The 214974-nt window shown below is 43.6% G+C and overlaps 4 protein-coding genes and 2 pseudogenes across 7 annotated transcripts; 2 read left to right on the top strand and 4 right to left on the bottom strand.

Annotated features, from left to right (window-relative positions):
- Window positions 1–4096: 4096 nt before the first annotated feature.
- GLB1 (galactosidase beta 1) lies at window positions 4097–143977 on the top strand. 4 transcript variants are annotated; one of them, XM_004033810.5, is made up of 16 exons: window positions 4097–4428; window positions 29160–29329; window positions 32898–33048; window positions 33580–33640; window positions 36315–36409; window positions 43574–43754; window positions 48274–48332; window positions 49816–49937; window positions 50022–50062; window positions 55593–55705; window positions 80350–80424; window positions 83029–83118; window positions 86150–86263; window positions 87857–87988; window positions 90385–90639; window positions 107397–108010. In XM_004033810.5, exons 1-16 carry the CDS (start codon window positions 4354–4356, stop codon window positions 107694–107696), a joined length of 2034 nt encoding a protein of 677 aa, XP_004033858.4. In that variant the 5' UTR covers window positions 4097–4353; the 3' UTR covers window positions 107697–108010. The 4 variants fall into 4 exon arrangements, with proteins under 4 accessions (XP_004033858.4, XP_055239383.2, XP_004033859.2 ...); XM_055383408.2 differs by lacking the exon at window positions 107397–108010 and adding an exon at window positions 143138–143977 and having other exon boundaries at window positions 4210–4428; XM_063703673.1 differs by lacking the exon at window positions 4097–4428 and adding an exon at window positions 4600–4720.
- TMPPE (transmembrane protein with metallophosphoesterase domain) lies at window positions 4660–18364 on the top strand. Its single transcript, XM_055383409.2, has 2 exons — window positions 4660–4720; window positions 7137–18364. Exon 2 carries the CDS (start codon window positions 7245–7247, stop codon window positions 8604–8606), a length of 1362 nt encoding a protein of 453 aa, XP_055239384.1. The 5' UTR covers window positions 4660–4720; window positions 7137–7244; the 3' UTR covers window positions 8607–18364.
- On the bottom strand, window positions 24382–25361 carry LOC109026059 (small ubiquitin-related modifier 2-like; annotated as a pseudogene).
- On the bottom strand, window positions 67030–68039 carry LOC101126489 (protein SEC13 homolog; annotated as a pseudogene).
- A 3762-nt stretch (window positions 143978–147739) lies between the features above and the next one.
- On the bottom strand, window positions 147740–153219 carry CCR4 (C-C motif chemokine receptor 4). Its single transcript, XM_004033808.4, has 2 exons — window positions 153032–153219; window positions 147740–151350 (listed from the first exon to the last, which is right to left on the bottom strand). The coding sequence occupies exon 2, from the start codon at window positions 151297–151299 to the stop codon at window positions 150217–150219; it is 1083 nt and encodes a 360-aa protein (XP_004033856.1). The 5' UTR covers window positions 151300–151350; window positions 153032–153219; the 3' UTR covers window positions 147740–150216.
- Window positions 153220–208856: 55637 nt separating this feature from the next.
- Window positions 208857–209311, bottom strand: LOC134757993 (peptidyl-prolyl cis-trans isomerase NIMA-interacting 4). The gene has a single exon (XM_063703510.1). It carries the CDS (start codon window positions 209294–209296, stop codon window positions 208901–208903), a length of 396 nt encoding a protein of 131 aa, XP_063559580.1. The 5' UTR covers window positions 209297–209311; the 3' UTR covers window positions 208857–208900.
- Between the last annotated feature and the right edge of the window lie 5663 nt (window positions 209312–214974).

Genomic DNA, 214974 nt, shown 5'->3' with positions numbered 1-214974 from the left:
TCAGGAGCTCAAGACCAGCCTGGGCAACATGGTGAAACCCCATCCCTACTAAAATACGAAAAACTCAGCCTGGCATGGTGGTGTGAGCCTGTAGTCCCAGCTACTCAGGAGGCTGAGGTTTAATTGTGAGAACCCAGGAGGTGGAGGTTGCAGTGAGCCAAGATCATGCCACTGCGCTCCAGTCTGGGCGACAAAGTGAAACTCTGTCTCAAAAACAAACAAACAAAAACTACTAGAGGCCAGGCGTGGTGGCTCACGCCTGTAATCCCAGCACTTTGGGAGGCCGAGGCAGGCGGATCACCTGAGGTCGGGAGTTTGAGACCAGCCTGACCAACATGGAGAAACCCCATCTCTACTGAAAATATAAAAGTAGCGGGGCATGGTGGCACATGCCTGTAATCCCAGCTACTCAGGAGGCTGAGGCAGGAGAATCGCTTGAATCCAGGAGGCAGAGGTTGCAGTGAGCCAAGATCGTGCCATTGCACTCCAGCCTGGGCAATAAAAGCGAAACTCTGTCTAAAAAAATAAAAATAAAAAATTACTAGAACAATGAAATAAAAATAGATGCATAATGATTTTGTTCATTATTAGATTCAACAGATAGACTTACTTTCTCAAATTGCTGCAAGTTTCTAAGTGCCTAGGCTGAATTTCTGTACTTATTGCACAGCACTGGTCTAAGGATCAGACTTGGAGAAGTATTAGTCTATATTAGAGCATGTACCATGTTTAGAGATGAGTGCCTGCAGGGTGACAGCCTTCTCATGGTCCCTTCATATTCTCCAGTATGCAGGGGGCTTTGCATCCAACACACTCTGTCTATGCATTTAAATGGGAACCAAACAGTACACTATGAGAAGAAGCATAGCCTTGTGAAAATAACTCAGGCCCTAATGTCAGGCAATGTAACTTTAGAGACTCTACTGCTCCCCAGCTCTGTGGCTACTGGCAAGTCGTTTAACTCCTCTGGGTCTCAGCTTTCTCATCTGTGAAATGTGGATAATAGCATGCAGCTCGGATTGGGAGGAATAGTGACACATACTGGTAAAGCATTCAGCACAACAATGGCTATTACTACTATTGCTATTTCAACTACAAACATAGTCAAATACTAAAAATCTCAGAAACAATCTAAAATCTATATTCCTTTGGCAAGCTTATACTGTAAAGGGCTAGAACACAAATATATTCAGTTTTGTAGGTCCTAAGATCTGTGTTGCAACTACTCCATTCTACCATTGCAGCGTGAAAGCAACCATATGCAATATGCAGAGGATTATAGGTGTCTGTGTTCTAAGAAAACTATTTATGTGTAATCTTGGCACTTTGGCAGCCAAAGTGGGCAGATTACTTGAGGCCAGGAGTTCAAGACCAACCCCAGCAACAAGGCAAGATCTTGTCTTTAGAAAAAAAAAAATTATTCAGGCATGGTGGCACTCGCCTGTAGTGCCAGCTACTTAGCTACTCAGGAGGCCAACATGGGACGACTGCTTCAGCCCAGGAGTTCAAGGCTGCTGTGAGCTATGATTGCACCACTGCACTCCAGCCTGGGTGACAGAGCAAGACTGTGTCTAAAAAAACAAAACAAAACAAAAAAAACAAAAACCAACCCCACAAAACTTTATTTATGGACACTGACACAGGAAACTTACAACAGTTTCAAATGCCATAAAATATTATTCTTTTGATTTTTTTTCATTCATTTAAAAATGTAAAAACCATTTTTAGGTGGCAGGCCATAGAAAAACTGGCAGCAAATTGTGCCGATTCTTAGTAAAAAGAATTTTAAAAAAGAAAAAGAAAAACAGGCAGCAGGCCAGATTTGATCCTCTGCCCTTGGTTTGCCAACTCCTGCTCTAAACCCTTTCTACTTCAATTCAGTTAAAAATACCTATTGCATATGATAACCTTGAGTGTACAGAGTAGGAAAGAAGGTAGAAGAAGTTGAATCTGCCATGTGTTAAGGATTTTTGTTTTGTTTTGTTTTTAAACTACATTCTGCAATAATTTCAGGCTTAGAAACAAAAAGTTGAAAAAAAGAGTAAAAAGAATTCCTTCATTGATTTTCCAAATGTTAACATTTTACCACATTTGCTTTTCTTTCTCACGTTCTTTTCATGCCTGGAATACCATTTCTCTCCCTCTCTCTCTCTCTCTTTCTCTCTCTCTCCATTTTTTTTTTGTGAACTGTTTGAGAATCAGTTGCAAAGATGATGCCCTTTTGTTTCCTAAAAAACAAGGATGTTCTTTTATATAACCATTACCAAAATTACCATTACCGTTACCCAAATCAATACACTAATACAAAACTATTATTTAATATTTAGACCGTGTACCATTATCAAAATCAGAAAGTTAACATTGATGCGGCTGGGCACAGTGGCTCATGCCTGTAATCCCAGCACTTTGGGAGGCCGAGGTGGGCAAATCACTTGAGGTCAAGAGCTCCAGACCAGCCTGGCTAACATGGTGATACCCCATCTCTACTAAAAATACAAAAATTAGCCAAGCCTAGTGGTGGGTGCCTGTAATCCCAGCTACTTTGGAGGCTGAGGTGGGAGAATCACTTGAACCTGGGAGGCGGAGGTTGCAGTCAGCCGAGATTGTGCCACTGCACTCCAGCCTGGGTGATAGAGTGAGACTCTGTCCCCCCAACCCCCAAAAAGGAAATTAACATTGATGCATGGTACTAATCTAACCTACAAGTCTAATTCTGATTTCATCAACTGTCCCACTAACATCCTGTATATACCAAGCTTCTTATCGTCATCATCTCTGGTAATTTCCCCAATTATCCAGTGAATTTGATATTATTAGCCCTGCTTTACCAACAAAGAAACTAAGTTCAGAGAGGTTAAGTAATTTGCCCACAGTTACACAGACAGTAAGTGGCAGAGCTGGAATTCCAACTCAAGTGTACTTCCTCCAGAGCCCTTGTTCTTTAATACTGAACTAGAATTGCAGAGCTTGGAAAGGACTTCACAGTGCAAGGACACGGAATTGGTACTCCAGGCATGAAAAGAAGCCAGGCACGGTGGCTCATGTCTGTAATTCCAGCATTTTGGGAGGTCCAGGAAGGTAGATTGCTTGATCCCAGAACTTCAAGACCTGCCTGGGAAACGTGGTGAGACCCTGTCTCTACAAAAAATACAAAAATTAGCCGGGTGTGGTGGCGCACGCCTGTAGTCCCAGCCACTTGGTAGGCTGAGACGGGAGAATTGCTTGAGCCCAGGAGGCCAAAGCTGCAGTAAGCCGTGATCGCGCCCCACTCCAGCCTGGGTGACAGAGTGAGACCCTGTCTCAAAAAAAACAAAAACAAAACAAAAAAACAACCCCCAAACCAAAAAACAAAAACCTAAGAAAGAAAAGCCAGTAACTGATACTTTCTCAATGTCTCAATGAAATGTCCTTTCTGATACTTTCTCAATCTCTCAAGGAAATGTCCAGTAGGAAAGGAGAAAGGAGTGAACAAATAGAATTTTGGCTACTTTGTTATACAATGTAAAAAGGCTTTTTGGAACACCAAGGCACAAACTAAGGTTATTTAAAAAAAAAAATTTTTTTTTTTTGATACAGAATTTCGCTGTTATTGCCCAGGCTGGAGCGCAATGGCTCGATCTCGGTTTACTGCAACCTCCACCTCCCGGGTTCAAGCGATTCTCCTGTCTCAGCCTCCTCAGTAGCTGGGATTACAGGCGCCTGCCACCACGCCCGGCTAATTTTTGTATTTTTAGTAGAGACGGGGTTTCATCATACTGGTCAGGCTGGTCTGGAACTCCTGACCTCAGGCGATCCGCCCGCCTCGGCCTCCCAAAGTGCTGGGATTACAGGCGTGAGCAGGATTTTCATTCTAACAAGTTCCAGGTGAGTTGATACAGTGGCTCCAGGGACCGACCACATTTTGCTAACCCCTGGCTTAGAGTTATTCAAAGAGCCCGTATATGAGACGCGGATTCCATCTAGGGCGTTTAGGTTTAATGATTAACAATTTCCCTCTTCTACTCTCTCAAGGCAGCCAGGGAACAGGGAGATCATGATTCATGTCCAATCCCCGAGGCGCGTTATCAAGCTGCTGAAAGCAGGCCCTCCGGACTGCAGTTCCAAAGGGTCCCTTCCGAGGGAAGACGCCTGCAAAACCCAGATAGTACTATCCTGGAGTCACGCGGCGGCGCGCAGCCTCCTAGCCGCCCCCACCCGCCCGGCTTGGCCACAGCAGGGCGGGGCGCGGGGCTGAGCAGGCGCGAGGGCTGGCTGCTGGGCCGACGAGGGGCGGTGCCAGGCCGTGGGTCCTTAGTCAAGTGACGCGAAGCGGCCGGCCTGGGCGCCGACTGCAGAGCCGGGAGGCTGGTGGTCATGCCGGGGTTCCTGGTTCGCATCCTCCCTCTGCTGCTGGCTCTGCTGCTTCTGGGCCCTACGCGCGCCTTGCGCGTAAGTCTGCGGGACCCGGGAACGGGGAGGCATTTCTAGGGGACAGGCTGGCGGGGAACCGGGCTGGGGTCGCAGCCACCCGCTGTCCCGCAGGGCGGGGAGCCTGAGCCCCGAAGTGCCCCCCAGCAGGCTTGCGGCCGGCGGAACGCAGGCAGTGGACCGGCCTTCCCGTCGGGGGCGGGCCGGGCGGGGCGCGCGTCCTTCCAGGCAGCTAGGTCGCTTGTGCGTTCCGCTCCGGCCGCCCTTTGCGCTTGGATCCACTTCCCCATCTGTAACGAGGTGTTGAGACGAGGTGCGTGTAAACATTTCCTAAGTTGGCTTTCCGGGAGGGGATTCCAAGTTGCGCGGGTTAGAGGGTGCCTCCGGCTCTGGTTTGGGGCGCCCTCGCTTTCGCAGTTCGTGCTCTGCGGAGCGCTCCGGAAGGAGAAAAATGGGGTCAGGACAGGCCCCTGCAGTGGGAACATTGGGTTATTTCCCCTCTGGGTGCTCTCCCTCTTTGTGCATCTTGTTCCTTTCTCACCACTCCCCGTCGCCTGCCCTTTGGCTTGGATTTTTCTTTGTATTTGTGAGACCCTTTTCCTTCGGCGTTTGGGGGTCCAGGTTGAGGGGGGGAATAGGCAGGCTGCCGGGGGATGCCATCGTTGATCGGGGGAGGGCTGGCGAGGCGAATAGGTGAGGTGCGGGGCGTGCACAGTTGGTGGGAGAGGAAGGACAGCTTCACTCGCTGCGTCCGAGCTGAGGCGACTGGCTGAGGGGCTCCGAAGCGCTGCCTGGGGAGGTTTGCATCACACCTGCGGAAAGGAGAGTGGGTAGTTGCAAGCTGCTCCTCTGCACGTTCCGCGGACCAACTTTGGTTCCTCCAGGGTGTAGGTGGGCTGAGCCTGCAGTATGCTTTAAGTAAGAGCTGGTAGCATTTGACACCGTTGACTTGTAAGTTACACCCTTTAATAACGCTTTCAATAACGTGCCTAGGGCAGAGAACAGTGGTACATTTATCTACAACCAAGATTGAACATCTTAAGTATTTGGAAAACAGCTGCTGAAAATGTTTGCATTTTGGGAAAAAGTCAGCACAGATTATTTGCTGCTCCCTCTTCACCACGTCTGTGGTTCCCCTACCCCAGTATGTAGACAGAATTTTCTTGTCCAGAAGGCCCGTAGGACCTTAGGAGTCAGAGCTAGCCAGCTGTGAGAACCACTGGGGAAGGTGGAACTGGGGCACAGTTCAGGAGAACAGTGGCAGGGTAAGGGGCTAGGGGAAAGGCAGATCTTAACCAGTATCTGGGAGTGGGGGTAGGGAGAGAGAGAAGGATTTATGAACCAGGAACAGGTGGACAGGGTCAATCTGTCTGATGTGAGCTCATCAGTCTTGTGCAGCGTCATTGGGTCAGGGTGGGTGCCCTGTGGCTGCCATACCTGAGGCCCACACAGGGAGGCTGGCATCACCCCAGGATTCTCATTTCAGGTGCCTAGGTGTCCCTCTTGGGCTTCTGTGCCCACAGCTAAAGAAAGATACCAGCAGTCTAGCTTTCCATTATCTCCTTGTTTACATTTCTTTAGGGTTCACGCCATTCTCCTGCCTCAGCCTCCCGAGTAGCTGGGACTACAGGCGCCCGCCATCACACCCGACTAATTTTTGTGTGTGTGTGTGTATTTTTAGTAGAGACGGGGTTTCACCATGTTAGCCAGGATGGTCTCGATCTCCTGACCTCGTGACCCAGCGGTTCTCAAATTTTTAACTAAATTTTAGCTGTCCTAGAAATTAAGAGAATATTCCTTCTTTTTTTTTTTTTTTTTTTTTTTGAGACAGAGTCTCGCTCTTTCGCCCAGGCTGGAGTGCAGTGGCACGATCTTGGCTCACTACAACTTCCACCTCCCAGGTTCAAGTGATTCTCCTGCCTCAGCCTCCGGAGTAGCTGGGATTACATGCATCCGCCACCATGCTTGGCTAATTTTTGAATTTTTAGTAGAGACAGGGTTTTACCATGTTGGCCAGGCTGGTCCTGAACTCCTGACCTCAGGTAATCTGCCTGCCTCAGCCTCCCAAAGTGCTGGGATTATAGGCGTCAGCCACTGTGCCCAGCCCTAGAGAATATTTTAAACTATTTATTAAGAAACACTACATCATTACACATTAATAAACAATATATATATTTGAAAAACAATAGTATTTCTCCCCAAATTTTAGGGTGAAGAGTTGCACTGTTTTACATTTCTGCAAATCTCTTTCAATGTCTCTTAATAGAAGACAGTCAAATTTTCATGTTTATTTCTGCATTAAATCTGTTGCCATATCACATGTCACATAGCCTCTGGAAGACTCCACCTTCAGGACAGAGTGAGAATGGAAAAGGCAGTAATGGCTTGGAATTATAATAAAAATAGTTTTGACTAATTGGACCCCTGAAGGGCTCTCTCCAGACCACACTTTGAATACCGCTGATTTGGAATGTTTTTATAAAACAAGTACACGCTCACTGTAGAGAAACTTTAAACGTATAGAACATGTGGTAAGAAAATGAAAACTGCCCATCATGTCGCAATGCTGTGAGTTTCTTTTTGAATAATAAAGTATAGCTAGCAACTGACTGGTATTTGAGTGGCTTGGATTCAAGGTGGGTTGGGCAGATGTAAGTGGCCTTTGAGTTTTGAATGGGTACAAGGACGCTCTAATATCCCACAAAGCTGATGCTGGTTCCTGGTTGCAGGCGGAGTTGACCTGGAAACCTCTCCTTGGCCACTGTCCTTTCTAAGGAACTCATTTCCAGAGTCCACCAGCACAGAACTGGTGGGGGAGCCTACTAGGAGCAGAGAAAATGGCCATCTTCAGGCAGCTGTCCCTAGGTGCGAAGGCCACCCTGGCTGCTGTCACTGTCTTCGTGTCCATGATCGCCTCCCGCTCGTATCTGGCAGAGAGCCTTGAGCTCAGGGCCTGGCGTTGGCTGCTTCGCTTGCAGCTTGCCCTGTTTGTCAACTCGCTCTTGCTCATTGGCTCCCTCTACATTTGGCGCAGCACAGTGAGCAACCTCTGCCACTCCCCAGCTGCAGAGTCAACCTGTTTTCAGCTTTGGAAGGTGGTGGTTCTGGCATTTCTGGCCCTGGCCCATTCCAGTTTCTTTACCATGTTCTTTTTAGTGGCCGAAGAGCCCTATCTCTTTTCCTTGGCGGCCTACTCCTGCCTGGGTGCTTACATCATCATGCTCTTCTTCCTCTGCATCCTCAGCGGCATGGAGCAGGCCTACCAGCTCTTGGCCTGGCGCAGTGGTAGGGTCGTGGGCAGCCTTGACAAGACAAGGAAGCTCGTGCTCAGGCCTGCCCTGGCAGTGGGAGTGACTGCTGTGCTCAGCGTGGCCGGGATTCTGAATGCCGCGCAGCCCCCGGCTGTGAAAACTGTGGAGGTGCCCATCCATCAGCTGCCTGCCTCAATGAACAACCTCAAGATCGTGCTCCTCTCAGACATTCACTTGGGCCCCACAGTGGGCAGGACCAAGATGGAAATGTTTGTGAGGATGGTGAATGTGCTGGAACCAGACATCACGGTGATTGTGGGTGACCTCTCCGACTCAGAAGCCTCGGTCCTGCGGACGGCTGTCGCTCCTCTGGGCCAGCTTCATTCACGTCTCGGTGCCTACTTCGTCACAGGCAATCATGAGTACTACACGTCAGATGTCAGCAACTGGTTTGCACTTCTGGAATCCCTGCATGTCCAGCCTCTTCATAATGAGAACGTGAAGATTTCCGCCACACGGGCCCAACGTGGTGGTGGTGGCAGTGGCGGTGGGAGTGAGGATGAGGACTGGATCTGCTTGGCCGGGGTGGACGATATTGAAGCAGACATCCTGCACTACTCTGGCCATGGCATGGATCTTGACAAGGCCCTGGAGGGCTGCAGCCCAGACCACACAATCATCTTGCTAGCTCACCAGCCCCTGGCTGCCAAGAGAGCTCTCCAGGCTCGGCCAGATATTAACCTGATCCTTTCTGGGCACACACATGCTGGGCAGATCTTCCCCTTGAACGTAGCAGCCTATCTCCTGAATCCCTTCTTTGCTGGTCTCTACCAGGTGGCACAGGCTACATTCGTGTATGTCAGCCCAGGCACAGCCTACTACGGGATACCCATGAGGCTGGGTAGCAGGGCCGAGATCACAGAGCTCATCCTGCAGCGGTCTCCCTGAACTGGCCCTGCCCTGTGCGCCTCTGCCCTGCCCTTGTCCTCGAACCTCCGTCCTGCTTCAGAGTGGTTTGCCTGCTTTTCCCCTCCAGCCTTGCCCACTCATCCTTGCCTACACACCCTTGGTCACAAGCCTGACTCAAACAGTGACTTATGGTGGGCCTGCCTGGCATGTTCAGGCTGGTTTAACTGTTTCCTTGGCCAGTTGCTTTTTTTGATGCACTTGTGAGATCACTAAGGTCACACATATGAGCACTCCCCTCTATTTTCCAGATGGTGTGGAATGGGGACCTTCTCCTGCAGAGCTCCCAGGGATGAACCTCCCCTCGGGGTTGCTAGAAAGGAATACCTCTAGAAGGTGGGGCCGGGGAGGAGCAGGAGCATTTTTCTCCTGGTGTTTTAAAATTGTCTTTAGGACTTAAGTGGTTTCCAGAATCATTGATCCAGAGCCTTTCTGGGGAAGGGGCAGTGTTGCCACCAGGGGTAGGTAATTTGGGAGAACAGGCAAGATGGAAGGGCCCTCTGGCTGCTAGAGAAGAATATTTTCTTTTCCTCTGATTCTATCAGGATCACCTCTATTGAGGGCATCAGCAAAATCTACTGGAATGCAAAGCTCCTCCTGTTCCAGGCCTTGAGGGATGCTATTTAACTGTCTGTGCTCCTGGGCCTTTGGGGGCAAGGTCAGGGGAGAAGAACGGTGGGCGCCATGGTCGGTGATGGTGAGAACATGGCTGCTTAGGAATTCAGAGGGCTTTGCCTCCCTTGTCTCATTTTATACAACCCTTCGGGGAGCTCATTGGGGACAGGCTGCTTTTCAAGGCAAAGAGAGATAGGGCACAGGCAGTATGACAAGATGTGTAGGAGATTTGGGGCTAGAAACCAGGTCTTGTACCTCCCAGTAAAAGCGGTGCTTTTCCACCATGTGGTCATTAAGTAGCTGCATCTGTTGCAGGTGAGTGCAGGATTCAAATGCAGTTCACCAATTCACAGTGCAAAGAGAACGAACAAGGGCCTAGGACCCCATGCTCTTTCAAAGTGGTTTGCTTGAGGCTGATTTCACCTTACCCATACCTACATGGACCGGAGCCTGGAAGGGAGTCAGCTAGTTTCAGTGTAGGATGTCTTACATTTGAAGAAGAGTCAGGAAACTGGAACCCTCTACCTCCGACCCCAGGTTTGAGTTCGATTTTTCTGTGAGCAGCTGGGTTCACTCTGTCAGTGGGAGAGATGAGGCCTGCATGGGAGTGGCAGTGCTGTGTGCCTCTGGCAGGGCCTGCAGACTCCTCTCCGTGGGCCTGGCTGTGGAATGCAGAGACTGTTCTTCCTGCTAGGTGGCTTCCAACCCACTTGCCTGACCCTATAAAAGCTGCCCTTGGGCTCTGGCCATGAAATGATAGGGCCATCCCTGCTGGCTTCTAGACCCATAGAAAAACCAGGCAGGGATTATGATGTCTGAGTGACCCTGTTGGCCTGGCCCTTTTGCCAGAAGCAACAGATCCTTTGATCCTGAGATGGAGATAAGCACCCGTGTTAGAAAAGGCCTCACTGAGAAGACAGGGCTGGGCTGGTTTCCTGCTGGGTGATTTAGGCTTGTGATGGAAAGTCTTCCTCCGATGGGGAGTGAAGACATGGCTCTGACTGGAGAGGCTAACCCTGCTGCTCACTAGTAGGGCAGCGTTGGGTGGGTGACTTTCCCTCACTCAGCCTTGGTTTCCATCAACCCTAAAATGGGGATAATTATCGTATCTACCTCAAGATTGTTTTGTCAGGAGGGATCCATCAAGCCTTGTGCATGAGTTCCACATGGCACAGCGTGCACAGTAAACACTCAATGTTAATTTTTCAACGTTCCAGTGGAGCTTGCTAAGGAACTCTGTTGGGCACAGGTGCCCAGAGGATTCATGGAGCAGCCAGTCCTGGGGAATGTGAGTGGGTAGTGAGCTGCCTGCTGCTGGGGCAGGTGATGTGTCAAAGCAGCAACTGCTAGGGGTTTGCCTTCCTCCCCTCGTGCGCATTCTGGCAGGCAAAGGGGGTTTCTTCCTTTGCTCCTTGTCCTCCTGGCGTATAGTGGGGTTCTGGGGGATCTGGAGACCACCCTTTTTGTTCCCAGGCAGCCACGGTATTGACAGTGGGCCATCCCATGCAGTTTAAAATGTATCTTTGAGTTGAAATTTTGGTGGTTTCCTTATTCTTTTTTCTCTCTTCACTGTCCTTCCAAACTCACTTTTCTTGTGTCCTGACCGCATTTTGTGAATCATCCTTACTCCCTTTAAGTTCTCGCTTTGGATTTCACCAGGTGGGCTAGATGGTGCCATTTCACTTCCACTGTTTGATGCGGCTGGTAATGTTTGACTCACCTGTTACGTGTTATTTCACTGGTTTCTTGATTTTACATCTTTCTCATCAGTGACCTGGGCTTGATGAAATTAGCTTTCATTAAGTCCTTTTTTTTTTTTTTTTAAATTTTGCATCCTTACCTCTTTTCTTTCTCTTGAATGCCATCATTGTGTGGTCTTATGTACCCTTCATCCACTCTGAAGTCCTTGCTTGACTGATTGCTTTCTATTAGCAGAAAGAAAACAGGTCCATTCTATGTATCTGAGAAACAACATCAACACCCTCTCGTATGTGGTTTGTATTCCCTGACGCGGCGGACATTTTTGCAGCAGAAATTTCTCCATCACTGTCCAGATTCTGGCCCTGGTGGGCAGGTCTCCATGACACCTTTAGTCCCTCTGTTCAACATTCTTAAACCATTGACCTTTTTGTTTGTTTGTGGCTGGGGGAGGTGGTGAGAAACGTTACTTGAAGCTTGATCATTCTTTCAATTTCATTTCTTTCTTTATTTTTAATCTGTTAGATGCAAATTGAAATGCAATGCTTTTTGAAAATTAGCAATAGTGTCTGTAGTATATGATGCTGTCACAAAATCTCAATAAATTGATCCTGCTGCCATTCCTTCCAAATACCCATCCATGCTTTTCTTCCCCTCGTGTTTTGTTTGGTTTGTTTTAAACTTTTCGTACATGTACCTCTCTCCCAGCTTTAACAAGCATGACGAGACCATTCTGCCATCCTTTCTCAGCTACCCCTGCCCCACCCATACTCTTTATTTTTTGGCTGGAGTATATTAAGGTAAATCATAGAAAACATAATGTTACCCCAAAATTACTTCAGTATGAATCCTTTTTCAAAAAGCATAGCTATAGTGTCATTATCATATCCAATGAAATTAACAGTGATTCTTGAATATCATCTAATAGCTAGTTAGGAGATTTGGGGCTAGTAGCCAGATTTTTTACCTCTTTAAACAGAAGTGTTCTTTCCACTGTCTGAGTATTAAGTAGTTGTATCTGTCACAAACGAGTACAGAATTCAAATGCAATTAACTGTGTGAAGAGTTAGTGTTTAGTTTTTCCTGATTATCTCAACTATATTTTTTATTGTAGCAAAAAAATTACTATCTTAACCATTTTTTTTTGTTCTTTTTGTTGTTGTTGATCTTAACCATTTTTAAGTGAATAGTTCAACAGTGTTAGGTATATTCACATTGTTGTGAAATTGATCTAATTGATCTGTAGAACTTTTTCATCTTGCAAATCTATATACCCATTGAGCAACAAGGCTCCATTTCCCCCTTCCTCCAGCCCCTGGTGACCACAATTCTACTTTCTGTTTCTATGAATTTGACTGCTTTAGATACCTCGTATAAGTGAAATCATGCAGTTTTTATCTTTTTGTGGCGGGCTTATTTCAGTTAGTATAATGACCTTAAGGTTGTGGCACGTGACTGGATTTCTATCCTTTTTAAGGCTGGACTACAGTAATATTCTGTTGTATTTTCATGCCACATTTTGTTTATCCATGTTGAGCATGTTTTCATGGGCTTGTTGGCCACCTGTATACCTTCTTTGGAGAAATGTCTATTCAAGTCCTTTGCCTATCTTTAAATCAGGTTATTTAATTTATTGTTGTGGAGATGTAGGAGTTCTTTATATATTCTGGACATTAGCCCCTTATCAGATACGTAATTTGCAGATATTTTCTTCAGTTCCGTACATTGCCTTTTCACTGATTGTGACCTTTGATGCACAGAGTTTTAAAGTTTAATGCAGGCCCATTTCTCTATTTTTGCTTTTATTTTGGCATCATATCCAAGAAATCATTGCCAAGTTCAATATCATGTAGCTTTTTTTCCCATGTTTTCTTCTAGGAGTGTTATAGTTTTGGGTCTTATGTTTAGGTCTTTAACCCATATTGAATTAATTTTTGTGTATGGTGTAAGATAAGGGTCCAACTTCATTCTCTTGCCTGTGAATATCCAGTTTTCCCAGCACTGTTTTCTGAAGAAATTGTCCTTTTCTAACATCAACAGGTCTTGGCATCTTTGTTGAAAATCATTTGACCATATACACAAGAGTTTGTTTCTTGGTGTTCTATTCTCTCTCATTGCTCTATTTGTCTTTATGTCATTACCATGCTATTCTGATTACCATAGCTTTGCAATATGTTTTGAAATCAGGAGGTATGAGTCTTTCAACTTTGCTCTTCTTTTTCAAGACTTTTGTCTATTTGGTGTCTGTTGAGATTCCATATGAATTTTAGGATAAATTTTTCTATTTCTGCAAGAAATGCTATTGGGATTTTTATAGGGATTGTGTTGAATCTGTGAATCACTTTGGGTAGTATGAACATCTTAACAATATGAACCTTCCACTCCATGAACATAGGATGTTTTTTCCATTTGTTTGTGTCTTCTTTAATTTCTTTTTAACAGTGTTTTGTAGTTTTCAGTGTAGTCTTTCACCTTAGTTAGGCCTATTTCTAAGTATTTTATTCTTTTTGATGCTTTTATATATGGAATTTTTTGAAATTCCATTTAGGATTGTTCATTTTTAGTGTATAGAGAAGCAACTGATTTTGGTGTGTTGCTTTTTGTATCCTGCAACTTTGCTGAATTCATTTATTAGTTCTAACAGTTTGTGTGTGTGTGTGTGTGTGTGTGTGTGTGTGTGTAGTCTTTAGGGTTTCCTACATCTAAGATTATATCATCTGTGAATAGATCATTTTACTTCTCCTTTCTAATTTGAATGCCTTTTATTTCTTTCTTGCCTCGTTGCTCTGACTAGGACTTCCAAAACTATGTTGAGTAGAAGTGGCAAAAATAGACATCTTGCCTTGTTCCTGATCTTAGAGGAAAAGCTTGCAGTCTTTCACTATTGAATATGATGTTAGCTATGGGCTTTTCACATGTGGGCTTTATGATGTGGAGGTAGTTTTCTTCTATTTTGCATTTGCTGAGTTGTTGGTTTTTTTCAATCATGAAAGGGTATTGAATCTTGTCATGCTTTCTCTGCCTCAATTTAGATTATCATGTGGTTTTTGCCCTTCAATCTGTTAATTTGGTGTATTATATTGATTGATTTTTATATGTTAAACCATTCTTGCATTTTAGGAATAAATCCCACTTGATCATAGTATATAATCCTTTTAATGTACTGTTGAATTCAGTTCGCTAGTATTTTGTTGAGGATTTTTGCATCAGTATTCACCAGGAATATTACTGTTCTGTAGTTTTCTTGTAGTGTATTGTCTGGCTTTGGTATTAGGATAATATTGGTCTCATAGAATAAATTTAGAAATGTTCCTCCTCTTCAACTTTTGTAAGAGTTTCAGGAGGATTGGTATTAATTCTTCTTTAAATGTTTGGTAGAATTCTCCAGTGAAGCCATCTGGTTCTAGGTTTTTCTTTGAGTGTGTGTGTGTGTGCACGTGTGCATGCTGAGACATGGTCTTGCTCTGTCGCCGGGGCTGGAGTGCAGAGGCATAATCTTGGGTCACTGCAACCTCCACCTCCCAGGTTCAAGCGATTCTCCTTCCTCAGCCTCCCAAGTAGCCAGGACCACAGGCACACGCCACCACACCCGGCTAATTTTTGTATTTTTAGTAGAGACGGGGTTTCACCATGTTGGCCAGGCTGGTCTCAAACTCTTGACCTCAAGTGATCTGGCCGCTTCCCCCTCCCAAAGTGCTGGGATTACAGGCGGGAGCCACCGTACCCGGCCTCTTTGAGGTTTTTGATGACTGATTCAATCTTTTTAATAGCTATTGGTCTGTATAGATTTTCTGTTTCTTCATGATTCGGTCTTGGTGGGCTGGGTGTGTCTAGAAATTTATCCATATCTTCTAGGTTATCCAATTTGTTGGCATACAGTTGTTCATGCTATTCTCTTACAATCCTTTATTTCTGTGTCATCAGTTATAATGTCCCCTCTTCATTTCTGATTTATTTATATCTTTTTTTAAATCTAGTTAAGTTTGTCAATTTTGTTGATTTTTTTTTCAAAAACCAACTGTTTTTTTTCCTACTATCTTTCTATTCTCTTTTGTTTATTTCTGCTCTAACATTTTATTTCCTTTTGCTAGCTTTGGGTTTATTTTTTTCTTCTTATGGAATTGTCTTTTTATAGTTATTTTGTTTGAAACAGGATCTAAAAATAGGTCTATATTTTGCCTGTGGTGTATTTCTTCAGTCTCCTTAAGTCTATAACATCCCCTTTTCCTTATTTTTTGTCATTTATTTGTTCAAGTTATCTGGGTCATATGTCTTAAAATTTTATACATTTTAGATTTTGGTGTTATTTAACATGTTCATATTTTCTGTGAGCTCATAGAGCTAAAGCTCTCTAAAGGTTAGAGCTAGAGGCTGGATGGATTCAGGTTCAACTTTTTCGCTTTTTGGGTAGGAAGAATTCATTGCTTCACTGATATTAAGATTGACCTGTTGGTCCAGGTGTTGTCAGCTTGATCCCTCTGCTAGAAAATTCCGCATTGTCTTTCCATTTAATGTTTCAGCAGTCATTGGTGATTGTTGCCTAATGTCATTATTTCACTAAAGATTGCAAAATGGTGATTTGTAAAATTCTACCCTTTTTTTCCTGCATTTACTGGCTATGGATCCTTTACAAAGAACTCTCCTCATCGATTGTGTGGTTACTCTGAAAAAGCCTATAACAAAGGCAAGACAGATACCAGATTCTTTCACTTGATTCGTTAGTTTATGGCATAATGATCTGATACCACAGCAACCTCCAAGAATGACCAATAAGCTTTTCTTCTGGGTGGGTGAAATATTGTTAGGAATTTAGATATTTAGATATTTTAGATATCTGATGTTTTTTAGTTCATCAAAGTGTTACATCTTTTAATACTCAAAATAGCCCATCTTTGGCCAGTTGGGACCTTTTCATTTTTCATTTTTTACTTTTTAGAGTCTTAGTCTTGCTCTGTTGTTCAGGCTGGAGTGCAGTGGTGTGACTGTAACTCACTGCACTCTCAATTTCCTGGGCTTAAGCGATACACTCACTTTGGCCTCCAGGTAGCTAGGACTACAGGCATGCACCACCACCACCACTCCTGGCTCTTTTTTTTTTTTGGTAGAGACAGAGTCTCTCTTTGTTGCCCAGGCTAGTCTCAAACTCCTGGCCTCAAGCAGTCCTCAGCCTCCCAAAATGCTGGGATTACAGGTGTGAACCACTGCACTTGAGCTGGTTGGAGCCCTGTCATCTTGTCATTTTGATGAGACCCTAATAGTTTGTTTTTTTTTTTTTTTAATCTAGCCCTGTTTTGTACATCTTATGCCACAGACTTGGATTAACTAATTTCTTGAAGAAGCAGCTTTGGTTACTTTTAGTGGGAAATGTTTGCAGATCACAATTTAGGGGCTATATGGGTTAGATTGCTTAGATTAGATTGCTACCCGCTGATATCATTTCCAAACTGTGTCTTTGGGTATTGCTAGGAAATGCAATACTTTTTTAGAGAGAAAAAAATGATAAGTGTATACTAGTATTTACAATTCAAATAAGAGATTATGGATTTTATTGTTTTTTAATGGACTATATTTTTTAGAGTAGTTTTAGCCTTATAGCAAAATTGAGTGGAAGGTACAGAGATTTTCCTGTATCTCCTGATTATGGGGTTCTTAATTTTGTTTGATTTTATGTTTGTTTCTCTCTCTCTCTCTCTCTCTTTTTTTTTTTTTGAAACAGACTCTTGCTCTGTCACTCTGATTGGACTGCAGTGGCACCATCACTACTCACTGCAGCCTGAACCATTCTGGGCTCAAGCAATCCTCCCACCTCAGCCTCCCAAGTAGTTGGGACCACAGGCATGTGCCAGCATACCCAGCTAACTTTTGTTTATTTTTTATAGGGATGGGATCTCATTTTGTTGTCCAGGCTGGAACTTCTGGGGTCAAGCCATCCACCCGCCTCAGCCTCCCAAAGTGCTGGGATTACAGGCATGAGCCACTGCACCCAGCCTGTTTCTCTTTTACACCGAAAAAATTGGTTCTTAGTAACTTAATGTAGTTACTTACTTCTTTTATCCTACTACATATATAATAGAACCAAAATAGTAATGTCAATGTGGTTATTAAGATGAAGTCTACTGAATGCAGTTTGCTTTTGTTTTTTTCCCTGAATGCAGTTTAAGCTGTATTTTTATCCTTAGGCCAAATATGGTCAATGTAGTGTGGAAAGTTAGGTCTGTATGTTTTTAATTTTAAAGAAATTACATATTTTTTAATTTAATTTTTATTTTTTTAAACTGCACATTTACCTTTTCTCTGAGATGAGGGGGCACATTTAAATCTGTGCATGTCCAGAGTCCGTGAGGATTGGGAATCAGTCCAAAGCTGTGCTCGCTTCTCCTCTTCCATTGCGATTTGCCTTCTTTATCCAGTCTTTTGGAATGCTGAACAAAAATGTTTTTGGCACAAGGCAGGCATGAAAACATAAAGTTAATAAAAATCGAATGCATAAGCTAGAGCAGATTATCCACAGATTCTTCCATCTCCATATAGATTATCACCATTGCCTGCACCTGTTTTCCTTCTCCAGCCTATCTGATGGAATGGTGCTTCCATGACATGTGGTATTTGGAAGGCTCTTAGCTCTGATGTAATCAGGGTTTGACCCATAGTCACCTGAAATATTTCTTCTGTTTCTCTTTGTTCTATGAACTGAAGGGTCTGAGAAGCCCATGTTATGCAAATACCCTTCCATCCCCTTCCCTCTCCCCTTGCCTCTATCCATGTTCCCTCAGCCTCAGGGTGCTTGCAGGCTAAGAGGATTGGGTCTCTGGCATCCTGGAGCTGAACACCTCGTGTCAGGAATTCCCCAGGCCCTTGAGTCTCTGGGGTGAGTTGTAGGGGTGTGTAGGGTGCTGGGGATTAAGATCTGCTGAGTAGGTGCTTACCAGAGTTATACTGAAGGACCTGAAGACAGATCATCTTCACATAATCAGCATGACCCATAATCTGTGATGTCACTGAGCTTCTTTTATTTCTGTAGTCAAGGAATGTGCACAAGTAATGCAAATATAATTACTTTTAGTCCTGAGGATTAGGGAACTTGGGGGATGTTCACATTACCTGATGATGTCAATATTGTGTTATGTTTAATTGTTTAAAAAAAGAGATGCTTATTTATTACTGAAATAATCTAAACTGAATAAATAACTTTTTAAAAAATTACATTGGCCAGTATTAGGTTCCTGATACATATTTGGTGTTTTGTTTGTGCTGCTGGGTTTTTTTCCCTCCAGTATTGGATGCGTTAACGGGGAGCCTTGAGAAGTTATGAATTTTGGTTTGTTCGGAATTGCTTTTTATAAGTTTTCTGTGACCTCATGCACTAAATACTGATGCTACCACACTCCTGCAAGTATGAAATAAAAGTATGTCTCTTCAGTATTGCATTCCTGCGCCAATTCATTTAGAAGGGTAGAATTTGCACACAGGTGAAATCTTGCATTATTCGCATTTGGGGGGAATACACTCTGAAGGCAGTTTTCTCTCTCTCTGTCTCCTTTTTCCTCCTTTCTTCCTCCTATTACCACTTTTTTTTTTTTTTTTTTTTGAGACGGAGTTTCAGTCTTGTTGCCCAGGCTGGAGTGCAGTGGCGCGATCTTGGCTCACTGCAACCTCTGCCTCTCAGGTTCAAGGGATTCTTCTGCCTCAGCCTCCAAGTAGCTGGGATTACAGGCATGTGCCACCACACCCAGCTAATTTTTGTATTTTTAGTATAGATGAGGTTTTGCCATGTTGGTCAGGCTGGTCTCGAACTCCTCACCTCAGGTGATCCACCTGCCTCAGCCTCCCAAAGTGCTGGGATTACAGGCGTGAGCCACTGTACCTGGCCTATTCCCACTTTTTTTGATCGCCTTCTGTCAGTAGTGCCACAGCTCAGAGGAAGCTCAAAGGAAGCTGGGTCTTTTTTTTAGGTCCGTAACTTTTGAGAGGGGTCATCTTGGGTCCATGAAGTGGACTGTCCCTGTTTACTTTGGCTGTGACAATTGTGTCACAATGATGAACTGTCTTTTAAGTGATACTGCTTCTGCAGCTGTCCATCTTGATCCCCTCTCTGTGGCTTTTCTAGGTTTTTGTTTCAGAGACATGTCCCCTGCTCTCCTGGTTCAAATAACATGGTGGTGTTCATCTCTCAGACCATGACAGTCCATGAATGCACAGACAGTCCAGGTCTCGTGTGATACAGCAGGGCAGTGGACACAGCCCCGGGCAAGAGGGAGAATATACTGCTGTCCTGCCCACTCACGAACTGTTTTCAATCCTTTTTATCAGTAGGATTTGAAAAGATTAGAACATTAATCGCAAACCAAATATCAGAGGCTGTGTTGTTCTGTCCCAGTGGTAATCCCATACCTACGTGGTAGCTGCTTTTGGAGCTACTACTCGGTTAATTAAGTGGCCACCATCATGTACCATGATCTGTTTTTTCTGGCAGAGGCTCATGGGCGATTTGAATGAACATGATGGAAATGATCTTTAAGTCTTTGTGGAGGGGGCACTAATAGCTACAATTCCCAGAGGATTGTGGTCTTGCTTCAGATTTATCTTGAGTGGGAGTGGGGAGTGGGCAGTTCCAGAGCTTCCACTTGATCCATGATGGCTCCTACTCATGATGAGGGTTCTGCAGGCCATTATGTAAAACCATCCCACTTTGAACTCATAGCCAGGGAAATACCCGTGTGATGGATCCTCTGATTTGTTGGACTCTCTGTGAAAAGGACTGGGGCCAAGGCTCCCATTATTCCTGGCCTCCCTAAGAGTGAGAAGGGAGAGTGATGGCATTTCAGGTTCCCTGGTGCTACCATGTCAGTTCAGACTGTATCCAATAGTCCTCAGAAGGTGGTGGCCTTGGGGTGCTCCTTTTCTTAGGACACAGTTACCCTGAGTCTTGTTGGGAAGGATTGGAGGAATATTTACTGTGTGGACTTGGGGTGGTAATGCAGGATCCTTCCTCAAGGGGATCCATCCAACCTTCCGTCAAATTTTGTTGACTATATGTTAGAGAACTGGCTCAAAGCTGGGAACTGGATGAAGGAATCTCAATTTTCCATGTAGTTGTTGACATCAGCCTTTTGCTCACAAGTTTTTAAACATGTCAAGCAGTACTCTTGCTGATTGCCTGGCCATCTCACCCCACAGAAACGTGTGGCTTATGAGCCACTGCATAAGGTCACTCCTGGTCCACAGGTCAGCACACCCTGGTTGCCACTGTGACCTTGCTGGTTGTTGTGGTAATTGTAAGCGTTCCCATGTTGGTTATGCCAGAACCTCATCATCCCCAGCGACACTAGGGCACCCCTTGCCTGCAGAGGATGGCCCCACTTGGGGGGCTTCCCAAATATGCCAGGGCCCTCCTCACCAGTGCCTTCCTTCCTGAAGGGAGAGTTCTCTGGGCTCACCTGGGGAATAGAGCCAGGTAGTGGGGTCTCTGGTCACCCTTTTTACATTCCCACCTCTTGAGCCATTCCATACCTTTCTCAGGATGCCAAGGCAGTCCTGGCATCCTCACCTCATTTCCTGTAGACCAGCGTCATGTCTAGGTTCCAAGGATCCTCCCAACAGCATAGGGACTGGGCTCTTACCAATAGAATATGGGTCATGGGAGAATACACCCTACCAGTAACTTCCCCATATCCGGCCTGGGATTTTCCCCCTCAAGATCCATTCCCAGTGACCCCCATGGTTAGGTCTTACTTTTCTGGCCTGAGATGTGAGTCTCTTTAAACATTGCCACAGAAGCCTCTGATATTCATAGGATGCCCTGAGTGGATGGCTCACCTAAGCCCATCAAACCGTCACTGTCTTCAAAGCTTCCAAATCTGTTAATAAAAGCCAGCTAACCTCACACTCCTTTCAATGACCAGTGACCCCCACCTCTGCCCCGCTCCAGGGGTGGAGCCAGTGCAGATACCGACTGCTCCCCGTCTCTCCATGCCTCCTCCCGGTCCCACAGAGTTGAGGGCCTTGGTATTTGTCTTTGAGGCGTTACCGCCCCACTTAGCACCAGCTATAAGGTTCTTGCTATTTGACATTCATGAGACAACAAGGTGCAGACTCACATCCTGATGATCTGCTGTTGAGGCCACTCCTAGTACCAAGGTCATACTTTGGGTCCCTCTAGAAGCAGAACATTGGGTGCAAGTGGTTTGAGAAGTGATCCAAGAGCATAGGAGCAAGGGACAGCCTGGGTCAGAATGCATATTGTAGTTATCACTCTGGGAACCGGGACATGATTCTTCTGAGACCTCCTGAAAAGTGCACAAAGTGTCTCCAGAATTATTTGCCTAAAAAACAAGAGAATGCAGTTCTCCACCCTCTTTGTCCCTCATTGGCTGAAGGTTGCCCTCAGGGGCATGGACTGCCTGGTGCTCCTGGACTTCTGGGCTGAACCCGTTCCCCCAGTGTTGGGGCAGGAAGGCAAAAAGACATGAGATCTGAGTGTGAGTTGAGACAATCAGCACAAAGCATACTGAGCTTGCACAAGACCATTCACAGAGCTACAGATGATGTAGGCATGTTTTTAAAAACTTTTAAAGACCAGGCGCGGTGGCTCACGTCTGTAATCCCAGCACTTTGGGAAGCTGAGGCGGCGGATTACCTGAGGTCAGGAGCTCCAAACCAGCCTGGCCAACGTGGTGAAACCCCGTCTCTACTAAAAATACAAAAATTAGCCGGGTGTGGGGGCAGGAGGCTGAGGCAGGAGAATTGCTTGAACTGGGGAGGCGGAGGTTGCAGTGAGCTGAGACTGTGCCATTGCACTCCAGCCTGGGCCACAAGAGTGAAACTCCATCTCAAAAAACAAACAAACAACAACAAAAAAAAACAGTTTTCAGGCTGGGCACAGTGGCTCACGCCAGTAATCCCAGAACTTTGCGATTGTGAGGTGGGAGAATTGCTTGAGGCCAGCAGTTGGAGACCAGCCTGGGCAACATAGTGAGATCCTATCTCTACAGAAAATTTGAGAATTATTAACTGAGCATGGTGGCTCACCCCTGTGGTCCCATCTACTTGGGAACAGAGGTGGGAGGATCGCTTGAGCCCAGGAGGTCAAGGCTGCAGTGAGCCATGATCATGCTGCTGCACTCCAGCCAGAGCAACTGTGCAAGAACAAAAACAAAAACTCTCTCCTCTGCCTTCTCTTTTCACCCTATATCCCTCCCGAAGTGCTGGGATATCCATCGGAGATCATTTCACAATGGCAAGGGCTACATACTCTCCAGAGCTGCATAACGTTTGATCATGTATGTGTATTTGTATATATACAAACATGCATGTACAATACACATACAATATAAACCGTAATTCATTTTATCAGTCTGCATTTTTATTTGTGTCAACATTTTGCTAGGAAAATTTTTCAGAGAGAGTTGAAAGATTATACCATTAACATATTACTATCAGTCCATTCCTCCATCTGTCTATCAATTCATCTTATTTTTTGGATGCATTTCAAAATAAGTTGCAGATATCAATGCCCTCCTCTTGCTAAAATAATACTTCAGTAGGCATATCGTTAACTAGCAGTCAGTGTTTGTTAGTAGCCCCTTTTTCTCCCAAGGTAAAATTTACATACAATGAAATGCACATATCTTAAACGTACCATTTGATGAGTTTTAACAAATGCCTACACCTGCATAATCCAAAACCCTTATCTAGCTATGGAATATTACCATTACCCCAGAAAGTTCCCTCACGTCCCTTCCCAGGCAATACCTACCTCTACTCTCCCAGAGTTAACTATTCTGATTTTTTCTTCCACCATAGATTAGATTTGCCTTTCCCAGGACTTCATATAAATAGGTTCATGCAGTATGAACCCAATTGTGTAAGGCTTCTTTCTCTCAACATTTTTGAGATTTATCTACATTATTACAAATACCAGTAATTTGTTCTTTTTTATTGCTGAGTAGTAGTCTATCATATACATATGCCATAGTTTGCTGAGGCAGGAGAATCGCTTGAACCCAGGAGTTCAAGACTGCCATGAGATATGATTGAGCCATTGCACTCCAGCCTGGGTGACGGAGCAAGACCCTGTATCCAAAAAATCTTAAAAAATTATAATAGTAAAAAGTAATAAAAATAAAAGAATTAGGATCCAAACCAGGTTCACACTGACCTAATGAATATCGTATCATTTCATATTACGAATATTGTATCATACCTTATTACACATATCATATCACATATAATGATCTAATGCAATCATTAGGCCATTATTCCTCTGAAGTTCTTTCATTTCCAAATAATACTCCCTTTCTTTCTTTTAATACCATTGATTTGTTGGAACAACTGAATCATTGGACTTTTAAAATCTCCCACATTTTGGATTTGGCTTATTGCTTCCTTATGGTATTATTAGATTCGGGTTGAATTGTGATTTTGATTCAATAATGAGGACTACTTTCTAGATGAGACTGTACTTTGTGTTAAATCATAACATGAGAGACATAATGTCTGGCTATTCAACTTTTATTGAGGCTGAAATTGAGCAGATGGAGCACAAAAAATATGCCCAATCCTTCACACAATTTCCATCAGTGTTTCTAATGGTTTTAGCATCTATTGATGATTATAGCTTAAATCCATTTCACTAAGTGTTGGGGAAAAGGTGTTTTTCAGATGCTTTTATTCCTTCTGCATTTATTGTTATTTTGAGACAGGGTGCCTCTCTGTCACCCAGGCTGGACTGCAGTGGCCCTATCACATCTCACCATCGCCTTGACCTCCTGGGCTCGAGCAATCTTCCTGCCTCAGCCTCCTGAGTAGCTAAGACTACCGGTGCCTGCCACCACACCGGCTAATTTTGTTTGTTTATTTATTTTAAACAAGAAGTTTAAACAACAGGCTTCTTGACTTGAAGGAAAAACTATCTAGGATTCCTTTTTTTTTTAGACTAATTTATCCCTACTTAAAGACAAATTGCCCTACATTTAACAACTATTTACAACAAAGTTATAAAATTGTCCTTGGTTTTACAATGATAAATGAAAAACATTAACATTCTACAATTGAATAAAGTATGCAAGGATTTTTATGTTTTTTTTTGTTAAAACAGCAAAATAGCTTACTGAAATATAAAGATAAGAGCTGAATGAGCATGCCACTAATGAAGAAAAGGGAGTATTTTTACAGAATCGGTATTTTTCCCCATCTCATCTCCACTTGATATCAGTCAAAACGTACCATTGGCTGTTTAGTTAAAAAAAAAAAAGCAATATACTTGTTCACATTTACCAGTTACTTTATGTACAATAAAGGAATGGGGAAGGGGGAAATGAAAGAATAGAGAAAACTATACTGTAGTAGTCAGGATGTGGTGGAACCAAATTGCAGTTTTCTAATTGAGAATGTGATCTTGGTCTGTAAAGAACAGAGTTCTGGAGTGAAGTGGGAGGTTCCCTTTTTAGTAGACACCCCCTGTCTGCTGTTGGAACACATCGGTTGTATCTTCATCCTCCATTTCCAACTGAGCAGGTGTGTCTCTTTCATTGATTGGTTGCCTGTCAAATTGGAATCTGATCTGTCTCATTGACCATCCCTATCGTTCACAACAGGCTTTCATTAGTTTACTAAGTGGTGTATGCCTCTTAATCCTAAACTGCACCACAGAACCCTCCTGCCCTGCCACCTTCAAATTAATATGATCTTTGTTCTCAGTCTTGATTCCTTCCTTGGGCTTTTCATCTGCCACGGCAAGCGCCTAAGTCTCAGCTGCCGCTTCACAAAAGAGGTACCAAGACTGCACCGAATGAGCACGCAAGCAGCAACAGGAGTGGGAGAAGAAGGAGGCGGCAGCAGTGGATGAGGGAGACACTAATTTTAATTTTTTTTTTTATAGAGACAGGGTCTCGCCATGTTCCCCAGACTGGTCTTGAGCTCCTGGGCTCTAGCAATTCTCCTGCCTCGGCCTCCCAAATTGCTGGGATTACAGGCATGAGCCATTGTGTCCGGGCCCTTCTGTATTTAATTAACTGGGATCCAGTGGAGAATTTTCCATTGTCAATGTTTTGATAACCCTGAAATACAGTTTTTATGTGAAGGGGAAGTAAACTGCTTGACTCTTTCTCTGTATTTATCACTTTTCATAGTAATGAGTTGGTATTCTAGCAGTCTCCAAAAGTGACCAATGAATTTTTTCTCCCTGTATATTACGATGAACTGATAGGTGTTAATATACACGTAGTCATATTTTTAAAATTGATATATCTCTTAAGTCTCTCACACGCTCGCTCTCTCTGTCTCTCATTTTGACACTCAGATTTCTCCCCAAGAACAGTGGGAGCCTCTTCAGGTTCGTGCCTGTGCCTCACATCTAACTGGCCACCATCCTGGAATGTCCTCCTTCTGCCTCCTGCCCACCTCATTGTCACCACCGTGGGCCATAGCCACATCTCTTCTGCCTTTTTTGCCCGTTCAGGAAAAAGCCAAACATTTGAAAACACATATCTGGTCCTATCATTCTTTCATTTCAGTTGCTCTCCATGGCTCTCAGCATAAAATCCGGGCCCTTGAATCTGGACTTCAGGGCTCATTCGATCTGGCCCTGGCCTCCTCCTCTGCCTCAGCAGCTGCCATGTTTCAACTATATTGAGGCTCTGTGGCTCCTGGCCTTTAGTCCTGCCCTCTCTCCCCCAGGCCTCACATGCAGTTTTCTCCATCTGTGTCACCTTCCCCCATGGCTAACTTCGCTTCATCCTAGGCCTTGGCTCAGGCCAGTGGTTCTCAACCTTGGCTGCACGTTACATCATCTAGGCAGCTTTAAGAAATTCCAATGTCTGGGTTCCTCCCAAGACCAATTAAAACATGAATGTCTGGGGGTGAGGTCAACTTTGCTATTTTTTTTTTTTTTTTTTTTTGAGACAGAGTCTCGCGCTGTCGCCCAGGCTGGAGTGCGGTGGCACGATCTCGGCTCACTGCAAGCTCCGCCTCCCAGGTTCACACCATTCTCCTGCCTCAGCCTCCTGTGTAGCTGGGACTACAGGCACCTACCACCACGCCCGGCTAATTTTTTTTTTTTGTATTTTTAGTAGAGATGGGGTTTCACTGTGTTAGCCAGGATGGTCTCGATCTCCTGACCTTGTGATCCACCTGCCTTGGCCTCCCAAAGAACTTTGCTATTTTTAAAAGCTTGCGTAGATGATTTTGCTGTGCAGCCAAGATTGAGAAACACAGTTTGGGGTGTTTCTTCCTTTGAGAAACTTGCCCTTGCCCCTTCCCTCAACCCCGCCATGCCTGGGTTCCCTGCCATTTATTTCTGCTGCAGCATTCTGCTCTAACCCTTACTTTACCGCCTCGACCTCACTGTGTTAACCCTTGGGTTTCTTCTAGGCTAGATGGAAGTTCCATATGGATTGTGGCCACATCTGTGTGGTTCTTGTCTGTGATTACTCAGCATGTAGGAGGTGCTTGGTAATACTATATTTGTAAATGGATGGTAGGGAGATATTTAGACTAGACTTTGAGGTCATTGGAGGGTAGAGACAGTGTCCCACCATGTATGGGACAAAGGCCAGATTCCATTGTCTCCCACCATCATTTTTTCCCAGCCTTATCTCCTGCTCCTCTGAACTTTTTCACTTAGACAGGTGGATTTCAAACAGCTCTACCCTTTTCCGAATTCTGCCAGAAGTTGCTTGGCCTCCTTTCTACCTGTCTAATGAATGTTCCCACCTCATGGGCCACCTTTGAACTTAGGAAACTTGTGAGGAACACTTATTTGACACTTAGCCATGTATATACTATGAGAATGTTTTCAAGAGCATCCATTGAGACACCTGGTGTAAGAAATAATTTTTCTATTTTTGTGAGTTTAGGAGACTTTTCCTTTGAACAGAAATTAAAGCCTTATTTACTAGAAGAATAAAGTGATGTTAAATTGCCACTTGCCCTTTTAAAAATGATTCTTAGTTGTTTTTGTTTATTTAGCTTTATTGAGATGTAATTCACTTACAGTAAAGCTCTCCATTTGCCCCTATGAATTCTTCTCTGAGTTGTTTAACTTCCGCTCCCCAGTTGGATTTCAGGCATGTGTGATCTAGGACTCATGCTGCCACAGTTGCTTCCAAATACAGCTTCAAGGGCAACCCCCAAAGCCACCATGGACTATGATGCTACTGTGACTAGAGCTAGTATTGTGACCTTTGAAAGCCTAAAGATGCACAAGGAATCTGACCCATAATGGAAAGCACTAGTTAGTTGGCTTCTTAAAACCCTGGTTCTGTTGGCACCTGTGGCCTGTTGCTGCCTTATCCACCAGAGGGCAGTGTTCCACTCGGCTTAACAGTCGAACCCCCACCCCCACCACCCGTTGAGGTCTTGCCTTTCAAAATCCTAACATTTTAGCTCTTGAAGTGACCCCAAAACAGTGTTTCTTAAAATCGTGCTTGATAGAAATAAATCTTACATTGCAACCAAATATACATGCATACATATACAACTCCACATATGTATATATAACAAAAGTTTTATAAAGTAATACTTTACTATGTGTAATATACTCTTTCTTTCTCTTTCTTTCTTTCTTTTTCTTTCTTTCTTCATTCCTTCTTTCCTTCCTTCCTTCCTTCCTTCGTTCTCGTTCTTTCTTTTGACGGAGTCTCGCTCTGTCACCGGGCTGGAGTACAGTGGCATGATCTCGGCTCACCGCAACCTCCACCTCTCCGGTTCCAGCGATGCTCCTGCCCCAATCTCCTGAGTAGCTATTTTTTTTTTTTATTTTTGGTAGAGACGGGGTTTCACCATGTTGGCCAGGATGCTCTCGATCTCCTGACCTCGTGATCCACCTGCCTCAGCCTCCCAAAGTGCAGGGATTACAGGCGTGAGCCACCGCACCCAGCCTCTATTTTCTTTCTTGCCTTTTTTTTTTTTTTTTGAGACAATGTCTTGCTCTGTCACCCAGGCTGCAGTGCAGTGGCATGAACACGGTTCACTGCACTCTCAACCTTCTGGGCTCAAGCAGTCCTCCCACCTCAGCCTCCCAAGTAGCTGGGACCATAGGCGTGTGCCACCAAGCCTGCTTAATTTTTGTTTGTTTGTTTGTTTTTTTGTAGAGACGAGGCCTCGCTGAATTGCCTAGGCTGGTCTCGAACTCCTTAGCTCAAGTGATCCTCCAACCTTGGCCTCTCAAAGTGCTAGGATTATAGGCATAAGCAACGGTGCCTGCTATTCTTTGATTTTTATTTATTTTATTATTTTTTTGAGACAGAGTCTCGCTCTGTCGCCCAGGCTGGAGTGCAGTGGTGTGATCTCAGCTCACTGCAACCTCTGCTTCCCAGGTTCAAGCGATTCTCGTGTCTCAGCCTCCCAAGTAGCTGGGATTACAGACGTGCACCACCATGCCCGGCTAATTTTTGTATTTTTGGTAGAGATGGGGTTTCACCATGTTGGCCAGGCTGGTCTTGAACTCCTGACCTCATGTGATCCACCTGCCTTGGCCTCCCAAAGTTCTGGGATTACAGGTGTGAGCCATCATGCCTGGACAATTCTTTCATTTTTAAAAGATGCTTATTGCCACCAAAAATGAGTTTATTATTCACAAATCAGGTCACGGCCCACAATTTTAAAAATATTGCCTTAAATGCCTTAAAGTTCTTTTAGTCTAATATCCTGGATAGTTATGGATGAAGAGAGGTAGGGTTAGAGACGAGACTTATCCAGGTCACTGTGGGATTCAGGGCAATATCTAGGATGGGGCGTCAGGCTCTGGAGTTTTAATCCATTGCTTTTTGCCCTGTATTTTACACTTAGAATTTTCTTAATGGGTCTTGGTTATCCCAGTGACATTGTTGTTGAGGTGCATCCAGTGCTCAGGCAGGTCACAGCAACAACGGCGTGTGTGCGTGCGTGTGTGTGTGTTTGTGTGTGTGTGTGATGTTCCCCAGCCCCATGAACAGCCCAGTGGAATATCATCTCCGCCACTGATTGTCAGCTCAGTGCTGGCCTCTAGAAGCTAAGCCTTATGGAATCCTGCATGTGGATCCTCTTCGATGATTTCTCTTACCTGAGTACCCCTGGTGGACCTGGCTTAGCAATGGTTTGTATGATAGCTCAGAAAACAAGCATTAAGTCCATCAGCACATTATACAAATTAAATAGGCAGAGAGTCACTTGCTACTGTCAAAGGATCGGCTTCTGAAATGCAGAAGGTGGAAGTTCTCATGTGACCCCATCCTTGCTCTGTAGAATGCCACCCAGAGGATGTTTGAAATTGACTATAGCCGGGACTGCTTCCTCAAGGATGGCCAGCCATTTCGCTACATCTCAGGAAGCATTCACTACTCCCGTGTGCCCCGCTTCTACTGGAAGGACCGGCTGCTGAAGATGAAGATGGCTGGGCTGAACGCCATCCAGACGTAAGTAGGAGGGCATGTGGCTCTCACCTAGGCCTGAACACCCACTCTGGAGAGAGGATACAACTGTATTTCTCAGGGTGGCTATTTTATTGCTCAGAAATGGGAAATGGTCCAGTGTGATGTTCTGGGAGGGGCTTGTCATGAGCCGGACTGGCCCTTTTTCAAATAATTAACTACTTCTTCCAATCTTCAATTTTAATCGTCAGAAATCATTAAATAAATAGCTTAAAAAGGCAAAGGATGGGGGAAGCAAACAGAAGTAACAATGATTGAGCACTTACCAGATACAGGGCACTTTATACTAATGATTCCATTTCCTCGAGATAGGTATTATTGTTCCTGTTTATAGCTGGTGAAACTGAAATTTGCCCAAGGCCATATCTTTGGTCAGAGGTTCAGCTAGTATTTGAAGGGAAGGGAAGGCTTGCAGGCAGCTGAGCACAGGTATGGCTGTAGTCATACAAAAAGCTAGGTTAACAGGAGAAAAGCATAACAGATATGTAAGTTTTATCTGACATGAGAGTCTTCAGAAAAGAAGACCCAAGGAAAACTTTTTACACTTAGATTCCATGAAAGGTTCTGACCTAATGGTAGTAGACTGAAGTGGGAAACCCTCATGGCCTGCCTCAACAGATTCTTCTTGGCCTTTCTGGGTGGCATTCCTTCCTTCTGGGTATGGAGCAGGACCCCTCTGCAATGAGGGTCTAGAAGGGAGAAGGGAGAGATGACCTTTCTAGGTTTTCTGGCTTGCTTTGGGAGAGAGGGGTTCTAATTTCTGTGACCCACACTGGGGAAGATGAATTCTGGTTTGACTTGCTTCAGGGGAGAAGGAGGGGTGGGCAACAGAAGAGCAGGAGAAGGTCAGAGAAAGAAGATTTGCTTCTAAGGCCTTCCAATCTCCTTTAGTTCAAAGTACTTAGCATGCCAAGGTGCCATACTTTGGGGTATTGTTTTCTGAGCCCCAATAACAGAATAAGCCTTGTGCTTAGGTAGATTTCTGAAACCCAGTTTGGCTTTGTGGTTCTGCTGCGGTAATTGTATAACTTCAGGGTATAGAATTATCCCAATAGCTGTCTCTCTGCATCTCTTTTGCTATTGCAAAGTAACTAACTAACAGGCAAGAAAGTTGGTGTGGCTGGCTGCTCTGGCTTTTGCAGTGCCGATGTGGATTGCTGATAACTTCTCAAAGATGAAGAGTGAGAAAACCCAGAGGCAGATTCCGAAGATAGATAGTTAGGGAGAACGCACTCATTATTCTGGTTCTAAGGCCACTGGCAGAGTGAACCCAAGTTCACCTGTTTATAATTCTGACAGTGAGTTCTGGAAGACCAAGACTGTTCCAGGGAACCCTGAAATCATGGGATCACACACACGCAAAATGACACAACCCAGGGTCTTCAAAGAGAGCTTTGTGATGGTAATGGATGGCTCCATGTTTAACTTTGTATCCCATGCTGTCTGTAGGTAGACAGAGGAGCTGGTAGAAGGTTTTGTCATTTTACCTCCTGTCACATGATTCCTGACAAAATCTTTTGTCAGAGGATCTAGGGCTTGGAGTTTTTCCTACACGTACTAAAAATTATTTCTTCAAAAAATAAATATGTCTCTTACTACTTTTCAGCAAAATATTCTTATTTTTCCTAAGCCTTACATGGGCATATATAATTTTTATTTTTATTTATTAAAACAATTTTTTAGAGCTGGGGTGTTGCTCTGTCACCTGGCTGGAATGTAGTGGCTCAATCATAGTTCACTGAAACCTTAAAGTGGGCTCAGGTGATCCTCCCACCTCAGCCTCCTGAGTAGTTGGGATTACAGGCACTGCTACCACACCAGCTAATTTTTTTGTTTTACTTTGTTTTTAGAGATGAGGTCTCACTATGTTTCCCATGGTGGTCTTCAACTCCTGGCCTCAAGCGATCCTACTGCTTTGGCCTCTCAGAGTGCAGGGATTACAGAAGAGAGCTACTGTGCCCAGCTATAATTTTTATGTAATAGGAATTAGTGCTGATATAACTCTGGAGTTTTCTGTTGTTGTTGATTTTAAGAAGTGTCCCCACGAAGTTTGACTAGCTTGGGGAGCTGCTGTAAAAATTCATAACAAGGCCCCTCCCAAGAGGCTGCCAAACGGGAAGGTCTATGTGTCCTGTGGTTTATGGTTCTACACCATATCTTTCTCTACAGACAGTTTAGAAATTTATGTAGGATACTGGATTTTTGAGCTCTTTCCCCTTCCACAGAGCACCTCAATTCAATTATTTATGCAAAATATAATTATAAAAAGCTAAAAACCTGACTTACAAACAAGTATATAATGGACATATGTCAGAAATTTATTTAACTGGATAAAGAAAATGTGGTACATATACACCATGGAATACTACAAAAATCACAAAAAAGAATGAGATCATGTCCTTTACAGCAAACTGGATGCAGCTGGAGGCTATTATCCTGAGCAAACACAGGGACAGAAAACCAAATACCACATGTTCTCACTTATAAGTGGTAGCTAAACATCGAGTACATATGGACACAAAGAAGGGAACAACAGACAATGGGGCCTACTTGAGGGTGGAGGGTGGGAGGAGGGTGAATACCCCTATGGTGTACTAGGCAGATTATCTGGGTGACTAAATAATCTGTACACCAAACCCCCATGACATGCGATTTACCTGTATAACAAACCTGCACATGTACCCCTGAACCTAAAATAAAAGTTTTTAAAAATTTATTTAACTTATTACTGAGGAAACTAGCTAGATGGTAAAGCTAATTCAAAGGAGAATTTGAGGAAGGAAGGTTTACAGTCAGTCAAGAAAGGCATGTTCAAATAAAGTTATCTTTAGAGATAAAACTGGTTAGTATCATAAAGGGCAATGAATGAGAGAGTAACCTTTGGAGTTGTCTTCTCTGTATGACAATCATTTGTTTCTCTCCCAGGCAATAATCTACAAATTAATCTGTAACTTCAAAGTTCTTCCCTTAATCAATAGTAAATAGTAAGTCAAACAAAATATTTCCCCTGGAGAATGAAAGAAGCCTCAGTGGGCCCATTGGACAGTCCTCCATTATAACATGGAAAGGAAATGCAGTCACCCTTTTGCCTTATATCCAAATTCTGGATAATTTTTCTTTTCTTTTCTTTCTTTATTTTGACACAGGGTCTCACTCTGTCATCCAGTCTGGAGTGCAGTGGCACAATCACAGCTCACTGCAGCTTCAACCTCCCTAGCTTAAGCAAACCTCCACCTCAAGCCTCCAGGGTAACTGGGACCACAGGCACACACCCTGGCTAATTTTTTTGTGTTTTTTGTAGAGACAGGGTTTCACCATGTTGCCCAGGCTGGTGTCAAACTCCTGGGCTCAAGCCATCCGCCCACCGTGGCTTCCCAGAGTGCTGGGATTAGAGGCCTGAGCCACTGTGCCCAGCCTTGGATAATTTTTCTTCCAAAGCGCCTTCTCCCTCTTATCCATGTGTTAGCAATAGTCCTAATGAGGCCCTTTCCCCACCCTTCCTTCTTCTTGACTCTGCCAAGTATCCAGGAAGGGGCTGTGTGTGTCTTGGCAGGTATGTGCCCTGGAACTTTCATGAGCCCTGGCCAGGACAGTACCAGTTTTCTGAGGACCATGATGTGGAATATTTTCTTCAGCTGGCTCATGAGCTGGGACTGCTGGTTATCCTGAGGCCCGGGCCCTACATCTGTGCAGAGTGGGAAATGGTGAGTGTGGCTAGACTGGGCTCTACCTGGTGTGTGTGAGCTGGCAGGCAGCAGCTCTGGGGCAAAGGGAATTAAAGCAGACCTGCATTCCAGAGAGCATGGGGCCTGGGACTGTACCCAGCACAGGTGTCTTTTACCTTGGCAAGGTGCCCAGGCAGAGAGAAACAGGCCAGGGTCAGGGCATGGGCTCTCCTCTTGGTGGTCACTCACATAGCTCAGCTTGCTCATCTGTAAGAAGCAGTTAATGGTGTCTTCTCTATCTACCTCACAGGGTATTTGTGAAATTAAATTGAAAAATCTTTATGAAAAGGGCTTTGGTCCTTAAAACATTGCATTCATGCAGAGTGATCTTAATTGTCCTACATTCCAATTTCTAATTTCTCTGCAAGTTATAAACCAAAAAGCCCAGCTCAAATACCCCTCGTCCCTTGAAGCTTTTATTCTTTTCCATAACTACTAATAGTAATTTCTATCTCCTCTGAGCACCCTTCACGGAACGGACATTATAATGGCTTGTTTTCCCTGAACTAGGGAGGATTACCTGCTTGGCTGCTAGAGAAAGAGTCTATTCTTCTCCGCTCCTCCGATCCAGGTAGGTTGTTACAGATGTCTTGAGAAGATTTATAAAAGCTTCAGCCTAGGTGCGGTGGCTCACGCCTGTAATCCTGACACTTTGGGAGGCTGAGGCGGGTGGATTACCTGAGGTTGGGAGTTCGAGACCAGGCTGGCCAAAATGGCAAAACCTCGCCCCTACTAAAAACACAAAAAATTAGCTGGGCATGGTGGTGGGCGCCTGTAATCCCAGCTACTCAGGAGGCTGAGGCAGGAGGATTGCTTGAACCCCGGAGGCGGAAGTTGCAGTGAACTGAGATCGTATCAATGCACTATAGCCTGGGTGACAAAGCGTGACTCTGTCTCAAAACAAACAAACAAAAAAGCTTCAACAATTTATATCAAAAGGGGGAGGTATTTTGAAGGCTGTGGTACCTCTGCACAAGTACTTTTGAAAGTTTAGTGAAAGTCTGAGTGTTTATCACTGACCAGTGCATAGCAACAAACTAAACCTCTAGGAAATTAGGCTTTGAACTACTTAACCAGATCTTACTGATAAACTGGTAATTCTTTGAATTGGCATTGAACCCTGTTTGCGGTTGACCAACTGACTTCAATGCTTTCTCTTCATATTTACTTAGCATATTCCACAGCCAATGATAGCACCTCGCTAATCAAAATGACAAGTCAGGCATGGTGACTCACACTTGTAATCTCAGCACTTTGGGAGGCCAAAGTGGTGGGAGTGCTTGTGCCCAGGAGTTTGATACCAGCCTAGGTAACATAGCGAGACCGTATCTCTATAAAAAATTTAAAAATTAGCCAGGTGTGCTGGCACATGCCTGTAGTCCGGGAGGCTGAGGTGGGAGGATTGCTTGAGCCTGGGAGGTTGAGACTGCAGTGAGCCATGATTGTACCACTGCACTCCGTCCTGGGCAACAGAGAGGGACTTTGTCTCAAAAAAAGAAATAAGGTCGGGCGTAGTGGCTCATGCCTGTAATCCCAGCACTTTGGGAGGCCGAGGTGAGTGGATCACCTGAGGTCAGGAGTTCGAGACCAGCCTGACCAACATGAAGAAACCCTGTCTCTACTAAAAAATACAAAATTAGCTGAGTGTGGTGGTGCATGCCTGTAATCCCAGCTACTCGGGAGGCTGAGGCAGGAGAATTGCTTGAAGCTGGGAGGCAGAGGTTGCAGTGAGCCCAGATTGCGCCATTGCATTCCTGCCTGGGCAACAAGAGCGAAACTCTGTCTCAAGAAAAAAAAAAAAAAGAAAGAAATAAAAACAAAATGACAGTTTCTGGGATGGTGTCATTGGATTGCTTAGTAGATGCAGTGCCTTCTATTTTCTGGCCACTTTTACAGAGCAATGTGTAAATGATAGTTTTTTTCTTTGTCTTACTCCAGTACCTTCATGTTTTGCACGCTTAGCATATTATTGGTGTTTTCACTGTGGTAACTCATTTAATCTTTATGCCAACTTTATGTGGCATGTACATTTATTATTCCTATTTGACAATATAAATATATAATTTATTAGAACTTCATTTTATACAGAAAAAAAGCCTTCCTGTGACTGAGAAGAGGATACACTGTTCAGTCACTCTTTTCTTCATTCAGCAAACATTGCTTGGATATGTTTTATGCTCCAGGCTTTGTGTCCTATGGCAAGGATGGTCTTAGTCTGTTTTCTGTTGCTTGTAACAGAATACCTGAAACTGAGTAATTTATAAAGAAAAGCATTTATTTCCTACAGTTATGGAGGCCAAGAAGTTCAAGGTGGAGGGGCTGTATCTGGTGAGGGCCTTCTTGCTGGTGGGGACTCTGCAGAGTCCTGAGGGGGCACAGGGCATCACATGGTGAGAGGGCTGAGTGTCCTAGCTCAGATCTCTCTCCCTCTTCTTATAAAGCCACCAGTCCCATTCCCATGATGACCCATGAATCCATTAACCTATTAATCTATTAATCCATGAGTGGATTGATCTACTTATGAGGGCTGAGCCCTCATGACCCAACACCTCTTAAAGGCCCCACCTCTCAATACTACCACACTGGGGATTCGATTTCAACATGAGTTTCAGAGGGACAAACATTCCAACCATAGCAGATGGATACAGGCACACTGGTCCTCGTCCCCTGAGGAGCTCAGCTGAGGAGACAACTACATGCAGGACAACTTTTATGAGACTTTTACTTCAGAAGGTACTTGTCGAGTCCTGTATACCCTGATCTCTGCTGCCAGCCCTGGTGTAATAAGGCTGCACTGGTGTCTCTTTGTACTAAATCATAATTTTTTTTTTTTTTTTTGAGACAGAGTTTCACTCTTGTTGCCCAGGCTGGAGTGCAATGGTGCGATCTTGGCTCACCGCAACCTCCGCCCCCTGGGTTCAAGCAATTCTCCTGCCTCAGCCTCCCAAGTAGCTGGGATTACAGGCATGCGCCACCACGCCTGGCTAATTTTGCATTTTTAGTAGAGATGGGGTTTCTCCATGTTGGTCAGGCTGGTCTCGAACTCCCGACATCTGGTGATCTGCCTGCCTCATCCCAAAGTGCTGGGATTACAGGCGTGAGCCACCGCACCCAGCCAGAAAACTCAGAATGTTTTTAAAAAGTTTACGAATTTGTGTTGGGCCACATTCAAAGCCATCCTGGGCTGCATGTGGCTTACAGGCTGGGGTTGGACAAGCTTGTGTTAAACTTTTCTTGTTTTCCAGATTACCTGGCAGCTGTGGACAAGTGGTTGGGAGTCCTTCTGCCCAAGATGAAGCCTCTCCTCTATCAGAATGGAGGGCCAGTTATAACAGTGCAGGTAACCCTGGAGTTGAGCACGGATGGATTGGGGGAGGGGTTCCCATCCATCTACATTACATAAATGATAGAAGTGATGCAGACATGAGCCTCATAGGTCTGTTTCTTTAAGAGGTAATGCCACAGATAGTGCTTTTAGTTCAATTGCATTTGGGAAGGCATTGCCATTTTTGAATGCCTGCTATGTGGCAGGCTTTGTGCTGGGTGCCTTGTAAATGCTATTCAATTCTTCCAACTACCTTCTTTTTTCAGTGAGGAAGTTTGAAAAGGTTAAGTGACTTGGCCAAGGTCACCCAGCCAGCAGGTGGCAGAATTAGGATAGCACCCTAATTCTGTGGATCCCAGAGTTTGTCTCTCTGTTTCTTCTGCAATATTGTTTTCTGGCAGCAGGCATGCAGCGTGGACTGAAACACTTTGGTATCGGCACTGCCTTGACAGTCAGATAACCCTGGAATGGAAAAGGATGTGGTCAATTGGGGCTGGCTGTTATGTTTCCTCTCTTGCTTCCTGCCCCATTCTCCTTCTTCTATGTGTTCTTGGCTCTGCAAGGACTAATATACTGTGGGGTACATTGAACTTTAACAGTTTTTGGTGTTGGTAAAATTACTTAGGTGAAACATAAAACCATGTTCATTGGACATTGACCAAGGATGCCACGGATGGTCTTTTTTTTTTTTTTTTTTTTTGAGAGAGAGTCTCATTCCGTTGCCCAGGCTGGAGTGCAGTGGGGCAATCTCAGCTTACTGCAACCTCTGCCTTCTGAGTTCAGGCAATTCTCCCACCTCAGCCTCCCATGTAGCTGGGATTACAGGTGCATGCCACCATGCCTGGCTAATTTTTATATTTTTAGTAGAGACGGGGTTTCACCATGTTGGCCAGGCTGGTCTCAAACTCCTGACCTCAGGTGATCTGCCCTCCTTGGCCTTCCAAAGTGCTGGGATTACAGGCGTGAGCCACCGTGCCCAGCTATGACCAAGGATGCTCTTATGGAAAAGAGTAAAGGTTTTTTTTTTTTTTTTTTTTTTTTTGGAGACAGAGTCTCGCTCTGTCGCCCAGGCTGGAATGCAGTGGCACAATCTTGGCTCACTGCAACCTCTGCCTCCCAGGTTCAGGCGACCCTCCTGTGTCAGCCTCCTAAGTAGCTGGCATTACAGGCATGCACCATGATGCCTGGCTATGTTTTTGTATTTTTAGTAGAGACAGGGTTTCACCATGTTGACCAGGCTGGTCTCAAACTCCTGACCTCAGGTGATTCACCCACCTCAGCCTCCCAAAGTGATGGGATTACAGGCGTGAGCCACCGTGCCCGGCTATGACCAAGGATGCTTTTATGGAAAAGAGTAAAGTTATGTAAAAGTGGCTGCATCCTGGACATCCCAGGGATGCAAAGTGGCACTCCCTAGGGGAGTGTGGGCCAGGCTTCCTTCTTATGAACAGTACTATAGGCAGCTTGTGGGGATGGATCATAGTAGGGTGGGAGCGTGGGCACTGCCTTGCCTTTCAGGTGTAGGTGGACAGAGGTGCTGAGAGGGCTGCACTGGCCAGGGTGTCCGTTCTGAGGCTTTGTGGTGGGAGGAGATGTCTTCTTGAGAGAGGACAGGTTGCTGCTCACAGAGGGATGTGTGAGTCGCCCCACGTGCCCCTAGTTTTTACCATCTTGAGTCTGTACTGGTTAAGCTAATAGGAACCACATTTTCCTACATGAAGATATCAAGTCTGAAACTTGGGTGCGTCTTTGCTCTGCATGGCTGTGTCGTCTTCCTTTCTTCTGGCCTCAGGTGCAAACCCTCTTTTGGTGCCCTCTTTTTTTCAGTCTCTGCTTCTCCTTGAATCACTTTCAATTTCTGCTCACAACTTTTCTGCCCCTTTTGGTTTTGGAAATGCCACGAAAAGTATAATCAAGTATTAATTCTGCAAAGGAGAATGAAGTTGACTGTTGTGGAGATATTTCTTCTTGTGTCCATCCCTAGCAACCTCAGATGACTTTAACTTGACCCTGGGTCTTGCCAGGTGACTCTGTCCCCCTCCTCCTCCTCCTCTCCCCTTCCCATCTCCACATGCTTGAATCCCACTAATCATTTTTGCCCCTTGTTTACAAAATAAACAAGTATAGACATAAGAAAGCAGAAAAAACATAATTGTTACTCAAATCTCAGGAGCCATAGCAAAGCTCTTCGCATTTTGGGAGTTTCCTTGAATATTTTTTATGCCTTTTTTTTCTTCTTTCTTACAGAGTAAGTTCATTCTGTGTGACCTATTTTCTGTGTGGCTTTTTTTGCTTCATTCTTTGTCATGAGCATTTTTTCATATCGTTCAAAATTCTTTCATCATCTTTCATGGTTGTCCTACTTACCTTCTGACGCACAGTTCCTATATGTGTTCCTTCTGTCTGGAAGCCATCCCAGTTGACATATTGGCTTCCGTAGGACTTTCAGAACCGTCACTGGCGCCTCCTTTTGTGAAGCACATGTGGGAGCAGTTTCATCCCTGACACACTGTGTCTCTAGTCTCCTGGCCCTCCACGCCTCTGCCTGGTAGCCATGAGGGCACATCATGCATTTGTGCACATCACATACCCACCGAACGGCTCTGGAATGGAATAGAAGCTGATTGCTTTGATAAGAAGGAACCGGGGGATTTGTAGACAGTAATTCTTTTCGTTGTTGTTATTGTTTTTGTTTTTTGAGACAGAGTCTCGCTCTGTCACCAGGCTGAGTGCAGTGATGAGATCTCGGCTCACTGTAACCTCCACCTCCTGGGTTCAAGTGATCCTCCTGCCTCAGCCTCCTGAGTAGCTGGGACTACAGGTGTGGGCAACCACGCCAGCTAATTTTGTGTATTTTTAGTAGAGATGAGGTTTCACCATGTTGGTCAGGATGGTCTCAATCTCTTGACCTCATGATCCGCCCACCTCAGCTTCCCAAAGTGCTGGGATGAAAGCCATAAGCCACTGTGCCAGGCCTGTAAACAGTATTTCTATGTGTAAAGATTTCTGTAGAAGGGCCAAGGCTGATGGCTCAATGTCCGTAATCCCAGCACTTTGGGAGGCCGAGGCAGGAGGATCTCTTGAGCCCAGGAGTTCAAGACCAGCCTGGGCAACATAGTGAAACTCCATCTCTACAAAAAATTTAAAAATTAGCTGAGTATGCTGCCATGCACCTGTGTTCCCAGCCATTCAGGGGGCAGAGGCTGGAGGATCACTTGAGCCTGGAGGTTGGGGCTGTGGTGAGCCATGATCACACCACTCACTGCACTCCAGCCTGGGCAAGAAAGTGAGACTCTGTCTCAAAAAAATAAAGATTTCTGTAAAAGCTGATTTCTGTCTCTGTCTTAATTCATGTTGAAGGGTAGAAAATGGTGGCTTTCCTCAATTCTTGATGCTGGTTTTCTCTCTCAGTGCTCAGAGTTTGAGATGGCCAGGGAGGAGCTACGTGTTTGCAGCCAGGGTAAAAATGAGTCAGACCAGAAGGCTCAAATCCCTGTCTGAGAACATTTAGGGCCCTCAACACTGTTGTGTTACAGATACAGGAAGCCAGGTCTGTGCCTTTATTCATCGTCATGATTCAGTCAGATATGCAGATGTTTCTCTTTTGGGGGGATTAGCTGAGCCAGTGCCACCTATGATGGTTTGCATATGTGGATGTTTATCTCAGTTTCTACCTGAAAAAACTAAAGCCATTGATAATATCCAAGGTGAAAATAATTAGGAGTGGACGACCTTCCACCTACAACTTAACTTCATCCAATTAACAGGGCATTCATCATGAGGTAATAAGCCTATTTATGACTGTTTGGAAGATCAACATCTTTAAAAGTCTCTGGTGCTTAAGGAGCTTACAGAATGGAGACAGTTACTCTAAAACAAAGACCTGCAAATTATGGCTGCCACCTACATTTTTTTGTAAGTAAAAGTATATTGGAATCGCCACACTGTTTATATATCATCTGTGGCCGCTTTTGTACTATAGTGGCAGAGTTGAGTAGTTGAGATGGAGACCTCTATGGCTGCAACACCTAAAATATTTACTCTCTGGTGGTTTTTTGTTTGTTTGTTTGTTTTCTCTGTCACCCAGGCTGGAATCCAGTGGCGCAATCTCTGCTCATGGCAACCTCTGCCTCCCGGGTTCAAGCAATTCTCGCACCTGAGCCTCTCAAATAGCTGGGATTACAGGCACCTGCCATCATGCCTGGCTAATTTTTTTTGTATTTTTAGTAGAGATGGGGTTTCACCATGTTGGCCAGGCTGGTTTCAAACTCCTGACCTCAAGTGATCCACCCGCCTCAGCCTCCCAAAGTACTAGGATTACAGGCGTGAGCCACCACGCCCAGCCTGGTGTTTTATTTAAAAAGTTTGTTGACTCCTGCTCTAGAAACATCAGTGTTCCTCTGAACCTAGCCATGACTTTTTCTATGGGTTTTTCAAGCCTTTTCATTTGTGTGTCTCACCCACCCCCAGCCTTCACCCACCTTTTTTTTTCCTAATTGGTAGTAACATAGAACTTGAGTAGAGTCTTAGCTGCTAACATTTTGAGCACTTACTAGATGCCAGATCTGTGCAAAGTTCTAGTCATGTATTGACTCAGTTAATCCTCATGATAACCCATCGAGTTAGGTACACTTTACAGGTGGAGTCCCATGGGTAGGAAGTGGCAGAGCTCAGATTTGCATGTAGACAGTTGGGCCTTTGCCAGCCGTGCCCGTGACTCGAACTCTAAGCTGCCTCGCAATTGTGCTTTTCTCGCTCTCTCAAAACCTAACCAAATTATGTGTACGCATTTTTTACAAGCCTGTTTATTTTAGAGTATATGATACAATGATGATAATGGATAAATAAGACCTGGAAAAGCAAGATGATAAGAAAACCAAGGTTGGGTTGTGGCATGGGGGTGGGCGAAAGAGAACATGAGGTACAGAGGCTGTGAGACCATTTACTTGCTGGAGCTAACTTTTAAGATCTTTAGCTCTGAATTTCTTGACAGCCAGATGATAAAAAGGAGACACAGTCATGTAAGTAGCACTTATAAAGGAGGAGAAAAGAACCTTGCCAGTATTTACAAAGCTTTTCTTAGCATTTATCTAAATTATTGCAAAAGGAACTTTCATGGAACTCATCAATGGGAGTTTTCTACTCTTGTAAGCAGCAAATACTTCCTCTTCCAGGATGGTTTCATGACCAGTGAAGTCTCTGTCCTGGGCATGCGTGCTACAGTCTGTTTTACTTCTTGAACCCCAAATCTGAAAGTATTGCCAGAGGGATCCTCTCTGAGAGAAGGATCATTCATGAAACCATGTGGGAGGCAGGACTGTGCAGATAATGACGGCAGCATTTAATTCATTTTTGTCACTCACCATTCTTCTCCCACTCTCCAACTCTGCACGTGGATGAAATTGAGCTGTTGGTGATGTCAAATATGTAGGAATATCTTCTACCCATTCCCTTCCCAAGTTCAGAGCCTTTTTTTCTAGAGCTACCTCGGGCTGTCTCTCCAAGGAACCTTCCCTAACAATCTCTCCCAGGCACTCAGGCTAAGCACCTCTTTTCTGGGACTCACAGTTTCTTGTGCTTACATTTAAAGATCATGTATTCCCAGGATCACAAATATTTTTGTATTATGTGCATGTTAAAATTTTATGGTTGGGTATTTTTTAATTTTTTATAAATGAAATATAGCATACATACGTAAATGTGCAGTATGATGAATCACTATGGTGTGAACACCCACATAAACACCAACCAAGGTCAGGAGACAGCACGTGGCCAGTGCCCTAGAAGCTTCCCAGGTGTCCTTGTTGATCATACACCATTTCGTCCCACTGTCCTGATGCTTATGACCATCAGTTTTCTGCTTTTCTTTATACTTTTACCACCTATGTGTGTACTCAGACTTTATAGTTTGGTTTTGATTGTTTTGAATTTTCTCTAAAGGGGATTGTACTGTATGTATTTTTCAGTGTCATGCTTCTTTCACTTCACATTTTATTCCTAAGATTCTTTGGTGTATTGGGTAGAGCTGAAGTTCATTTGTTTTATTGCTTTAGAGCAATGTTTCTTAACCTGATTTTTTCATCATTGCTCCCAAGGATCCCTTTTAAACTTTTTTTCTAATTGCCTTCTCCCCTCCACCATGAAATTTTATTACCTGAGATATTGTATATTGGTTTATTTGCTCTGTGAGTGTGTGTGTATATATATGTTTTATATAAATAAGGAATAATTTTTTTTATCCCCAAAGCATCAATTTTTACTCCCTTGGGGATGCTACCCACCTCACTGGGAATGCATGCTTCAGAGCAGGGACCCCACCCTCAGCACTATTGCCATGTTGCACCTGATAATTCTTCATTGTGGGGCTTCCCTGTGCACTGTGGGATGTCTGGCAGCATCGCTGGGCCTCTACCCACTGGATGCCATGAGCATGTCCGCCGAGGTATGACAACCTCAAACATTTCCAGACATAGCCACATGTCCCCTGTGGGGCTAAAGAGCTCCTGGTTGAGAACCACCGATGTTATTGAGCACAAACTGAACACCGGTGTGTGTGTGACAGCAGGTCAAATAAACATGCTGTGTCTGTCCCTGGCATTCACCCTTCTTATTGCCATGGAGATTTTGCATAGTATATTAAGGGAAAACACAATTACAACTGGTGTGTATAATATGCCAGTTTTGAGGAAAGAAAACACTGCTGTATATTATTTGTGTATATTTGGAGAGTGTGTGGGTCTGTGTAAATCTAGACGGCTGTATACTAAAATGCTTGCAGTGATTATCTCTGGGCAATGGAATTAATGGATACTTTTCCTGTTTTCTTTTCATTTTTCTAGCATTTCTACCATGGGAAGGTATTATTTATGTGATGTTTAAAGTATCTACTTTCTATTCTAGGGAAGAATACCACTACAATCTGAACACCAGTTTGGTGTTTTTTTTGTTTTTCTTATTTCTCAGTGGTGGGAGAGGGTTAATAGGAGGTAAACTTTTATGGTGAATCGTTGGTGTTTTTTCTTTTAGTCAGTTTTGAGGTCTGAGTGAAGGAAATTTTTCCGGCAGTCATTAAGCCTTGTCATCTTAGCAGATGCTCAGATATTTTCCCACACAAAAGCTTGCATTAGGGCGGCTACATTAGGATCTCCTCATTTTTCCCTGCTCTTTTTTCACTCACAGGTTGAAAATGAATATGGCAGCTACTTTGCCTGTGATTTTGACTACCTGCGCTTCCTGCAGAAGCGCTTTCGCCGCCATCTGGGGGATGATGTGGTTCTGTTTACCACTGATGGAGCACATAAAACATTCCTGAAATGTGGGGCCCTGCAGGGCCTCTACACCACGGTGGACTTTGGAACAGGTTGGTGTTTTTAGTAACAGAAATTGCAGCTTAAAATCAGCTTTTTACTCAGTCAGTTGCTCTGGGCAGCTGTTGTTTTAAGTGTCATGGGCAGATTGAGATTTTTCATGTTTTCATTTTTCAAGGAACAGGTAGAATAGAATACTTGCACCCCTCAGTAACAGAGGGTTATCTGTAGGCCAAGAGCTTCCAGGGTAGCTGCATTTTCAGCACTGGTGGAGCTAGCCTGGAACATGGAGTACTGCTGTCTCAGGGGCTAGGCTGGCCCACCCAAGATGAAGAAGCAGGTGGGCAGCTCCAGCTGTGAGAAGCTCTACCTTGAGGCAGTCACCTTTTAGGCTGTGTCTGGGGTGCGCTTCTCTGCTCTTTCTGCCCTCCCTGTCCTCCCACCTTGGCAGGACACTCGGGGCTATGCCTTGGCTGTAGCCAACCTTGAGGTCAGCCACTGGCTGGGAACTTACCTTACGCTTTGTTATCTTTCTGCATAACTTAGAACACTGAACTGTCAGGGCTGGAGGTGGTTTGGCAGATGCTACAAAGGCTATGCCAGATTCCTTACACAGTGCTGTGTAAACTGTGGAGATGCTGCAAGTGAAAGTTACAGATGGGTGGGCAATGTGGTTAGGATGCTTCTGGCCATAAGTAATATTAAGAGAGACTTCATTTAGGAGAGCGGCTTTCATAAAGGATATGACAGCTGTATTTGTCCATTCTTGCACTGCCCTAAATAAATACCAGAGACTGGGTAATTTACAAAGAAAAGAGGTTTAATTGACTCACAGGCTGTATAGGAAGCCTGGTGGCAACAGCTTCTGGGGAGGCCTTAGGAAACTTAAAATCATGGCAGAAGGCAAAGGGAAAGCAGGCACGTCTTACATGGACAGAGCAGGAGGAAGAGATAGGAAGGGAAGTGCTACACACTTTTAAACAACCAGATCTCATAACTCATTCACTCACTATCAGGAGAATAGCACTGAGGGGATGGTGCTAACCCATTCACAAGCACTTTGCCCCCATGATCCAGTCGCCTGCCACCAGGCCCTACCTCCAACACTGGGGATTATAGTTCGACATGAGATTTGGTGGGGACACAGATCTAACACAGATCCAAACCATATCAACAGCTAAATGTCTGACTGGACTTTTTTTGTGTGTGTGGCTATGAAAGACATTATTGAGAAATTGCAATCTTTGAATAAAGTCTGTAGATTAGATAAGAGTATTGTATCAGTGTAATTTCCTGATTTTTAGAAGTATATTGTGTTTATTTAAAGAATGCCTTTGTTCTGAGAGAATGAACACTGAAGTATTTAGGGATAAAGGGCCATCACATCTGCAATTTATTCTCAGATGGCTCAGAAAAATGTATATTTTTATAGAGAAACTGATAGTGTATATCTAGTAAAATGCTAACAATTGGGAAATCTAGGTGAAGGGAATAGGAGAGTTTTTTTGACAACATTCTGTAAGTTTGAAATCACTGCGGAATAAAAAGTTACAGGCTAGGCATGGTGGCAAGTGCCTGTAGTCCTAGCTACTAGGGAGGATGAGGTGGGAAGATCACTTGAGCCCACGAGTTCAAGGCTGCGGTGAGCTGTGATTGTGCCACTGCACCCCAACCTGGGCAACAGAGCAAGACCCTGTCTCAAAAAAAAAAAAAAAGATACACACACACAAAAAAGACAAGTTCCTTGAGTAGCATAAAGACCCTGATGTTCTCCCCTCTGAGGTAAAAGGCACTTCATGCGCATTGCACAGCCAATGTTTGCCTCTCTTGAGAGGGATGTACAGAAGACTGAAATGAGGAAATTAGCCTGGTGTTGCCTTTTTTTTTTTTTTTTTTTTTTTCTGAGGTGGAGTTTCGCTCTTGTTGCCCAGGCTGGAGTGCAATGACATGATCCTGGCTCACTGCAACCTCTGCCTCCCGGGTTCAAGCATTCTCCTACCTCAGTCTCCCAAGTAGCTGGGATTACAGGCACCTGCCACCACGCCTGGCTAATTTTTGTATTTTTAGTAGAGACAGGGTTTCACCATGTTGGCCAGGCTGGTTTCAAACTCCTGACCTCACATGATCTGCCTGCCTCGGCCTCCCAAAGTGTTGGGATTACAGGCGTGAGCCACCGCGCCTGGTCTGTAGTCACATTTTTTAAGAGGTTCTTCTACCTTATCAAAAAAGAGAAGAACAGAAAAGAACTGACCTTAAGTGAATAGAGTGTTTCGAGAGCATTTGGTGATAAAAGGACTCATCCGTTAGGTTGGTGCAAAAGTGATTGCAGTTTTTGCCTTTTAAAAAAAAAAAAAAAACGGGCCCAGCACAGTGCCTCCTACCTGTAATCCCAGCAGTTTGGGAGGCCAAGGCAGGCGGATCATGAGTTCAGGAGTTTGAGACCAGCCTGGCCAACATGGTGAAACCCCATCTCCACTAAAGATATAAAAATTAGCTGGTACAAAAATCGTGGTGGCGCACTTCTGTAATCCCAGCTACTCAGGTGGCTGAGGCAGGAGAATTGCTTGAACCCGGGAGCCGGAGGTTGCAGTGAGCTGAGATCGCGCCACTACACTCCAGCCTGGGCAACAGAGCGAAACTCCATCTCAAAAAAAAAAAAAGAAAAAAAAAAGAAAACCATGACAAAAACCACAATTACTTTTGCACCAACATAATACAAAGCGCTGCAGAGGAAGTGACATGCCGGTTTCCTCCTGCTTTGGCCAGGCTTCTCATCACAGCGATGAAAAAGCACGGCATTTTTCGGTTGGGAGGAACAAATTGAAGGTGATTATGATTGTGTTTTAAGCATAATTTGTATGTGAGGTGACAGTGTGACTGTCACTGCTAGGGGTTGGAGAATAGACAACCACAAGGCCAGGGTGCCTGGGGCAGATGGGCCCTCCAGTCTGAGGCTTTTGCCAGCTTCATTGCTTTGTGTGGGAGAGGGGCATTGCCCGATGTGTCTCATGAGAACAGTGTTTAAAGAGCTGAATGCCACCTAATGCTTAATAGTGAGAAAGACAGCCAATGAGATTCTGCTCTTTCTCGATCAGCATATTCTGTCCTGAAAGCTGGCCTTACAGAGAAGCCAAAGGCCCATCTCAGAGCAAGTGGTTATCAGAGGGTCTTGGCTGGGGCCACGTCCACCCTGGGATACCTGCTGTGGGAACTGGGTTGTGAAGTGTGGGGCCAGGGCATTCTCTGCTCGGGTTGGTGTGGACACTGCTCATGCTTCCTCTTTCCCCAGTGTTTGGCAGCCCATTCCTTCTCTGTGGAGAAATTATTTTTTGTTTTAGAGGAGGAAGGGAAAATAGAAGACACGAGAGGCAAGACAAGACACCCCTAATGGGACATTTCATGAGGAAAACTTGAGAGCAAGTGGTTTGGAATGGCTGATGTACAAATTAGAATCCAGAGTATATTCCATTATTCAGGGGTAAACACAATTAGAGCCCCCACATCCCTTTGATTTCTTAATTAACTGGCAAATATTTGTGGTAGTATCATGTGTACGGTGTTATTGAGGCTGTAAGTATCTTCAAACCAGGCTCATCCTGTGGGGTGCATCCAGGTCAACCAGATGTTCTTGTGAAGAGATAAGCCCACAAGATATGGGTCCAGGCCCTGGGGAAACACAGATAAAGAAGACAGGCCTGTGAAGGGAACTCTTGTGCAGACAGGAAAGGCCACGGGGACCTCCTCAGAGAGGAAGCAATGTTCTCTGGTCCACACACATCCTCAAATGGGTCCAATCAGAAGCTAGCTTGGAAGTATTCCAGGCCCATGGGGTGTGGGAAGGGTAAGGGGCCTGTCTTAGTCAGTGTGGGCTGCTATAACAAAATATCTTAGACTGGGTAATTTATAAACAAAAGAAATTTATTGCTCACAGTTCTAGAGGTGGTGAAGTCCAAAATTAAGATGCCAACAGATTCAGTGTCTGGCAAGGGCTTGCTCTCTGCTTCAAAAATGGTGCCGTGCCTTCTTGCTGTGCCCTCACATGGTCAGGAAGCTCCGTTGAGCCTCTTTTTATTTATTTATTTATTTATTTAAATTAAAAAAATATTTTTGAGATGGAGTCTCACTCTGTTGCCCAGGCTGGAGTGCAGTGGCACGATCTCGGCTCACTGCAACCTCCACCTCCCGGGTTCAAGCAATTCTCCTGCCTCAGCCTCCTGAGTAGCTGGGATTACAAGTGTGTGCCACCATACCTGGCTAATTTTTATATTTTTAGTAGAGATGGGGTTTCACCATGTTGGCCAGGTGGTCTCCACCATGCCAGGCTGGAGTCTGTTTTTATAGGGGCACTAATCCCATTCATGAAGGTGGAGCCCTTATGACTTAATCACTTCCAGTGGCCTCACCTGTTAATACTATCATCTTGGGTGTTAAGTTCCAACATGAGAATTTTGGGGGGATACCAACATTCTGACTGTAGCAGGGCTTCAGGCCCGAGTACCATGAAGGGCTCTTGTTATTTAACTTCTTGTCATTTCCACGACTGACCTACCTTCTCCCTCTTACAATTTTCAGGCAGCAACATCACAGATGCTTTCCTAAGCCAGAGGAAGTGTGAGCCCAAAGGACCCTTGGTAAGAATCGAGGGTGAGGTGTGTGTTTGCAGCTGTTAAGAGAGAAAAGTTACATGCTGCTGAAACTGGGCAGTAGGCCCTTGATGTTTTTGGCTCTGGAGTCAGCAGCTAATGGGATTGTGGAGTCATAGCCATTCTGGACATGTGAATGACAGCAGAAACAGTGTTTCTATTTGAAATTGAGCTCCTGCACTGGGGTGGAACAGACTGGGGACCAACATGAATGGCCTGTTACACATCAGGTTCTGTGCTCCTGCATCCTGGTCTCATCTGGTCCTCAGGGCAACTCTCATAAGTGGTCTTATTGTCTCCATTTTTATTGAGGCTCAGGGAACCTATGTCACTTGCCAGGGTCATATAGCCAGTGTGTGGCTAGGCCGGGATGGTTGGCAAGCTGCAGGTGGGTGTCAACAATCTATCAATCCTTCTCTCTCCATTCTTCCCGTCTTTGGCTGAAGTTGCTAGTCTCATTGTCACTCAGCCCAGTTTAAGGGGTTAATATCCTGTGCCTTCTCTGCACTAGGTCAGACTGCCCCACCTGTGTACAAGCCTGATTTATAAAACAGCCTTTTCTGAGTCTAGTCTCTGCTTAGTGAGCAATGCAGACCCTGCATTCATAGACTTTGGGTGGAGCTATTTCCTGGAACCTAAAACAAGAAGTCCGCACAAGAAGGTCCAGACTTCTTTTTTGTTCTCTAGACCAAGGCTTGGCAGGGCAATGCCCAAGAAAAACATGAAGTGTTTGAGGCCTGCTTTGCAGAATACTGGGACAAGTCTTCCTTGTTATAAATCAACCTGAGATCTGAAAATCCGGATTCATACAAAGGTTGAATTTGGAGCTGTTATTTATTTATTTATTTATTTTTAAATGGAGTCTCACTATGTTGCCAGACTGTAGTACAGTGGCGCGATCTCAGCATTCTCCACCTCTCGGGTTCAAGCGATTCTCCTGCCTCAGCCTCCTGATAGCTGGGACTACAGGGGCGCACCATGACGCCCAGCTAATGTTTGTATTTTTAGTTGAGATGGGGTTTCACCATGTTGGCCAGGAGGGTCTCAATCTCTAGACCTTGTGATCCGCCCACCTTGGCCTCCCAAAGTACTGAGATTACAGGCATGAGCCACTGCGCCCGGCCTGGAGCTGTTATTCTATAAAAATATTTTGCTACCTAGTTTCTTTGCCCAACAAGACTTTCCTACTGTGTTTAAACAGGGGATCAGCTATCTAAATTTTCATGTAGGCACCACTTTTCAGGAATACTTGCATTGTATAAGATGAGATCTACTTTAGGTTAGAACCTGAGGACTGAACATACGCATTGCTGGTATTGGAAGTGCTCATTGGGGGGCGGCTCTGGGTTAAGCAGTGTATGTCAGCATGTAAACCCCCTTTACACCTGTCATAGATGGGGCATTGCAGGGAAGCCCTGGCATTGGAAGGTCATAAGTCTATCCTAAGGGCTACGTTCTTTTTTTGTTTTAGATCAATTCTGAATTCTATACTGGCTGGCTAGATCACTGGGGCCAACCTCACTCCACAATCAAGACCGAAGCAGTGGCTTCCTCCCTCTATGATATACTTGCCCGTGGGGCGAGTGTGAACTTGTGAGTGTTCATTGCCTGAGGGGAGGGTGCCCTCAGTAGCCATGGGCTCACAGTGAAGTACCGTGTTCTTTTGTTTCCTTGTAGGTACATGTTTATAGGTGGGACCAATTTTGCCTATTGGAATGGTAAGAGCACTTTAATATCTGTAGAAACTTATGCTAGAATGTTTCTGTTGATTAATTTGGGGAGGGGTGTGCCCACAGGCAGTTTTATTTTCTTTTTTTGTTTATCCTCTCCTAAATTTTCTTTTTTTTTCTTTTTCTTTTTGTAGACAGTCTCACTCTGTCACCCAGGCTGGAGTGCAGTGGTACAATCTCAACTCACTGCGGCCTCCACCTCCCAGGTTCAAGGGATCCTCCTGCCTCAGCTTCCAAGTAGCTGGGATTATGGGATTACAGGCATGCACCACCATGCCTGGCTAAGTTTTTGCATTTTTAGTAGAGACGGGGTTTCACCATGTTGGCCAGGCTGGTCTTGAACTCTTGACCTCAAGTGATCCTCCCACTTTGGCCTCCCAAAATGCTAGGATTACAGGCGTGAGCCACCATGCCTGGCCCTAAATTTTCTAACATGTAAGGATTACTTACGTAATTTTAAAAAATAGTATTTCTTACTTTTTTTTTTTTTTTTTTTTTGAGACGGAGTCTCGCTCTGTCGCCCAGGCTGGAGTGCAGTGGTGCAAATCTTGGCTCACTGCAAGCTCTGCCTCCCGGGTTCACATCATTCTCCCACCACAGCCTCCAGAGTAGCTGGGACTACAGGCACCCGCCACCACGCCCAGCTAATTTTTGTTTTTGTATTTTTAGTAGAGACGGGGTTTCACCATGTTAGCCAGGGTGGTCTCGATCTCCTGACCTCGTGATCCACCTGCCTTGGCCTCCCAAAGTTCTGGGATTACAGGCGTGAGCCACTGCGCCTGGACAAAATAATTTTTAAGGGAAATAAATGTGAGCATTTAGAAGCCTTACTGTTTTAAACCAGGCTAGTTGGGCAGGCTTCAGTCACAGTCTATAACTGTAGCTTATTTGTTCAAATATTCTACTGTGGTCTCTTTCTTTTAACGTTTTGTTTTGTTGAGGTATAATTCACAAACTATAAAATTTACAATTTTTAAGTATATGATGCAGTGGTATTTACTGTATTCACAAAGTTGTGTAACCGTTACCATTATCTAATTTGAGAAACATTTTATCACCCCAAAAAGAAACTCCATACCCATTAGCATTCATTCCACACTGTCCCTCCTCTCAGCCCCTGGAAATAATATACTTTCTGTCCCTGTGGGTTTGCCAATTCTGAACATTTCGTATAAATGAACCACATATATACACCTGTATGACTTCTTTCATATAGCCCAATGTGTTCAATGCTCGTCCACGTTGTTGCACGTACTAGTGCTTCATTCCTTTTTATTGCTGAATAGTATTCCCTTGTGTGGATGTACAGTATTTTATTTATCCATTCATTGGTTGATGGACATTTGGGTTATTTCCACATTTTGGTTATAGTGTTGCTTTGAACATTGATGTACAAGGATTTGTTTGAATTCCTGTTTCAGTTCCTTTGGGTGTATACCAAGAAGTGGAACGGCTGTGTCATATGGTAACTCTATGTTTAGAGTTTCAGGAACTGCCATAGTGTTTCCCAAAAAGGCCACACCACTTTACATTTCTGTATTTTTTTGTGTAGGAAAAATTACGACAAAATTTTTCTGTAATGTCTTTGATTTTTGTTGTTTTTTTGCAAAGACAAATGATGCTGTACTGGCTTTTCGCTAAGCTTCATTCCCTACCTGTGTCTTTATTTGCATTTTTCTCTCTGAATCATGGAGGATGCCCAGCTGTTGAGTTTTGAAGGCTTAGTTTGGGCCTAAATCTCTCAGGATCTGAAATTGGATACTGTCAGCTCTTAATGAAGTTTCTCCTTTGAACTGCTATCTTTTTTGCAGGCTGAGATGGGCTAGGAGAAGACATCGCTTACAAGCATTATCAATTTTAATACTATTAGTAGAGGCAAGAAATGAAGATATTGCAAAACTCAAATGTCACTGCATATAAGATAATAGTGTGCCTGGGGCGTGTCTGGGTGGGTGAGGGGAGGGAGAGCATCAGGATGAATAGCTAATGCATGCAGGGCTTAATACCTAGGTGACCAGGCTGGGTGCGGTGGCTCACGCCTGTAATCCCGGCACTTTGGGAGGCTGAGGTGCGTGGATCACGAGGTCAGGAGTTTGAGACCAGCCTGGCCAATATGGTGAAACCTTGTCTCTACTAAAGATACAAAAAATTAGCTGGTTGTGGTGGCGCTCACCTGTAATCCCAGCTACTCGGGAGACTGAGGCAGGAGAATCACTTGAACCCGGGTGGTGGAGGTTGCAGTGAGCTGAGATCGCGCCATTGCACTCCAGCCTGGGTGACAGGACAAGACTTTGTCTCAAAAATAAAATAAAATAAATACCTAAGTGACCAGTTGATAGGTGTGGCAAACCACCGTGGCACACATTTACCTATGTAACAAACCTACACGTCCTGCACATACATCCCAGAACTTAAATTAAATTTAAAAAAAAGAAAAGATAATGGTGTGCCAAGGTTGGTCATTGATATTTTAGATAATCCCTGTGTGTTTGTCTTATAAGAAAAAGTTGAGACCTGGTGGGTGCCTTTTTCACTTAGTAGATGGGGATTCCCCCTAGCTGCCATTGATGGGATCGAGACCAATCATCCAATCCAGGAAAAAAGGCATCGTTTTTGGAACTTTATGGTTCATGACACAATTTTAAAAAATCTTACTGTTATACTTAAAATAACACATTCATCTTAAAAAAAAATTGGACATTATAGAAACTGTCAGAACATAAATGTTGTCCTTAATCCTCTCTCCTGCCCCTCCTTCTGCCATAATCCATAGAATTCCCCTTTCTTCCTCTGTTGCCTTATTTAGCCTGCATATTAGCCTCATCTTAATTAGAGATTATCAACACCACTTTACAGATAAGAATAGCTGAATACAAAAAAAAGTCCACACGTTTTCTGTTCAGCTGGCAAGGGGTGGAGCTCGGACTGGAACTCAGGTGGTGGTGAGCCAGAGTCACTGCCCTTTGGATCACCCTTTGCACCCTGGAGCCCCTGAGCCAGCCCCCACACCCACCCCACTGTGTTCTGCCAAGCCTCCCTGAAGCTGCTTTTTGCCCTGTCTCTTTGAGGAAGTGAGAGAAGGCCAGTCTGTACTTAGCAGCTGTTCTTCAGGCCAGCTTCCTAGAGGAGAGCAGGGAGAGAAAGGCATCAGGAGTGGGGAGTTCACCGCCCATCCCACCCACAGGAACATGCACCTGCCTGTGCAGGTGTGTGTCTCCTTCCTCCATACCTGTGTGTGTCCACAGCTGTGTGATGGCTGCCTACAGGGTCCAGGCGCTCCTGTACTTCTCACACAATGTGGAATGTTGATGAATGCAAAGTCTCACCATTTCTTTCACCTTCCCACCTCACACCCTCTTAAGTGGCCAGAGGAGGCTTGAATCTGCACCATTTCTCTGCGATGCTGCCCTTTGGTGGTCTAAAAACACCCAAAGTAAGATTCTGCCAGTAGAACTAGAGCAAATACTTAGTCTTCCAATCCATCCTTAAACCCACTGGACAGCTTCCCAGCCTGGGCTCCCTCGGCCTGTAAAGTGTGCTTCTAGAGGTCACACTTTCCCAACTCAACCTGGCAACCCCCTCCATGCTGGGCTCTGGCTAAGGACTCAAGGGCAAGTGAGGCACAGTCTCTGCCCCTGAGGTGCAAGCAGCGTAGCGTGGAGAGAGACATAACAAATAAGAAACACAGCACAGCATGGGTGACTACCACATTAGAAGCAGACGAGGGCCACAAAGAAGGTGAGTTCCTTGCAGCAACGGATGTGGGGTTTTTTTTTTTCTTTGTGTCTCACAGGAAGGGATGTGTTTTAACCTATGAATCCCTTAAGGCAGGCAGACCTGTTGGCTGTGAGTTGTCTCTGATTAATAAGAAATGGGGGAAATGGTATGACTAGATCAATTCAGTTGGTTGAGTGGTCCAGATCTTTCAAAGTTTAGATTCTGTGCAGAGAACTAATGAAAAAGTCTTTGGAGCTGACCTGCTTGATCTGATCCTCAGCCTTGCTCATCTGTCACCTCAACAACCAGTAGGTCACCCAAGGTGGCTCCATCATTGGTGAGCTGCGTCCAAGGAATTTATTACTAATCCTAGGTAAACTATCATGTTTTGTGCCTCATTGATGTACAAATTAGGTTGGACAAAAGACTATTCCTAAAATAACTTCATTCTCACACACTTGCATTGCAATATGCTCTCTGAAGTAGAGGAGGAAGGCATAAAGCCTTGCTGGTCTATGGATGGCAGCATCAGCGTCACCTGGACGCCTGTTAGAAATGCAGTTTCAGGCCCCACTCCAGACCTGCTGAATTAGAATCTCTGGGATGGGGCTTAAGAATCTGTTTTAACAAGCTCTCCATGTGACACTTAAGCATGGGTAAGTTTTTGAAGTACCACCCAATGTTGCAGACAACCTCATACCTGTGAACATCATCCCTGACAAGGTCGGGATCCTCTGGTCTAGACCCCGCCCCTTGCACAGTAACTGCAGGGGCATTTGTTTTTCTAGTCCTTTTGTATACTCAGTATTGGCATTATCCATTGGTCTTTGTTGTAGGTCAAGTTCCCAGGGAAACAGACTCTGAGATTACCTGGTAGAAAGCTTATTGATTGTGCTCTCTGGAGCAATGCCTGTAGGATAGAGAGGGAGAAGTGGGGCTATGATGCAGCTTCACAAGTGGCCTCAACCAGTCTTAGAGGGAGCTCTGCAGCTGGGTTGGCTGTTCCAGGCACATTGGTCAGTTGTTGGATGTGGGCTATCCCTGAGGGTTGTAACCTTGGGTGAGGCAGCTCAGCACAGGCCAGCACCCAGAGATGGACACATCTGAGAAATGTCAGCAGACAACAGCCCTAGCCGCTGGGAGAATGAGTGAGTGCCCTGGTTCTAAAGGGATCCAAGAGGAGAACCACAGCCCCATTGACAGTCTTTGTAGATGCAACAAAGGCCCTCGGATTATGTTTGAACCTCTGTGGCTGATGTGGGTCTGCCGTCATCTCCCGCTGTGTTTGGTTTAATAAGCCCTGGGTTTTCTGCTGATCCATGGCCTAGTCATCTGTGTCTTCACCACTGAGCTTTTCTCAGCCACAGCTTGAGGACATGAAAAAGTTCAGAGTTGACAGGATTAACAGTCAGAGATGGGGGTCATATCATAAGCCCTGCCATTACTGCTTGTGAGGTGTTAGCAGATTTTTGTGGGGAGCTTCAGATTCCTTGCTTGTCCAGTGGGGGTGATACCTGCTAGAATCACAGCTGTGAGCTTCTGTAGAGAGTGGATGGAAAGAGTCCTTGGTAAACTCTAAGGTGCCTGGTAAGTGCTACCTGTAGAAAGAAATTCCTTCCTCTAAACGTTGCATCCTGAGGGTCACGGTTGCATCCTGAGGGTCACGTCTGTGTCTCCCAACAATTGGTTTTAATGTGTCTTCTAGTTTTCTCTCTCTACAGTGCTGAGCTCATGGATCCCAAAGAACTTGTCCCAGAGCTGCGCCATCAGTAATAACTAGTGGCACATTTTTGTCTTCTAGGGGCCAACTCACCCTATGCAGCACAGCCCACCAGCTACGACTATGATGCCCCACTGAGTGAGGCTGGGGACCTCACTGAGAAGTATTTTGCCCTGCGAAACATCATCCAGAAGGTGGGTGCTTTGTATGAGCTGTGGTGGGCTGATCTTGGACAGAGCCTCTTTTGAACTCACTGGCTCTGTGGACAACTTCCTGCCTGGAGCCCTCCTGTTTGAAAGGATGGATGAAGGGAGGCATCAGCTAGACTTGGGTTTGCATCTTGTACCCACGTGGTTAAGAGTGAGTCTATGAGCAGATGCTTATAGGAGAGTAGGAGATATAAGACATTTATTTAAAAACTGCAATATATAATACAGTGTTAAACGCTACTTACAAATTCACTTCTTATATAGTGAGAATTCACCTGGGGAAATTTCCGTCTCCATTTTCTTCTCCTTCCAGGCCAGATTATCTTTCCAAAAGTTCAGGTGAGAGGTAGGGTGATGGGAGAGAATGCACAGATCCTCTTGAGACTATAGCCCTGATTAAGGCGGCATGGATATATGGGAGCCCCTATCCTTGAGACACAGCTAATGTGCTTCAATATCAAAAGAGGTAAAGCTAAGCTCTGGTTTCTTTATTTAATGCATCATCTGAAAAAAGTAAGTTTCCAGTAACCAAAGTGTATAAGAATTATTTCTCACTAGAAAATAACTCTGTCCTTATTTGCAAGAGAGAAGAAGATAAACTATTTTCCTTTTTATGTGTGGCCCAATATACAGACTATGTGATTTCAGAATGAGGAACACCAGATTTTGAACCTGGACACTATTTCTTCAACCTTAAGCCAATTGTGTAAATTCCCTTTATATAAAAGTAGAGGTAGCCGTACTTGCCTCACAGACTTGTACAGTTTAAAAATAAATGGCACTCAATAAATGTTTGTTTTCTTCTTTCATAGTCAAATAAATGAACAATAATTATTTATTTACCTAAAAAAAAAAAAGAGTGAGTCTATGAGCAAGTCAGTCTACTGATTGTTAATTTGTAAAACTGGAATTACAGCATCTGGTTGTGCTGTAAAGCTTGAAAAGAACGTATGTAAGCCATCCAGGACAGTTCCTGACACATATATGTCTAATAAGTGGTAGCCGTTAACTTTATTTATCTTAAATGTAAGAAAATGTGTGTCTACTTAAATAGCTGACGTACATAGGAAAAAAAATCTTCAGGTACTGTGAAGCGTGGTGCAGATGTCAGCTGTCAGTGAAGCTTCATTTTTCTATTTGGAGCAAGTGATTGCTGTTTCTGGACTGCATCTGAACTGCTTAGTCCTGCTAGCGTTGTACCCTTTTGAGGCACCTAATGCACCTAGGTGGGGTTTCCTGTCTCTGCTGTGGGTTAAAAGAAAAAACCCACAGTTTTTGTGCTCAGTCACCTGAGTTTTGAAGTTAAAAAAACAAAGGTTTTCTGCCTATAAATGGTATGGTTTTTTTTGTTTTAAGTATGATGTCGTTTTAATTTTAAGCATGTGTTAAAATGAATATTACAAATTTTTTAAATATAAAAAATACAATCTAGACTTACCACACTTATAATTTGTCCATTTCATCTAAATTTTCAAATGTATTGTTAAAATGTTGCTTATGTTATTCGTTTATTATGGGTTTAATCTCCACAGAATTTATAGTAATGTCTCCCAAGCTCTCCCTTGTATGTTTGTTCTGTTTTGAAGCTTTCTGTTCCTATCTTTATTTCCTTCCTTTATTTGAAGCTTAGCTTTTTAATGCAGCCTTTCTTCTTTTCTAATATAAATATTTAAGGTTATAAATTTCCTTCAAGTACTGCTGTGGCTTTATCTCATAAGTTTTGATGTGCAATCTATTTCTTACTGTTTGCTTCTAAACGTATCTATTTTGATTTCTCTTCACCATTGATATGTGTTTTTTAAATTACTGGAAATAAGTACTTTCCTGTTTTTTTAATTTCTAGTCTTTTTGCATTCTGGTTAGAGAATATAGTCTGTGATACCAATCCCTTGAAAGCTGCTGAGCCTAGTCTTAGAGCCTGACATACACCAGTATTAATGGTCAATGTGCGCATAAAAAGAAAGTATATTTTACAGTTGTTGACTATATTCTACATACATGTTCATCAGATTAAGTTTATTAATGGTGCCATTGATATCTTTGATCTGCTTCCTAATTTTTTGTCAGTTCAGTCTACTATTTAGTGAGAGTTGTCCTCATGTATTTCCCCTTGTAGCTCTGCCAGCTCTGAGGTTATGTTATTAGGTGGGCAAATTGAGAATTACATCCTTCAGTACTTAATAGTAAAGGGATTATATAACCCTCTATTTCTAATAAGGCTTTTTGCCTGGAAGTCTTTTTTTTTTTTTTTTTTTCTTTTTTTGGTCTGTTATTCATTAACACCGTTTACCTGCATACTTTTGCTTGGTATTTTTCTGAAGTATCTTTCCCAATGCTTTAATTTCATCCTTTTTATATCCTTTGTTCTCTTTACATGTGTCCCTTATAAATAGGATATAATCGAATTTTTAAAATATCTAGTTTGAAATTTCTTGTCTTTTAACTGATATATTTATACATTCTCATTCATTGTACTTCTTGATATACATAGATTAATTTCAATTATCTTATTTTATAATTTCTATTCATTTACCTTTTTGGCTTTTTCTTTCCCTTTATTGCTTTCTTTTAGATTGAGGTTTTTTGTTTTGTTTTGTTTTTTTCCTCTTATTTCTTTCCCCCCTCTTCTACTTTGGAAGTTATTCACTGCATTCTAATTTTTTTAGTGATTACCATTTAAGTGTGACATCTATACCCCCAGAAAAGAACAACTCGTAGTACACAGCTCAGTGAATTTAGACAAGGGGAGCGCAGCCCTGTGACCAACACATAGCTCCCCGGAAGCCCCTCTAATGTCCCTCTCTAGTCATTGACACACATACCCATTCCCGAGCTCACAGCTGTCCTCACCTCTATCACCAGAGATTCATTTTGCTCGTTTTTAGGCAGCAAGTTCCTACAATATACACTCCTGTGTCTGGCTGTCTTGTAATAGTTTAAAATTAATCAATATCTTTACTTTCTCCATATTGCATCCCTCTTTAACTTACTGTAACTCCAATTACAGCCCTCTTGATTTGTATGTTATTATTGTCATGTATTTTAATTCTCTGGGTTTAGTTTTCATGTATTTTAGTTCTCTCCTTAAAAAATAAAACCCATGGGGCATTACTATAATGGCTTCAGATAGTATTTCACTTGACCCACATAGTTCATTTATTGGCAAATGATTTAACAAACATTCATCAAGTACTCTGCATGCGCCAGGTTGCAGTTTTAGCTGCTTGGTGGATGTAGGCTTTCCTGAAAAGGTGGAGCTCAAACAAAAATTTTAAGGTGGTGAGAGAGCCATGTGGCATATCTCCGCCTGGACAAGAGCATTCCAGGCAGAATGCAGCCAGTGAGAACTTGGGAAGGTATATGGCATTTTTAAAGACTAGCAAGGAGGCCAGTGTGGCTGGAGCCCAGTAAATGAAGGGGTAAGAAGTAGGAGAGGCTGTGCGCGGTGGCTCACGCCTGTAATCCAAGCACTTTGGGAGGCCGAGGTGGGCGGATCACGAGGTCAGGAGATCGAGACCATCCTGGCTAACACGGTGAAACCCCGTCTCTACTAAAAATACAAAAAATTAGCCGGGCATAGTGGCGGGTGCCTGTAGTCCCAGCTACTCCGGTGGCTGAGGCAGAAGAATGGCGTGAACCCGGGAGGTGGAGCTTGCAGTGAGCCGAGATCACGCCACTGCACTCCAGCCTGGGCGACAGAGCGAGACTCGAAAAAAAAAGAAAAAAGAAGTAGGAGGTGAGGTCAGGGAGATAGATGGGGAACAGATCACATGGAGCATTACAGGCCATCATAAGACTTTGGCTTTTACTCTGAATGTAATGGGAATCCATTGAGGAGTTGAGCAGAGCTGTTGTTAAAGCATTCTGTTAAAGCAGATTCCAGCTGCTGTGTTGAGATTAGACCCTGGGAGGTGCGGCAAGGGTAGAGTAGGAAGACCAGTTAGAAAGTTTTTGCAGCCATCTCAGTGAGAGGTGATTGTGGCTTAAGAAGGTAGTAGGAACTAGGCAGTTTCAGAATATATTATGAAACTAGTGCTAATATAATTTTCAGATGGGGAGTATGAAAGAGAGGAGAGTCGGGTGACTCTAAAATGTTTTAAATGGCAACTTGAAGGACAGAGTTACCATTTATGTGGGGGGAAGATCAGGAGTTCAGTTTTGGCTGTGCAAAGTTAGACTTGTCTAGTATATGTCCTAGTGGAGATGTAGAGTAGGCAGTGGATATATGAATGCACAGCTTGAGACACAAGTCTGGTACCTTTGTCCCAGGACCACACTTTTCTTTATCTTTTATTGCTTCTTCTGCCTGAAGTATATTCTTTAGAATTTCATTTAGTGAGCAAGTTATATTAATTCTTCTTTGTCTGAAAATTTTTTTCACCCTCATTTTCAAAATGCAGTTTTTCTTTTCTTTTCTTTTCTTTTTTTTTTTGAAGGCAGGGTCTCACTCTGTTGTCCAGAATGAGTGCAGTGGTGAGATCTTGGCTCACTGCAACCTCTGCCTCCCAGCTTCAAGCGATTCTCCTGCCTCAGTCTCCCAAGCAGCTGGGATTACAGGCGTGCATCACCACACCTGGCTAATTTTTGTATTTTTAGTAGAGATGGGGTTTCACCATGTTGACCAGGCTGGTCTTGAACTTCTGACCTCAGATGATCCATCTGCCTCAGCCTCCCGAAGTGCTGGGATTACAGGTGTGAGCCACCATGCCCGGCCTCAAATTGTAGTTTTTCTAGACTGATGGTTTTCTCTCAGCATACTGACTTTGGGCTTTTATTGTTGCTGCTGAGAAGTCAGTTTACTGTACTCTGTCACTCTCTTGAAGATAATCTGTCTTTCCTCTTGGACAGCTTCTGAGATTTTCTCTTTATATTTGACGCTGTATATTTTCTCTGTGATGAATCTAAGTGTGACTTTCTTTTCGTTTATCCCGCTTGGTAGTTTTGGAACTTGTGGCTTGGTATCTTTTTTCACTAGTCCTAAAAAGTTTATGCCATTATGTCCTCAAATATTTGTTTCTATTAGATAATTTGTTAGACCTTCTGATTCTAGCCTTCACAGCTCGTAATCTCTTTTTCTCTGTGCAGCATTCTGATTGTCTTGAAATATGTTCTTCAATTGTTGCTTTCTCTGTAGCAGCTATAAATTCTAAGATTAAAACCTTTCCATTGAATTATTAAATTATACTTTTCATTCTATAAGTTCACGTTAGCAGTTCGAATTTTACTCAGCCATTTTAAAATTCTCTTGCTTTTTCCTTATGTATACATGTTCTTCTTTTATTTCTTTAAACATACTAGAGATACTTCTGTTATATATCTCTATTTGATCATTTCAGTATGCAGAGTCTTTCTTTGTCTCATTCTGCCTTTTGTTGTTTCTGTGACCTCTTGTTCATGATGTCTTGTTTCTGTGTGTGTGTTGTGATTTTGACTGAGCTTAATTTCTTGGAACTTTTTGTTGTTGTTGTTGTTGTTGTTGTCATTGTTCTTAGAGACAGGGTTTCACTCTGTCGCCCAGGCTGAGTGCAGTGGTGCAGTCCTGGCTTACTGCAACCTCAACCTCCCGGGCTCAAGTGATTCTCCTGCCACAGCCTCCTGAGGAGCTGGGACTACAGGCATGTGCCACCATGCCTAGCTAATTTAGTATTATTATTATTATTATTTTGTAGAACCAGGGTCTCACTATGTTGCCTAGGCTGGTATTGAACTCCTGGGCTCACTCATGGAACTTTTATCTTTAGGAATTATTTGAGATTTGGGGTGAACGTGGGTTCTTCCAGAGAGAATTAGCATTTGCTTCTGGCAGGTACCAGGGAACATTATGCCTTAAATTAAAATCTTAAATTGAGGGATTTTTTTTGTACTACAGAAGCAGTGTGAATTTTAGCTACAAAATATATCAGAGGGCTGACTGTGCATATGAATTTTCAAAGGAGATTTATTTTCTCCCTACCTATTGCCATGTAACAAAGTACCCCTAAACCTAGTAGCTCAACATAACAAATATTTATTATATCACAGTTTCTGAGGGTAAAGGATCTAGGAACAGCTTAGATAGATGTTATGTCTAAGCTACTCCTAGGGCTATTTTTTATTTCTATCAGTTTATGCAGTCTTAAAAATCAGCATTTTCAAAATACCATTCCATATTTGTATGTATGACCTCCATCATTTCTTTTGAAAAATCGCCTGTCACTGGTTTTCCTTTGATGGTATAGGTCTTTTTTTCTCTAGTGCTTTTAAGATTTCCTTTTCATCTTTGATTTTTAGGAATTTTCCTATGGTATGCCTATGCATAGTTTTCTTTATATACATCTTGTTTGAGGGTGTTTGAACTTCCTAAATCTATGGCATTATTTCTTTTGTGGATTTTAGAACATTCTTGGCTGTTATCTCATCCAATGTTATGTTTACTTCATTCTCCCACCTTGCCTTTCAGAACACCAGTGATATGTGTGTTAGACGTTTTTTCCTGTGTTCTGTGTATCTCCTAAGCACTTCCATTGTTTCTATCCTTTCCCCCGAACATATTTTAGTTTAGATTTTATTCTGACCTATCTTCTAGTTTATCAATCCTCTTTTCAACTGTCTGAGTGAAACCCATATTATAGACTCAATTTCAATGATTGCATTTGTCAGTTCTAGAGCTTCCATTAGATTTTAAAAATTGTTTCCAGTTCTCTGCTGAAATTCCTCATCTTGTTTTGTTGTATGTTTATTGGCATAATTTTAAGCTTTTTTCAGATTATTCCAATACCATGATGTCTTATGGATCTGTTTCAATGGCTTTTTTCCCTTTTTTTTTTTTTTTTTTTTTGAGACAGAGTCTTGCTCTGTTGCCCAGGCTGGAGTGCAGTGGCGATCTCAGCTCACCTCAACCTCCGCCTCCTGGGTTTAAGTGATTCTCCTGCCTCAGCCTCCTGAGCAGCTGGGATTACAGGTGTGCACCACCACACCTGGCTAATTTTCATATTTTTAGTAGAGATAGGGTTTCACCATGTTGGTCAGGCTGGTCTCGAACTCCTGACCTCATGATCTGCCCACTTCGGCCTCCCAAAGTGCTGGGCTTAGAGGTATGAGCCATTACGCCCGGCCCTGGCTTTTTTTTCTATTCGTTTTTGATCAGATAGTGTTGTCTCCTATATGTTGGGTTTTTTTCTCATCTAGAGGTCAATAAAACAAAAAAGAAAGAGATAATTTGGGTTATATATGTTTTTTCTTCCAAAAGAGATTTACTTTTACTTCTACCAGGCAGTTAGAGTAGACAGAGATCATCTTCATGCAATCAGGGATTAAGCTAATTTGAAAGTGGGCTTCTGTCTTCTTGAGGGTTGGTCCGCTTCTGATTCACTTTCTTAGGGGTCTCAACTGAGAGCTTGAAGTATTTACCAGGGTTCTTTCTCCGTTATGATCTCTGAAGTCCAATTTTTATCTTCTCAGCCCTAGAAGACTCCCAGAAGTTGTGTTTGGCTTCTAGCCTCTCAGTTGGCCCTTGTGAATTGACAAATACCTTGATGGGAAAACTAGTAACAAATATCAGACTTGCATCATGGCATTTTCCATTTTTTTGGAATTGTAACCACTTAATTCCTTTCTGCTTTGGTAGCTTTCTGATGCTTTCAAAAAGATATTTTCAAACATCTTGTACAATTGTTCTAGATGTTTTCCACAGGAAGATTTGTCAACAAACACCTAGTTTCAGAGATTTACTTACTCCCTAAGAGATTCTCCAGAATTTGCTATCCACAAAGGTGTTAACCTTCAGAGCACAGGGAAAACCTTCCACAAATTATTTTTCTGAGATCTGTCGATCATCCACTTAATCATTATACAAACATTCAACACCAGTCTTACAGTTTCTGTGTTAAATGCTAGAGGTGAGTGATAAATCTACCATGGTCCTATGTTGGAGGGGCTCACAGAAGAGATAAATTTGAATTTTTCTCTTTAAGCATCCCTCTTACTCCAGAGTTTCTCCAAATAGAATGAAATCACCTTTAGGCAAGCTTTAAAGATATGGCAGATATGCAATTTGTTACCTCTCTCACCAATCTGAGCCTTTTTTTTTTTTTTTTGAGAAGTCGCCCAGTATTGTGTGAGAGGTAGAGTCACAGATTGGAGAAGCTTTGGAGAGAGACAGAACAAAACTTGAGTGTTGACTCCAGTACTCAGTGGGCAAGGTACCCTCCTTCCACATCTGTGCAATACGGTTAGCATGTCTTCTCAGAGAATAATACATAGCAGTTATTTTTATTACTGTTTTTCTTCACTTACGTCATTGTAAAATTTCAAACTAGAGTTAAATATTCCTCTGGAAACTTGTGCCCACTTATGCTCAAAGCCTCTGTTGACAGTTCCCTTTAGTAGCTGCAGTAATCTCCATTGCTCAATTGCTCCCAAGAAAATCAAGGAGGAAGTATTACTCTGCCATTCTATTAGTTTTTATGTGGTGTCCGGACCCAAAGGGTATCCTGTTACAGAGAGTGTGACATGAGCACTGTAGTTTTTTCTAGGTAAGAGTTACTGTTCCATGTTTAGTTTGGGTGTCTTTTATCAGCCAGAACTACTGATTTACTTGATTTGATTATATTGCCTGTGGACTTGTTTCTTTTATAGACTATTGCTTCATTTCACAATCCACTTCAGGTTTATTTATTTTCTAAACAGATTTGTTGAGGTATAATTCACATACATTTCTCCCATTCAAAGTACACCATTCAGTGTTTTTTTGGTATACTATTAATTTTTTAGGCCAGGTGTGGTGGCTCATGCCTGTAATCCCAGCACTTTGGGAGGCCGAGGCAGGCAGATCACCTAAGGTCAGGAGTTCGAGACCGGCCTGGCCAACGTGGCGAAATCCCGTCTCCACTAAAAATACAAAAATTAGGCTGGCATGGTGGCGCACACCTGTAATTCCAGCTACTTGGTAGACTGGGGCAGGAGAATCGCTTGAATATGGGAATCAGAGGTTGCAGGGACCTGAGATCACACCACTGCACTCCAGCCTGGGTGACAGAGCAAGACTCTGTCTCAAAAAAAAAAAAAAAAAAAAAAAAACCAAGTTAAATTGTGGTAAAATATATATAAAACAAAATTTGCCATTTTAACCATATTTAAATGTAAATTCAGTGCCATCAGTTACATTCACAATGTTATACAGCCATCACCATTATCTATTTTCAAAACTTTTTCTTCCTTCCAGACAGAAACTCTGTAACCATGAAGCAATAGCTCCCCAGTCACCCTCTCCTCAGCTTCTAGTAGCTCCTAGTCTACTTTCTGTCTCTGTGAATTTGCCTATTCTAGATATTTCATATAAGTGGCATCATAAAGTATTGGTCCTTTTGTATCTGGCTTATTTCACTTAGCACAATGTTTTCAAGGTTCGTGTTGTAACGTCAGAATTTCATTTCTTTTTATGGCTTAATATTCCACTGTATGCATATATGATATTTTAATTACCTATTCATTTTGTTCATTTGGTGATGACCATTTCAGTTGTTTCCATCTTTTGGCTGTTTGAATAATGCTGCATTGAACATCAGAGTACAAGTATCAATATGGATAAGTCTCTGCTTGTCATTCCTCTAGGGACATACCTAGAAGTGGAGTTGCTGGTAGGCTTATTTTTAGAATTATTTTCTTTCTGAAATAGTGAACTTTCCTAATGTGGAAAAAATCAAATCAAGTTTTAAAACACATATTTACATAAGCTTTATTGCATAAAATATCACTTTACTTTTGGCCTCATCATAACAGCACATTTTTTATTCTCTCATACTTCTAGCTACTTCTTCCTGCCATCCCCTATCCCTGAAACTCCACACACTTTTCTTGACCTTCCCTTGCTCTTCTGATCGATGGCTGGGATAATCTTACACCATCACCCTCAATCCTTCTGTATGCAGCTGTTTAAGAGGCCCTGCTCTATGAACCACTGCTGGGACCATTCTGACTGTCACACTCTGGAACCAGAGCCAGGCAGAAGAATTTTAAACTTCAGTATTGACTGGCCGGGAAGGGATCTTACTTCCAATCTGATTTGGATCTTTCATGATCTCTAGTTCTCTTTTTGCCCTTTGTCATTCCTTCTTCTCACTGTATGGTATAAACCATCACCCTTACACTTTATCCTAATGTACAGGTGACACTGTCTCCTACTTCACCAACAAAATAAATGCTATTGAATACACCAAGTTAAGGAGCCTGAATTATAGGTAATGGTGCCTTTGAAGTAGTTTAAAGAAGAAAATGATATAATCGGCTATGCATTTCAAAATGGCTATTGGATGAGGCAACAAAAAGGAATGTGTAGTTAGAATGAATCAAGAAATCATTACAAATTCCAAGTGTCTTAGTCAGTTTGAGCTACAATAACAAAGTACCATAGACTGGGTGGTACTTATGGTTCTGAGGGTGAAAATGCCGGCATGGTTAGGTTCTGGTGAGGGCCCTCTTCCACATTGCAGAGCACTGACTTCTAATTGTATCCTTAATTACAAAAAGGGGGCTAAAGAGCTCTCTGGGATCTCATTTAAGGCACTAACCCCATCTCAAAGTCCTTACCACATAATACCATCACCTTAAGAATTAGAATTTCAACATATGAGTTTTGGAAGGACACAAATGTTCAGTCCATAACAAAAAGATTAAATGATTAATCACAAATATCACCTTTTTTTTTGAGACAGTGTCTTGTTCTGTTGCCCAGGGTGGAGTGCAGTGGTGCAATCATAGCTCACTGCAGCTTCAAACCCCTGGACTCAAGCGGTCCTCCTGCCTCAGCCTCCTGAGCAGTTAGAACTACAGGTGTGCGCCACCACACCTGTCTAATTTTTAATTTTTTTGTAGCGATGGAGTCTCCCTATGTTGCCCGGGCTGCTCTCGAACTCCTGACCTCAAGCAATCCTCCCACCTTGGCCTCCCAGAGTGCTGGCATTACAGGCATGGGCAACTGCGCCCAGCCTACAACATTTTTTTAAAAACATCATTTGGTTTTATTAACTGCTTGAAACTTCTACCATTCTTCATTCCTTACCTTTTGTTTTTTTATTTTTTTAATAAGCAATATGACTTTTTTTAGTGACTTTGGAAACAAAACCTCCCAAATAATGCCTGAACCCAAAGTTACATAAAAATGGCTAAAAATATTTTAAAATAATAGATTTGAACATCATTTGTAGTTTCTGCCTCATAACATGAATGCTTTCAGCTGGACAGTAGATTACAAACCATCTCTGATCATGTTAAGGCCGATTAGATGATCAGTCAGTCCTGGAGCTGGCAGGTGGGAGGCTCTGCCTGTCTTGTCACTGCTTGTTATGCTGGCCCTCTATGACTGAAGCTGACACAGAGCCCTGGCCCCTGTTGACATCACTGATACACACCCATTGCCCATCAACCAACTGCTTCCTCAGGGTCACCTTATTGTCTCCACCAGAGATGGCCAATATGTTGGCTGTGATGGACCTGCCCACATGCTACATGACATCATTGAACTTGTGCAGCAATTTGGGAGACCATGTATTTCCCAAGGCATCATCACAGGTCCAAATGAACACACGACCATCCCAGGAGCAGCTGGCGATGGTGCTGGTGGGCAGTCTGATGGAGGGGGCCCAGGCCACATCTCAAACCCAGTCACTGTGCTTCCAGCTTCTGCTCTCCTTCCACTGGCCATCCTTGAAGAGGTTGTCACAGCCACCTGATGGAAACTTCTTGATGTAATTGGGTTTCTGCCTGGTCTATGAGGCTTCCAGGTACAACAGCAGGGGCCTAGCTGACAGCATTGCAGCCAATGGTGTAAGCGTTGTTGATCTTCTTCACTTCCCATTGGCCTTCTCCTGTATAAGTCAGCAGGAAGATGCCCCCCTCTGAGCTCCCACAGGCCAGGATCAGGCCGTAGTCATGGGGGACCTAGCATACAGAGTTCACTGAGGAGTCATATCCTGAAGGGTCGTGGGTCTTCTCCCTGGTGCCGTTTTCATCTTTCCAGATAATGACTTTCCAATCATAGGAGCACAATGCCAGGATATTGCCATATGTGGGGTGAGCCCAGGCCACTTGCCACATAGGACTCTCATGACTTCTGAGGTTGGCAATGAGGATCTGCCCTCTGTTGTGCACTTTGAAAATTTTGACGGATTTTTCTGATGAGCAGGTTGCCAGATGGGTGCCATAGTAGTCCATCTGGGCATCATGAATCATATCCTTATGGGAGGTATCCACAGTGTTAATTACTGACACCATGATTGCAGCGTGACTGCTCTAGGGACGTGGCAGCTCCTGGTGGTGCCTCCCCATTCCTTACCACCTTTTTTTTTTTTTTTTTTTTTTGAGACAGTCTCGCTCTGTCACCCAGGCTGGAGTGCAGTGGCACGATATTGGCTCACTGCAACCTCTGCCTCCCAGGTTCAAGCGATTCTCCTGCTTCAGCCTCCTGAGTGACTGGGATTACAGGTGCACGCCACCACACCTAGCTAATTTTGTATTTTTAGTAGAGACGGGGTTTCACCATGTTGACCAGGCTGGTCTCGAACTCTTGACCTCAAGTGATCCACCTGCCTGGGCCTCCCAAAGTGTTGGGATTACAGGCGTGAGCCACCCCGCCTAGCCTCTTATCACCTTTTTTAGCAACAATGTTTGCCTCTTCAGATGGCCACAATGTTTGTAATCTTTTCCTCTAGAGAGAATAGAAATCTTTCTTTTTAGCCTGGCTGATTGAAATTTGTTTAGTATTGATAGTTTAGAAAAACAAAAGCTTCACATTTTATTACTGATAATATTATATAAATGTTTAAGATTGTAATCAAAATTGGGGAACTGTCTCTCCAGTTTGTTCATATATGAGCTGTAATTTTTGGAAGAAATTTTCACAGACAGGTTATGGCCCCATACATTTCAAACCTTGCTTCTCCACAACCCATGTACTTCCGGGGCTGGGTGCCTTCAGGCATAATTGTATTGCACTATGATGCTAAGTGAGTCAGCACATTGGGTGAAGGGATGATCCATTATTCATAACTTACCTACTCATGGAAGTAACGAGGAATCATATCAATATATCCGACTGTACCCATGTAAAGTAAATCCCTACTTTAACTGATTTTTAGTTGGGTCCCCAAAATGCCTATAGCAACCTGTAAAACCTCCCAAAGGAAGAGGACATTTGACACAGGGAAGCTGGAACAGAAAGAGACAAGGATCTTAGCTTGTTATGGTCAAATTATATTACTTTTGCAAGTTTTACAAAAACATATGACACTATGAACATGCTGGTGGGATTCCTCCCTTGGGGCACTTCTGGATGCAGCTGCCATGGTAGCCTAGGAATGAGATGATGGCAGGGGCATCAGGGAGTGGAGAGGAAGAAATCAATTTGAAAAACATTTAGGGTTGGGCACAGTGGCTCTTGCCTGTAACCCCAGCACTTTGGGAGGCCAAGGTGGGAGGTTCACTTGAGGCCAGGAAATCAAGGCAAGCTTGGGCAACATAGTGAGACTGTCTCCACAAGAAAATTAAAAAATTTAAATTAGGAAAGAAGTGTTCAGGAGGTAAAATTGATAGGATTTGGTGATTGACTGAACACAGATGTGAGAAAGAATGAGGAGTTGTTGATTTTTCCAGGTTAAAACCTTAGTTAGATAACTAGGTGGGTACTGGGATCGGCACCTGAGATAGAGGATTGCAGAGGAGGCCCTGGCAGGGACAGGGGAAGCAAGTTCAATTCTGGGCATATTCAGCTCAGTATTTCCAGGAACATCCAGGTAGACAGATTTCTCCATAAGCACCAACACTTAATAGTAAGACACTCCAGGGAGAAGTCGGAAAGGCTGGCGCAGATTCTGGGGCGATCAGTGCAAATGGAAGCCGAAGTCCAGGGAGAGGTTGAGACTGCACATGGGGAGCTGACTGAGGAGGGCAATGGGCCAAGCAAAAGACAAACCCAGGGGATCCCAAGCTTTAACAACTGGGCAGAGTAAGAGAACCCACAAAGGAGACAGAGTCTTTAGAAATTGCCAGGCTCAGTGGCTCATGCGTGTAATCCCAGCACTTTGGGAGGCCGAGGTGGGTGGATCACCTGAGGTCAGGAGTTCGAGACCAGCCTGGCCAACATGGTGAAACTCCATCTCTACTAAAAATTAAAAAATTAGGTGGGCATGATGGCACACGCCTGTAGTCCCAGCTACTCTGGTGGCTGAGGCAGGAGAATCACTTGAACCCAGGAGGCAGAGGTTGCAGTGAGCCGAGATCATGCCATTGCACTCCAGCCTGGGTGACAAGAGCAAAACTCTGTCTCAAAAACAAAACAAAACAAAAAAAGAAATGAATGTAATTCAATAGCTTATGATAGATTGCAGCTTAACATGTCATATTTTCCCTCTTTTTTTGATATTTCTGGTTTGAAAGAGAAATTAACTACAAGATTTAGTGGATATATATATATATATTTTTTTTTTTTTTTTTTTTTTGAGACAGAGCCTTACTCTGTCACCCAGGCAACTTCCACCTCCCTGGTTCAAGTGATTCTCTTGCCTCAGCCTCCTGAGTAGCTGGGATTACAAGCGCACACCAATGCACGTGGCTAATTTTTGTATTTTTAGTAGAGACGGAGTTTCGCCATGTTGGCCAGGCTGGTCTCAAACTCCTGACCTCAAGTGATCCACCCGCCTTGGCCTCCCAAAGTGCTGGGATTACAGGTGTGAGCCACCGCACCCAGCCAGTGGGCTCTTTCTTATGAGACTTTGTAGACATTCCATTAGCTGATTTGTTAAAAGATCTTCAAAATATTTGCTTGCATCAAGTAAAGGAAATTGGATGGTAGATATCCCCTGTATATAGCTCTACCTGCCTCCTTCCTTCATCAAAGACTCAAAAAGTGGAATATGTCTCCTCTTTAATCCATTTCAAGAACACATTAGGTGGTGATGGGCAATATATTTCACTGACATGGACTCCTGGGGATAATCTCCCAGCAGGCTGCATAAGCCTGTGCTCAGTGGTGAAGGCCCCCAGGCGGTTGTCTTCATATGAATCTTCAAGGCATGGCAAAGCTCATGACATTTGCATTTTAAAAGGTATTTGCTTTGGTGTGGGTAAAACTCAACCAAACATGGTTAACACTTTGACCTCGAGGATGAACCATAAAAATATAGGGCAGCGACCTCCTCTTCCCTACTGATTCCTGAGAGGGGCAGTGGTGAGTTTATTTTTGTATGCTGTCAAATCAACTTAAGACCCATTTTAAGAGTTTTATTTCTGTTCTTTATAGGGATTCCATCAACGTAAGAGTTCCACTGATTTTTTGGAAATGGGTCACTGTAGAAATTAATCAAGTGGTAGTGAGGACCTTGATAATTGGAGTGGATCCTGGGATTCCCAAAGGTAGTAACTGGGCTGAGTGGTGAAGAGGGGATGGGAGAACAGCCACAGTGATTTTTTCTGTACTTCAAAAGCTTAATGAAGTTTGAAATTTGATCCAGGATTTGTCTACACTGGCTGATTGATCATCCTGCTCTGTTTATGACTGGAATGACATTGGCTTGATACGCAGACACAGCTGTCTCTTGCTGATGTATAGTGCTGGTGAAAACCAGTGTTTTATGTCTGATGGTTACAGATGAGAAAGGGAATATTACTTAGCAACTGTTAAATAGTCTTTTAAAGTGTCACCTGCTCTCTTGTAGTACTGGTCTCTTCGTTTCCTGTAGAGTTGGCTTTTCTAGTCCCTCTTCCAGAGTGATTTCTCTAAAACACTGATGTGATCGCTTCTCAGTCTTTTGGCTAAGATCAAGTGTAGTATCTAAAACACTGATGTGGTCAGGATACCTTCCATGACTTGGCCCCTATATTTTTCCAGCCTCATCTTTCAATTCTCCCTTCTTAGATGTGACTTCCTGGCCTTAAGTTGGAGCTATATACAATTCCATGAATGAAACAGCCCTGTTTATACCTCCTGGTCTCTGCACCCTCTGCCTTTATTCACCTGGAAATGAAGACACACCTCAGTTACCTTATCTGCAGAGTCTTCTTTGACCCACTTGTCAGCCAAGTTAGTCACATTTTGTTTTCTATCACGTTGTAGAAATCTTTTAAACATTAGTTTTCCTTTTTTTTTTTTTCTTAACTTTTAGGTTCATGGGTACATGTGCAAGATTGTTGTGTAGGTTAACTGTGTGTCACAGGGGTTTGGTATACAGATTATTTTGTCACCCAGGTAATAAGCATAGTACCTGATAGGTCATTCTTTGATCCTCTGCCTCCTCCTACCTACCACCCTCAAGTAGGCCCTGATGTCTGTTCCCCTCTTTGTGTCCATGTGTTCCCATCATTTAGCTCCCACTTATAAGTGAGAATGTGCAGTATTTGGTTTTCTGTTCCTGCATTAGTTTGCTTAGAATAATGGCCTCCAGCTCCATCCATGTTGCTGCAAAGGACATGATCTTGTTTCTTTTTTATGGCTGCATAGTATTCCATGGTGTATATATGCCACATTCTCTTTATCCAGTCTACCATTGATTGTCATTTAGGTTGATTCCGTGTCTTTACTATTGAAAATACTCCTTTTTGTGGTGTGTTAATATAACTGATTTATACACATTTCTCACTCTCTGGAATAGGAGCTGTTTATAAGTCTAGTACCAAGCATAGGACCTGACACAGAGTACTTTCTTAATAAGAGTTTGTTGGATGAATGTATGAAAACATTAGAGGTCTTGGTGAAGGAAAAGGTGGTCACCATTGAATCTAGTGGATTCCACAGGGAAAAGAGCAGCTTCCTGTGTTGAATTTGTCCGGTTAAGTATGAGAAGCAACATTTCTGATTGCTCTGAAAAGTATGATTAAAGCACAAATTATTATGGAAAAATAATGGTTTAGAAGTATAGCATTTTGGTATATTTGTTCATTTCTTTTCTGAAACATTAATTAGCTAAGGTAAAGATGAGGATTTTGCTATATGAGAATCAAACTAGTATCAATGAAAATCATCAATATTAAAATGAAAAGTTAGAAAATTGTAGTAAATGGGATAGACAGATGAAAGCTTAATATCTGTATTATAATGAGCTAATATCACTGATCAGAATATCAAGATCTACATAGAAAATTGGGTAAATGACGACCAAGCGCAGTGGCTCACGCCTGTAATCCCAGCACTTAGGCCGAGGCGGACGGATCACCTGAGGTCGGGAGTTTGAGACCAGCCTGACCAACATGGAGAAAACCCGTTTCTACTAAAAAGACAAAAAATTAGCCAGGCGTGGTGGCACATGCCTGTAATCCCAGCTACTCGGGAGGCTGAGGCAGGAGAATCACTGGAACCTGGGAGGTGGAGGTTGCAGTGAGCCGAGATTGTGCCATTGCACTCCAGCCTGGGCAACAAGAGTGAAACTCCGTATCAAAAAAAAAAAAAAAATTGGGGGGTAAATGACATAAGCAAGTATGGATACTTGATGAAAATGTAAGTATACACTATTTTAAGAGTCTTATAAAATACTCATATCCTTTGACCTAGTCACCCCACACTCAGAGCGTTACTTTTAAAAAATAAAAATTTAAAAGGATAATGCTATAGACATGAAGTTGTTTGTTGGAACTTATAAATTTTGATATTTATGATATCAAAATTGGAAATAATTCAACCCCTAACGCAGGAAGGAGGATTATGTAAATTCTGTCATATCCACACAAAACGCTGTAATATGCAATAAGTAAAATTGTTTTCAATATATAACCATGTCAAAAGTACTTTTAGTAAGTGGCAGTAGCAAATTACAAAATTATCTCTTAAGTTTATGTTATATGTATGCATAAGGAATGGATCTAGGAGGGACACTAGAAGAGAAAAGGTTTTGTGCTGGCTTTGGGGGTTGTTTTGTTTTGTTTTTGGAATTGTGGGTGAATAAACTTTCTTTTTTTTTCTTTTTTTGAGACAAAGTCTTGCTCTGTCACCCAGGCTGGAGTGCAGTAGCACGATCTCAGCTCACTGCAACCTCCACCTCCTGGGTTCAAGCAATTCTCCTGCCTCAGCCTCCTGAGTAGCTGGACCTACAGGAGCATGCCACCATGCTTGGCTAATTTGTTTGTATTTTTAGTAGAGACGGGGTTCTGCCATGTTGGCCAGGCTAGTCTTGAACTCCTGACCTCAGTTGATCCACCCACCTCAGCCTCCCAAAGTGCTGGGATTACAGGCGTGAGCCACCACGCTGGGCCTAATACTTTCTATTCTATTGTTACAACAATAAGGAGGCAGGGCAGAGCAGTGGGAACAGCGCTAGACTTAGAGCCACAGTACCAGCTCCCTCCCTTGTTCCCATTATAATCTTGAGCCAATTTCTCAGTCTTATCTCTAAAGAGGAAATATAATAACTAGGTATGAGAATCTTTGGAAGTAGTACATGAGATGACAGTACAGGCGCCTAAGCACTGCATCAAAGTAAGCTGAGTGTAGGTTGAGCAAGTATGTCCATACAATGACTTTTTCTTCCAGTGTGGTAGAAAACATTGCAGTCCTAGTTAAATTGGAATCCGCCTTGAACTTTAAGAGATATATGACATGGTCACTAATATGTGCAGGTAAGTAGGGAACCTCAGGAAACAGATCATACTGCTCTCAGGTCCCTCTTTGTGAATTTGTGTTTTCTGCTTTTATTGGCCAGAATGGGGAGTGAAAGAGGAAGGCATGGGTAAACGGCTAGTGGAGGAGTGTGGTCTAGACTTCAGGGAAAGCGGGGAAAGAGATCTTACAACATTTTTCACTTTCCAAGATAAATAGTAACTCTTTGATCTCACATTTATTTCTTTTAATATTATGTTTTAAAACTTTCACAGAGATATAGATTCATATTGTGGGTACAAAGCACTTTCCAGAGCAAGATGGCCGACTGACCACCTTCTTATCTCTTCTCCCTTCCGAAATGTTACTTCTTTCAAAAAATGGGAATCTTTTTAAAACTGGAGATGGTAAAAGGGGAGTTGTTCGTGCATGACAGATTTTGAAAGATCTGTGGTGGCTGATGATGTAGGGCAAGGAAATCTCAGTCCCTAGTGAGTGTGGAATAGAGTTACAGAAACAGAGAGCAGGTAGTAGACTGGTCTCAAAGAACCATGGAGACCCAGGTCCTGGAAATACACGAGTGGCAAAGGATAGGAGTGAAATGGAGCTGACAGTGAGAAGATTAATTAAACCTTATGTATTTTCTGTTAGGTCCTCTGCTTCTTCACCTCAGTCTCAAACACAGACCGTCCATCAGGGAGGCATCTTTCTACCAGTCAGAAAATCAGAGAGGGTTTTCCTTAAAACATTAAAAAACGTAAACAGATTAAAGATCCTCCACATTACATCTGATTCTGTCAAAGCACCCTAAAACAAAACCCCCAGAGCTGGGCGTGGTGGCTCGTGCCTGTAATCCCAGCACTTTGGGAGGCTGAGGCAGGCGGATCACCTGAGGTCAGGAGTTCAAGACCAACCTGGCCAACATGGTGAAACCCTGTCTCTACTAAAAATACAAAAAAATTAGCTGGGTGTGGTGGTGGGCACCTGTATTCCCAACTACTCAGGAAGCTGAGGCAGGAGAATCACTTGAACCCGGGAGATGGAGGTTGCAGTGAGCTGAGATCGTTCTACTGTACTCCAACCTGGGCGACAAGAGCAAAACTCCGTCTCAAAAAAACAAAAACTAAAACCCAGAGGACAAGCCCTGCTCCTGTACACAGAGCATGACTGTTAGAGAGAGGACGATTATGCAGATGCTGGGGCATTCATTTGCCTTACCATTAAATAGGAATGAACAACTAAGCATGGCCAGACACTGAGGGCAACCATAAAACCTGCAACAGGAAAGAGAAAGACCAAGATGAAATAAACAGAAAAGTGACTGTAGAGGCAACAAAGAATTCAGGGGACAGGAGATATCTTAAGTAAAAAAAACAAAATCCATCAAGTTTATCTTTCAGAGATATATTACATCCATAAAGTAAGAATGGGATACTTTGAAAACGATGCTACTAGAGAACAGGAGTTCTTGGATATTAAGAATAATCTCCTAGAAACTAGGACCAGAATACAGAGATGGAAATCAGAAAAGATAAGAGATAATGAGGAACAATCTAAGATGCCCAACTTGTTACCGATCAGAAGGAAAAAATTGGAGAAAAAATGTCAAAGAAGTAATACAGAATTTTTTCAAAATTGAAAGGGATCTCTGAGTTGTCGACATAATGAATGCAAAGAAGATACATAATCAGATGTATCACTGGGAAATTTTAGGACATTGAGAATAAAGAGGTGACAGATGACTAGGCATAGTGGCTCATGCCTATAATCCCAGCACTTTGGGAGGCCGAGGTGGGCAGATCAGTTGAGGCCAGGAGTTCGAGACCAGCCTGGCCAACATGGCGAAACCCTGTCTCTACTAAAAATACAAAAATTAGCTGGGCATGGTGGCGTGCACCTGTAATCCCAGCTATTCAAGAGTCTGAGGCATGAGAATCACTTGAACCCGGGAGGTGGAGGTTGTAGGGAGTGGAGATCACACCACTGCACTCCAGCCTGGGTGACAGAGTGAGACTCCATCTCAAAAAAACAAAACGAAAAAAAAGAGGCGACATAGGGTAATATGCTAATTGATGGAACTAATAAATAAAGATATAAGGATATTATTTTAAAGGTACAAAGATAACTAGGAGAGAAGCTGAAAATGGTGATATAACCATAATAGCAAGAAAGGAAGATAAACTTTCTTTATCTTCTGGGCTGTACTCTCATGTGTTAAAGAAATCAATGATAAGAAAAAGCAGTACACATATATTACTTAGAGACCAGAAGGAGCAAAAATAGGAACAATTAAATAATCTTAAAATGTGCTGGGCGTGGTAGCTCACCCCTGTAATTCCAGCACTTTGGTAGGCCAAGGTGGGAGGATCGCTTGAGTTCAGGAGTTCGAGACCAGGCTAAGCAACACAGTGAGACCTCATTTCTACAAAAATAAAAATAAAAATTAGCAGGTCATGGTGGTGCATGCCTATAGTCCCAGCTACTCAGGAGGCTGAGACAGGAGGATCACTGGAACTCAGGAGGTTGAGGCTGCAGTGAGCCGTGATTGTGCCACTGTACTTCAGCCTGGGCAACAGCCTATCTCAAAACAAAATAATAAAAAATGATAATTTTTAAATGGCTTCCTCTGAAAGACAGAACTAAGAGAAAAGTGAGGCAGGGGACTGTTGCTTTTCACTATAACAGTCTTTTGTCCTCCTCTTTTTATTTATTTTATTTTATTTTATATTTTATTTTTTGAGATAGAATCTCACTCTGTCACCCAGGCTGGAGTGCAGTGGTGCAATCTCAGGTCACTGCAACCTCCGCCTCTCAGGTTCCAGCGATTTTCATGTCTCAGCCTCCCAAGGAGCTGAGACTACAGGCATGTGCCACCATGCCTGGCTAATTTTGTATTTTTAGTAGAGATGGAGTTTCACCATGTTGGCCAGGCTGGTCTTGAACTCCTGACCTCAAGTGATCTGCCTGCCTCGGCCTCCCAAAGTGCTGGGAATACAGGCATGAGCCGGGTGTCACTTTTCTGGCTGGAAACCTCTGTGGCCTGTGGCGCCTTTGCCCGAGTTTTGCTCGGGCCCACTGGGTTCGTTCTGCCCACTCGGCCTGGCAGGCTGCACTCGGTTCATGCTTCCTGCCTGGATCCCATACCTGCCAAGGGCAAGTCAGGCATAGAGTGGCAAGGGGTGTGTGAGCAAGCGTGGGGTTGAGCCACTGTGCACGGTCAGACACGCTGGCTGCTGCTGCTGCAGGGTGAGCAGCTCCAGGTGCCCGCACAGGCGCCAGCTCTCTGCAAGGCTGCAGCTGGACCAGGCGCACTGCAGACAGCTTCTCTGGCTGGCATCAGGGTATGCAGTAGTGCCCAGAAGCTTGGAGATGCCAGAAACCACAGGGCCCCAAAGAGGGAGTCACAGCCCCAGCTCGGGTAGCTCCCAGGTCTGGGCTCCCCAGAGGACCATAGCTCTTCTCTCCTTTTCCCCCACAACGTGGTGAGCAAGGGGCATGTTTCAGCCCTATTTGTGTTAACAGCTCTTTTAGCCTCACCATTCAGCGGATCTTGAATTCTTGTCCTACATCCAGGAAGAATGAGGTATACAGACAAGTGGAGGGTTAGCAAGATGAAGAGTAGCTTTATTGAGTGATAGAACAGCTCAGAGGAGGCCCACAGTGGATAGCTCGTCTCCATAGCCAGGGTGTCCCAACGAGTGTTCAGCTCTCAGCAGAGAGGGTAGTGCCTCTCTGTGGGTAGATTGTCCCATCCTCCCTCCATGCTCTCAGCAGAGAGGACAGCTTCTCTCTGCAGCTGATTGTCTCCCCTTGTCTCTCCATCTTCTAGTCTTGCTGAGCCCGCAGTTGTTATGGGCTTCAGTGGGGAGGAAGTGCTGCTTGGACCATGGCGGCCATTGGCAGGCCCAGGGAAAAGCACCACAAGTTACCCCTCTGGTCCATGAGACTAGTGGCCCGAACCCCAGGCTTCGGGCCCTCCCCAGCTTGAAGGTGGGGCTTCACCAGGGACTCGCCCCCTTCCACCCAGGAGCCTGTCTACCTTCTGCCACCATTCATGGCGCCCAGGCTGTTTGTGCCAAGGGACGCCTACAGGCCAGTGCTGAGCTGCCCTCAGCACCCCCTCGGCCTCCCTCCTGTGCTCATCGGTGCCCAAAGTCCAGAGGGGGCTGAGGTGGCAGGGGGCTGGCATGTCAGTGCTACCCTGAACGTTTGCACACCCAGCCAGCATGCGACAGCACGTGGGCTCAGCCCCATCCTTGCTCCGAGATCGGAGTGGCGCTGGGAGAAGAGAGAGGCTAGGCAGCGGGAGCAGACACCTCTTAGCCTTTTGGGGGATGGGGGCCTTCCTGGATCCCCAAGAGTGCAGAGATGTTTCCGTCTGCAGCTGCAGCTTGGTAGCTGCAGCCACGCCCAGCTCCTGCTTGGCTGCATGGATCGTGGCACTGCCCCGGGCACAGCTCTACCTCGGGGCCCTTCTCTGTCCGCCCCTCCGTGCCCAACCACGCTGCTCCCCCACCAGCGGGTGACTCGGCCCAGTCCCATGGTGGCGGGCTTCAGGGACTGACCACCTCCTTCCTGCTGCACCCTTTCCACAGCAGCAGCAAGGCAAGAGCAGTGACGCGGGGCCAGGGTCAACAGCGGCAGAGGCTCCGGGCCTGGGAGTGGGTCCTGCCTGGCCCCATGAGGCTGGGGACGGCACAGTCAGCTGCCTCAGGGACATGGGGCACAGGGGTCCTCTCCGCCGCTACTACTGGCCCTGCAGCTGCTCCCACCGCCACTGCCCACGACCTCCTTCCGCCACAGCCAGCGTGATGGCAGCAGCTGCTCCGGGCTACAAAGAGGCGATGCTGCCAGCATTGTGACTTTTAGAAAGGGAAACCAAAAAAAAAAAGAAGGAAAGAAAGAAATAGAAGGATCTTGAGAGCTCACAGTACACTCTACTTGAAAAGCCGGATGGCTACAGACATTTCTAAGACGTGGGACTTTCTCCCAGATCTTCTTACTCCATAATTGTATACATACATGCACATATATGTGTGTGCATGTGTATATGTCCAGATATAATATTTAACATTTAATAAGGATTTATTTTGAAAAATAGTTTGAGACTTTCAAAAAAGTTACAAGAATAAAAGTAGTGTAAAAAAAGAGCATTTGTGGCCAGGCGCGCTGGCTCAGGCCTGTAATCCGAGCACTTTGGGAGGCCGAGGCGGGCGGATCACCTGAGATCAGGAGTTTGAGACCAGCCTGACCAACATGGAGAAACCCCATCTCTACTAAAAATACAAAATTAGCCAGGTGTGGTGGTGCATGCTTGTAGTCCCAGCTACTCGGGAGGCTGAAGCAGGAGAATCGCTTGAACCCGGGAGGCAGAGGTTGCGGTGAGCTGAGATTGTGCCATTGCACTCCAGCCTGGGCAACAAGAGCGAGACTTCGTCTCAAAAAAAAAAAAGAGCATTTGTATATTCTCCACCCGGACTCATCTGTGTCAACATTTTACTCTACTTGCTTCATCACTCGTGCATAGACTTGTTTCTTCTCTCTCTCTGTCTGTGTGTGTGTTTTCTAAATCATTGGAGGATTGCATACATCACGGCCTTTACCTTTAAATACTTCATTATATGTTTCATAACAATATGGAGAAGTATTCTCTCTTGTAACCACAGTAAATTTAACATTGATACAGAACTTTAGCAATAAGATTAATATTTTTCCTATGATAGGCTATCTCCCTTCAGAGTCTGTCACGTACCTGTTTCCTTTTTTCCTCCCACTCCCTAGCCTTCTGCTGTTTACCCTCATTCTCTCTACTTGTTTTTGCTCTTTTGTTTTGAGGTCTTTCGGTTTATAATTATTTGGATATTCCTGAGGCTTAAAACACAGACATACACTTAGAGTTAAAAAATTTACCAGATCCTGCTTTGGAAGAAGTCTCTAGTTCCTTTGATTTTCCAAAAAAGCAGTGGCATTGTTGAGTCTTTGACCTTGCTTTCGAATAATAAATTTTATGAATATGTTTCTGAAGGTTTACCAACTTTTTTTCTTTTCTCTCTTTTTCTACTCTGGTTTATAGTTTGAAAAAGTACCAGAAGGTCCTATCCCTCCGTCTACACCAAAGTTTGCATATGGAAAGGTCGCTCTGGAAAAGGTAAGAAAAAAAATAACAGAAACTTTGAAAGTGAGAGATGGGAGTGAGAAAGTGGAATTTAGTAGCAGTGAGTGAAAGTGCTGTGCTGGAGGAATTGGTTCGTTATTTTTCTGCGAATTTGTTTTCTGCAAGCCTAATGGGGTAAATGATGTTTCTGGGAAAATGGGGAGAGAGAGGTGAGAAGATACTCATGCCTGTTGACAGGATGAGCAGATGGGACATGGGTGGGAGTAGTAGGCATTCTTGGATCATTTGGGTCATCTTGGTTCCTTTATCAGTGGTTTAAACAGTGTCAAGTGCCTTTGTGGAAATAACATGCCACCTCATTGTTATGGCTGTCAAGGCTCTTTGTCGTATTTACCTTTTTTAGGAGTTCCCCAAAATCACAGGCATTTTGATAGATCTCTGCCCTAAATTATATACTTCTCTCCATCTCAAAGTCATGTCCTAATTTTTATGGTCTGTGGTTTATACGTTAAATGGGGACACTGGGGGAAAAGCTAGAAATCAATCATAAATAGGAGTTAAGGGCAATGTATTCTAGGAAAAGCAAAAGAGAAGAGAGGTTTTACTTAATAGTCAGAGGAGTGACATAGCCAAAGTCAATTTGTTTTGACCATCTGTGTCTTCAGGTTTTCCCCTTTTATAATCCCTAACTCCTACATGTATTAACTCACAAGAAAAAAAAAAAAAAGAACCGTTACCTATTTCTTAAGAATTTCGATATCCTAAAATAGTATCATAAGTTTTTATCTTCAAGCAAAATGCCAAACATGATTATGTAATTTTTCCATCCAAGAAGCCCTTTGACATGGTTGGTTGGTTGAGTTCTTATAACATTTTCCACCTAGTGTCAGATACCTGTGCTACATTCTACAAAGAATGTGGTCTTTCTGTCTGATAAGGATCTTTCTTTAGATTAATCAGACTTCAGTCACTCTTGTAAAGGGAGCACCTTCTACTTGTTCATTGCTACAGCTACTTAAGGAAAACTTTGGTTTGTTTGTTTCAGAGCCATGACAAATCTATTTTTATGCAACAGAAAATAGCTCCAAATGTTCAAAACAACAACATTGCTAAAACCAAGCTAGCTTATTACCAAAAGCACATTCTGTTTACCGTGAAGGAAAATTGTGTGAGCAGAAATGACTTTTTATTTTTAAATAAATATATACAGTTGAAGATAGCAAATCAGCATATAACTGAATTAAGTTTATGTAGAACACAGTTATATAGAAAATACGTTTTTACCGTGAGTTGAATTTCTTAGTGTTCAGGTGGGAAAACACCCATATGAGTAGCTGGCTTGATGAAATTGTAAATCAGATTTTTTTCCTTGATGCTGCACATCAGCAAGGTAACCATGGGGAGTGTTTATGAAATTCCTAACTGGGCTGGGCATGGTGGCTCACGCCTGTAATCCCAGTACTTTGGGAGGCCGAGGCGGGAGGATCACCTGAGGTCAGGAGTTCAAGACCAGCCTGGCCAACATGGTGAAACCCCGTCTCTACTAAAAATACAAAAATTAGCCAGGCATGGTGACACATGCCTGCTCAGGAGGTTGAGGCAGGAGAATCACTTGAACCTGGGAGGAGGACGTTACAGTGAGCCAAGATTACGCCACTGCACTCCAGCCTACCAGCCTGGGTGACAGAGTGAGACTCTCTCAAAAAAAAAAAAAAAAAAAAAAAAAAATCCTAACCAGTATTATAGTCATGGAAAATCCTGGGGTTTGGAGCCAAATCTAACTACAAATCCTGGCTCTGTCATTACTCAAGTGGACTTCTGTGAGTCTCCACAACACAGGGACAGTAGTGCCTGCCTCACAGGATAGCTGTGAGTATTCAGTGAGCTAGTGCATGTAAAACACTGTATCTCATCTGGAGTGTGTAGACAGGCAATGACTGGTAGCTGTTATTATTATTGTTGTTATTGCATCAGAATAAGTATCCTGGGTTGCAAGAATACACAATCCTTTGCATTGAATATAATAAATACTTACCAGGCATTTACTATGTTCTGGGCATTGGGGCTGAGAATGGAACATATCTTATTCTTAAGGAGCTGACAGTCTGGTGAGGAAGACAAAGATGAGCAACTGAAAAGTGATACAGGCATGGAAGATATGCCGCACACAAGTTCAAAGGAGGGTGAAGTAACTAGGAAGTATTAAATATTAAGGTGATATAATAATAGCATGTCTAATCTTAGTTGAATGTAATTGGCCTCTGGTTACTACTTTTACTTCTTAGTTGTTTTACTCGGGGGTGTTCAGAGAGGGTTTATAAGGAGGCAGCATCTGAGCCTTGGTTTTCCTTCATTTTAAGAGCCTTTTATAGGTCTCTGAGCAGGTTGAACTTCCGAATAGGTATGTTTGAAACCTTTTTAAGACTACTATCATTCATAGTTTTCATCAGGAGTTAGGGAGTAGATGAAGAGGACTGAAGGAGACTGGGAAGCAATACTGAGTGGAATTTGAATGATTTAGGTTTATTTAGGGGTTTGGTCAAACCCACTGATGTCTTTGATAATTAGGGAATGACTCTGTAATCTGATGACCAGTGAGGGGTGCAGTGTGTGAATGCTGCTTTTGTTTCTTTTCAGTTAAAGACAGTGGGAGCAGCTCTGGACATTCTGTGTCCCTCTGGGCCCATCAAAAGCCTTTATCCCTTGACATTTATCCAGGTGAAACAGGTAGGCCTTCAAAGGTAATGCCTCGCCTTTTTTCTACTTGCAAAAGTGTGCTTTCTGCACTGCCTTGCAGTGCCCATTCTGAATTCAGGGGCCAAAATGGTAAGCAAATGCATCAGATCCCAGGTAAATGAACCATGAATTTCCAGGCTCTCTTTAGCTTGAAGTGCTGCATGGTGGGCTGATCATGCCTATATTTTTTGCCCCACTTCTTCTCACTCATACAGGAGGTAGCCCAACCTGCTTCAACATAATTCTGTACAAGTTATAAATTGAGTTCACTGACCAATCTAATTAATCTTTATTACTAGGCATCAGTGGAAGATCACTGTTTTAATACTCAAAACAGACAGTTTAATTATTTGTCTGTTCTTAGTTCAATGGCATAAGGACTGTGTTTTTTGGTAGACTAGGGTCTTTGAGATTCTTTTTCCTGCTTTTGAAGAGAACAGAGCACATCTTTTTTTTTTTTCAGTGTTTGTATATGTGTATGTGTTTGATCTCCAGACACTGCCTCATCTTTATTTTTTTAAAGTTTTTCCCAGCATTTTGTTTTGGAAAATTTTAAATCCAAAAAAAGTTGCAAGAATAGTACAATAAACACCCATATGCTTTTTACCTAGATTCACCAATTGTTAACAGTGCTTTAATTGCCTTTTTCTCTCTGTGTATGTAGTCAACTGCTTTTCTTTTTCTAACCATTTGAGTTATCAGCACCATGTCACTCCACATTTAAATACTACAGCATACATCTTTTAAGAAAAAGAACATTATCCTGCAGAACCACAATACAATGATCACACATGAGAAATTTAATATTGATGCAATCCTATTATCTAATATAAATTCTATAGTCAAGTGTCCCTGGTCATTGCAATAACGTCCTTTACAGCTTAATCTTTTCTCAATCCAGTTTCCAGTCCATAATCACACATTGCCTTTAATTATATTCTCCTTAGTCTTCTTCCGTCTGAAACTGTTCCTAAGTCTCTCTCTCATGACATGGACATTTTTGAAAAGGTCGAGGTGTTTGTAGACTTTGCCTCACTAATTAGATTCAGTAAAACATTTTGGACATGAACACAACAAAGATGATATGTCCTTCTCGGGGAATGATAGCAGGATGCCCGTGAGACCAGCTTGTCCCTTAACTGCAATGTTAAGCTTCATCACTTAGGATCCCAGCCTCATGTTTTGAAATGGAAGGTTATCCACGTCCTCCTTTCTGATTTTCTGTGGCAACCACCTTCTGGAAGGAGTCTGAACAGTAAGGCAAAATAATAACAGCATATCTAATCTTAGTTTAGTGAAGTTTGCTGTCAGTTCCTGTTTTTACACCTGTGATTTTATTCCAACAATTCTATTTTGCAATCAAATGAATAATTAAGTCCCCCCACCACACACACATTCACTGTTTCATGAACGTTGTATAGGGTACTCTGCAGTCCTAGCACCCACATCTATAAATGGAACTTACCTGCACTTAGCAGAGCTGTTGAGCACTTCAGACAATGATCCCAGAGCACGTGTAGCCTGGGGAGGGAGTTCCAGGTTACTATATGAACACGTGCAGCCATTGTTCTTTCTCAGACCCCTTCTGCTTTCTGATCTTTGGCCAAGGTAGTGCTCTCAGATTGGGTGGGGCTTCCTGGGCCCTGGCTCTTTCAGATCTGGGGCAAGTCCACAGAATATCTATTTCCAGCAAAAAACCCCAAAGGGCACAGACTTCAGGGAGTGGGGCTCAGCCTACTGTCTCTGCAGGGATCCCCTGAGCCTCAGCCACACCTGCCTGGGGAGCATCACAGCTTCTACCCCTCCTTCTGGAAGCCCTTGACAAAGCTTTCCTCAGCCCTTGAGGAAACTTACCACTTTAGCTAGTTTTCAAAATAAGTAAATAAATGAACCAGAAGGAGATGGAGATGTGGAGTCTGGGCGGGAGGTGTTCTTGTGCTAGAAGGTTTGTGTGGTCTTAGTAGCATTTCTTGTGCTCAGCTCATTCCTGCAACACAGGAAGGTGGATTAATGCTCTCCTCAGCTCCTCCCAGTCACCTTTCCACTTGCCTGAAGTTTACTTTCTTTCTTTCTGGGCCCTAGAAGTAGGGAACCTTTTCTCTGTTCCATGCTGGATCTCTATTTGCATTCTCTTCCATAACTGGATTTATGTCCCAGCTCAGCCCTGCTAATAATGTCCACAGCAGGAAGTAAATAAGCAAAGTCAATAACTATAATTCTGTGGATTATTATGTCAATAACTATAATCTGTGAATAATTCCGTTACTGCTGAGGCTGATTGTTTGAGGCTTTCCTTTTGGACCAGGGATGTCAGCATCTAAAAATATTTTCTGACTTAGTGACTTAGTGGTTGGTTACAATCTAGTCTCTTAACTGTTTCTTTCCCCCGTTCCTCCACTTAAAACAGTTCTGATGGACTTTGTTGTTATTATTATTATTATTAGAGATGAGGTCTTGCTATGTTGCCCGGACTAGCCTCAAACTCCTGGGCTCAAGAGATCCTCCCCAAGTAGCTGAGACTACAGGTGCATGCCACTGCACCCAGCTCATTGCCTTTTGTTTTGTATGTTAAAGCAGATTTAGCCCATGAACTTGGAGACAGTTTTGCTGAGCAGAACTTCATCTCTTGGCTTTGCTGTTTGTTTGCCTTGTTTTTTTGTTGGTTTTACTTAGTTTTGTTTTTGGAGCTAACATCCATAACTTTTGCTATGTATGATATAATCCCATGTATGACACTGGGCAAGTGACTTAACCCATTCAGGGTCCAGGTTCCTCTTATGGGAAAGGGATGCTTGATAAGACACTGTTCGTGGTTCCTTGCAGTTTACTATTATGATAGATATTCGATGACCTAAAAATTTAAACCAGTTTCCTTTTTCAAATTTAATTTTTTCTGGAGGTGGAGGAAGATTTTCATTCCTTATGGTTTGCAAAACATCGCTTTCATACATGTCTAGGGTAACCAAGTTCTCTAAATGAATGGCAATAGTGATGTATTTTTCTTAAACCCTTTTCTAACCAGCATTATGGGTTTGTGCTGTACCGGACAACACTTCCTCAAGATTGCAGCAACCCAGCACCTCTCTCTTCACCCCTCAATGGAGTCCACGATCGAGCATATGTTGCTGTGGATGGGGTAAGAATCATCTCTGAACTGTGCGTTTTGTCCCAGTGAGGGTGGGGATGAGCAGCTTGCACTTGTTAACACAGCATTTGGGGTCTTTGCTCACCTTTTCAACCTCAGGCTCTACCCATCATCTTTTTTTTTTTTTTTTTTTTTTGAGACAGAGTTTTGCTCTGTTGCCCAGCCTGGAGTGCAGTGGTGCGATCACAGCTCACTGCAGCCTCAACCCCCCAGGCTCAAGTGATCCTGCTACCTCGGCCTCCCAAGTAGCTGAGACTACAGGGGTGCACCACCATGCCTGGCTAATGTTTTGATTTTTTTGTAGAGACAGGGTCCCACTATGTTGCCCAGGCTGGTCTTGAACTCCTGAGCTCAAGTGACCCTCCTGCCTCAGGCTCCCAAATTGCTGGGATTACAGGCATGAGCCACCACGCTGGGCTCCACCCCTCTTCTTGGTGACCCTTAGCTGTGCCTCTTGCTTGCTGTGAGGCCTCATGCATGTGCCATTTGCTGAAATCCACCCTACCCACCATCTTAACCCAGAGGGCTGTGCTTGATGCCCCACCCTCTCAGAAGCCTTCTGGGTCTCCCCAGCCAAGGCCGCCCTTCTGTGACTGATGTTGCCTGTGCTTTCTTTGCTCCTTAAGGGTGGGGTCCATTTCCAATTCAATTTTGTACCTGCCACTGTACAAAGTTTGTTGAGCTTCGTGCCTTTATCCTACATGAGAAATTATATTCTGAAGGACTGCTCGTGACAACTATTACTGAAATGCACAAAGAACCATGTTTCATAACAAAAGCAGATGCATTTCAGGACTTCCAGTCCTCTCACCGAAATGGTCACAGGAAGGAACACAGGAAAAGATTTTCTTCACCAAGAAAATTTGTTCAGAAGATTTTAAAATATTTCCCATTCTCTTGTAATCAACAGCTTTCATTTCAGTGGGAGCAGATTACTAAGACATTCTGCTCTATTGATGGTGACTGTTTCTTCGCTTCTAACTTGGGTGTTGTCTTAGTGAATTATGATCATTGTAAGGTCAATTTTTAAAGTCTAACCTTTTAAAAAGTTAGGAATATGTTGTTGATAAAATACCTGTTGTTTTTCCTCATTCTGTTATATAATTTTCGTGGTTAATGCATCATGTCAAGTATTTTGAGGTGAGAATACTCCACCTAACTCTCTGATTTTATCTCTTTTGTCTTATCTCTCCATGTTGTTCAGAAGCAATTTTTTGTGAGTGACTTTTGTGCTGTCAGAACACGAAGCAGCTCCTCTAGTAAGAATCCTCCCCTGGAATTTTGCCTCCCTCCTCTTTCCACTAAAAGTAGATGGCAGTAAAACATTCCAGGGAAAAGGAAACCAGCTTAGACCGTTCCGTGCTCTGAGCTGTGTCTGGCAGTTTTCCTGTTTAGGAAGCAGTGATTGGGGGAACCTTCCGACCTGGCTGGTAACTTGGGCTAAGATGCTATCAAAGCATTTCTTTCCAAGTCTGGTGACACTTCAAGGCAAGAAAATGAGTGCTAAATTAACTGAGTATGCTGCCTCTCCTTGCTGACCTTCTTACCCTCAATTCAATTGTCATTTGGTCTTGAACCCCACAGATCCCCCAGGGAGTCCTTGAGCGAAACAATGTGATCACTCTGAACATAACAGGGAAAGCTGGAGCCACTCTGGACCTTCTGGTAGAGAACATGGGACGTGTGAACTATGGCGCATATATCAACGATTTTAAGGTAGGACAAACCACACTGTCAAGACTAAGGTTTAAGGGGTGACAACTTAGAAGTTGAAGCCCCGTACAGTGGCTCACACCTGTAATCTCAGCACTTTGGGAAGCCAAGGCAGGAGGATCACTTGAGGCCAGGAGTTCAAGACCAGCCTGGGCAAAATAGTGAGACCTCTACAAAAAATTAAAAACTTAGCCAGGTGTGGTGACGTGCACCTGTGGTCTCAGCTACTCAGGAGGCTGAGGCAGGAGGATTGCTTGAGCCCAGAAGTTGGAGATTAAAATGACCTATGATCATGCCACTGCACTCTAGTCTGGGTGACAAAGTGAGACCTTGTCTCAAAAAAAAGAAGTAGTTGAGCTATTTTGAAGAGCTGTTTTCCTCTGTAGGTGATGAGAAAGTTGAGCTTTGCAAACAGAACCTTTCCCCTGTGTTTGAGTTTGGTCATCCTATAGAAAGAAACAGAAGGAGGAAGCCCCTCCACCATGCTTTTCCTCTGCTTTAAAAGACCACCAAGCTCACTGAAGGCACTCCTTTGCCAGTAAAGCCAGCTGAGCCTCTGTTCTGCCCTGTTTTATGGGTTTGGATGGTTAGTCCGTGGCAAACTCTTCACTTGTAGGAAGCCTCTTCCCTTGGGGCACTGGCTCTCACCTCAGTTGATTACTCCTGTGTCCAGATGTGTAGCCCAAATAAGTTTTTCTAACACATATTTTTAGAGCATTATTCAGCAAGCATTTGTTAAGCTCCCACTCCGCGAGATGCCCCACCAGGTGCTTTGGGGAATGCAAAGGTGTCAAGAGACAGGCTTCTCTCAGGGAGCTCAACCTCCGCGAGAGGAGAGAATGCCGTATCAAGGGAACAATGGCACCACCCAGGCTAGGACAGGACAGGTGTCTGGGGCTATTTCCTGACCCTCTTGAGTTCAGGCAATTACATCTTAGGGAACTTAGGGAATAGCTGTGTGCAGGCCACCTTTGCCTCCAGTATAAATGTCTCTCTCATAGTTCTTGTGCTCAGGGTGGACTTCTTGGCCTCCTGCCTGGCTCTCACAGGCCACACTGACCCATGGGAGTGACTCGACTCTGTTGTGTAGTCTCTGGGTCCCCAGTACCTGTCAAAGAGCCTGACATACAGCCACCTGGTTAATATTTATCAAATTATTAAATGGGCAATCGAGACTTGGTATCTGGGATTCCACTGGGAATGGGGAAGTTCCCTACATACAAGCCAGGGAAGGGGAAGTTAGCTGAGCCTTGACAGCCCGGCCCTGGCCTGTGTGGAACAAATAGAGCAGCTTCTGAATTCAGGTCTGAGGTTTGCCATCGTCATCATTACCTTCCTGTCCTCTTAAGGTATCACAGTATTCTCATGTATGTTATCTCACTTGGCCCTCATAACAGGTGAGTGACTCGGGTGTGGTCCTCCCTGTGACGATGGCTGAGGTGCTCAAGGCCAATATTTGCTCCTGGCTGCATCCGTCGTGCCTGCTCCACCCGCAGTGGGATGACTATTCCTTTGTATCCCATACTCACTCATTCCTTCTGTCCCCAGATTCCATCTTGAGACAGGATCTTGCTGTCACCCAGCCTGGAGCACAGTGGCACAATCTCGGCTTACTGCAACCTCTGTCTCCTGGGCTCAAGCAATCCTCCCTTCTCAGCCTCCCAAGTAGTTGGGACTATACGTGCATGCCCACACTAGGCCAATTTCTGTATGTTTTGTAGAGACTGGATCCCTTTTCGTTTTAAGATGGAGTGTCACTCTGACACCCAGGCTGGAGTACAGTGGCACGATCTCAGCTCACTGCAACCTCCACCTGTCAGGTTCAAGCGATTCTCATGCCTCAGCCTCCTGAGTATCTGGGATTACAGGCACCTGCCACCACACCCAGCTAACTTTTGTATTTTTAGTAAAGATGGGGTTTCATGATGTTGGCCAGGTTGGTCTTGAACTCCTAACCTCAAGTGATCTGCCTGCCTTGGCCTCTCAAAGTGCTGGGATTACAGGCATGAGCCACCGTGCCTGGCCCATCTTTCTTGGTGCCCATCTTTCTCTATTCTAGCAGTGGCTCTCAGCCAAACTCTGAAAATTTGGGAATTTGGGATCAATCACTCTAGCAACTCAATGCCCTTTCTGTAGAAGCAGAAACTCTGGGCCTTTTATAGAGACATCATGACCTGCAAAGGAGAAAGCTATAGTTTGGGGAATATATCTCTTCCCAAGGATTTGTAATTCAACCTCCAGTTAGATCTGTGTTACTTCGATTTACACATATTTCGAGGTTCATTTCCTGTTGGTGTTTTGTATCCCGGTTTGCTTTTCCCATTTCCCTGGAATGCAGAGACATGTGAAGCCTTTTTCCTTCCCTCCCCAGCTCACTGTGCTCTGTTTCTGCTTTGCAGGGTTTGGTTTCTAACCTGACCCTCAGTTCCAATATCCTCACGGACTGGACGATCTTTCCACTGGACACTGAGGATGCAGTGCGCAGCCACCTGGGGGGCTGGGGACACTGTGACAGTGGCCACCGTGATGAAGCCTGGGCCCACAGCTCATCCAACTACACGCTCCCGGCCTTTTATATGGGGAACTTCTCCATTCCCAGTGGGATCCCAGACTTGCCCCAGGACACCTTTATCCAGTTTCCTGGATGGACCAAGGTACGTGTCTTCATGAGAAGGGTTTGAATTCAGGCCTAAGCTTTTGGTTGTTAGTGTCTGAGAAAGAATCACAAAGAGCCGTTAGTGAGATATCGTGTGATGGTTTTGAGTGTGGCGTTTTGGACATTCTTCAGGAGGCGGATTGTGGCAGATCTTCAGGGATTCAGTGGCCAGCTCGGAGGTGCTGCCATCTGCCCCCTTGTCATTGGCTTCCTGTAGTGAATGACACCTTCCTGCCTCCTCCAAGAAGAATCATGACCCCTTTTGATGCTGATTATAGGGGTGCTTTCTCTTTATCTTGAGGACAATCCAGTCAAGACAAAGAGGTGGATCCCTCTGGGAGAGTCTGTCTGGTTTTCATTTATGCCAAGCCCAGTGCTCCCAGAATATCCCCACCTGCATCCAGCCCCACACGCCTGGGGCTCCTGTCATGAGCTGTCTGCTTCTCCACTCTTCCTCATCCATTTCACTTCCCAGTCACTCCGCCTTGTCGTTTGAAGACATTGGCATATTTTCCTTCACCGCCTTCTCCTCTCCCTCATGTCCTGTTTTCATCCTAGATCACCTTACCATCACTCATTCAACACACTTCTCATTCTGTGGCCACTATGTGCCCAAGGTGTGTGCCAGGCACTAAGGATACAATCATGAATAAAACCAAACATGGTCCTTTCCCTCATGGAACTTTCAGTCTAGTGGGGGAGGCAGACTCATATTAAAAAGTAAAACCATAGCTGTGATGGATGCTAAGAAGGGCTATGGGATTGATAATAATTGGTGCATTTTGCCTTGTCAGGGAGGTCAGGGAAGCCTTCCCTAAGATAGTGATGCTTGTCAGAGATATGAAGGATGAGTAAGAATTAGCATGGCAAGAAGGGAAGAAAGCATGTTCCTGGGAGAGGTAACAGCTTGTGCAAAGGCCATGGGGTTGGAGGGGAAAATGTCAAGTGTGGAAAATAGGTAGAGACTAGATTGGGACAGGCCTTATAGGCCACGTTAAAGTTTTGTCTTTGTGTTGAGAGCCATTGAAGCAGGAGAGTGACATGATAAGACTGTGATCTGACAAGCTCCTCTCACCCCATTGTGCAGAATGGTTTGGGTAAGGACACTTATGGATTCGAGGAAACCATCTAGGAGGCTGGACCATAGTCTCATTGAGAAACTGGGATGGTGGTATCTAAGATGGAGATGACATCAACTATTTGAGAGATGTTTGAAGTTGGATCAATAAGTTGTGACAATGGATTGGACAGGAGGGTTTGGGGAGAGGGGTATGTCTTGGATGACTCAGGTCTCAAGCTTGCAGCTGGGCAGAATGGTACCATTTGCTGAAAGAAGCAGCTTCAGAAGGGGACTTAGGCTTAGAAAGGGGGGTCATGAGTTTGAATTTAGACCAATTGTGTTTGAAAAGCTGCCTTAGTCTATTTGGGCTGCTATAACAAAATACCATAAGCTGGGTGGCTTATAAACAACAGGCATTTATTTCTTACAGTTCTGGAGGCTAGGAAGTCTTCAAGATCAGGGCACCAGTAGATTTGCTGTCTGGTGAGAGTCTACTTCATCATAGACAGCACCCTCTATGTCCTTACATGGCTGAAGGGGCAAAGGAGCTCTCTTGGGTCTCTTTTATGAGGACACTAATTTCATTCATGAGGGCTCCACATTCATGACCTAATCACCTCCCAAAGGGGCCCCCACCTCCTAACCCATCACATGGGGGCTAGAATTTTAACAGATGAGTTTTGGGTGGACACAAACATTCAGACCATAGCAGAGGCCTTGGAGAATGGCTGGGAGAGACAGTATTGGAGGAGGGTTGTTGGATCTATAGGCTGGGAATTCAGGGCAGGGATCTGGGCCAGGAATGTATGTAGAAGATCATTGTTGTATAGATGATTGTTGAAAACATGGGCTGGATGAGGTCTCTCAAGGAGAGAGGATGCAGAGGGAAGAAAAGAGGACCTAAGGCTGATCTTTGAGGGACAAAAACATGATGAAGAGTGAAGAGGAGAGACCAAACAAGTAGGAAGAAAACCAGCATTTATGCTGCCAAGAGGACAAATAAGATAAAGACAGAAGCACTTCGGTGGTTTTAGAAGCAAGGAGGCCCTTGGGAATCAGTAAGCCTTGTTCCAGTGGAGTGCAGCATCTCCCAGCCAGATTGCATTCTATAGAGAAGACCAGGGTAAGGAATACGAACAGGAATACTTGAATATAAACATTCTTTTTGAGAAATTTAATTCTGAAGGAGAGGAGAAAATTATGTTAATAGCTGGAGGAGGAGAAGGCAAAAGATGTACATGGTGTGTGTTTAATAAAATGCCCTTTTATTATGTGTTGCTTGTTTAAAATTTATTGAAATGTATTTTCATTATTCTGTTTGAAATATTTTCTTTTTTTTTTTTTTTTTTTTTTTTTTTTTTGAGATGGACTCTGTCACCTAGGCTGGAGTACAGTGGTGTGATCTCTGCTCACTGCAACCTCCACCTCCCGGGCTCAAGCAATTCTCCTGCCTCAGCCTCCAGAGTAGCGGGGACTACAGGCACGCACCACCACTCCTGGCTAATTTTTTTTATTATTTTTATTTTATTTTTTATTTTTTATTTTTTTTTATTTTTATTGGAGACGGGGTTTCATCATGTTGGCCAGGCTGATCTTGGACTCCTGACCTCAAATGAAGTCTCAAAAAGTGCTAGGATAGACATCTGAATTCATTCCAACTTATAGTTATTATAGTTATTATAATACTGCTATAAACACTTGCTGTAAGTTTTTATGTGAACTTGGCCTCGAAAAGTGCTAGGATTACAAGCGTGAGCCACCACAGCCAGCCTGTTAGAAATATTTTCTACTTTCCCATATGATTTCTTCTTTGAACCATAGATTATTAAAAAGTATGTTTTACTGGGCGTGGTGGCTCATGCCTGTAAATCCCAGCACTTTGGGAGGCCGAGATGGGTGGATCACCTGGGGCCAGGAGTTCAAGACCAGCCTGGGCAACATGGCAGAACCCCCATTTCTACTAAAAATACAAAAATTAGCCAGGCGTGGTGGTGAGTAACTGTAATCTCAGCTACTTGGGAGACTGAGGTGGGAGAATCTCTCGAACCTGGAAGGCAGAGGCTGCAGTGAGCCAAGAGCATGCCACTGCACTCCAGCCTGGGTGACAAAGCAAGACTGTGTCTCAAAAACAAAACAAAAACAAACAAACAAAAAAAGTATGCTGTTTAATTTCCACATATTTTGGGTTTGTAAAAATATCTTGTAATTATTAATTTGTAACTTAATTCCTCTATAAAACTTCTAAAATTTCTCTCTAGGGAGAGAAATCTCCATGATCTTGGGTTAGGCAAAGACTTCTTAGATTTGACACCTAAGGCATTATCCTTAAAGAACAAAAATTGATAAATTGGACTTTATCAGAATTAAAAATATTTGTTCTTCAAAAAGCATTATTAGGAAAATGAGAATCCAAGCCACAAACTGGGAGAAAAATAATTTTCAAATCATATATCTAACAAAGGACTTATATCTAGAATATGTAAAGAATTCTTACAATTCAATAATAGACAAACAGCCCAGTCACAAAATGAGCAAAGAACTTGAATAGACATTTTACCAAAGAAGGCATAAGATGGCTAAGTACATTTGCATTTGTATACCTTCTTTGGTAAAATGTCTATTATAAACTAAAATTAGTGGCTGATTAATGTTCAACATTATTAATCATTTGGGAAATGCAAGTCAAAACCAAAATGAAATACTACTTCACACTCACCAGGATGGCTAAATAGTAAGAAGGACAATAGGCAATGTTGGAAAGGACATGGGGGAAAGGGAATCTTCCCACATTGCTGGTAGAAAGATAAGAAGGTACATTTGGGAGCATAGTTTGGCAATTTCTTCAAGGGCTAAACATACATTACCATAGAACCCAGCAATTCCACTCCTAGGTATATACACAAGAGAAAGGAAAACATGTTCACATAAAAACTTACATGCAAGTGTTTATAGCAGTATTATAATAACTATAAGTTGGAATTAATTCAGATGTCTATCACCTGACAAGTGGAGAAAGCATGTGTATCCATACGATTCCTCAATAAAAAGGAATGGAGTACTGATAACATGCCACAACCCAGATGAATTGGAAAAATATTATGCTAAGTAAAAGAAGCCAAAACTAAAAGGCTATGTATTGTATGACTCCATTTATATGAAATGTTCAGAAAAGGCAAATCCATAGAGACAGTAGCTTACTGGTTGCCTAGGGCTGAGGGTGGGAATGGAGAGTGACTGTTAAGTGGGCATGGGGTTTCTTTTGGAGCTGATGGTTATGCTCTGAAAGTAACTTGAATGATGGCTGCACAGTCTTCTTAAATGTATTTAGACTTGTTTTATGGCCCAGCACAGGCATATATGTTGCTGAACATACCTTTGGAATTTTAGGCTTTAATATCCTCTCTCTGGCTGCATGTTTCTATGCACCAAACTCTCATGCCTACCAACCTTGCTCTTAAATCTTTTTTTTTATTTTTTTGGGACAGAGTCTTGCTCTTGTCACCCAGGCTGGAGTGCAATGGCACAATCTCGGCTCACTGCAACCTCCGCCTCCTGGGTTCAAGTGATCCTCCTGTCTCAGCGTCTCGAGTAGCTGGGATTACAGGCACCCCCCACAACACTTGGCTGATTTTTGTGTTTTTAGTAGAGATGGGGTTTCACCGTGTTGGCCAGGCTGGTCTTGAACTCCTGACCTCGTGGTCCGCCTGCCTCGGCCTCCCAAAGTGCTAGGATTACAGGCATGAACCACTGCACCCAGCCTTAAATCTTATTAATGACCTGAAACATTCCACCATTAAGGCTGCAGTTCTTCCTCTACCAAGCCTAGGCCTTACCACAATCTTTTTTATTTATTTATTTATTTATTAAGATGGAGTTTCGTTCTTGTTGCCCAGGCTGGAGTACAGTGGCACAATCTTGGCTCACTGCAACCTCCGCCTCCCAGGTTCAAGCGATTCTCCTGCCTCAGCCTCCCATGTAGCTGGGATTACAGGCATGCACCACCATGCCTGGCTAATTTTGTATTTTTAGTAGAGACGGGGTTTCTCCATGTTGGTCAGGCCAGTCTCAAACTCCCGACGTCAGGTGATCTGCCCGCCTCGGCCTCCCAGAGTGCTGGGATTACAGGCGTGAACCACTGCGCCCGGCCACCACGATCTTTTTTTAAGAGTCATCAGTCCACCTGCCCCCTTCCCCCTTTGCCCTTCTACTCTGCCTCCTTCCTTCCTTCCTCCTCCATGTAGAATGGATCCACTACTGGTGTCTCTGCTGGTTCACCAGTCACTGAGCACAGCTAAGGGACTTCTCAGCGCATTCATCGTGGCTACCATCCCCTCATTGTTGCCAGCCTCCAGAAGCCCTCAGATTTGCCCAGCAGTCCTTGGTCTCTCTCTGCTCCTTTCCCCCACTGGCCTTTTCAACCTTCACCACCCTCCTTAAGCCACCTGACTCTCCACCCTCTCCACTGAAGACCTCATCCTCCTTGACTGCTATCAGGTGTAACTCCTTTGTTCCCTCAGCTTCCTGTCAGACTTATCTCTCTGCCTCCACCCTCATTTCCTGCCCAGTGGTATCTAGGAGGAAGTCTGAATTCTGAATCTCCTCCCCACCTTCTTTCTTCAGGGCAAGACCCTGTTCTCATATTTCCTCTACCTGCATTTTGTCAGCCTCTCCATCTTTCTGCCGAGTCCCATTTTTCAGCCAAAAAGTGGTAACTAGGAGCTCTAGGACCTAAACACAAAGAAAGCCCTCCCTGGATCTTCCCCCTTTAGCTAGCAAGCATGTTCTTGTTCCCTCGATCCCTCTTTTTCTCCCCTCCTAATGCAGTAGAGACCAATGGAAAAGTGGGGGATGTGTTGGAGGTCAGAGGGAGGTTCATCTTGGCCAAGTCTTAAAGGTGTCACATGCAAGAGTTACTGACCCAGGCGTTCTGTTCAACGCTTTATAGAGACTATCTCCATAGCCATCAAAAGAGGCACCTGTGGTAGATGGATCATTATCTCCAGTTTGCAGATGAGTAGCTGGAGGCTTAGATAGCTAAGTAACTTGTACGAGGTACAGAAGTGCTCGGTGGCACATGTACCTGAGCCCCAGGCGTGTCTTGAAGGCCCATGTGAAAAAGCAGGCAGCATTGAGAACCGGTGAGGAACTCATACTCATTATCTAGGCTGGGGCTCTTTACTTATTTGGTCAGTCTGATGAATGCTCTGCATCTCCAGGCTTGAAAGTACATCTCCACACAGTATTTGTGAATGTGTCAAAGGGTTCAGACCCCCAAAAGCCCATCTAATCCATATGTCCACTCAAAAACTTGTACACAAGTGTTCATTGCACCATTATCCATAATTGCCAAAAGGTGGAAACAGCCCAAATGTCCATCAGCTGAGGAATGAATAAACGAAATGTAGTACATCCATACAATGGAATATGATTCAGCAATAAAAAGAAATGAAGTATTGATACATGTTACAACATGGAAGAATTTTGAAAACATTAGGCTAATGAAAGACACCAGTCACAAAGGACTGTAAGTTGCATGATTCCATTTACATGAAATGTCCGGAACGGGCAAATTCGTATAGACAGGAAGATCTGTGATTGCCTAGAGCAGGGAAAAGAGAGTGTTGGTTGGATGAGAAGAGAATGTTAAAGGGTACAGGGCTTCTTAATGGAGTGACGAAATGTTCTATAATTGACTTTGGTAATGGTTGTGCAGCTCTGTAGTATACTAAAGACTGCTGAATTGTATGGTATATGAATTCTATGTCAATAAAGTGCCACACACACACAAGGCCCATCCAAGAAGTTTGTGGACTTTGGACTGAATGCGTGTGAAGGTCCAAGGGTACACACACATCCTACCTAACACAGAACCAATGTGGTTTCTGTTTTCTGGTGCACAGTGGTCCCTGCTGCTGGGGACAGTCCCAGGCCAGCTCTGGGGCTTCTAAATGATCAGCCACCTCAGAACAGGCAGATCCCACTCCCACACTGAGTGCTAAGCTCTGACATTTGAAAGAATGAGCATGTTAGCACATGGTTTGAATGCAGGGAGCTGGCAGTTGCGGTGTGGGGTTGGACAAAATGATCCCTGAAGCCCCAGCTGTTTCTAAGGCTGTGCACTAACCCCCACATCCTTCGTCAGGAGAGGCCCTTGTCAAAGGCCCTGGCACAGGACTCTATGCTCTTCCTATTCATTTTACTGTAAAGAAACTACCTTGATTTAGAGAGCAAAGTCACTGATAAGGGCGATTCATAAGATTAAAAAATCACTTTTGTTTACACTGGCTTTACTTGAGTCGGATGTGGCTTTCTGGTTAATGCCAGATGTGAATGAATATCAACTGGGACTTCAGTAGAAAGGGGTCAGGCATGTTCTGCTTTGTCCAGCAGACACAGGGCAGTGCTTTGACCTCACTGAGTTCTTATCTGACTGGAAAGTCCATTAGATAGGAAGCGTTCTTCTCCAGTGCTTTCCACGATATGTCCTGTATGCCAGTGGTCCCCAACCTTGTTGGTATCAGGGACTAGTTTCGTGGAAGACACTGTTTCCATGGACTGTGTGGTCAGGGGTGCAGGGGTGGGAATGGTTTTGGGATGAAACTGTTCCACCTCAGATCATCAGGCATTAGTTAGATTCTCATAAGGAGTGCACAGCCTGTATCCCTCGCGTGCGCAGTTCACAATAGGGTTCCTCTCCTATGAGAATCTAATGCTGCTGCCGATCTGACAGGAGGTGGCGCTCAGGCAGTAATGCTCGCTCACCTCTCACTGTGCGGCCCGGTTCCTAACAGGCTGCGGACCAGTCTGTGGCCTGGGGTTTGGGGACCCCTGCTATATGCCAAACCTGAAATGTCATGTTCTGCCACTGCAGCAGTGCTTGTGCTATTTATCTCTCTTTCAGCTGGGTGTGGATAAGTCTCCTGTCAATATCCTATGCAGCCTTCCAGCCTTTAACATTTTGTGGTAGGTTTAGGTGCATGACAGAGCATGGTAGTGAGTGGGATAGTGTCCATTTTTCCTTAACCAAAATTATGCTTTGAAGAGTCAAGAATCAAAGTAGAATACTGATGAAAAGTAATTCTGTATTTTAAAGATAAATTGTCCCACCTTCAAGATGTAAAATAACTATGAAATAAAACAATGTATAATAAACGGTTGAAAGAAATTCCTTCTTTTAACTGTTTGTTGCATCTTGCTTTTGAAATTTCCTGGCCGACGCGATGGCTCACACCTGTAATCCTAGCCCTTTGGGAGACCGAGGTGGTAGGATCACTTGAGCTCAGGGGTTTGAGACCAGCCTAGGTAACTTCATAAGACCTCATCTCTACAAAAAAAATTTTTGAATTAGCTGGGCTTGGTGGCATGCACCTGTAGTCCCAGCTACTTGGTGGGAGATGGGAGGATTGCTTGAGCCCAGCAAATCAAGGCTGCACTGAGACATGATTATGCCAGAAAAGAGTATGTAAAACTTTTAAAACCTTGTCAGTGTTAGTCATTTGGTCTCAATCCATTTGGAGAGACAGAGGTATAGACAGAGCCCAAGAGGATTATAAGAGTCTGTAAGAGATATGTAAACCATGCAGTTGGGCCTTGGAGAGGAAGAAATTATAAGTGCTTAAGATTGCTGGGAAAGGTCTAGTCTTCCTAGTGGGAAGGATATTTTGTGCAGAGGGATTGATATTTTTCAAGGGAATAGTATAGTAAGAAATATATTTGGTCTTTGTCCCTGGTTCCAGGGCCCTAAAACCCTTGGAATTTTCTGAGTGGTAGGAGTGTCTTTTGTTATTCGTAACTAGCCTCTTTCAATCCCACCTGGGTTTATGCTAATGAGGCGACTTAGGATGGAGCCCCTAGATAACTATAGGATAGTTACAAGGGCGTGATGGCACCTGCAGTCCCAGCTACTCGGTGAGAGGTGGGAGGATTGCTTCTCCTGACTTGCGTGCCCAAACTTCTCCTGGTTTTCTTCCCTCTCTTTGCTCCTTCTCAGGCTTGTCTCTCAGCTTCTATGTTGCAGTCCTCAGGACTTGGTCCTGGGCTCTCTTCTTACACTTTTGGGGATTGTCCTCACAGATGTGCTGGACATGCTTACATTTCCTTTTCCAGCTCAGCTCTTACAAGGCTCTGGAGCCCACCTTTGGGGGTCTCATAGGCACCTCCAGCCTGATAGGTATAAAACAGAACTCTCTCCCTGTTACCCCTGAAAGCTACTCTTCTGCTGGAGAAGTGGTCCAGAGAGAAGGAACAGAGCTGGACTTGAGTGTGGCAGTAGGGAGGGAGGGCTGTCCAGCTTCAGGAAATAGTAATACCAGCCACATCTGAGAGCTTACCATGTGCTGGCTACGATACTGAGTGCTCACAGGTGTCTTCTCACCCAGCTGTTCTCAGCAATCCTGAGAAAGGCACAGACATGGCTGAGGAAGCCCCAGTGGGATTTGGTGATTGATCAGTGAAAGTGGAACTGACGAAGTAGTGGATGGCTCTACTATTTTTAAATTGAGTTTTTAAACGTCACTCACTTTCCTGAAAAGTAGCATGCTTAGGCACCTTCTGACCATGGAGATGTGTATCAGTTAGCTTCTGCTGCATAACGAGCCACCCAAAACTTAGTGGATTAAAACGACAACAGTTTATTTAGTTCACGATTTTGAGTATTGGCAGACCAAGTGGTGGTTTTGCTGGTCTCAGCTGGGCGTGACCACCTGGGTGTTAGCCATCTGTCAGCTGAGGCAACAGAGAAGATGAGACCATCTCTCTTTCATCATCCAGCAAGCTAGCCTAGGCTTGTTCACATGACTAGCAGGGTTCACACGACTGAGCAGGGTTCAAAGAAAGAATGCAAATGCGCAAGGCTCCTTAAGGCCAAAGTCAGGATTCACATGTCGCTTCTTCCACGTTGTTTGGCCAAAATATGTCACTAGACCAGCCAGATCCAAGGAATGGAGAAACATGTTCTACCCCCTTTTTTTTTTTTGAAATGGAGTCTCACTCTGTTGCCCAAGCTGGAGTGCAGCGACACGATCTCAGCTCATTGCAACCTCCGCCTCCCAGGTTCAAGCGATTCTCCTGCCTCAGCCTCCTGAGTAGCTGGGATTACAGGTGCACGCCACCACACCTGGCTGATTTTTGTATTTTTAGTAGAGATGGTGTTTCACCATGTAGGCCAGGCTGGTCTGGAACTCCTGACCTCAGGTGATCCACCCACCTTGGCCTCCCAAAGTGCTGGGATTACAGGAGTGAGCCACCATGCCCAGACAGATTCTACTTCTTGATAGAGGGACCCACTAAGAATTGGGGCCATCTTTTCAGTATCCCACAGGTCTTAACACTATTGGACCCTACTTTCATCCTAAATTTGATGTGCTTGTTAAACTCCTTTTTTGTCTAATTTGCAGTTATGCTTACCTCCTACAGGACCTACTATTTCCGTCTAATTCACTGTTTCCAGTTGCACAAGTCCCGTGAACTTTGAAACTAGACCATCAGACTACTCTCAACAAATATTATGTTAATTTAGCAACAAAACTTGTTAGAACTTTTGTAAATGGGTAAATAGGCTAGAAGTGAAAGAAGGTCTTCTTCAATTTTTAGGTTGTGAACTTTATAACAAATATGACATGAGGCAGTAGTTTTTGCTTATCAGTTCCTAGCTTGGTTCCAGATACGTGAGGTGGTTTGACGACTGTTGTTAGGTAAGCTATTGTATTAAAAAGGTCTAGCTATGGTGGAACTGTTGGAAGTTGAGAAGGAAAAAGAACTTTTATTTGGGATTTGATGAGAAGTGATTTATCTTTTATGCTGTTATTTTATGCATTTGATGGCTTCAGTTCTATTTGGACCTGTCCCAAAATATAGAGAAACCATAAAGTTATTTAACTTTATTACTTTAAGACTGAGGAGGAAGCAAAAAAGTGTGATTTGCGTCAGCTGCAGAGCCTTTTGGGGTTCTGAAGGAAGGGGAGAATTAATCTTCTGTGTATTTCATTGAGATCTATTTAACCTCTTATTTCTAAGCAAGCCTTGTAAGAGGCTTTTACCTTTTTTTCTTTTCAATTCTCCTCTTTTTCTTCTCTTTCTCCCAGGTAAGCATCACAGTGATTCATGAGTTCGGTGTGTGAGAGCCTTTAACCTTGGAAACTGGACCTTTGTCTTTTCCATTTTAAGTCCTGCAAGTGTCTAAATGTTTTCTTTCAGAGTGTGACAAAGGCAGCATTCACCCTGAACTTATTGTTGCTTTTAAAGGAGCTCCCAAAAAATTTTGGAAAATTTTAAACTACAACTTAAAACAGTAGTGAGACCAGGCACAGAGGCTCACACCTGTAATCCCAACATTTTGGGAGGTGAAAGCAGGAGGATCACTTGAGGCCAGGAGTTTGAGACAAGCCTAGGCAACATAGTGAGATTCTATGTCTGTTTTTAAAAATAGTTTTTAAGTTAGCTGGCCGTGATGGCTAACAACAACACGTGCATACCTCCCCCCGATAGTTTCACACCTATAGTCCCAGCTACTCGAGAGGCTGACACAGGAGGATCGCTTAAGCCCAAGAATTCGAGGCTGCAGTGAACTATGATAGTGCGGCTGCAGTCTAGTCTGAATGACAGCGTGAGACCCTGCCTCATAAGGAAGGAAGGAAGGAAGGATGGAAGGAAGGAAGGGAGGGAGGGAGGGAGGGAGGGAGGGAGGGAGGGAGACTTTTGTTTTAAATTCCATTTATCCAGATAGTTTAAAACAGACAGACAAACACATGTATCTGTCTGATCAACAAAAAAGTAGGTCAGGCATTTCCAGGAACCTCACATTTATGAAACTATTATTATTGCCTTAGTGATTACAGCAAAGGGTGGAGAGTCTGCCAGGGTCAAGCCGTGGTCAGAGAAAGTCACTTTGTCATGGAACTATTTTAACTGAGACTGCCTTAGGAAGCCCCAGAAACCACTGCTTGGTCCCCATGGGGCTGACTTCATTAAGAGTGTATCTACTTTTAGATCATATTCAGCAACACGTGCATACCTCCCCACCAAAAATAATTGCAAAAGCATAACTTTTTAAGAGAAATAAAAATCAATGTATATATTTTTAAATAGAATTTTTAAAGTCAAATTATATTAAGGTGTTTTTCATTGGTTCTAATCAAGGAGGGAAGGCAAATGTTTTTCTTTTAGTGAACAATATTCTTTAAAACTCTTAAACTGGGAGCAGAGGAACGTGAAGAATTCTTTCAGAAGGGCTTCATGTCACCTCTTCAACGAATCTTTTCTTGGCAGAATTATCAACAAGTAGCAGCAGCCATGAGTGCTACTAAGTGTATATTGAATATCACTCTCCTGCGTGCGGAGAATCTCGCCTCAAACAAAATGGACAAAGCCTTTCCCTTCCTAGAGCCTGTGTTATAGCTGGAAATAGCTCATAAACTAGTCATCAGACAAAAGATATGAATTTCAAATCATGATAATAACTAGAAAAAAAAAGAAAAAATTAAAGGATAGTGAGTGACTTGGAATGGAAAGCCCAGCATTAAGGAGGAGGATTGTGGCCCTGCCTGAGTGACGAGAAGGCTTCAGGTTGAGGTGAGTAGTGTTTGCACACGGGGACGAGCTGATGCCCAAGCAAAACTAACTGAAAGTAATTGGGGAGCTGTGTGTGGTGATGCACATCTGAAGATCCAGCTTCTCGGGAAGCTAGGCAGGAGGATCGCTTGAGGGCAGGAGTTTGAGGCTGTATTGTGCCTGTGAATAGCAACTGGAGTCCAACCTTGGCAATGTAGCAAGATGTGAGAGTGAGAGAGAGAGAGAAGACAGGAAGGAGGAGAAGAGAAGAAGGAGAAGGAGAAGAGGAGAGGAGAAGAGAAGAGAGAAAGGAAGAAGAAGAAGAAGAAAGAGAAGGAAAGAACGAAAAATAGTGGAGAGTGGAGTGAGCAAGGGGGAGTGCGGCAGACACAAGGAGGAAAGGAGGAAGGTATGGGCTGTGGACCACAGGAAGGAGGTTCGAAACAGGGATGTGTGAAAAGAATCCTATTTTCACTTTGGCAGCTATGCAGAGCCTAGATTCTAGAGTTAATAAAGTCAAGAGACTGTGAGGAGGCTGCAGCAGTCTAAGACAACATTGATTTATGACTTGCTCTGGAAGTCAGGCTGTGAGGATAGAGAGAAATGGAAGACTGATGGTCTAATAATGAAGTCACTAGGATCTCACCATACCTTAGCTCTGTAGTCCAGTGCAGTAGCTTCTTGTATAATACTGTTGGGTTTTTTCTGTTTGTTTTGTTGTTGTTGTTTTTTAACTGAGTCTTGCTCTTTTTTTTTTTTATTTTATTTGAGACGGAGTCTCGCTCTGTCGCCCAGGCTGGAGTGCAGTGGCGCGATCTCGGCTCACTGCAAGCTCCGCCTCCTGGGTTCACGCCATTCTCCTGCCTCAGCCTCCCGAGTAGCTGGGACTACAGGCACCCACCACCATGCCTGGCTAATTTTTGTATTTTTAGTAGAGACAGGGTTTCACCATATTGACCAGGCTGGTCTCGAACTCCTGACCCCAAGTGATTTGCCCACCTTGGCTTCCCAAAGTACTGGGATTATAGGCATGAGCCACCACACCTGGCCTTGTATAATATTCTTTACAAGAATGTTCATTTTTAACCACATATGGTTAAGTTTAAATTAATTAAATGTGAAAATTCAATTCCTCCTTCACACTTTTTTTAAAAATAGCTACTCTTTGTAGTATCACTAAAGTTGGACACATGCATATCCCATGACCCAGCAATTCCATTCCTAGCATTCCCCTCCTGTAAGAAACATGTGCATGGCCAGGCGAGGTGGCTCATGCCTGTAATCCCAGCACTTTGGGAGGCTGATGGGGGAGGATCACTTGAGACCAGGAGTTTGAGACCAGCCTGGGCAACATGGCGAAACCTCATCTCTAAAAAAATACAAAAATTAGCCAGGCATGGTGGGGCATGCCCGTAGTCCCAGCTGTGTGGGAGGCTAAGGTGGGAGGTTGACGCTACAGTGAGTCGTGATGGTGCCACTGCATTCTAGCCTGGGTGTCTGGAGTGAGATCTTGCCTCAAAAAGGAAAAAAGAAAAAGAAAAAGGCCAGGCATGGTGGCTCACGCCTGTAATCCCAACACTTTGGGAGGCCGAGGTGGGCGGATCTCTTGAGGCCAGGAGTTGGAGACCAGCCTGGGCAACATGGCAAAACCCCATCTCTACCAAAAATACAAAAATTAGCTGGGCATGGTGGTGCACGCCTGTATTCCCAGCTACTCAGAAGGCGGAGGAACAAGAAGCTATTGAACTTGGGAGGTGGAGGCTGCAGCGAGCCAGGATTGCACCACTGCACGATAACCTCCCCAGAGCAATGGCTGCTGCTTCTCTCCACCCTCCCAATCTCAAGCAAGGGCCTCTTCTGACCAACGCTAACCCAGAACCATCCAGGGAAGGGGATCCAGGGAAAACAATTCCCAGCTTACCTACCAGGTGCACAGTCCACCCGGCATGTGAGGGCCCATCTCTTGGATGCTTATGAAATGGAACTTGAGGTTTGGGAAAGGACCAAACCTCCACTTTGTTCACCTGCGATTTGGTCAGGAGTTGGCTTGGCCTGTGTCCTGACCATAGCATGAAGCCTGTGTGGTGCGTGCCATTCCTTGGCTGCTGCTCGTAATGCCCTCCCACTTCTCTGTCTTCCCCCTTGACCGCAAAAGTAAAGTGCTACTGTTCTCTAATACTGCAAAAACAAGGCACCGGCAGATTTTAAGCTGATAAAAACCTGCTAAAGCTGTCATTGTATATACCTTTTAGGATGGAATGAGATAACATATCCCAGGGTAAAAACAAGAGTGAAATAGTTCTGAGAACTGTGAAACTGTCGTCCTCTTTCTAAATGACTTAATCCAACAGACAGGTGGTTTTTAATCACGGACCCCCTTCTTTTGTAGGCATGGGAACACCAACATCTTTTCACTTTAATCATGTAAGGAGTGCTACCGCTTACAGGCCACACACTGTTCCTTGAACATCATTGTCCCCAATGACTGGTATGAAAAATTGAGTTGAGACCTGCCCAAGGTCAGACAGCTAGTAAGTGGCAGGACACAGATACGAACCCAGGTAGGAAATTCAGAAGGATCTAAAGTAAAGGGGACACTTGGAGGCTGAAAAATACCCAAACGTAAGAAGACTGAGGAGCCCTGGGGTGAGCAGCAGAGTTGTGTTGCAGAATGTGATGAGGATTAGGGCTCAGCAGGTGTCAGCTATGGCTGGGCCTCCTCCAGGCTGTCTCCTAGGATATCTGGGCCATTGTAGGTCACAGTTTCTTTCCTGCCTCCCTCCCTTCTTCCATTCCTCTTTCCTCTTCCTTCTCCCTTTATGTTTTCCTTTCTTCTCCCAGATTTTCTCTTTCTTTTGCGTGTATGTGATCTCCCCTTCTTCACTTTCTTTCTTTGTAATAGAATGGTCCATCTATTCAGCCAGCTGTTGATCCTAGCCTTTGAGCTTTGAGCAAATCTCTTTTTTTTTTTTTTTTTTTTTGAGACGGAGTCTTGCTCTGTCACTGCGCAAGGCTAGAGTGCAGTGGCGCAATCTCAGCTCACTGCAACCTCTGCCTCCCCGGGTTCAAGTGATTCTCTTGCCTCAGCCTCCTGAGTAACTGGGATTACAGGCATGTGCCACCACACCTGGCTAATTTTTGTATTTTTAGTAGAGATGGGGTTTCACCATGTTGGCCAGGCTGGTCTCGAACTCCTGACCTCAGGTGATCTGCCTGCCTTGGCCTCCCAAAGTTCTGGGATTACAGGCGTGAACCACTGCACTCAGCCCCTTTGAGCAAATTTTAGCACATACAGAGAGGCTGTGTAGACAGACCTAAACATGGTCCCTGTTTTTTAGGAGTTTATCCTCCACTTTCAGTTTTGTTATGGGAAGCAGCTTCCCCTACTCACAGAAATTGTTTATGCAACCTATAGCATCACCTCTGCTCCTGAACCAAACATGGAGTCCACACCCTAACTCTGAGGGTGCCTGTAAGAGTCCTTAGAACATAGCAGTAATATAGACACCCAACTGGATGAGCCTCTTCCTCTCCCTCACCCCAAACCCCCCATCCCTCTTGAGGGGTTGTTTTGGGGACCACTCCTGGTACCTGTCTGACCTCAGGATGCAGGCCCTGGAGTCCTCTGTTCCCTGTGTTCACCAGGTGTACAGCAGATAGTGAGGTCAAGACCTGCCTCTGGGAAAGGAGAACAAAGAAGGAAAAGATCTATTTAAGGAAGCAGTTCAGCAGTTGTCTTCTGTGTACAGAAAAGTCAGGGAGAGGCTGGTCTGTGAGTACAGGCAGCACCTGGGAACCAGGATGAAATTCAGAAATTTCCACACTGTTCTCTGGTACCAACATCTGTGGCCACTGAGGCCCGTCAGAGGGACCAAACCTGTATTTTCCTGAAGCAGGAGTGGGTCTTTGGGGCAAGTTTTTGTTGCCCCAAAGAAGGTGGATGGGGACATCCACCTTCTTCCCACCTTGGCCAGTTATCCCAGCAAGAAGCTAAAACCAAGGCTGGCATGGGCCTGGCTGTCAGCCTCGCCTTTCTGGGGGCATTTCTTTCCTCCATTGCTGCTGGCCTGCCCTACATCAGGGCCCCCACCTTCCTCAGGGCTTTCAGTGCATCTGGGGTTGATGGTTCTCTGTCTCTCTCTCTCCAGGGCCAGGTCTGGATTAATGGCTTTAACCTTGGCCGCTATTGGCCAGCCCGGGGCCCTCAGTTGACCTTGTTTGTGCCCCAGCACATCCTGATGACCTCGGCCCCAAACACCATCACCGTGCTGGAACTGGAGCGGGCACCCTGCAGCAGTGATGATCCAGAACTATGTGCTGTGACGTTCGTGGACAGGCCAGTTATTGGCTCATCTGTGACCTACGATCATCCCTCCAAACCTGTTGAAAAAAGACTCATGCCCCCACCCCCGCAAAAAAACAAAGATTCATGGCTGGACCATGTATGATGATGAAAGCCTGTGTCTTTGAGGGATTCTACCCTGGACATACCTCACAGATCCTCCCTGTCATGCCACATTTCACTGATTGGAATGTGGAAATGGAAAAGGAATTTAGGATGTGCATTTTCACCTGAGGTTTCCCTGCATCCCTGCAGTGCCAAAGCCCCACCTTCAGGGACCACCTGGAATGTGTGAGGGGCTGACAGCACAGTAACATGCATACATATCTGCAGGGCTGGAATGGAAGCTTTAAAGGTGGTAGTGATTTTTATTTTGGAAGAATCATGTTACCTTTTTGTTAAATAAAATTTGTACTCAAATGATGATGTCACTGTTTTTAATGTGCAGGTATTGAATTATATGGTCTGACTTAAATCATAACTAGACTTGAGTGGGCTGAATAAACCACTTCACTAACTTGAAGTTCAAAAGGATGGAAAATAGTCTTGGTTTGATCTGTGGACTGCTGCTTTTCTGATCGTTATTTGACTTGCTTTTGGACTAGATAACCTATAAATACAGCTCAAAACAATTATGCAAACAATCTAAATGATTAACAGTTGCACAGTGTACATAGTATGGTGTATCTATATAGAAGCATAGTATTTTAGCCACTAAAATGGTGAGAGAGCTATACTTATATGCAAATTTTTTGATACATGAAAAAACAGATTACCTTAAATTGGATCCCGTTTTGTGTGTTTCAGCATAAGAACTTCACATATTCACACCGTACAGGCCTATACACATGTCAGTAGTCAGGCATGCACGTGTGTGTGTGCTGTGTATGTGCACAGATAGGAAAGGACGTGGTGTTTCTGATATTCCTGTCCTGACATGGAGCAGTAGCTCTCATTTGTTGAGGACTTGTTCTACACCATGCACAGTTCTGAGTTTATGTTTAACTCACTTGCCCCTCACAAGAATACTGAGGAATATACTGTCATCCTGCCGGTTTACCAGATCTCACAGATGTATGTGGCGAGACAGGGTTTGAGCCCAGGTAGTCTGGCTCTAGTGTCTGGGTACACATTGCATACATAAATATTAATACATGCTTGTGTTGCACAAGAAAGGTTAGGAATAACTTAAAAATGTTCATATAATTATATCTGGATGCTAAGTATTTGAGAGATTGCTTGCTTTTTCTTATCTGTATTTTTAATTATATACTGGGAATATGTAATTTTTTTTTTTTTTTGAGGCTGGGTCTTGCTCTGTTGCCCAGGCTGAAGTGCAATGGCATGATCGTAGCTCATTGCAGCCTTGAATTCCTGGCTTCAAGTGATCTTCCTACCTTGACCTCCCGAAGTTCTGGGATTACAGTTATGAACCACTGCACCCGGCCCTGTAGTTTTGTTTTGTTTTGTTTTTAAGGAGGGAGAAAGGAAAGTTTTTTTAATGTCAATCTGTAATGTTTTCTTGGTGGTATATTTTTCCCTCTGTCATAGGCACAACTAATAAATATCTGAGATTGAACAGTGAGTCTTTAAACACAGGTTGAGCCAGCTGCAGGTGGCATAGATGAGCCGAAACAAACACTGGAACTTAGTTAAGGACGTTTTTCCATAGTACCTTTTCCTAGATGTTCTGCACCATTTGATGTTCGGGCAGATCAGAGGGCGAAGGAGGTGCTACACGGACCCATACCCTCATTTCATTACTCCTCCACTGCACAGTTACCAAAAACATAAAATGATACTCAAGAACCATGGCCAAACAGTGATAAGCTTTGGAAAGAAATGTGAAATGACTCCTTTTAAAGCATACATACATTGGTGAATTGCAGTTCCCCTGCCCTAGAGACAAGCAGAGAATCTCCAGAAGGCACGAGCAGTGGAGTGTGGTTGCCTCATCAGCGTGTACACTTGCCTTATATTTCACTCATTCGGTCTTCAGAACTACACTGTAAGGTCAAATAGCAATAAGTCCATTTTACAATTGAAAATATTTAAAACTTTGGCAAGAGGCAGAGTTGATTTCAAACCTGGCCTACCTCCCTCCAAAGCCAGAGTGTTTTGTCTTATCAATGTGAGGGAATTTGGATGGGTTTTCCCACCTACAGCACTCTGCCACCCCTTACCCAGGAAGTTTTTGGAAAACAGAATCTTTTTTTTTTTGAAACAGAGTCTTGCTCTGTCACCCAGGCTGGAGTGCAGTGGCATGATCTTGGCTCACTGCAACCTTTGCCTCCTGGGTTCAAGCGATTCTCCTGCCTCAGCCTCCAGAGTAGCTGGGATTACAGGCGTGCATCACCATGCCCAGCTAATTTTTGTATTTTTAGCAGAGACGGGGTTTTGCCGTGTTGGTCAGGCTGGTCTCAAACTCCTGACCTCAGGTTATCCACCCACCTGGGCCTCCCAAATCGCCGGGATTACAGGCATGAGCCACTGCGCCCGGCCGGAAAACAGAATCTTAATACATAGATAGTGCCACCTGGACTCTGGACTCCCCTCAACCCATCCAACTCTGTACTGCCTCTCATGGGCACACATTTTGCCTGCTACAATGTTCTTCCTAAAATAAGATGTGCCTTCAGTCATTCTTGATTTCTGTCAATAACCTTATTTCAGATCTGTCCACGAATTGATTGAAAATGTAACTCTCTCTATGGATGCTACCTTTGGAAAATAATAAGGGGAGTACTTTTATTACCTACTATCTAAACCTTTTATATTAAATTTATCTTTCAGCCACCGTGCCCGGCCTCACAATATACAGTCATTTGTGTCTGATCTCTCTCAGCATACCGTGAGGTTTGTTCCATGTTGTAGCATGTTCAGGAATGTGTTCCTGTGTGTTGCTGAGTCGCATTCCATTGTATGGATGTACCACATTTTGTTTATCCATTTGCCAGCTGATGGGCACTTGAATGGTTTCCAGTTTTGACTATTATGAAGAATGCTGATATGAACATCCATATACAGTTATTTGTGTAGTCATCCGTTTTCATTTCTCTTGGATAGATACCCATGAGAGGGATTGTTTAGTCATATAGTAATTTATATTGAACTGTTTAAGGAACTGTTAAACAATTTCAGAATATGTTTTTTGAAGATAGTGAATAATGAAGAAGAGGCAGAATTACCCTTAGACCTGTAATCCCAGCACTTTGGGAGGCCGAGGTGGGTGGATGGCTTGCGCCCAGGAATTCGAGACTAGGCTGGGCAATATGGCAAGACCTCATCTCTACTAAAAATGCAAAAATTAGGCCAGGTGTGGTGACTCACACCTGCAATCCAAGCACTTTGGTCTGAGGCAGGTGGATCACCTGAGGTCAGGAGTTCGAGACCAGCCTGGCCAACATGGTGAAACCCCATCTCTACTAAAAAATACAAAAATTAGCCGGGCATGGTGGCAGGCACCTGTAATCCCAGCTACTCAGGAGGCTGAGGCAGGGGAATCGCCTGAAAGCGGGAGGCGGAGGCTGCAGTGAGCCGAGATTGCGCCACTGTACTCCAGCCCGGGTGACAAGAGTGAGACACCGTCTCAAAAAAAAAAAAAAAAAAATTAGCTGGATGTGGTGGTGCATGCCTGTAGTCCTAGCTCCTGAAGAGGCTGAGGTAGGAGGATCACTTGAGCCCAGGAGGCAGAGGTTGCAGTGAGCTGAGATCACACCACTGCACTCTAGCCTGGGTGGCAGGGCCAGACCCTGTCTCAAAAAAGAAAGAATCACACTTAGAATCTGCAGATTTATCATCCCTCCTGTCCTCTCTCTCTTCCCTTCTCCACCTTACACTACCTACTTTCTTTATCTGTCATTGTCAGTCTGTTTATCTTTGTTTCTCAGCAAATCCAGTTTATTCAGAATGAAATTGTTTAGTGCTAATCCGAGGTGGGGTTTTTTTTCATTGTTTCCCCAACAAGAAATATGTCTTCTGTCAAATGACACAAATAGGAAATGATCTCATGTGGTCTTTATTTCTCTCCTTTATGAAAAAGAAGTCATTTTCTGAAATCAACTTTTTAGTCAGTCTGAGGGATCCTGACTGGTCTGTGGTAGCACACACAGCAGGTGTGGACCATCAGCACATGGGCTGCAAGGAAAATCGCCCCGATGTCCAGACAGTGGGGCCAAGTGGTTTCTGGGTTTTGGCCTAGCCCCTGCTCTTGGTCTGACTGAGCAATACTTCCCCAGGTGTCCCTTGCCCTTCAGCCCACTGGCCCTGACCTTTGTTAGAAGTGGATGCCCAGCAGCTTTCTGGTTGTCTGTGAATGCCCGGTGAAGATTCTGAACTGATTCCTCACCAGACAGTTGCTCTGTTTGCACCACAAGGGGCTTTCCCACGTGTGAGCAGGCCTCCCACCAGCTTCATTCCTCCAAGCTCCCAAACCAGCAGCACTGTCTCCTAAGATACAACAGGACAGGCTTTGAGGACAGAAACCCAGGGTCACGTTCCTGCTCCATCACTTTCCATCAGCATGGTGTCGGGCAAGGGAATCGTGTAAGTCTAAATTTCTTATTCTCCTAAATGTGGCGGCCACCTTGTGGGGTTTTAAAATTAAATGAGGTCATCATAAAAGTACCTTGTATAGCATTTGCCATGTAGTAGCTGCTTACTAAATGCTACTTTGAGTCTTTCCTATCATATTCCACCACAGAAGCAGGTAACTGATCATCTGGAAACCTGGGGGACAAGAGGGAAGAAATGACACCTAGGATGCTCCATCCTTTCCCTGTATCCCTTTGTGTTCAGTTCAACAACTTGGTTCTCCTCCTGACCAGCCACTGTGCTTGGCTGAGGACACAAAGGTGAAGGAGACAGTCTAGTATAAAACATGACACAGACCAGACCCAAAGGGGAGGAAGAGGTCCTGTAGAAAAGGTGAAGGGGCATCATTCACCAAGCCTCTCCAGCATTAACCAGAGACTGCTGGAGGGAGCGTGAGCCTACGGAAAAGACTCGACATCCAGGGTTTGGACTTAAAGGCCCCAGTGTGGACTTCTTCAGTGCTCCGATTCCTTGAAGATTCTGTTGGCTTGTTCTCAAAATGTAAGCAACTTTCCAGTGCCAACATATTGAATTCCTTGCCCACAGGGCATTTCTCATCATCATGGGTTGCAATGTGTGCTGTTGTCTGTTGCTGCATAATAAACCAGTAAGTCTGCTTAAGTGGCATGAAGCAACTATTTTGTTATGCACATGATTCTATGGATCAGGAATTTGGACAGCCCAGCAAGGATGGCTTGTCTTTGTTCTGTGATGTTGGGGCCTCTGCTGGGTACCAGAACCATCTGGCAATTCCTTCACTCACTTGCCTGCTATTTGGGCCAGGATGACTTGAAGTTTAAGGCCACTTACGACAGTCAACAGAGCATCTACAAGTGGTCTTTCCATGTGACTCGGGCTTCTTATAACACAGTAGCTGGGTTCTGATGGCATGTTCCAGAAGGGAGCTTCCAGAGAGTGAACATTGCAACAGAAGCAGGTGGAAGCTGCATGGCCGTTTAAGGCCTAGATGCAGAAGTCACATAGCATCAGTCCACTGTACTCTACTGGTCAAAGTAGTCATAACCCAGATTCAAGGGGACGAAACATAGATCCCCATCCTTGGATGGGAGAAATGACAAAGAATGTGTGGCCATTTTTAAGAAATCATCACATGTGCACCCAGTGCTATGTTGTAGCACACTCCAATTTGTGTATTTCCGTCCATTCCACTAAAGGTCTGAAAGCCCAGCAAGCATGAATTGAGGTCCAAGGCCCCACTGGTAAGGAGCAGGAGGCCACTGGCTAAGTGGTTCATTTAGCCTGTGTTTAGTGAATTGGATCCCTTTGTCTCTTTTGCAAATTGCCAGGCCCCCAGTGGTCTCACCAGATATTAACTGAAGGGAATTAACTGGACACAGGCAGGAAATCCACTGTGTGAACCCCCCACCAGTCAGAGTTTATGGAGGTATGAGATGATGGGCACTGCACACAAAGCTCAGTGTGGTTTCTGTTTCTTCGGGTGAAATCTTTTGATATGATTTCTGATCAAGAGGTGCAGTCTGTCCAATTTACTTCAACTTTCTTTAATTTTTACTAAGCAATAAGATTATTATTATTATTATTATTATTATTATTATTATTATTATTTTTTTTAGACAGAGTCTCACTCTGTCGCCCAGGCTGGAGTGCAGTGGCGTGATCTCGGCTCACTGCAAGCTCCACCTCCCGGGTTCACGCCATTCTCCTGCCTCAGCCTCCCGAGTAGCTGGGACTACAGGCACCCGCCACCACACCCAGCTGATTTTTTGTATTTTTTAGTAGAGACGGGGTTTCACCATGTTAGCCAGGATGGTCTTGATCTCCTGACCTCGTGATCTGCCCACCTCGGCCTTCCAAAGTGCTGGGATTACAGGCGTGAGCCACCGCGCCCGACTGCAATAGGATCTTTTTACCAGAGTGCTTTGGCTGTCGTGGACCACCTGACCTCTTTTCTGGGGCCTTTGAAATCAGGAAGTGTCCCAAGAAGTGCCCAGTGAGGAGTCCCCAGGGTTTCAGGGCGTATCCCTTCTAGTGTGATGGATAAGCCCCTCAGCATTTAACTATTTTAGTAGGTGGGTTTGTTTTGTTTTGTTTTTTTCATTTACCCAATAGACATTCATTCAACACTTACTCTAAACCCCATGCCACTGTGTAGGACACATTTCTTGCCCCTCAGGGAGTGCACAGATCTATTAATGAACCATGTAGCATTGTGAGGGGTAGACAGTGACAGCGATGAGATCAGAGTGCTGTGAGCATGCTGAATCCAGTCTTAGACTTGATATGGAGCAGAGACTGGTCAGGGAAGGCTTCCTGGAGTTGAGCCAGGTGAAGAATAAGAGAAGAAGGAGAAAAGATAGGCATGAGTAGAGCAGAAAGTGCTTCTCAGAGGGAGGCAGCATCTGCAGAGATCCAGGGTCTGGAAAGACAATGGAGAATTCCAGAAATTGGTGGCATGTACCTCAATCTGACTGGGGTTGGAATGAACAGAGATGAGGCAGGAGAGATGCAGGGATCAGAGCTATCTCCAACCAGATGGTAGTATCCTGAAAAACTGGTTATTTTCACACATCTTTTGTCCTCTGAAGTTTCTAGGTTCATGTCTTCAACTTTGATGGTGCTTAATAAGAATAATAACATTCATAAAGTGGTTTTAATGTGTTATTTTTGCATACAGTATTTCATTCAGTCTTTATAAGAACCTTTTGAAGAAATTAGGGTGGGTGGCATGCAGCTCAGTTTACAGTTTAGGAAAATCAAGAGGTAGGAAGAATTGTGATTTACACAAAATCAGGGGCCTGAAACTCACACCCAAGTCTCTTGCCTCCAAATCCCACACTCTTCTCACTATGCAGATTGCCTTGATTGTGCTGCAAGGAGAAAGTTTTGTATTGTATTTGAGAAAACTCACAACACAGAAGAACAATGTTTCAGCCTTGTCTGACATGACAGATCAGGTCTGAGCTGTGGCCCCAAGTTTTGGTGATTGACCCATGAGTCTTGTGTGTGTCTCTGGTGAGCAGAATGCCCGGTATATGTGGGTCCCCAGTGGACACAGGTCAGGGAGCAAGCAATCCTCCACATTGGAAGATGACTTATTCACAAGGCTGGGCATCCCTCTCAGACAAAACCCACTATCATATCTCTTCTGGTTTAATTCATGTTTTGACACCCAGCAAATTCCCCAGGAACTTAGCTGAAGAGTTTTGTGAGCCGGAAGTGCCTCTGAAAGAAGTGAGCAGAGAGAAGGTACATGGAACTTTATTCATAGTTGAGCAGGCAAATGATGACTCTCGGTTTTTCTCTGGAGGGGAGCTCTTCCTTGAGGTGAAACAGGGGCTGAGGAGACATGAGAGAGGGCAGAGAAGCACCACAGACTGACATCAACCTGAGGCCTTCTGATGCTAAGAACATCACAACTTCCCTGGTGGGCAACTGGGTTCATCTGTCCACTGTCTGCCATGATGGGCAGATATCAACAAGCCATTTGCAAAGTCCAAAGAACAAATATGGTAAAATACTCAAGAAACTCTCGAAGAGTTTATTTGTAGTGGACCAGAGGTCACTGTGCTGCTGCCAGCACCCTACCCCCACCCCAGTGATCTTGATAAGTCTTTCATGGTTTTGTACCCTAAAATTGTGATTACCTGGAACCAAACCTTACCATGCCAAGGCCTTCCACTAGATGGGATTTTTGCAGTACTAAATATCTACAAGAAAAAAAGAGATTGTAGAAAAAAACAGGAAGAAAAAAACAGGAAAAAACAGTTGTTAGGTGGAGGACTAGTTTTATCTAGCTTTCTATTAAAAGCTTCTGTGATTGCCTGATAGGCTGATAACAGGAAGATATTGTTGAAATACATATTCCAGATCCTGTCCTGAAGTCACTGCAGATTCATCTCAGTTCATTGCAAACTCTACAAAAGCCAAGCTGGTAAAAGATGGAATTCTGATTGTTCAGGAGACAGAAGTGGAGGACAGAGAAAAAAGACTGAGATTAACTGTCTGGTTTTGTTTCCACTCTGGGCACCAGAATTTTGCCTCTTAATAGCTAGGAAGGAGCCACCCATCTCAAGAATTCAGATAGAGCAATGCTTTTGAAAGCAGCCAACTCTTCACTCTGATATAAAACCTCAGTGCCCATGTTATCTGAATAGTAACATATGTAGAATGTGAATACCATACAGCAGGTGTGAACTGAACTTTCTGTCCCTCCTCACTGAGCAGGACACTTCAACAACACATTGGTCCCAACTCTTCCTCTTTCTCTTAGTGACCAATTTTGCCATTTTCTGCTCCCATGTTTTTTATACACTGAAATTTCCCCTTATTCATTTCAGTGAGCCTATCACTTAAGTCCTTGGTCTTTGCACCTTAGAAGTCTCTAAGATCTTTTTTTTTTTTTTTTTTTTTTTTGAGATGGAGTCTTGCTCTGTCACCCAGGCTGTAGTGCAATGACATAATCTTGGCTCACTGCAACCTCCGCCTCCTGGGTTCAAGCAATTCTCCTGCCTCAGCCTCTCAAGTAGCTGGGACTCAGGCATGCACCACCACACCCAGCTAATTGTGTTGTATTTTTTAGTACAGATGGGGTTTCACCATGTTAGTCAGGTGGTCTCAAACTCCTGACCTCAAATGATTCACCTGCCTCAGCCTCCCAAAATCCTGGGATTACAGGCATGAGCCACCGTACCCAGCCTCTAAGATCCATTCTTTATGGAAATGTCATTAAGCTCCAATATTCTCTACAAAAATGCTTGTAGCCTGCATCTCTTTGTTAAATCCAGGACAACTTTCACTCATTCATTCGTTCAACTATTAAGGTGTACCTAATACATGCTGGGCATTGAGAATAAAATGATAACCACTTTATCACCCCATCTCTCAGTCTCTTTTTAAAAGAGTATTGAGATACTATCAATAGCAATAATAATAAAAACATGACCTATGCCTTCAAAAGGTCTAGTTAGTAGGAGAGATAAGTAAATAGACAGTTCAATGCAGTCTCATGGGCACCATAGTGACAGACAGTACAGAGTGGCAGAGCAGCACAAGAGGGGTTCACAATCCAGGCCTGGGCAGCCAGGCATTCTGTCTTACTGCAGAGCCAAAGACAGGGCTTTGTGTGCACGTGGTTTACAGAGGGGATGCTCTAAGGAGAAAGGAAGTGAGGGAAGGGTGCAGGGCAAGAGAGTAAAGGTAAGCAAGGAGACTACTTTCAGCTTAAAGCAACTGTTTAGTTCATGATTCTGCTGTATGGTTCTTCTGGTCTGGAACAGGCTCCACTGATGTTGGCTTGGCTCCCTCATGTATCTAGCCTAGGTCAGATCAGGCTGCTAGTTCCAGAGAAACTCACACACATTAATTTCACCACAAAGTTGGATGCACCTTGAGTCAAGAGGGTCAGTCTTTTAACCTTCCATCCGTGTCAGCCAGCCATTGGCTGCAGGCTGCCACTGGTGGGAGGGGAGGACTAGTTGTACTGTGGGGAGGTAGTAGGGAATTGGCCATAAAAAAAGAGAAGAGGGCATCTGTGAGCTGTTAGCAGCCAACGCTCATGGTAGCTGGGGACTGGGTACACCAGTCCATAAAGGAAAGTTGGGTGGGCATCATCAGCATCTGCTGTCGGTCTCTAAACTGAGACTTGAGTGATGAGCAATAGTTGGTCAGGTGAACAGTAGGGGAAGAGTATTCCAGGTTAAAGAAACAGTCTATTGCAGCAGTGGCTCATGGCTGTAATCCCAGCAGTTTGGGAGGCGAAGGCGAGCGGATCATCTGAGGTCAGGAGTTCATGACCAGCCTGACCAACATGGTGAAACCCTGTCTCTACTAAAAACACAAAAATTAGCCCGGTGTGGTGGCACACACCTGTAATCCCAGCTACTTGGGAGGCTGAGGCAGGAGTGTCACTTGAACCCGGGAGGCAGAGGTTGCAGTTAGCCGAGATCATGCCACTGTACTCCAGCCTGGGAGACAGAGCGAGACTCCATCTCAAAAAAAAAAAAAAGAGAAACAGTCTATGTAGATGGCCAGAACTAAGAGAGAGAAAGACCATTCACGGCGACATAGGTGATGGGGACGGGCAGTGTTGAGAACACATGGGGCTGCAATAATATCAGGGAGCTTGATGTGAAGGGTCTTGTATGATTGTGTAAGAAGGAAAATATTTTTGAAGTATTTGCCCAATATTTCTGTGTTAGTCAATATAAGCTAAGTTATGTTACATAACAAGCAACACCCAAACCTTAGTAGCTTACAACAAAAAGATTTATTTCTTATCCTTACTACATGTCCTTTTCCAGTCAATTGGGGTCTCTATTGCCCAGTGTTTTCATTCTGGGACCCAATCCATAAAGGAAATTTGGATGGGCATCAGCAGCATCTGCTACAGGTCTCCAAACTGAGACCTGAACGATGAGCAGGAGCAGCCGACAGAGCAGCTACCGCCTGAGGCACTGCTTCCATAATTGCCAAAGCAGGCAAAAGGGAACATGGAAAATCACACACTAACTTAAAGTTCCACTTGCAAGTGATAACAGAAAAACAAACACATTTTAATTTTTAAAGCATCATTAAAAATAGAGAGTTGTCCAGGTGCGGTGGCTCACACCTGTAATCCCAGCACTTTGGGAGGAAAACGCAGCTGGATCACCTGAGGTCAGGAGTTCAAGACCAGCCTGGCCAACATGGGGAAACCCTGTCTCTAATAAAAAATATAAAAATTAGCCAGACATGGTGTTGCATGCCTGTAGTCCCAGCCCAGCTACTTGGGAGGCTGAGGTATGATAATCGCTTGAAGCCGGGAGGTGGAGGTTGCAGTGAGCTGAGATCATGCCACTGCACTGAAATCTGCGTAACAGAGTGAGACTCCATCTCAAAAAATATATATAGACAGAGTTATCACAAAAGTGATAGAATTCCAATTTATCAAGAAGACGCATCAATACTAAACACACATATGCATAAAATAAAATATATATAAAGGTACATCATAAAATTAAAAACATAGGCCGGGCATAGTAGCTAACACCTGTAATCCTAGCCCTTTGGGAGGCCAAAGCGGGCAGATCACTTGAGGTCAGGAGTTCGAGACCAGCCTGACCCACATGGTGACACTCTGTCTCTACTAAAAATCCAAATAATTAGCTGGGAGTGGTGACAGGCACCTGTAATCCCAGCTACTTGGGAGGCTAAGGCAGGAGAATCGCTTGAACCCGGGAGGCAGAGGTTGCAATGAGTTGAGATTGCACCACTACACTCCAGCCTGGGCGACAGAGCGAGACTCCATCTCAAAAAATAATAATAATAAAAATATAAAGTTACAACAATTCTAAACATGCAGATGCATAAAATAAAATATATGAAGAAAATTTATACAAACACAAAAAAACTGACAAATCCTCCATCGTACAGCATTAAAAAGCTGATGGAATAGTAAGAAAGAGATAAATAAATCATTCAGAGACACTTCTGCTTTTTTTTTTTTTTTTTTGAGACAGAGTTTCACTCCGTCACCCAGGCTGGAGTGCAGTGGCATGAACACAGCTCACTGCAGCCTCAACCTCCTGGGCTCAAGCAGTTCTCCTGCCTCAGCCTCCCAAATAGCTGGGACCACAGATGCAGGCCACTACACCAGGCTAATTTTTTTTTTTTTTTTTTGAGACAGAGTCTCGCTCTGTCACCTAGGCTGGAGTGCAGTGGCGCGATCTCAGCTCACCACAACCTCCGCCTCCCAGGTTAAAGTGATTCTCCTGCCTCAGCCTCCTGAGAAGCTGGGACTACAGGCACGTGCCACCACACCCAGCTAATTTTTGTATTTTTAGTAGAGACGGGGTTTCACTGTGTTAGCCAGGATTTCACTATGTTAGCCAGGATGGTCTCAAACTCCTGACCTCATGATCCACCTGCCTCAGCCTCCCAAAGTGCTGGGATTACAGGCGTGAGCCACCGTGCCTGGCAACACCAGGCTAATTTTTAAATTTTTTAATGGAAACTTGGTCTCACTATGTTGCCCAGGCTGGTCTCAAATTTCTGGGCTCAGGTGATCCTCCTGCCTCAGCCCCACAACGTGCTGGTATTATAGGCATGACCTACCACACCCAGCCACTTTTGCATTTTATTATCCAAAGCAAAATAAGTATGAAACTAAAAACTCTGTTTGGAAGGGTTTACCAAAGTTGAGAAGTCTAATAGGAAACTGACCCACATTAAGCTGAGTGGCTCTAGCTGGGGGATGCATTTGTCAGGGTAGGAGTATAACAGATGGAAAGCAAACCCCTTGAATTCTCCCCTGAGCAACTCCCTTGAATTCCCCTCAGAGGAACCCCTCTGAATTCTCAGGGGGGTGTAGGGACAAGTACCTTGATGCTGAGCAAGGCAGGAATAACTAACAACCCATCCCTGATAGGTTGTAAGCACAGGCTAGCCCTAGTGTGGATTTATATTCTAAATTTGTGTCACAAGATTAGTCCAATAAACTTAAGGTGATTAATTAGAGCATTATACAGAACTAATATTGTGGCTACATATCTGACAGAAGCAAACTCAAAATTATCTTGGAATAAGGGTATATTTATCCTAAACTTGGGAAATCCTCTCAAATAATATTCAACGTCAGGCTAGGAGTGGCAGCTCAGGCCTGTAATCCCAGCACTTTGGGAGGCTGAGGTGGGAGGATTACTTCAGCCATGGAGTTCAAGACCAGCCTGGGCAACACAGGGAGACCCTGTCTCTACAAAAAAAAAAATTTAAAAATTAGCTGGGCTTGGTGGTGGTGCATCTGTAGTCCCAGCTACTCAGGGGGCTGAGGTGGGAGGATTACTTGAACTCAGGGGGTCAAGGCTGTAGTGAGCCATGATTGCACCACTGCATTCCAGCCTGGGCAACAGAGTGAGACCCTATCTCAAAAACAATAAGAATTATTATTATTATTATTTTCAAGGTCAAAGGGTAGCCCCAGCCAAATATAATCAAAGGCACAATGGAACAAAGCAACATAAGACCATAGAAACAAATCCACATAGACCTCAGATATTGAAATTATGAGACATATTTTAAAATAAACATTCCTACAATACTTAAATAAAACAACCTTGAAAATATCTACAGGAAGAGAAAACTACAAGGAAGCATCATAGATTTGCAAAAGAACAAAATAGCACTTTTGAAACTGCAAAATAAAATAACCAAATTTTAAAACACAACATATGGGTTTGGGAATTGGTTAGACACAGTAGAAGAGACAATCAGTAAGTGGAATGTAGATCAGAAGAAATGATATAGAATGTAGCATAGAAAACAAACAAAAAGGAAAACATGAGAGAAAGGTTTAGAGACCCAGAGGATAAAGTGAAATGATTAAACATGTGCTTAATCTGAATTCCAGAAGGAGAAGATAAGATGAAGTAGAGGTAGTATTTGAAGAAATAATGGATGAGGATTTTCTAGAATCAGTGTTTAAGACACCAGTCCATAGATTCAAGAAGCCCAACAAATACCAAATATTTAAACTGAAGTTCACACCTAGACATGTCAAAGTAAAATTGAAGAACACCAGCAACAAATAGAAGCATCTTAAAAGCAGCCAGAGGATAGTCTACTGCCACTTCAAGGGAGTGGCAGTAGACTCAAAGAGGATTTCTCAAGAGTAAAAGCAGAAGACCAAAGATAATACAATGATATATTCAATATACTGAAAGGAAACAAATGCTGACCTAGAATTCCATATCCAGTGAAAATTCTCCCTCAAGAATGTTGGCAAAATAAAGACATTTTATGATAAGCATAAACAGAGACTCTCACTGAAGGGTACACTAAAGTATGTACCTCAGTCAGAAAGAAGATGATTCTAGAAAGTTCTAGGATATAAAAAAGATTGAAAAGCAAACAGAGTGGTAAACCTGTGTATAAATGTAAACAAATATTAAATTCATGACATGCAGTAAAAATGGTTATTGGACCTCATAAGATTTAATTACAATATAACATTGTAATTGTATAAATTACAACTTGTAAAAACAAGAATTATAAGACAGAAACAATAGAAATAAAGTTAAAATTTCTACTTTTGTTGTTTGTCTTTGTGGTTTTTTTTGTTGTTGTTTGTTTTTGTTTTGTTTTTGTTTTGGTAATGTCTGTAATAAGGGCAAAGGTAATTGGTTAATTTTAAACTTTGAAAATTAAATATACTCCCCCAAAAAGGCAAGGAATGAGAGAAAAAGAAACCTGCAACAGGTAGTATAAATATAATCTATGAAATAAGTTTTTTTTTTTTTTTTTTTGGAGACGGAGTTTCACTCTTGTTGCCCAGGCTGGAGTGCAATGGTCCCATCTCGGCTCACCACAACCTCCGCCTCCCGGGTTCAAGAGATTCTCCTGCCTCAGCCTCCCGAGGAGCTGTGATTACAGGCATGCACCACCATGCCTGGCTAATTTTGTATGTTTAGTAGAGACGGGGTTTCTCCATGTTGGTCAAGCTGGTCTCAAACTCCCAACCTCAGTTGATCCACCCACCTCAGCCTCCCAAAGTGCTAAGATTACAGGCGTGAGCCACCGCACCCGGCTGAAATAAGATGTATACAGGACTATCAGAAGCCATATTAATACAAAATACGGTATATGCAACAGTTAAAAGACCAAGATTGTCAGACTATGTCCTTAATAAACTATGTGTTGTCTACTAGAAATCAAGTTGAAAACATATGAATACCAAGAGGTTGAAAGTAAAAAGATGGTAACAAGTATACCATGCAAATACAAACCAAAAAACAAACTGACGTAACCTTGTTAGTATCAGGCAAAATATCTTTTCTTTTTTTTTTTTTTTTTTGAGTTGGAGTCTCGCTCTGTCTCCCAGGCTGGAGTGCAGTGGTGCAATCTCAGCTCACTGCAGCCTCCGCTTCCCAGGTTCAAGAGATTCTCTGCCTCAGCTTCCCGAGTAGCTGGGATTACACACATGCGCCATGACGCCTGGCTAATTTTTGTATTTTTAGTTGAAACGGGGTTTCCTCATGTTGGCCAGGCTGGTCTTGAATTCCTGGTCTCAAGCGATCTACCCATATCGGCCTCCCAAAGTGCTGGGGTTACAGATGTGAGCCACCGTGCCCGGTCAGTATCGGGCAAAATATCCAACGTAAAAAGAGATACAGAAGACCTTTTCTTTTTCTTTTTTTTTTTTTTTTTTGAGATGGAGTCTCACTCTGTCACCCAGGCTGGAGTGCAATGGTGCGGTCTCGGCTCACTGCAACCTCCACCTCCCGGGTTCAAGTGATTTGGCCTCAGCCTCCCGAGTAGCTGGGACTGCAGGTGTATGCCACCACACTCAGCTAATTTTCGTATTTTTAGTAGAGATGGGGTTTCACTGTGTTGGCTAGGCTGGTGTCACACTCCTGACCTCATGATCCGCCCATCTCTGCCTCCCAAAGTGTTGGATTACAGTAGTGAGCCACCACGCTGGGCCCAGATTTTTTTTTTTTTTTTGAGACGGAGTCTCGCTTTGTTGCCCAGGCTGGAGTGCAGTTGCACGATCTCAGCTTACTGCAACCTCTGCCTCCTGGGTTCATGTAATTCTCCTTCCTCAGTCTCCCAGGTAGCTAGGATTACAGGTGTGTACCAGCATGCCCAGCTAATTTTTGTATTTTTAGTAGAGATGGGATTTCACCATGTTGCCCAGGCTGGTCTCGAACTTCTGACCTCAAGTGATCCATTTGCCTCAGCCTCCCAAAGTGCTGGGATTAGGGGCGTGAGCCACTGCGCCTAGCCCTGATGGTTTTTTTGTTTGTTTGTTTGTTTGTTTGTTTGTTTGTTTTTGAGAGGGAGTCTCACTCTGTGGCCCAGTCTGGAGTGCAGTGGCGTGATCTTGGCTCACTGCAACCTCCACCTACTGGGTTCAAGTAATTCTCCTACCTTGGCCACCCAAGTAGCTGGGATTATAGGCACACGCCACCATGCCTGGCTAATTTTTGTATTTTTAGTAGAGACAGGGGTTCACCATGCTGACCAGGCTGGTCTCAAACTCCTAACCTTGTGATCCACCCACCTTGGCCTCCCAAAGCTGATGGTTTTAAATTAAGGATTTTAGGATATAGTTTGAGCTGAGGAATATAGAAAGCATTACATATCAAAACTCGTGAGATACAGCTAACACTATATTTAGAGGGAAAGTTATAGCCTTAAATGTGTTTATTAAAGAAGAAAGTCTGAAATTTAATGAGCAAAACATCTTCAAGAAGTAAGGAGGGCCCAGTGTGGTGGTTCATGCTTGTAATTCCAGCTACTCAGGAAGCCAAGATGCAAGGATTACTTGAGGCCAGGAATTCCAGGCAAGCCTGAACAACATAGCAAGATCTTGTATTTTAAAAAAAATTTAAGTAAGGAGGGAATGGAAAGAGCTAATTAACGGTTTCGAAGTTAAAATTATTTAGGAGGAATAGTGCTAATGTCCTTATTGCACAGTAGGGTGACTATAGTTAACAATAATGTATTGAATATTTCAAAATGGCTAGAAGAAAGGATTTTGAGTTTTCCCTAAAAAAAGATAAATGTTGAGGTGATGGATATGCTAATTATACTGATTTGATCATTACACAAAGTATGCATATATTGAAACATCACATTGTACCCATAAATATGTACCATTATTATGTGTCAATTAAAATTTTTAATTAATTTTTTTCAGAGAAAAAATTTAATCTCTTAAAAGCTTCCTTTTCTTTTCTTTTTTTTCTTTTTTTTTTTTTTGAGACAGGGTCTCACTCTGTCACCCAGGCTGGAGTGCAGTGGCACCATCACAACTCACTGCAGCCTTGACCCCCTGGGCTCCAGCCATCCTCCCACTTCAGCCTCCTAAGTAGCAGGGACAACAGGCACATGCCACCATGCCCAACTAATTTTTTATTTTTTGTAGAGACAGGGTCTCACTATGTTGCCCAGGCTGGTCTCAAAGTCTTATTCACAAGAAATCCTCCCATCTTGGCCTCCCAAAGTGCTGGGATTACAGGTGTAAGCTGCCACTCCCGGCCAAGTGTGCCTTTTTGACAATAAAATTCTACCCTTTCTTATGAAAAAAAAAGAAAAAACACCAAAAGAATTTTTTTAATGTGGAAGAAAGAAATACATGTAATACATGTAAAAGCAGAAATTAATGAAATAGAAAAATACGTATTCAATAGAGAACATCAACAAAGTCAACAGTTTTTTATTTTCAAGGACTAATAAGTTGATAAACTCAGGGATGAAAAGTGTTTCCTCACCTCTGTAAGTGTTTTAGCCTAAGAGCTAAAGAAATCTTTCTTTATTAGGAAAGTCTGTATCCACCCTCTGAAACAATGAATGTGACTGTAATCCCAGCACTTTGGGAGACCGAGGCAGGTGGATCACCTGAGGTTGGGAGTTCGAGACTAGGCTGACCAACATGGAGAAACCCCATCTCTACTAAAAATACAAAATTAGCCGGGCATGGTGGCACATGCCTGTAATCCCAGCTACTCGGGAGGCTGAGGCAGGAGAATCGCTTGAACCCAGGAGGCGGTGGTTGCGGTGAATTGAGATTGCGCCATTGCCCTCCAGCCTGGGCTTCAAGAGCGAAACTCCATCTCAGAAAAAAAAAAAAGAAAGAAATATTGTCTCTACTAAAAATACAAAAAAAAAAAAAAAAATTAGCCGGGTGTGGTGGTGGGCACCTGTAATCCCAGCTACTCAGGAAGCTGAGGCAGGAGAATCACCTGAACCGAGACGTGGGGGTTGCAGTGAGCCAAGATCATGCCACTGCACTCCAGCCTGGGCGACAGAGAGACTCTGTCTCAAAAAAAAAAAAAAAAAAAAGAAAGAAAGAAAGAAAGAAAAAAAAGAAAACCAGGGTTCAAGGCTAGCCTTTTCTCTTCTACTTCTTTCTTCCCTCTTCTCCTTTCTCTTCCCTCTCACCACCATCTCAGATCTATCACATGTAATGTTACTTCCATTGGCCAAGCAAGGCCTCCATCAGGCACTGCTGCCTCTCTCTGCCGAGTTGTTGCAAAGATTATTCTGCCTTGGGTTTGTTCATCCATTGAAGAAAAGGGAAGAAAGCAGGCTTGGACTTTTTGCCGTCTGTTACAAAACTCCTATTGTATCAGAGTCCCATGAATCCCTCTGCTACAGGAGTCCACGATGTAAGAGCTTCTCTCCCTCTTCAACAATTGAAACAGGAAATTTGTTTTTTTTTTTGTTTTTTAATTTTGATGCTGTTTCTGTGGGAAAGGGTGAGGATGGATTGTTCTTTGCAACTCTCACTTAAAGAAAATGTCTCCTAACTCTTTTATCTTCATGCCGAATGTGCTAAGAATCTCACAATCAGTTTGTTTATGGCAAATGCCCCCCTCCAAAAGGAGCCTGTTGTTTTTCACCCCAACTGTGGACATTAAGACAGTTCTCTCACCCAAATGTTTTTGAGATAATGGGCATTTTCCTGTTTTGGTGACACCTGTTCTTCATACTTTACCTCTACTCTCCCATCAGCTTAACCACAGTATCATAACGTGGCCATCACGTACCTTCTGCGGTGTATAGTCCCGTGATCACTAAACAATGGTTAGCGATAAAAACAATAACCAAAAGAGAAGAGAAATGCCCCTGCTTTAATTAGGTTAAGGGCGTGTAAATATCCATGGCACTGTGTCAGAAATTCAGACATAAGGATTAGGACCATGTTGGCAAAAAATTCTGTGGGCTTTCGGGGCAGAAGAGGACATGAATAGAACAGATAGCAAACTCTCCCATGCCTCCCAAGAGCTAGTTTCCCCTGAACGGTGTCAGTGCAGAGGCTGTCAGTCTTCTCGGATGACATCCCTCTCTATGGCGCTTAGCTTACAATATTATAGTTCTTTGTTTACCACTGACTGAGGGAGCCTTCATGACAAGTGGCATAGGATTTTAATTCTCATATTCATGGTACCAAGGACAGCACATCTAGCCCATAGTAGGTCCTCAGTCAAGGCTTCCATGACTCCATTCACAGACTGAGAGGGAGTCTACATGTTTCCTTTCAGCATGTCTAACACAGATGTCAGCTGAGGTGCCCCTTCACTTTAAAAATCTAGATAAGATTTGGCCAGGCACAGTGGCTCACGCCTGTAATCCCAGCACTTTGGGAGGCCGAGGCAGGTGGATCACTTGAGGTCACGAGTTTGAGACCAGCCTGGCCGACATGGTGAGAAACCTCATCTCTACTAAAAATACAAAAATTAGCCAGGTGTGGTGGTGGGCGCCTGTAATCCCAGCTACTAGGGAGGCTGAGGTAAGAGAATCGCTTGAACCTGGAAGTGGAGATTGCAGTGAGCCGAGATTGCGCCACTGCACTCCAGCCTGGGCCACAGAGCAAGACTCTGTCTCAAAAAAAATATATATATATAGATAGATAAGGTTTGTCTTTAAAACCTTCCCACAATTTCTGTGAACCCCTGGAAGGCTCACTTTCTCATGGTTTCCTCAGTCTAGACATTCTGCCTCTGCCTCCACTGAATCCATTCAGTTCATGAACGATCTCACCATCCTACACATTCTTTAGCAGTATCTTGACTCAAATGTGAAACAGAGTCCCTTGAATTTCACAAAAAGCTTATCCACATCAGGCCTCTTTAATGTGTAAAAACTTTACAGAAGCATTAAAGAGATGGAGGAGGAGGTGCGGTCTACAGTGTCACAGCACAAGCTCAATATATTGACTATCAAATATCCCAGTGTGTAAAAGATATTCTACCACCATCCATTTTCTTGATCATCCTTTTGTCTTCACTCTTCTCTTCTTTGTCCACCCCCACCTCTGAATTTCTAATAATTTTAAAATTAAACCTGTCCCATCTATATTCCTGAAATGACGCATCCTTGCCTTTCTTCTCCACATCCAGCTTCTGAGGAAGGGGCCCTAAGAAGCATGAAGCTTCCACGGGCTAAGGGGGAGGGAGAGAGGAGTCAGAAAGGAAGCAGAAGAGTTGGGAGCTTCCCGGAGAAGAGTCCCGGCACTGCTGCCTCCCATGGCCAAGCCCTTGGCATAAGGAAGCACAATAAAATCCCCACTCAGGTTTTGGGATGTGAGAAAATAAGGCTTTGGGGCCACGTTTCCAATGTCAAGCTTAGGGAGGAAGCAAGATCCCTGAGTTCCCCATCACAGTGCAAGGGCAGACGCAACACAGTGTGGGTTGTGTCTGCATGTGGACCAAGGCAGCCTGCAAGAGTTCTCATGAACCAGCCATGGAGGGGAAAGAGTAGGATGGTTTCCCACACCAGTTTGAGCAGCAGGAAGCAGAAAAGGCCCTCGATAGCTCTAGTAAGTCTTCTGAGGCTACAGAGAAGAGCAAGAGAAAATGGAGCATTTCCCATGTCCCAAGAGGAGTGCCAAGGGATCTGAGTGAGACATGGCCCAGTATGTGGGAATGGATCAGCTTAGCAGGTGACTTCATGGATGGGTGGTTGAGGCCCAGACAGGATGCAGTTACAGGGAGGAGCTGACATCAGCAAATCACAAAGACCAGAGTCACACTCGCAAAATTGCAACACCAGATATTACTGAGGAAAGGGGAGATGGGTGAAATGCTGAATTGACTGAGATTAAGCCCCTGCCTTCTGGGGGAAATGAGGTCTGAAAATAAAAATGAAGTTCAGTTCTAGAAGGAAGTTTACTGTTGACACCCATGTTTCTCTCTCCTAACACTATTGGGCAGGAGCCACCTCCCTGGTGTCAGCAAATGTTTTACAGTCTTTTGTTCTTTCTTAGTGGGTGTTACTTTATTCTCCTCCAGATAGATCAGCATATTTATTTAAAAGTACTTTCCACACTATTCTATTATGGTGATTTCATCTCAGGTGAGCTGCTGTTTGGATTGTTGATCTCGTTCATTGTTTTAGAATTATATTTCTTCCTTGGGCTATGGGACTGTGGTGTGCACACTCATTTTAAATGAGAGATTTTCTATTTGTTTGTAAATATTTGTTGCTCTTTCTCTCGCAGTCTCTCTCTATTTCCCTCTTTCTCTCCTTTTCTACTAATCCATCTTTGTATAGAAATTTTGAAGTTGCCCCTGTACTGGGTATTGTTGATGTCCTACCAAAAAAACCTATATCTGCTTGTGCACAACTCCCCTAACTGCTGTGAGGGTTGATTGCTCCCTTTCCCCAGAGAACTATTTGTTTAATGGGAAGATGCCTCACTGACATATGGATAAAAAAGGCCAGACCCAGCCAGGGGCAGTACCTCATGCCCCTGTAATCCCAGCACTTTGGGAGGTAAAGGTGGGAGGATCATTTGAGCCCAGGACTTTGAAACCAGCCTGGGCAACATAGTGAGACCCCATCTCTGCAAATTAAAATTTAAAAATTATATGGGCATGGTGGTGTATGCCTGTGGTCTCAGCTACTCAGGAGGCTGAGGTGGGAGGATCACTTGAGCTTGGGAGGTTGAGGCTGCAGTAAGCCATGATCACGCCACTGCACTCCAGCCTGAGTGACAGAGTGAGACCCCGTCTCAAAAATAAAAATAAAGAGTTGACACCCTTTGCCTCAAAGTGGGATTCATTCTGTCACATAATTCATGCTCCAAAACCTCCATGAGATCAAGCTAGGGCTAGACTCCAGCAGGGAACTCGTGATGGTTAATTTTATGTGCCAACTTGACTAGGTTACAGGGTGCCCAGACATTTGGTCAAACAGCATTCTGGGTGTGTCTGTGTGTGTGTATCTGGATGGCACTAACATTTGAATTGGTAAATTGAGTGAAGCAGATCACCCACCCTAATGTGGGTGGGTCTCATCCAATTAATTGAGGGTCTGAATAGACCCTTTCATAAGTAAGAGGGGACTCCTCCTGCCTGACTGACTTGAGCTGGGACATCAGTCTTTTCCTGCCTTCAGACTCTTAATGGAAACATCAACTCTTTTAGGGTCTCAAGATGGCCAGCTTTTGGACTTACACCATAGGCTGTGCTGGTCCTTAGGCCTTTGGACTGAGGCTGGAACCACATCCTCAGCTCTCCTGGATCTCCAGGTTGGCAACTGCAGACCTTGGGACATTTCAGATTCCATAATCATGTAAGCAAATTTTTTATGATATTTATAAATTTATGGATATAGATAGATAATAGAGACACAGCTATAGATATGGATATAGATACAGATAGATTAATGATATAGATATAGATATGGATATAGATATATATCCTATTAGTTCTGATTCTCTGGAGAACCCTAATACAGAGCACATTCTTATTTAGCTTCTTCCCCTTCCTGGTCCTATTTCTTTCCCTCCCTCCCCCTCTCCAGGAAGCATCTCCAATAAATCACTGGCACTAGAATCCCTGCCTCAGGTTCTGCTTCTCAGGAACCCAGTCTAAGACTCCTTCCAGTTAGCAGCCTAGAGTTGCAATCCAAAATCAGGTCTTCTGTTAGTGGTTTGAATCTCACATCCTGTAATGGTTTGCGCATACCACAGTTCTAGTTGTTGAGCAGTGAGCTTAGGGGTTGCTTCAAATCTTAGTCATGAGTTTGTGTTTATCCTCCAGCCTAACAAGGTCTACAGCTGCCAACCAGCAGTTTCTTTGTCTCTTTGCAGATGAGGAGTAGCTCTGCCTTGCCCTAGCCTCTGACTGCAGCCCCCCTCCCCATATTAGATGGAGCAGAGTTACCCTACAGGATCTGAGCTCCTGGCAGCTGCTGCTTGCTTCAAGTGCCAAAACCCAGAGGACTTACAATCTCAGCTTTGCTCAACACTTTGCTTCTATTCCCTAATTCTTGTCCTCAAAGATGCTTAATCCTATTTGTTTGTTTGTTTAAAATAGTATTTATTTTTTATTGATGTACAATTTGCATACCATAAAACATGTAGACTTTTAAGTGTATAGTACAATGAGTTTTGATAAATTTATATTAGGTTGGTGCAAACATAATTGTGGTTTTGGCCATTGAAAGTAATGGCCAAAACCGCAATTAGGCCAGGGGTGGTGGCTCATGCCTGTAATCCTAGCACTTTGGGAGGCCAAGGCGGGCAGATCACTTGAGGTTAGGAGTTCAAGACCAGCCTGGTCTTGAATGTGGCAAAACCCCGTCTCTACTAAAAAATACAAAAATTAGCTGGATGTGGTAGCATGCAAGCATGCACCTGTAATCCTAGCTACTGGGGAGGCTGAGGCATGAGAATTGCTTGAACCCAGGAGGTGGAGGTTGCAGTGAGCCAAGATTGCACCACTGCACACCAGCCTGGGCAACAAAGTGAGACTCCTTCTCAAAAAAAAATGCAATTATGTTTGCACTAACCAAATATATATATACACACACACACAGGTCACCCACATCCAATAAGATAGAGAATTTCCATCATCCAGAGTGTTCCCTTGCACTCTATTATAGCGGGATTTTAAGGAATCAGAGAGACTGATGGGGTTCAAGAGGATATTTCTTAATTATTGATGTGCACCAGCCCAGTTGGATTAACATCCAAAGGACTGAGCCCCGAACAAAGAGTTAAGTTACCTTTTAAGCATTTCGTGGGTGACGGGAGATCTGTGCAGGGGGAAGCATACTACAGAAGTAAGAAACAAAGACAGTTATTCAATTGAGACATGCATTACATCATTTCTTACTTTTCAAGGAAAAACATGTTTTGTGACTTGAGTTTATCTGTCTAGTGACCTTGCAGCTGCACAGCCAGGGAAACAGGGTCTTCACAATGCCTGGTAAGGGAGGAGAGATAAGGCTTACTAGCCACAGAAAAACAGGTGGTTTTTAAGGACTCCAGCTCTTTCTCTTTCTTAGGGGGAATTGGGTTTTCTTACATACAACTGAGTTTCTGCTTACACACTCTTTAATTTCTCTTAATTCCTGTTCCGTTCCCCCCTTTGGTGCTTTTTATAACAGAGGTGTTAATAGAAAGCACCATTATTTGCCACCTCCTCTTGGAGCTGAGCTGCTTCTTCTAAACAGCAGTGGCTGATATCTGGTTAATGTCATCAACTGCACGGTAGTGTGTCAGGCTACTATTGCCTCCATAGTTGACTGAATACTACTAATAAACAGGGGTAAAAGGCAATGGAGGATGAAGGAGATGCCAAGAATAAACAAGAACCCACTAATGAGGGTTTTGAATCCTCCAAAGGCTGAGAACCATTCTTCATACAAGGAGTCTGGGGACCACCTGGACCAAGTCTGAACTGGAACATGGGCTAACTTGCACATTCTAGCTGTGATTTCCATGACAGCTCAGCCATTATCATCGATTTCTAGGCAACAATTGGTTAAACTAAATTTTCCACATACTCCTCCTTCCAAGTCTAAGAGGTAATCTAAAGCCAGCCTATTTTGATATATAACATTCCTCATTTGTGTTGCTTGGGTTGCCAATAAATCTAGTGCCTTTGATGTTTCGTTGGTTATGATTTCAAGGACTGCCTGCAACCTTATGATGTGGTTGAGCATATAGATGGGGGTATGGTACCCCCATGACCTGTCTTGCACCCAGGTAGCTGGCCCATAGTATTTAATGATTCTTTCAGGAGGCCATTCATTATTTTTCCAGTTTCCTATGTCCATATTCTTTTTGATATTTATATCTATTTTTGTGATTATGCTTCTTCTAGTTTTTCTTTTATTTTTATCATAAACTGGATATCTTAAGAATTCCTCTTGCCTTCGAGGAATTAGAAAGAAGGATGGCTTGATTGTTTTTAACACACATGCTCCTGTCCATTTAGCCTGCAGTTGCCAATATGCCCGTGTTCCACAGATCCAATATAGGCCAGAGGGTGCCTTCCAAGCAGTTGGAGCCTCTAGCTGATGCCAAGAGTGGCTTAGAGTAGAGAATCAAGAGAAAGGGTTTGGATCTGGTAAGTAGGAGTCGTTCTGGGCGTTTCTCCATAGAGTATTGTTTTTAGTCTCATCATAATACTGTTGCCCTAGGCAGGTTGTTTCTCCTACTGCCTCTGTGAAAGCCTTTCCCCATCAGGCGATATAGTACTTTCCAATTATGGAGGCTTTTAACAACCAAACACTGGCTGAGGCTGTTGGTTTACTGGCAGGGTTAGGCGAAGTGAAGTTATCTTGTGGCATTAATTCCTTTGCCTCCCACGGCCACTGGTTCCCCATATTAGTTCCTCCACGTACATAGCATGAGGAAATTCCTAAGCTGCCAGCTATGTTTTCAGCTAGCTGAGCAAATAAGTTTTTGGTTGATGGAGGAAGCTCGGGCACTGGCTGATTAAAATGCTCATAGAATGACTTATGGACCCGGAATTGCAGGGTTGGATGCATTTGAGTCCTTCTAGTCTTTTTGACAATTAGTAGTGGAACTCCAAGGCCTGCTCCTTGTCTATCAACTCATAATAGTGTTGTCTGTCCTATAGACCAAAAAGGTAGCTCTGGCTTTAAGATAGTAATATCTAAAGGATTGCATGTCCTTGTCTTACAACCTGGTTTGGTTGACATACTACTTAGTAGAGCAGTCCTTCCTGAATATAAATGTTGGAGCTGTGTTAGCGTAGACCACTGAATGTTACAGTCCGGGCATCCGATTTGTGGTTCTCCATACAGACGTTTAGGACTGTTGCTGCTAAGCCTCTCTTGTGTCAAACCATTGCGGATTGCTTCTGGTTTTTTATGATCATGAACATACATGGCATGGCAGGCATCAAAGTACAAGGAAATAGGCCCTTTATAGGAGGGAGGGGATTATTTGGTTTGAGCTATAAGCTCTCTTTCTTTTTCTCTCTCCGATTTAATATGAACCTCAAACCAGAATTCATAGGGTAAGAGCTTAGCCTCCAGTGTGGTCAGAGCAGGGCAGTTGTCCTTCTTACCGGTGGTTAGGTTTCGCCGTAGGACTATTCGGGGGGGGCGATTTGGGTCTTGCTGGCTAATCCACTGGTTGTCATCGGGAGTCACTGCTGCCACTGGTTTCAGCCGGCTATGGTGAATCCAATGTCTGACACCTGCAACTTTAACAGCAGTGAGAGTAGACATGATGACAATATGGGGCCTATCCTATATGGGTCCTAGAGTGGTTGAATTCCATTTTTCAACCTAAACAAAGTCCTTAGGTTTGAAAGAGTATACAGGTCTGTTAGACTTATAGGCATTCTTTTCCGTACCTAGCCATGCATCTTTTGCATGGCCATGCTTAAAGCCTGCATTTGCCTTTTTAAAGTTAGTTTTTCTAGTTTACAGAGATTACCTTTAATCTGACTTATAATGGGGGGTGGCCGGCTGAACAAAATCTCACAGGGCAAATACCCAGTTTGTTAGGTGGGGGTGCACCTGACTCGGAGGAGGACCATGGGCAAGACCTTGATTCCACCGTGAGTTTCTTGACAAAATTTCTTCAGCAGCCGTTTGAGTGTTCGGTTCATGCACTCCACTTTACCTGAGCTCTGCAGCCTGTAGGCTGTATGTAATTTCCACTTTATTTTTAATAGTCAAGTTAAGTCCTGAACTATTTCAGCCACAAATGTTGGTTCATTGTCTGATCTTAGAGTTAGAGGCAGTCCAAATCTGGGAATAATGTCTCTTAACACCTTGGTCACCTCTAGTGCCTTCTCTGTCCAGGTGGGGAAGGCCATGACCTACCCTGAAAAGGTGCAAATGAACACCAACATGTACTGATAGCCTCCCTCTCAGGGCAATTCGGTGAAGTCCATAAGCAGTTTTTCACAGGGCATGGCTCCTGTTTCCTGAACTCCCGGGGGCCAAGTAGGCCCTTGCGGTGGATTGTTCTGAGTGCAAGTTAAACACTTTGTTTACGAATGGCTCGAGTAATAGCAGTGAGTCATGGCACATGGAAATGATGCCTTAATGATGTCTTTAGTGCTGTTTTTTCCATGTGAGTTCCTTGGTGGAACTCTTTTACAAATCTGGGGGCCACCATTTCAGGTATGGCTAGCCTCCCACTGGAGAATTTTTACCATCCTCCTTCAATGTAGTTCTTATTTTCCTGGGTAAACCAAGCCTTTTCATTTGGAGTGTAGCTTGGGATCTCCGGGAGGGGAATCTCTAGGAGGAGAGGCATAGCTAAGGCTTCTTCTTTAGAAGGTGGAGTTGTCATTGCAGCCTGCTTTGCCTCTTTGTCTGCCTTTCTATTTTCTTTAGCCTTTAGTGTTCTTGCTTTTTGGTGCCCCTTGCAGTGCATCACTGCCACCTCTTTTGGGGCCCATACAGCATTTAAGAGCTGTACAATTTCTTCCTTGTTACTTTATTTCTTTACTTCCAGCAGTTAAAAGTCTTTTTTTCTTTATAAATAGCCTCATGAACATGCAAAGTGGCAGAAGCATATTTGGAATCTGTGTAAATATTTGTCTTTTGGCCTTTTGCTAGCCAGAGAGCTCTTGTCAGAGCTATTAGCTCTGCTTTCTAAGCAGAAGTTTCTGTAGGCAAAGACTGCACCTCTGCTACTAAGTCCAAAGTCACCACTGCATACCCAGCATGACGGACTCCCTTTAGTATGAAACTGCTTCCATCAGTAAAATATTCAATGTCCGGGTCTCCAAGGGGCCGATGTGTCAAATCTCTCCGGCTTGAGAACACTCTATCTACCACATCCACACAGCAATGAAGGGGGCCTCCTGGGACTGACTTGATGAGGAGCTAAGGTTTAGGGTATTCACAGTTTTTAAAGTCAGTGTATTAGCTGCCCATGCCAGTAGGGCAGTGGCAGCTAGTGCTTTAAAACAAGGAGGCCATCCAAGTGCCATAGAATCTAATTGCCTGGATGAGTATGTCACTGGGCGATGCCATGACTTTATGGCTTGAGTTAGAACCTCTATGGCCTCCCTTTCATTTGTGGACATACAAGAAGAAAAGCTTAGTTAGTTAGATCTGGCGGTCCTAAAGCTGGGACCTGAGTCAAGGCTTCGTTGATTTCTTTAAAAGCCTTCTCCTGGTTGGCCTCCTAGAGGAGGGGCTCCTTCTTTCCTCTTCCTTGTGGCTTCGTGTAATGGCTTAGCCATGAGCAAGAAATTTGGGATCTAAATGCAGCAGAACCTTGCTGCCCTTAGGAACTCTCTTATTTGACACCAGGTGGTTGGAGTAGGAAGTGCACAAACAGCCTGCTTTTGTTCACTACTAAGCCATCTTTTCTCTTGGCTTATATAAAAGCTTAAATGCTGGACACTTTTAGAGCAGATTTGAGCTTTTTTTTTCTTGACACTTTATACCCTGCCTTCCACAGCAGGTGCAGGGGGTCTTGGGTTTCTCCTGGGTGCAGTAGCCCTTGGCCAGTGTTTTTTTCATACCATGGCCTTGACCATTCTCCTTATTCTTTTGACATTTATCCTTCCAATGTCCTTTCCTTTTGCACCATGCACATTAATCTGTCTCTGGCCTTGGCTGGTTTTTAAACTCCTGTCCAGACCAGCCTTTTCCAAGACTGCATTCACGCCCATGTCCATGCCTCCTTGCAAAGCCAGCTTCTCTTCCCGTAAGGGCTGCTGCTAGTAAATTAACCTTGCTTAAGCTTCCAATCAGCCTCCTTCTTTTCCTCCTGATCTCGGTTAATGTACACCTTGGTAGCCACTTTCACTTTGTTAGTGGGGACACGAGGTTCATCCAAATTGGAAAGCCACTCCTGCCACCCTCAGCCGCTCTGAGTTGGATTAGTGGTCATTCCCCGGGAGGTGATCAAGCTCCCCTTTGTCCTTATGGGACAGGCTTCCCTGCCTTGGGCCCTTGCTCCTTACCGTGGTTCCTGAAGAGCTGGTATTGTCCTGCAGCCCCATCCCCGGTTCCGTTCCGCTACCAGGCAGGGTGCTGGGATGCAGAGAGAGCTGGTTTCCATCCAGGTGAAGCTCCCCCGTGGTGCACCTTGGATGCCAGGTCTCCCCTGGCCCTGAGGCTCTAGTCCCACAGATAAAGGAGACAGTAAATCTGTTGTCTCCATTCGTGGGCGAGCTCCCAGAAATGTAGCAGGATTTTAAGGAATCAGAGAGACCGATGGGGTTCAGGAGGATATTTATTAATTATTTAGGTGCACCAGCCCAGTCAGATTAACATCCAAAGGACTGAGCCCCAATCAAAGGGTTAAGTTACCTTTTAAGCATTTTGTGGGTAGAGGGAGATATATAATTCACATACCATCTTGAACCTCCACCTCCCAGGTTCAAGCAACTCTCCTGCCTCAGCCTCCCTAGTAGCTGGGATTATAGGCACACACCACCATGCCCGGCTAATTTTTGTATTTTTAGTAGAGACAAGGTTTCACCATGTTGGCCAGGCTGGTCTCTAACTCCTGACCTCAGGTGATCTTCCTGTCTTGGCCTCCCAAAGTAGAAGCAATTGTTTTTTGTATGTTGATCTGGTATCCTGCAACCTGCTGAACTCACTTATTAGCTCTAATAGTTTTATAGTGGATTTCTTAGAATTTTCTGCGTATAAGATCACATCATCTACAAAAAGATAATTTTGCTTCTTCCTTTTCAATCTAGATCCCTTTTATTTCTTTTTCTTGCTGATTTTTGTCCTGATGAGAACTTCCAACACAATATGAATACAAATGGAAGAGCAGACATCCTAGTCTTGTTCCTGATCCTGGGGAGAAAGCAGTCCATCTTGCACCATTAAGTATTGTATTAGTTCATTCTCATGCTGCTAATAAGGACATACCAGAGACTGGGTAATTTATAAAGGAAAGAAGTCTAATGGACTCACAGTTCCACATGGCTGGGGAGGCCTCACAATCATGGCAGAAGGCAAGGAGGAGCAAAGGCACGTCTTACATGGCAGCAGGCAAGACAGCATATGCAGGGGAACTGTCCTTTATAAAACCATCAGATCTTGAGAGACTTATTCACTATCATGAGAACAACATGGGAAAACCCACTGCCATGATTCAATTACCTCCCACCGGGTCCCTCCCAAGACACATGGGGATTATGGGAGCTACAATTCAAGATGAGATTTGGGTGGGGACACAGCCAAACCATATCATTCTGCCCCAGCCCCTCCCAAATCTCATGTCCTTCCATTTCAAAGCCAATCATGCCTTTTCAACAGTCCCCTAAAGTCTTAACTCATTCCATCATTAATGCAAAAGTCCAAGTCCAAAGTCTCATCTGAAACAAGGCAACTCCCTTCTTACCTATGGGCCTGTAAAATCAGAAGCAAGTTAGTTACTTCCTAGATACAATGGGGTTACAGGCATTGGGTAAATACAGCTGTTCCAAATGGGAGAAATTGGCCAAAACAAAGGGGCTACAGGCTCCATGCAAGTCCAAAACCCAATAGGGCAGTCATTAAACCTTAAAGTTCCAAAATGATCTCCTTTAACTCCATGTCTCACGTCCAGGTCATGGGGATGCAAGAGATGGACTCCTACAGCCTTGGGAAGCTCCGCCCCTGTGGCTTTGCAGGGTATAGCCCCCTCCCAGCTGGTTTAACGGGCTGACACTGTCTGCAGTTTTTTCAGGTACACAGTGCAAGCTGTTGGTGGATCTACCATTCTAGGGTCTGGAGGACAGTGGCCCTCTTCTCACAGCTCCACTAGGCAATACACCAGTGGGGACTTTGTGTAGGGGCTCCAACCCCACCTTCCCTTCTGCACTACAGAGATTCTCCATGAGGGCCTCACCACTGCAGCAAACTTCTGCCTGGACATCCCAGCATTTCCATACATCCTCTGAAATCTAGGCAGAGGTTCCCAAACCTCAATTCTTGACTTCTGTGCACCTGCAGTCTCAACACAACATGGAACCTGCCAAGGATTGGGGCTTGCACTCTCTGAAGCCACAGCCCCAGCTATACCTTGGCCCCTTTTAGCCATGGCTGGAGTGGCTGGGACACAGGGCACCAAGTCCTTAAGCTGTACACTGCAGGGGGGCCCTGGACCTGGCCCAGGAAACCGTTTTTCCCGCCTAGGCCTCCAGGCCTGTAATGGCAGGGGCTGACACAAAGGTCTCTGATATCCCCTGAAGACATTTTCCACATGATCTTAGTGAAGAATATTCAGCTTCTTGTTACTTAGCAAATTTCTACAGCAGGCTTGGAGTTCTTCCCAGAAAATGTTTTTTTTTTCTTTTCTATTACATCATCAGTCGGCAAATTTTCCAAATTTTTATTCTCTGCTTCCTCTTGAACACTTTGCCACTCGGAAATTTCTTCCACCAGATACCCTAAATTATCTCTCTCAAGTTCAATGTTCCATAGATCTCTAGGCCAGGAGCAAAATGCCACCAGTCTCTTTGCTAAAGTATAACAAGAGTCACCTTTGCTCCAGTCCCCAAGAACTTCCTCATTTCCATCTGAGACCACCTCAATCTGGGCTTTATTGTCCATATCACTGTCAGCATTTTGGTCTAAGCCATTCAACAAGTCTCCAGGAAGTTCCAAACTTTCCCACATCTTCCTGTCTTCTTCTGAGCCCTCCAAACTGTTCCAACCTCTGCCTGTTACCCAGTTCCAAAGTCGCTTCCACATTTTCAGGTATCTTTACAGCAGTGCTCCACTACCTGGTACCAATTTACTGTATTAGTCTGTTCTCATGCTGCTAATAAGGATATACCTGAGACTGGGTAATTTATAAAGGAAAGAGGTTTCACAGACTCAGTTCCACATGGCTAGGAAGGCCTCACAATCATGGTGGAAGGTGAAAAAGGAGCAAAGGCACATCTTACATGACAGCAGGCAAGAGAGTGTGTGCGGGGAACTGCCCTTTATAAAACCATCAGATCTCATGAGACTTATTCACTATCACAAGAACAGCATGGGAAAAACCTAACCTCATGATTCAAAGTACCTCCCACTGGGTCCCTCCCATGACACGTGGGGATTGTGGGAGCTACAATTCAAGATGAGATTTGGGTGGGGACACAGCCAAATCATATCAAGTGTGATGTTACCAACATTCTTGAACAAGTCGTTTTATGGACCAAAGTTTTCATTTCTCTTGGATCAATACCTAGGTGTAGAATTATTGGATCATAAAATAGGTATATGTTCAACTTTACACAGAGTTGTCTAACAGTTTTTCAAAGTGGCATTTGTACCTAGACATCAATCAGACTTCTGTTGTTATATATTGTCTATCACATTTCAATTAGTTTTGGAAAACAGGAAGATCCCCAAACTGTGAACTTTTTACTGCACCTTAATTGGAAGTCTTTCTAGTAATAGAATGAACAGATCTGTAACCCTCAAGAAGTTCTTAAGGACTCAGATTAGAAATAACTCTTGTATTTACAACTCAAATCCATTCCCTCGTATATTTACCCTTTGTCCACTGCACAAACTCCCTCAAATTCTTCCCTGGTCATTCCATGAAGAGGAGCCCAACTAGATCACACAATGCTCCATGTGAACCATCGTTCACTTTATTTGTGTGTGACATTTTTCTTGTGACATCAAAACAATTAGGAGGAAGCTCCCTAACCAAGGTAACCATGGAGAGGTGGTTGTACAGTCTAGTCTCGGCGCAGAGCTTTTTCCTGCCTGCTCGCCTCCAATGATAGTCTGCTTATATCAAGCATGATCAAAAGAATTCAAACATTCTGCAGGCTCCAGCATGCTATCTTGTACCTATCTCATACCATAAACTCAGTTATTCATCCTCAGGACTGACGTCAGCATCTTCTTCAAAGCACTGCACATCTCTGTGGGCAGGTGTTACATCAGGATGACATCCACATGCTCAAGTCACCTGGGAGCCCTATGTTCTAGAGTATCTCTGTGTGGTTTATTTTAGTCAGTTCTCCATCATCATAAAGTTCTCCTTTTTTTCCTAAAATGGAAATATTGCTATTGCTTTGGCAGATTATGAAAGTAATGCATGTTTGCTTAAAGAAATAAAGAAGCCTAGAACATACAAAGCATAATTTTTTCCTCTATAAAATGGCTAACAGTTTGGGGTTTATACTTCCAGGTTTTCAAAATGCACTTAAGATATTATGGACATTTGTGAATGGTATAGGTATATAGCTGAAAGTTATTCTTTTTAATGGCACCATATTTCATAGTATGAGTATATGTTAATTTACTTATTATTAAGCATTTCAACCATATAGAAAAGTACCAAGAATAATGTAACAAACATTCATGTGCCACTTGGTAATTTGAAAAAAGTTCAATTGCATTTAACTGCAACCAGATGACCTTGTTTGTCATTTGTCTTTTGACTTTTTCTTTGGGGATGTTTTTGTCATGCATATTTTTAATTCACATAGTTGAATTTATTAATCTTTTCCTTCATGGCTTCTGAATTTTGAGTTATTTTTAGAAAGGCTTTGCCTGCTGCACAAATTGTGAAGAAATTGTCCCATGTTTTCTTTTAGAACTTCTATTTTTCCAATTTTTACATTTAAATATTTTTTTCTGTTTGGAATTTAACCATGTATAGTGTGACATATGAATCAAGCTTAATTTTTTTTCCAGATGCCAATACATTTGGCCCACTTCTGAATAAATAGTTTATTGTATTCCTCCTTTGATTTAAATTACCATCTTTAATATGCACTAAATTCTCACATGTATTTTGATCTCATACTAAACTAGATTTCCCATTCTGTTTCACTTGACTTTCTGCAACATTGCTGTATATTTTAATTAGCTAATTAATTTAACATACATATTAATTTATAATATGCATATCCTCATTGCTCTTCTTTTTCAGAGTGGTCCTGGCTATTTTTTGTTGTTGTTCATTCTTATGTAAGCTTTCAAATCGGTGTATGTAATTTAAAAGGCTATTAATATGTCTTGAAGAATAACATTGTATTTAATAATTTAACTGAAAAGAACTGGTGTTTTTTATACCATTGAGCTTGCTTGTATAAGGCCTTTTCTGGCCTAGTGCTGTAATAGTGTTTTAGACTAAGTTGTTCCCGTATATTTTCTATCTATTTCATACTATGTATAGATAATATATATTTTAATTATTATTTATTTCTATTCTCTTTCATAATGTGGGTCTGTTATCCCACATCTTCTGATTGTTATTTGTAAATATAAATGTAATTGAGTTTGATGTATTAACATCTTCCCTTATTAACTTGCATAATTATCTTATTGTTAATAATAGTTTTTCAGGTAATTCTCTTGGGTGTTCCAATTATTCAACAGTATTATTGGAACTAGAAATATTTTCCCTTCCCCTTTCCAATTTTTTAAATAAACTTGTATTTTAGAACAGTTTTAGATTTCCAAAAAACTGGTGAAGATGGCACAGAAAGTTCCCATTTACTGCACATCACATTTCCCCTGTTATTAACACCTTACATTAGAAAGCTACATTTGCTATACTTACTGAACCAATACTGATACATTATTATTAACTAACGTCCATTCTTTTTGGACATGTTTCCTTAATGTTTAGCTAATGTCCTTTTTCTGATCCAGAACTAATGACATGTAGTTGTCTCCTTAGGCGCCCCTTGGCTGTGACAGCTTCTCAGACTCTCTTTTTTTTTTTTTTTTTAATATGTAGTCTCACTCTGTCGCCCAGGCTGAAGTTCAATGACGTGACCTCAGCCCATTGCAACCTCCGCCTCCCGGGTTTAAGTGATTCTACCTTGGCCTCCTAAGTAGCTGGGACTACCCGCATGTACCACCATGCCCAGCTAATTTTTGTATTTTTAGTAGACGGGGTTTCACCATGTTGGCCAGGCTGGTCTCAAACCCCTGACCTCCAGTGATCCGCCTGCCTTGGCCTCCCAAAGTACCGGGATTACAAGCATGAGCCACTGCCAATTTCTATACCTCTACCTTATTCCCCTTATCTTGTGGAGCTGGTACCTCCAGGGCAATGTTATATAGAAGTGGTGATCGCAGGCGTTCCTTCCTATTTTTAGCTAGCTGGAATGCCTCTGGAGTGGCCCATGATGCCTTTTCAGCTGAGATAGACCTATTTTATCATGATAATGAAATCTTTTCTGTATTTTCCTATATTTCTGTAGTATTCCTCTCCAGATTACAGTCAATGGTGTAATTTTTCTTAGTATTTGTCTTTGCATTGTTTAATGTGCTTATGTTTGTGTTTCTGCCTAGGACGAAGGCGATGGCAGCAGTTTTCCAGGCTAGCTGTCTTCACAACCCGATGGCTCTCTTCTTTTCTGCTGCCACATAGACAGACTGTCTGCCTCCTGCAAATTTGAAATTTGGCAAACCTGCCTCCTCTGCTTCTCGGAACCAAACTGGGGCCAGGAGAACTTCTGACCCAAGTGTTGATCACCTCTCTTCCTGCACCGCACTGTGCACCCTCTGCTCAGGAAATGCCTTTGGCGTGTTGCTGACGTCTGTCCCTGCTCCATCTCTTACCACCCTGCACTTCACCCTTTCCCACACAGGCTTCACCTGATCTCAGCTGCTTTGGGCAGACCATCCAGGTATTTTGGAGTCTGAAAAGGATCTCTGTCTCCAAGTCTGGTGCAAATGGAGCTTGGGGGTTTTAAAATTCATTCTTCTTGCTGCTGTTTCACAATTTCTCAGAAAAGGTGAAAATGCAGACTTTGGCAGTTATGTTCAATATGAAAAGTCTTAATAAAGTAATTTTTGACCTAAAGCCCACCAGTATTTCTGGAACAATTCAGTCAATCTTTGAACTTGGTCACATAAAGTCTTATTAGAAACACAACGGGGATTTTGGAGATAGGACTAGTGAACCTTGTGTAGTTAAATAGAAACTTGAATTGCCAGTGTAGAGTACTTGATTAAGAGATAAGGAAATCCACTCATTCAGTAAAAAATAATTGAGTTTTGTGCTAGCAATTTTACTAGGCAGTTAGGTGGTGGGTATTTTTGGTGGAGTGAGTCTAATTCATGATTAAATTATTGTTTCTCCTGAACCTCAATTTCTTGGAGTAATAAAATCAACCTTATCTACTTTAAGAAGAGGGTAAAATGAGTGTCAATATATAAAAGCACTTGGATTTCTGATTTTCTGAAAGGGGAATTTGGAGCTATTGTAAGCTTTCAAGGGGTAAAGTATTATGACCACAAAAAGCGGGTGGAGTTTATGTCTGGTTCATTTGAGTCAAGAAAGGCTGGAGATGGAGTGGACAATCTCTGACTGGATGTAGGGTACAGGATGTAGAATGACAGGTGGTTGTGGCATGACCAAGGGTAGAGATGGGCTGTAACGATAACAGGAATAAGTTGTGTAGGGAAAGATGCCTCAGGGCTTGAGATACGCAAATTATGGGGCCAAAGTGAGACTGACTAAAGGAAAATAGAGGAGCCAACTGTTAAGTGAGGTTGATGGTTGGAAGGCAATTAATGAAGCACATCCCTAATGCAAAGATTATGTCTCCTCATTTTCCCGCTCCTAGGTCAGTTTCCATTTACGTTAGGTGCTCATTTGTCCCCAGTTTGATCAGAAAGTCCTTGTTTTAGACTGGGATTCTGGAAGCTTGCTCTGAGGCTCTGAGATTAGCATGCAGGAGATTTAGTAAGGAGTCCTCTTGGAAACCACACCTGTAAGGGCATAAACAAAGCAGACTGGGGCCGGGTGTGGTGGCTCACGCCTGTAATCCCAGCACTTTGGGAGGCCAAGGTGGGCAGACCACCTGAGGTCAGAAGTTTAAGACCAGCCTGGCCAACATGGTGAAACCCCATCTCTACTAAAAAATACAAAAAAATTAGCCAGGCTTAGTGGTGGGCACCTGTAATCCCAGCTACTCAGGAGGCTGACACAGGAGAATCGCTTGAACCCAGGAGGCAGAGGTTGCAGTGAGCCAAGATCACACCACTGCACTCCAGCCTGGGCAACAAGAGCAAAACTCTATCTCAAAAAAAGGAAAGAAAGAAGGCAGACTGGACAGTGGGAAAAGTTGAACTGCAACACAGTTGCAACAGAGGCCTCAGCTAATCTTATGGGAGCTCTGGAGTAGCAATGGCCCTTCAGAGTTATCCCAAATCTAGGCAAGGGGCAAGTGCTTGTATCTCCTCATTATCCAGTCACTGAATATGAGCTGCCCCCAGGGAGGACGATTCCTGAAGGGAGACCAGCTGAGAGCTATCAGGGCCAACATTCCTGATGACTAGTAGAGTGAGTGCTTCAGTCCTGAACTGGTGGGTGTGTGGACAGCGCCCCTTAACCCCCTGACAGTCTCAAGCCTAGAGCAGGATGGCAGCTGACTCAGTCCATAACTCAAGGCTACTGCCTCTTAGGTCTGTACTTTTCTTTGGTCTCACCTTTCCCTACTTTGCTCCACTGCCCCACTCCCATGCACTTTAACTACAAGAAAACCCTACTACTACCCCCTGACCACACAGTGCTCTCTTAACACCGCTGTGCCTTTTCAGATGCTATTTCATCAGGCTGGGGAGTCCCTTCTCCTTTCCCTTCATCAAAATCATGCCTCTCCTACAAGGTCTACTTCAAAAGCTAATCATATTATGAGAATTTGAAATTTAATCAATGTCTCCTTCCTCTGGAGTCCCAAAGAATCTTTCTTGTGGCTCTATTATCATACTTGTCTTGCTTGCAGTCTAGTTAATCCTGCGTTTGTGTTTCCTTTATCAGATTGTGAATTCCATGATTGGCAGAACTTACTTCTTTATCCCTTTATTATTTCCATAAACTAGCATACTGCTTGGCACAAAATAGGCAACTACTTCAATAGAAATCGTTCCAAATTGATAGGAGAGTTCCTTGCAAATAATCTCCCTAAAGGTCTAAAGACCCTTTGGCTTCACCCTGTATTATTCCTTCTCATGAGAAGCAGATGAAATTAATTTACTTATTCAATAGAATTGGAGAACCTGCTGTGGGGCAGATATTGCCTGGACTAGTTCCTATTACTCCTGTTGTTATTGTTGTTGAGGTAAAATTCACATAATATAAAATGAACCATTTTTAAATGTACAATTAAATAACACTTAGTATATTCACAATATTGTGCAACCCACCCTTCCAACTCGTTCCAAAACATTTACATCACCCCAAAAGCAAACCCACTTCTATTGTTCCTGAGCAAATTACACCTAGGCTAGGTATGTTGCAACAAGAAAGACATGAGTCTAATGTCTGAAAATTTACAGTTAAACCCATCTTTGTTTAGAAATCATGCTGGCTTTTTGGGTGCAGTGGCTCACACCTATAATTCCAGTACTTTGGGAGGCCGAGGCAGGCGGATCACCTGAAGTCAGGAGTTCGAGACCAGCCTGGCCAACATGGTGAAAGCCTGTCTCTACTAAAAATACAAAAATTAGCCAGGTGTGGTGGTGCATGCCTGTCATCCCAGCTACTCGGGAGGCTGAGGCAGGAAAATCGCTTGAACCTTAAAGGCGGAGGTTGCAGTGAGCCGAGATCACACCATGGCACTCCAGCCAGGGCGACAGAGCAAGACTCCATCTCAAAAAATAAATAAATAAATAAATAAATATTTAAAAAAGTAGAAATCATGCTGGCTTTCTTTCTATGGTTCTTTTGCTTAATGGGAAGAAACTTTCTTTTGGGTATTCTAAGAGGGTTTTGTTTGGATGTCACCAGAGGTTCTACATTCCTGTCCTGAGGGAATATTCTCTCCAACTTTGGAATAAGGGGAGCTCTGACTGACTTTGAGGAAATGAAAGACCCATCCTGAGGCAGAGATATGGAAGTCACTTGGATTGCACCGCACTATTGCTTGGTACAGCCTGTGATGGAAATGAAGGGGCAGTAAAGCCCCTTTGACCAGCCATTGTCTTTTGGTGCCCTAAAGTTTCTATCTCACTATGATTAAATGAATAAAATAAACAGCTCTACCAGGAAAAGAGAGGCAGCCGCTGATTGGGCATATCCAAAACTTTCCTTTGTCTATGACCCAGGAACATAGGTGCTTTGTATTCATCATCTTTTTTTTTTTTTTCAATCCCTCTGAAGTATGTTTTACAGAAGAGAAAACTGAGGCTAAGAGAGAAAAGTAGCATGCTCAAACTAACAAAGGAATGCAGAGCTAGGATTTGGCAGATCATAGCCCACCTCACAGAAGTTGTCTAAGCAAAGACTGCCTAGGAATTGGCCCATCCCTAACTTCTTTTTTTTTCTTTCTTTTTTTTTTTTTGAGACAGAGTCTCACTCACTCTGCACCCAGGCTGAAGTGCAGTGGCATGATCTCAGCTCACTGCAACCTCCGCCTCCCAGGTTCAAGCGATTGTCATGCCTCGGCCTCCAAAGTGTCTGGGATTGCAGGCACACTGGCTAATTTTTGTACTTTTAGTACAGATGGGGTTTCACTATGTTGGCCAGGCAGGTCTCAAACTCCTGAGCTCAAGTGACCGGCCCACCTTGGCCTCCCAAAGTCCTGGGATTGCAGGCATGAGCCACCACGCCCACCCCGTAACTTATTCGCTCTTGTCTCCAAGTCCCCTACGGCAAGACAGCAACACACAACCCGAAGTGGAGATGGCAACAGTGAATGCTTTGATTCCTCCCCTTGGGCGAGTTCACATGTACAGCATGTGGTGAAGCAATGGCACAGCAGCAGCTCTGATTCTCATCCACTGGTCAGGAGATCTAACAAACACGATCAGGAAAAAACGCTCCCTGGGGCTATACACAAGTTTATTTTATTTTATTTTATTTTCTATAAAGACAGCATCAACTTTCCCTCTTTAAAATCACTTTACTGAAAATGAATTTTCTGGAAATGCATTCTTTATAAATGTAGAGCATGCAAGAATGTATAAACATAACAGAAGCATTTGTAACTGGTTAACTCAGTTGATAGCTTGCAAGATAAGTTTTTGTTTTGGGAGGAATTGGAGGTCTCCCACATTTTGTTGGAGTCTTTGCTTAATTAAGGCTGTAAGGACAGAGATAGCAATTTATCTTAATAGTATGAAAGCATTAATTAAATGATTTAAATGACTTGTAAGAAATGACTGACCAAACTTTTTAGTCACCCAAAAGTTAAAAACTAAGGCCAGTGGCTGGGCCCAGTGGCTCACGCCTGTAATCCCAGCACTTTGGGAGGCCAAGGTGGGTGGATCACCTGAGGTCAGGAGTTCAAGATCAGCCTAGCCAACATGGTGAAACTCTGTCTCTACTAAAAATACAAAAAATTAGCTGGGCGTGGTGGCAGGCGCCTGTAATCCCAGCTACTTGGGAGGCTGAAGCAGGAGAATCACTTGAACCCAGGAGGCAGAGTTGCGGTGAGCCAAGATCGTGCCATTGCACTCCAGCCTGGGCGACAAGAGCAAAACTCTGTCTCAAAAACAAAAACAAAAACAAAAAACTAGGGCCAATATTTTAAGAGAGGATGACACTTTTCACAATTTCATAATTTTTTAACAACCATATTTATACAATGTCAACAATAACTTTTAGTTGATTGTTTTTATTTCAATTGATAGCAAGCACTTCAAAATGATTAAGGAGGTATTGTCATATTTTATTAATCCTTAATTTTAATTATGAAGAGATTGTTTATAAACAAGTAAAAGACCTTGGCTGGGCGAGGTGGCTCACACCTGTAATCCCAGCACTTTGGGAGGCTGAAGCAGGCAGATCACCTGAGGTCAGGAGTTCAAGACTAGCCTGGCCAATATGGTGAAACCCCATCTCTACTAAAAATACAAAAATTAGCCTGGTGTAGTGGCGCACACCTCTAATCCCAGCTGCTTGAGAAGCTGAGGCAGGAGAATCGCTTGAACCTGGGAGGCAGACGTTGCAGTGAACCGAGTACCACTGCACTCCAGCTTGGGTGACAGAGTGAGACTCCATCTCAGAAATAAAATAAAATAAAAAATAAACAAGTGGCCGGGCTTGATGGCTCACGCCTGTAATCCCAGCACTTTGGGAGGCCGAGGCGGGTGGATCACGAGGTCAGGAGATTAAAACCATCCTTGCTAACATGGTGAAACCCCGTCTCTACTGAAAATACAAAAAATTAGCCACGCATGGTGGCAGGTGCCTGTAGTCCCAGCTACTCGGGAGGCTGAGGCAGGAGAATGGTGCAAACCCGTGAGGCAGAGCTTGCAGTGAGCCGAGATCGTGCCACTGCACTCCAGACTGGGTGACAGAGCGAGACTCTCAAAAAAAAACAAAAACAAGTAAATGACCTCAAATAAATGTATTCTTGGCCTATGTATTATTTAATTTTTTTTTTTTTTTGAGACAGAGTTTCGCTCTTTTTGCCCAGGTTGGAGTCAATGGTGCGATCTCGTCTCACCGCAACCTCCACCTCCCGGATTCAAGTGATTCTCCTGCCTCAGCCTCCTGAGTAGCTGGGATTACGGGCATGTGCCACCACACCTGGCTAATTTTGTATTTTTCAGTAGAGACGGGGTTTCTCCATGTTGGCCAGGCTGGTCTCAAACTCCTGACCTCAGGTGATCCGCCCGCCTCGGCCTCCCACAGTGCTGGGATTACAGGCCACCGTGCCCGGCCTATTTAAAATTTTTTAATATTCCTCTGTTAAAATTAGAACAAAACATGTCCCCAAACAAGTGAGAAACTGTGTTTGAATTTTCACAAATATGTTTGGATTTTGAATGCCTTGTAGTTCATGTTTGGAAAGCAGACCTTGGCTAATGTCTTCATATTCTTACCCTTATATCAGTATAAAAAGTTTGGTTTCAATTAACAGATAATCCTTTACAATAAATAATTGAGATCTTGTTTCATCACTTCGCTAATTGTTTCTTCATACATCTGGCTCAATGGAATATACTTTGCCTGAGATATGTTATTAGAAAAACAGTTATCTATATTGTTCCGCAAAAGCAAGAAATTAATTAGAGGGCCCATTTGCCACAGCAAAAGGTAGCGATTTACTCCATCAGCCAATGCTCTGCAATTCCCTCTGGAGAAACCCATCAATTCAGGTTAGAAGGGAATAGTCTTTGCCTTGCAATATTACCTACAACTTCATTCAAGCACTGCTCAGAGTTCTCATCAGACTGACTCATGCCTGCAGGCAAGCCTGGTGTGAGGAAGGATGCCTCAGCCCAGGTGAACCCTTGCCAGGCTGGACTTGTCTAGTGGGAGAGAAAAAGCTGCCTGCAGGATGAGAAGCCGTCTTTCCACTGTGGGTGTAAGCCTTCCTCCTGACACTGGCTCAGGAATCTCTTACTAAAATACAATTTTAAGTAAGCTCTGAATGTGGAAGTTCATTGACTCTGCATTTCACCATTTCATTTTTCTACAGAGCATCATGGAGATCATGATCCATGGTGGACTGCGTGTAAGATGAGCTGGGGGTGTCAGCAGAGTAAATTTGGAGGAGCCCACAGTATTGGCAGAGCACAAAAAGGCCCCTGCAGGTTTTGAAGAGCTGTAGGATGTACTTGCGAAATTTCTCCCCCAGAAAAAAGTAGATGATGGGATTAAGGCAGCAGTGAACAAAAGCCAGAGTTTCTGTGGCCTGGATGGCATAGTCCAAGTATCTTTCAAAGGTGCAGTCCTGAAGGACTTCTAGCTCCACCAGGGTCTCTAGGAAGAGCACTATGTTGTAAGGTGTCCAGAACCCAAGGAAGAGGACCACCACGGCAAAGATCATCTTCACCGCCTTGTTCTTCTTCTCATTTTTACAATGCTGCAAGGTCCTGATGATCATGGAGTAGCAAAACAGCATGATCCCTAAGGGGATCACCAATCCGAGAATGTTGATTTCCAGGGAGCTGAGAACCTTCCACGTCGTGGAGTTGAGAGAGTACTTGGTTTTGCAGTAGGTATGGTTGCGCTCAGTATAACAAGTGCTGAACAGAAAGCCAGGAAGGGAGGCGAACACAGCCACTGACCATGTAGCCAAACTGGTGATGACCCCATAAGTCAAGGTCCTTGCCCTCAAGGAAAACACCGCGTGCACAATTGCCAGGTATCTATCAATGCTCATGAGCATGACAAAGAATATGCCACTGTAAAAGCCCACCAAGTACATCCAGGAAATCATCTTGCACAGACCTAGCCCAAAAACCCACTGGTCTGCTGCATAGTAGCCCCAAAAAGGGAGGGAAAACACGAAGAGCAGATCCGAGATGGCAAGGTTGAGCAGGTACACGTCAGTCATGGACCTGAGCCGCTTGTATTTGAACAGGACCAGAACCACCACAGAATTTCCCAGCAGACCAAATACAAAAACCAAGGAATACAGTGGGGGCAGGAAGAGCTCCCCAAATGCCTTGATGCCTTCTTTGGTGCAAGGCTTGGGGATACTTTCATACAGATAGTAATTGCTGTATATGCTTTCATCGAGGGTGGTGTCTGCTATATCCGTGGGGTTCATTTTTTAACTCTACAGGCTCCTCAAGGCAGGTCTGGGCCCAACCAGAAGCAGCTAATGAGGGGAAGAGCAAAGGAGATTTCTGTGAGAACAAAAATAAACCAAAGTGTTGCTAAATGCAGAGCATGGCTGCGTACTGTTTTGCTCCAGGTCTGTATATGCCTTTCCCAAGATGAAGGGCTCGATTACTCACAGGGCCCTGCAGCCAGATGAAATAATTTTGGGCTTTGGAGGCAGAAAGATTTGTTTCAGATTCTAGCTTGGGCACTCACTAATTTTCTTACCTCTCTGCCAGGAGCTTCAGTTCTCTCATTTGTAAGTGAGGATCGTAAAACCCCCTTTCAAGCAGGTGTTCTTCGAGGATGTGTTTCAAAAAGATATTTCATAGTCTGGGGTTACTGAAATCACTTTCGGGGATGACAAAATCAGTTGAACAATTCTCAATTGGGTGTATTTTATATGATCATGATCATCATCAAACTGCACGTAAAAATCAATTCTACGCACAGAATCCTATTAGAGTGGGAATTCACCTGATGGGATCTAGAAAACACACATCGCAGCCAGAAATAAAACCTCTACCTCCCCAACCACCTTCACTTCCTATCTAAATTGGCAGATAAAGAGGATGAAATCTTCTTAAAATTAATCACATGCTGACATGTGTATCAGAGCAATTCAGGGCTGAAGGGCTTTCTGACTCAAGGCCACTCCCTTGCTTCCTTCTTGAGGCTTTTGTGGGACCCTCACATTCCTTGTTAAAATCCTTTTCACATTCGTCAGTAAATTCACATTCGATCTCTCCCCACACCCCCACCACCACACACCCAATGCGCAAACTGTGTTTCTCAAGAAAGGGCTTTTGAAGCCAGGTGTGCAGTGGCCCACGCCTATAATCCCAGCACGTTGGGAGGCCGAGGAGGGAGGATCACTTGAGCCAAGGAGCTCCATGCCAGCGTGAGCAACATAAGGAGACCCTGTCTCTACAAAAAATTGTTTTAAAAGTTAGCTGGGTGTGGTGGTACGTGCTGATAGTACCAGCTACTCAGGAGGCTGAGGCAGGAGGATCCCTTGAGCCCAGGAGTGCAAGGCGCAGTGAGCTATGATGGCACCATTGCACTTCAACCTGGGCAGCAGAGTGAAACCGTCTCAAAAAAAAGTAAAAAATAAAAAGGAAAGAAAAGAAAAAGAAAAAAAGAAAGAAAAAAGATTTTGGTTTACTCATGCAAATAGATACCGAACACCTGTTACATCACAGAGTCTCCCAAAAAGTTTGTTGAATGACTAACAATTCTAGTCTTTCTCCACCATTTTACCAGTGAAAATGAAAGGCATAAACAAGGCTGAGGAGTTAGGAAATTATCAGGAGAACAAAAAACCAGGAGACACAGCTGGTAAGTGTCTGGAATTATTCTGTAGGCCTTGCGTGTGTGGTATTTCTTGCCTGGGAGTCTTGCTAGAAGCAAGAAGCAGACAAGTGTATATTTTTTATGAAAATGATCTATTTATTTGGGGCATGTGGACTCAGGCCAGATGTGTGCAGGAAGAGAGTCCTGCATAAATTAGTGCCCATCAGATGAGGGCTCAGAGGGTGTGGGGACAGGTAGAAGGTGTGTGGGCTGCAAGGTAGGTGCCAAGTGTAAGCCCTAGACTCGTGAGGGGCCTGAGCATCTCAGCCAGGTCCAGAAAGCAGTGTGCGACCCAAGACCCTGGGAATGTCCCCGTCCCTGCTTACCTTGCTTTTCTGAAAGCGGCTCTGAGGAAGGTCTGTGAGGCAATGCCAGGCTTGCTCAGGAAGCACGATGCTAAGAAGGACCGGTGCCTTTCAAGGGTGCGTGGCTTCCTGTGAGCATGAGTTATCTCCCTCACCCAACTGTACTAAGTTCAAGTGGGGTTTTTTGATAGAAGTAGGAAGCAGAAAATGATTCTTAGTCATTTCCCAAGACCGAAGGCCAAGAAGATGTGCCAAAAAAAGATTAAGAAAAAAAATGAAGTCAGTTTCTTTTTAAAAAAGATTTTTAGTTTTTTTTAAAATACAAAAATGTATTTGTTGGTTTTAAAAAAAGAGATTTTTTTAAAGAAACAGGGTCTCACTCTGTCACCCAGACTGGTGTTCAGTGGTGCAATCATAGCTCACTGTAACCTTGAACTCCTGGACTCAAGTGATCCTCCTGCCTTAGTCTCCCAAGTAGCTGAGACTAGAGGTGCAAGCCACCATGACTGACTAATTTTATTTTTTGTGGAGATAGGGGTCTTGCTATATTGCCCAGGCTCATCTTGAACTACTGGCCTCAAGCAATCCTCCCACCTCAGCTTCCTAAAGCACTGGGATTACAGGAATCAGCCACTCCTTTCTGGCTTTTTAGTTTAAAAAAAAAAAATTCCATTTAACTGGCCATATGCGGTAGCAATGATCTCTACATTTTGGATCAGCAATCTGTTTGTTAGTTTCTCATCATGGATATGCAGGGGCCAGCAATCAAGATGTGCAATGTTCTCCTGACAACTGGGATCTGAGAGGCCAGAGTGAGAAGGAAGGCCAGAGATAGTCAAGAAAAAGGATATTCAAGAAGAGAGAAGAGAAAAATTTGTCCAAATGTATGTGTCTGTGAGTGACTTGGAAGGCATCAGCCAACCACATTCTTTGATTCAATAGTTGACATGGCCTCAAACCAGTGTGAAGTGGCCTGGCAATGGCCTGGCAACATAGCTTCAAGTCCTTTTGTGACAGGAAGACCCCTCACCCAAGCGCCTTCTGCTTGGGGATTGCGGAGCTTCACTGGCAGTGGTCTTGGCTGAGGTCTTGATCTTCACTTTGGATGTGGGTAGCAGTCATAGGCAAGGGGCTGACATGAGCCCTAAGTCTCTCATAGCCTCAGCTTTTTGGCAACTTCCAGATGCTTTCCCTGTGTTTCAACTGTTGCTTAGCTCTTTGGTTCAGCTTAAAAGAGCCATAAAGATCATTCTTTCTGAGGAATTGGCATAAATAGAAATTAAAACTCTGAGCTAGAATGGTGTTAGGGAACCCCTTCTTTTTTTTCATTATCACTTGCCCCAAGGAGTCTTTTGAGACTTTTTTTCCTAACACTCCCTCATAAAATTTTAATGCTACAAACATACCGTATATCTATTTATACAGTGTATGTATATCTGTGCTTTATACATAAAATGAGTATGAAATTTTTCTCCCTCCAAGAGCCAAGTTTTACCTTGGGGGCAATATTGCCTCTACAGAGAATGCACGAGTTAGAGTAGAGAGTAGAGGCACTCAACTCAGGCTCCTTGCCTCCTTGAGGCATACAGCAATATCTGGAGACATTTTAGCTTGGGGTGGGAGGGAGTTACTACTGGCTTTTGAGAAGGAATCTTGCTCTGTCACCAGGCTGGAGTGCAGTGGCATGATCTCAGCTCACTGAAACCTCCGCCTCCCGGATTCAAGCAACTCCCCTGCCTCAGCCTCCCGAGTAGCTGGGACTACAGGCACGCGCCACCAAGTCCGGCTAATTTTTTATATTTCAGTAGAGACGGGGTTTCACCCTGTTGGCCAGGATGGTCTTGAACTCCTGACCTCAGGTGATCTGCCTGCCTCAGCCTCCCAAAGTGCTGGGATTACAGGCATGAGCCACCGCGCCCAGCCTGCTACTGGTTTCTAATGGGTAGAGTCCAGGAATGCTGCTAAAGTCCTACAATGCACAGGACAGCCCACCACAGCAAAGAGTTGTCTGACCAAGAAGATCAATGGTGCTGAGGTTGAGAAATCCTGAGCTAGAGCAATGTTCCCCAGAGTATAAACTGTGGAACCAGATTCATGGATAGCCTGCAAAAGAGAAATGCGGATGGGTGGTCAGGTAGGTCTAGGGAATGCTGGGCTTGGGTTCAGGTTAAACACAGTTCCATCCTGCAATGCTTCCTGGGGGCCTTCCAATGCTGATATCATCCTGAGCCTCTGGAAGGAGGATTTGCAATGAAAATGTCCCACGTGTATTTGACCAGCTAATCTATGCCCATTACACAGAGTAATTTATAAAATGAACATATTTCCAGAAACATGGGGCCTGAAGAAGTTTCTGCCATTAAATTACAAACTTTGAGGTACAAGTTAGAGAGCTGGCCAGGGGCGAAGTGTGAAGGGCAGGAAAGCACGTGCCGCGGCAGGGACCTGGGCAAGTTCATCTGAGCACAACGCCTACATCTCCATGGGTTCTGCCCTGGGTGGGGGCAGTGTTAAGGTTCTAGAACATACGCTACCTAGAGGTCCAAATCATCATAAATGAGCATTGATCCATATGGGTCTATAGATGATCCCTGGAGAGCCAGTTAGTCCTCCCTTGAGTGAACCTGGCCATGAGACACGCATCCTGGTCCCATGAGTGAGGCAGAGTGTGAGCTCTAGTGGCCCCATTGGTCGAGAGGACTTGCTTTGAGTCTGAGTTTGGGTCTCAGTACCACCACTTACTAGCTGTGTAAACCTAAATTTTCTTATCTGTAAAAAGGGATGATAATACTTGAGGACTGTGAGGGAATTAAATGAGCTAATATTTGTAAAGCACTTAGCATAGTGGCTGGTATATACAGGTGTTCAACAATGCACCAGCAGTGATTAGAAATGAGTAGGATAAATACTATACACAGGAATAGCTTCCTCTCTTGAAATAGCCTAGCCCAGAGCATGCCCTTGGCCATTGCTGGGATCCCAGGAAATATTTGGATTTAGACTTTTTGGGCCACATTCAATTTCCAAGTCAGGGTTCAGGTAAAAAAACAGGTTTCAGGTTTCCAAGTTGCAGAGGTTACTGCCCTGGAGACAGTCAGTTTTCCGGTTGGCAAAGTAACAACATTACTGTCCTGGAGAAACACTAAGTAGGTGTCCCTTCAGTAAGGGTTTCAAAATTAAACATCCAAAAAAAAGGACCTCAGCCCCCAAAAAAGAGTCTTTTTCTCCCCCCAAGACGGAGTTTCGCTTTTGTTGCCCAGCCTGGAGTGCAGTGGCACAACCTTGCCTCACTGCAACATCCACCTCCCCAGTTCAAGGGATTCTCCTGCCTCAGCCTCCCAAGTAGCTGGGATTACAGGCGCCTGCCACCACACCTGGCTAATTTTTTTTGTATTTTTAGTAGAGATGGGGTTTCACCATTTTGTTCAGGCTGGTCTCGAACTCCTGACCTCAGGTGTCCACCCGCCTCGGCCTCCCAAAGTGCTGAGGTTACAGGCGTGAGTCACCACTCCCAGCCAGAATCATTGTTCTATTAATGCCCATTTCATAGATGGAGAAGTAGGAACCCAGAGACGGGAGGTGGTATGCTCAAGGCAACCCAGCCAGTGAGGAACACTGTCAGGGCTACACTCATACTCCTGACATTTTCATGGACACATGTTCCATTATTAGGCTTCGTTTCTGAAACCTAAGCAGAAAGGAGCAGGCCAACAAAAAAGACTCTGCAAAGCCAACCCCAAACCATGTTGGTACACAGTACAGCGCACGCTTCCAACACGAAGGAAAGCTGGAACATGAGACTACAGCGCCCCCTGGTGCATCAAGCCTTATTTCAAGGTCAAAGACATCAAGGTACATTGCCCAGGCTCTGGCACCATACCAACCCACAGGGACCAGCATATCTGAAATTGTGCCTTCAAGAGGAGCACCACAGGACTCAGCTGCGCAGCTATGGTGATTAGGCCTTCAAACCTGTTATTTACAGCTCAAAATGAGAGAAGCCTGCCAGGCAGGGCCACACCAGGAGTAACAGGGACAAGGTAACAATGAGCCGGAGCTGTAGGGACAGTTTATGTATGGCAAGCATGTGAGGTTACTTAGCAGTTTATGTGTGGCAAGCATGTGAGGTTACTTAGCAGTTTATGTGTGGCAAGCATGTGAGGTTACTTAGGTTTCAAGGGCTTTCTGCCCATTGGCTATTTTGAATAATTTTGTGTGTTCAGAGCAAAGGGGCTGTCCCTAGTGCCTGGTACCTGGCCTCAGGGCAATTAGGGCTAATGCATAGTGGCCCCTGAGTATGAGGGTCTGATAAGAGAAGTGATTGGGGTGTGAACTTGGCTGTTCAAAAAGGGGAACTGACTGGCCTTTAGCCAGCGCCTTAAAACTGGTTCAAGACAGCATTTAAAAACCAACAACAACTATATTACAGAGGAGGTCCGAATAAACAGACAAAACTTTGGTAAGGAAATAGAAGACTGCAAACAACTAAATTACTAGTTAATTTTTTAAAAGATAACTAAAAATTCCTACACATTTGGAAATTACACAACACATTTTCATGTGACCTGAATGTCAAAGAAGATACAACAATGGAAAACAGAAAACACATATAAGTGAATAAAAATAAAATATCACTCATCAATGTTGTGGTGGGTAGCTAAATTGGGCCATAGAAAAATTAAGACTTTAAATGGTTTTTTTGGTTTGTTTGTTTGCTTGCTTGCTTTGAGACGGAGTCTTGCTCTGTCACCCAGGCTGGAGTGCAGTGGCACCATCTCGGCTCACTGCAACCTCCACCTCCTGGGTTCAAGTGATTCTCCTGTCTCAGCCTCCAGAGTAGCTGGGACTACAGGCCAGCAACACCATGCCCTGCTAATTTTTGTATTTTTAGTAGACACAGGGTTTCAACATGTTGGTCAGGCTGGTCTCAAACTCCTGACCTCAAGTGATCCACTCCCCTCGGCCTCCCAAAATGCTGGGATTACAGGTGTGAGCCACCATGCCTGGCCTTAAATGTTTATACTTAAGAGAATGTTTAAATGTTTATGTTTAAGAGAAGACTAAAAATTAATAAGACTTGTTTAACTAGAAAAAGAATCAGTAATTTTCTAGAAAATTTCCAAAGAAAAAAATAATAAATAAGTTTAAAAAAAAAAGAAAGAAAGAAAAGGAAGCAGTAGGAAAAAGAAGAGCAGAATAAATTCGAAGGAGGTGTAAGGAAGAAAACAATAAACGTAAGAGCAGCTGGGCGTGGTGGCTCATACTGTAATTCCAGCTACTCAGGAGACTGAGGCATGGGAGGATCGCTTGAGGCCAAGAGTTCCCGGGAAACATAGCGAGATTCCATCTCTTAAAAAAACAGAAAAGAAAAGAGTCCGGGCACAGTGGCTCACGCCTGTAATCCCAGCACTTTGGGAGTCTGAGGCAGGCAGATCACCTGAGGTCGGGAGTTTGAGACCAGCCTGACCAACATACAGAAACCCCGTCTCTACTAAAAATACAAAATTAGCCAGGCATGGTGGCGCATGCCTGTAATCTCAGCCACTCAGGAGGCTGAGGCAGGAGAATCACTTTAAGCCAGGAGGCAGAGGTTGCGGTGAGCCAAGATCACGCCATTGCACTCCAGCCTGGGCAACAAGAGCGAAACTCCATCTGAAAAAATAAAAAGAAAAGAAAAGAAAATGAAAAAAAAAATGACAAATATAAGAACAGAAATCAAAAGTAAAATAAGCCCATTAAAGTATTTGGAAACACTAATGTAATTGGCATACCTCTAGGAAGATAGGCAAAGAAGCAGAAGAGAGAAAAAAAGAAACTTAAAACTGCAAATACAGACTAGCGATTAGAAACAAAAACTAGGCCGGGCGCGGTGGCTCACGCCTGTAATCCCACCACTTTGGGAAGCCAAGGCGGCTGGATCACCTGAGGTCAGGAGTTCGAGGCCAGCCTGACCCACATGGCGAAACCCCGTCTCTACTAAAAATACAAAAATTAGCTGCGCATGGTCGCAGGCACCTGTAATCCCAGCTACTCAAGAGGCTGAGGCAAGAGAATCGCTTGAACCTGGGAGGCGGAGGTTACAGAGAGCGGAGATCTTGCCACTGCACTCCAGCCTTGGTGTAAAGAGCAAACTCTGCCTCAAAACACAAAACAAAAACTAGAGAGTAGAGGAATGTCATGTACAACTTTATTACAATGTATTTTAAAACAAATAAAATGGATACATTCCTAGAAAAAGATACCCTAGCAAAATTTGCTCAAATATATATAAATATATATTTATATATATATTTCATATATAAATATATATGTATTTCATATATAAATATATATTTATATACATATATTTCATAAATAAATATATATTTATATACATATATTTCATATATTAAATATATATAAATATAAATATACAATATAATTAATATATATAAATAACATTAATATCATTAATATCATTTATATATTATTATATTATATAACATAATATGATATTATAACAATATATAATATATAATGTTATATAATATATAATATATAATGTTATATAATATATAATATATAATGTTATATAATATATACAATGTTATATAATATATATAGTTATATAATATATATAATGTTATATAATATATAATATATATAGTTATATAATATATATAATGTTATATAATATATAATACATAATGTTATATAATATATAATATATAATATTATGTAATATATAATTATATATAATCTATAATGTATTGTATATTACATAATATATAATATACTATGTATTGTATATTACATAATATATAATATATTATACATTATACATTACATAATATATAATATATTATATATTATACATTACATAATATGTGATATATTATATATTATACATTACATAATATGTGATATATTATATATTATACATTACATAATATGTGATATATTATATATTATTATATAATTATATATAATATATTATGTTATATATTATGATACATATATATAATATATTGTTATATATAATTATATATATTATATTATATATAATATATTATAATACATAAAATTATATATATTATAATACATTATATATAATTATGTATTATATATTACATATACATATACATATTATACATTACATATAATTATATATTATATATAATTATATATTATACATTACATATAATTATATATGATATATAATTATTATATATTACATATAATTATATATTATATATGATATATTATTATATATCATATATTATATTATACATTGTATTATATATTTTATATTATTTATATTATATTATTAAATATTATTTATAATTATTTATTTCACTTATTATTTATAAGAAATATTACTGTTTATTATTGTTATATTATATTATATTATAAATATATTAATATATATTTATATTAATTATGTACTACATAATATAGTGTATATTATGTACTATATAATATAGTATATATTATATATGATATATGATATATTACATATATATTACATATATTACATTATATTATATATAGTATATTATATTACATATATTACATATATTATATAATATATAATATATAATATATAACATAATATATTATACATTATATAATATATAACCTATAATATATAATGTATATTTTATATTATATGTTGTATATAATATATAATAAATAATATAAACATATATTATATATAATATATAAAAATTATATATATTTATCTGTATGTATATAAATATATATTTATCTGTATGTATATAAATATATTTATATGTATGTATATAAATATATTTATATGTATGTATATAAATATATTTATATGTATGTATATAAATATGTATACCTATATAAATATATAACTATGTATACCTATGTAAATATGTATATATGTATTCCTATGTAAATATGTATATATGTATATACGTATATATGTATATACATATAAATGTATATAAATATATATGTATACAAATATATATAAATATATAGATAAATAGATAAATATAGATAAATAGATATAGATATAGAAAATATAGATATAAATATATATAGATAAATATAGATATAAATATATAAATATACATAAATATAGATACAAATATATAAATATACATAAATATATATAAATATACATAAATATAGATATAAATATATATAAATATACATAAATATAGATATAAATGTATATAAATATACATAAATATAGATATAAATGTATATAAATATACATAAATATAGATATAAATGTATATAAATATATAAAAATGTATCTAAATATATATAAATGTATAAATAAATATATATAAATATATATAAATAAATATATAAATATATATAAATATATAAATAAATATAAATATATATAAAAATATATATAAATATATATAAATATATATATAAATATATAAATATATATAAATATATATATAAATATATAAATATATATAAATATATAAATAAATATATATATAAATATAAATATATAAATATATATATTATATAAATATATAAATATATATAAATATATAAATATATAGAAATATATAGAAATATGTATAATATATGTAAATATATATAAATATATAAATATAGATAAATATAAATACATAAATATATATAGATAAATATATAGATAAATATACAAATATAGCTATAAATATATGTAAATGTAGATAAATCTATGTAAATATATAAATATATGTAAATATATATAAATAGATAAATACGTATAGAAATATATATAGAAATGTATATAAATAAGTATAAATATAAGTAAATATATAAATATATATAAACATAAGTAAATATATAAATATATAAATTTATATAAATATATATATTTATATAAATATATACATTTATATAAATATATAAATATATACATTTATATAAATTTATATAAATATATAAATATATATATAAATACAAAACCTGACTTTAACCTTTTTTTCTTTTTTTGAGATGGAGTTTCGCTCTGTTTGCCAAGGCTGGAGTGCAATGGCGTGATCTTGGCTCACTGCAACCTCCGCCCTCCCGAGTTCAAGTGATTCTCCTGCCTCAGCCTCCCGAGTAGCTGGGATTACAGGTATGCACCACCATGCCTGGCTAATTTTGTATTTTTAGTAGAGACGGGGGTTTCTCCATGTTGGTCAGGCTGGTCTCGAACTCCCGACCTCAGGTGATCTGCCCGCCTCTGCCTCCCAAAGTGCTGGGATTACAGGTGTAAGCCACTGCGCCTGGCTGACCATTTAAAAAATTTAATCAGCTGAGCACGGTGGCTCACACCTGTAATCCCAGCACTTTGGGAGGCCAAGGCAGGCCAAGGAGGGCGGATCGCTCGAGCTCAGGAGTTTGAGACCACCATCGGCAACATGGCCAAACCCCGTTTCTACAAAAAATACAAAAAAATTAGCCAGACGTTGTAGTGTTCACCTGCAGTCCCAGCTAGTTCGGGGGCTGAGAGGGGAGGACTGCTTGAGCCCAGGAGGTTGAGGCTGCAGTGAGCCATGATCATGCCACTGCACTCCAGCCTGGGTGACAAAGTGAGACCCTGGGTCAGAAAAAAAAAAAGAAAGAAAAAGAAAAAGAGAAGAAAAGGAAAGAAACCACTTATCAGTAGTTTAAATGCATTGCAGAAAATCAAACTAACAAAAGATGATTTTACAGGCAAATTCTATCAAACATTCAAGGTACATATAGTAATCCTCCCTTATCCTTGGGAGATATGTTCCAAGACCCCTAGTGGGCACCTGAAACCACAGATAGTGCCAAACCCTATGTATAGTACTATATTTTTTCATCAGGTAACTCAGATGACTACTCCATGATTAATGGGCAGGTAACATATGCAGTATGGATATGCCGGACAAAGGGATGATTCACATCTCCTGTGGGATGACTAAGATTCCAACATGCTACTCAGAATGGCATGCTACTTAAAACTTAAAGAATTGTTTATTTCTGGAATTTTCTTTTCTTTTCTTCTTTTTTGAGACAGAGTCTTGCTCTGTTACCCAGGCTGGAGTGCAATGGCACGATCTCGGCTCAATGAAACCTCTGCCTCCCGGGTTCAAGGGATTCTCCTGCCTCAGCCTCCTTAGTAACTGGGATTACAGGCGCCCACCACCATGCCCAGTTAATTTTTGTATTTTTTAGTAGAGACGGGGGTCTCACCATGTTGCTCAGGCTGGTCTCGAACTCCTGACCTCAGGTGATCCGCCCGCCTTGGCCTCCCAAAGTGCTGAGATAACAGGCGTGAGCCATGCACCCAGCCTGGAATTTTCAATTTAATATTTTTGGACCATAGTTGACCTCATCTACCTGAAACTGAGGGAGGCAATAAGGGGGAATTTCTGTAAAATTCTAATCTCATGCATATTTTTCCCCCAGAAATACAAAAAATAACACTCTGAACTCTGATTGCCGGGCGCGGTGGCTGGAGCCTGTAATCCCAGCACTTTGGGAGGCTGAGGCGGGCAGATCACTTGAGGTCAGGAGTTTGAGACCAGCCTGGCCAACATGGCAAAACCCCATCTCTACTAAAAATACAAAAATTACCTGGATGTGGTGGCACACACCTGTAATTCCAGGTAATTGAGAGGCTGAGGCACAAGAATTGCTTGAACCCAAGAGGCGGAGGTTGCAGTGAGCCAAGATCACGCTAATGCACCCCAGTCTGGGTGACAGAGCGAGACTTTGCGACTCTGCCTCCAAATAAATAAATAAAAATAAACTCATTTGATAGAGTTAATATAACGTTGATAACAAAAACAGACAAAAAAAATTACTGAATTTCACTTGAATATATTAATGCAAATTTCCTACACAAAATATTAACACACCAAATTCACTATAGTTGAAAAAATACATAATGATAAACTTCATTTCAGAAATGCAAAGTTGAGTTAATATTAGAGAATCTATTAATGCAAATCACCATATTAACAGAGTAAGAGAGAAAAGCCCTATGTCTCAGAAAAAGCATTGAATAAGAAAAACAAAACCTGTCATTTGTGACAACATAGGTGAACCTGGAGGACATATTATGTTACGTGAAATAAGCCAGGCACAGAAATCCCACATGATCTTATTTATATGTGAAATCTGAAAAAGAAGAACTTACAGAAGCAGAGAGTAGAATGACAGCAGGGGTTGGGGGTGCTGGGTTAGGGAGATGTGGGTCAAAAGATACAAAAGTTCAGTTAGACCAGCAGGCAGAAATTCAAGAGATCTATTGTACAACATGGTGACTACAGTTAATAACCATATATTATATACTTGAAAATTGTTGAGAGTACATTTAAGTGTTCTCACCAAAGAATATATATAATATATATGAGGTAATGTATATGTTAATTAGCTTGCTTTAGCCATTCCACAATGTATATATATTTCAAAGCATCATATTGTACACCATATATATAATTTTTGTCAATTAAAAAAACAAAAAAAACGGTCAGGCACAGTGGCTCACACCTGTAATCTCAGCACTTGTGGCAGGCAGATCACTTGAGCCAAGGAGTTCAAGACCAGCCTGGGCAACATGGTGAAACCCCATCTATCAAAAAAAAAAATTACAAAAATTAGCCAGAAGTAGTGGTGCGCACCTGTAGTCCCAGCTAGTTGGTAGGCTGAGGCAGGAGGGTCGCTTGAGTCTGGGAAGTCAAGGCTGCAGTGAGCCATGATTGTGTCACTGCACTCCAGCGTGGGTGACAGAGCAAGACGCTGTCTTAAAAATATGAATAAATAAAAATATTCATGATTTTGAGGGGGAAAAAGAAGCAAATCCTTAGCTCATTAAAAGAAGGGAATTTTTTTTTTTTTTTTAATGGAGTTTCGCTCTTGTCGCCCAGGCTGGAGAGCAATGGCGTGCTCTCGGCTCACCGCAACCTCCGCCTACTGAGTTCAAGTGATTCTCCTGCCTCAGCCTCCCAGTTGCATTTTATACACTAACAATGAACAATCTGAAAAGGGAATTTTTTAAAATTCCATTTACAATGGCATCAAAAGAATAAAATACTTACAAATAAACTTAACCAAGGAGGTAAAAGATATACACTAAAAACTACAAAACTTTGTTGAAAGAAATTCCAGACAAATAAATGGAAAGACATCCTGTGTTCACGTATTAGAAGACTTAATATTGTTAAGAAGTCAGTACTATCCAAAGCAATCTACAGATTAAATGCCATATCTATGAAAATCTCAATGGCTTTTTTTTTTTTTTTTGCAGAAATAGAAAAATCCATCCTAAAATTCCATATGAAATCTCAAGGGACCCTGTATAGCCAAAACAATTTTGGAAAAGAACAAAGTTAAACACTTCCCTGTTTCAAAACTTACTACAGCCGGGCATGGTGACTCACGCCTGTAATCCCAGCACTTTGGGAGGCTAAGGTGGGTGGATCACCTGAAGTTAGGAGATCGAGACCAGCCTGGCCAACATGGCGAAACCCTGTCTCTACTAAAAAATACAAAAATTAGCTGGGTGTGGTGGCAGGTGCCTGTAATCTCAGCTATTCAGGAGGCTGAGGCAGGAGAATCACTTGAACCCGGGAGGCAGAGGTTGCAGTGAGCCGAGATTGTGCCATTGCACTCCAGCCTCGGAGACAGAGCAACACTGTCTCAAAAAAAAAAAAAAAAAAAAAAACTTATTACAAAGCCACAGTAAGCAAAACAATGTGGTGCTGGCACAAAGACAGACACATAGACCAATGGAATAGAAGAGAGAGCCCAGAAATAAACCTTCATATGTATGGTTAAATTAATTTTTTTCTGCATTGCCTTTTATCTGTCCCATACCCATTGTATAATAATGGTGTCCCTTAGCACATTCTCTGGGAGACATGGTCAAATTATTTTTGAGAAAGTTGCCAGACCATTCAATAGAGAAAGCATATCTTTTCAATAAATAATGCTAGGAAAACTGTACACTCACATGCAAAAGAATAAAATTAGACCTTAACCTTACATCATATATAAAAATAAACTCAAAATGGGTCAAAGACCTAAATGTAATAGCTAAAACTATAAAATTCTTAGAGGGAAATATAGAGGAAAAACTTCATGACAATGGATTTGGCAGTGATTTCTTGTACCAAAAGTACAGCTAATAAAAGTAAAAATAGGTTAATTGGACTACATCAAAATTTAAAACTTCTATGCATCAAAGGGCACCATCAAAAGAGTGAAGGTGGGGAACAACGGCTCACACGTGTAATCCCAGCACTTTGGGAGGCTGAGGCAGGCAGATTATTTGAGGTCAGGAGTTCAAGACCAGCATGGCCAACGTGGTAAAACCCCGTCTCTATTAAAAATAAAAAAAATTGAGCCGGTGTGGTTGTGCACAGCTGTAATCCTAGCTACTCGGGAGGCTGAGGTGGGAGGATCACTTGAACTGAAGAAGTGGAGGTTGCAGTGAGCTAAGACTGTGCCACTGCACTCCAGCCTGGGTGACAGACACTGTCTTTAAAAAAAAAAAAAAAAAAAAAAAGGCCAGGCGTGGTAGCTCATGCCTGTAATCCCAGCACTTTGGGAGGCCAAGGCAGGCGGATCACGACGTCAAGAGATCGAGACGATCCTGGCTAACACAGTGAAACCCGGTCTCTACCAAAAATACAAAAAATTAGCCAGGCGTGGTGGCAGGCCCCTGTAGTCCCAGCTACGCGGGAGGCTGAGGCAGAAGAATGGTGTGAATCCGGGAGGCGGAGCTTGCAGTGAGCCAAGATCGCGCCACTGCACTGCAGCCTAGGTGACAGAGCAAGACTCCATCTCAAAAAAAAAAAAAAAAAAGTGAAAAGACAACACAACCCACAGAATGGGAGAAAATATTTGCAAATTATATATTGAACAAGGGGTTAATATTCAAAATAAAGAACTTCAACTTAAAAAACAACAAAAACAAACAACCTGATTGGTATTGGTGGTTGTTGGCACAGAAAATATATCCTGAAGAATTGCATCCTTGGGTGATCAGACATTTTGGTATTGTATCCAGAATTGGTGGGTTCTTGGTCTCACCGACTTCAAGAATGAAATCGCGGACCCTCGCGGTGAGTGTTACAACTCTTAAGGTGGCACACCTGGAGTTTGTCCCTTCTGATGTGGTCGGGGTCTCGCTGGTTCAGGAGTGAAACTGCAGACTTTCTTCGTAAGTGTTACAGCTCTTAAACCAGCGCGTCTGGAGTTGTTCGTTCCTCCCGGTGGGCTCGTCAGCTCGCTGGGCTCAGGAGTGAAGCTACAGATCTTCACAGTGAGTGTTACAGTTCATAAAAGTAGTGTGGACCCAAAGAGCGAGCAGTAGCAGGATTTATTGTAAAGAGCAAAAGAAGAAAGCTTCCATATTGTGGAAAAGGGACCCCAGCGAGTTGCCAATGCTGGTCCGGCAGCCTGCTTTTATTCTCTTATCTGGCCCCACCCACATCCTGCTGATTGGTAGAGCCCAGTGGCCTGTTTTGTCAGGGCGCTGATTGGTGCGTTTACAATCCCTGAGCTAGATACAAACCTTCTCCCCGTCCCCATCAGATTAGTTAGATACAGAATTTGGACACACAGGTTCTGCAAGGCCCCACCAGAGCAGCTAGATACAGAGTGTCGATTGGTGCATTCACAAACCTTGAGCTAAACACAGGGTGCTGATTGGTGTGTTTACAAACCTTGAGCTAGATACACAGTGCCGATTGGTGTATTTACAATCCCTGAGCTAGACATAAATGTTCTCCACCTCCCCACCAGAGCAGCTAGATACAGAGTGTCCATTGGTGCATTCACAAACATTGAGCTAAACACAGGGTGCTGATTGGTGTGCTTACAATCCCTGAGCTAGATATAAAGACTCCACGTCCCTACCAGACTCAGGAGTCCAGCTGTCTTCACCCAGTGGATCCCGCACTGGGGCTGCAGGTGGAGCTGTCTGCCAGTCCCGCGTGATGCGCTCGCACTCCTCAGCCCTTGGGCGGTGGATGGGACTGGGCGCCTTGGAGCAGGGGGCGGCATTCGTCGGGGAGGCTCGGGCTGCACAGGAACCCACGGAGGCGGGGGAAGGCTCAGGCATGGCGGGCTGCAGTCCCGAGGCCTGCCCCGTGGGAAGGCAGCTAAGGCCCAGCGAGAAATTGAGCGCAGCGCCTGTGGGCTGGCACTGCTGGGGGACCCAGTACACCCTCCGCAACCGCTGGCCCGGGTGCTAAGCCCCTCACTGCCCGGGGCCAACAGGGCCGGTGGGCCGCTCCAAGTGCGGGGTCAGCCAAGCCCACACCCACCCAGAACTCCAGCTGGCCCGCAAGTGCTGCGCGCAGCCCCGGTTCCTGCTCGCGCCTCTCCCTCCACACCTCCTTGCAAGCTGAGGGAGCCGGCTCTGGCCTTGGCCAGCCCAGAAAGGGGCTCCCACAGTGCAGCGGCAGGCGGAAGGGCTCCTCAAGTGCCGCCAAAGTGGGAACCCAGGCAGAGGAGGCGCCGACAGCAAGCGAGGGCTCTGAGGACTGCCAGCACGCTGTCACCTCTCAGTATTAGTGACTATGTAAGAGGCAGCTCTCTTCTGGGCTTTCACATACTCGTTTTTGTGTGTGTGTGTGTTTTGTTTTGTTTTTTTGAGACAGTTTCAAGGGGTTGGATGCTATGGGAGAAAATATTTGCAAATCATATATCCAACAAGGGGTTAATATTCAAAATAGATAAAGAACTTCTACAACTCAAAAACAATAACAAAAACTAACAACCTGATTGGTATTGGTGCAGGGATAAAACCATGGATACAGAATAAAGTATCCAGAAATGAACTTCAATATTCCAGAGATAGATTGACCATCTTTTTTTCTTTTTTTAAGCCCCAAATAATGTCCTACTCCCCAGACTGAAGCCTCATTGTGTAAAATTAGCCCTTTGGGAAACTAACATAAATATATAACTAAATTATAAGTCTGATTATTATGATGATTATTAATTTGTTTATATTAATAAATAAGTACGGGCCAGGCACGGTGGCTCATTCCTGTAATCCCAGCACTTTGGGAGACGGGCGGGTGGATCACCTGAGATCAGGAGTTTGAGACTAGCCCTGCCAACATGGTGAACCCGTCTTTACTAAAAATACAAAAATTAGCTGGGAGTGGTGGCGGGCGCCTGTAATTTTAGCTACTTTCCTGAGGCTGAGGTAGGAGAATCACTGGAACTCGGAAGGTGGAGGTTGCAGTGAGCTGAGATCACACCGTTGCACTCCAGCCTGGGCAACAAGAGTGAAACTCTGTCTCAAAAAAAAAAAACAAAAAACGAGTATGTTAAAGGTCAGAAGAGAGCTGCCTCTTCCATAATCACTAATACCAAAATGTCTCATCACCCAAGGATGCAATTCTTTAGGATATATTCTCTGCACCAACAACCACCTACCCACCTACCTGTATACAAACCATCAAATCCTGTCTCTGGAGTAACCAGTTTCCTCCTACTTTTCAGTCAGCCCTGGATGAGATTCTTTCTCCCTCCTGACCTAAGAATCCATCCCTTCTCTGTTAAACACGATTGGAAACACAACATATATAAACACAGGTGCATATATTTGAAGAATATAAACAATTTTAATACTGCCATGTTGTATACGAAAGGATAATAGGGAAAAGAAAATATCACAGGGAATTTTACTATAGAGAAATAGCTCCCACAGCCTGGTGGTAACTATTTCTGTGTGACATGAGGAGCCACCACCAGGAAGGGAGCTGGAAAGAAATCTCATTCCTGCACCTCAGAATCCTTGGGTGGGACCTGTGGAGGCAGGAGGTGGCTGTGGCAACTGGCAGAGACTGCGGAGGCGCACCATGATCTGTTGCTGCCATGTTTTTTTGGTCTAGCGTAAAAAGAGAAGGAAAAACTGTCAGAAAATAATAGCACTGCGCCGGTGCGGTGGCTCATGCCTGTAATCCCAGCACTTTGGGAGGCCGAGGCGGCCAGATCATTTGAGGTCAGGACTATGAGACCAGCCTGGCCAACATGGTGAAACTCCATCTCTACTAAAAATACAAAAAATTAGCCGGGCGTGGTGGCATGCCTGTAGTCCTAGCTACTAGGGAGGCTGAGGTATAAGAATCGCTTGGACTCGGGAGGTGGAGGTTGCAGTGAGCCGAGATCGTGCCGCTGCACTCCAGCCTGTGTGACAGAGTGAGACCCTGTCTCAAAAAAGAAAAAAAAGAAAAAGAAAATAATAGCACCATGTTGAGCCAAATAGTGGGGCCATAAACTGGAAAACCCAGGCTTTCAACAAAGAAAAGTGAGCCTTTTTAGAAACAGTAGAAGAAACCCAGGGCCAGCCCTTTAGCGTTACTCCTTCCTCAGAGTCCTCGGGTGTCAAATACTGTCTCTCCCATCCCTTGGGAGTAGATATCCTTTTCCTCCCCTCGTCCCTCTCCCCCAGTCTCCTTTAGCCCCTGTCATTTCCTGGACACTCCCACATCAACACTCAGCCACTGACCTTGCTTCAATATTAGCACCACAGGGTTAAGGGCTGGGATGTACTAAGCCTTCCTAAGTGCCAGATGTCAGTGTGGAGAGGGAAATGAAATATGAATGGCTGAACATTGTCACTGTGGTTCTCTCACTGCATTTGGACATTTGGACATTCCAAAGAACATTCCAAGATAAGTGATACTTAATGTGAAATTTAGTTTTTAAAAAGGTTTTTTAGAGAGACAGTATCTCTGTCACCCAGGCTGGAGCACAGTGGTGCAGTCACAGCTCACTGCAAACTCAAACTTCCTGGGCTCAAGTAATCCTCCTGCCTTGGCCTCCCAAAGTTCTGGAATTACAGTAATGAGCCATGTGCCTGGCTGAAACTTAATTTATTTTGATTCAAAATATTTTCAAAGGCCAGGTGCAGTGGCTCACGCCTGTAATCCCAGCACTTTGGGTGGCCAAGGTGGGTGGATCACCTGAGGTCAGGAGTTGGAGACCAGCCTGGCCAACATGGTAAAACCTCATCTCTACTAAAAATAAAAAAATTAGCTGGGCATGGTGGCACATGACTGTAATCCCAGCTACTCGGGAGGCTAAGGCAGAAGAATCACTTGAACCCAGGAGGCGGAGGTTGCAGCGAGCCGAGATTGTGCCATTGCACTCCAGCCTGGGCAACAGAGCAAGACTTCGTCTCAAAAAATATGTATTTTTTTCATGTAATATTAATGATACTTAAACAAAATAACTTTTTCTTTCTCTGAAAATATTTATAACTTTATATAACAAAATATCACAAAAATGACAACAGGAACATCTCATCAAACCACAGTGTGTTTCTCTGTGTGTGCCTAAGTATACACATACCTTTGAGAACCAAAATCACTTATGTGAACAATATTTACAACACGCAACAAGCAGATGTAATCATTTCATGTGATAAAATATATCCATGGCACAACAGTTTGTCTCAGTTATAAAACCCATCATCTACCATTGTTTTAGGATCCAGGCTCATTTCCTGTACGAGACATGAACACATTGTTAAAAATTCCAAGATGTTTTTCTTTGGATCTCCTGATTTTACTAAAAAAAGGAAAAGAGATATGTCATTAATTACTGAGTACTGGTAAATGATCCTCCTTGCATATAATTGAGAAGTGGGATCAATTTGGTTAAGGTTCAGTCAAGTTGAATTGCGAGATTTAAGAAAAATGTGAAATTGTTCACATTTCATTATGCAATATCAAAACCTCACTATAAGAGTTTTTTGTTACTGTTGTAACAAACAACCACTACAAAATTCAGTGGCTTAAAAAACGTTAATTTACCATCTTACAGTCTGGCGGGCAGAAATCAGAAATCAGTTTCTCTGGGTGTTAGTAGGGCTGGTTCCTTCTAGAGGTTCTAGGGAAGAATCTGTTTCCTTGTCTTTTCCAGCTTCCAGTGGCCACCTACATTCCTTGGTTCATGTCCTCTTCCTCCGTCTTTAAAGCCAGCAATGTAGCATCTTCTCTCCTCTCTTAACTCATGCCTTCTTTTTACAAGGACCCTTGTTATTACACCTAGCCCAGGTTCCTTTGGAATGCAGAGAAACACATTCACTGGTTCTGGGGATTAGAACATGGACACCCTTGGGGGCCATTATTCTGCCTACCCTATGGGATTCAGTAATGTCACACTGATCTCATCAGAAAATTCTTCCTGGCAAGTGGTCATATTCATGATAACAAATACAAATTTTCTTAAATTATAATTTTTGCTTGAAAGCTCAAATTTTACCATTGGTGACAAACATTATCAGTTGTTTCACTTGAAATGACAAGCTTATTTTATTTATTTTCAATAAAATATCTACCAAACACCTTGTTTAAAGAATCATAAAGGGGCCCAGTACAGTGGCTCATGCCTGTAATCCCAACACTTTGAGAGGCCAAGGCAGGTGCATTGCTTGAGCCCAGGAGTTCAAGGCCAGCCTGGACAACATGGGAAAACTCCATCTCTACAAAAAATACAAAAATTAGCCAGGCATCGTGGTGCATGCCTGTAGTCCCAGCTACTCAGGAGGCTGAAGAAGGAGGATCACTTGAGCCCTGGAGGCAGAGGCTGCAGTAAGCCAAGATCCCACCACTGTACTCCAGCCTGGGTGACAGAGCCCGACCCTATATCAAAAAAAAAAAAAAAAAAAAAATGATATATGGTTTGTCACTTTTTCAAGCAAAAATGGAGTTCCATGTGAATTCAAGGGGAGAGAGAAAAAAATTACTTTTCCTACTTTATCAAAGAGATTATTATTATATATATATATATTTTTGAGATGGAGTCTTGCTCTGTCGCTGGAGTGCAGTGGCGCGATCTCGGCTCACTGCAAGCTCCGCCTCCTGGGTTCACGCCGTTCTCCTGCCTCAGCCTCCCGAGTAGCTGGGACTACAGGCGCCCGCCACCACGCCCATCTAATGTTTTGTATTTTTTAGTAGAGAGGGGTTTCACCGTGTTAGCCAGGATGGTCTCGATCTTCAGACCTCGTGATCCACCCGCCTCGGCCTCCCAAAGTGCTGGGATTACAGGCGTGAGCCACCGCTCCTGGCCTATTATCATTATTATTATTACAGACAAAGTCTTGCTCTGTCACCCAGGCTGAAGTGCAGTGGCACAATCATAGCTCACTGTAACCTTGAACTCCTTGGCTCAAACGATCCTCCTGCCTCAACCTCCCAAATAGCTAAGGACTACACGTGCGTGCCACCACACCCAGCTAATTTTTTAAAATTTATTTTTATAGAGATGGGGTCTTGCTAGGTTGACCAGGCTGGTCTTGAACTCCTGGTCTCAAGTGATTCTCCTGCCTCGGCCTCCCGAAGTGCTGGTGTTATAGGTGTGAGCCACCGCACCTGGCCCTGCAAGGACATTATTAAGTGAAACTGGTTCTGGGAGTGCACAGCAGTGAAGAAAGTACATTTTTAAGTTCAGTTTGGTGGTTGTGCCTTGATTTGTCCAAAGATCCTCAGTGGTTTTGCCCACCATCAGAGCAAATATCAACAGAGTGAAAAAGATAAAGTTATAGTATTATTAGGAATACAGTTTTGATATCATGGATACTCAGGAAAGGATCTCAGGGACCTCTTTCCCCCCATTCCCCCCAGGATCCATAGACCACACTTTGAAAATTTCTGTTTTAGGGAAATGAAACCTGCCAGCAGATGGCAGCAGGTACAGCAGCATTTTCCAATTTATATTGACCACTATTTAGAAAATTGATTTCGTGATAAATTTACAATTTTGCCTTTTAAACTCACAGACAATATTTCATTTCAGAAAATATTTTTAACTATATAAACGAATTCCACAAAATAAATGCTACTTCAGCTCACAACTTAAATTATCCAAGAACTTTTTCTTTTCTTTTCTTTTTTTTTTTTTTTTTGAGACAAGAGTCTCGCCCTGTCGCCCAGGCTGGAATGCAGTGGTGCGATCTCGGCTCACTGCAACCAACCTCCACCTCCCAGGTTTAAGTGATTCTCCTGCCCCGGCCTCCCAAGTAGCTGGGATTACAGGCGCACGCCACTACGCCCAGCTAATTTTTGTATTTTTAGTAGAGACAGGGTTTCACTATGTTGGTCAGGCTGGTCTCGAACTCTTGACCTTGTGATCCGCCCACCTCGGCCTCCCAAAGTGCTGGGATTACAGGCGTGAGCCACCGTGCCCAGCCTACCCAAGAACTTTTTCTTTCTCCCTTTCTTCCTTTCTTCCTTCCTTCCTTTCTTTTCTTTCTTTTTTTTTCAAGAGTCTTGCTCTGTCACCCAGGCTGGAGTGCAGTGGTGCTTTCTTTCATGGCTTATTGCAGCCTTGACCTCCCAGGCTCAAGCAATTCTCCCACCTTTGACTCCCAAGTAGCTGGGACTACAGGCACGTGCCACCAAGCACAGCTAATTTCTTTTATTTTTGGTAGAGATACGGTCTCACTAAGTTGCCCAGACTGGTCTTAAACTCCTGGCCTCAAGCAGTCCTCCCACTTTGTCCTCCCAAAGTGGTGAGATTACAGGTGTGAGCCACTGCACCAGGCCCCAATAACTTTTTCTTGAGACAACCATCATATTTCAGTACAGTCAGGACGTCACAGCTGCAGGTTCTGCATCCTCAAATTCAACCAAGAAAGAATGGAAAATATTTGAGAAAAAAATTTAAAAATTAAAAATAAGCTAGGTGCAGTGGCTCACGCCTGTAATCCCAACACTTTGGGAGGCCGAAATGTGAGGATTGCTTTGGGAGGCTGAGGTGGGAGGATTGCTTGATGACGATAGGACTGTATACCTCGAAAACCCTAAAGACTTATGCAAAAGGCTCCTAGATCTAATAAATTCAATAAAGTCTCAGTTTACAAAATTAATGTACACAAATCAGTAGCACTGCTGTATGCCAACAATGACCAAACTGAGAATCAAATCAAGAATTCAATCCCTTTTATAACAACTGAAAAAAAAAACAAAAAAACAAAAAAAAAATACCCTAGGAGTGTACTTAACCAAGGGAGGTGAAAGATCTCTACAAGGAAAACTACGAAACACGCTGAAAGAAATCATAGACGACACACAAAAAAATGGAAACATATGCCATGCTCATGGATGGGAAGGTACTATTGTGAAAATGACCATACTACCCAAAGCAAACTACAGATTTTATGCTATTCCTAACAAAATACCATCATCATTTCTCACAGAACTAGAAAAACAACCCTAAAGTTCGCATGAAACCAAAGAAGAACCTGCATAGCCAAAGCAATGCTAAGCAAAAAGAACAAATGTGGAGGCATCACATTACTGGACTTCAAATTATACTACAAGACTGTAGTTACCAAAACAGCATGGGACTAGTATAAAAATAAGCACTTAGACCAATGGAACAGAACAGAGAACCCAGAAATAAAACCAAATACTTACAGCCAAGTGATCTTCAACAAACCATACAAAAACATAAATTGGAGAAAGGATACCCTATTCAATAAATGGTGCTGGAAGGCCAGGCATGGTGACTCATGCCTGTAACCCCAGCACTTTGATTACAGGCCGAGGTGGGCAGATCACAAGGTCAGGAGTTTGAGACCAGCCTAGCCAACATGGTGAAACCCCGTCTCTACTAAAAATACAAAACTTAGCCAGGTATGGTGGTGGGCACCTGTAATCCCAGCTACTTGGGAGGCTGAGGCAGGAGAATTGCTTGAACCCGGGAGGCAGAGGTTGCAGTGAACTGAGATCGCGCCACTGTACTCTAGCCTGGGTGACAGAGCAAGACTCCATCTCGAAAATAAATAAATAAATAAATAAATAAATAAATAAATAAATAATGGTGCTGGGAAAAATGACAAGCCACATATAAAAGACTGAAACTGGAGGCCAGGCGCGGTGGCTCACACCTGTAATCCTAGCACTTTGGGAGGCTGAGGTGGGTGGATCATGAGGTCAGGAGTTCAAGACCAGCCTGGCCAAGATGGTGAAATCCCAGCTCTACCAAAAAAATACAAAAAATCAGCAGGGCGCAGTTGCAGGTGCTTGTAATCTCAGCTATTTGGGAGGCTGAGGCAGGAAAATCGCTTGAACTTGGAGGGTGGAGGTTGCAGTGAGCTGAGATCGTGCCACTGCACTCCAGCCTGGGCAACAGAGTGAGACTCTGTCTCAAAAAAAAAAAAAAAAAAAAAAAAAAAGAGTGAAACTGGATCTCCATCTCTCTCCCTATACAAAAAATCAACTCAAGATGTATAAAGACTTAAATCTAAGACCTGAAACCATAAAAGTTCTGGAATATAACATTGGAAAACTTTTCTGGACATTGGCCTAGGCAAAGAATTCGTGACTAACACCCCAAAAGCAAATGTGACAAAACCAAAAATAAATAAATGGGACCTATATTAATCCGTTTTCACACTGCTGATAAAGACATACCTAAGATAGAGCAATTTTTCAAAAGAAAGAGGTTTAATTGGACTTACAGTTCCACATGGCTGGGGAAGCCTAACAATTATGGCGAAGGCAAGGAGGAGCAAGTCACATCTTACATGAATGACAGCAGGCAAAAAGAGAGAGCTTGTGCAGGGGAACTCCTCCTTTTAAAACCATCAGATCTCATGACACTTATTCACTGTCATGAGAACAGCACAGGAAAGACTTGCCACCATGATTCAATTATCTCCCACAGGAATTCAAGATGAGATTTGGGTGGGGACACAGCCAAACCATATCATCCTGCCCCTGGCCCCTCCCAAATCTCATCTCCTCACATTTCAAAACCAGTCATGCCTTCCCAATAGTCCCCTAAATCGTAACTCATTTCAGCATTAACTCAACAATCCACAGTCCAAAGTCTCATCTGAGACAAGGCAAGTCCCTTCCACCTATGAGCTTGTAAAATCAAAAGCAAGTTAGTTACTTCCTAGATACAGTCAAGGTACAGGCATTGGGTAAATACAGCCATTCCAAATGGGAGAAGTTGGGCAAAACAAAGGGGCTACAGGTCCCATGCAAGTCCAAAATCCAGTGGGGCAGTCAAATATTAAATCTCCAAAATGATCTCCCTTGTCACCACGTCTCACATCCAGGTCACGCTGATGCAAGGTGTGGGTTCCCATGGTCTTCAGCAGCTCCGCCCCTGTGACTCTGCGGGGTACAGACTGTCTCCCAGCTGCTTTCCTGGGTTGGCATTGAGTGTCTGTGGCTTTTCCAGGCGCATGGTGCAAGCTGTCAGTGGATCTACCATTCTGGGGTCTGGAGGACCCTGGGGACTGGTGGCCCTCTTCTCACAGCTCCACTAGGTGGTACCCCAGTAGGGATTCTGTGTGGGGGCTCTGACCCCACATTTCCCTTCCACACTGCCCTAGCAGAGGTTCTCCATGAGAGGCCCACCCCTGCAGCAAACTTCTGCGTGGACATACAGGCATTTCCATACATTTTCTGAAATCTAGGCAGAGGCTCCCAAACCTCAGTTCTTGACTTCTGTGCACTCAACACCACATGGAGGTTGCCAAGGGTGGGGCTTATACCCTCTAAAGCCATGGCCTGAGATCTACATTGGCCCCTTTCAGCCACAGCTGGAATGGCTGGAACACAGGGCACCGAGTCCCTAGGCTGCACACAGCACAGGGACCTTAGGCCCAGCCCACAAAACCATCCTTTCCTCCTAGGCCTCTGGGCCTCTGATGGGAGGGACTGCCATGAAGACCTCTGACATGCCCTGGAGACATTTTCCCCATTGTCTTGGGGATTAACATTTGGTTCCTCGTTAGTTATGCAAATTTCTGCAGCCTTGAGTTCCTTCGAAGTATATGGGATTTTCTTTTCTATCGGATTGTCAGACTGCAAATTTTCTGAACTTTTATACTCTGTTTCCCTTATAAAACTGAATGCCTTTAACAGCACCCAAGTCACCTCTTGTGTGCCTTGCTGCTTAGAAATTTCTTCTGCCAGATACCCTCAATCATCTCTCTCAAGTTCAAAGTTCCACAAATCTCTAGGGCAGAGGCAAAATATTGCCAGTCTCTTTGCTAAAACATAACCAGAGTCACCTTTGCTCCAGTTCCCAAAATTTCCTCATCTCCATCTGAGACCACCTTAGCCTGGATTTCATTGTCCACATCATTATCAGCATTTTGGTCAAAGTCATTCAACAAGTCTCTAGGGAGTTCCAAACATTCCCACATTTTCCTCTCTTCTGAGTCCTCCAAACTGCTCCAATCTCTGCCTGTTACCCAGTTCCAAAGTCATTTCCACATTTTTGGGTATCTACTCAGCAACACCCCACTCTACTAGTACCAATTTACTGTATTAGTCTATTATCAGGCTGCTGATAAAGACATACCTGAGACAGGGCAATTTACAAAAGAAAGAGGTGGCCGGGTGCAGTGGCTCACGCCTGTGATCCCAGGAGTTTGGGAGGCCGAGGTGGGTGGATCACGAGGTCAGGAGATTGAGACCATCCTGGCTAACACGGTGAAACCCTCTCTCTACTAAAAATACAAAAAAAAAAAAAAAAAATTCACCAGGCATGCTGGCGGGTGCCTGTAGTCCCAGCTACTCGGGAGGCTGAGGCAAGAGAATGGCATGAACCCAGGAGGCGGAGCTTACAGTGAGCCTAGATCGTGCCACTGCACTCCAGCCTGGGTGACACAGTGAGACTCCATCTCAAAAAAAAAAAAAAAAGAGGTTTAATTGGACTTATAGTTCCACATGGCTGGGGAAGCATCACAATCATGACAGAAGGCAAGGAGGAGCAAGTCATGTCTTACATGGATGGTAGCAGGGATAAGAGAGAGATCAGATCTCGCCGTATGCGGTGGCTCACACCTGTAATCCCAGCACTTTGGGAGGCCGAGGCGAACAGCCTCCCGAAGGTCAAGAGATCGAGACCATACTGGCCAACATGGTGAAACCCCATGTCTACTAAAAATACAAAAATTAGCTGGTGGGGGTGGTGTGCGCCTGAAGTTCCAGCTACTCTGGAGGCTGAGGAAGGAGAATCGCTTGAAACCAGGAGGCAGAGGTTGCAGTGAGCTGAGATCGTGCCACTGTACTCCAGCCTGGCAACAGAGTGAGACTCCGTCTAAAAAAAAAAAAAAAAACTGTCAGATCTCATGAGACTTATTCACTATCCTGAGAACAGCATGGGAAAGACTTGCCCCCCATGATTCAATTATCTCCCACTGGGTCCCTCTACAACATGTGGGAATTCAAGATGAGATTTGGGTGGGAACATAGCCAAACCATATCAGGACCTAACTAAACTAAAGAGCTTCTACACAACGAAAGAAATAATTAACAGAGTAAACAGACAACCCACAGAGTGGTAGAAAATATTTGCAAACTATGTATCTGACAAACGATTCGTATCCAGAATCTACAAGGAACTCAAACAAATCAACAAGGAAAAAAACAAATAATCCCATCAAAAAGTGGGCAAAGGCCATGAACAGACATTTCTCAAAAGAAGATATACAGCCAACAAACATATGAAAAAATGCTCAACGTCACTAATCATTAGGGAAATGCAAATTAAAACCGTAATGAGATACCACCTTACTCCTACAAGAATGGCCATAATTAAAAGTCAAAAAACAATAGATGTTGGCATGGAGGTGGTGAAGAGGGAACACATTTACACTGCTAGTAAGAATATAAATTAATACGACCTCAAAGGAAAATAGTATGGAGATTCCTTTAAAAAACTAAAAGCAGGATCTACCATTTGATCCAGCAATTCCACTACTGGGGATCTATCCAAAGGAAAAAAAGTCATTCTATGAAAAAGACACATACACACACACATTTATAGTGGCACAATTTGCAAATGCAAAGATAACCAACATAAGCGCCCATCAACTAAAGAGTGGATAAAGAAAATGTGGTATGTATACACCATGGAATACTACTCAGCCACAAAAAGGAATAAAATAATGTCTTGTGAGCCAACTTGGATGAAGCTGGAGGCCATTATTCTAAGTGAAGCAACTCAGGAATGAAAAACCAAATACCATATGTTCTGACTTATAAGTAAGAGCTAGGCTATGAGGATGCAAAGAGATAGAGTGATACAATGGAGTTTGGGGACTTGGGGTGGGGAGGTTGGGAGGAGGGTGAGGGATAAAATACTATATATCAGGTACCATGTACACTGTTTGGGTGATGGGTGCCCTAAAATCTCAGAATTCACCATTGTAGAATTCATCCATGTAACCAAAAACCATATGTACCCCAAAAGTTATTGAAATAAAAATAAATAAATAATAAATAACAATACAACAATAAAAATAATACAAATAAAAACAATTCCGTATAACATCTATTAAAATAGCACTTGCACTGTATTAGGTAAAATAAGTAATCTAGAGATGACTTATGCATATTGGAGGATGTGCATAGGTTATATACAGATACTAACCATTTTATACAAGGAACCTGAGCCTCCTCGAATTTTGGTAACAAGGGGGGGTCCTGGAACTAATCCCCTACTGGATACTGAGGGACCACACTGTATGCAGAAGTGCTCTAGCCCAAAATGACTTCTCATTTTGTCATCCAGAATACTAAGAACAGCAATAACCTTGGTATAGCAATTCTGTCATTTTATTAAGCTGAAAAAATGTAAATGTTCTACCAACTGGAATTACTATTAAATTAAAGCATTTGGCCAGGTATGGTGGCTCACGCCTGTAATCCCAGCACTTTGGGAGGTCTGAGATGGGTGGACCACTTGAGATCAAGGGTTCGAGACCAACCTGGCCAACACAGTGAAATTCCATCTCTACTAAAAATACAAAAATTACCTGGGTGTGGTGGCACATGCCTGTAATCCCAGCTACTCAGGAGGCTGAGGTATGAGAATCACTTGAACCTGGGAGGTGGAGGTTTCAGTGAGCCAAGATCACGCCACTGCACTCCAGCCTGGGCAAGTGAGCAAGAATCCGTCTCAAAAAAAAAAAAGGAAAAATAAATATAAAAGCATTTACCCAAAAAATCGTGCGTAGAGTTTAATAAAGCCCATCTTTTTTATTTTTTATTTTCTTTACTGAGGGTCTCACTGTCCCCCAGTCTAGAGTGCAGTGGTGCGATCACAGCTCACTACAGCCTCAACCTCCTGGGCTCAAGTGATCCTCTCACCTCAGCCTACCAAAGTGCTGGGATTACAGGCGTGAGCCACCACACCTGGCATCTTTTTTTTTTTCTTTCGAGACAGAGTTTCACTCTTGTTGCCCAGGCTGGATTGCAATGGCGCCATCTCGGCTCACCGCAACCTCCGCCTCCAGGTTTCAAGTGATTCTCCTGCCTTAGCCTCCTGAGTAGCTGGGATTACAGGCATGTGCCACTACACCCGGCTAATTTTGTATTTTAGTAGAGACGGGTTTCTCCATGTTGGTCAGGCTGGTCTCGAACTCCTGACCTCAGGTGATCCGCCTGCCTCAGCCTCCCAAAGTGCTGGGATTACAGGCGTGAGACACCACGCCCGGCCAGGTATCTTTTTAAAATGTTACTGTTCAGTCTTTTTTTCCCCCTTTTTCCTTATTAAATATCAGTGCACTGAGGAAGAGCTTAACAAAGAAAAAATTCTTATCTATTGGAATTCAGCATCTTTATAGTCTTAAGGATTCTCAGTTAATGCATTTTTTTCTACTTAAAAAAAAGCGTTTTGAATTTTATTTATGAAACATCAAGGCTTAGTGATGAATACCACAAATGATCCTGGAAGGTATGAGATGCAAGAATGAAGCAAAATATTAGTAAATATGTGAGTATTTCTAAACTAAAACTAAATAAAATGAATATATTGTATTACTTGGAAAGTACATAAACATGAGGTAGAATTAAATATTGTTCAATAATAAAATGCAGAACAAACAGAAGACTGATCAGAACTAAAGGGTTCCACATTAAAGTCTTATGACTTTAAGTTTTGTAGGTTAAAGTTTAAGAAAAAACTAAAAAGATAGAACATGATTTTTTAAATAGAAGAAAAAAAATCACAAAGAGAATCAAACTATTAACTGAAAAGTAGTTCTCACTACCTAAAATACTGAAATCCTGTTTTACTTATCTGTCTCACACATTAGGATTTAAATCCTATGAATGCAAAGATTTTTGCTTGTTTGTTAACTATCCCTAGCACCTAAAGCAATGTCCCACACCTGGGAAGAGCTCAAAATTATTTGCTAAATGAATATCTTGCACAAATTAGCTTATATGAAATAAGAGCCTGGGCACGGTGGTTCATGCCTGTAATCACAGCACTTTGGGAGGCTGAGATGGGTGGATTACCTGAGGTCAGGAGTTTGAGACCAGCCTGACCAACATAGTGAAACCCCGTCTCTACTAAAAATACAAAATTAGCTAGGCATGGTGGCACATACCTGTATCCCAGCTACTGGAGTGGCTGGGCAGGAGAATTGCTTGAATCTGGGAGGCAGAGGTTGCAGTGACCTGAGATTGCCCCCATTGCACTCCAGCCTGGGCAACAAGAGCAAAACTCAGTTTCAAAAAAAAAAAAAACAAGAAAAATTTTAGCTTCATGTGTGTGAAAGGTATGTAAGAAAATACAGTTCCTCAGGTAGGAAATGCAATTAGTAATAAATGATAATGGAATAAAGTTCAATCTTTCTAACAAACAATAAAATGCAAAACAAAATCTGAGATACTTTTTTACCTCATCCTATTCACAAATACGTTAAAAGAGAATAAAAACCACAAAGATGATATATATCAAGAGTCAAGAAATATGCAGCCATAAAAAGGAACGAGATCGTGTCCTTCGTAGGAACATGGATGGAGCCATTATCCTCGACAAACTAACATGGGAACAGAAAACCAAACACCACATGTTCTCACTTATAAGTGGGAGCTGGACGATGAGAACACCTGGACACATTGTGGGGAACAGCACACACTGGGGCCTGTCAGGGTGGGGAGCGGGAGGGAGAGCAGCAGGAAGAATAGCTAATGGATGCTGGGCTTAATACTTAGATGATAGGTTGATCTGTGCAGCAAACCACCATGGCACACCTTACCTATGTAACAAACCTGCACATCCTGCACATGTACCCCAGAACTTAAAAGTTGAAGGAAAAAGTCTCGGTGCGGTGTCTCACGCCTGTAATCCCAGCACTTTGGGAGGCTGAGGTGGGCAGATCACAAGGTCAGGAGTTCGAGACCAGCCTGGCCAACATAGTGAAACCCTGTCTCTACTAAAAGTACAAAAATTAGCCAGGCACAGTGGTGCGCCCCTGTAGTTCCAGCTACTCGGGAGGCTGAGGCAGGAGAATCGCTTGAACCTGGGAGGTGGAGGTTGTGATGAGCAGAGATCATGCCATTGCACTTCAGCCTGGGCAACAGAGTGAGACTCCGTCTCAAAAAAAAAAAAAAAAGAGTCAAGAAATAATTGGGCAATCCAACATGCGCTTTGTCTTCCTAACAACACAAAAACCTTTACATATAAAGGTGATCACTGGATAATATAAGTGTAATGCTGAAAGAATAACAAATGCAATTCCACAATATGAGAACAGCTAAGCAAACCAAGAAACAGACACCATATGAACCATTTACATTGTCACAAAAATTATGTGTATGAAGACTATGAAGTGGTAAATGAAAATGGTTGAATATCAAAGGTAACAAAGCATGGCATACCTCTACTAAATGATCACAACCATATAAATTAAGCTAAAGCAGCCAGGTTGAATGAATTTTCATGTAGGAGGATTGTTCATAGCTCAAAATCCCAGGAGGAAATCTCTTGGTCAAAGGATGTGAACAGTTTAAATTTGAAATATATATTGTCAAATTGCCCTGCTAAAATATTGTTTCAATTTATTTTCCAAAACAGAACTTTTCTGTGGCTACATGAAATTCATTCAATTATTTGACAAGATTTCCTGAACATCTCCTACATATCCAACACCCTACTGGATGATGGGATTTTAAGGTGAATATAAGGTGTCTAGATTCTCAGGGCACCAATTCATAGTCCAGGGAAGGACATAAAGATGTGAGGAATTTAATTATAATAGAGTGTAAAATGTAAAATAAAAGTTGAACAGAATTCTACAGTAAAATGAGATAATTTTAATTAAGTGTAATATTGAATAAGTGAGATTTGACCACAATTTTATAAAATAACAGAAATCACACCTATTTCTGTTTGTTGGAACGAAGAAAGGCTTCTGAGGACAGCTGCTGTTTGCCAGCCATATTTGCCAGATGAAGAAAGAATCAAGTAAGGACTGATGCCAAGGCAAACGGAACAGTGAGGTCAGAGGCAAGGAGTGGAGAAAGATTAGGCACCTTGTCTGAGGATAGTAAAGTTCAATGTAGTCAACCAGGGTGAGATACTAATGGTAATTGAAATTAGACATGAAGTCATCATTGGCATCAGCATTCCTCGAAACAAGAAAAACTTATGTGTAATGCTGAAAGAATAACAAATCTCATCACTCCTTTTTTCACATTGAATGTTAGTGCTATGTCCCAACACTGTAATGCAAAAGAGCCTAAGATTTCATCTAGTAGGTAGCCCTTTAGCGAGGTCAACTCCCATGTCCCTATTTTATTTAATTAAATTAATTAATTAATTTATTTATTTATTTTGAGACAGAGTCTCGCTCTGTCACCCAGGCTGGAGTGCAGTGGCGTGATCTCGGCTCACTGCAAGCTCCGCCTCCCAGGTTCACACCATTCTCCTGCCTCAGCCTCCCCAGCAGCTGGGACTATAGGCACATGCTGCCACACCGGCTATTTTTTTTTTTTTTTTTTGTATTTTTAGTAGAGACGGGGTTTCACTGTGTAGCCAGGATGGTCTCGATCTCCTGACCTCGTGATCTCCCCGCCTCAGCCTCCCAAAGTGCTGGGATTACAGGAGTGAGCCACCGCGCCCAGTCCCCATGTCTCTATTTTCTTTTGAGCCCCTGATGGCTTTTTTCTGCCACAAAGGCAAGTCTTCCTTTCCCTCCAAGCACACCAACATCGGCTTAGCCAGTCTGCAGCACTCTTTCTTGGAGCTTAATCCCAACAATTCCTCCTAATCAGGTGACAACAGGGGACACCACTTAATTTCTTCTATGCATCCAAGGAATAAAAGTTAACATACAAGTTTTTTTTTCAAAGTCTGAAGGATGAAGTATGCATTATTTTTGTATTATGAAAAATATATCATTGTGAGATCAAGAGGAGGCCAAAGTGTTCACTGAAGGGCAAATTCAGTTACTGCAATGGGATGGATACTTGGTGAATCATCTTAATCCTTCTGGCCACATCCCTTCAACCTCAGGAGAGACCCAACCCCGACAGCCTCATCCTACCCAGGCTGTCCCCATATGACAGTTAGAGAATCACTGGTGGGAGGAAATGGCCCAGGTCTCTGGCCAGGTGGGGATTTCTGTGCCCTGAGGCAGATTATTTTCAGGGATGAATCCTGTTCACCCCACAGCCCACCCCTCAATGTACCCCCCAGTAATCTGGGACACGTGTGGCCTGGCCCTCCTACTGACACCAACATGTCTGGACCCCAACCTCCACCACCTCCACCACCACCTCCAAAACCCTGTGACGGCCCAAAAAGGAGAGCATAGGATACAACACGGTGGCCGGCAGTTAGTGGCCGGAAGGCTTCTCCAGCCTTTGCTCATGAGGGAGCAGCGGGGGGCATGTCTGAGTGGCACATGGAGGTGCAGTCTGTCAGAGCCTGGCTAACATATATGTCTATATTTTGTAGAGGTATCTTACTATGTTGCCCAGGCTGGTCTCCAACTCCTGGCCTCAAGCAATCCTCCTGCCTCAGCCTCCTAAAGTGCTGGGTTTGCACTTTGGTTTTTTGTTTGTTTTATAAGGAAACTAAACAAGCCAAGGATTCTGGTTGAGTCCTAGGTAACTGAGCTTTTCCTGGTGTTTGTTTGTTTGTTTGTTTTCTGAGACAGGGACCTGCTCTGTCACCCAGACTGGAGTGCAATGGTGTGATCTTGGCTCACTGTAGTCTCGATCGCCTGGGCTCAGGTGATCCTCCCACCTTAGTCTCCTGAGTAGCTCGAGTACAGGTATGCATCACCACACCCAGCTAATTTTTATATTTTTGTAGAGACAGGGTTTCGCCATGTTGGCCAGGCTAGTCTCAAACTTCTGAGCTCAAGCAAGCCTCCCGCCTCAGCCTCCCAAAGTACTGGGATTACAGGTGTAAGCCACCACATCCCGCCCAATACCAAAATGGTTACACTTTGAACTACTGTGCCTGGCCAATAGTGTCCTTTAATGCACAAAAATTTTAAACTTTAAGGAAGTCCAAATTATCTAATTTATCTTTTGTTGTCTCAGCTTTGATGTCATATTTAAGAAAACATGGTCAAATACAAGGTCTGACCCCAATTTTAACCCATAGCTTTATGTGGGTCTGAGCTCCCTATTAGTAGAATCCACGGCCGGGCGCGGTGGCTCACACCTGTAATCCCAGCACTTTGGGAAGCCAAGGTGGGTGGATCACCTGAGGTCAGGTGTTCAAGACCAGCCTGACCAATATAGTGAAACCCCATCTCTACTAAAAATACGAAAATTAGCCAGGTGTGGTGGAGGGCGCCTGTAATCCCAGCTACTCTGGAGGCTGAGGCAGGAGGATTGCTTGAACCTGGTAGGCGGAGGTTGCAGTGAGCCGAGATTGTGCCACTGCACTCCAGCCTGGATGACAGAGTGAGAGTCTGTCTCAAAAATAAATAAATAAATAAAATAGAATCCAATGGTTCCTCACCAGAAGTCACTGGGAGCATTTTATTCAGAGGTCACTCTTTGTCATGGCAAGTATACTTTGACTGTTTTCCATGGGGGATCCCTGTGACTACTTGGGTCTGAACCACCTCATCCCTAGTAGATGGATGGCTTCAGGCATCTGGGATCCCTATCTCATGGATCTTGAATTGTTTCAGGGAAAAATGAGCTGTTTTCCTCTAGGCCTACAGAAGTAGACACTGTCCTGGCCGCAAACATTCTGACTCCCACTAGCCAGAGACACCAGGGCTACTTGCATAATTCAGATATACTTTACCCATATAAGTGAAACTCTTCTGGGATGAGCCTGGAACCAAAATCTAGGGCAAGTCTGAGGGTGGAAAGAAATATGGTGCAGTTCTTGGTCCTCTTCCCATGCTTGGTCCTCTTGCCTCCGGGACCATGCAGAAGACTTGATGACTCAGGGACACTTTAATCTAGGACACTCAAAACAGGGAAACGTGCTACTGAGTAACACATGAGAGCAGCTCCAGTTTCCAGGAACCTTTTTGATTTGGGGCAAGTGGTCTTCAAAGAATGGGGATAGCAAAACATAGAACTCTGGAACTTTGTCTCAGGTGGGAACTGGGTGGATGGAATTGGGAATTGATAGATTGGATGGAGGAATGAGTAGATGGCAGATAGATAGAGAGATAGATGATAGATAATAGATATAGATAGATAGATAGATAGATAGATAGATAGATAGATAGATGATAGATAGATAAAAGATAGGTAGATAGATAGGTGATAGATAGATCAATCTGATCTACCATAGAAGCACTTTCTGCCTTTCTTTCTTGCCTCTTTTCTTTTGCACATCACAATGCAAAAAAAAAAAATGAAGAGATTTGAGTATTTCTCCTTTGAATCATTTATTTAAAATAATTAAATTTAATTTGAATGAACAAATGAATACATTTGAGTGAAGTTATGAAATATAAAAAATGAAATTTGAAGTTGAAATAAATAAGTAAATGAAATTTGAGTAAATGGAGGCAGAAAATTAGAATGAATGAGTACGCAACATCACTTGAATGCCTAATGACAAATAATTGCTGGTGATACATTAAGGTAGAAGAAATGGGAATATGAAAGAATGCTAACAAGAATACAATTCTTACTGCCCAAAGACGTAAGTTCAAGAATAAATGATATGAATGAATCTATCAATCAATTAAGCAGTTAATGCTAAATGAATGTATGAATGTGCCTCTCCCCAGAAGCACACTGTTGCCTCTGGCACTAGGACAGGCCTGCAGTGAGGGAAAGCACTACCTGGACCCTCATCTTTCCTGTGCTTCCTGGCAGGACCTATACCTACTTGTGTTCCCAGCAGCCCCTTCAGCAGGAGAGCTCCTCATCCCACTGCCCTTGCTATTGTTAAGAAGAGTATGGAAGCGGTATATGGTTGATACGACTAAGAAGAGCACTGATCTCTTCCTCAAATTCTCCAAATAAAGATTGCCAGCTGGGCGCGGTGGCTCATGACTGTAATCCCAGCACTTTGAAAGGCCGAGGCAGGCGGATCACAAGGTCAGGAGTTTGAGACCAGCCTGACCAACATGGTGAAACCCCATCTCTACTAAAAATACAAATATTAGCTGGGCATGGTGGTGCATGCCTGTAATCCCAGCTTCTCAGGAGGCTTAGGCAGGAGAATCGCTTGAACCTGGGAGGCGGAGGTTGCAGTGAGCCGAGATCACGACACTGCACTCCAGCCTGGGTGACAGAGCAAGACTCCGTCTCAAAAAAAAAAAAAAGATTACCAAGATTAGGAAATTAGAGCTGGGCTAGGGAAACACTCCTGCCTCTTAATCTTTGCTGTACCTATTCAGTAGAAACATATGTAGCTATTTGATTTATGAGTCTATTTGTTGAACCATTCCTCAATTCTGGCTGCCAATCTCAGTGACTTTGTTCCAGAAATGAAGCTCCCAAATATTGTCCTGCTCCCCAGACTATAGCCCCATTGGTGAAAATGCAGTAGTTTGACCCTGGGTACCATCATTTTAAAAGAACTATTGAAGACTGTTGGTGAGCAGCAGAGTCTCCATGAAACAGTGCCTAGAGTCCAAAGAAAACTGGTCCCTTCCATGTTACTAGATACCAATATACTCCATTACCCAAGAGTTATTATTTTTCGGGGCACAATCTCGGCACACGCCTCTCCTCCCTGGCCCCAAATGGCTACCACCCAACATACATTCAAACCTCCAAATCCTGTCTCTGGAATAACCAATTTTCTCCAACCCTGACTTTCTACTTTTCGGTCAGCCTGGCTAAGATTCTTCTTCCTTTCTTTTTTTTCTCTTTTTTTCTTTTTTTTTTTTTTTTGAGTTGGAGTTTTTCTCTTGTTGCCCAGGCTGGAGTGCAATGGTGCGATCTCGGCTCACTGCAACCTCTGCCTCCTGGCTTCAAGTGATTCTCCAACCTCGGCCTCCCCAGTACCGGGATTACAGGCATGTGCCACCATGCGTGGCTAATTTGTGTTTTTAGTAGAGACAGGGTTTCGCCATGTTGGTCAGCCTGGTCTCGAACTCCCAGCTCAGGTGATCTGCCCGCTTTGGCTTCCCAAAGTGAAGGGATTACAGGAGTGAGCCACTGCATCTGCCCGCTTCTTCCTTTCTTAGGGCAAGGGTCTATCCTTTCCTTATTATACAAGTGGAAGCACAAAATATACAAATATAGATTTGCATATTTAAAGAATATATTTTTATTTTACCATGTAAATAACTTTGAAAATTGACAGTACATTCAGTATAAGGAATTTTAATACTGCCATTTTATACATAAGAGAGGCAATAAAGGAAAGACTATCACAGGAAATTTTACTACAGGAAAATAGTTACCCCAGCCTTCAAGAAGCTGACATGAGGAACCACGACCAGGAAGGGAGCTGGAAAGAAATCTTATTCCTGCAGCTTTGAGAATCCTTGAGTGGGATCTGTGGAAGTAGAAGGTGGCTGTAGCCACTAGCAGACAGACTGCAGAGGTGCACCATGATCTGTTGCTGCCATCTTGCTTTTGGTCTAGGGTAAAAATGATAGCAACAGGAGACAGATAAATTTTTAGGCAGACAGAGATGGGTCCCTGGTGAAACCCAACCTTCAAGCCAAAGACAGTTTAAAGCCTGAAACCAAGGTGCCAGTTCCAGATAGAGTCCACAACCAGAGTGAGAACTTGTATCCTCATCTTACCCTCTCTCTTGATTGGTTCCTCCTGGACGATTCCTCTTTTTTTTTTTTTGAGACAGTTTCACTCTCGTTGCTCAGGCTAGAGTGCAATGGTGCAATCTCAGCTCACTGCAACCTCCACCTCCCAGGTTCAATCAATTCTCCTGCCTCAGCCTCCCAGGTAGCTGGGATTACAGGCATGTGCCACCACGCCTGGCTAATTTTGTATTTTTAGTAGAGATGGGGTTTCTCCATGTTGGTCAGGCTGGTCTCGAACTCCCAACCTCAGGTGATCCACCTGCCTTGGCCTCCCAAAGTACTGGGATTACAGGCATGAGCCACTGTGCCTGGCCTGGATGATGCCTTTTAACCAATCAAATGGTGCTTTTTCCAAGCCCACCCATGGACCAATCAGCATGCACTTTCCCATTCTAAGCCCATAAAAACCCCAGACTCAGCCTCAAAGACAGCACCTGCTTTGAGGGTCCCCTCTTGCAGTTGAGAGTTTTCCTTCTGTTACTCAGTAAAATTCTTCTCTGTCTTACTTTCTGGTGTCTGTGCACTTTATTACTCTTGGTCGAGAGACAAGAACCTGGAAGTCACCAAGCTGCAAGTGGCAGAAATGAAACAGCTATAGCACCCTGCTCACTGGACTATGAGAGAAAGAGAACTGTAACATGCTTCCAGTTGCCAAGCTACAGGGGTGAAGAGCTGCGACTTTTCTGGGGGCTCAGACCTCAGGACTCCCCTAGCAAGAGCTGTAACATCCCTTTGGGCTCCGCACTTGCTAGCATCTCTGAGTTTTCATGCACCACCACATTCCCCTCGTCGAGACACTGGCATCCAACACAGAAGCCGCTCACAGCATGCCCAGTCCAGTCACAGGCTGAGCGTGGAGCCATGACAGGCATGGGATCTGGGCCCAGGAGCAAGCTAAGTGCAGCCTGCTGGGCCAAGCAGGCAGAGGGAGCCCAGGAGGCACAAGCGAGGCCCCAGAAAGAGGTGGCAGTGGCAGCAGCCCCAGAGATTTCCTGCTGGCATTGTGGCACCGAATCCTGTAACGAAAAGAGAAGGAGAAAAACCTGTCAGAAAATTAATAGCAACATGATGAGCCAAATAGGGGGGCCCTGAACTGCAAAACCCAGGCTTTCAACAAAGAAAAACAAGTCTGCTTAGAAGCAGTGGAAGAAACCCTGGGCCAGCCCCTTAGGGTTACTCCTTCCTCAGAGTCCTTAGATGTCAAATACTGTCTCTTCCATCCCTTGAGTAAATATCCTTTTCCTCCCCTCTTTCTTCTCCTCTATTTTTCTCCAGCACCTGTCATTTCCTGGACACTCCCACATCAACACTCAGCCCCTGGTCCTGCTTAAATATTAGCACCACAGGGTTAAGGACTGGGATGTACTAAGCCTCCCTAAGTGCCAGATGTTAGTATGGAGAGGGAAATGAAATATGAAAGACTTAGCATTTACCTTATACTAATGTGGCCACTGGTTCTCTCATGCCATGGTATTTGAGAACATTCCAAGATAAAAAGTGATACCCAAGGCTGGGCACAGTGGCTCACACCTGTAATCCCAGCACTTTGGGAGGCCGAGGCAGGCAGATCACTTGAGGTTAGGAGTTCAAGACCAGCCTGGCCATCATGGTGAAACCCCATCTCTACTAAAAATACAAAAAATTTAGCCAGGCAGTGGTGAGTGCCTGTGATCTGAGCTACTCGGGAGGCTAAGGCAGAAGAATTGCTTGAACCCAAGAGGTGGAGGTGGCAGTGAGCTGAGATCATGCCACTGCATTCCAGCCTGGGCAACAGATCAATAGATCAAGACTCTGTCTCAAAAAAAAAAGTGATACCTAACATAAAATAAAATTTATTTTTATCACAAAATGTTTTTCATATATTAGCAATGGTACTTTTAAAATATCACATAAGGCTGGGCATGGTGGCTCATGCCAGTAACCTCAGCACTTTGGGAGGCCAAGGCAGGTGGATTGCCTGAGGTCAGGAGTTCAAGACCAGCCTGGCCAACTTGATGAAACCCCGTCTGTACTAAAAATACAAAAAATTAGCCGGGTGTGGTGGTGGGTACCTGTAGTCCCAGCTACTCGGGAGGCTGAGGCAGGAGAATCACTTGAACCCAGGAGGCGGAGGTTGTGGTGACCTGAGATCATGCCACTGTACTCCAGCCTGGGCAACAGAACAAGGCTCTGTCTCAAATAGAAAAAAAAAAAAGTACCTGGGCATGGCGTGTGCCTATAGTCCCAGCTTCTCCTGAGGAGCTGACTCTGTCTCAAAAAAAAAAAAAAAAAAAAAAAGAGAACATATTTTAACCTACAAAACTGATTTTAGAATCATGAGAGTGAAACAAATACATTTGCCACTTTGAATGTAACTTACATCACTTATTCACTAGCAAAAATATTTTTATTATTAAAAAAAGGATATATTGGTCGGGTGCAGAGGCTCACGCCTGTAATCCCAGCACTTTGGGAGGCCGAGGTGGGCAGATAACATGAGGTCAGGAGTTTGAGACCAACCTGGCCCATATGGCAAAACCCCGTCTCTATTAAAAATACAAAAATCAGGCCAGGCGCGGTGGCTCACGCCTGTAATCCCAGCACTTTGGGAGGCCGAGGCGGGCGGATCATGAGGTCAGGAGATCGAGACCATCCTGGCTAACATGGTGAAACCCCGTCTCTACTAAAAATACAAAAAAATTAGCCGGGCGTGGTGGCGGGCGCCTGTAATCCCAGCTACTCGGGAGGCTGAGGCAGGAGAATGGCGTGAACCCGGGAGGCGGAGCTTGCAGTGAGCGGAGATCGCGCCACTGCACTCCAGCCTGGGCGACAGAGCGAGACTACGTCTCAAAAAAAAAAAAAAAAAAATACAAAAATCAGCCAGGTGTGGTGGCAGGCACCTGTAATCCCAGCTACTCGGGGGGCTGAAGCAGGAGAATCGCTTGAACCTGGGAGGTGGAGGTTGCAGTGAGCCGAGATGTGCCATTGCACTCCAACCTGGGCGACATAGGAGACTCTGTCAAAAAAAAAAAAAAAAAAATATATATATATATATATACTTTAACCTACAAAACTGATTTTAGAATTATGAGAGTGAAACAAATACATTTTCCACTTTGAATGTAACTTACATCACTTATTCATTAGCAAAATCTTCAAATCAACTGAATTTTACAAATAACAGAATAACCAAAGTAGAGTTACAGTATTTAAACTCATCCATCTAGGCCAGGTACAGTGGCTCACACCTGTAATTCCAACAGTTTGGGAGGCCAAGGCAGGAAGATCACCTGAGGCCAGGAGTTCAAGACCACCCTGGGCAACACAGCAAGACTCCTATCTCTACAAAAAACAAAAGCAAAAATTAGCTGGGTGTGGTGGCATGTACCTGTAGTTCTAGCTTTTCAGAAGGCTGAGGTGGGAGGATTGCTTAAGTCCAGGAGTTGGAGGCTGCAGTGAGTTATGATCACACCACTGCACTCCAGCCTGGGTGACAAAACAAGACTCCATTTCTAAAGTAAATAAATAAACTCACCCATCTAATATGTTTTTAAATGTTATAGTTAATTTTAGCTCCTGTAAAAGTTTCTCTTTGGTGCTGCTATTGCCTCCAGAGTTCACTGCCACTCCAAACTCACTGTCACATCCTCATCTGCATACTAGAGCCCCCCATGGGTCATGTGTTACAAAGTAATGTGACCAACTATTCAGCTCAATCTTATTTATATCTAACATTTAGATTCAGAAGTTCAAAATGAATTTGGAAGATCCAAAGAATATCACCATTCCTTTTTTTTTAATTATTTTCTTTGAGACAGTGGAGTGCAGTGGCACAATCATGGCTCACTGCAACCTCTGCCTCCTGGGCTCAAGCAATCTCCCCACCTCAGCCTCCCAATTAGCTGGGACTCCAGGTGTGTGCCACCATGCCCAACTAATTTTTTTTTTTTTTTGAGATGCAGTCTTGCTCTGTTGCCAGGCTGGAGTGCAGTGGCGCCATCTTGGCTCACTACAATCTCTGCCTCCCTGGTTCAAGCGATTCCCCTGCCTCAGCCTCTCGAGTAGCTGGGACCACAGGTGCGCACCACCACGCCTGGCTAATTTTTGGTATTTTAGTACAGACATGGTTTCACCATGTTGGCCAGGATGGTGTGGATCTCCTGACCTCGTGCTCCACCCACCTCAGCCTCCCAAAATGCTATGATTACAGGCGTGAGCCATCGCACCTGGCCCTAATTTTTGTATTTTTTGTGGAGACAAGGTTTCACCATGTTGCACAGCCTGGTCTTGAACTCCTGGACTTAAGTGATCTACCCGCCTCAACCTACCAAAGTGTAGGATTGATTACAGACATTAGCCACCATACCCAGACAAGAGATTTAATTAGTTCTAAGGTTATATGATGGACTTTAATTTTGTATGTTTAAAGTTCAAGGGTAAATGCTAAATGGACAGAGTGACTCTATTCCCCGAAAAGAATATGTCCACTATCGCCTTTGCCTCTAAGATGCCATGCATGTCGCCACCTCAGATACTTTGCATTTGTTGTTTCCTCTGTTTCCAATATTCCTCCTTCAGGTATGCATGGTAAGTTCTCCCATTCCCTTCAAGTTTTATTTAAAATGTTACTTTCCCAATGATGTCTTTCATTGCTATCCAAATGAAAATTTCAACCCCTATGGCCGGGCATAGTGGCTCACACCTATAATCCCAGCACTTTGGGAGGCCAAAGCGGGCGGATCACCTGAGGTCAGGAGTTTGAGACCAGCCTGACCAACATGGAGAAAGCCCGTCTCTACTAAAAATACAAAATTAGCTGGGCATGGTGGCGCATGCCTGTAATCCCAGCTACTCCGGAGGCTGTGGCAGGAGAATCGCTTGAACCTGGGAGGCAGAGGTTGCGGTGAGCCAAGATTGCACCATTGCACTCTAGCCTGGGCAACAAGAGTGAAACTCCACCTCAAAAAAAAAAAAAAAAAAGAAAATTTCAACCCCTTCTGACATATTCTATCCACCTCATTCTGCTTTGCTTTATCTCCTTAGCAGCTATTCCCATCTAAAATACTAAATATTACATTTTCATGATTAATTAAATTTTAAATTAAAAAGAAGATTTTAGCTTAATGGTTAAATACTATATACCCAGCACCTAGAACGGCATTATACACATAGAAAGAGCTCATAATTATATGAACATCTTTATAACATAAGTGGTTTATAAAAATGATAAGAAAGATGCTAAAGCTCCAGTATTGGGCAAAGTGAAAAAAGAAAAATACACAAGAGGAAATACAAATAGTAATAAATGATTAGTAATAAATCATGATGGAATAATTTCAATCATAATGAAAATGAAAAAAGTGATCTGAGGTAACATTTTAGTCTATCATATTTGCCAATATTTTAAGGATAACAAAATATGGCTGGCCAGGCACGGTGGCTAACCTCTGTAATCCCAGCACTTTGGGAGGCTGAGGCAGGCAGATCACCTGAGGTCAGGAGTTCGAGACCACCCTGACCAACATGAAGAAACCCCGTCTCTACCAAAAACACAAAATTAGCCGGGCGTGGTGGCACATGACTGTAATCTCAGCTACTCAGGAGGCTGAGGCAGGAGAATCAGCTTGAACCCAGGAGGTGGAGGTTGTAGTGAGCCGAGATCACGCCACTGCACTCCAGCCTGGGTGACAGAGAGAGACTCTGGAAAAAAAAAGTATGTTTAATTATGTAAGAATCTGACTGTCTTCCAAAGACACTATACCATTTTTCATTCTCACCAGCAGTGAATGAGTATTCCTGTTACCCATATCCTCACATCACTGATGTTCTCAGTGTTCTGGATTTTAGTCATTCTTATTCGAGTTATATAGGTTTTTTTTTTCATTTTGAGATGAAGTTTTGCTCTTGTTGCCCAGGCTAGAGTGCAGTGGCACAATTTTGGCTCACTGCAACCTCCACCTCCCGGGTTTAAGTGATTCTCCTGCCCCAGCCTCCCGAGTAGCCAGGATTACAGGTGCCCACCACCATGCCCGGCTAATTTTTTGTATTTTTAAGTAGAGACAGGGTTTCACCATGTTGGCCAGGCTGGCCAGGGTGGTCTCGAACTCCTGAACTCAGGTGATCCACCTGCCTTGGCCTCCCAAAGTGTTGGGATTACAGGTATAAGCCACCGCACCCGGCTAGAGTTACATAATTAAGAGTCACTCTTATTATTCTTATTAAGTTTGCACTAGTATCTCATTGTTATTTTAATGTGCATTTCCCTGATGAATGGTGTTGAACATATTTTCTTTTTTTTTTTTTTTTTTTAAGACAGAGTCTCGCTCTCGCCCAGGCTGGAGTGCAGAGGTGTGATCCTGGCTCACTGCAAGCTCCACCTCCCAGGTTCACGCCAGTATCCTGCCTCAGCCTCCCGCCTCAGCCTCCCAAGTAGCTGGGACCACAGGTGCCTACTACCACGCCCGGCCAATTTTTTTGTATTTTTAGTACAGACGGGGTTTCACCGTGTTAGCCAGGATGGTCTCCATCTCCTGACCTCGTGATCCGCCCGCCTCGGCCTCCCAAAGTGCTGGGATTACAGGCTTGAGCCACCGTGCCTGGCCAGTGTTGAATATATTTTCATATGGGTATTTGCTGTCTGTATATCTTCTTTGGTGACCAGATGTTCCCAACTCTGGGACTCTAGGAGTCTGATTATTTTCACCACACAAGTGACCAGTGAATGGCCCTCATCAGCTGTGATGCAGCCACCTGGTGTCAGTGGTGAAACAGATCCCCAGACTATCAATCCAACACTATCCTAGCTGGGTGCAGTGGCTCACGCCTGTAATCCCAGCACTTTGGAAGCCCAAGGCAGGAGGATCCTTTGAGCCCAAAAGATTGAGATGAGCCTGGTCAACATAGTGAGACTCCATCTCTACAAAAAAATTAAAAATTAGCCAGGTGTGGTGGTGGATGCCTGTAGTCCCAGCTACTCTGGAGACTGAGGCAGGAGGATCACTTGAGCCCAGGAGTTCGAGGCTGCAGTGAGCTATGATCGCACCACTGTACTCCAGCCTGGGTGACCTGCCTGAATGACAGAGTGGGACCCTGTCTCCAAAAAGGCCGGGCGCGGTGGCTCACGCCTGTAATCCTAGCACTTTGGGAGGACAAGGCGGGCGGATCATGAGGTCAGGAGATCGAGACCATCCTGGCCAACATGGTGAAACCTCATCTCTACTAAAAATACAAAAAATTAGCCGGGCGTGGTGGCACGTGCCTGTAGTCCCAGCTACCACCAGGGAACCTGAGGCAGGGGAATCGCTTGAACCCAGGAGGCAGAGGTTGCAGTGAGCCGAGATCGTGCCACTACACTGCAGCCTGGCGACAGAACAAGACTCTGTCTCAAAAAACAAACAAACAAACAAAAAAACACCATTCTTAAAAGATTCTCCTTATGTGAAGCTAATTTCAGACATACACTGGTGTGTTAATGCCATTACCAACACCTTGCGCTAGACAATGCCTTTTCCTAACACAGGGAGCCGCCATCATCACCCTGGCTCCCATTCACCAAGGGTTTACACTGAGCCAGATACTCGGTGAGGCCCTTTCCATCCATTATTTTACTTACTTCTTGCCATGACCCTACACAACAGCTAATAATCTCCATTTTTATAGGTGAGGGAATTGAGATTGAGAGGTGACCTGCCCAAGATCACTCTGCTAGTAAGTGATGATTTTGAAATCATTGCTCAGCTGGGCTTCTCCTTCCCCCTCTTACTGATGTCAATTGCTTTGCAGCAGATTGATAGCAACACTTGACTCCCAGCATGAGGCCATTTTTAGGACATTCCCCACACAGTGAATTGTTTGAACTCCACCACAGTTCTGTGGGGCAAGACAAGGAAGGGTTTGGTGATTTGCACAAAGGTTCTTGGTTTGCTTGGAAGACGAGAAATGTGAGCCAAAAGTTAAGACAACTTCAGACTTGGTGAGGAGGCAGCAGGATCTGAATTAGAGTCCTCTGAAAGCTGAGATTCCTGGGCCAAGACCCACAGGGCTCTTTCCTGAGGGACGGATGACAAAAGCTGGGCAAGAAAACAGAAAAGCTCCCCCGTGATTCACCCGGACCAAAATATAGAAAGATCACAGCACAGGCTGGAACCAGACCCTCCTGTTCTTGGACCCCTCTCTGACCTTGGGCAAGATACTGAACTAGAGGCAGAATCGCTCCGTTCTCCTACTTTCAACTCCACCTGTGTCTCTGAGCCTTCCAGGTCCCCACTAACATCCTCACTCAGATTTTCTTTTCTTTCTTTTTTTTTTTTTGAGATGAAGTCTCATTCTGTTGCCCAGTCTGGACTGCAGTGGCATGATCTTGGCTCACTGCAACCTCTGCCTCTTGGGTTCAAGGAATTCTTCTGCCTCAGCCTCCCAAGTAGAGTAGCTGGTAATACAAGTGCGCGCCACCATGCCCAGCTAATTTTTGTATTTTTAGTAGAGACGGGGTTTCACCATGTTGGCCAGGCTAGTCTCGAACTCCCAACCTCAGGTGATCTGCCCACCTCGGCCTCCCAAAGTGCTAGGATTACAGGCATGAGCCACCACGCCCAGCCCTCACTCAGATTTTCTTAGCTGGCACTCTTCCCACCTATTCCCACTCTCCCCTCTGGACCTGTCTCTGGCTTTTCATCCCTCACCTTGGCCTCCTGCACCTGCAATAGAACCAGTCTTCCAACGTTTCACTCATCCCAGCCCCCTTATAAACAAAACAAAACCCCATAAAACAAAACCACCAAAATGAGCTCCAGGGCCCCTTCCCTTCTCTTAGAACCCGTTTGTCTTTGCAGGACTCTGGTTCCAAATGAACTGGGTTCCTCCTCACCCACACCTCCCCCATGTAATGAGCTCATCTCACTTCTTCCAGAATCTCTCCCAATCCAGAGCCATTTTTCCTTTGCAACCCCAACCCTGGGTCTGGAGAATTGGGGTCTTGGGCCTGGATTTTCTCTGCCTTTGCTTAGCTGTGGTAATTTATCTTGAAAGGTAATGAGAAATTTATATGAAAGTAACTTTTCATGCAAAAAATTAGCCAGGCATGGTGGCGGGCGCCTGTAGTCCCAACTACTCGGGAGGCTGAGGCAGGAGAATTGCGTGAACCCAGGAGGCAGAGCTTGCAGTGAGCCGAGATTGCGCCACTGCACTCCAGCCTGGGCGACAGAGCGAGACCCTGTCTCAAAAAAAAAAAGAAAGTAACTTTTTCGTCTTTTTTTTTTTGAGACAGGGTCTCGCTCTGTCACCCAGGCTGGAGTGCAGTGGTGCAACCACAGGTCATTGCAGACTCCCTCCTCCCTCCTGGGCTCAAGTGATCCTCCCCACTCAGCCTCTCGAATGCTGGGACTACAGGCGTGTGCCACCATGACCAGCCAATTAAAAAATTTTTTTTTTGTAGAGATGGGGTCTCATTATGTTGCCCAAGCTAGTATCAAACTCCTGGGTTCAAATTATCCCAGCCTCAGCCTCCCAACGTGCTGGGATTACAGGTGTGAGTTACGGTGTCTGGCCTCTCCTTCTTTTCTTATGTCACTACTTCCTTAAAGTGTTTTTCTGGGAACACTTCCTGATAAAAACACTTTTAAGGCCAGGCGCGGTGGCTCACGCCTGTAATCCCAGCACTTTGGGAGGCCAAAGGGGGGGTGGGGGGTGGATCATGAGGTCAGGAGTTTGAGACCAGCCTGGCCAACATGGTGAACCTCTGTCTCTACTAAAAATACAAGAAAATTATCTGGGCATGGTGGCAGGTGCCTGTAATCTCAGCTACTCAGGAGGCTGAGGCAGGAAAATCTCTTGACCCCAGGAGGCAGAGGTTGCAGTGAGCTGAGATGGCGCCATTGAACTCCAGCCTGGGCAATAAGAGCAAAACTCTGTCTCAAAAAATAAATAAATAAATAAAATTTAAAAATAAAATAAAAGCATAATTCGTTAAATTTGTATTGCTTACTAAATTACAAATATCTTACATAGATTTGTTCATTTATTCTTCAAATATGTATCGAGCGTTTATTCCATACTGGACACTGTTTTAGGCAATGTAAATACAGCAGTGAATGAGCTCAATGAGGAAGAGGTAAAAAACGATAAGCCAGGTGAGGTGGCTCACACCTGTAACCCCAGGTTACAGGGAAGCCGAGGTGTGTGGATCACTTGAGGTCAGGAGTTCAAGACCAGCCTGGCCAACATGGTGAAACCCTGTCTCTACTAAAAATACAAAATTAGCCAGGCGTGGCAGCAAGTGTCTGTAATCCCAGCTACTCGGGAGGCTGAGGCAGGAGAATTGCTTGAACCCGGGAGGCGGAGGTTGCAGTGAGCAGAGATTGTACCACTGCACTCCAGCCTGGGCAGAGTGAGACTCTGTCTCAAAAAAAAAAAAAAAAAAAAAGATAAATCAATAAACAAGATAATTCAAGCTAGTGATAACTGCTAATAAAAATGAGAAAGAGGCCGGGCACAGTGGCTCATGCCTGTTATCCCAGCACTTTGGGAGGCCAAGGTGGGCGAATCACCTGAGGTCGGGAGTTCGAGACCAGCCTGACCAAAATGGAGAAACCCCGTCTTGACTAAAAATACAAAATTAGCTGGGCATGGTGACACATGCCTGTAATCCCAGCTACTCAGGAGGCTGAGGCAGGAGAATTGCTTGAACTGGGGAGGTGGAGGCTGGGGTGAGCCGAGATCCCGCCATTGTACTCCAGCCTGGGCAACAGAGTGAAACTCTGTCTCAAAAAAAAAAAAAAAAGAGAAAGAAAAAGAAATGTTCTCTGGGCGAGGTCGCTCATGCCTGTAATCCCAGCACTTTGGGAGGCCGAGGCAGGCAGATCATGAGGTCAGGAGTTCGAGACCAGCCTGGCCAATATGGTGAAACCCTGTCTCTACTAAAAATACAAAAACTAGCCAGGCGTGGTGGCACATGCCTGTAGTTCTAGCTACTTGGGAGGCTGAAGCAGAAGAATTGCTTGAACCCAGGAGGCAGAGGTTGCAGTGAGCTGAGATCATGCCACCGCACTCCAGCCTGGGTGATAGCGCAAGATTCTGTCTCAAAAAAAAAAAAAAAAAAGAAATGTTCAATAAGTATTTGAATATGTATTTGAATATCGAATGAACTAATGAATAAGTAAAGGAGCATTGCCAAAGCCTCTAGTCTGAGAGTGAAACAGTGGAGGAAGCCCTCCCTGGAAGGAATGAGGAGATGGCAAAGGGAAGCCAGTAGCAGGAAGAGAGGAGATCGGTTCAGTTTGACAGCATGTTGAATTTGGTAGTGGCAGAGGTTTCCTGGAGAACTGACAAATATAAAAATGACCTTTTAGGTGCAAACACACATGCCTGTCTGGCACGATCAAGAATAAAAATACTTAAAGCAGAAAAGAACCCAGATGAGTAAGGAGTGGCTGTTCAAATACCAAGGGTGGTTAATTGGCCTGTTTCTCAACTGGGCAAATTGCCCCACTCACAAAAGGCACACACCGGGGTATTGCTCTGTCTCCAGCACGCGTTCTCATTCCTCAGAAGTGGACTTCTGCCTGCGTCTTGGCCTTGCTTTTGGAACAATGTCCTGGAGGGAGATGTTTTCAGGAGACATGTTGTGTGGAAGATGTAGCAATAATGGGTGGTGCTGGAATCACGACAGAGCTTGTCTCTCAGAGAATCTGCCAGAATTGGCTGGGAACCTTGACATGCTGGCACCTGCCCAGCCCTTCTTTGCATGAGGGACGTGGAACACTGTATTCTGGGTGGGTCCCTCACCCCTTCTCTTCTCATTCCCATCACAAACCTTAAAGTTGTGGGCACATTCCTAAACCGAGTTGCCAAACCTCAAAAGGAGATTGCTGAGTCCAGATTAGAGGCTGTGTTTCAGTCTCCACCCCACCCTACCCCATTCTCACTAAGTACTCATCCCAGTGCCAGCCCCACACAGATAACCAGTGCCTCATCTGGCAAAAGGTGGTCCATGCTGCTGTTGAAATCTCCCTGTACAATAGGTTCTCCCTCTGGCTAGGACATAGGGTAAAAAGTTAAAATTTTCAGATTAGTGCCAGTTAATTCAGTCCAGAGAAAATACTGTTTTTTTTTTTTTTTTTTTTTTTGAGATGGAGTCTCACTCTGTCACCCAGGCTGGAGTCCAGTGGCGCCATCTAGGCTCACTGCAACCTCCGCCTTCCAGGTTCAAGCGATTCTCCTGCCTCAGCCTCCTGAGTAGCTAGGATTACAGGCACGTGCCACCACGCCTAGCTAATTTTTGTATTTTTAGTAGAGACGGGGTTTCGTCATGTTGGCCAGGCTGGTCTTGAACTCCTGCCTCGGCCTCCCAAAGTGCTGGGATTACAGGCATGAGCCACTGTGCCTGGCCTGTCTTTAGCCTTTTGTAGCAAGAATAGCACTTACTACCAGAAACAGAAACTGGATCTTGTATATGAAAGCCATTTCTTTTTCTTTTTCTTTTTCTTTTTTTTTTTTGAGACGGAGTTTTGCTCTTGTTGCCCAGGCTGCAGTGCAGTGGCGTGATCTCGGCTCACTGCAACCTCTGCTTCCTGGGTTCAAGCAATTCTCCTGCCTCAGCCTCCCGAGTAGCTGGGATTACAGGCATTTGCCACCACGCCTGGCTAATTTTGTATTTTTAGTAGAGACGGGGTTTCTCCATGTTGGTCAGGCTGGTCTCAAACTCCTGACCTCAGGTGATCCGCCCGCCTCGGCCTCCCACAGTGCTAGGATTACAGGCATGAGCCACCGTGCCTGGCCTCATTTTTTTTAATTTAAAAATTGTTTTGGCCAGTCACAGTGGCTCACACCTGTAATCCCAGCACTTTGGGAGGCCGAGAGGTCAGGAGTTTGAGACCAGCCTGGCCAATATGGTGAAACCCGTCTCTACTAAAAGTACAAAAAGTAGATGGGCCTGTAGTCCCAGCTACTCGGGCAGCTGACACAGGAGAATTGCTTGAATCCAGGAGGCAGAGGTTGAAGTGAGCCAAGATCGCGCCACTGCACTCCAGACTGGGCAACAGAGCAAGACTCCATCTCAAAAAAAAAATTGTTTTTAAATTTTTTGTAAGCAAGGTCTCAGTCTGTCACCCAGCTGGAGTACAGTAGCACTATCACAGCCCACTGTATCCTTGACTTCCTGGCACAGGCAATCTTCCCATCTCAGCCCCCTGAGTAGCTAGAACTAGAGGCTTTTTCCACCACACCCAGCTAATTTTTTCATTTTTTTGAATTGATGGGGTCTTGCTATGTTACCCATGCTGGTCTCAAAATCCTGGCCTCAAGTGATGCTCCCACCTCAGCCTCCCAAAGTGCTGAGATTACATGCATGAGCCACCACACCTTGCCTGAAACCCATTTTAAAACATATTGAGAATGCCTGACCATAAAAGTTGTCAAGATTAGCCTCCATCACTAAAATAAAAGTTGACAACTTTTGAGGAAAACACCAGGAAATTACTCCACCCAAGAAAACAAAGTTGTTTTTGAGCCACCTGTTTTAGCAGGCCCCAAGGGGTTGGTTCAGCAGAAAACACATTCCCGTCACAAAACTCAACAGGCAAAAGCATGTGACTACCCAGCCAAACCATGTGTCTGTATGACTTTTGACTAAAAAGGTCATATTCACATTTGTCAATATTGCAGAAAGTATCAGGTTCCAAACCCAGTCCAAACTCCACTCCATATGTCTTCTTCCTCCCTACAAAAGAGTTCCTTTCCCAACCTCCTCATTTCTTCCAGGACAGCCTTCATTCTGCCACTAGGCTAAGTATAGAGAATCAAGAATAAATATAAGCCATAAGCCTGCTTTCAAAAAACAAAACTGCTGGAAATGGTGGCTCATGCCTGTGATTTCAGCACTTTGGGAGGCTGAGGCAGGAGGATTACTTGAGGCCAGAGTTCAAGACCAGCCTGGGCAACATAGCAAGACCCTGTATCTAGAAAAACTTAAAAAAAAGTGCTCACCTTGGCAGCACATATACAAAAATTAAAAAAAGAAATTATTCGGGCATAATGGCACATGCCTGTAGTCCCATCTACTTGGAAGGCCGAGGCGGGAGGATTGCTTGAGCTCAGGAGGCTGAGGCTGAAGTGAACCATGATTGTGCCACTGCACTCCAGCCTGGGCAACCGAGTGAGAACCTGTGTCAAAAAAAAAAAAAAAAAAGAAAAAGAAAAGAAAAAGGGCTGGGTGTGGTGGGTCACACTTGTAATCTCAGCACTTTGGGAGGCTGAGGTAGGAAAATTGTTTGAGGCCAAGAGTTTGAGACCAGCCTGGGCAATATAGCAAGACCCTGTCTCATTCTTTTTTAAGGTATAAAAATGTTAACAACAACAACAAAAAACCACAGTCTTGTTGAGAGAAAAAAGAGCAACACTGGAAATGGTAAGTTAACTGAGAAGACAGTTGTTTTAAATTGTCAGAAAGAGACTTAGCAAAACGGACTCTAGTGAACTTTTTTCCGATCTTCCATTACTGGAAAATCTAATGATCAGAATGTCCTAGATAATGCCCAAACTAAATTACCACCCTTCATAAATATGAAGATTTAGAAGGAATGAGCCAACACACCACAAATCATTTTGCAAGTAGGAACATGGTCCCAGCTTGTGTGTGAAACTGCTAGAGGTCAGGCACAAGTTCAGTCTCCAAATGGACCATCTGGCTTTGCTTATGTCTATGAATGTAGTTTACCTCCCACACCAACTAATATTCACCCTTCACCCTGAATGCAAGAAACGTTTGTTATTGAGAGGGCACTATGAAATCATATCAAATCATATCAAATGATATCAAATCATATCAAATCAAATCATATCAAATCATATCAAATTAAATAATGAGAAAATTAAGCCCATAGATTTATATGAAAAAGGACAATAGCATCAAAGGCAGAACTACTGAGGAGACTCCTCAGTGAGAGTGGTCCAGAAAAGAGCTCTGGGAAACAATATCCCAATGAACAGACAAAAATAAGCTTCAAGAAATAAATTTTATTAAACACTTTTTTTTTTTTTTTAAGATGGAGTTTCGCTCTTGTTGCCCAGGCTGGAGTGCAATGGCGTGATCTTGGCTCACTGCAACCTCCACCTCCCAGGTTCACGCTTCAGCCTCCCAAGTAGCTGGGATTACAGGCATGCGCCACCACGCCCGGCCATATTAGCCACAGTCAATAGCCTATGCTCCTGGAATGGAGGGCAGGTGCTTGGTGCATGCAAAGTTCATGCTACCTGCACTGGATGTCCAGGGGCTCATGTAGACCTCTCTTTGTTTCTTTATCATGAACTTTAAATTTTTTTCTCTCCTTTCTTTTCCCCCTAGTGGAACAACTGACAATCTTCTTAGAACAACTAAAAAAGCTGAAAAAATACTGAAAACATCCCACTGAAGGCCTCAGTGAATTAACTAACTACTGAAGAATTATTAGAACTTAGAAAAAACAGGAATCCAGAAGTTTAACTCAGCTCTTTGGGAGCTTTGTCAATTATTCAAGAGATAGCCAACAGGCTTTTTGCTCTTTTGACTACCTGTACGGCTAAAAGGACAAAAGTCAGAGTCCGGGGCCTCTAGAGGAAGGTATGCCTGGTAAACACCCTTAACTTTGAGTTTGCACTCTGAAGAGCTGCCCTGTAGCATTAAAGTAGACCAGGCCTCATGGATCTGAAGCCAGCTCCAAATCATCTCAAGCCCCAAAAACTGGTGATCCCCACTGTTAGTGCCCAAGGTGTCTGGCGAGACTTTCTGACTCTCTAGCCTAGTCTAGAGAAAGATGACACTATTCTATGACTCAAACAATGCCTCCAAACAGGTTTTGAAATACAATATCTAACACAATCAAAGTGACCAATCACACAAAGAAATAGGGCCGGCGCAGTGGCTCACACCTGTAATCCCAGCACTTTGGGAGGCTGAGGCGGGTGGATTACTTGAGGTCAGGAGTTCAAGACCAGCCTGGCCAACGTGGAGAAACCTGGTCTCTACTAAAAATACAAAAATTAACCGGGCATGGTGGTGCACACCTGTAGTCCCAGCTACTTGGGAGGCTGAGGCACAAGAATGGCTTGAACCAAGGAGGCAGAGGTTGCAGTGAGCCAAGATTGCGCCTCTGGGGAACTCCAGCCTGAGTGACAGAGTGAAACTGTGTCTCAAAAAAAAAAAAAGTGACCATGCACACAAAGAAATAGGCAAGAAAGAACACTTCAGCATCACCAACAATAACAACAACAATTATTGGGCCGGGCACGATGGCTCAGGCCTGTAATCTCAGCACTTTGGGAGGCTGAGGCGGGCAGATCACGAGGTCAGAAGTTCGAGACCAGGCTGGCCAACATGATGAAATCCCGTCTCTACTAAAAATACAAAAATTAGCCAGTCATGGTGGCACGTGCCTGTAGTCCCAGCTACTCTGGAGGCTGAGGCAGAAGAATCGCTTGAACCCGGGAGGCAGACGTGCAGTGAGCCGAGATTGCACCAGCTTTGACAACAGAGCAAGACTCCGTCTCAAAAACAAACAAACAAACAAAGAAACAAACAAAAATTATCGAACACTTTTACATAACTACACCTAATACATTTAAAGAGATCAGAGACACAATTTAGAATTTCAGAGAACTCGAACCTATAAGAGGATATAACAAATTAAACTTCTTTTTATTTATTTTTAATTTTTTTATTCTTTTTCTTTGCAACAAAAGCCACATTCAGTAGACTAAACTTTCAATAACTGAAAAATATAAAAATCAAAATTAAAAACTGAAGGGATGGGTTTAACAGCAGATTAGACACAAATGAAGAGAGATTTTTGTGAACAGGAACATAGGTTTAAAAAATCCAATAATTGGCTGGGTGCGGTGGCTCATGCCTGTAATCCCAGAACTTTGGGAGGCCGAGGCGGGCAGATCACAAGGTCAGGAGATCAAGACCATCCTGGCTAACACCGTGAAACCCCGTTTCTACTAAAAAATACAAAAAATTAGCCGGGCATGGTGGCAGGCGCCTGTAGTCCCAGCTACTCTGGAGGTTGAGGCAAGAGAATGGCGTGAACCCGGGAGGTGGAGCTTGCAGTGAGCAGCGACTACGCCACTGCACTCCAGCCTAGGCAATGGAACGAGACTCCATCTAAAAAAAAAAAAAAAAAAAAAACCCCAAGAATTGGCCAGGTGTGGTGGCCCACACCTGTAATCCCAGCACTCTGGGAGGCCAAGGCAGGTAGATCACTTGAGGCCAAGAGTTTGAGACCAGCCTGGGCAACATGGCAAAACCTCTTCTCCACAAAAAAAGACAATAATTACCTGGGCATGGTGGCACAAGCCTGTAGTCCCAGCTACTTGGGAGGCTGAAAGGTGGGAGGATCACTTGAGCCTGGGAGGTTGAGCAATGATTGTGACCCTGCAGTCCAGCTTGGGCAATAGAGTGAGATCTTGTCTCGAAGAAAAAAAAAAAAATCCAAGAATAAAGCTCAGAAAAATAAAAAATGTGGAAAATTCAAAAGTACATTTTGGGCTGGGCATGGTAGCTCATGCCTGTAATTCCAGCACTTTGGGAGGCTGAGGTGGGAGGAATCCCTTGAGCCCAGGAGTTCAACACCAGCCTGGAAAATATGGCAAGACCCCATCTCTACCAACAAATTTAAAAATTAGTAGGGCATGGTGGCATGTGCATATAGTCCCAGCTATTCTGGGGAGGCTGAGGCAGAGTATTGCTTGAGCTCAGAAGGTTGAGGCTGGAGTGAGCTATGATCACGCCACTGCATTCCAGGCTGGATGATGAAGCAAGACTGACTCAAAAAAAGTAAATTTTGGAAAAGATGGAAAATTCAGTGAGACAAAAATGATTTATGAGAAGTGAAAATAGGAGGCCAGGCGCGGTGGCTCACATCTGTAATCCCAGCACTTTGGAAGGCCGAGGTGGGCAGATCACCTGAGGTTAGGAGTTCGAGACCAGCCTGGCCAACATGGTGAAACCTCGTCTCTACCAAAAATACAAAAATTAGCCGGGCGTGGCGGCAGGCACCTGTAATCCCAGGTACTCGGGAGGCTGAGGCAGGAGAATCGTTTGAACCCGGGAGTTGGAAGTTGCAGTGAGCCAAGATCGGGCGACCGCACTCCAGCCTGGGTGACAGAGTGAGACTCCATCTCAAAAAACAAAAACAAAAACAAAAACAAAATAAGATAGAAGAAACATTTGAAAAAAAACTGACCAAAACTTTCCAAAACTGATGAAATATGTCAAGCCAAATTAAACAATACTAAGAATCCAAAGCAGAATAAATAAAAAGAAATAAACAAGTAAGCCCATCTGACAACCAAAGAAGATCATAAGGCTCGTCGTGGTGGCTCATGCCTGTAATCCCAGCACTTTGGGAGGCTGAGGCCAGAGGATCACCTGAGTTCAGGAGTTCGAGACCAGCCTAGCCAGCCTGGCCAACATGGCGAAACCCCATCTCGACTAAAAATATAAAAAAATTAGCAGGGTATGGTGGCAGGTGCCTGTAATCCCAGCTACTTGGGAGGCTGAGGCAGGAGAATCGCTTGAACCTGGGAGGTGGAGGTTGCAGTGAGCCGAGATCACGCCACTGTACTCCAGCCTGAGCAACAAGAGCGAAACTCTGTCTCCAAAACAAAAACAAAAAACAAAAAACAAAAACAAAGATCATAAAAGGGACAGAGCCTATTACAAAAAGACAAATTACGCTCAAAGGGGCCATACTGAAGTTGACAACAGACTTCTCGACAGAAACAACAGGAGCCTGAAGAAAATCTGTTTTCAAAACGCTGAAAGATTGTGGCAATGGTTGCACAACATTGCAAATCTGCTTAATGTCACTAAATTGTACATGTTAAAATGCCTAAAATGGTAAGTTTATTATATATATATATATATATATATATATATATATATAATTTTTTTTTGAGATGGAATCTCGCTTTTCTTTTTTTTTTTTTTTTTTTTTTCAGTCTTTCATATGATTTTATTTTCTTCCTTCGACCATAATAATATGATATCCAAATTTTGTCTTAACCGGTGGGTCTGTAAACACAGGCTTATCCATCCCACTTACAGGCAAGGCAAATGCTGCTTCTTGAAATGGTCCCACCATGGACCCTCTGGTCATCCAACCCAAGTCGCCCCCTTGCCTGGCTTTATCTTCACTATACTGTGCGGCCACTTCATTGAATCTCATCCCAGACTTTAACTTTTCCATGGCTTCCATGATTTTGCCATGTTTTTCACATAGAATGTGTCTGACCTTTACTGCATTGCCACCACCTTTGGGACCTTGAGCCTTCTTGTCAGCACTGTCACTCCCAGAGGCTGCTCCCCCTTTCCCCGCTTTTCCAGAACCACTTTTTCCTTTGGGCGGCATCTTGGAAGCTTGTTGTTCAACCGGAATCTCGCTTTTCTTGCCCAGGCTGGAGTGCAATGGCACCAACTCAGCTCACCGCAACCTCCACCTCCCAGGTTCAGGCGATTCTCCTGCCTCAGCCTCATGAGTAGCTGGGATTACAGGCCTGCGCCACCATGCCTGGCTAATGTTGTAGTTTTAGTAGAGATGGGGTTTCTCCATATTTGTCAGACTGGTCTCCAACTCCCGACCTCAGGTGATCCGCCTGCCTCAGCTTCCCAAAGTGCTGGGATTACAGGCGTGAGCCACCACACCCAGCCTATTATGTATATCTTACCACAATAAAAATTTAATTTTTTTTTTTGAGATGGAGTCTCACTCTGTTGCACAGGCTGGAGTACACTGGTGCGATCTCAGCTCACTGCAACCTCTGCCTCCCTGGTTCAAGCGATTCTCCTATCTCAGCTTCCCGATTAGCTGGGATCACAGGAGCACAGCACCACACCCGGCTAAGTTTTGTATTGTTAGTAGAGATGGGGTTTCGCCATGTTGGCCAGGCTGGTCTCAAACTCCTGACCTCAGGTGATCCACCCGCCTTGGCCTCCTAAAGTGTTGGGATTACAGGCATTAGCCACCAAGCCCGACCGAAAATTTAATTTTAAAAAAGGCTGAAAGAAAATTAATTTCAACCTAGAATTATATGTCCAGCTAAAATGTCTACAAGATTAAAGGTGAAATACAGGCATTTTCAGACATGGAAAAATGAGAAGATTCATCATCAATGGAGCTTGCTAAAGAAAATAACGAAGAGTATTCTTCAGGCAGAAAGAAATGATCCCAAAAGGCAGCTCAAAGTTGCAGGAAGGCATGAAGAAAAAAGAATGGGGTAAATATGTGGGTTGACCTAAATGGATATTGACTGTATAAAACAATTGTAATGTTATGTGGGTTCTAAAAACATAGAGAATATTGAAATACACTCAACAAAGATATCTAAGTCAAAGAACGCTGATTAATGGTGTTAGTGTTCTAAGGAACTGGCACTGATGAGAAGAGTATATAAGTACCAGTTAGGGCCAGGCGTGGTGGCTCACATCTGTAATCCCAGCACTTTGGGAGGTTGAGAGGCAGGTGGATCACCTGAGGTCAGTTCGAGACCAGCCTGGTCAACATGGTGAAAACCTGTCTCTACTAAAAAACGAAATTAGAAAAATTAGCCAGGCGTGGTGGCGGGCGCTTGTAATCCCAGCTACTCGGGAGGCTGAGGCAGGAGAATGGCTTCAACCCAGGAGGCAGAGGTTGCAGTGAGCCAAGATCACACTACTACACTCCAGCCTGGAAACGAGTGAAACTCCATCTCAAAAAAACAAACAAACAAACAAAAAAAAACACACACAAAAAAACACCAGAAACACGTTTTTTAAAAAGTACTAGTTAGCATTAAATTTTCTTTTTAAAAAAAGTTTTATTAGGCCGGGCTGGTGGGTCACGCCTGTAATCCCAGCACTTTGAGAAGCCGAGGCAGTGGATCACGAGGTCAGGACTTCGAGACCAGCCTGGCCAACATCGTGATCCCGTCTCTACTAAATATACAAAAATTAGCTGGGCGTGGTGGTGGGCACCTTTAATCCCAGCTACTTGGGAGGCTGAGGCAGGAGAATCACTTGAACACGGGAGGCGGAGGTTGCAGTGAGCAGAGATCACACCACTGCACTCCAGCCTGAGCAACAGAGCAAGACTCCGTCTCAAGAAAAAAAAAAAAATTATTTTAAAATAATTTAAAAATTATAGAAGAGTTGCAAATGGTATAAAGAATTTCAATATCCCACTTATCCCGATTTACCAGTTTTTAACATTTTGCCATATATGCTTTATCACTGTCTTCTTTTCTCTCTCCTTCCTTCTCTCTTCCTGTATATCTATATATACTTTTCTCTGAATCATTTGAGAGTAGGATGCATTCATCATGCTCTTTTAAATCTTCATAAAAAGATATCTTACATAACCATTAAATACATCAAATTTAGGAAATTTAATATTGACACAACACATATCTAATCTACTGATCATTTTCCAGTTTGTAAATTGTTTTCTTTCTTTTTTCTTTTTTTTTTTTTTTGAGACGCAGTCTTGCTCTGTCGCCCAGGCTGGATGGAGTGCAGTGGCACCATCTCAGCTCACTGCAAGCCTCGCCTCCAGGGTTCACGCCATTCTCCTGCCTCAGCCTCCCAAGCAGCTGGGACTACAGGCGCTCGCCACGCCCGGCTAATTTTTTGTATTTTTAGTAGAGACGGCGTTTCACCCTGTTAATCAGAATGGTCTCAAATCTCCTGACCTCGTGATACACCCGCCTCGGCCTCCCAAAGTGCTGGGATTACAGGCATGAGCCTCCGCACCCGGCCATAAATGGTTCTTTTAGCAAGATTATGTACAGTACTGCACTAGTTGCCATATCCCTTTCATTTTTTTCCCTCTCTTTGGTCTTTTTAAATCTGGAACACTTTGTTTTATTGACAACGATAGTTGAACAATAAAGACCAATTATTTTATAAAAATGATAACATTCTTATGTCCGGAATTAGCGGGTTCTTGGTGTCACTGACTTCAAGAATGAAGCCGCAGACCCTCGCGGTGAGTGTTACGACTCTTAAGATGGTGCGTCTGGAGTCTGTCCCTTCTGATGTTTAGATGTGTTTGGAGTTTGTTCTTTCTGGTGGGTTTGCGGTGTCGCTGGCTCAGGAGTGAAGCTGCAGACCTTTGCGGTGAGCGTTACAGCTCTTAAGGCAGCGTGTCTGGAGTTGTTCGTTTCTCCTGGTGGACTCGTGGTTTCGCTGGGTTCAGGAGTGAAGTTGTAGATTTTCGCAGTGAGTGTTACAGCCCATAAAAACAGCATGGACCCAAAAAGTGAGCAGTAACAATATTTATTGCAAAGAGCAAAAGAACAAAGCTCCCACAGTGTGGAAGGGGACCCGAGCAGGTTGCCAATGCTGGATCAGGCAGCCTGCTTTTATTCTTATCTGGCCCCACCCACATCCTGCTGATTGGTAGAGCTGAGTGGTCTGTTTTGTCAGGGCGCTGATTGGTGCATTTACAATCCCTGAGCTAGATACAAAAGTTCTCCACATCCCCATCAGATTAGTTAGATAAAGAGTTTCCACACACAGGTTCTCCAAGGCCCCACCTGAGCAACTAGATAGAGAGTGTCGATTGGTGCATTCACAAACCTTGAGCTAAACACAGGATGCTGATTGGTGTGTTTACAAACCTTGAGCTAGATACAGAGTGCCAACTGGTGTATTTACAATCCCTGAGTTAGACATAAAGGTTCTCCAAGGCCCCACCAGAGCAGCTAGATACAGAGTGTCCATTGGTGCACTCACAGGGTGCTGATTGGTGTATTTACAATCCCTGAGCTAGACATAGAGGTTCTCCAAGGCCCCACCAGAGCAGCTAGATACAGAGTGTCGATTGGTGCACTCACAAACCTTGAGCTAAACACAGGGTGCTGATTGGTGTATTTACAATCCCTGAGCTAGACATAAAGGTTCTCCATGTCCCCACCAGAGCAGCTAGATATAGCGTGCCGATTGGTGCATTCACAAACCTTGAGCTAAACACAGGGTGCTGATTGGTGTGTTTACAATCTCTGAGCTCGATATAAAGACTTTCCACGTCCCCACCAGACTAAGGAGCCCAGCTGGCTTCACCCAGTGGATCCCGCACCGGGGCTGCAGGTGGAGCTGCCTGCCAGTCCCGCGCCATGCGCTCGCACTCCTCAGCCCTTGGGCGGTCGATGGGACTGGGCGCCCTGGAGCAGGGGGCAGCATTCGTCAGGGAGGCTCGGGCTGCACAGGAACCCACGGAGGCGGGGGAAGGCTCAGGCATGGCGGGCTGCAGTCCCGAGGCCTGCCCCGTGGGAAAGCAGCTAAGGCCCGGCGAGAAATTGAGCGCAGCGCCTGTGGGCTGGCACTGCTGGGGGACCCAGTACACCCTCCGCAGCCGCTGGCCCGGGTGCTAAGCCCCTCACTGCCCGGGGCCGGCAGGGCCGGCGGGCCGCTCCGAGTGCCCGGAGGGCCCTCCAAGCCCACGCCCACCCAGAACTCCAGCTGGCCCGCAAGTGCTGCGCGCAGCCCCGGTTCCTGCTCGCGCTTCTCCCTCCACAACTCCTTGCAAGCTGAGGGAGCCGGCTCTGGCCTTGGCCAGCCCAGAAAGGGGCTCCCACAGTGCAGAGGCGGGCCGAAGGGCTCCTCAAGTGCCGCCAAAGTGGGAACCCAGGCAGAGGAGGCGCCGACAGCAAGCGAGGGCTCTGAGGACTGCCAGCACGCTGTCACCTCTCATTTTGACAGGTTAAGCATGTATTACAATCTCATGGATAATGACCATGAAACTAACGAGACATTCGTTTCTGTCTCCTTTAGGAAACCAAGTTGGCTTTTCTGCCCTGATGGTGCTTATTGTGTTGGTTATGTGATTGTTTTTGTCAAAATTCACAGAACCGTGTTCTAAAATGTGTGAAATTTATTGTATGTAAAGTATACCTAGACCAAAAAAATGCTAGTCTCTAAAAGTTGAATTGTCTGAATATTCCACCAAATTATATGCTTCCAGTGTTTTATTCTAGTGCTCATCAATTAAATTTTAAAAATCTGGATTGTTGCTTGGGAGACATGAAACTCTGTTTTTTTTTTTTGAGGCGTTGTCTCACTCTGTCGCCTAGGCTGGAGTACAGTGGCATGATCTCAGCTCACTGCAACATCCGCCTCCTGAGTTCAAGGAATTCTCCTGCCTCAGCCTCCTGAGTAGCTGGGATTACAGGCATGTGCCAGCCACCACGCCTGGGTAATTTTTTTGTATTTTTAGTAGAGACAGGGTTTCACCATGTTGGTCAAGCTGGTCTTGAACTCCTGACCTCAGGTGATCCACCCACCTGGGTCTCCCAAAGTGCTGGGATTACAGGTGTGAGCCACCACGCCCGGCCAGATTCCCGGCCTGAAATGCATTTTTTAAGTCTATTGCTATATACTTAGGGACAAAAATGGTTGTTAAAGGTAGAGAAAACAAAACATTCAACATGTCTTGAGGAAAAGGAAGTGTTGGTGGGGGTGAGGTGGGGGCAGTTGCTTGTCTGTCCTGGAAAGGCAATTTCTTACCGCTTCATACCCATTTTATACCCATTCCATTCTTTAGAAACACAGATTTCTGTCCTCATTGTTTTCATATTTGTCTCCTATTGTCATGTTTTATGAGCAAGTCATAAAGGGAGGAAGAGGGAAAACAAAGTTCTGAGGCTTTCTTAATCTACTAGCTCAACCCGCATTTTTAGTAACCATAAAGAAATTGGTTGGGCTCACTTTTACAGCTTCCTCTTCTAGCAAGAAGTCCCACCACATGCCATCCACCTAGCCACTTAATGCTCGTCGAACAAGTCAAATCTATAGCAAATATGTAGTCTTGTTTTGTATTTTTTTCAAATGTTATGTAAAAGGTATACTGTAAAATCATACTAGAACTTCTTTCACTCAATGATTTTTAGGTGTACCTACACACATGTAGCGTCCCCATTCACTTTAACTTGCACTGAATAAATATATCAAATGTACTCTTCTATCTCCCCACTGACAAGATACTTGGCATTACCTACTCCAGACAACCAGGCAGCGACTGTTTTAAGTCTTCTTATGTTGTTGTTTGTGCTAGAA

This window comes from Gorilla gorilla, chromosome 2, assembly GCF_029281585.2.
Source record: "Gorilla gorilla gorilla isolate KB3781 chromosome 2, NHGRI_mGorGor1-v2.1_pri, whole genome shotgun sequence".
NCBI lineage: Eukaryota > Metazoa > Chordata > Mammalia > Primates > Hominidae > Gorilla > Gorilla gorilla.
The sequence above is the reverse complement of the archived record's forward strand: the minus strand, read 5'-3'. Positions and strand labels throughout refer to the sequence as shown.

What these genes read in the sequence shown, in the direction of transcription:
- GLB1 (XM_004033810.5), top strand. Translation starts at nt 4,354, where the DNA reads ATGCCGGGGTTCCTGGTTCGCATCCTCCCTCTGCTGCTGGCTCTGCTG. An exon ending in CGTGGGGCGAGTGTGAACTT is followed by an intron (nt 49,938 to 50,021) that starts GTGAGTGTTCAT and finishes GTTTCCTTGTAG; the next exon opens with GTACATGTTTATAGGTGGGA. An exon ending in GAAAGGTCGCTCTGGAAAAG is followed by an intron (nt 80,425 to 83,028) that starts GTAAGAAAAAAA and finishes GTTTCTTTTCAG; the next exon opens with TTAAAGACAGTGGGAGCAGC.
- TMPPE (XM_055383409.2), top strand. Translation starts at nt 7,245, where the DNA reads ATGGCCATCTTCAGGCAGCTGTCCCTAGGTGCGAAGGCCACCCTGGCT.
- CCR4 (XM_004033808.4), bottom strand. Translation starts at nt 151,299, where the DNA reads ATGAACCCCACGGATATAGCAGACACCACCCTCGATGAAAGCATATAC.
- LOC134757993 (XM_063703510.1), bottom strand. Translation starts at nt 209,296, where the DNA reads ATGCCGCCCAAAGGAAAAAGTGGTTCTGGAAAAGCGGGGAAAGGGGGA.